Source organism: Corylus avellana, chromosome 7, assembly GCF_965113065.1.
Source record: "Corylus avellana chromosome 7, dhCorAvel1.hap1.2, whole genome shotgun sequence".
NCBI classification, from domain to species: Eukaryota; Viridiplantae; Streptophyta; class Magnoliopsida; order Fagales; family Betulaceae; genus Corylus; species Corylus avellana.
In genome coordinates, this window is record NC_142496.1 from 1467478 (window position 1) to 1724084 (window position 256607).

Sequence of the window (256607 nt, forward strand, 5' to 3'; positions counted from 1 at the left end):
AAAACCCATTTTACCAATGAAAAAGCCGCAGTATATATATGGTGAAAATTCTTTATTGCATATTTATATATAATTTCACCTAACTCATCAATTTAATTACTCATACAATGCAATAAAATAAGAAATATATAATAAACACATGCTTTAATTAGGATTTGACATAATAAGCATAGACGGTGTAGAAGGTCTGCAACAACGTAAGCAGCAAGAGCACAATGGCGGCCAACACGGATATGAACGACCACGGCGAGTCAAAATACCTGGCCTTGAATCTCGCCCACAGCACTTTCCAGTCAGTCCCGTAACAGGCGTTGACATCTTTGAACAACTGGGACAGGTAAAACTGATCCTCATCAAACGCCAGATCCTTTCCCATCTTGTTGATGAAGAGTACGATGTCGCCGTCTTTCCCGAAGTAGTTGTCGAAGATATCGTTGTGGCATAGGTGGTCGACGTCTTTGGCGGTGTTGACGAGGCAGTCCAATAATCTAGCGTAAACCGTGAACTGCTTGGAGGGAGTGTTGTGCAACTGCTCGAATGCCACACAGTTGACCAAGAATGACTTCATGTGGTAGTCCATGGTTATATTCGGCATCTCGATTACTCCGTTGCAGAATATCCCCTTCCCCTTCCTGAATTTCACGTCCAAGAAGCTGTCAGCGTCTCTTCCTCGGAGCTTAATCCCCGCTCGGCGGAGCTTTGAGATGCAGTAAATAAGATCATTTCTCTTGTTTGATGGCTCTGAATTGGAAATGGCAATACGGGTCTCTTCTTGATCGGGCTGGAGCAGCAAACTTGACCGAACCAAGTCCAGCAAGTGCAATGGTTTTGGATAATTATTGCGTGTTGCCCTCTTGAGGAACTTGTCTATGACTCCGTCGGGCCTTTGCATTACTTTGTTTAAGAATTTCAAAGCCAGCAAGGACAAGGAAGCATTGGAGTCCCCAGGCATTTTGAAAGTTTGAAATAATTCTTCCAGAACAAAAAAGGGGATCTGATTCCCAACCAGAAGAAGGTCCCCGTATATATATGGTACTGCCCAAGCCATGGTGGCCAGAGGGTCGTCGCGTTCGAACACTTTCTCTACTTTGTCAGCCTTTTTAAACAACTCTATCAAGAAGCAACCATCAAGCACCATCAACTTCAGGAACCGACATTCCATCTCGTCGTTCTCGAGGTAATTGATATCTTTGGAATAATACTTGCTCGCTTTCTTTGCAAGTCGGCTTATGCTTTTGCTTTTCAATAAGTCATTTAAACTTATTTGTTTCCTATGGAGTAAATGGCTGAGGAACTGCCGCTTGTGCTTCTTCATCGCCTGGACTTGTTCCTCGCCGCCGTGGTAGGGCCCGATGGAGACGACACGGGGCTCGTACGCCTTCTTCGTGTTGATATCTGCCAGCGTCTTGGGTACAGTGTAGATGCAGCAATTCTTGGACATCTCACCTTCCACTTCCAACTCATCTTCCGAGTCCGTGGATTCTTCTGGATGAGTTTTTGTCAGATCACCTTCCAACTCTTCTAGCGACTCCATGGAATATTCTTTTTTCTTCCCAGCTCTCTTGGGGTCGTTCTTGGAGATCTCCGACTTCTTAGGAGGCATTTTGGTATGCAAGGGTGTGAAGTGTGAAAATGGAGGTGTGAAGATGAAGCTTTTATCGGGGGAGTTGAGGGGAACACATCATGTTAGCAACAAAGAGTTAGGGTCAATAAAACTTAAAAAATATCCATAGGTAAAAAAAAAAAAATTTGGAGGGCCGGGTGTCCCTGCCCGCTGCCCTTTGTATTCACCGCCGGTAAGAAATCTCAAAAAGCATTAATACATAAAATTGTAAGGTACCTTAGTCCGCCTAGGGCTTGTTTTTTGAGGGGTTAAAAAGTATGTTTAACACTTAAAAAATTTGTTTGAAGACCGTTTGGTAAAAAATGAGTATGATAAATGATTGTAAAAAATATTAAAGTGTTGATTAAATAATTAAATTTATATCTTTCTATCCGTTTAAACTTTTAGGGTTTCACTTATTTGAAGAAAATCTAATTCTACACAAGATTTAAGCTTTTGAAATAAGTAATAAGTTTTTTATTTTTTATTTTTTTAAATAACATTATTTTGTATTAGTTTAGGCAATTTTTTTTTTTTTTTTTTTGAAAATATTAGTTTAGGCATTTGCTGGGGGCGGTATTGTTGTTACTCTTGTGAGAGTCTAACATACATGTGATCAATAAGGCTTAAATAAATTGGATACGAGACAAAGGCGCAGGTATGAGAGGGAACCTACCCACGTTGTCATCAGTTAGGTGTGTATACAATTACAAACATAATATTGGTACGTAATTAAGACACTAACAAGGGACAAAAGCAAATATGAACATAATTTTTGTTTGTGTAAAATAATTTTATTTAAGGCGCCTTCAGTAAGTAAATAAACCTCGTTTTATTGTCGAAATGTTTTATATTTGTCAATCCCATTCACTTTGTCAGCTGTCTCTTTTGTTGTCTTGCATGTGGATCATTATAGGATGGTAGATTCGATTCTCACCTTACATGCATCTAAGTCTATTAATTTACTTAAAAAAAAAAAGGGGGGGGGGAGGGGGGGGGGGGCGGGGGGGGGGGGGTGGGGGGGGGGGGGGGTCTCTCTGGATAATACGCAAGCAATGCTTTCGTGGGAACTTGACGTCACTTAATTATGAATTATGATCAAGTACGTACATACATGTTGCATTGACATATATGTTTGTTTTCCTGAATTTTATAATGTATATATGAACGCCTGTGACTGTGATGCACTAATGTTTTAAGATTAATTTAACCATAATACCTAAATAATATCTGAAAGCCAGTTGTAAGCATTTCAAGTTGCAACTCGAATCATCTTGGTGAGTTCGAAGTCGATCAGTATTGAGGACTTTTCTCACGACTTAGGTGACAATTGCTGTCACTAAAAATCAAAGTAATATAGTTACTATGACTTGGTCTCGTGGGTTGAGACATTTGTACAAGACTTAGGTGTGGCTTATTGATCACAACAATAGTTATTCAACTACAACAAAATACGTACAGACAAGTTTCAATAATTATTCTGAAATGAAGGCTTTAGACCATTTTTAAGAGGATGAACGCAGGCCACCCCACTCCACTTAGGGGTGGCTCGGACAAGTCACCCCTTACCCACCATACATAGGAGTTGGAGGTAGCTACCTACAGCTGGCCACCCCTTCAATTTATTATTATTTTTTTTAAGATTTAATTTTTAAATTAAATTAATAAAAAATTATTATGCTGACGTGACAAAACGGTGCATTTTGATTGGGACTAACGGACGTTAAAAAAATTTAACGGTGGAGATTTATTTGGCATTTCGATTAACCCAGGAAGTAAAAAGCCTAAAAAAAAATTTAGAGATTTTTTAGTTTTGGCGGGTTGGCATTTCGATTATTGGGGTGTTTCAAAAATTGAGTGCTTTTTCATTTTTTGTTTTGTTTTGTACTTCCTTACCTTTCATTGGTTATTAATATTTTCTACTCTCTTGGCATGGAGTTTCAAATAATTTGTGCCGAGAAATCTGCACATTAATGGACTATTTCTGGTGCAACTTCTCTCACTCTTTCACATTTCTGGTTTTTTTTTTTTTTTTTTTTTTGGGAAAAGATAACATGGAGGACAAATGTGCAATCAAGAGAAATGTTACTGAAGTATTGCTTCATCTTGGAACTAATTTTTTTTCATGTTTCTTTCTCTCAAATTCAATCTTGCTTATGGTAATTACTTGGCTTGTGCAGTTGATAGGCACTACACCAATGGTATATCTCAACAATATTGTAGATGGTTGTGTAGCCTGTACTGTTGCCAAGCTCGAGATGATGGCCGGGACCTTGTTCTAGTGTTAATTAAAGATAGGCATATAACTTGTCATAAATTAATTGTATTTTGCTCAATATTAGATTTCTCTGAGAATCTCTAGTTTAGACTATATATATAAACTTTTGGATTTAAATTTTAATATATATAATTTTTTTTAAAAAAATTATCTTAGACCATTAGCAGTGGCTTATGGAGTTGCCGCTAATGCTATGTAATAGCGGTGACATCTAGGGTCGCCCCTAATGTTATGCATTTGCAGAGACATGAAGGGTCGCCGCTAATAGTGAACAATAGCGACAACATATGATCTGATTTTATCCCTTTAGCATCGACCCACTCAAGTTGCCACTATATATTGATCATGAGCGTGAACCAATAGCGGCGACAAAGTGCTCATTAACAGCGACATTAATAAGCCAGATGATTATAGTGGATGATGCATAAGGCCTCCTTTCATAAAAATCAAAAACCCATTTTACCAATAAAAAAGTTAGGGGTGTCAATACGGTTACGGTTAGCGGTTATTGGCAAAAACCGCTTATCATAACCGCCTTAGTGGTTATTAGATTTCACTAATCGCAACCGCTAACTGCCTTGTGATTAGTGAAATAACCCCAAAATAAAAACGAAAAAGTATACCTCAACTAAATTTGTGCCCGATGAGCACTAAAGCATCAGGAAATTCAACAAATTTCCCTGCATTTTTTTTTTTCTCAGGAACCAAATAGAACCCATCAAGTGGTTAAAAGAAAAGCACAATTGCGGAAAGCAAAGCAATTGTCAAGTATCAAACCGAATAGAACCCATCAAGTATCAAACCAGACAGAACCCATCAAGTGGTAATGCCTAAAAGCTTTTCATTTGGTACAAAACTAAGAAAGTAAAACACAAAACTTAGACTAATGTGAGATGGTGGAGATTACCAATGGGTTTACCGCCGAGATCCACCAAATCAATGAGACTGGGTGAGAGGCGTGAGCGTGAGCTTGAGAGTAGTTGAGACGGTGAGAGAGGTTGCTGAGTGATTTTCGTTGAGGTTTAGGGTTAGGAAGAAGAGATGAATATATAGAAGTGCAAAAAGACGTAGTGTTGCCTTCAATTAATTTTTTTTTTCTTAAAAAAAAAGGTTTAAGGGTAAAACTATCAGTGATGCAGTTTTAAAAAAATTGTTACAAATGGTTCAAAAAATTCAAAATTGTTCAAAGAATGGTTAATTTTTTATTTTTTTTCTTTCAAAAAATGGTTAAATTTCTTTTTCCAAAAAATGGTGAAAACATTGTTCAAAAATACATTAATACTTTAATTGTGGTTATAAGTAACACAATGTTGAATCTAATGTCAATTACTTAATTTGATATTATATAATCATATGATCTCATTAAATTATATCATATGATTAATGATTTAAATTATTATCATATTTAAATCATATGATCTCATTAAATTAAATCATATGATTAATAATTAGGACACCACTTCTAGCCCAAAAAGCCTAAGCTAATGGACTTGAGTTTACGTAGGTATATTAACTAGCCCCCACATACAAGAGTGTTACGACTGGATTCAAAACAAGATATTCATATCAGTAGCCACAAAAGTTGTTGGGGAGAGAAACACCAAGAAGAGTCAAATAAGAGTAAATTTTTTTTCTTTTTAATTATTATTATTATTATTATTATTTACATGTCCATACAAGAGGGGGGGAGGGGAGATTCGAACTAGTGACCTCCGCTTCATAATGTGTGGTCCCCAGCCGATTGAGCTACCTCTTGGAGAAGCCGATTGAACTACTTCTTGGGGACCAAATAAGAGTAAATTAATATATATATTAAGACACTACTTCTAGCCCAAAAGCCTAAGCTAATGAGCTTGGGTTCACTTATGTATATTAACCACTCTTATTCTTTATATTTTTTTCAATGTGGGATACAAACTTCATAAGTACATATACAACATGATAATTTTCTATACAAGCTAAATATTGAAAAATATTCTTTAAACTATTTTCAGGGTTGCAAACAAACAGCGACAATAGCCACTTTTTTTTTTCAAAAATATTTTTAACTATAAATTAGATAAGAATTTAGTCATTTCATGGAAAACAACAATAGATGTATCCTTTGAGAGAGCAAAGGCAATTTGAAGACAGCCGTACACGCGTCTTGAAGTGCTTTTCATAATTCATATAGTTCTCCATGCATGCATGCTCTCTTTGGTTTAATTAGGGTTATATAATAGTAATAGCGAGGATAAATTAAGTCCCTTTCACGTATTATGTTAACCTAATTAACTATCTTGAGACTATTCTTACTTTTATATATATATATATATATACCAAAGAGCTGTCTCCTTCTAACTTTTGCGACTGGTTAACAAATTAACTACTAATCTTCTTCCCAATCACACGGTTTTGTGGACTGTTAGCTAAGGTTGCTTCATACAAAATTTCCATGCCAATTCTCCTCCAACAATTTCTTACTTTTTTTATTTTTTTATTTTATTTTTTTATTTTTAATATAATAGTGTTGAAGATCTATTGTATAGAACAAAGTTTCTTTTAAATTGTTTTTATGGAAATTCTTTCAATCCAGTGTATTAAACTGACATATATATCATTAGAACTGGTAATTATGACTGGTAGCTCAATTAAGACCTTTTTTTGCCCATTTTTATAATATGTACATTATATTGAAGATCATTTTGTATATATCAAACAAATTTTTCTTATAAATTGGGTTATAGGAGGAAATTCTTTCGACTCAATCTATTAAATTGACATGTATTCTTAGAACATGTGATTTTTACGTTCATTTTTAATAAACATATGAGAATTACATACTATAAAGACACATATTAATTTAATAGACTAGATTAAACGAATTTCCTCTGACCCTATTAGAAGGAAATTAAACTTTGTCCATATGTATCATTTGGATACATGATGGGTATTTTAGCCATTGACTTTACATCAATTTTGGTTCTCAATTGATCAGGGTGGAGAGCCCACCTACTTGAGAGTTGAGACAATCTAGCTTGGTGCAGTTTAATTTCTAGATTTTATGGGCTCAAACCCATCTGTCGTGGGCCTGTGGCCCATATATTTGCCATGTACATGAAGTTCCCCCGGGCCCACACAAAAGACCCGCTTCTTCTGTCACCACCATATAAACTATTTTATAATATCAAACTTAATTAATATCTTTTTCTCCTGCTTTTAATACCTAATAATGATTCCTAAAGCATATTGTGCCCCGTAAATAAATTAAAAGGGACCAAGAATCCATCCCAAATCAAATGCCTCTGGTATTTTATAATTGTATATGGTCGATGCATAAACATTTTTTTTTTGGGTCCGTTTTATAGCAAATTAATTGATGGTCCAGATTCATCTCCAATATATTTAGTGATAAATAGAGAGAGAAAACAAAAAAAATAAGGTGGTGACCAACCATTGTGAAGTTTATGGAGGTTTATGCCTTGACATGGCTTGCATGATAGGGTCGATCCAATAAGTTCTACATGCCAACGGTTACAGAGGTTGGGCGTGAAAGATTAGATAAGAGGTGCCTTGAGGCGGAGGGAAATGCTATACTTTCCATTCTTTTTTTTTTTTTGTTTTTTTTGTTTAAGGTACATAAAAAGAAAGCAATAATAAAGAAATAAAGTCAATCTGCCAAGAAAAGGGAAGGGGTCCTTCCCACTGTTGATAGAAATAGAGCAAGTGGGAAAGGAGTAGTGAGAAAGAGTGGGATCTATTGCGACCCAATGTGCCGCATAGTAAGCACAGAAGTTTACAATTTTATTGATTTTTTTTCCCTATTTGTAAACCAAGTCAAAGCAACATAAGGATATGGTTCTTGAGTGTAATCTACTACTAACGATTCTTGAGTGTTAGCCGAATTAAGTTGTTGTTTTTAGTATCAAATATCTTTTGCATAGAACAAAGTTTTCTTTTAAATTGTGTTGGAGAATTTTTTTTTTAATTCAATTTGTTAAATTGACATGTATCTTTAAAACTGACAATTATGACTGATAGATCAATTAAGGTTTTTATTTTTTTAATTTTTTTTTAATATACATAATATTGAAGATTATTTTTTATCAACTTACAAACTGAGCTATTAGAGGTTCATATTTAATAAACATATAAGAAGTACATACTCTAAAAACACATATTAATTTAATAAATTGGATTAAGCTTGTATCATAAGGATGATGGGTCATTCATTGCCTATGGCCCATGATATAAATTAGTATAGTCATCTAAAGCCCAACATTTTATAAAAGTATTCAACATTTTGAATGGATTTTTTTTTTTTTTTTTTTTTGAAACTGATAAATCTTCATTTCATCTCAATAAAAACAAGAGCCATAAAGACTCTATACATCCAGAGCTACCTGCTCTAAAATAATAGTATCAACATTTTGAATGGATTTAAAGGCTTGTTGCAATCAATTGTTCAATCTTTTGGATAGTTGTAGTTGTATACATTAACTAGGTCGACGTGGTCCACAAATCCCGTATGACCCCTCACGAGCACACCCAAGCGGGCCGCGCCCATAAGTCCAGAAACCTTGTGGGTTATGTACGGTCAAAATTTTAATTTTGATGAGCTTAAACCCATATGTAGTGGGCATGTGGCCCTTAAAAAAAAAAAAAAAAAAAAAAAAGGGTCCAAAAGCATATATTGTGTAGCGATTCTTTTCAATAATTCCCTGTAAATAAATTAAAACGGACCAAGGATCCATCCCAATTCAAATGCCTCTGGTATTTAGTAGATTTTTTTAGAATAATAATAATAACTCAATTGATCAATAATGGATTGTCATTGCTACATTAAAAAAAAAATGGGATAAAAATATAATTTTTAGTATTATTACACGAGAATGAATTTAAACTTGAACGAAAGATAGGGCTTTGTTTACAACAATTTCAAATTTAAACATCCTTAGCAACAAAGGCCAATTACGTACGTAACTTACACAATGCAATATATAATAAACACATGGCTTAAATGTCAAAAAAAAAGAAAAAGAAAAAGCAAGTATATGAAAACTCAGCCAAAAAATAAAAAATAACAAGAACAATATAATATTCAACCAACAAAGCTAGAGTGGGACTCCCATGTTATTGGAACAGTCTAGTAGACTTTTGTTCACATGACATATAGCTTCGTAATCGTCTTAAAACCTTTACTTGACAGTGTTTAGGGTTTAGATTTGACATAATAAGCATAGATGGTGTAGAAGGTCTGCAACAACGTAAGCGCTAAGAGCACCAAGGCAGCCAATGCAGATACGAATGACCAGGGCGAGTTAAAATACCTATTCTTGAAGCTCGCCCACTGCACTTTGCAGGGATTCTGATAACGATCGTTCACATCTTTGAACAAGTCGGACATGTAAAACTGATTGTCATCAAACACCAGGTCCTTGCCCATCTTGTTGATGAATTTCGCGACGTCGTCGTAATTCCCAAAGTAACTGTCAAGGATGTTGCTTTCGCAGAGGTGCCAAACGTCCAAGGTGGTGTCTACGAGGCAGTCCAAGAAACTAGCGTAAACTGTGAAGCGCTTGGAGAGGCTATTGGTCAACAGCTCGAATGCCACATAGTTCAACAAAAACGTTTTCATGGTATGGTCCAAGATTATATTCGGCATCTGCATCACACCGTTACTGAATTTCATGTCCAAGAAGCTGTCCGCCTGTTTGATCAGTTTGAGCTTAATCCCCGCACGGTGGAGCTTTGAGATGCTGTGAATAAGACGGCAAGCCTCAATATAATTCTTTGGTGTATTGTGCATGGGAATAAAAGTTGAGCGAACCAAGTCCAGCAAATGCAATGGGTTTCGATCTTTGGATGTTGCCCTCTGGCTCTGGCCCCTCTCCCTCTTGCGGAACTTCTCTATGACTCCGTCGGGAATTTGTATTACTTTGTTAAAGAATCGCAAAGCAAGAAAGGACAAGGAAGCATTGGACTCCCCAGGCAATTTGGAAGTTTTAGAAGCATCAGGTTTATTGATGATAGTTGTAAATAACTGTTCCAGAACAAAAAAGGGGATCTGATTCCCAACAAGAAGAAGGTCCTCGTAGACATATGGAACTGCCTGCGGTATGAGGGCCAGAGGGTCCTTGCTTTTTTTGTTAGCTGCCTTTAGAAACAATTCTGTTGAAGCACAGTTTTCTGGATGATGACGTGGCACGCCTGCCGAGCTTCGAATTGACCAACACACGGATGTTTACTGTACAGCAAAGAAGAAAGAAGGATCGAAGAGACCGGGGTGAGCCGGCGGGGAAACTCCGATGCCTAAGTCAGAATGGGAAAGAAAAAATATTAACCACAAAGCTTAGATAACAAGAATTGCGATGACCTTTGCTTTGATAACATGACTTGTATTTATAGGCGAGGAGAGAGTTTGATTTCCCGCACATTCAGGGATCTTATCCCTTGATATTAGCTGTGCAAACATTTAAATGAGAGATCATGTTTGTTAGCTGTTCCGAGATCTTAGTGATCTAAGATCAGGGGATAAACATTATAGTTTTTGGGCCATGCTAAGTTATAGCGTCCGAGTAGGACTTGATCGCCTTCATGATCTTAGATGTTACTGGTGTATCTTGATTGATATATAGATAGTTTGGATTGTAAATAGACGTGGTAGCCTTTGAATAGATAAGATCACTTATCTATTAACAACTGTATCTCCTGGGAGATCTGAGTTATTCCCTTTGCCGAGACCTATGTCCTGAGTTAGTCTTGGACTTACTGGTCTCGGCTAAGAGGGTCTCGGATTCTCACGGTCTCGGATATGTAGGTCTTGAACTTTGGAGTCTCGGATATGTAGGTCTCGGACTTTGGAGTCTCGGGCCTTGGGGACTGTGAAATAATTAATGGGCTGATCCATAACCCAACAAATTCTATTAAGAAACAACCATCGAGAACCATCATCTTCAGGAACCGATCATCATCATTAAAGGACTCGAGGTTGATCTCTTTGGAATAACACTCTCAGGCTTCATCTACAAGTGGGCGTATGCTTTCCATTAACTCATTGAAACCCAAGTTCTTCCTCTTGAGTATATCGGTGAGGATCTCCACCTTGTGCTTCTCCATCCCTTTAACTCCAAAACGGGTGATGTGCCTGGGTCCGATGGAGACGACGTGAGGATTGTACGCCTTGAAGCCGTTGGTCGCGAGCAAAGTACTGGGGACATTGTAGATGCAACAAGTACTTTTAGCTGATTCGCTTTGCTTCTGTTGGGTGGTTTTGATCTGAGATTCCAAGTCATCTAGCAACTCCATGCTTGCCAATGAGGGAGAAAGATACTAACCTCAATTGTATTTTCCTTAATTTGAGAATAATCTCTAGGGGTGATAGTGAGATTTATAAGGAAAAGAATCGGAAACTGTGTGCTGTGCTCTTATAATAATAGTAGGGGTGTCAATGCGGGCGGTTTCTAACCGCCCGTTAACCGCTTAACCTCTTAACCGTATTAACTGCTAACCGTCTAGCGGTTATAATGGTTAGAGGTTATTAAGTTTACTAACCGTAACCGTTAACCGCCTTTTTATATAATATATTTTTATAATTATAATTATAATAATATTTATATATATAACATAATCACTTAATCATTAAATCACAATTTTTTTTTTTAAGATAATTAAATCACAATTTGAGTATTAATATATTATCACTATAATTTATATGATTATATCACATGATCAATTGATCATTAAATCATTTGATTATATAATAACAAATTATACATATATAATATGACATAAGTCATAAGTATACAAATTCATACTAATACAACAATTCTATACCTAGAGACTTAGTTCCAATGTATGTTATAAACTTATAAGTCTATATATGTTATAAATTATAATTATGCATATATGCATATGAATAATATAAATGCATAAGATCAATACTTAATCATATGATTTAATGATAATTCAAATACTTTATTTAAGCTAATCATATTATTAATGTACAATGATAATGTGATTCGTATAATATCAAATTAAGTAATTGGCATTAGATTCAATAATGTGTTACTTATAACCACAATTGAAGTATTAATGTATTATCATTCTAATTTATATGATTATATAATAACAAATTATACATATATAATATGACATAAGTCATAAGTATACCAATTCATACTAATACAACAATTAAGTACCTAGAGACTTAGTTCTAATGTATGTTATAAACTTATAAATCTATATATGTTATAAATTATAATTATACATATATGCATATGAATAATATAAATGTATAATATTGATACTTAATCATAGTGATCTTTGAAGAGCTATTTTGCATAAAAATTTGGCTCCTCCATTATGAATACCTTTAACCATTAATTCTCGTCCAAATGGAATAGAATCTCTCTATTTTCATACAACGTTAATTAAATCCTAACAATAAAATGAAAACTTAATTAACTTCTAACAATAAAATTAAAATGATAGCCTCTGAGAAAAGTCGAAAGCCTTCATTTCAGAATAATTATTGAATCTCGTCTGTATATTGTTGTGGTACTTTCTTTCATAAAGATCTGCTTTATGAAAATGCACTAGGCTTTTTTTTTAATTTTTTGAATCAATAATAACTCATCTTATTCTCAATAGTGGAAAAACAAGAGCTGCGAAGCTCTATACAAATAGAGCAGATTGCTCTAGTGTAACAACATCCAAAATGGAGTTGGGTATATCTTCTAGCCAAATTCTCTCTCCTACATCCTGGATAGCGGCCTTAGCTAACCTATGAGCAGCCTCATTCGCTACTCTTTTGACATGTCGAACTTCCCACGTTCTGAAGGTCTTCCTTACTTCCTGAATATCACCCACAATATGACCGTATTTGCTCCATGAAGGGCCCATGTTGGTGATGGCATCAACCACTTACTTGGAATCCCCTTCTAATATGATGTCAAAGAAGCCACTGTCCCTACTAAACTCCACTGCTGCCAAAGCCCCCATTGCTTCACCCACTACAGGTTTCGGAAGAGAGTATAGCGTTTTGCTTAAAGCTGCTAAGACCCGTCCTCTATCATCTCTAATAATTACTCCAAGACCCAGCCTGTTCTGTTTTGAATCTAATGCAATGTCTCAATTGGTCTTGACTTTACCCATCGACGGGGCCTTCCATTTCTCCTCTTCCATTTGATTCCCGTCAGTAGCCTTCATTCGTCTAGCCTCCTGAACCGATTGGAAGAGCTTTAGATTTTCCATCGCCTTGCTAACAACATTGTTTGGGTGGGTAAATTCCTCCCCATGTACCATGGCATTCCGCCTAGTCCAGATGCCCCTAGCGATCACTGCACATAACTCGGCATCCTCCTTGCTGCAACGTTCCAGAATCATTTCAACAATTTCTTCAAAGTCTCTATCCATTGATAGCTTTTTTGGATTCGGACAGTGCAGCATCCCCACACATCCTGCGCTGCAGGGCATGACCATAACGCATGGGTCGTGGACTCTGGTTCTCGTTTACATATAGCACATAAGTCATTATCCAGCACCCTTCTCCTGACTAGGTTAACTTTGGTTGGGAGGATGTTATTGCATGCTCTCCATAGAAAGGATTTCGTGGGGTTTGAGATCCTCATATGCCAGATCGAATTCCATAGAGTGCTACCTCGGTTGCTGTTGGATCCTTCACCGTTGTTTCTTTTTTTCCTGTCCATCTCAAGATAATAGGCACTCCGGACCGAAAACTCCCCCGTGCTAGTTACCCGCCAATAGAGTTTATCACATTGATTGTAGCGGCTAATTGGCAATGAACAAATGATGTCTGCTTCGGCTTCACAAAATAACTGCCTTATAACCACCTGTCCCCCAAAATGTTCACAGAATTACCATCCCCGATTCTCCACATCAGCCCTTCTTCGAGCAGATCCATTGATGCCATAATACTTCTCCATGCCAACGAGGATCTATTTCCCACTTTCGCCTTCAACAAATGGTCATTTGGAAAATATTTCGCCTTTAGGATTGTAGCAACCAAGCTATCCGGATTTTGGAGGATACGCCACCCTTGCTTAGCGAGGAGTGCCTTGTTGAAACATACAAGGTCCATCCTCCTTGTGATTTTGGCCGCCCCAATATCTCCTAACTCATCCAGTGAATTTTCTTCTTATTTTCCTTGTGACCCCACCAAAATTTTTGCATAATGGAATTGATCTCCTTACATAAAGATTTCGGTAGCAAAAAAATGCTCATATTGTACGTGGGGATAGCTTGTACGACCGCTTTCAAGAGAATTTCTTTTCCTGCTTAGGATAAAAACTTGGTCTTCCAATCATTAACTCTTCTACTTACACGATCTTTAATTGACTGGAATTCCCTAATTCTGGATTTTCCAACCAACGCAGGGAGACCCAGGTATTTGTTATACCTTTGGGTGGCCGGGACTCCCGCTAATCGAGTAATCACTTCTTTGACCTCATTGTTAGTGTTCCGGCTGAAAAAAATTGAAGTTTTATCCCGATTCAGCATTTGTCCTGATGCCCTCTCATACACCTCCAATATCTCTGATAATCGCTGCCATTCCGCTGGGGTAGCCCTGCAAAAAAGTAGGCTGTCATCCGCAAAAAATAAATGATTAATGCGCAGACCTTTGGGCGATGTGGATACCCCTTTTAGCTTTCCCAAATTTTTCGCCTGTAAGAGTTGTGAACTTCAGGCCTCAGCGCATAAGAGGAATAAGTAAGGGGAAAGGGGATCCCCTTGCCTAATCCCTCTTGTGGGACAGATATTTCCTGTAGGCACTCCATTAATAATAATTGAATACCTCATCGTTGATATACATTTTAGAATGAGGTTCACCCATCTGTCTGCAAAGCCCAGGCGACGCATGACTGCTTCCAGAAAAATCCATTCCACCCTGTCGTAGGCTTTGCTCATGTCTAATTTGAGCGCCATAAAACCCGTTTTACCCCACATTCGTGTGTGCATGGAGTGTAAGGTCTCGTAGGCCACCAAAATATTATCAGAAATTAAGCGCCCCGGAACAAAGGCATTTTTGATTTGCAGCAATGATATCAGGCAATAAAATCTTAAGCCTATTTGCCAGAGTTCTAGAAATAATTTTGTAGAAGACATTACAAAGAGAAATCGGCCTAAAATCCGACACTTTCTTTGCATTGGCAATTTTAGGAATTAAAGCAATATGAGTGAAATTTATGTCTTCTGCAAAAATTCTTGACAACATAAAATTTGATACAGAAGCCCATACCTCCTTCCCAACCTCACTCCAATGTTCATGGAAAAATCCAGCTGTAAGGCCATCTGGTTCTGGAGCTTTTAAATCTGCCATCTGTGATACCGCCAAGCTCACTTCCTCCATGGTGCATGGCCGCAACAGTTGTTCGTTCATTGCCAATGAGACTTTCGGTGTTAGTCCTTCCAGACATCTATTGATACAAATTGGAGAGGAAGTGGAAAATATGTTCTAGAAATATTTATGAAAAGCCTCTTCTATCTCCTCTGTCTTGGAACAAAGACCACCATCTTCATCAATTATCTTCTCAATCTGGTTGGACCTTCTCCTTTGATTCACACAAGCATGAAAAAACTTGGTGTTTTTGTCTCCATTTTTCAACCAATGCTCCTTGGCCAATTGCTTCCATTTCAAGTCCTCTTTCTCAAGAATAAAGTTGATCTCTGATTGGAGTTCAAAGATCTTTCCCAAGTTTTCGGCTCCCTCCTTTTCTTGGACTTTCTGCAACTGTATCAGCTTCTCCTTGAGGCCATGGTCCCCTACGTTGCCATTCCTCCTCTTCCACTGCACAATTGCCTTCTTGCTATTATTCAATTTATTCAGCACACGGTCCTACACATTTGTTTTGACACTTTTTGCTCTCCATATTCTCTTAATCACTTTCTTATTCTCAGTGCAGTTTCCCCATCCAGCTTCATAACGGAAGAAACGCTGCCCTATGGACTTACCCGTGTGATTCTCGTCAAGTGACAGCAATATGGGCAGATGGTCCGAATTGCATGCAGCTAGTACCTCCAGCCGGTTTGCAGGGAAGTGATCTAACCATTCCGAGTTTACCATAGCCCGGTCCAGCTGCTCCTGGGTAAAACTCCGACCCCCCCTCTTGTTGCTCCAAGTAAATTTAGGACCCGTAAAACGAAGATTATAGAGGTGGCAAGCCTCTAGTGTAGATTGAAACTCCTACATTTGTTTTTGAGGAGTTTTAATGGTCCCAAATTTTTCTGAATCCGCTGTAATTTCGTTAAGATCTCCTACGCAAACCCAAGCCTTCGGTTGAAAAGAGCTTAGGAGTTCAAGCAAGCTCCATGCCTCCTTCCGTCTCGCTACTTCCGGATGCCTATAGAAGCCTGTGAATTTCTAGGCATTAGGATTATCCAAAGAACCCACAATCGCGTTGATATGTCTGCGACTATAATTTTGAATGTTAATCCCAACCTCATTCTTCCACAATAGTGCCAGCCCTCCGCTTCGCCCCACACTAACTACCGTAAAAACGCAGTCAAACCCCAATTTTATTCTGATAACCTCCATCCGTGGGGCTCGTAGCTTGGTCTCAATTAAGAAGACCATTTTGGGTCTCTTCTCCTTTACCAACCGGCAAAGGTCCCGCCCAAGCCCTCGGCAGTTCCAACTTAATATGGTCATTTCTTTTGGCGGTGCTGCTCAGCAGCCACCGCCTTAGTTGACTCACCTGTGAGCTTCCCCTTATTACCCTCCTTCTCTTTTTTTCTTTGCACTGGTGCTTCTGTCCCCATATCCTCCTTGTCATCTGCACTTTGTTTGCTAGACAAAATTAAATTCTGTTGGCCCGAAGCCCATTCTTTGTCCCCTCTTCTAGCTTGTTTTTTCCATTTACGTAGAGAGCCTCCCAGTGTCGACACATTAGGCCCAGTATAATCAAACTGGCCCAAAGGGCCTCCTGATTCCTTCCTTTGCACTTTGGAGGCTTGTTTTACTCCTACATTCCACGTGGTGGCATCCCCTCCTTCCCCATCTTTTGAATTCTTGGAGCAATTAGCGCTACTCTTGTCCAAACGTGCTGAACGTATCGCCTTCATGCATGCCTCCACACTTTCCTTATTAGGACACATTGATTGCATGGGAATATTACATCCGTTACCGGGCGGACTATGCGAATGGGCTGTGATTTGCTCATCAATGCTCTGATTCCCTTCAACCGCTGCTCCCTTCTTTCCTTGTTCCTCATTGCTGCGATTTTCTCCATTAAATGCTCCTTTATTCTTTTCCATAATTCCTTTGCTAACCGTTTCTTCCTCCATAGGAAAATAATTTGCTCTTGCCTTATTCTGCATTGAAACGGACGTTGAGTCCCCTGATTTGTCGCAGCTTGTCTCCCCATTACCCGGCCACTCATAATTGTTAGGATCAACTTCCGGTGACCAGAATCTGGCCGGACTGGACCATCCCCAGTCCTCATGCAGATTGTGAGCCCCTCCCCATGATCCTCTTCGTCTGTCTGCTCCCCGGGTTTGATAAGACATACTTAGCCACGGACCATATTCCATGGCCGCTCCCTTGGTGCATCCCATACTGCTTTTCTAACAACCCGCAGGCCCATGCCAGATGATCCCACAGTCAAAGCAGAATTTTGGAATTTTCTCGTACTGAAAAGGTATCCAAAATGATCGATTTTTCAGATTTAACATACGTCCCTGTGCAAGCGGTTTCATAATGTTAATTCTGATTCGAACTCATAGATACTTTCCCCATCCAATGCCATCTTCATTCGTATCTACCTCCTCGACTTGTCCCACTGTGGATCCTAACTTGAATCCCATTTCTCTGCCCATGCACGCCAAAGGCATGTTTAGCATTCGAATCCAAAAAGTCTCAGAATCAAACACCATTTGGTGAGGAGGGGATAGTCCATCAAAATCTGTTACCGAGAATAAATTCCCTTCAAATATCCACGGCCTTCCTTCAAGAATCCTGATTTTATCCCATTCATGCTCAAACTCAATGAGGAATAGATTATCCCCCAAGACTTTGAAAGATAACGAACCTGTCGGTCTCCATCCCTTGATAAGCCTTGCTCGAACCAATTCTTTCCCCACAATCCTTTCGATTAGTAATTTCCCCACTAAACAATGGGATCGTCCTTTGTTAGCTATCTCCTCCAGACATTCTTCTTCCGCATCCGGCCCAATGCTTTCCTCTTCCATCAGTGACAGCTTCCCCCACATATGCGTTAAATCTTCCTCCATACCTTCTTCGATCAGTAGAAACCCCAATGAATACCCGAAAGACAGATGATTCTTCTCACAGTCTTGGAGAGACGTGAAAAAATGCCTTCTACTTTAGTTTGTGGCGACACACTCTAGAGAGAAAAAAAATTACAGCAAATCCATGTTGTACGTATTGGCAAAGTATTCCCATGTTTAACTTTCCAAAATATTCCCATTCCCTAAGTATTATAACTCCTATGTACAAAATCAAGCACGTACATACTCCCCAAGGGAGAATGCATTTTTACTATGATTTCAACATTCACCGTAGGCCGCATAATTCATAAACTAGAAAATCACAACAAATTAAATATTCCATGGGTGTGATACCAAAAAGTTAAAAGATGAATTGTCCATGTTAGGTTTGTAGATTATAAATGTGTTTATTGGTATTAAATCTCACTTGGGTTCTTTACTATATGTAATATTAGATTTTATAGAAGCTTTAATTACAATTTGATCGTCTTCAAGGGGTAGTTCAGTCGTATGGGGATTATGCCGTATAAATCAAAGGTTACTAGTTCGAATCTCTCTCTCCTTTTTGTGTAGACATGTAAAAAAAAAAAAAATTACAATTTGACCCTTTTTTTTTTTTAAAGTGATATTATTAACACTTTTTCTAAATTTTTACAAATAATATAGGACGAATCTATAAACATCATGATCATGATGTACTTGAAACAGCACATGTACCAGTACATCATCTCATTTAAATGCACTAAAAAAATATAGTAATCTGATGGCCCTACATTTTAAATCAACAAAAAATGACTATAGCTTCTACCAACAAACAGAAATTTAATTGCAATCCGTTGATAAAATTGCACGAGCGAGGACCACCTGCCTCGACAATCGTCTCCTCATGCCTAAATGACTTAAATCCTAAAATAAAACACAGATGAGTTCCAGTGGGGAGCTGGGAATTAATTTTAGTAGGGGCGATATTTAAATAATAATTTTTATTATTATTATTATTTTATATATTATATAAAAATATGATGAATACAATTTAAAATGTTTAGTAAACTATTTTGCTACACAATATGTCTGTACAATATAAAATATTTATCATTTATGAAGCCTATATGTCCTATCATTTATTTGATGTTTATCCTTTAAATCTTGTTTTTTTTTTTTTTATCCATTCAAATTGATTACTCTCCAAAAACCCAACCACACCCGATAAATGGTAGGAAATAGCACTCGGAAGCAGCTGACTGATATGTTATTAAAAAACAATGAAAAGTCTTGGAACTTGTTAAACTTTGAGCCTGTTTGAGATTGTATTATAAAATAGAAATTTTTTTAGGTAAAATTTTATTAAAAAGTTATACCACTGAAAAACTGTTTTAAGTATATTTAAGTGTTTAAGTTTTTATTTTATTTATTTATTTATTTTTTAATTACTATTACTAATGTTTGGTAACAAAGCAAAAAAAAATACATGTAATATTTTTTATTTTATTTATAGCAACCTAAATGGCTAATGTATTTTTTTTTTTTTTAAAAAAAAAAAAATTAATGGGAGTGAGAAATTTTGGCAATTTTTAGGCTACATGGAGACACTTTTTGCAAATTTACTACAATAGTGGCATTTTCCCCACATGTAAGCATTAGATCTTATCCAAATCAAGTTGTCAATGTTATTACTAAAATAATAATGTTTCTTTACCTTTTACTTTGTATAATTGACAAAACCTCCCAACAAAAGAATAACTAGAAACAAAAAAAAAAAAAGTAATTAAAGCCTGCTGCCTATGCTACAAACCGTACTCCTTTCTCCAAATGAACGTCTCTTAGAGCATTCTCAATGGAGGAGCCATATTTTTATGTAAAATAGCTTCTTAAAACTCACTTTTATCTAGTTTAGTTAAGCCATTTTTAAATGTCTCTACATCCGATTAGCTATATTTCTATATATTCTATTAAAATATTATTAAAAGTAAAAAAAGTTTTGAGAAAAAGAGAATATGTGAGGAAAAATGGGAAAATATTTTGGAAAAAGAGAACATGCAAAGAAAAAGTAGGAAAATATTTAGGAAAAAGAGAAAACAGGTGAGAGAAATAATGAAAAATAAAATAGTTCTCTTGAAAAGTGCGGCTACATTTAGCTTTTTTTTTTAGCTCTTCCAATCAAATATCTATTTTACATTTTTTTTTTTGCTAATCAAATGTAGGGGTTTTTTTAAACATTTGAAGAGTTATTTTAGATAAAAGTAACATTTAGCTCTTCCATTGGGAATGCTCTTATCGATATAACTCCTCATCATGTAATTAATGTTTCCCTGACTTTATGGACCATGCTTAACCATTATAGCTAAACTTTGGTAATTTTTAGTTTTAGTTTTTTTTTGACATGTCCACACAAGGGAAGGGGAAGAGAGAATTCGAACTAGTGACCTCCGCTTCATTAGGCGTGGTCCACAGCTGATTGAGCTACCCCTTAAAGACTTGATAATTTTTAGTTAACCATTATATTAGCTAACCATTATAGCTATAATGGTTCTTCAAAAATTCAACTCTATGGACCATGTAATTAATTCAACTCAATGTTATTACTAAAACAATAATGTTTCTCTACGTTTTACTTGTATAATTGACAAAATCCCTAAACAAAAGAATAATTAGAAAAAAGCAAAAGAAAAAAAAGTAATTAAAGCCTGCTGCCTATGCTACAAACCGTACTCCTTTCTCCAAATGAACCCACCCGCACTTACCGCCCATCTCTTCTCAATCTAACACCTCACCATGTAATTAATGTTTCCACCAACTTTATGGATCATGTTGAACCATTATAGCTAAACTTTAGTAATTTTTTGAATGGTTCTTCAAAAATTCAACTCCATGGACCATGTAATTAATCTAACACCTTCATATCCATGCCGAACAATCTCTAAAATCTCACAAACCAGCAACACTTTAAAAACTGCAAAAAGAGGCGAGGAAAGACTGGAAGGCAGGGGCAAGCCAAGAAGAGAAAAAAGATAGGAAGAATAAAATGGGTTTGGCCCTTGGAGGTGGACGATCCGCCCCCAATGGAGCCACCCCCACGGGCCAAGGGCCAACTAAATTTTAAATTTTTTTTATAGTTTTTTATCAATTTTATTTTGGTTTTTTTTTTTTTTTTTTTTTTTTTTTTTGTAGTAATAGTTTATTATTATTATTATTATTTTTTTTTTTTTGTGGAATAATTTGAGCCCCTTAGGAATTTGAGGGGATTCCGGTCCTAAAAAATGTCTTAGTTATTCTCTCCTCTCATGAAATTCATAAAGAAGGGAATAACCCCTCACTCGGAGTTTATAGGACTCTCACTTATGGATTGAGATCCCTTCATATTTTTTAAAATATGAGATTCTCATACTCTAAAATTAGAGTCATCAATTTAATCTAACGGCCTAAACAAATTCAAGAGTTTGTGTGTTACAGAGGTAATTAATTTTAGTTTTCAAAATGTCAAATCTACTTGTTTCGATAACACAAATTCTTGCATTTATTTAAACCATTAGATAAAATAGAGGACTCAAATTTTAAAATTTGAGAATCTCATATTTTAAAAAATATGAAAATTTTATATTTTAAAGAAATATGAGAGAATCCCGTGAGGAGGGGAGCAGAAAAGAAAATTATGGTCTCAAACTCTAAATGCCTATGATTGTTTCTTTTGGGGAATGAGCCCCATTCTTGCTTTCCCACTATGTACATGGTATAACTAAATTTAACTGAAAGTAATTTAGAACGTGAATTTAATGGACAGTTTATAGACCTTGATTAATTATCGACCATGATTAATTTATTGTAACAGAAAAGGCAACAAATTCTGCAATTATTTTTTTTTTTTTTTATGAATTAGATTTCATATACCACTAAATCAAATACACCAAAACCAGCAAACAAGCAACCAACTGAACGCCCAAAAAAAAAAAAAAAAAAAAAAAAAAAAAAAAAGAATTAGAAAAAAACTGAAGGCAAAACAACATCAATAACCTAATAAAAGGCATCCTTTAGAGTCCCTCCTAGTTTTCTCTCGCGAGACGACTAGCGGCTAGGGTTTTACCTCCTACTGAGCACAGTTGAGGAGGGTGCGGCAGGTCCGGTGGTGTTCGGGAGGGTCGAGAACGGCATATTGGGGGTGTGAAGAAAGGAAGAGGATGACTGATAGTATTGAAAACCTGTGCGGGAAACTTTCGTTACTGGAGGAAGAAAAGACTGGAATCACCATAACAGAGGGAGAAATAGAGGAAGCAAGAGTTCAAGGAGGAAGATGTTTGATAGGAAGAATATGGTCGGGGAAGACGGTTAATAAGGAGGCTTTCAAGACAGTGTTATCTCGAGTATGGAGAACAATCCGAGGAGTGATATTCAAGGAACTAGATGATAATGTGTGGCTCTTCGAGTTCGAAGATGAGTCAGACATGAAAAGGGTCCTGGATGGAAGGCCGTGGTCATTCGATCGCCAGAGTCTGGTGCTTAATGAATTTGATGGAAGCACCCCTCCCTCACAATTGCAGTTCACACACTCCCCTTTTTGGGTGCAGGTGCATGACATGCCACTTTTGTTCATGACAAAGGGGATTGGAGAGAAAATTGGGAAGTCATTGGGGCAGTTAGTGGAGGTAGATGTTGCAGGAGATGGCGTGGGCTGGGGAAGGTGTATGCAGCTACGAGTGGTCCTCGACTTAACCAAACCTCTCAACAGAGGAAGGGCTCTCATATTGGCAGGAAAATCCCATTGGGTCACTTTCAAGTATGAAAAACTACCATCGATGTGCTTTGATTGTGGCAGAGTAATTCATGGAGAAAAAGGATGTCCAATTCCAAGAAATAACAGATGGAGTTCGAAAGGAGAGAAAAAACCATGGGGAGTTTGGCTACGGGTGGATGACAGACGACGGAAATTTGACGGAGGCCATACTACTCCCACAGGCGATGAAGGGTGGCGGCACAGCCAGGATGGGGAGAGAGGTGAAGGCGACGGCTACCAACGAGCACACACGACAAATATGGGAACTGACGGAACCCAAGGTAACCCTAGACCAACGACCAATAATCTTCAACGGGCAGGTCTGGAAGATTCAAATTCTTACCATATTGGAGGCCAGGAGGAGCAGGAGGGAAAGGAAAAGGAGGTTGAGGGGGATCTTGTCGAACAAAATTTGGAAGCAGAAGAGGCGGATATATATGGAAAGAAGAGAGGAGACGCTAAAAAGGGTAATAAACCTACTAGAGCTGACCCACTAGAAAGTGACGTGTCAAATGAAGGGGGTCTCAAATATGGTGAAGCTCCAAGATTTAATGAAGGGACCAATGAGGAAATGGGGGCCCAAAGTATCCCAATGGATGTCATTAATAGCCAATCCCAGGTTGCGCCCCAGGATTGCATGGTGAGCCAAGTGGGAAAGAGCCTCAGGGTCAAGAAAAGAAGGGCCCATGTGGGAATTACTGATGCTATTACTTTGGGCGAAGGCAGCGGGGCCACAGTGAGCAGGAAACGGAAGAGTGTTAAAGGAGAAACAAGGGTCAGTGCAGGGCAGGAAGGAAAGCGAAGCAGACGGGATGCAGAGATGGAAATTCAAGTGGAGACTGAATTGGCGGCGGCTGAGAACCAGCCCCGCCAGTACCAATGAGTCTACTAAGTTGGAACTGCCGGGGGCTTGGGCACCCTCGGGCAGTTCGAGACCTTTGTCTTTTGACAAGGGAAAAGAAGCCCAACATTTTGTTTCTAATAGAAACAAAATACAGGAAACATAAAATGGAGATAATAAGGGTGAAGTTAGGCTTTGAAGGGATGTTTGTTGTGGAACCTATAGGAAGGAGTGGAGGGCTGGGGCTTTTTTGGAGGGAGAAGGACATGTTGGAGATTCAAAACTTTTCAAGAATGCATATTAATGCAGTGGTCAAAAATGGCGAGGGTGGCAGCGAATGGAAGTTGACTGGTTTCTATGGGCAGCCGATATGGACTAAACGGCATGAATCGTGGACATTACTGAGGCACCTCAAGCAATTTTCCCCACTGCCATGGCTCTGCATCGGTGACTACAATGAGATTCTGAACCAAAGTGAGAAGGTAGGAGCCACACTTCGGAAGGAAGCTCAGATGGGCCAGTTTCGGGAGGCACTAGATGATTGTAATCTCAGTGATCTAGGCTATACTGGGTCTAAGTACACGTGGAACAATGGTAGAGAAGATGAGGGCTTCATCAAAGAAAGGTTGGACAGGGCCACTGCTAATTCGGGATGGTGCGATCTTTTCAAAAAGTTTGAACTCCGGGTGTTAGCAGCACGCACATCAGATCACAAGCCTCTGTTGCTCTCTTATACAGACAAAGAAGAAGGACACACTCCTACTACTCGGGGTACAAAATTTGAAGCAAAATGGCTCCATGATGATGAAGCAAACGAGATCATTAAAAGGGTATGGGAGTCTAATTTGCTGGGGGGGCCGAGTATTCAAAATCTGCAGCAAAAACTAGTCTCATGCAAAACTGAGTTACGTAAGTGGAGTTGGCTGAAGTATGGAAATGTTGAAAAGAATATTAAGGAAAAATCGAAGCAACTGGAAGCAATGCAGCTACAGGAGGACAGGGAAAACATGAGGAATATAAAATTACTTCAGGGTGAAATTGAAGTTTTGTTGGAGCAAGATGATACGCGGTGGAAGCAACGGGCAAAACAGAATTGGTATCAAAATGGTGACCGCAATACCCCATTTTTCCATGCGTGGGCGAGCCATCGGCGGAAAGTTAACCATATTGGTAAAATCGTAGATGAAGAGGGGAATGAGTGGAATAAGATAGAAGACATTAGCAGGGCCTTCATTGAGTTTTATCAACATTTATTCTCAACTGGGGCAGTCCAGGGTGTACAAGAATGCTTGGCAGGGATGGAGAGAAGAGTTACAGAGGAGATGAATCATAATCTCCTCAGGCCTTTTACTAGTAGCGAAGTGGAAGGAGCCCTCAATCAGATGCACCCCCTAAAGTCCCCCGGTCCCGATGGCATGTCGGCAGTGTTTTATCAACATTCCTGGGCTATGATTAATAATGAGGTATGTCTCGTCGTACTTGATTTTTTGAATAATGGAAATTTTGATCCATCTATCAACGAGACTTTTATTACTCTAATTCCAAAGGTTAAAGCTCCCACACGGCTCACTGAGTATAGGCCAATCAGTTTATGCAATGTCATTTATAAATTGATTGCGAAAGTCTTAGCTAACAGGATGAAAAAGGTTTTGCCCCACATTATTTCTCCCAATCAAAGCGCCTTTATTCCAGGCCGTTTGATAACGGACAATATCTTGGTAGCTTTTGAAGCTCTCCACACGATGGATGCTAGGATGACGGGACGGCAAGGATATATGGCTCTAAAGTTAGACATGAGCAAGGCCTATGATCGGGTCGAGTGGACGTTTTTGGAGTCTATCATGGTTGGACTGGGGTTCGCAGTCAGATGGGTGGAGAAAGTGATGATCTGTGTTCGTACAGTCACCTATTCTATTCTCATTAATGGCCAACCATATGGGAAAATTGTGCCTACACGAGGGATACGACAAGGGGACCCAATATCTCCTTATCTCTTTATTTTAGTGGCGGAGGGACTTAGCACTTTATTGAATAAGGCGGAAAGGGAGGGAAGGATCACAGGGGTCCCAATTACCAGAGGAGGCACGAAGCTAAATCATCTGCTTTTTGCGGATGATAGTTTGCTTTTTTGCAGGGCTAGCATTCTGGAGTGGAATCGCATTCAAGAAGTTTTGGAGGTGTACGAGAAAGCATCGGGCCAGCAACTAAACCGAAATAAGACTTCCATTTTCTTTAGCAAAAATACCAAGACGGAAGCCAAAACGATCATCCTTAATGCAGCTGGGATAGCCTCTACGGCCAGGTATGAGAGATACTTGGGCTTACCGGCAATAATTGGTAAATCCAAGGTGAGTGCCTTTACAAATATCACAGGAAAAATTTGGGAACGTATCAATGGGTGGAAGGAGAAATTCCTATCACAAGCGGGGAAGGAAGTGTTATTGAAGGCGGTGGTGCAGGCAATCCCAACCTATACAATGAGTGTTTTTCTTTTGCCAAAAACGTTGTGTAATGATATTAACACTATGATGGCAAAATTTTGGTGGGGGCATAAGGAGAATGACTCGCGGGTTGCATGGATGAGCTGGCCCAAAATGGGATTGGCAAAGGAGAGTGGAGGGTTGGGATTCCGTGACCTTGAAATGTTCAACCTTGCTCTCCTAGCCAAACAAGGGTGGAGATTGTTGATGAACCTGGACACTCTAGCCGCCACCATTTTCCGAGAAAAATATTATCCCCAAGGGACGTTTTTGGAAGCAAAGCTGGGGAGAAAACCCTCTTATGCGTGGAGGAGCATATGGAAAGCCAAAGATTTACTCAAGGAAGGATTGATATGGCGAGTTGGTAATGGAGAATCTATCCGGATTTGGGAAGACCGATGGCTTCATACTAGAGGGGCCCGTCCTGCCCAGTTTCCGTTCCAAGGGTTACATAGAGATGCTAAGGTGAGTGCACTCCTAAATCCTGACACTAATTGGTGGAATATAGGTTTGGTACACCAGCTTTTCAATGAAGAGGAGGCTAGGGAGATTTGTGGCATGGCGGTATGCCCTTTAAATAGCAGGGATCATTTGGCGTGGATAGGAGGGAAAAATGGGGTATTCACAGTGAGAAGTGCTTACCATCTAGCCAAAGAAATTGGGCAAAGGGAAGAAGGGTGCTGCTCAAACGGTAATATACTCAAGGGTCTGTGGAAAGGGCTATGGAAGATAAAGGGAGCAAGTGTGGTTAAGACCTTTCTGTGGCAAGCATGCAACAACATTCTGCCTACAAAGGAGAGATTGTGTAAGCGCAAAATAATCCAAGACCCGATGTGTCCGATTTGTGGGTTGAAAACTGAAACGGTTGGCCATATTCTTTGGAGTTGTCCATCGGCAAATGATGTGTGGACTGAATGTTCCCCCAAAATCAGTAAGTGTGCTAGCAATGAAGATGAGTTCATAGAGATTATGGCACACCTGATGGAGAGGTTGGATGAGGAGCAATTGCAACTTGTGGCAGTGATCGCACGACAAATCTGGCTGAGGAGAAATGCTGTTGTGTTTGGGGGGGTAATGACGGACCCGAGCACTCTCATTCGATGGGCCAAGGACCAACTGGACAACTGGTGTAAGTTCCATACGCGACAACCAAGGAGAGCGGCAGTTTTGGGTCAAACCTCCTCTGCCACATGGACCAAACCACCCTGGGGTTTTATGAAACTCAATTGGGATGCATCGGTTGATAAACGAAGAAATAGGATGGGGGTTGGTGTATTGGTTCGTGATCATGAAGGCCAAACTATAGCTATGTATTGCACTAGTAAGCCTTATGTGCAGGACCCAACCATGGCCGAAGCTGTTGCAGCTTGGGAAGCAGTATTGCTGGCACAAAGATTGGAACTACGAAATATCATCCTTGAAGGGAACTCCCTGGAAATTGTCCAAATGCTGCAGAAGGAAGGAGGTTGTTGGGCTAATTACGGACAGATGGTGAATGATGCAAAGGAGAGACTACGTTGCTGGCCGGGATGGGGAGTACAACATGTTAGCAGATCGGCTAATGGTGCTGCTCACCAACTCGCCAAGTTAGCTCTCGGGCATGATGCGGCTCAAGAATGGAGGGAGTCGTTCCCTCAGTTCGTACAAGATTTTGTAATTCATGAATGCTGATTTTGTTTGCGTTATTAATGAATCCCATTTCAAAAAAAAAAAAAAAAAAAAAAAACCTAATAAAAGGCGCTATTTGTTATTTTTTTTTAGTCTTTCGTCTTCGTTGTTACTTTTAAGCGTCTCAGAAGTTGACAGACAGTGGAAACTTTGATGCTAAGGTGGTGAAAGAGATTGGGTCCATTGGGAGGTATATATAAGGACCTCATCTTTTGCCTGAAACTTACAAGTGAGCTTTGTATGAGTATGGGTGCGTGCAGGCGCAGAGGTGAAATGTTTGGATTCGAGCAGCTTATTTTAACTGAATGGTAATTAGTAATGTTGCTCTTTCAGCACTAGTGGTAGGTGGCTCGACGCAAATCTTTGAGCTTTGGGGTGTAGAGAAGCTTCGGTGCCTGATAATACATAGTGTGGTCAGAACGGGCAAGGGTAGGGCAACCCCTCACTTATACTCTATTACACTCTGTTTATGGGAACTAAAACAGAGGAAGTCGCCAACTGGTTTGGACGTGCAACGACGTGGCCTATTGCAATTGTTGATGATGCAAACTATCAAGGAAAGGGAACGGGTCCTTCTCACTATTGATAGAAACAGAGCAAGTGGGAGTGGAGTAGTGAGAATGCGGCTAGAGTGGGATCTGATTGCCACCCATTGTGCCGCATAATGAGCACATAAGTTTATAATTTTATTGATTTTTTTTTTTTTGGTAAACCAAGTCAAAGCAACAAAAGGGTATGGTTCTTGAGTGTAATCTACTACTAACAATTCTTGAGTGTTAGCTGAATTAAGGTTTTTTATTTTTATTTTTTTAGTATCAAAGATCTTTTGCATAGAACAGAGTTTTCTTTTAAATTGTGTTGGAGAAATTTTTTTTAATTCAATTTGTTAAATTGGCATGTATTCTTAAAATTGACAATTATGACTAATAGTTCAATTAATTAATTTTTTTTTTAATATACATAATATTGAAGATTATTTTATATCAACTTACAAACTAAGCTATTAGAGGTTCATATTTAATAAACATATAAGAAGTACATACTCTAAAAACACACATATTAATTTAATAAATTGGACGAATTTGCTTGTATAATAAGGATGATGGGTCATTCATTGCCCATGGCCCATGCTATAAATTAGTCTAGTCATCTAAAACCCAACATTTTATAATCGTATTCAACATTTTAAATGGATTTAAAGGCTTGTCGCAATCAGTTGTTCAATCTTTAGGGTAGTTATAGTTGTATACATTAACAAGGTCGGTGTGGTCCACAAATCCCGTATGACCCCTCACTAGCATGCCCATAAGTCCAGAAACCTTGTGGGTTGTGTACGGTGAAAATTTAAATTTTGATGAGTATAAACCCATCTGTAGTGGGCCTGTGGCCCTTATATTTTCCAGGCCCCCACAATTAATATCCAACTTCCAGAATTAATATCTTTTACTCCTACTTTTGAGACTTCAACAATGTCAAAAAAATAAATAAATAAAAAATAAATAACAACAACAATATAATATTCAACCAACAAAGCTAGAGTAGGACTCCCATGTTATTGGAACAGTGTAGTAGACTTTTGTTCACGTGACATATAGCTTCGTAATCGTCTTAAAACCTTTACCTGACAGTGTTTAGGGTTTAGATTTGACATAATAAGAGCATTCCCAGCAGCTACCCAATTATATTCCCTAAATTTAAGGATCCAAACTACTTTTTGCTTCCCTATATCAATTTACTCCCCAATAGCTTCCCTAAATACTTCCCTATATCATTAAAATATTATATTTTTATTTTACTTTTTTTTTTTATATTTTATTCATTTAATTTATACTTTCTCTCTCCTTCATATTTTCTTCTTCTTTCTTTCCGATGCAGCGCAGCACAGCAGCAACCCACCCATTTCTTCTTCCTGTGATTTCTTCCTTTTCTTCTCCTCCCAACAAGGAAGCTAATGTCCTCACTCCTGTCCCTGTGATCCTCTTGCACCCAACCACCTCAAATTTCTTCAATTTCCAACACCCACTCGCGATCGCTATCAACCCCATGTCGTCCAAGTCCGCCGAGTTCTTTATCGACAGCGACTCCAGCCCCTCGCACAACGTGACTCCATCCAACTGCGACCCAATCGGCGCTCACATGCCTTGACGCCTTGTGTCTTTGATTTGATTTCTGGGTTTCTTTGGTTTGATTTGATTTATGAGTCTGAAATCTCTGGTTTGAAATCTCTGGTCTGAAATCCCTGAAATCTCTGATTCGGTCTGAAATATCTCGTTTGATCAATCTGGGTTTCTGGTTTGATCGTTTGGTGGTGCGAGAGAGAGAAAGAGAGGTGAGAGAGAGACGTCTGGTTTGATTCTGGTTTGGTGGTGCGAGAGAGAGAAAGAGAGGTGAGAGAGACGTGAGAAGGGAGGAGAGAGGAGAGAGAATATTTTTTTTCTAATTTAATAAGCATGTGGATCGCTACAGTTGAACCCAAAACATGGGGTTCAACTGTAGCAGCTGATGGTTTAAGGAACCATATAGGGAATCTGCTGTGGGACGTTTTTTGCAATTTTTTAGACATATTCCCTAAATTTAGGGAACAGACTCCCTTATAGGGAGTCTGCTGGGAATGCTCATGGTGTAGAAGGTCTGCAACCACGTAAGCACTAAGAGCACCAAGGCAGCCAATGTGGATATGAGTGACCAGGGCGAGTTAAAATACCTGTTCTTGAAGCTCGCCCACTGCACTTTGCAGGGACTCTGATAACGATCGTTCACATCTTTGAACAAGTCGGACAGGTAAAACTGATCATCATCAAACACCAGGTCCTTGCCCATCTTGTTGATGAATTTCGCGACGTCGTCATAATTCCCAAAGTAATTGTCAAGGATGTTGCTTTCGCAGAGGTGCCAGACGTCCAAGGTGGTGTCTACGAGGCAGTCCAAGAAACTAGCGTAAACTGTTAAGTGCTTGGAGAGGCTATTGGTCAACAGCTTGAATGCCACACAGTTCAACAAAAAAGTTTTCATGGTGTGGTCCAAGATTATATTCGGCATCTGGATCACACCGTTATTGAATTTCACGTCCAATTAAGAAGCTGTCTGCCTGTTTGATCAGTTTGAGCTTAATCCCCGCACGGTGGAGCTTTGAGATGCTGTGAATAAGACGGCAAGCCTCATTATAATTAATATAAAATAATAATTTTGTCACTCCATCTAAAAGAACCGGTTCTTCTCCAGTTTATTTGAACGGAAAATGATTTGATTCCAGTAGAAAAGAAATAGAAAAAGAGAAGGATAAAAATGTTATTTAAGGTGGACCTTAATTAAGCAAACCTCAGTCATTTATGAACAAAATGTGCGTAACAAAAATATGGGAGTAAGTAAATGAACCTCGTTTTATTGTCGAAACAATATTTTATATTCATCAATTAATATATCCCATTCACTTTGTCAGCTGTAATTCTCTTTTGCTGTTACATTTAAGTCTATTAATTTAACCCAAACAAAAAGAAAAAGAAGAAGAAGGTTTAATTAATTTGCTGGATAATGCGCAAGCAATGCTTTCTTTGGAACTTGACGTCACTTAATTATGAATTATGATCAAGTACGTGCATGTTGCATTGACATTTTTGTTTTCCAGAATTTTATAATGTATATATGAACGAATGTGATGCACTAATGTTTTATGATTAATTTAACCATAAAACCTAAATAATGTCTGAAAGCCAGTTGTAACCATTTCAAGTTGCTAGCCTAGAATCCATTTCAAAATAATAATAATAATAATAATAATAATAATTTTTTTTTATACAATCACAGGTCAATAAAAAAAAAAAAATGCGGATGGAGGCAATTTTTCATCAGAAAAGAAAAAATTTTGCTTTGAAAAAAGAGTGATGTTTATCAAAGTTGATATGTTTTTTTAAAGGGAATAACGTGTAAATTTTTATGAAAGGCAAAAGATAAAAGACTAGCATTGATGACTTGTTAGCCTTTCATTGATGAACCATTTGTTATTCTCTATGTTTTAACCACTAATAGTGACCAGTGGCGAAGCCACATCACTCTTTGAGGGTGCGCCCAAAGATTTTTTTTTTTAAATTTTTTTTCTCACCCAAAAAAAAAAAAAAAAAAAAAAAAAATTCTTTTTTACTTACCCATTACCCAATCCTCGGCACCCCCAATATTTCTAATACCGCCATTACTTCTCAACACAGTTTCTACCTTATTATCTTCAATAAGGTTGTCAAGCAAAGTAGGGTTGAGGATTTTTTGTCCCATATCATGTCTAAACGCCGCCATCATCATTACCAAGTAAAGTAATTCCTCTATGAATCTCAGTTGCTTTTGTGTTAGATTTTTGTTGTAATTTCTTTCTTTTACTTAGTTTTAATTTTGAATTTTTCGATTTATTTTATCAGTTTCTTGAGGTTGTATGGTGCATTGGGCGTGGGGTGGGAACGATTGAACTCGATAATGCAGCTGCCAAATTAGGTCTTGATCTGACCTCTTTGATTATTAATTATCACATATTTATATTTTCTATTTGTATTTTTTTTGTTGTTTTCATTTAATTATCTTATGTTTGGTTGCTAAGAAAATTGAATAAAAGTTAGTAAACCTATATGTATGTATCTATGGAGTCTGGTTATCCAGAAATGGAAAAACCCAGAGGCATCTAAATCGAAATGAATTTTTTTATTTAGATTCGATACTCGATGATTTTGTACTTCTAAGAGATCATAAAGTGAATTTCTAGACTTTTTTTTTTTTTTTTTTTGTATTTCTGTCTTTTTGATATAGTGCCGACATGTAACATTTCTAATATATCAATTTGAGCACATATTTATGAACTTTTATAGATTTTTTTTGTGATGCATATATTGTGTGAATTACTAAATTTTTAGGGTGGAGAAAATTTTAGAACCCCAAAAAAATTTTAGCGACACCCCCAATATGAAATGTCTGGCTCCGCCACTGATAGTGACCAATAGCGGTGACATGTGATCTGATTTGATTCCTTTACGTCGACAAAATATATCATTAGCAGCAACAAAATTGAGTGTAATTATTAGAGGTGACCCACACAAGTCACCGCTATTGATCATTAGCGTCGGACCAATAGTGTGAACCATCGTAGCGGGGATAAAATATTGCCGCTAATGAGCCAGATGCTTATATATATATATATTAAAAACCCATTTCACCAATGAAAAAGCTGCAGTATATATATGGTGAAAATTCTTTATTGCATATTTATATATAATTTCACCAAAATCATCAATTTAATTACTTGCACAATGCAATAAAATAAGAAATATATAATAAACACATGCTTTAATTAGGATTTGACATAATAAGCATAGACGGTGTAGAAGGTTTGCAACAACGTAAGCAGCAAGAGCACAATCGCAGCCAACACGGATATGAACGACCACGGCGAGTCAAAATACCTGGCCTTGAATCTCGCCCACAGCACTTTCCAGCAATTCCCGTAACAGGCGTTGACATCTTTGAACAACTGGGACAGGTAAAACTGATCGTCATCAAACGACAGGTCCTTCCCCATCTTGTTGATGAATTGCACGATGTCGCCGTCTTTCCCAAAGTAGTTGTCGAAGATTTCGTTGTCGCAAAGGTAGTCGACGTCTTTGGCTGTGTTGACGAGGCAGTCCAATAATCTAGCGTAAACCGTGAACTGCTTGGAGGGAGTGTTGTGCAACTGCTCGAATGCCACACAGTTGACCAAGAAAGACTTCAGGTGGTAGTGCATGGTTATATTCGGCATCTTGATTACTCCGTTGCCGAATATCCCCTTCCCCTTCTTGAATTTCACGTCCAAGAAGCTGTCAGCTTCTTCGTTCGGTTTGAGCTTAATCCCGGCTCGGCGGAGCTTTGAGATGCAGTAAATAAGATCATTTCTCTTGTTTGATGACTCTGAATTGGAAATGGCAATACGGGTCTCTTCTTGATCGGGCTGGTCCGGGAGCAGCCAACTTGAGCGAACCAAGTCCAGCAAATGCAATGGTTTTTGAATATCATTGCGTGTTACCCACTTGAGGAACTTGTATATGACTCCGTCGGGCCTTTGCATTACTTTGTTAAAGAATTTCAAAGCCAGCAAGGACAAGGAAGCATCGGAGTCCCCAGGCATTTTGAAAGTTTGAAATAATTTTTCCATAACAAAAAATGGAATCTGATTCCCAACCAGAAGAAGGTCGCCGTACATATATGGTACGGCCCAAGCCATGGTGGCCAGAGGGTCGCCGCGTTCGAGCACTTTCTCTACTTTGTCAGCCTTTTTAAACAACTCTATTAAGAAGCAACCATCAAGCACCATCAGCTTCAGGAACCGATCCCTCTTGAGGTTGATATCTTTGGAATAATACTTGCTCGCTTTCTTTGCAAGTGGGCGTATGCTTTCCATTAAGTCATCTAAACTTATTTGTTTCCTATGGAGTAAGAAGCGGAGGAACTGCCGCTTGTGCTTCTTCATCGCCTGGACTTGTTCCTCGCCGCCGTAGTAGGGCCCGATGGAGACGACCCGGGGCACGTACGCCTTGTTGGTGTTGTTATCGGCGAGCGTCTTGGGTACAGTGTAGATGCAGCAATTCTTGGACATCTCACCTTCCACTTCCAACTCATCTTCCGAGTCCGTGGATTCTTTTGGATGAGTTTTTTTTGTCAGATCACCTTCCAACTCATCTAGCGACTCCATGGAATATTCTTTTTTCTTCCCAGATCTCTTGGGCTTCTTGGAGATCTCAGCTTCCACTTCCAACTCATCTTCCGACTCCGTGGATTCTTTTCGATGACTTTTTGTCTCACCTTCCAACTCATCTAGCGACTCCATGGAATCTTCTTTTTTCTCCCCAGATCTCTTGCGGTTATTCGGAGGCTTTTCTTTCTTCGTAGCCTTTTCTTTCCTCGGAGGCATTTTGTTGTGGGTGTGAACTGTGAAGATGGCCGGAGGTGTGAAAATGAAGGAGGGGGGGGAGGGGGAAGGGAGTTGAATTCAACAATTCAATTGGAGAGAGCTGGTCTGTTGGGAGATAAAGCGTCTTACATTAATATATATATAGTTGAACATAACTCTAGCTCAAAAGCCTAAGTTAATGGGCTAAGGTCCACTTAGGTATATTAAGCACTCTTTTATTTTATATTTTCTCAATGTGGGGACACAACACTCACAAGTATACTTACAGCATAATCACTTCTTTTAAAGGGGCAAAATTGTCATATTCCATATATTTTTTTTCTTACAATTCTGCTCTTCATTTAGAAAGTACATGCTCATTTCCAGTTGAATTCTAGAGAGGATCCTTCTCCGTAGGGGGTGGGGAACACATCATATTAGCATATATTAAATCCTGGGTCCCACGATTTTTTTTTTTGTTTTTGTTTTTCTTAATAATCAAACAAAGGAAACGGGGAAGGGGTGGGTCCCACAAATTTATTAGGGAGAAAAAGTTACTTTAAATATTGAGAAGGAATCTCGAATCTAACTTACCTCTACTAGGGGTGCAAATGCGAGCGAATAATAACTACCCGCATTTGCTATTCGCAATTCGCTATCCGCTATATTCATACGTGGATAGCAAAAACTACTATCTACAAATACGGATAATATCCGCATCTGCATATCTTTATATATATATATATAATATATATTATATATAATATTTTTTAATTTATGTTTCTTATATTGGCTAGATTTGTAATATTGTTGGATTTTAATTTTAAGACTCTTTTGATTTGTTCTGATTGAATTACCTTATATGTTCTTCCTTTATTATTATTATTTTTCTAAATCTTTTTCAAGTATAAATAATGTCTTCTTTTTGAATTTACTAGAAACAATAATTAGTGAATAATAACTTCAAGGTCTAAAACGCTTATTGCCTCAAATGAGGATGACAGATAATATCTGCATTAACTGCTCAAATGCGGATAGTAATTGCATAATGTGGATGCAGGTATCAAACACCATTATCCGCGTCTGCATTTTTACCCCTTTGCTAAGCTATTTGAATTTAGAGATTAAGCTTTATAAGTGATTTTATAGGGCTCTAATTATAATTTGACTCTTTTTTTGGAGTAAAAATGATGATATAATTGGCGTTTTTCCAGTGTCATCATTTTAAAGTATTAGTGCATATATAACAATGAGAATATCTTCAATACAATCATGGCATAAATGCCCACTTTTCTGCTCACCAATCAATGTATCACACATCAACATAAAACATGATAAGAAAAAAAAAAAAAAAAAAAAACCAAAACACCTTATTATATACCAATAATACCAAATATTAGAAAAAAACACTTTAAAAACTAATTAGTTTTTTTGTTTTTTTTTTTAAAAAAAAAAAATTGAAGGGGTGGCTCGCTGGCCACCCCCTCCCCCCTAGGGGTGGCCGGCAACGGCCACCCCAGATGGCTTGGGGTAGCCGGCGCGGCCACCGGCCCAAACTCCTCCTCACTATAGCTTTTTAATTTGGGTTTTTTTTTTTAAAAAAAATAATAATAATAATTCATTTTTTAACTTAAATTTGGTATAATCAGGTGTGGTTGTATTTTTTTCATAAGTGTAAGCTTGGGATGATAGGCTTACATGACAACTTCTGATTGTGGCAGAACCACACTTTTCTGCTACAACCGCATTGGATAAAAGTAAAAAATGGTGATCATGTCTAAATGACTTAAATACTACAATAAAATACAGATGAGTTGCAATAATTATTCTGAAATGAAGCTTTGGACTTTTCTCAGAGGATCCTTTTCATTTTATTGTTAGAATTTAATGTTGTATGAAAATGAAGATATTCTTTTGCATTAGGAAAGTGACTGAACTTAGCAAGGGCCAATAATAGCAATGAGACATTTCTTTCTTATTAAAAGAAAAAATTGACGCGACAAAAAGGAATTAATGAATTGCATATGCACTTTGTACTGGTTTGATTATCTCTCCATTTCCATGAAACGTTAAATCCTAACAATAAAATGAAAAGGATCGTCGGAGAAAAGTCGAAAGCCTTCATTAATTCAAAATAATTATTGAAACTCGTCTGTTTGTTGTAGTATTCAAGTCATTATGTGAGTCATTAATTAGACGTGATGAGACGATTGTTCAGGCATGCAGGTGGTCCTCTCTCCTGCTAGGAACATGATTTTTTCCGGTCTATAATGTAATGGAGAATATTCAGTTCATGATTAAGATTTCATCTCAGAAATTCTATGACTACAAATGAGACACATATTCCACTAATAAAAATAATAATAAAATATTATTTTAAATTAAAAAAAAAAAAAAAAAAAGAAGGGGTGGCCGGCCACCCTCATTTTGGGTAATTGAGCCACCCCCAATGACCGGTCTGGGGTGGCCGAAGCCACCCCTTGCCCTAAAGGGGGTGGCCGAGCCACCCCCAAGGCTCAGCCATCCCCTATGGGGCAAGGGGTGGCTTCGGCCACCCCAGACTGTGGGTTCGGCCATTCCCAAAGGCCAAGTTAAAAAAAAAAAAAAAAAAAGGGTTGGCTCTTGGGGGTGGCCGAACCACCCCCAAGGGCCATGGGGTGGCTTCGACCATCCCAGATCGGCCGGTCTGGGTTGGCCGAAGCCACCCCTTGCCCCAAAGGGGGTGGCTCCCAAGGCTCTTGGGGGTGGTTTGGCCACCCCCTTTTTGCAAGATGGGGGTGGCCGAACCACCCCCATGGCCTATGAGGGTGGTTCGGCCACTCTAGCCGGGCCACCCCCTACCCAAAATGGGGGTGGTTTTTTTTTTTTTTTTTTTTCTTAAATTTTTATTAATTTTTTTTTATTTAAAATAATATTTTATTATTATATTTATTAGTGGGATATGTGTCCAATTTGTGGCCATAGGATTTCATCTATGAAATCCTAGCAATGAACTGAATATTCTCTCGTCCATAATGGATTGGAGAGGATCCTCTTCTCTTGTGCTAAAACAACAAAATACAGACGTGTTTCAATAATTATTCTGAATTAATGAAGGCTTTAGACTTTTCTCAGAGGATCCTTTTCATTTTATTGTTAGGATTTAACGTCGTATGGAAATCGAGAGATTCCATTCCATCTGGATAGTGACTATCTACATTTTATTGAATACTATCCTTTTCATTTCATAAATATCGATGGAGACAACCCGGGGAACGTATATATGAGTCCTTGTCGTTGATCTTGGTGAGCGTCTCGGGGACGGCGGAGATGCAAGTTCTGCCTTCGCTTTGCATCTATGCGGTGGTCTTGGAGACCTGAGGACTTTCCAAGTCCACGCTCGCCGTCGATTCTATTTTCTTCGGAGGCATTTTGGTTTTAGATTATGGATTGGCATGGGTGTGAAGATGGAGGTCCGTAATGAAGCTCGATCTTCTTCATAGGGAGTTGAGGGGAACATCATACATATTGTTTGTTGGCATATATTCAAATATTTCAAGGTCCCACGAATTTATTACGGATAAAAGGAGGCAAAAATGTAGGAATAATTGGTTTCAATTTTAAGAAAATTGGTTATATTTCAACAAATATATAATGATTGGTACGTATGGATAAAATTGGGGCAAAATCTTATCTCAAAACTTGTCTTCCTTCCGGTCTATTAATTTATAGAGGACTGCGCGCTGTACGAAAATGCACTACTTTTAGTGTATAGCATGTTTAATTAACTTTCCAAAATATTCCCATTCCCTAAGTATTATAACTTCTATGTACAAAATCAAGCACATAAATACTCCGTAAGAGAGAATGCATTTTTAATATAATTTCAACATTCACCGTAGGCCGCATAATTCATAAACTAGAAAATCACAACAAATTAAATATTCCATGGATGTGATACCAAAAGGTTAAAAGATGAATTGTCCATGTTAGGTTTGTAGATTATAAATGTGTTTATTGGTATTAAATCTCACATGGGTTCTTTACTATATGTAATATTAGATTTTATAGAAGCTTCAATTAGGGGTGTCAATAAACTGCTCGCTAACCGTTAACCGTTATAACCGCTAACCGTTAACCGTATTAACCGCTAACCGCCTAACCGCTATAACCTCCTAGCGGTTAGTGGTTATTAGGTTTACTAACCGTAACCGCTAACTGCTAACCGTCTTTTTATATAATATATTTTTATAATTATAATTATAAAAATATTTATACATATAACATAATCACTTGATCATTAAATCACAATTTTTTTAAAAATAATTAAATCACAATTTGAGTATTAATATATTATCACTATAATTTATATGATTACATCATATAATCACTTGATCATTAAATCACAATTTTTTTAAAAAATAATTAAATTACAATTTGAGTATTAATATATTATCACTATAATTTATATGATTATATCACATGATCAATTGATCATTAAATCATTTGATTATATAATAACAAATTATACATATATAATATGACATAACTCATAAGTATACCAATTCATACTAATACAACAATTAAATATCTAGAGACTTATTTCCAATGTATGTTATAAACTTATAAGTCTATATAAGTCTACATATGCATATGAATAATATAAATATATAATATCAATACTTAATCATATGATTAAATGACAATTCAAATACTTTATTGATCAAGACTTCAAGTGAATCATATTATTAATGTGCAATGATGATATGATTCATATAATATCAAATTAAGTAATTAACAATGGATTAAACAATGACCAATGTGTTACTTATAAACACAATTTAAGTATTAATGTATTATCATTATAATTTTAGTAATTTATATATTATCACTATAATTGATATGATTATATCACATGATAAATTGATCATTAAATCATATGATTATATAATAATAAATAATACATATATAATATGACATAACTCATAAGTCATAAGTCTACAAGTTAATCATATGATTCATGTACAATGATAATCACAATTGATTCAATTGAATTAAACAATATATTACTTATAACTACAATTTAATTAAAGCATTATTACACTAAAAGTACAACAAAAAAAAAAAAAAAGAGAGAGTAAAAAAAAAAGCCAAAAAAGACCAAAAAGCAAAAAAAAAAAAAAAAAAGGCCCCAAAAGGCCTAAAAAGCTTTAAAGAAAGCTCAAAAAGGCCCAAAAAGCTAAAAAAAAAAGCCAAATTTTAAAAAAGTGATTAGCATGCGGTTATCTATTTCACTAACCGCTAACCGCGGTTAGCGGTTGCGGTTAGTGAAATCTATTAACCGCCTTGACACCCCTAGCTTTAATTACAATTTGATTGTCTTTAAAGGGTAGCTCAATCGGTTGGAGACTATGCCTTACGAACCAGAGGTCACTAGTTTGAATCTTTCTTCCCTTCTTGTGTGGACATGTAAAAAAAAAAAAAAAAAAATTAGAACTTTTTTTAAAGTGATACTCTTAACAATTTTTCTAAATTTTGACAAATAATGTAAGAAAGAATCTATTAATTAACATCATGATGTAACGATGAGGCACTGCATGAGGTATGCCCTGACGTCTCACATTGAGTACTAGAAATAGCACATGTACATCATCTCATTTAAATGCACTAAAAAAATATAATAATCTGATGGTCCTACATTTTAAATCAATAAAAAATGACTATAGCTTCTACCAACAAACGGAAATTTAATTGCAATCCGTTGATAAAATTGCATGAGAGAGGACCACCTGCCTTGACAATCGTCTCCTCATGTCTAAATGACTTGAATACTACAATAAAATACAGATGAGTTCCAATAATTATTCTGAAATGAAGGCTTTAGACTTTTCTCAGAGGATCCTTTTCATTTTATTGTTAGAATTTAATGTTGTATGAAAATGAAGATATTCTTTTGCATTAGGAAAGTGACTGAACTTAGCAAGGGCCAATAATAGCAGTGAGACATTTCTTTCTTATTAAAAGAAAAAATTGACGCGACAAAAAGGAATTAATGAATTGCATATGCACTTTGTACTGGTTTGATTGAATGAATGATCTCAAGACATGATATATATATATATATAGCTCTAAAAAGAAATATACATATTATTTTGGGATAATTACATTTTCTTTCATCAACTATAACGCATTGTCATTTTGCCTTGTGAACTGACAATCCTACTGCCCGACCTTATTAAACTATTATTTTGTGCCCAAAATCCCCATTCCGTCAGTCAACAACGTTAAATTGGACGGAATATTCTCTTTTAGATGTTAAATCTTTTTAAAAGACAAAAATACCCCCCAAATAAAAAATTAAAACAAAAGATATAAATATATAATTTTTTTTTTTTTTAAAATAGGGGGATTAGCCAACGAGCCACCCCCAAAGGTGGCCGGGGGTCGCGTCCAGCCAACCCCGGCCATCCTAGGGTGGCTCGCGTGCCACCCCTGGGCCATGGGGGTGGCCCATGGCCTATATGTATTACATCATCACTAATAGAATGATGATATATTAATGTTATTCTTAATTTAAATAGAAAAAATAACTTTTATATTTTTAATTAATTAATTTATTTTTAATTAAGAATAATATATATCATCATTTTATTAGTAATGACGTGATACACTATTGGAATCCATCAAGTATTTTGACAGAATTTGATTACAGAGATTAAATTGTTATTTTTTGACATATTCCCGATAATCTCTAAATTATTATTAGTATTATTTTTTATATCACACATATGGTTTTTAATTTAGGACAACCACATGGACTATTTTTCATTTATATATTCACTTTTTTTTTTTTTTTTTTTGTAAATTAAATTATTAGTTTTTAATTTTAATATATTTATATTTTTTGAAACTAGTACTAATACATTATATATATATATATCATGTCTTGAGATCATTCATTCAATAATCAAACCAGTACAAAGTGCATTGGCAATTCAAGTGTACGTGCACACAAGAGAAAAAAGAGAGCTTGTACCTCATTGATTCTAGCTCAGAGAAAAGATCATTGCCTCATTAATTCCTTTTTGTCGCGTCAATTTTTTCTTTTAATAAGAAAGAAATGTCTCATTGCCAGTATTGGCCCTTGCTAAGTTCAGTCACTTTCCTAATGCAATAGAATCTCTTCATTTTCATACAACATTAAATTCTAACAAGAAAATGAAAAAGGATCCTCTGAAAAAAGTCTAAAGCCTTCATTTCAGAATAATTATTGGAACTCATCTATATATATATATATATATATATGTGTGTGTTAAGCTTTTGCTTGAGTGACAAATATAGATGGAGATGACCCGGGGCACGTACGTTGGTATGTGTCGTTGCCGTTGATCTTGGTGAGCGTCTAGGGGATGAGCGAAAATTGCTGCGTAAGAAAAATTCCCAGCCATGAAGACAATTGGGTTAATTGGTCAAATTCAATTTTTTTTTTTTTTTTTTTTTTTTTTAAAAAAAACAAGTTAAAACATATTCTTTTTTTACTTAGAACAAATAAAGATTTACTTATAAGTAACTTTCTCATAGTATGATCCTTCTACTTCTACACCATTACGTCCTGTGAACTGGGATTGTGCAGTCCTTAATTTGTTATTTATTTTTTAAATATTTTCTTCATTTTTTTTTTATAACTTTTAATATATGCACATCTATATAAAATCACGTGTCATATAACATAATCTTGAATTTAAAGTGCGTGTGTAATCTATTCTATAACAAAAGTGTCATTTAATCATATTAACGTGCGTATGAAAATAAATACTAAAAGAACATAAAGAAGTACGTAAGAAATAACTTTTACCAAAAGAAAACTTCGAGACAAGGAAGAACGAAGTGCTTCCTATGTATTTTTACAATCTCTTGGTGTTGGTGATGGCAAGGGTGATAGGTGGCCTAAATTGTTGAGAAAATAGAGAGATGATGATTTCGTGGAGTGAAACTCTAAAAAGTTAGTTTCACATTGAGTGGGTGGATTATAAAAGTGTTCCTGAGTGCTAGGTTTTACATTAAATTTTTACTATGTGAGATTGAGCTTATAAACAATTTTTTAAAGCTTTAATTGCAATTTGACTAGATTTTTTTAGAGTGATAATGTAAATGTAGCTGACATTTTTCTTGGCTTGTTACAAATGGTATCATAACAACCCTGTAACACATTGTGACGATGAGTCATTGCATAACATGGGCCTGACGTTTCACATTATTCATTTTAAAATAATAACGCATATATAACTAGTGCTTTCATCATTTCAATGTGTGTGATGGGATGAACACATCATGGGTGTTGAGTAGAAATAGCACATGTCCATCTCATTTAATAAATGTACAACAAAATATAATAATTTGATGGTTCTACATTTTTTTTCTAAAAAAAGTAAAAAATGCCTTCGTTATTCCCTCCTCCCAAGAAATTCATAAAGAATGGAACGACCTCTCGCTTGGAGTTTATAGGACTCTCACCTAGGCCTGGGTATCGGTCAAAACGGTTCGGTTTTTGCTCTTATTGGTTATTAACAGATAATTTTCGGTTAAACGGTTTATTAACCGATACCGAACCAATAAGAATTTTAACCAAAATTATCGGTTATAACGGTACACGGTTAAACGGTTCGGTTAAATTGGTTAACCGATTTAACCGTGAGCTTTATATTGATTTACTTTGTTGTGCCAAAAATGAGTTTTTTTTAACTTTCGAGAGCCCAAATACTTTTTGATGGGACCCAAATATTTGTTTTTAGGGCCAAAAATTGAAGTGTTTTTTATATTGATCCATCACAACTTTTTTTTATATTATAAAATACATTTTTCCAAAGCAAATAGACTAATTAACATAATGAATGTTGTCCACAAGAGGTAGCTCAATCGGCTGGGACCACACTTAATGAAGTGGAGGTCACTAGTTTGAATCCCCCTCCCCTACTTGTGCGGACATTTCAAAAAAAAAAAAAACATAATGAATGCTAATTAGACTAACAAAACTAGTTAATGAAAAATGCTTTCACCAAAGGTAAAGAAATCACATCCAATGCCATCACGTAAAAAAAAAATCAAACCTACCAAAACCCAAATTAAGATAAGGTTACATAGGTATAAATATAATCCAAAAACTACGTCGTTTTGGCATCCCTACTTAACGGTTTATATCGATTAAACGGTTAACCGATATGAAATTTCTAACCGAACCGAACCGAACCGATAAGCATACCGGTATAAAAAATTTAACCGATAAAGATATCGATATATCGGTTACGGTTAATATCGGTTCGGTCGAAATCAGTACACGGCCGGTAATCGGTAACCGGTTAATCTACCCACCCCTACTCTCACCTATGGATTGAGATCCCCTCATAGTTTTTAAAATATGAGATTCTCATATTTTAAAATTAGAGCCATCAATTTCATTTAACGGTCTAAACAAATGCAGAAGTTTATGTGTTACCGAGGTAATTAATTTTAGTTTTCAATATGTCAAATCTATTTGCATCAATAACACAAATTTTTGCATTTATTTAAACCGTTACATGAAATGAATGGCTCGAATTTTAAAATATGAGAATCTCATATTCTAGAAAATATGAGAGGATCCCGTGAGAAGGGGAGCTTGTCTCTCTAAAAGTTCTAGAGAGAAGAAAAATATGGTCTCAAACTCTAAATGCCTGTGATTGATGCTTTTGGGGGCAATGAGCCCCATTCTTGCTTTCCCACTATGTACATGGTATAACTAAATTTAACTTAAAGTAATTTTTTTTTTTAGCAAAATAGTAGGCCGAGAAGACTAATTATAACTATCCTATCCGCTTGGAGCCGCATAGGAAGAGCTTGGACGGTGCCGCTTGGAGCCGCACAGGAAGAGCTTAGACGGTAGGAACCACATGCACTCTCTCAAGTTTGATTGAGCTATAGCCTAACACAGCCCCATCAGGACATCAATAAGAACCAAGGTGGAACTGAAAGTAATTTAGATATAACTATTTTGTTGCTTTTATAGTTTTTGGTTTCATCATTAAATTGTTGTTTTATATCACTGCTTCACTTTTAGTCTTTACGCATATATGCATAAGTAACATTAGTGAGTTAAAAAAGAAATAGAACATAAATTCAATCGCATTTCTTGTGGTTATATTAGAATATATTCATCGCAACTTATCTATTCAGACTTCAAGGACACTATAAGATATAATATAAATTACTCTAATTGGGTTTATGTAAATTCAAAGTATTTCACCCAAATCACCCCACAAGTGAAACAAAACTTTCATTTTTTTTTTCCAGCACAAAAATTACTTTATTCTAGTATATAAAGAAATTATGATATTAGTTTTTGGCTGGCTTAAATTTTCATGTCATATTTTATGCTTCTATCGAAATTGAGAGAATTTGAAATGGAGATGATCCTTTTCCCTTTAGTAGAGAGTTTCTATTCAATATTACTGAAACTCATTAATTAAGGAGCATTTAATATCCAATTGAAGTGAAAAGTATTCTTTTCAATTTTGTATTTGATTTTATGTTAGGCAATTTGGTTCTAATAGATATCTAGACATCCAATTGGGACAATCGAACGATTGGACAACATGAAAAGGTATAGATTATTGGATTCATGTCTGAAATTCCTCGTTCAATTTTTTTGGTCCAATGTTATAGGGAGTTTTTGCGGCAAAAACAAACCAGTTTTATGATTCCTTACTCAACAAGGAATTAAAATTGAAGATCTAATGGATATGGGAACTCTTTAACTAGCGTAAGTATATTGGTCCAACATTTTTTATTCTTGGGTGGTTGCACAAAAACTTATGGTGATAGTTTCAGAGTTTTATTAGATATACAACAACTTTGTGGGTGTACTGCTATCCAATTTATTTATTTATTAATTTTTTTAAATGGGAATCTCTCCTTTGAATTCTTTTTGTTGTTTGGAAGTCTTGTATTAAACCACGATTTATAGCATTTAAACATCAATTTTCGTGGCCAATAGAAAATGTTGACTTGTAATTTTTATTTTTTGTTTTGGTCTTTTGGTTTTGATCAAAGGCATGCAATTTATATTTCTACTAGTTCATTGAAAGGTAACGTTACGACCAATGAGCGTGAAATTTTAATTTTTTATTTGTTTTTAAATTTTCAAGAAAGGATATAGGAAATGCAAACGTTATCTCTTCAATAAGAGTGTTGTGAGCACACTTGTGAGTATTGAGTCTCACATCGAGAAAAATAATAGTTAATATATTTAAGTTAGATCCATTGGCTTAAGGTTTTGGGGTAAAGTGGTATTTATCTCCCCAACAAACCAAGACACTCATATTAATTAGCAGCAACATAAGCTAATTGTTTGTGAGAGAGACACCAAGGGAGTCAAACAGAGTAAACTAATATATATACTATCACACCACTTATAACCCAAAAGCCTAAGCTAATGGGCTTCTATCCACTTATATATATTAACTACATTTTTTCTTTATACTTTTTCAATGTGGGACACAAACATCACAAGTGTATATACAACAAATTTCCCTATCACTTATGAGTCTCTTTCACATTCACCCAACTCCTCATTGCACAAAAGTGTTATGCTTACTCAAAGAGAAACAATGCTTTTTACCTGAGTCAAACCAAACGTGTCAAACTAAAACATTCGTATAAGCAACCATGAAAGCTAATCGTGGGCTTTAATACCAATTATTAGCGAGATAAACAGTTTGTGAGTTTTTACTAAACGTATATTAATATATATATTTGAACACCACTCTAGTTCAAAAGCCTAAGAAAGAGATTAAGTCAGACTTTTGATGTCTTCCTTTAATATTCACGTTGAGTTAGTATTAGAGCCTGTTTGGAATTGCGTTTGAGAAATGGAGCTTTTAAACCAAAAAGAGCTTTTGAACAAAAACTTCATTTTTAAGCTTTTGCCAAAAGTACTTTTTGGGTCATTTTAGAAAAGGAAACGAGGGAGGGAGGCGTGATGGAGGAGGGAAAATAAGGACAGAAATTTCTTTCAAATCGGTTCGGAGAAAATATCTTTCAATTCTTATAAAATGGTGCCAAGTGTCTAAACATTTAAGGCTGCATTTTTTTCTCATGCTGTTTAAGAGCATATGTGTTGTTAATGCAGTGGAGTAAATGTTCAACTGCATATAGCTAGGCTTGCCAATTAAGTAAAGAGTATTTCACCTACCTACCTACTATATATTTGGATTCATTCAATAAAAATCTCTAACAACCAAACGCTTGGACGGACATATACGAGCTCATAGCTATCATGCAATTGATCGATCAAGGGAGGAAGAAATTTCAATATGTTCATTAATGAAGCATTGCAAATGTTATATATGGACTTTTGTTGTAATATTGTCGATATCATTAATTAACCCCTTGAAAGAATACAGATCGAAGTGATATAATTTTTAAATTGAATTACAAGAATTGAAGGATATTTTCAATTAATTATATTAAAAATATATAATTGAATATATATTAAAAATATATTTTTAATATAATAAATTGAATATTAGTTGATCTTGTTGGATTAGGAAAGTGACTGAACTTAGCAAGGGCCAATAATAGCAGTGAGACATTTCTTTCTTATTAAAAGAAAAAATTGACGCGACAAAAAGGAATTAATGAATTGCATATGCACTTTTTACTGGTTTGATTGAATGAATGATCTCAAGACATGATATATATATATATATATATATATATATATATATAGTTCTAAAAAGAAATATACATATTATTTTGGGATAATTACATTTTCTCCCATCAACTACAATTCATTGCTATTTTGCCCCATGAACTGACAACCTTACTGCTCGACCCGATCAAACTACAATTTTGTGCCCAAAACCCCTTTGACGGATATATAGTTCTAAAAAGAAATATACATATTATTTTGGGATAATTACATTTTCTTCCATCAACTTCAATGCATTGTCATTTTGCCCCATGAACTAACAACTTTATTGCTCGACCCTATCAAACTACCATTTTGTGCCAAAAACCCCAATTCCGTCAAATATACATATTATTTTGGGATAATTACCTTTTTCTCAATCAACTTTAACACATTGTCATTTTGCTCTATGAACTGACAATTTTACTGCCCAACCCTATCAAACTACCATTTTGTGCTCAAAATTCCCCTTCCGTCAGTCAACCACGTTAAATTGGACGGAATATATATTCTCTTTTAGATGTTAAATCTTCTTAAAAGACATAAATACCCCCCAAATAAAAAATTAAAACAAAAGATATAAATATATAATTTTTTTTTTTTTTTAAAAAGGGGGATTGGCCTACGAGCAACCCCCAGAGGTGGCCGGGGTGGTGTGCGGCAACCCCCGGCCACCCTAGGGTGGCTTGCGTGCCACCCCTAGGCCATGGGGGTGGCCCATAGCCTATATGTATCACGCCATCACTAATAGAATGATGATATATGTTATTCTTAATTTTTTTTTAAAAAATAATAACTTTTATATTTTTATTTATTTATTTATTTTTAATTAAGAATAACATATATCATCATTCTATTAGTGATGACGTGATACACTATTAAAATCCGTCAAGTATTTTGACAGAATTTGATTACAGAGACTAAATTATTATTTTGGCATATTCTTTGCTAACTTGAGTCACTTTCCTAATCCAATAGAATCTCTTCATTTTCATACAACATTAAATTCTAACAATAAAATGAAAAGGATCCTCTGAGAAAAGTCTAAATCCTTCATTTCAAAATAATTATTGGAACTCACCTATATATATATATATATAGATGGAGATGACCCGGGGCACGTACGTTGGTATGTGTCGTTGCCGTTGATCTTGGTGAGCGTCTCGGGGATGAGCGAAAATTGCTGCATAAGAAAAATTCTCAACCATGAAGACAATTGGGTTAAATTCATTTTTTTTTAAAAAAAAAAAAATTTAATCAAAAACAAGTTAAAACATATTCGTTTTTTACATAGAACAAATAAAGATTTACTTATAAGTAACTTTCCAATAGTATGATCCTTCTACTTCTACACCATTACGCCCCGTGAACTGGGATTGTGCAGTCCTTAATTTGTTATTTTTTTTTTAATATTTTCTTCATTTTTTTTAACTTTTAATATATGCACATCTATATAAAATCACGTGTCATATAACATAATCTTGAATTTAGAGTGCGTGTGTACTCTATTCTATAACAAAAGTGTCATTTAATCATATTAGCGTGTGTATGAAAATAAATACTAAAAGAACATAAAGAAGTACGTAAGAAATAACTTTTACCAAAAGAAAACTTCGAGACAAGGAAGAACGAAGTGCGCGCTAGCTTCCTTTGTATTGGTGTTGGTTTGACAAGGGTGATAGGTCGCCTAAATTGTTGAGAAAATAGAGAGATGATGATTTCGTGGAGTGAAACTCTAAAAAGTTAGTTTCACATTAAGTGGGTGGATTATAAAAGTGTTCATGAGTGCTAGGTTTTACATTAATTTTTTAATAGGTGAGATTGAGCTTATAAACAATTTTTTAAAGCTCTAATTGCAATTTGACTAATTTCTTTTAGAGTGATAATGTAAATGTAACTGACATTTTTCTTAGCTCGTTACAAATGATATCATAACAATCCAGTAACACATTGTGACGATAAGTCATTGCATAGCATGAGCCCTGACTTTTCACATTATTCATTTTAAAATAATAACTTATATACAACTAGCGCTTTTCATCATTTCAATGCGTGTGATGGGATGAACACATCATGGGTGTTCAGTAGAAATAGCACATTTCGTCATTTCATTTCCATCTCATTTAATAAATGCACAACAAAATATAATAATTTGATGGTTCTACATTTTAAATCAATAAAAAATGTCTTTACTTGTTCCCTCCTCCCAAGAAATTCATAAAGAATGGAATGACCTCTTGCTCTGAGTTGATAGGACTCTCACTTATAGATTGAGATTCTCTCGTACTTTTTAAAATATGAGATTCTCATATTTTAAAATTAGAACCATGAATTTCATTTAACGGTCTAAACAAATGCATAAGTTTGTGTGTTATTAATATAATTAATTTTAGTTTTCAATATGTCAAATTTACTTGCCTTAGTAACATAACTTTTTACATTTATTTAAACCGTTAGATGAAGATGGCTCAAATTTTAAAATATGAGAGGTTCCCATGAGAAAGGAGAGCTTGTCTCTCTAAAAGTTATAGAGAGAAAAGAAAAATATGGTCTCAAACTCTAAATGCCTTTGATTGTTGCTTTTGGGGCAATGAGCCCCATTCTTGCTTTCCCACTATGTCCATGGTATAACTAAATTTAACTGGAAGTAATTTTTTTTTTTAAGCAAAATAGTAGGCCGGAGAGACTAATTATGACTATTTTATTTGGGCGTAATCATAATAGCACTTATTTGTTGGGAGCCGTACATGAGGAGTTTAGACGGTGAGAACCGCAGGCACTTCCTCAAATTCACTGAACCATAACCTGACCGAACCCCATCAAGACATCAATAAGAATCAAGGTGAAATTGAAAGTAATTTAGATATAACTATTTTGTTGCTTTTATAGTTTTTGGTTTCATCATTAAATTGTTGTTTTATATCACTGCTTCACTTTTAGTCTTTACTCATATATGCATAAGTAACATTAATGAGTTAAAAAAGAAATAGAACACAAATTCAATCGCATTGCTTGTGGTTATTTTAGAATATATTCATCTCAACTTATCTATTCAGACTTCAAGGACACTATAAAATATAACATAAATTACTCTAATTGGGTTTATGTAAATTCAAAGTATTTCACCCAAATCACCCCACAAGTGAAACAAAACTTTCATTGTTCTTTTCTTTTCTTTTTTCCAGCGCAAAAATTACTTTATTCTAGTAATTATGATATTAGTTTTGGATGGCTTAAATTTTCACGTCATATTTTAAGCTTCTATCGAAATGGAGGGAATTTGAAATTGATCGAGAGGATCCTTTTCCCTTTGATAGAGAGTTTCTATTCAATATTACCGAAACTCATTAATTAAGGAGCATTTAATATCCAATGGAAGTGAAAACTATTCTTTTAAATTTTGTATTTTATTTTATGTTAGGCAATTTGGTTCTAATTGATATCTAGACATCCAATTGGGACAATCGAACATTTTAAATTGAAGATCTAATGGATCTGGGAACTCTTTAATTAGCGTAAGTATATTGGTCCAACATTTTTTATTCTTGGGTGGTTGCACAAAACCTTATGGTGATAGTTTCAGAGTTTTATTAGATATACAACAACTTTGTGGGTGTACTGCTATCCAATTTATTTTTTTATTTTTTTAAATGTGAATCTTTCAGAATTCATTGTTAAAAGATCATGAGCATAACAATTATTACATCACAGAGCTTTATAAAACATAGTCAAATGCTATGAAATTACAAAGTCATATATACAATTAGAAAATTCTTCCAATCAAATTCTATCTATGACATCAATTTTTGCTAACCAATGTACAATTTCAGTTATGAAACAGATCTGCTCCGAACAGACTAGATCTAAGACATGCATGGGTAGCCCAAATTCCCAAAACTTATTTTCTGGCCATGAGAAATAATCCCATACCGATCTAATCATCTTCGGTCCAAAGGTCAGGAATCAACTCACATCCTTGACCCAAAAGAGAGGACAAAAAGAACAAAAAATAAATCAAAGCAAAAAACTAAAAACAACAAAAACTCACCAGAAACAACAGTGGAGGAGCACGACATCGTAGACATTTCCAGGTAGACATGACTTGGCTCGTGAGATCCACGCGTCGGCGCGTGAGAAACGCGCTCCGGCACGCAAGACTCCATTGGTTGATCAACACAGAAGAAATAGAAAACGGAGAAGCCAACCGGGACAAGTAGATCTGAGTATGAAGAACTAGATTTAGATTTTAAAAAAACCACCAAAACGGAGACCATAATAGACTATAGAGAAGATGCTGAATAGGCGAGTACTACTATCAGGGGGAGGAAGAGGGAGAGGGAAAGCTAGGAAGGAAGCGGGGGTGGTTTTTCTCTTCTCACAATGAAAGAAAGCAAAGAAACTTGCTTTTGGCAGAATTAAGTCTCAGTTTCGTTCTCATTGTATATATATAGGCAAAGAGTTACAATTGTAATCAAGTTTGACAAACCCAAACTTGATACAAACTAGGAGAACTAATACAATACAAAGAAGTAGAACAAATACAACTAGAACACTAAAAGGGAAGAGACCATAAGGATAATGTTAGAGAGTGGTCTTTGAATTCAAAACCGACTCTATTGGTTTCTTAACAAACAACACATGCATGCAATAAAGTGGATTTTGAAGTAATGTGATGAATGGAGATAAATAATTGATCTTGTGACCACTCTATAATTTATAAGCAAATTAAAATAAAATTACGAAGTAATTAAATTAAAACTAAAAAAGAGAGAGAGAGAAAGAGATGGGTTAGGAATTTTTACGGAATTCAAAATCTTAGGGCTCTTGCATTTTTCTCTTCATGCAATCATTGAAACATTTTGAATATTCCGACTTAACATTACTACTATTTTTTCTCAACCTTCTGCTCACTTTCGCACACTCTCTGGCACATGCTATTCTTGCTTCGTATAATTTCAAATTAGAGCTTTCTTTTTCCGTAGTAGTATTTTTTGAACCAGGATTTTGTCTTTCCTTGGGAGTATCTTTTCTCTTTGGACGATTTTCTTGATTTTTAGTATCATTATGTGGTGAGTGTTAGGAAATTAATCCTATTTCCCAAGACCTGTGAGATGCGAAAAATAAGAAGAATGCGGAATAACAAAGATAAACAATCACACACGACACAAAGATTTAAGTGGTTCGGCTTAACAAGCCTACATTCACTGGCGGAGACGACCTAGAGAAAATTCACTATCAAAAGATGGAGTACAAAAATAGTAAAGAGAAAATCACTCAGATCCCAAAGCCCCAATACACCCAAATCTCACTATCACACAAGAAAGATTATTCCCAAAATAGAATACAAAAGACAGATGTACAAACTTTTCTTTTGCTGGAACGGATGGCAGCTGATCTCTATTTTCTTCTCTCACTCTGCAGCACCCTTTTTCTTCTAATCACTTGTTTTTGGCTCCTCCAAAAACTACCAAGAAGAAAACACCCTAGCTGCCCATGTACCTCCTCTCAAATTCTCTATTTTTTCTCCTCCCTTTGGTGCTTCACGTTTTTGGCACACTTATAAAGCTATTTGGCTTGGCACACTTCACAAGGACGTTGCAAGTCCTTTTATAGTGTCATAAGTCGGTTGTGCAAGACACCAATACAACTAGGAGAAGGAATTCAATTTTGGCAAAGAGAAACAACTCCAAGTCCGTGCAAAGCAAGGAGTCAAAGTTGACCCAAAAAAGGAAAACCAATTTCAAGGCTTTGTAGGACAATAAACCGATTGGGTCCCACAAGCACATGCTTGATGGCTTTAAGTCACATGCCTTAACAATATCCACCTTGACTTAAAACCCATTAAGTCTAACAAAACGTGTCTCCTCCGGATGTCTCCGCCTCAGCCCCCAAGGGCAATTACACTCTATAAGTGTCCCTCAAGTCCAAGCGCATTTTGAACTTGAGCATAGGACTTGTTTAGACATAACACCATGCCTCCCTATCAACCCCGTCGAATATACAGCTTTATCCGATGACTCTTTCTTCCTGTAGACCCATCTGCACCCTTTAGCCTTCTTTCCCTTAGGTAATTCTGTCGATTCCCAAGCTTTACCACTCCGTAGTGACTCCACCTTTTTCAGCGTACCATCCTGAACAGACGATGAATCTCCACTACTAGCTGTCAAAGCAAAAGAAACCATATCTTCAAAGCCATACCTCGTTCTTGCTTTTCGATCACGTTTCTCTTTGCCTCTTGCTAAAGAATAAGACTCTTCCCAGTGCTGTAAGTCTCTTGAAGATTCTCTGTCATCACATTCATCCGTGAGTGAACACTGTTCATCAAGCTCTACCTCCACGAATTGTTTCTCTTTCTGCACTGTACTTTCAGAAAGATCATCTAAGTTAACAAACTCAAACTTTTTCGGTTCCTGCACTGTAACTTCAGGTTCTGCACTTGACTCATCCTTGTACATAGCACATTCATTAAAAGTCACATTCCGACTTCTAAAGATCTTCCGATTTTGATCATCCCAAAATCGATAACCGAAGGCCTCATCTCCATATCCAATGAAGAAACACTTACTAGATTTACCATCTAGTTTACTTGTAGCAACCCAGATTTTTAAAGTCTTATTTTAGAGATATTAAATTGATGCTATGATTATATTAATATTCATATTAGGTAATGGCATTTACTTTGAGGTTGAGATATTTATTGATGATATTAGGTAATAATATTTATTCTTGAGGAACTTATTAGATCTTATGAATATTATTGGAATGAATATTGATTTGAGGTTATTATATCATGATGATGATTTTATATTGATTATTTTATTGGGAGATTTAAGAGATATGATAATTGATGATTGATTGGTATAATTTGGAGTATGATTGTAATAATTGGTGAAATAATAGGATAGTAAATGGAAGGTAGAAATAGTATAGGGTTGGTGGAATAGTATAGGGTTGGTGAAATAGTGTAGGGTTGGTGGAATAGTGTAGGGTTGGTGGAATAGTATAGGGTTGGTGAAATAGTAAAGGGTTGGTGGAATAGTGTAGGGTTGGTGGAATAGTATAGGGTTGGTGAAATAGTATTTGATTTTCTCCTATAAATAGAGCTCTTCTCCTTCACAATTTTCACCACTCATCTCCTCTCCCATCTCTTGCATATATTCTTCCTTCTTCCGCTTTTTACTCGGTCTTTCTTCTTTCTAAGAGTGTTTACTCAGAACAGAGAGAGAAAGGGCGAGACCAAGCGCTACAAGAAAGAAAGAACACAAGAGAAACCGAGAGTGAGATGGGAAATTTAAGACAGAGAGCTGAAGAGGAAGAAAGAAAGTTTAGGCGAGAGAGAGAGATTGAGAAAGTCAGTGAAGGGATTGTTATGGGTATGGACCAACTGCAGCAGAACGGGTTTCAAGTAATTACCTTTGATGATCCATTCATGTAATCCACTGTAAGTATTCTTACTTACTGAGTATGATATTGATATCCAATAATACGGATTTTTGTGGTTTTATAACTTGTCTAGCATTTTGATATATATGATTCAACAATGATTTATATTGTCGGAAATCAATTGACTCACTACTTCACAGTTTTTTTGTAGTGCTTGCAGGAATGGAAAATCAAGGTAATTATGCAGTTGTGATTAGAGATTCATATTGAGATGTACAGAAATTCCAAGTTGGTTAAGTTTTGTCTAGAGTTTAGACTGTCGGATAGATTTGTATAAATGCCTTGTACGACATAGCTTTGGGTATTTTTGTATAAAGAAAAGTATTTTAAGAGTATTTTTTTTGTATTGATAATTACAGTTTTTCCGCTATATGAGATCGGGTCGTTACATTACTCATAGCATCAGACTCAACATTGACATACGAAGCACAACCAAAAACTTTCAGATGTGAAAGATTTACCTCTAATCCACTCCAGACTTCTTCTGGTAGTCTATGGTTCAGGGGAATGGAAGGCCCCCTATTTATCAGGTATGCAGCAGTGCTTATTGCATCAGCCCAGAAAGTCTTTGGTAACCCAGCATGCAATCTCATACTCATAGCACGCTCATTGAGGGTCATGTTCATTCGCTCAGCCACGCCATTCTGCTGTGGTGTTCCCGGAATAGTTTTCTCCATTCTAATCCCATTCACTGCACAAAATTGTTTAAACCTCCTGTCTTCGTATTCTCCTCCATTGTCTGATCTCAAACGCTTGAGCTTCAAGCCCGTTTCAGTCTCAACCATGGCCTTCCATTTCTTAAAAGTCTCAAATACATCAGATGTACTTTTCAAGAAATAAACCCATACCTTCTTGCTTGAGTCATCAATAAATGTGATGTAATATCGCGAGCCTCCAAGAGATGCCACTGGTGCGGGACCCCACAAATTCGTGTGTACCAGCTCTAGCTTTCCAAGCTTAGGTGCTTTGCCAACTTCCGTGAAACTCACATTCTTCTGCTTCCCTCGGATGCAGCCTTCACACGAATTAGACTCAACTGGCTTCAACTTCGGTAGTTTCCCCTTTGACATAAGTGCCTTCATCTCTTTCTCGCTCATGTGCCCAAGCCTTAGGTGCCATAGTTTTGAGTCAGCAGTCGTATCTACAACAGCATCTGTATCCTTGCTGTTCGTTGTCATATAGAGAGTACCCGTCTTATGACCACGAGCCAAAATCCTAACTTCCTTGCTGACCTTCCACTTTCCTCCGTGGAAATGAATTGAATGCCCTTCCTCATCAAGCTGTCCCACTAAAATCAGATTCTTCTTCAGCTCTGGAACATGCCTGACCTTTTGTAGCTTCCATACTGAGTCGCTGTGAACTCTAATGCGAACATCGCCTAGGCCCCACAACATCCAACGTCGTTCCATTAGCCAAATACATCTTCCCGAAATCTCCACCAACATAGTTCTCGAGAATTTCACGAATCGCTGTCGTATGAAAAGATACTCCTGAATCTAAGACCCAAGAATCAAGGGGACTGTCAACAGAAAGAAGTAGGGCATCATATACTTCTTCTGTCACTACGTTTGCATAATCGTTCTCAGTCTCCTTCCACAGTTCCCTGCAATTCTTCTTGTAGTGGCCAATCTTGCCACAGTTCCAACACTCAGGTTGTTGTCTGAATCTAGATTTGTTTCTCCCTTTTCTGGAATTTGATCGGCCTTGACCAGAGTTTCTGTCTTGTCTTCTGCCCTGAGTCTCGAGGTTTAAAGCAGCACCAGAACAAGAGGCTTCGCCTGCATCTCTTCTGCGAACCTCTTCACTGAGAATCAAATTCCTGACGTCTTCATAGCTCAGTTTACTCTTTCCTACAGAGTTACTCACACCCATCTTCACTGCTTCCCAGCTATTTGGCAAAGATGCCAAGATGATCAACGCGCGAACCTCATCATCAAAATTAATTTCCACCGAGGACAATTGATTTGTGATGGTGTTGAACTCATTGAGATGATGTGCCACCGAAGCTCCTTCCGCCATCTTTAGGTTGAACAATTTCTTCATCAAATGCACCTTGTTGTTAGCCGACGGCTTCTCATACATGCTTGACAAAGCCGCCATTAGACCTACTGTGGTCTTCTCCTTTACAAAGTTGTGTGCAACTGATTTTGACAGTGATAACCTGATAACTGCTAGGGCTTTACGATCAAGCAGAGCCCACTCGCTATCTTCCATGTCGTCGGGTTGTTCTTCCAAAAGAGGTTGATGAAAATCCTTCCCATAAAGAATATCTTCAATCTGTACCTTCCAATACCCAAAATCTTTGCCATCGTATTTCTCGATTCCCATCTTTCCTTCTTCACCTGCCATCGCTCCCACTCGAACCAACAGCTTTGATACCAGTTGTTAGGAAATTAATCATATTTCCCAAGACCCGTGAGATGCGAAAAATAAGAAGAATGCGGAATAACAAAGATAAGCAATCACACACGACACAAATATTTAAGTGGTTCGGCTTAACAAGCCTACATTCATTGGCGGAGACGACCCGGAGAAAATTCACTATCAAAAGATGGAATACAAAAATAGTAAAGAGAAAATCACTGATATCCCAAAGCCCCAATACACCCAAATCTCACTATCACACAAGAAAGATTATTCCCAAAATAGAATACAAAAGACAGATGTACAAACTCTTTTTTTGCTGGAACGGATGGCGGCTGATCTCTATTTTCTTCTCTCACTCTGCAGTATCCTTTTTCTTCTAATCACTTGTTTTTGGCTCCTCCAAAAACTACCAAGAAGAAAACACCCTTGCTGCCCTTGTACCTCATTCTCTCAAATTCTCTCTTTTTTCTCCTCCCTTTGGTGCTTCACGTTTTTGGCACACTTATAAAGCTATTTGGCTTGGCACACTTCACAAGGACGTTGCAAGTCCTTTTATAGTGTCATAAGTCGGTTGTGCAAGACACCAATACAACTAGGAGAAGGAATTCAATTTTGGCAAAGAGAAACAATTCCAAGTCCGTGCAAGGCAAGGAGTCAAAGTTGACCCAAAAAAGGAAAACCAATTCTAAGGCTTTGTAGGACAATAAACCGATTGGGTCCCACAAGCACATGCTTGATGGCTTTAAGTCACATGCCTTAACAGTGAGATGGAGATAATTGGAGGGGAATGCAGAAAAGGAGTGAGAGATGGGAGATGATTGAGAGAGAGGAAAGAAAATGAAGGGTTATTTGCTTGCACCACAGTTTGAACAAAGATGGCCAACACCACCATAATCATCAAAAGAAGTCTTTTCATTAACTTTTTAGCCATGGCACCCATCTCTCCTTTGAATTCTTTTTGTTGTTTGGAAGTCTTGTATTAAACCACGATTTATAGCATTTAAACTACAATTTTCGTGGCCAATAGAAATTAATGTTGACTAGTAATTTTTTTTGTGTTTTTTTTTTGGTCTTTTGATCTTGATTAAAGGCATGCAATTTATTTTTCTAGTAGCTCATTGAAAGGTAACATTACGATCAATGAGCGTGAAAGATAAATTTTAGGGAAAATTACAGTTTACCCTCCTAAAGTTGACAGCGTTTTTCAATTCGAACACCAAAGTTTCAATTTTTGCAATCCACCCCCCCAAAGTTTCAAATTTTTGCAAGTTGACCAATTGTATCCAAAACTTCCCATATTGCCCCTTATTTTTATTTTCTATTTTTTTTATAAAAAAAAAAAAAAAAAAAAAAAAGGGGTGGCCTTTGGCCATCTGGCCATTTTTGCACCCCCTAAATTTGTTTTTTTTTTTTCATTAAAAAAAAAAAATCAGGGGCAATATGGGAATTTTGAGATAATATTGGTCGAATTGAAAAAAATTGAAACTTTGTGGGGGTGGATTGCAAAAATTGAAACTTTGATGTTCAAATTGAAAAACGCTGTCAACTTTAAGGGGGTAAACTGTAGTTTTCCCTAAATTTTAATTTTCTATTTTCTTTTTAATTTTTCAAGAAAGGATATTGGAAATACAAACGTTCTCTCTTCAAGAATGTTGTGAGTGTCGAGTCTCACATTGAGAAAAATATAAAGAAAAAGAGTAGTTGATATATTTAAGTTACATCCATTAATAGCTTGAAAAATGATCATCTCCATTTCAAATTAATTCCCCCATTTCCTCCCTTCAAAATGCACTAAATGGAAGAAATGGAGGAGATGAATATATAGGCTTTTGGGACACACATCACTAGTGGCATTTAAATATTATATTAATGTTCGTGAGAGACACCAAGGGAGTCACACAGAGTAAACTAATATATCTACTAAGACACCACTTATAGCCCAAAAGCCTAAGCTAATGGGCTTTGGTCTACTTGTGTATATTAACTACTCTTTGTCTTTATACTTTCTCAATGTGGGACACACATCACAAGTGTATACACAACAAATCTCTCAATCACTTATAAGTCTCTTTCACATTCACCCAACTCCTCATTGCACAAAAGTGTTATGCTTATTCCAAGAGAAACAACGCTTTTTACCGGAGTCAAACCAAACGTATCAAACTAAGACATTCGTATAAGCAACCATGGAAGCTAATCGTGGGCTTTAATACCAATTGTTAGGGAGATAAACAGTTGGTGAGTTTTTACTAAGCGTATATTAATATATATATTTGAACATCATTCTAGTTCAAAAGCCTAAGATAATGGGTTTGAGTCTACTTAAATATATTAACTACTATTTTTCTCAATGTAAGACTCAACACTCATAAGTGCACTTACAACAAAGAGTAATATAAAAAAACACATCCAGCAACATAAGTCACAACCATACTTTGAAAACATTAAAGGACACGAAAGAATAGTCAAAGTTAAATATGAAATATATATTTAAGAATTTGGAATCAATACCAAATATTTTTATTGGTCACGCCATAACAATAAGCCATTCTTCTGACATAAATATTAAAAAACAAGTTTTGACCCCAAACAACACCTAGAGGTGGGTGAATATGTATTATGTAGTACCAATTAAAAATTGGTTATTGCTATTGGTCATGCCATAACAAGAAGCCATTCTTTTGGCATAAATATTGAAAAACAAGTTTTGACCCCAAACAACACCCACATGCAGGTGGGTGAATAGGTATTATGCAGTAACAACAATAAACAAGTTTTAGGGACTTTCATGTTAGTGAGTGCTAACAGAAGAGTTATAATTTTGTTTATAAATGAAAAACGCTATGCCGACTCCAAAAACTTGTTTATCACAATTTATGCGGAATTAATATTATGAAGCAATAAACAATTCAATCACCCAAAATATATAAAGCAATAAAGAGGCAGACACAAAGATTTTGGTGACGAAGAGGAAACCTTTTAGAGACCGATCTAAAAGTAAAACCTCTCCGGGGCAGCCAAACCTAGGAAATCACTATCAAAAGATTATCTAGAGATTACAGACACTAGGAACACTTACAACCCTTTGCAAGACCTTGGCTCTGTAAGATCGACAAGCCTACAACTCGTCTCCTTGCTCACAATCTTCTTCAACGTGATTCTCCTTTACCGGACCTTTCCGATAGACTTCTCAACCGTAGATTTATCAAAGGAATAACTAAAACTCTAAGAGATTTAATTTAACGCTCACCACATATGATCTCTCTTAGCACAGCCTCCGACGAACTCTCTGGGGGTGAAAATTCGTGCTTCTCTCTTCTATAATGATGTATATATACCCCCGACAAAACCCTAGACCTAACCCACTTAAAATCATGTTTTTGGGCCTAAAACTTACGGGGTGTCCGGACATGTTAATGGGTGGTCCGGACACGGCTTCGCGGAGCAAGATTTTAGTTTCTGGAAATGAGGTTCGGACCCGGGGAATTGCGGTCCGGACCCGGCCTGTCCAGTCTTGATCAACAGCTCCGATCGATGGGCGTTTGTGGTCCGATTGAGCTGAAATTTTGCAGGGACGTTCATAACACATGAATATACATTATGAACGGTGGAGATTGGATTCTGAGCATTCTATATCAGTGTTTGAGCCGTGAACAGTAGCATCTGCATTTTGGAACTGAATTAAGCCAACACAAGAACTAACAAACTCCCCCTTTGGCAAGTCAGTGACAAAACCAAAATGTCGAGCCAATCCCATCATCTCCCCATATTTACTCCCCCTTTTTGTCACAGAATGACAAAAGATCTTCATGTTTCCTGAAACACTTCACAAAATACATCAAGACATATGTGGAACAAGAAAACATAAATAAAACTCATGATAAAAAAATGACGTAGAATGCGTGATCATAAAGAAACATCAGCAAAACTCTCCCTCAGTGTATGACTCAATTAACCACAGGAAACTGGAAATGCAAAGCATGTTTCTCCCCCTTAAAAGTTAAATGAACACACATGATAACACATCAATGACTCATGTATTGCACAATGAATATCCAAACATGCTCCAAATATGCAAAATATACATGAGACTAGAAATGGCTAGAAACTCATATTGCTTAACCCAAGCCAAGAAAATGTTCCATTCAACCTATGCTTGTGTGGTGTGTGGGTAAGCCATCCAAAGAGAAAAATTTTCAATTTACAAAATGAGGAAAAAGTTTCACCACCATGAGGTTTTGGCAAGTATATCAAATCAAAAGTCAAACCTTATCATACTAGGGCCTAGCCACTCTCATCCTATATATTTCTCTTTGTAAAATATTTTGCACAAGTTTGACACAGTGAAATAAATTCCTTTTGGAATATGATCTTTTGATTTTATTTGTTTCACTATTTTGTTTGTTTTTCTCTTTGAGAAAGTGTCCTTAAACTTTTGGTGCTTATCACAAAAGAGAAAGCAGGAATTTTTAAGTCCTAGGTTCAACTAGCATATGGTCAATTTGAAACATATGACTAGTCAAAAACCTCATATGGTTACCTAACAGACCTCACAAATAAAGTGAAACAAAACCTCAATTTAAGCTTAAATGTGCACAAAAGATAAAGCATAGGCAAAATGTACCACATAAGTTCAGGCTTTAGGTAACCACAAAAACAAGTCCATTGACACAAATTTTCATCTCATGCATATTAAGAACATTCCAAGACGTAAGGAATTAAATCCATAAAAAGCAACATGAGAAATTAATGGACTATCTAGGTGCATAAGACAAAAGAAAGAAAAGGAAACAATCAAAGTAACATATTTTTGTCTTTTTGAAATTTTTCACAAAAGAAATGCACACAAAAAAAACAAATGCAAAACAAAGAAAAATGCAATGCAAAACAAAACAACATGCTTGAATTGAGATTACAACAGGCAAGACATGAATGTCCTTTAGCATTAAACTTTTATCACATCTTATAGGTCCCACTACAAAATAATGATTTGGTTTAATAACTACTTCTAGGTCTTCACAAGACATTACACATTCCTGAACATTTGATTAGCAAGTAGACAAAAATCTTGGTGGTCCACACACAACATCTCATCTATAAGCTTTTCAAAGATCATGATATATGAATTTCTTGAAAAATCTTTTATGAATATGCCTCAAAACATGAATCTCAAAACAATCATGTATATACTTTTCATACAGAAAGTGTAACAACAAAAACAATTGCAATGCATAAACTAGAAAAAAAAAAATGCAAAGCAAAGAAAAATAACACGCTCTAGGATATTCAAAAATAAACAAAACAATCAATCCTAGGCATATTATTGACTCACCTAACTTTAGGTGAGATCACTACCACTCCCCCTCAATGGGTGAATGGTATAATCCTTCCTAACCCAAACCTTCTTTAATGAAGGTGTAGAGACGTGAACATTTTCAAACTTGTCTACTCTAGACACACCTCCCATCATCATTACCAAACCCTCATAATCTTTCCTAGAAACAGAATTTTTATTTTTATGCACATGAGGTTTCAATTTAAAACAGTTGAGTCGAATGTGACCAACTTTTCCACAATGATGACAAGTAGGGATAAACCTTTTAGGAGGTAGATTCCTAGGATGATGGACGACTCTATATATGGGGTAAGATACACAAGGTTCAATATGAATTTTCTTAACTTTCTTACCTTGTGATGTCGAGGTAGCTGCTGTTTTTCTTTTAACCAACGAGTCTTCTACTTTTTCTGATTTAACAAATATTATCTCGGAAGTAGAATCATTGTTAGAAGACAAAGCAACATGACAATCAAAACTTAACTCAGATTTATCACAATCAGAATTCTGAGTATGTAACATATTCTCAAGGGAATTTCTAGATAATTTTTCCAATTGAGTTTTTGACTCTTTTAATTTATTCTCTAACAAATCAACTTTAGAACCTAAAACATAATTTTCAGATTTTAAAGAATCAATTAAAGCATGTGATTCAGACAATTTAGTAACAATAGATTCATTCACATGTTTAAGATCTTGAAACTCCCCAAAACAATTTGTGTATTGATGTCTCAAAAAAGTGAATTTTTCCAACAAATTGTTGAAGGAGTTTATAAGATCATATTCCCCTTGAGAAGTATTCATAGCAAACAGGAGTCAACAGATCTCACTCAAGAATTTAATCCAAACAGAGTGAACCCGCTCTGATACCAATTGAAAAACGCTATGCCGACTCCAAAAACTTGTTTATCACAATTTATGCGTAATTAATATTATGAAGCAATAAACAATTCAATCACCCAAAATATATAAAGCAATAAAGAGGCAGACACAAAGATGTTGGTGACGAAGAGGAAACCTTTTAGAAACCGATCTAAAAGTAAAACCTCTCCGGGGCAGCCAAACCCAGGAAATCACTATCAAAAGATTATCTAGAGATTACAGACACTAGGAACACTTACAACCCTTTGCAAGACCTTGGCTCTGTAAGATCGACAAGCCTACAACTCGTCTCCTTGCTCACAATCTTCTTCAACGTGATTCTCCTTTACCGGACCCTTCCGATAGACTTCTCAACCGTAGATTTATCAAAGGAATAACTAAAACTCTAAGAGATTTAATTTAACGCTCACCACATATGATCTCTCTTAGCACAGCCTCCGACGAACTCTCTGGGGGTGAAAATTCGTGCTTCTCTCTTCTATAATGATGTATATATACTCCCGACAAAACCCTAGACCTAACCCACTTAAAATCATGTTTTTGGGCCTAAAACTTACGGGGTGTCCGGACATGTTAATGGGCGGTCCAGACACGGCTTCGCGGAGCAAGATTTTAGTTTCTGGAAATGAGGTCCGGACCCGGGGAATTGCGGTCCGGACCCAGCTTGTCCAGTCTTGATCAACAGCTCCGATCGATGGGCGTTTGTGGTCTGATTGAGCTGAAATTTTGCAGGGACGTTCATAACACATGAATATACATTATGAACGGTGGAGATTGGATTCTGAGCATTCTATATCAGTGTTTGAGCTGTGAACAGTAGCATCTGCATTTTGGAACTGAATTAAGCCAACACAAGAACTAACAATAAATTTATCAATTTCAGTGGCATGCATTGATTATCAACTTCACTATATATAGTTTGGATGCTTCTTTATGTTAATGATGTGAGATTCCTTGTTGCCATGTTACTAGCTAGAGAAAATTACTTGCTGCAAATTCTGGTGTGTTTAGACTGTTGGATTAATTAGTGGATCATGAATTGTCAGTTTTATGCTTGTTCTATTAAAACATAGTAATACGTTTTATTTATTAAAAGGTTAAAAAAAAAATGGTTATACTAGAATTCCAGCATAACCAATTTATTTATTTATTTTATTAAAACCATTTCCAATGTATTTTGAAAAACACCGAAGAATTTAAACCTTTCTACACTTACATGTGCGGGAAAAAAGGCGGCGTACATTATTATTATTAATTTATTATTATTATGAAAAAAATTCGTACCATTATCAACATTAATTTCAAGCCTGTAAATTTGCCGTCATTTTGTACACCGGCATATATAAACAAATACTGATGGAATATAAAGTAATGGTGTATACCTATACGTCGAAAACTTTACCGGCGTCTGACTATATATACACTTTTTTCACATTTCTCCTGCCAGTGGCGGAGATAGAAAATCTTGAATTTTTTTCTTTTTTAGAAGTATACCCACCATAGAGTAAATACAAACGAAAAATAACTAATAACTCTTCTCTCATTTCTTTTGCAACTTGCCATAGGTTCTTCCTCGATCTGTCTTCATTTGCCACATGATGAAAAAAAAAAAACAAACCTTATTATTCCTGTTTCTTTTGTCAACATAATCTGCATCTCCCACACTAACAAATGTCAACTTAGACATGGTCATATTGCATAAGTAACATGACGTAACGGAAGACTAAGGTAATTAATTAAATAGCAACGTTTTTAATTCTACAAAGAGAAGTGTCTTCGTCTTCTACCCCAGGAGATAGAACAAGCTTGCAGGCTAAAAGAAAGAGAAAACTCTGCAGAGTATTTAAGAAAAAATTCTTTGATTTGATAATAATTCAATTGATTTTACATAATAAGCTATAACCTATTTATCGAAGAGAAATACTTGTAGAGAAAATAAACATAATTCTAGTAGTAATAGTAAACATAATCCTAATAATAAAAGGAAAATAATTAAAGTAAATCTAACCCTATTAAGGAAAAGAAATAAAGTCCTAATAAAATAAAAATAAAATCCTAATATAAAATTGACAATCAGTGGGAATCGTGACAATCTTTTCTTTTGCATTCCATTGTCTGAGAACAGATAAAATTCTGATCAAACGGCGTTGCTCCAATATTATTTTTGATATTTTGTAACTTTTTCGTTTTTATAAAAAATATAGGTAAATATCGTCCTACATCATAACATTAGTGAGTTAAAAAGAAATAGAACACAAATTCAATTGCATTACTTGTGGTTATAGGTAGTTCAATCGGCTAGGACCACGCCTAGTGAAGCGGAGGTCACTAGTTCGAATCCCTCTTCCCCCCTCTTATGCGGACATATCAAAAAAAAAAAACAAAAAAGAATATATTGATCTCCGTATTTATTCAGAGTTCAAGGACACCGTAAAATATAACATAAATTACTCTAATTGGGTTTATGTAAATTAAGTATTTCACCCAAATCACCTCATAAGTGAATCAAAAAACTTTCATTGTTCTATTAGAGGATAAACTTCTTTTCTTTTCTTTTCTTTTTTCATTTTTTTTCCAGTACAAAAATTGCTTTATTCTAGTATAGAAAGAAATTATGATAGGACATCACTGCAAATTAAGGAGTTTCTGTTCAATATTACTGAAACTCATTAATTGAGGAGCATTTAATACCCAATTGAAGTGAAAAATGTTCTTTTCAATTTTGTATTTGATTTTATGTACGTTAGAACTACTAACATAAAAAAAATAAAACATTTATTTTTTTAATTCCAATACGAGATGGATCGATTTAGAGAAGTAGCTGGCAAATTTGGTTCTAATAGATATCTAGACATCGAATTGGAACAATATATCAGAAATTTTTACCGAATCAAAATCTTAGGGCTCGTGCATTTTTCTCTTCATGCAGTCTTGGAAACATTCTGTATATTCCGACTTAATTAACCGAGGGGAAATTACGGTTATTTTTTCTCGTCCTTCTCCTTGCGGTCTTTTTCGTGCACTCTTTCCTACATGCCGCTTTTGCTGCTTCTAATTTTAAATTAGTGCTTTCTTTTTCCGAACCAGAAGTTTGTTCTTCCTTGGGAGTACTTATTGAATGAGGATCTTCTTTTTCCTTGGGGATATTTTTTTTCTCTTTGAACGATTGTGTTGATGTTTAGCATCATTATGTGGATAGAGGGAGATAACTGGAGAGGAATCCGGAAAAGGAGTAAGAGAGGAGGGATGATTGAGAGATAGATGGGAAAATGACCGGTTTTCTGCTTGCACCGTAGCTTGAACAACGATGGCCAACACCACCACCATCATCATCGGAAGTCTTTTCATAGAAAACTAGCTAGGAGCATCACAAAACCACAGCCCACTACATAGTTAAAAAGAAAAACTAAAAATTAATTAAAGAAAACGAAGATAAATAAAAGAGCATCCAATTCCAAACAAGAAAATAACAATTTAAGGCCTGTGTGTGTTACTTCAAATCTCTCTAAAAAGGCATCTAGAAAATTTATATACAAAAAAAATAGATCAGGATCCAACAGAGTGTCCAAACAATTAGTCCACTGATTAGTTTTTTTCAACCTATTAGGTGATTGAAAATCATCCAACCCCAATCCACCTTTTCTATGAAACATAATTAACCATTCAAAGGTCTAAAAGAAAATGGTAGGTTTAGATCCTCTTTGGTCTACACTGCTGGAGAGCATCACCACCAAGAGTTAGCATTGACATACAAAGGTGTTAGTTATTGGCTCTTTGTTTGGTTGACAGGAAAGTTCTCTTCAGGTTGCTTTTGCCACAGATAATTTGCAGCTTCTAGCCACCCTGTATGGACCAAAAACTTGTTCTGTTTCACTGCCCAACGAGATTTCTCTGTTGCACCATCTGTAGAGACCACATGCGTCACGGATGAATCGAGCTCCGTTGCACAAGTAGCTCCCAAATTCTCTGCCATCCTCCAGAGATGGTGATTATCTGCCGGGAATTTTGTGGGAAACACACGGCTAAAGACGATTTTACACCCCTTCAGGATTTCTTTCCTAATTGTTTTCAGAACCTGCAGAAAATGACATACAGGAAAGTTTACCAGGATGAATTAATGGGAAGGCATTCAACAATTTATTACTGAAGTTAACATGCAGCAGTTAAAAATTGATTCATGGTTACAAAAAGGAACTATGGTGTCCATTCAATACTTAGAACCCTGACCAGGCCACCTTATTTAATGTTTTCTGATAATGGATCTTCACTACCAATCTGACACAAAAGCAGGATGTGTAACTTTCAGACTAGTAGTATTCAGTAGGCCAGACCCCATGCCAGATTAGGCGGAACCCAACCAGAAGCAGAAAGGGAGAGATGGTAGTGGTGATTAAGAATTTTACAAAGATGCAAGACACTAAATAAGCCAGGTTTAATATATTAACAAAAAAAAAAAAAAAAATCATTTATTGCACAGTTTTTTCAACCCATAATATTGGAAACAATTGACATCATCCTTGTCACAGGACTGTTAAGACTCTACAAATATGTATAGGCGCTTGCCACTGGGGACCAGGTCTGGACAACAAACGTAGAACACTTGGAACAAAGCTTAGAATAAATATTTTAGTCATGTTTCAGTTGTCAAGAAGAGCATTACCTCCCTAACATCTCTGTCAACAAGATTATCCTCAAGTACCTGCAAGAAGGTTCCCCTACATTAGAATTTTTCACACAACAAACTATATTAACTATTATCAATTGAGCGGAACGAAGAGGGACATACATCAAAAAACATATTGTGGATTTGCTTAAGAACTTTAAGAATAGTAGCAAGTGCTCCGTCAGTGTCACTCTCATCACTCTTCAACTCAGAAAGAGATTTACAACTGAAGCCAAATTGGTGGCAACTTGAAGCAAAGAAGTGATATCTTTCCATCAATATCAAATTGTCCTTGTGCTTCGTCCATGCCTACAATAATGCATTAAACATTTATATCTAGATTATGGTAGAAGGATGATTGTAGCAAACAAAAACCTATAAAGATAAATTGGTGGTTCAAGGCAACAGAAATGATACCCAGTGAATCAAAGCAAACACTGGGTATCATTTCCTATTCAGCCTATCTTTTAAGCAAGAAAGAGTGCAGATATAAAAGAATGAAGCACAGACAAGCTGGTAGTAGGAAATACTTCATTAAATTTCCCTTTTAGCTCCATTTGTGGCAATAATTTCTTTACAGAGAGGGCCATACTTTAACAGCCTCAGACAGATTCTAAGGGTATACAAAGTGCTTCTATATACACCAGGAGAAACTGCACATTCTGCATACCCTTTCAATCCTGACTACTAAATCTTTCTGGTTTGATTTCAGTAGCTCCTAGTGTAAAACAAAGTTGGCATATTGAGGTTGATTTTCTGAACTCCAGGACACTGTCAAGGCATTTTACTGCAGACCACTTAAACTAAAATCATACTACCTCATCAAGGTAGAAATACCACTGTTCGGTTCCCTAATTTCTATAATCTGAATTAGGCCCAATAAAAAGGAAAAGACTACTCCCCATCCTCAAGAAGAAAAGACAATTTGTTCCATTTTGGAAAAATATATATGAAAAGATAGGTTTATTTGTACCTACCCAACAATAATTTATTAATTTCCTGTTGCCCATCATAAGGATTTTTTTTTTTTTTTTTTTAAAAAAAAAAAAATTACTTCAGGTCTGGTTAGCACATGTAACAAGTATTATCAGATTAACATTAAAGTACACTGGTTAAGCAAATATAAAGGTTAGCTGAATGCAAATGTACCTACATTTTCTGTATCATCAAGAATCAGAACTGCACTTTCTTGCCCCAGCACGACATCAAGACCCTTTTGATGTCTATGGGTGCCATCATCTCGTGAAATCACTCTATCACTGAAGTACTCTCTTTGAGGATCCAGTAGCTTAGCCATTTCCAACGCATATGCCCGATCACCCATTGTATAAATATACATCTCAAACATCTCACTTGCTTCTTTTAAAAATGTGCGAACAAAGGGCCTTAACTTGGTCATCATATGCATAAAATCCAGCATGAAGAGGCTGCCTTTTGAGACATCTATCCATTTCATAATTTTTCAACACAATAAGGCAACAAGTACATATAGTCACTAAAGTGTGAAGAATGTCAAAGAAAACTAACTGGTGCAACAAAATCAAAAGTATTAGATGATAATTTACAAAAATTATCACTCATCTTCTGTGCCAGCAGCAGATTGGGATAGAGCAAAAGCCAACTCATAACCAATCGAAATTAATAAGGGACTCTATTTAGTTTGCAAGGTCCAATGGGGACAGGGATGCAAACAGTAATATTGGCATTATTCTTAAATAATTTCCTTTAAAATGATAGGTTCTGAATATTCCACATTACTACCATGTAACCCATGCAAAATAAATCCCATGATACAAATTTTGCCTGACAACTACCAAACCATCATATCTGCAGTTTACGAAAAAAATATTTCATTGTGAAATTACATTAAAAGGCTGTATTAAAACTCGCCATAAGCACATCATATAAATTCTGCCAGTCTTCTTGTAGAGAGAGAGAGAGAGAGAGAAAGCCAAACCCCAGCCACACAAAGCCTAGCTTTAATTAGAAGCCACAACATTTTGCTGGCAAATCAAAAACTTCCCTCAGCACATTCCACAAAACTTCCAGGTTATGGTGATAAAACAACATAAGACTGCATAAGCTTGTCTCAAGCACAAGAAGCTAATTACATCCTTTCAATTTCTTTCAACAATTTTACCTTTCTATTGAAATCAGAATATCCCATTGACAAATTGAAAGCACTCAAAATATAGCACAAAAATTTCCATCAACAGACCCAGAACAATTCACAATCATTCATGTCAACTTCTAAAAGTTTTGGTTGCTTTAAACATGATGATGTTACAATAGCATTAGCCTAACTAAATAGTGTTAATCAGACAAAAAAGAAAAGAAGCAATCTCACCAAGACATCAGAAACCAATAATATCTGCAATGCTAATTACACTACCAAATCATAATAACATAAAACAGAACTACCTTGCAGAGAATCTGTTTGGGCCTTTAAATATTCCTCTTCGGACGTCATATGCATAAGTTGAGTAGAATTTAGCAGCGTATGATCTAGATCAAGAACCAAGCAAAGCTTCTTATGGCGTAACAAATTCTTCATGTCTGTGTTTCTCAATCTGGTGATTTCATCATTCTGAAGCCTTAGTCCCTGCAAATACAGATGTTACAGAGGCTTAAACCAAATTGCATTTGAGACCAATAAGCATCAGTATACTTAACTAGGCACTCTTACTCTTGTATGTTTGGAAATGGACTTGATAAGTTCTAAGTTGGTCTAAATCTCTCCGGTTCTAATTACAATATTGCTTCATATAAGGGGATGGGTAATTTGTGAAATGAAACGTCACAGCTGATGCCTCAATATATGAAGTTTCAAAAGTATTACAAATATTCTCTTTCAATATCCAGCAAAGCTAACCGAAAACTCGAAATTCAGCCAATTAGTCATCTTGAAGAAGTTTACCTTGTGAATATACCCAAATGTAACACCAGATTCCTCAGCCAACCTTTGCCCACAAAGTATACACATGTCTCCAAAAGAACCAGGATGCGTACATAGATCCTTCTCTACGGATGCTTCTGCAAAAGATAACACATTACATATAATTCAATGAGTCAAAATAGCATAAATCTAAATGAAACTAAAACTCAGCAATGCTCATCCAGTTTTCTCATTCTCTCAGAAAGTGTTTCAAATAATATAGAGAGAGAGAAAGAGAGATAGAGCTAGATGAATATGGGAGAGTAACTGCTATGCAGGTTTGCATCTGGAACCTTTTCTTCCTCCAATTTTATATACAAAAGTACGGTCCATCTTTGTTTCGATGTAACCAAGGGTATGAACTTCTAGCTAGAAATCACGACCACGTAAAGACTTCTTATATCTTAACAGTGTGTATAGACATACAGTCACACAAATGAATGGCCACAGTGGAGACACTTGGGGGCACTCCTTACAAAACTTTTAACAATACTGCAGTCCATGCAATAAACTTGTGAACATTTTAAACCCCCTCCCCCTTTCCCAACCAAATTTTCCTAAACCTAGAAAATGGATCAATTTGACACTTTGCAGAATATTGTGGTTTTCCTATCAAATAAAAAACAGAAACAACTTATCTCCTCAAAAGAAATCTAATTTCTTTCCTCCAGAAGAGGAGGGGATGATATTCTCACTCTCTCTCACACACCAATTTGGGGCAATTGCCCCTATTGTCAGGCTTCATAAAATATTTCAGGCACTGCACCTGCAAACGCACTCTCTCTCTCTCTCTCTCTCACACACACACACACACACAATCTATATAGATTGATAGATAGATAGATAGATCAATATATATGTAAATTTACTTGTAAGAAAATGTGCACATGTATATGTAACAGTGTGTGTGTACACATACACTGATATATACATGTGACAGCTTTATATAAGTAAATTTAAAAGGAAGGGGACATCAATCAAGTACACACGTAGTATATGCATACAATACATGTGTGTGAGTACATATGAATGTATGTATGTATAGTATGTAAATACATCCATATGCATGTCTATATGTATGATAATGTTTTCTTTTTACGAGAATATTTGAATATTGAAAAGAAAATCTCCAAGCATTAGAGAATTTGTAGTGAGTTGAATGGCCTCAAACCACTTTTCTAGAAGTAAAGCTCATTAGTAATAGCAGTTCTATTCAGGCTTTAAAAATATGTCAATCAAACAGATTTGCTTAAGATTTATCTGTATGTGCTCCAGCAAAGGAGTGCCTTCAAAAATAAAATTGTTACTTTGGTCTAACAAAAGTTACCAAATGAGCAGTTGATAAGTTGGTCTTGTGCTGTGTATCCCAAGATTTGCCTAGGTGGGTGTTCACAAAATTTGTTAGCCACTGAACCATCCAACTAAATCAGAAGAATTTACCTACGGTTTGTTTTAGGGATGATGTTTGTGAAGTTGACCCCTGAACTTCCTCTACGTTTTCCGACTTCTCCACCTTGCATCTCTTTATCCTGCAAGTTAATGCATAGGGTTTCAGTTCAAAAATGAACTGTAGCTGACCAGTGAGAATCACAAAATACAAAATCAGAGAATCCGAAAAATGGGTCTCTACTAAAACAAAGGGTCTGTTTGGAAGTGTGGTTTCAATATGTGCGACTTTAAAAATTGCGTTTTTGAAATCGCTACTTTTTAAAATCGTAAAGGAGTTTGGTAAAACATGTTAAAAAATACTTTTTTTTATCAAATATTTGATATGCGAAATCGTGAATCGCTTTTTCAAATAAGCACCCCCTAACCACCTTACGTTTTGTGATATCTTTTAAAAATCGCAATTCCAAACGCACCTTAAGTCTCTCATCCAAAAAATTTCAGAAGGTCAGCTAAAACGGGTTCTCATACAAAAACTATGTGTAAAACAATGCAAGATATCAAACAAATATTACAATTTTTATCTAAATAACCATACAAAACTAAGAAAACTAAAATTTATACAACTAGTTATTTCAAAATACAATTTCGCATCAATAATCTAAGATAAGTTCCCAACAGACCCACAATAGCTTAACGCATAGTTAGAGAACTCATAAGGAGAAAAAGCCCAAAAGTGTTGAAAAAAAAAAAAAAAAAAAAAACCGCACCTTTGGGTTTCGAGGTCGTCATTGGCATCTTCAGCTTCTTCGGAGGAACCGGAATCCAGTGACGCATCGAGATACGCTGCAAAGTCGTCACTGCTCGATGAGTGAACTGGCGATTCGGTCACGAGGCTCATCTCTGCATATATTAACGCAATTGAAGTCGAGCTCTGAAATTGAAAATTAAATTTCAATTCCAACGAAAATAGATTACCTTGTTCACTGGAAATTGTTGCAGCAGCTGCCACTTTCAGTTTCCTTTGTCCCCCCCTCTCTCTCTCTCTCTCTCCCTCTCTCGGGGTTTTCAAGTTGAAATTTTTGAGATGTAATAGTGGGATTTGGGAGGCCCAATTAAACTTGTTTTTTCTTATAATTTAGGTTAAAATTCTTTTTAGTAATACCATGCATAATCATTTTATCTCGCTTTTATTCTGCTTAGTACTAATTCTTTGATTTTTTTTTATTTTTTTATTTTCCAGAATAATAATGATTGATTAGCCGTGATAGGTCAACAAAGTTGAATAAAAATATAATTTTTAACATTTTCTTAACTCATTATATTTTTATTTTTAGCCGACAAGTTGTGCATCATTGTTACATGAAATTGGAATCAAAGTTGAGGGTATTACAATTTTTATCACAATCTCAAACTAGAATTATTATTAGTTGAATGAAGAATTAAGATCTCATACAATTGAAGTAGGTAATTAAGGCACTCTAGAGGGGGCTTATTTGGGCCAGATGAGCCTCACAGTCGCAATCCCTTCTCTATGGGTTACCTGAATTGTGGCGCAAGATTTTTATCTCAAAGGCAAATGGAATTGAATTCATGAGCTTTTTTGGGCGGTTAAATCCGTTGACCCTCTCGTGGTTTAACAACTTTATTTTTTTCACCCAAATTTTAATTTGTATCATAGATAATATCTTGCTTATGGTTAAAAATGGAAATAGTACCTTAGCCCAACTTCCGTCCATAAATTGACAAAAATTCACGTTAGTATCCTTAAAAAACCGACACAGGTCCTTATACCTCATTAAAAATTAAAAATTTAAAACTAAAATTAAAAACATTAAAAAAAAAAATTGATAAGAGAAAAAAGGTGGCTCGAGCCACCCTTGCCCTGTTTGGGGTGGCCAAACCACCCCTAGGGGCCCTTTCAACCCCGAAGGTAATCCTCAATTTTTTTGTTTTATCTTTTAGGGGTAGTCAAACCACCCCCATGGCCATTGAGGGTTACCCCACCTCCAATGGCCACAAGGGTGGTTCGGCTACCCCCAAATCACCTAGTATGGGGTGGCCAAAACCACCCCAAGCCAAACGGGGAGTGGCTTGAGCCACCTCCAAGGTTGTTGGGGGTGGTTTTAGCCACTCTCAGTTTGCAAATTGGTGGTGACCGAACCACCTCCAAGGGTCATTGGGGGTGGTTCAAGATGTGGCTCCAACCACATCTTCTTTCTTCTCAATATATATATATATATATATATATATATATATATTGAGAAAGATAGTGCGTTAAACTTTTAAGTTCCAAAAAAAATTGTTCAAATTAGAAAGATTCAAATATATTTGGGTTGAATTTTGTATTCAAAATTTAAAATTTGAAATTGGTGTCGGTTGAACAGTAAACCGACACAATTATTAGTGTCGATTTTTGCTCAACCGACACTAAATTAAAAATGGTATCGGTTGAACAGTGAACCGACACCTTTATTAGTGTCGGTTTACTATTCAACATGCGCTATTTTTAATTTATTGTCGGTTGAACAATAAACCGACACTATTATTAGTGTCAGTTGCTGTTCAACTGACACAATTTTTAATTTGATGTCAGTTTAACAGAAACCGACACCTTGTAGTGTCGACACTATCCAAACTGTTTTTTTTTTTTTTTTTTTTTTTTTTTTTTTTTTTTTTTTTTTAGGTAGTGTGGGCTTAGACCAAGTTCGGCCCAAAGATCTAACAAAATCAACTGGTCGGTGAAAGGGACATGACATTTAAGTATATAACGATTTTCTAGCCATTTTTACAAAGTGACCTACTTGGTAATTATTCAAACATTCAAAGAAAATATCTATTACAAAAGCCACATCAAGAAATTATTAAAAGTCCTTAAATGCAAATTTAGTCCCTATGATTGGCCTAAATTACAAATCGGTACTATAGTATCAGCGTTAACTAAAAGGTCCTCGAAGTAGGTTAAAATAACAATTTAGTCCATGCAGTTAAATGCTATTAACACACTTGACTGATTCTGTTAGTGTACCATGTTAACACCAATAATATGATGACACGTGACATTCTTAATAAAAAAAATATAATTATATAAAACTAAAAAAATAAAAAATAAAAATATAAAAATTAATTATGGCGGGAGGCCACCCCTGGCTACTTCTGCCACCATTATATGATTTCGCTGCCGATCAATCTCATGCGACACTACCAAATCTATAGGAGATAAATTATGGGGTTTGCCTACATACACTCTCTCGCCTTCTAGCTCCAACACTTCACTTGAAACTGAATCTTAATTTGTAAGAGCAGAGAACATTCAACAATGCTGTTTTCTCCTCCCATCCCTTGCTTTCAGTAGAAGACAAGGCTGGACTGGAGAGGTCGACAATAAATTGTTTATCTTCTTCAGCATATTGATTTTCAACCTCAATGACCACTTGCTGACCCAGATAAAAAGTTTCAGAAACATAACTCCCCGATTGAATTAATCCAATTCGCAAACCAGAGGTGGCGGGGGGTGGCACCACCCCATGGCCACCTCCAAGGGTGGCCAGCACCACCCCTCCTCAAAGAGGTGTGGCTACAGGCTACCCCCTCTATTTATTTTAATTAATTTTTTAGTTTTTTATTTTTTTAGTTTAATATATATATATATATATATATATATATATTTTATTAAGAGTCCCACGTGTAATCATATTATTTGTGCTAATATGGTACACTAACGGAATCCGTCAAGTCTATTGACGGAATTTAATTGCAATGATTTTAGCTTACTTCGAGAACTTTTTAGTTCACGTTAAAACCAAATAGAATGATTTGAAATTTAGGTGAACCATAAGGTTTGATTTTGGATTTATCCTTAAGAATAATTAGATTAGCATTCTCCAAATCTCCCTGTAACAGTTGAATAACATTAACAACTACAAAAAATTTCAATCTCGTGCCCATTATGCCCAAAGAAAACAACCATAATCCAAACATTATATTTTTATATTAAATAAAGGTATCTCTACATCTACACATTGTTAAGTGTAAAAACAGTTGTTATCTGCACCATGTCCAAGATATTGCGAACTAACCTAATATTCTGCGAACTAACCTAGGATGTCAACTTTTTGACCCTGACATCATAAACACAAATCAAAAGAGTTAGGAAACAGTTAGGGTATGTTTGGAATTGTGTTTGAGAAATAGAGTTTTAAGTAAAAGCTTTATTTTTAAGCTTTTAGCAAAAGTGCGTTTTGGACTTTTTTGAGTTTTTTAAACCCTTAAAAGCATTTTTAATTTTTTTTTACTAAATGAGTACTTTTTTCTTCAAACGAATTTTTTGAATGTTAAACGCATTTTTAGACCCCTTAAATACTCACCCAAACATGCCTTTAGCCTATGATTTGGTAATGAGGAACGTTGGAACAAGTCCTAATGTTGGGGAGAATACAAATAATAATTGACAATGAACCTTTTATTTCTATCGCGAAAAATACATAAATGTGAGCAAAGTATATGCGATAAAAATTGATAGCTCATACATATAAACGATGTCGTAATTATGCTTAATTTACTCTTTTTGCTTCTGAATTGTCTTTTCAATGCACTGCAATACACAAGTTGCAACAAGGAAATAAGGAACTTTGCAGCTTGGGTGGCAATCCTTTAAGCACTTTTCAGAAAGTTGATAAATTTCGGAATCAATTTCTTTATGGTAAAAATGCAAGCACCCAATGATACTATATGTAATACACCCGTCTTCTTCATGTGCATGTGTTGCGGCTTTGCAACGTTCAACTCCGATTTCGAGGCAATCATACAATGACTAATTCACAATGATCAATAAAAGGTTGAGTGGAATGAAGAAGACGGACAAGACGTGAAGGAGGACGCAGAGAGGAATGGTTAAGCTCATTCGCTTGCACCGCAAGTACCGTGATCAATATTTGTACTCTTTTCTAACATGTGGATTAATTGATGGCTCCTTGTGACATGTTAATGGTTGGCACCTGAGTACTAAACATTACATAATGTTTCAATTCAAGGGGTCAAATTTCTCCGAATAAATTTTATTCAAATGAAGAGTTATTGAAGAATATAAAATTTTGGCAAAACTTAATGACTTTTAACTTGAGAGATTTTTGGTTGAAGAACGTATCTTGGCTCAGATTAGAAGCTTTCCTAAGAGTTATATATAATTTAAAGTAATATTTGGTGATAAATTCGTGTACTCTCATAAGATTTGAATAGGCATTTGCGAAAATAAGAGAAAACGTGTAACAACTCAAAAAAAAAAAAAGATTGTTAGCCACATATATACTATCACTCTAAAAGGATTAGTCAATTTAAAGGTTCTTATAATCACTTACAATGTGAAGTGTAACTTAGTAAGTAATCAATGTTTGACTTAGTATCCATAAGTGCCTTTATAATCTACTCTCTCTAAGTAAGTTATTAGTTATTGGGGAAAGTCCATATATCCACCTCAAACTATCACACAATTGCCGATATTCCCCTTAAATTTTCAAATTAAGTACTCTCTCCGCTACTGCCTCAAGGAAATTATAAAATGCGTATTTATTATGGGGCGTTACAAAACATCATTTGCTATCCGTACTTTCTTTGGAATATCAAAATCCAAAGAAACTAATTGATTGGTTGGTTAGGTAGCGCGCAATACAATTAGATGGATGACATAGAAGCCTTGTTATATATGTAATTATAACTTGTTAGGTTTTGCACTTGATTTTGATATGTCAGTAAGATATATATCACATGAAGTAAATAGTTATAAATTGATATATTGATGTTCGAGTAATGTTATACATCACCCCTATTATTCTCTCAAAACTTTCGTGGTATAGTCCTTCTGCCTAAAATCCAATTTTCATGCACCAAACGCTAAGGGAATGACGTTGCATAAGCTTTGGGGGAATGTACAATCCTTATTCCTTATCAATTAAACTATGTCAATGTCCTTAAGGGGTAGCTTAATTGGCTAGGGACCACGCCTCACGAACCGGAGTTCACTAGTTTGAATCTCTCATCCCTCTCTTGTGTGAATATGTTAAAAAAATAAAATAAAAAATAAACAATGTCAATAATGTAATGAAGGGAAAAACTATCATTTCAAAGTGCCCAACAAAATACTATATTGAAAGGACAAAAACACACTATAAAATCTTTTATTCCATCGAAAATACTCCAGTAAATAATCAAGGCTAAACCCAATATTTTACCCTCAAACAAAAATCACTGTATTTCAATTGAGTCAGTAAATAATCAAGGATAAAACCGGCATTTTACCGTCAAACAAAAATTCTTGTATTTCAACAAAACCCACTATTGAAGGGATTAGAAGCAGTGAAAAAAAAAAAAAAAAAACCGTCCCTTACATTTCAGATAAGTTAAAATGGTCATTTTGCAATCAAACAAAAAATATAGTTTTCAGATGCAGCGACTTTTTTTTTTTTTTTTTACATATAGAAGATATAGGACCATCACTCCAAAAAATAATAATAATAATAATAATAATAATAATAATAATAATTTAAGTTTGATAGTGTTATATTAACCACTTACACTTATAATATCTTTTTAACGTGAATTTGGCCTCTTGTTTATATTGAAAGGGTGGGCCTAGTTATTAAAAATATTGGAAAAACTTCACTTACCCTTTGATATTTATATATTTTTGTAATTATACTCTCAAAGTTTTAGAAGTTGCAATGTGGAATTGATTTAGGTTACGTTTGGTACGCAGAATGATTGTTTCATTAGGAAAATTAATAGCTCTTTTTGAAAATAGAAGAATGTGGAATGAAATAGATATTCCAAGTATTTGATCATATTATGATATCCTCTAACATCAACGCTATTCTATTTCACAAATTTTTTTTTTTCTCATTTCATAACAAAAGCTATTTATTTTTTTCTAATGGATAAGCCATTTCACCTACCAAAAACTTTATTGGAGATGCTCTAAGTATTTCATTTGTAACGCCCTCAGCCCATGAAAGCTAGGTTTGCTAATTTATTGGCTCAGAGGTGCGAAGAATTACAAGATCTCTTGAACACTTCTAAATATTCATAAACACTTTTATTAGAAACCTCATAAGTGTAAAGTTTTTCATAACTTTCAAAATAAACTTAATAAACATTTGTAATCCCAACAAAAACATAATAATTCAAAATATTACAGTACTGAAAATGTACTTATTAAATATAAAAAGATCTTCAACAACCCATCGTCGTTGCTCTTATTATTCTGGTCTCATAGCAAGCTCTCGACAACATCTGTGGGGAGGAAAAACAAAGCGAGGTTAGTAAAAACACTAAGTAAGGAATATATATATATATATTTCAAACGATTGAATTAAAAAACATAAAGAACTCTTGGTAATAAAATTTTTTTGCTGTAAATAATTTTCTAAAAGTTATAAAGTAATTCTAAGTTTTTTATATGCTTAAGCAATTTTCTTTCACTTGTTACTTTGTTCGCTCACATACTCTTATGCCTTATATGTCGAGATTGTGAATGACTCTGAAGGGTCCGTGGCTACGAGTTGAGTCAATGGTGCCACATGATTAATGTTAAGATGAACTCAGTGTGCCAAGTCTGATGATAAACCACACGTAGTGGTGGCACCTCATTCTTGAGCTCTGGTACTATGTTATCTCTTATCTCTATACTACCATGTGTAAAATTATTTAATTTGTAAACATTTAAGTTGACATATCTTAACTCTAATTAAGCCTAGGGTTTGGCCCTACAATTCCTATATATGGTCTTCTCTAACTATCCTTTTTTTCTTTTTCTTTTTTTCTTAAAGGTCCAATCTGAGCCACTTACATGGGCCAACTTGGGCCCTTTCATGGGCCTAGTCTGTCCCCTTTGGGTCCAATGAGGCTTGGGCCCTACAAGTGGAAGCCCAACAAACCTTTGACCCAAATTCTAATTAAGTCCCTTCATCATTCTAGATGGGCTTAGGCTCGAACATGGGGAATTAGTTGAGATTGGCGCACTTGGGCTATCCTTCTCTCCTTACTCTATGGGCTTAGACAAAGTTAGGCCCAAAGATCTAACCAATTCACACTAGTCGATGAAAGGGACATGACATATAGGGTCTGTTTTGGTGTGCGTTTGAAGGGCCTAAAAGTGCGTTTAACATTCAAAAAGTCCGTTTGAAGAAAAAAGTACTAGTTTAGTAAAAAAAAATTAAAAGCATTTTTAATGGTTAAAAAATAGCCAAAACGCACTTTGGCAAAAGCTTAAAAATGAAGTTTTTGCCAAAAAAAATACTTTTGAACTTAAAAGCTTTATTTCTCAAACACAATACCAAACTTACTCATAGTGATTTTCTAGCCATTTTTATAGAAATGGCCTACATGGTGTAATTATTGAACCACTCAAAGAAAATATCTAATACAAAAGCCAGATCAAGGAATTATTAAGAGTCTTAATGCATATAAAAGTAACTAGATTAGCATACTCCAAAACTCACAAAAACAAAAAAATAAAAAAACAAAACAAAACAAAACAAAACTAGAAAATAATCCAATCTTATGCCCGTCATGCCCAAAAACAAAACTATAATCCAAACATTATATTAAATAATGGTATATCTACATCTATATGTTCTTATAACTCAAAGGAGACCTAAATATGTAAAAAGATCAATAAAACTATTAGTTGATAATGTGATTAGCCTATGATTTGATAATGAGGAGTGTTGGAACAAGTCTTAATGATGGGGAGAATAAAAATAATAAAGGATAATGAAACTTTTATTGTTATTGTGAAGAATACATAAATGTGAGAAAAGTCTTCTTTTAGTATATCTAATAAAAAATGATATGCTTAAGTTAACGTTACATAAAGATTCTTGTTTATATGTGTGCACATTTATGTCGAAATATTAGAAAAAAAAAAAAAAAAGTTAGAATTTTTTACCACACCTTTGAGCTCAGATGATGTCTCAGTTCTTTTTAATTTACTCTTTTGGCTTCTTGATTGTCATTTCAAAGCATTCCACTAAACATTTTTCAACATGGAAAAAAGGAAGTTTCATGCTTGGGAGGCAATCCTTTGTGCACTTTTCAGCAAGAAGATAAACTTCTGAATCTTTTTTGTGATGATGCAAGCACTCATAGAAATGAAAAGCCATACACTCCGTGAAGATTAGGCCTTCATGTGAATGTGTTGCTTTGCAATCATCGATTCCGATTTCGAGGCAATCATACAATGACTCTATACCATGACCAATAAAAGGCTGAGAGGAATGAAGGCGGATGGGACGTGAAGAGGTACATAAGGAAGGATGATTAAGGTCGTTCGCTTGCACCGAAAGTACCATGCGGATAATCAATACCATATGCATCATAAGCTTTTTCAAACATTTCCTAGCCATGGATTGTCTCCCACTCGAGAAGCTTTCTTATTTTCAAAGTTAAGAACACAAACAATTTATTGGGATTAAATCTCTGGTCATCATTGCTATTTATAGGGAATAAACCTCTAGTCATCATCGCTACTAAATAACATGAATCCACGAAATAAAAATATTTTTAGCTTGTTTATTGGTTTATTCATAAAAATAAATAAATAAATAAAGCTTCTTGTTTAAGAATTGTGGCTTGGAAATATGATAATATTCTAATTAACTAACCTTTTGGTTCAAGTTATGTCTTTTGACCTAAGGCCTAAGGTTTTACAAAGTTACACAACTAATATGTGATTCTTGACAAGTGAAGTAAACTCATACAAGTGAAAATCTAAAAGAGCATATTGAGTATACACGTGTGGGCACCAAAAGTTTAATCTCACACTTGAAATGTATCACAAGAATGAGTGGTTAATATAATATAGTTAGCATAGACCCATAAGCCTTTTGGTTGAGTGGTGTCCCATTATATACTTTGGTCTCACTAGAAAACCCCCTAAGGTATCAATCTTTTTAACAAATGATATCTGAGCCAATAGTGATGTGTGATACGGTGAATGATATTTGCTCTTTTCACGATTGGAGCGTGCAAGCATTGATAATGGGTACCCTTCCTAGTTGAAGCAAGGACAAAGGTGCACAATGTAGCCCTTAGGGAGTAATATTTGCAATGAAAATAATAATAATTATGGAAAAAATACATTTTACCCCCTAAAGTATCCACGCATTTGCGTTTTGACGCCAAATGTTTAAAAAGTGACAAAAGACCCCCACAATTTCAGACATTAAAAAAAAAAAATCCATCCGTTTATTTTGACAGTCACTTTGGACGGAAATCAAGTCACATGCGTGGCACGTGACACTTTTCAATCAAAAAATTCGAAAATGCCCTTAGGGGTAAATTGTAAAAATAAATTACTTCAGAGGGATAAAGTGTAAACATAAATTACTTCGTGGGTAAAGTGTAAACATAAATAAATAAATAAATAATTTTTTTTTTTTAAAAAAAAATACTTATTTAAAAAATAAGAAAAAAAAAAAAAACTAAACTAAAAAAAAAAAAACTCGGGTTAATTACCTTTTTAGTACCAAGGTTCTCACTTCTTTTTTTTTTTCACCTAGATTACAAATCGTATAACAGATGGTACATGACTTACAGGAAAAGACCAACTTAGTACTTCCGTCACATTCTGTTAGCCCAAACTAACGGACTATCACGTGTCAACCCAAAAAATGCCACATGTCCTTAAAAAAATAAAAATAATTTAAAAAAACAATTAAAAAAAGATAAACCCTAAAAACAAAATTGAAAAAATTATGAGGTGGCCACATTTTGGCCTTTGGGGGTGGTTTCGGCCACCCCCAGACTGTCCCTAGGGATGGCTCAGCCACCCCTAATAGCCAAAATGAGGTGGCCCGACCACCCCATAATTTATTTTCAGTTTTTTTAAGGACATGTTGCATTTTAAAATATATATATATATATATATATATATATATATATATATATATATATATATATATATTTGTAATTATTTGTAATTATTATTTTATTTTTGTTAAGTACCTGTGGCATTTTCTTTGAGTGACACATTGCAGTCCGTTAGTTTGGGCTAACAGAATGTGACAGAGGTACCAAGTTGGTCTTTTCCCATAACTCAGGTGCCATCTGTGATATGATTTTAACCTAAGTGAGAAAAAATAAAAAAAAGTGAGAACCTTGGTACTAAAAAGGTAATTAACTCGAGTTTTTGTTTTAGTTTAGTTTAGTTTAGTTTTATATATTTTTTCTTAGATAAGTTTTTTTAATTTTTTTCATGTTTACACTTTACCCCCCTCCCCCCGAAGTAACTTATGTTTACACTTTATCTCTAAGGGCATTTTCAAACTTTTTGGTTGAAAAATGTTACATGCCACACACGTGACTTGGTTTCCATCCAAAGTAACGGTCAAAATAAACGAATGGGCTTTTTTGTTAAAGTCTGAAACTTTGGGGAAGGAGGGGGGGGGGGGGGGGGGGGGGGGGGGGTCTTATGTCACTTTTTAAACGTTGGGCACCAAAATGAAAATGCGTGAATACTTCAGGGGAGTAAAGTGTATTTTCCACAATAATTATTCAAAATAGTTGTAACAATACAATAATTATAAAAGCCACCATCATGTTGCTTCATATTGGCCTATAATATTTGTACTCTTTCTAACATGTGGATGGTTGGCTCCTTGTGACATGCTAATGGTTGGCACCTGCGAACTAAGCATTACATAATGCTTCAATTCAATGGATCAAGTTTTTTCAAATAAATTTTATTTAAATGAAGAGTTATTAAAGAATATAAAATTTTGGCAAAAGTTAATGACTTTTAACTTGAGAGATTTTTGGTTGAATAATGTATCTTGGCTCAAGTTGTAAGCTTCCCCAAGAGTTATATATAATTTAAAAGTAATATTTGATGATAAATTTTTGTACTCATAAGATTTGAATAGGCATTTACTAAAGCAAGTGAAAATGTGTAACAACTCAGGAAAAACATTAATCACATATACGCTATCACTCCAAAAGAAATATTCAATTTGAAGCTTCCTATAATCACTTATAAAGTGAAGTCTAACCTAATAAGTAACCAATTTGACTTAACACCTATAAGTGCTTTTATACTCGACTTTCTATAAGTTATTTATCTTACCAATGTGAAATTGGCGCATTACTGTAGCACCCCCATAATTGATCAATTGATATAACTAATTCGGAGTGTTACTCGTAGCATTCTCCACACTAATTAACTGGTAATTAGCTGGAAACATTATAACACACCAATAAATTAGAGTAAAATAATGTGGAAAGCATAAATGAAATGATCTGAAGCATATCTAAATATCATTAAGATTGACTATTATTATATCAATTCCAACACACAGCTTCCAAGGATAATTCCTTTCACTACGTACTCTAAGCAAACCTGTCCACCCGAGCTATTCACTTAGCATCTTTCCTAGCGAAATGTTCTCTCCCAAAGGGCCAAAAGTACATCAAACCTGTAAAACTGCAAAACACCGAAGTGTTTTACAATGGAAAGTGAAGTAACTACATAAGTCCACGATTTAGTAAGTAAGGTACTCCAGAATGTATACTATGCAATGAGCCTTAAGTGAAAGGGAATGTATCTTGCAATCTTCAAAAAAATAGCAGGAAATGACATGAGTTTAATTGAAAATAAATCGGTATTGTGTCTACTACTAAGCTGATATAAAATGGTTTAGATGTTAAAAAGTAAGCTAAATATCAGTGACAATTCACATTTTAATGCATAAAACAGGTTAATTACATAATAATATATTGTTTAGTTATAACTTTCTTCACATGGTCTATCTGGGACTTTAACCCCTTCTCAGCAGGGTTGATACTGTCCCGAAAGACCTATAGTACAACACTAGTGCCCCAATGTTGCCGCATATTGTCCATCAAAAGCGACCCGATTGGTTCTGGCCCCGAGTGATCCACACCACTTATTATGTCATCTTCAAAATTATTATTTAGTGTATCAATATTTCAATTTTTCTCAATTCGACCAATTCGTTAGAATTTTCTGTTAAATTTTGCCAAAATTCTCAAAATACCGATTTTAAAAAAATAAAAAAAATAATTTTTTTTTCAAAGATTCAGGTGTGGGTATTTTTGAAAATTCTGTTAAATCCTGACTAATGCCCAAATCCTTGCAAATTTTTTTTATTTTTTTTTCCCCTAAAAAGGAGGGGTATTTTGGGAGTTTTGACACCCCGTCGTTTGGATTTAATAGAAAATCTAAGAGATAGTTGAAATTGAAAAAAATTGAAATATGAATACACTAAATTGATACTTTTTAAAGTTTAAGTGTATGATTACAAAAGTGATGAAAGATCAAGAGTGGTAAGAAAAATTTTCCTCATTTTTCATTTATTTCGTTAGTTATATTATTTAATATTTTTAATTAATTTTTGCTTGACTCTATCTTTTAGTTTTGCCCCCTATGAATTAAAATTCTCGCTCCACTATTGCCTCAAGGTAATTAGTGCGTATTTATTATGGGGTGTTACAAAACATCCTTTCCTACCTATTCTTTCTTTGGAATATCAAAATCCAAAGAAACTAATGGACTGATTGGTTGGGTAGCACCCAATACAATTAGTTAGATGATGTAGATGCCTTGTTATGTAATTATAACTTATTAAGTTTTTTTGTAACATGTTCGAGTAATGTTATATATCACCCTATTATTTTTCTCCAAAGCTTATGAGGTCTAGTCCTTTAGCCTCCAATCCCATTTTCATGCACGGTACGCACCAAATGCTATGGGAACAGCGTTGCATAAACTTTGGAGGAATGACGGAATATAATGGGGTGATATATAATACCATTTTCATTGAAGTTCATGATTTATAGCTATAATACAATATGTGGCCTGTGGGGTCTCAGGAACTATCTTCTTATTATGTCTTGCTCTAAATAGTAACCTTCAAATTTATTTGATTTGTACTCTCACCTCTGTAGTCAGTATGGAGACACTTTAATCTTCAATTTTTTCATCTATAACCAAATAAAACCAGCTCATTTCCCTTTTTTCTTGAATAAAACAATACATAACTTTTATATACAAATTTTACAAATAGTCACAATCAAACCCAAAAAATAGCACTCAAAAAAATTGTCACATAGCCTTAATAATAATAAAAAAAACAACTTATGGGCAACAAAATGTCAGTATTTTTGTGGAAAAATAAAAATAAAAATTCTGAGGTCATGGAAATGTGGATTCTCGCATTTCTATAAGGGAATCCACATTCCCTTAGGTATCTGGATTCCGTCCACTTAAGTGCAATCAAACAAAAATCTCAAAAGATTACGCGATCCAAACACTCCATAAGTATTTATCTCCCAACAACTTGCAAAATATGCCTTTAAAAGCCACTTCATGCATGCATCAACTACTTTTTACATAGTGAATTGGATGAAATTTCTTCAGCACTAAATCATGTGTATAGCAACAAAGATTTTTTTTTTTTTTTTTTTTTTTTTTTGTGTTACAGCAACAATATGTTTTGCTTTTTATCCTTTTCTTTTTCTTGTGAAACAGTCAATTATTTGCCCATGAATGTGACTCTCTCATGTATGTACTTCTCTATCCAAATTGATGCTGGTCCTTGTCATGATGTTTCTTGATCACCTCCTGCTTCATCTTCCACCCACTCATCTCTCATGGAAGACTGCTGATAGCATCGGAAAGCCACATACAGCATGAACACTGCAAAACAGTTTTCACTAGAATCTAGTAACACAAAGCCAAAACTTTGCTAATAGCTATGAAAATCCTGGATTGCTTAATGTTATATATAAACAGAGACGGAACCAGGAGACCCTAGGGCCATGGCCCCGGTTTTAAAATTTTCCCGTTTTCAGTCCTTAAAATTAAGCTTAACCTCTATCAAAATTAGGTTTAGCCCTCTTTCATGCTTTGACCCCTTAAAGAATCATGGTTCTATTAAAGATGTTCTCACCTTCCCAAATGCGTGCGACCGTTGAGGATAGGTTCAAAATGAGAAAAACAGTGGATGCAGCCACGGCTTTCTTGTGAGAGCACGAGTCCCATATGTCGTGGAAGCGTCGAAGCCAAAATTTAGCTGCAATTGAAAACTAGCACATGTTAAATTCTCTATCTTTTTTCAAACTATTCCTTAATAAGCGACGCCCAACACAGAACATTTAATTGAAATGGAAAGTAATGACGGATACAATGCTTGAATTCAAGACTATTGTCAAACTATCTCTTGGAATTTCACGTCCGAATTTCAAATTTGGGCGCGAGAAGGATGCAGGCCGGGGTGTCCTGAGCAAGTAGACCCCGCATTTCAGTCCGCCCAGAGCACCTAGGCGTACACCCTTCCTTCTCTTATTTCTTGCTCGAATTCTAGAAAATCCTAGCTTTAGAAGAGGTAATTATAGCTTGGTGTACACAAAAAGCATAGTCATCCAACTTTTGGGAGCTATATTAAATTGAGAAACTTACCTATTGCAGTTAACTGTGCAGAGTACAAGGAACAGATTTTTGGTAAAGTGAAAACTCCCACAAAACCTGAGCCAGTGAGCACAAAAACGAGTCAGTAAAAACTATAGAGTGAAAGACAATAACACCGACACTGGAATTTCAGCATAATCTCTCAATAAATAAATAAAAACTCTCCCCAATTAAACCTAGACAGAATCCACCTACTCAAATGAGAACTTATTTACCCAAGCAGGAGTTTATCTACCCGAATGTGTTCGGGCAACCGCCGAACACATATTCGGGCAGATGAACTTTAAGTACAATAAATTTTTCTTTCTTTTTTACTTTTAAACCTAAGCACGCCTTCAAAATCAGTTAAAAGAACAGGAAAAAAAAAAAAAAGGCGGGGGCGGAGGGGGGGATAAAAACAGAGGAAAAAGAAACCCAAGTGAAGCTTACCTAATTTAACAACGGTCCAAATGGTTATGCAGCTGCCACATCTAGCCAAAACAAAGAGAAGTACTGCCAGCTGCCATTGTCATAAATTTCACTATTTGTCATCTTTTTATATTCACAAAAAAAGGCTCTTTTAGCTTCATTAATGTCCACAGAAAGAGTGAAAAAAAATAAATTAAAAAAAAATTACCTTCATTGTGGTAGAAGGATCTCCAGAAAAAAGGGCTCTGAGTTTTAGCAGCAACTCATTAACGTAAGGAAGAAACAATCTCAGTAACCAAATAGCTTCTTGTTCCCCTAGCACATAGCTTGAATCATCTATAATTACAACTCCCCTAATTCAATCATTCAGAAAAGGAAGAAGAATCAGAAAGAGACCAAATTGGTAATATCTTTCTCTGTTAATTAAGAAGTGTTTGAGTAATTACCTGCAAATGAGGGTCCTATAGATGAAAATGGCAGCAAGATAAACAAGACCCAGGTAGGAAATCACAGAAACAAAGCTGCATATACAATAATTAAAAAGATTTGAGTTCTGGGCTCTGTTCTAAACCAGAGGAATTGCAAATCAAAAAGGCTACTTAAAATTTTCTTGACTGTGGATTTTCTAACCTCAAATTTATATCCTTTGTATAGGAAGAAGAGAGTATTACAAATGATCCAATTAGCAAGACAAGTGCAGATCTTGGGACTTCTTTCCACATCACTAAGTCCACTGCAAAATCAAACATAGAGAGAGAGAGAGAGAGAAAATGAATCATAAAATTGCAAGAACTTTCCTGAAGAATTTGCAATTGTACTGTATTTCTAAAATCAGACTTACCAAAACTTTGCAATTTGCTGTGGGTTTCTGGAAAAGTTTGGAACTCATAAGAACCTACAGAATAAAATCTTCAAACTCAAACCAAATTCAATAGATTCACAAAGTGAATTGAAAATGCAGATAAATTAAAGACACTAACTTGAAGTGGATTTTGAGAGATTCTGGTGTCTTGGAGTAGGTTTTGATAAATTCTGGTACACAGTACGGCGTTTTTCAATTGGAGGGGGCTGTTTCACAGTGGCCATTGGTTTCCTATGAACTTGATGATGATGAAGCTTTTTCTCTTCATTGACAATCTTCTTCTCATCATTGACAATCTTCTTCTCATCACTGACAATCTTCTTCTCTTCACTGACAATTTTCTTCTCTTCATTGACAATTTTCTTCTCTTCATTGACAATTTTCTTGGGCTCTGGGACATTGATTTTCTTAACATCAATCTCAATCTCAGTCTCCTCATCATCCACCTCCTCTTCATCTCCTTCATCCTCACCATCAACAACATCAAGACCATCATCCTCCTCGCCATTGTTCACATCCACTTTTGGAGCACAATTCACCACAATACTCCGATCTGTTATGACCTTATCTTGACAAACACCAAACTCCTTGCAAGTTTCATCAGATCCATCAACTGGGATTTTCTCACTTCCTCCAACAGACCCTTCACCAATTTCCTCCACTGATTCATCCACAGTTAGACTCAAATCCGACTTGGCCTTCCTCAGCTGAACTGAACTCGTCTGATTAGCTCCATTGCCGCTTCCTTCAACACCCTTGACCGAGTCCGATTTAACCTTCCTCAGCTGCACAGAATTCTTCTCAATTCCCGGTGCAGATCTTGGCTTCCTCGTCTGAATTGGGCTCCGCTCGAATTTCTCATCAGATCTCAACTTCCTGGACTGAACTGGGCTCTTCTTGATTCCGTCAGCAGAAACACTCAGCTCCTTCAACTGTTCCTCAGAATTCTTCTGCGGCTCAGGTTTCCGTTTGGATATCTGAAATGGGCTCTGGTCAAAACCCTCAAAGCTCTCGGATTTCCATGTCTTCCTCTTCCCACTGGCCGCCACAGCACCAGTTTGGCCTCTCTTCACCTTTGCAGCAGCACTCCCACCACCACCGCTACCGCCACCGCCATTTGCAGAAGCCCCTCCACTCTGTTGAGAGCTTTCTTCTTCTCCTTCTTCTCCGTTGAAGACCTTAATCCCACCTTTCACTTCATCAATCTTCATCCTGCTCTCCCACACTGACCCTGCCACCACTCCACTTCTCCTTCTACCCTCATCCATTATCTCTTTAACTCGCTTAAATTATACTTCCACTCTGTTTCTCTCTCTCTCTCTCTCTCCCTCTAGCGTAATGATTACTACAGTGGTGGGGCGGAGCTGCTGTGGAAATCTAACTCGTATATCGAATTATGCATTACAATACCACTTCTTCTAAGATGGAAGCCATATACGCGGTAATTGCGGTAACCTCAATTTCAGTGAAGGTACATCTTTGAGACAGAGTAGCACTTCACTGAGGATGATTGCGTCATGAGGTTCCACAGCCAATTTTTTTTTTTTCAATTCATATTGTGAATATAATAATTGTCGTATGATTATTTACTTGTGATTTATCGCCTCCCTTTGGCATTGACCTAAAACTGTTTAATAGCATGAAACTATAGTAAAAATTAATTAATGTGAAAAAAAATTTGTTTTGTGGTGTTTTTTATTTAAATAATAATAAAAAATAATTGATATGATGTAAAAAGTAGAATGTGAAAGTTGATTTTTTTTGATAAACAGTATATGACTCTTGCCAAATGGAGCCCTCGCGTTTTCTTACAACGTCATAGTAGTTTATGAGATACTTATCATGTGAATTATTAAATAAATAAATTTATCTGTCAAATTCAACATTAAAATATTGCAACATGAACTTGTAAAAATTTTCTAGTAAAAATTATAATACTCTCTGCGTTTTTCATATCTAGTACTAATCAAATTTCAAGTCGTATTAAATTTATAAATTAAAATTTTTTAATTACGATTTAAGTGGTTTTATTATCCCTTATTGAATGGTTGTTTTCACACTATCTTTGTCAATAAGATAGATTTTTGTGTGAAAATGATGATATAAGAAATGGTTTAAAAGTTATCAATCACACTTCTCTTGTTATTCTTGTACTATATATATTTATTAGTAATGAACACCAAATCATTAATAATATTATGAAGCTTATGTTTTTCCTCTATAAAAAAAAAGGGTGTTCATTACTCATGGTTTTTTTTTTTTTTTTTGGCTGAAAAAAGAAAATGGTTATTCATGGGTACAACGAAATAGTATAAAGAAGGAAAGGACAAATCTGATGAAGACAGGAAGGGGTATTTTTTTTTTTTTTTTTAATAAATATAATTTTTTTTTTTTAACATGTCCACACAAGAGGGAGAGAGAAATTCAAACTAATGACCTCCACTTCATAAGACGTGATCCGCAGCTGATTAAGCTACTCCTTGGGGACTAATAAATACATTTTTAACCTCACATAGAAGGAAGGGGCAATAATAAGGGTTTGAAGGATTTCTCTAAAAATAATAAGAAAATTGAAGTATAAATTGAAAAAGCTTTCCAAAAAGCCATGTGCTTACAACTTAGGTTCTACTTAGGTTGTATTTAGAGACGAAAGAGAGGGGTGAACATTTATGCCCAACGTTTCTTTTACATCGTCCAATTAATTCCAACGGTTAGCTCCACTTATGAAAGGGGGACCCGATCCATATGCCCACAATATAGAATTTTCTTTATTCGATTTGACACATTGGATAAGGAAATTGAGGGTAACCGTTAGACTTATGGGCCTATTAACTAATGTAACCACATACCAACTTATTGACCCGAGCTCACCAAATCATCCGCGCACAAGATTCTTTCCCACACCACTTTCATGCTATTTGGACAATTTTCATTACCGTCTCTTGAGCCCCGAATTTCAAGTATAGGACACAATAGAGGGTAGAAAAACGTAGGGTAAGCCACTCCAATACCATCATCGTGGAATAACCAATGGTAGGCAATTGAGTACAAGTCATTATAAAAGGCAACTTTAAAACCAGGTAGAACAGAGTTTTCGGTTTCAAGTACCCAAAACTGTCACGTTTCTATTTCGAGTCATTTTATTATACATGTTGACTTCAGTATCGAAGTTATCATTTGCCAGGCCACACCACCAAAATTCGTTGTATATTTTTTTCTCCTCTTTTACTTTTGTCAGGTCACATCTGCTAATATGTCATATTTTAAGTAATTTTTTATATCAGTTGCTTAAAAAAACCGGAAGTATTAGAGCAGTAACATTTAACTTCAACATACATTTAGCAAATCCACACTTTTTTTTTTTTTTTTTTACCTACTTTTCTAAAAGACTTAGATACGGCTTAGCATTTTTGCTACCTAATGTTTTTTTACAAGATCGTGGTAGCTACCTTTTTACTCTTGTATTATTTGGGGCATAGTGAAAGTAGTAGGCACGTCACTCTTGGCGGTGGAAGAGTGGGCATCCCAAACACAGTAGTATATGTCGTAAATCTCACGTGCCTTCAACGGTACAAAACGTTGGTCCCATAGAAATTGCTTTTATGACTCTGTTCCCTTGCAATCCCAATAGAGTTTCCAAATTCCAATATGCTTTTCTGTCCATTAATTTCTTAGTCATCAAAGTCCACCATAAATGCCTAACTAATTCCACCTAAAATAAATATATAAAGCAAAGATTAATTAATATTGTTAATAAGAAACTTGTAATAAAGTTATAATAATATTGTTAATAATACTATAAAAATTAGGATTTTAAAAATGGTTGAGTTGAGGAAATATAGACTGTATTTGTTAGTGGGTCACATTTGTATGTATTGCAATTGTACAAATCAAAAAGCCATCCATATATGGACATAGTATTGATTGATATGGTATCCTTGTGTGCCCTATGTGAAATCCTACTTAACATATAATAAACAGTAAAAACATGTAAAAGTCAAATCACATAGATTATGCTTTCATATTCTTTTGATGATGTTTTTAAGAGGTAGTTCAATCGGCTGGAACTACGCCTGATGAAGTGAAGATTATTAGTTCGAATCTCTCTCCATCTCTTATGCAAACATGTCAAAAAAAATAAAAAAAAAAATCTTTTGAGGATGGTGTTAAATAATTCTTTTTTAGTTATCTTCTCCTTCCACATGGGTTCATCATTTCCAAGACAAAACTTAAACGTGCCATGTACATCTACATTGAAGCATCACAAATATAACCATTTCAATGACAAGTGATATGAAAAAGATAAAAAAGAAAATTGGAAAACACTCTTATTTTACAATCTTTTTTATGGGTGGTTGAACATTCCCTTTAAAGTGACCATATTAACTAAACTCTTCAAATGATGCAACCACCTTTGATGCTATTAAGAGTAGTCGCAACCACCTCGACAAGCACAAGATTTCCGCGTAATAGTTGAAAATGATGTCTACCAAAGAGTGAAATAAAAGTAACATAAGTTGATTAGTGATGTTATTCAATTTGTATTAGAAACACATATTCTTTATATATATATATATAATAGGCAAATACAGAAGGAAATTGTACGTTTTGCTTATCAAAGGAAAGTGAATCTAATAGTGTGACAATAAAGGGAAGGACATGTGTGTCGGTGGCCTGGAACTTTAGTTTTGTCGCGATATATGTACGTGCAGGCTCCTCCATATAATTTGGCCACATGCTGAGACAACAAAGCGGTGGGGCTGGTCGTTTGTCCTGTGGATTCCATCAGTCAGTCACACGCCAAACATTCCCGTACCTCTTTTCACAAAGTGAAAAAGTTGAGCCTTCAGGCTTTCTACTTTCTGCCTTACCAAACACACCCCCAAGAAAAAAAAAAAAGTACATTACTAGGATTTTAGTAAATATGAAGTCATTGAGATGGATGAAGCCCTTCATACAAAATATGGATTACAATCAATTTTTGATTTGGGTCCGTATTAATTGAAGTTAAACCTATTGAAATTAAAACATGTATCACTTATATGAATTGACTCGAGGTGTGGTTGGTTGACCTGTAGTTGATAATTGAATTTGGTATCAGAATCAAAGAGTCATGAGATTCAACCTTGACTCTATCAAATTACCTCAATTTAATTAAATATTCCATGTGTTAGGTATCATCTATTAAAAAGGAGTTTGAACTCATGCGTGAGAAAAAATGTTTAAGTAATAATTAAATGATTAAATTTATCTCTTCTTTTCAGCATCATACAATTCCGTCAAGCTTCTATGGGCCTTGGTAGAGTTATATTCAGTGAGGAGTTATATCATTTCATTGAAAACGATGTATCAATCTCAATGAAATGAATTCTAACAGAAAATGAGTACATCAGGAATTAATGGATTGCCTACCAACCTCAAACTACTCTATGAGGCAGGTTTAAGAACACCCTTTTGTTGGTTGAAAATGACAAATTGTTTTTCCTAATGGCTTGATCTTCTAGGCAGCCCAAATCATCAATTAAACAGCTTGCTACCTATCTTTGGACTTATTTGCTACAAATGTCAAATCAACTACCTTATTACCTAATGCTCCATATAAATGTCTTGAGGTCATTTTTTCTTCAAGTCTTTTTAACGGCATTAAACTTTAAAGGAGAGCTTGAGGAGTGCTTCGGATCACCATGCTTGTGGAAGCTACCACTCTGGAGATCTGAATCCTAGGGAATACGAGAGAGTTCTTATAAAATTTATTTATCTATACAAAGAGTAGATTGTTTGAAATTTATTTAGACAAATAAATTTTTATATCATGAAAATTTCAGAAAACTCTCATGAATTTTCACACGTTTTGAAAGTATCCTTATAAGTTTAAAAACTCTCAAATAAGGGTATCGAACTTTTAATTTCTTTCAATTACCTCATTCCGTTAAGATTTTTGTAAAATCTTGTCAACATTTTCAAAATACCTATTTTTATTATAAAAATAAAATAAAAATTGTAAAGACTCGGACGTGATATTATTTTTATAAAAAAAAAAATTTGTTATATTTTTGCGACATCTTTACAATATATATTTTTATTTTCTTTATTAAAAAATGGGAATTTTTAAATTTTTGACAAAATTTAAGAAAAAATCATAATGGAAGAAGATAATTGAAAGAAATTAAAAATTTAATACCCTTAATTAAAATTTTTAAAATTTTGACAAAATTTAAGAAAAAATCATAATGAAATAAAATAATTGAAACAAATTAAAAATTTGACTCTTAATTAAAATTTTTTAAAATTTAAAAATAGGGTCAATGAAAATTAAAAAAAAAAAAAAATTGTGAAGCTTCCTCCTTTATGCCTATTGTGGGGGCTTTGTCATTATTTTTCCTATCTCTCAAACGTCAAATCTTCTCTATTCATCTCACAATATAGGTAGTGTCTTCATTTGCATGTGAGGTTGAGAACTTTTGGGTGCCTCGGTTATAGTGCTTTGAAAGATTCTTCAACACAAAAGTAAAGGGAATAAGTACCCACAAAAGGGCAAAAAAGATCATCAATCATCATCCCTAACGTTCTATTCTAATCATTCTACCCCACCAAAGTCTACCTTTACTTTTTCGTAAAATCAGAACCCAAAGGTAGAAGAAGCCCAAGAAAAAAAAAAAAAAAAAAAAACTAAACGGAGATAACATTAAAAAATAGAAAAAAAAAAAAGAAAAAAAAAAAGACCCACATTATCCCTTCAAGCACAATCTTATCTCTTAAACACAAAGGAATCCCAATGTTCCACCCCCACCGACTGCGATTTCTTGTACTTAAAAGCCTTTAAATACTGTTTAGATTTGATTTTGTTGTATTTAATGGTGTATATAATTTGATGTTTTATTTAAAATTTTTAAATGACGTGAGTCATGTTTGCCTTTTGCCGACAAAGTGTGAGCTAACAGATTCTTTGAGACTGTTGATGAATTTGTTTTTCGCAAGGGTCTACCAAGCTTCTTATCTGTTCTTTATTCTTCTGTTACGCTGATTAAATTGGCGTATTCTTCTTCGTCTAGAGTAAGCGAAGAAATAAAACTTTGGCAGTAATTTAGCAAACCTAAGTGTTCTATGTCATCTGCTAACAACTCCAATTCATATGATAAATCAATATTTTTTTTTCTTCTTGTTTTCTCAAAATATTTTTCTGCTTGTTCGACTTGCTCTAGACTCCGAGAAAAATCAATTGAAACTTCATTAACAAATAGCCTTTTAATATAGACCATAAAATAAAACCGTGTAGAATAATAGACCTTAATAACAATTTATGATGACGTGGGAAGAATCTAAAGAGGACTACTTTAGTTCATAGGGCTTCGTATAAGTTGATGAGAAGGCCAATTAAAAAAATTAAAGTGATTTGTCCCATTATGAGTTTTAATTAATGATAAATTAAAATATGTTTAGTGTTTGCTTGCAGTAATGACTAAAATATGAGAAGATGAGGCCAAAGCAAATGGTCATTCAACTAACAAATACTTGTTTTATTTTGGTAGATGAAGATTGGTGATTCGGTGACCAGAACTTGTCCCTTTTGATTTCTTTATTCATATTTGTCAATTTATTATGTTAAATTGGTGATTTAACAGATTCCGGAGATATAAAACGTGGCCACGTTAAAAGATGGAACTCTGATATTATGTTGAAGTTTGTGAAGAAATTTAAAATATGAGAATAATAACAAAAGTAAGAGAGAGAAAAGAGAAATAAAAAATTATTGGTGATTCGGTGTTAGATATCTACGTCCACCATTTTGAATAGTCCTTAGAGACATTGTGCTCACATCAGCTTGATTGTTTATAATATATATGTCCTATATATTAGAAAATATAAAGAAATAATATAAATTCAGAATATATTTAAATAGGAAGAAATAGAACTTTTGGATTGTTTATTTTTGAGGGAAATCTCCTCATACTCCTTAGGTCTAGGCTTGAATTCTTAGTTTTAATAACTAAAACTTGTGATAAATAGGTCATTTTGTCATTTTTTTATTTTTATTTTTTTTATAAGCATGTGTGACATGATGATATCATTTTTGGATAATGTTAGACATCCTAAGGTATTCTTCCCAAAATGCTTCTCAAAATGCTTCCCAAATGATGTGGCAAACATTTTTTTCCTTAAAAAATTCGCATTCTCTTTCCTTTGTCTCTCACTCCTTCCCAAAATAATGCTTTCCACATCATTTGGAAAGGATTTTGGGACACCTAGCAGCCCTCATCATTTTTTGATACACGTGGTACACTTTCATTAGGTTTACGCGGAGAAAATAGCATAATGGTACTTCTATTGGCCAAAACTTAGATTTCTAATTGTCAAAATTAGACACTCAATTTCTTATTTATCGCAAGGCTAAAACTAAAACTCGAAGCAATTTTCGTTATTCATATACTGACACATGTCAACAAGTTGTAAAACAATTATAAATCTAACATTTTCCATAACTAAATAGCCAAATCAGAAAAATAAAGGAAAAGGAAACATGGTAAATTTAAGAAAGTAACATAAGGAAAGGAAAATAGTTCTCAAGATTTGCTAATTGGATCCTTTTTTTCACCTATTCTCCATCGTTCATCCATTCGGTTACTTTTACCCATCGCAAATAAATTATTATCTATTAATCATGCATCACTTTTCTAAAAGAGAAACAAAAGGACACAGTTTGCTTCTCTCTCTCTCTCTATCAAGAAAACAGAGAAAAAACAAACAAATCAGGACAAAAGTGATTGAAAATATTGCAACGTTGCCTGTCCCCCAGTCCTGATGAGTGATGTCGTGGCCTGTTTTCTGTCATTGTAAAGAATATTGCATTTAGTTTCCTTTTTTGTCAAACATAATTAGATGGAGGAATGATGGAATTGTTAGAGTATATTTGAATGACCCTAAATTTAGGAATTTGATGAAGATTGATGAAGATTAAATTAGCCTAACTTTAAGAATTTGATTATGATTTGATCAGCATAAATTAGAAGATTTGATTAAGATTTCATTTATGTGTAAGCTCTATAAATAGAGCATTTTGTATTGTAAACAAATTATTCAATAAAAGCATAATGTAGCCCTTTAGACTTTATCTGTGGATATAAGTCATAAACCGAACCACATAAAATCCTTTGTGTCTATTTATTTTATTTTCGCAATTTATTTCTATTTCTTTATTAATTTCTTCATGAATACCACAGCTTTTACTAAAATCACATACAAACTCGGATATCGTAACTTTTACTATAGTCACATACACTCACGTACCACGTTAACTGCCATGTCCATATGTAAATATGGTAAGTGTAATGTAGACTATTATGCAGTAGTCCGCATTTTAGTAGTTGATGTGACGTGAACTACTACGTAAACAGTAAAAGTTATAGTATATCTCTCCGCTCTCTATTACATGTAATACTAGAAGTGTGGAAGAAGGAACATGAATACATGATGGTGCAGAAACAAGCTAGTGGGTGTGCCACAAACGATAGATGCAAGACAATGTCAATCAAAGCACCCAAGGCTGGCCAACAAATGCCTTCAAATAGATTATTGAAGCCTGGATTCATTTTCCACACCCTTAAACAACAGGGGAAGATACATTTGCCGGACTCGACACAATGAAGCTATATGTACATCAAAATAATAGAGGTAAAACATACAAAAGAATATTCAAATCAATGAACTAGCTAGGTATGGAAATCTAAATAGAGTTGTAAGAACAACATTTGAAGGGAGAAAAACTTTTCCCTGTCCCTAAAGCAATTGACTTACAACGACCACGAATTCTTTGAGTAAATAGATACAGGTTGCACAGTGAAGAACAGAATCATGCAAACTCCACCATCTCTGACCCTATAAGAGTAGTATAATCATATTTATAGATGCTTGTAATTGTATAGAACAGAAAAAGAATCATTAACAATATTCAAACAGATGAGGGAGAGGTTACCTCTAAGTGAACAAATTCAACCTTGCAATCAGCAGCATATTGTGTCATCCTTAGACCCTATGCCACACATTCAGATTCAATCTACCAGCCAATTTACATGCTTCTCCTGACGCCTTGAACTATTTTTTGCCCAAATTAAAATCTCATGTTGAATGTTCTTGCCAAACTGGAGCATCTATTGATTCCACGAGAGAAAGGATTATTTCATTTCCACACTTATCATTTAACATTGCCACTGTGTATCGGAGAGCGTAAAATCTGTTTGGACTCCTTATGTGCGGTGTCCTTCTGTAACTTTTCACTTTCAACTGCTTTCTTCATTTCAAGCTCAAGCTGCCTGCAGTTCTCTTCATGGGATTTGTTGAACATTCTCATAAAGTTGAGCAGAGTTGAAATAACTGCAGATGTGATTCAGAAGAGCAATAAGGTAGTGGAAATTACAGTGAAAATACCTGGGTATGTACTGCCCTCAAATTAGACTTTATTGACTATACATATAGATAGAGCAGATGATCAACTTTAAGATTAGCAAACTAAAAACCCTAAACCCCTTTTTTTAGATAGCTTTCACAAACAGATGAACAGCCAACACATGGGTCTTTAGTGGTCCAAAAGCTTATATCAGGGTCACTATAGCAACAATGTGTAGATTTAGATTGGGGAAACACCTTGATATATTATCATAGAGGAATTGATTAGTAAAGGCATCACACACAGCTTCCAATCTGACGACAGACTTAGAAATAGACAGATAACGAACGAACCGAGATTTCATTAAATTTAACTATTAAGTAGATCTCCAAAAACTTAGGAACTGCAAATTATTAAAACAGCTAAGAGATTTCAAAACCAAAAGATCAAACGTAGTACAGAATTTGAGCTTCATACTTCTGGTGACTGGTGGACCATCAGTTAATACAACATTAAATCAGAAAAGTTATAGGAACCAAAATTCTGAATATATACCAATACCATATATGAAAAAACAGATATATCAAAAACCAAAGTTTCCCTTTAACCTTATGGCAATCAAAATGTCAATTCCATTACTCACTGATCACCAGTTACAATACCTTGTTCAAAGGGGCAACGAGCGGGATCTTCTCCCAAATAAAGGATCAATGCATCCACATTTCTACCCTGTAAAATGTCCCAGATGATAAATTATTGTTTTTTACCATTATAAAAGCTTAAACGCTCAACTAATCTTCAAAGCAAGACATACCACGCCAGAATACAATGAAGCCAAAGACCTCACTTCGGCTTCAGAATAAAGAAGGAACTCCTTTGAAGTCTGAAAGAGATAAAAGAATACCATAGATTAAAGCCTAAACAACAGAAGAGGAGACATAAATCCCATGAAAACAAATTAGAACAAAGATCCAAGAAGCCTGATGAATGAAAGATAAAAGCATGACCCTGGGCTCCTTTAGATATAACTATATAAGCATCATAATTATCGTTTAAATGGTACTATCCAAACTGAAGGATGTGGTAGTGTCTTTTCATCATGTTGAATCAGATCTTTGACCATCTTTGACCATCTTATTTGAAAACCAATTAGTGTCCAGTAAGGGAAGCCAAAACTTTTTGTGGCATTTGAAATCGCATCCCATAAAACATGTTCTAAGAGCCGTCCACGTGAGCAAAGCGGCATTGTTGCACCTCAACATATCATTTAAATATTGTAATAGCAATATCCACACAAAAGATAGAGCAATTCATATAATCTCACAGTAGCTCAATGAAATAGAAGCTTCACTATCATCCAAACTCAACTATTTGGTTCACCTTTGTCTTATGAATAAGATACTCTTATAAATTTGTTAGACATTGATTAATGAGAATTTGAGTGTAAGGTTTACTGATCACGTAGCTGCCTAGGATATTCCTGTCCTCTTCTTCTTCTGCTCTCAATTTATCTGCAATTTGCCCTCTGCTTTGCTTTTTTAAAACAGCATCTCGACATCAAACTGCCACAAAAGACCCTAGAATCCAAAGTTCAACATCTTAACTCAAAGGCTATCAATCTCTAAGCACCCTTATACTGATCAGTACACATCCCACCACATGCTATCCCTAGGTAATCATCTCTTTGGAAGCAACTGAGCGAAGATGTTGAGATGAATTAACAGAATTAATGAGTAGCCATACAGAAAAGAAAAAATGAAAATCAACAGAAATAATTCTGGAAAATTTGAAGATAGCACTAGCACCAATGAAGGACAGTACAGAACCACTTTTTGCCCTTTCTAAATTGCAATATGAATGGGTTATCATTCACAATAGACACCAGAGAGACTGCACCAATAAGAGTGTCACGATTCAGGCAATGCAAAAAGCAGAATTCATTGTTGCAAGGGAAAACATGATTGCTTAGAAGTTGATGGCCTTAGAGCATTCCCAATGGAAGAGCCAAATATTACTTTTGTCTAAAATAGCTCTTCAAATGTTTAAAAAACCCCCTACATTGGATTAGCCAAAAGAAAATGTAAAATAGATATTTGATTGGAGGAGCTAAAAAAAAAACCTAAATGTAGCGGCACTTTTCAAGGGAGCTATTTTATTTTTCATTGTTTCTCTCACCTATTTTCTCTTTTTCTCAAATCTTTTCCTACTTTTTCTCTACATGTTCTCTTTTTCCCAAAACTTTTCTCATTTTTTCTCACATGTTCTTTTTTTCCCAAAACTTTTATTACTTTTAATAATATTTTAATAGAATAGATAAAAATATAGCTAATCGGATGTAGAGACATTTAAAAATGGCTTAGCTAAACTAGATAAAAGTGAGTTTTGAGAAGCCATTTTCCATAAAAATATGGCTCCTCCATTGGGAATGCTCTTACATAGGGAAAATGGCCAAATAGTATTCAAGTTGCCGACCTTTATTTGCCTAGTGCCTTGCTTTACTGAGTTGAATCTCTTGGCAAAATCCTTTTGAGCCATATATAATTCTAAAGAGTGGACTAGGTGAACATATGATCCGAACAAGATATAAACTTGAATACGTCATCCAATAACAATAAAATGCAAATTAGAAAAGAAAACGTGCAGATATGGATAGATCTTGTCTATGGTGACCAAAAAAAAAAACGCTTATATACCTTACGGAATTTTTCTGATACAGGACCATCATTTTCAGAGGTGGATAGTTCCTGTATAACTTGCTCCAATCCTTTGCTTATGGCCTGCATTTCCTCTGCCAAAAATTTCAATTGTATCTGGATAGGAATCACAAATTTCAGTCAAGAAGTGCCACTCTACAAAGTTCCTTAAATGATTCTCACCAAAAACAAATAAGAATACCTTTGATGCAGGCTCCAAGCTGGCAAGGTCGTTGGAAAAATCTAAAACTTCTGGAAGTTTATCAGCAAGCACCTACAGCTTATCAAGCAAACTCAAACTTAATCACTTACTATGCAGGTAAACTTATCCACTGGCAAGTACTAGAAAAGCTAATCAATATATTGCCCAAAACATACTATACCATAATTGATGAACATAATGGACTTCTATACCAAAACCACATATTAAGGCACACGCTTTAGTTTTAGTGATAACAAGGCATGCTTCTTTTTCAAAATGGTATGTGGTAAGTTACACACATCCGATGGGACTAGAACCCACGACCTCACCCTCTACCTCGCTATAAAGGGAGGAAGTATCATTCGAGCTAAAGCTCATTGGTCAAGGTATGCTTCTTATATGCAGATGTGTAAAAACCATCAAAGAATCAAATCTTGAGACGTCATTAGCATAATGAATGACCCATCCTGTTACAATTAAAAGATTTTCAAACACCTACATGATGCATCCAACAAATTAACGTTTAGGAAGAAAAATTAGAAGAAGTATATATAGCAACGGCCTTTGTAATATATGTTAAACCCCTCCCCCCACCTTTCTCTCTTTTTTTGAGGGGATGAGGAGAGCAACCTTTTTTCAACGGGCCAAATTCTTAATAGACCCCAACTGTAAGGTCAGAATTGAGATTGTGAGGGACCCCCGATGGACCCCCTTACCCCCTGGGCACCTTCAAAATCTGTCCATGACTATTTAGTCAGCACCAGAATTTCTAAAAGTTGTGTTTTCCAGTTAATTTGTTACAAAGAAATGGCAGAAAATCACATTTGAGTCTTCTTCTAGCTCTAACAACAATATTCTTGAACTTGATCTCATTAAGATACCCTTTTAAGGACTTCAAAACACAGTCACATACATAGAACAGAAGGTTTAGCGAGTAAAACTGAAAAATTCAGACTGAATTGATTGCATATTTTGTCCATAAGTGCCAAGGGCAAAAGACAAGCCAAGAGGCTCAGTCCTGAGATACAGAAAACCAAGGTACTGCACAATTACCTACAAACCACAAGTTATATTCCAAGCCTAAGGTTAATTAAATTCTATTCCTTTTACTTAGAAATCAAAATTCTGCATTGAAAAAAGCTCCTGAAATTCTTCAGGCACCATTTGTAAAATGTTGGAGATAGATATGGATAACAAACAATACATCCTATAATCCTAAGATCCACTATGAATTTAATATAAAATGCATGTCCTCCATCGTTTCATGAGCACAACTGCACAAGAAAGTGTAAAAAAGAAATTGATGCATAAAATGAACCGAGAGGCGATTTGCACATATGTTTCTAGCACAAACGTGCAATGAAATCCGTAAGTAATATATTTGAGTTATGAAAAGTTCCACTTACACTTGATAAGCATACCATATGTTCCAAAAGAATTTTAAAACCAATGTGGAGAGTCAAGCTATAACAGGAACCCCCCAAAAATATGAACCAACTTATACCTTACAAAGATAATGCATGAGGGTCATCTTGTTGCTCCTTCCCCGTGTCTCAGTAAGTTTAAGAAGGCTATCCAACCTAAATCCAATAGCAGAACCTAGAAAAAAAAAAAACCCGTGGAAGTCAGTTAGAAGAGAGAAAATATAAGGAGTATCAATGAACAGGATACCGTATACTGCACATATAATATGTAAGATCCCGCAGCATGAGTGAAAATGGAACAATGACAAACATATATAAAAACATGTGGCAGGAATCAGGATGTGAACTAAGTAATAATACAGACCAAGGAGGTGATGCTAGTAGTTTTATGAATTTGAGTATCAAATGTAGGCTAACTTGATGTTCAAAGGCAGCATCTCAACTCTCAAGTGATCTTAGATTTAGAGGTCAGCTTCCAGCCACAGCCTAGGTCAAATAGGGTATAGGTATACACATACGCTTTTGTATCTCTTTAGGACATTATTAAAATCATATACATCTGATAAATCAGAACTCATAGTTAGATTCATTTTCTGCATACTTCTTTACATAGATCCACTAAAGAAGATTGCCTGAGTGATCAATTTTCATGTTAACCATACTCGACAGAATAGTTAGATTCCTTCTTCCCATACTTCAAGAGGCACTTTTCAAAGTTTCAGAATGCAGATTACATGTTAAACCGTCAAAAGAGTTGGGATCTATAAATTTCTGTTTGTATATTTGTCCTGTATTTGTCCCAAGATTTGCTGGAAAATTTTGTCAAAATCCAACTTTAAGATATTAATAGGATTCCACATGCTCCAATTCTTTAGCAATTTACGTTCTTCATATCCCCTTTGAAAAGATTACACGTCCCAGTCTACCAGATAATTAACATGAGTTGTTTTCCAAGCCAGTTAGTAAACATCTGTTCACATTCTCCGGTACTCAATTTAACAGATAGGTGAACATATATCTTATGTATGGTCTAACTGAGTACTTTCTCAGCATTCGTTCTAGCCTCCTATTAGACTCCAATTTTTCTTCATTTACAATCCATTTCCGAAATTGGTAACAGTAACTCAACCATTTTCCATATATCAGTAATGGCTATCAAAACTTAGGCACCCCATGACCAACTTCTTGTATTGAGGATTTTCTTCTGTCATACTAAACTATCTAAATTATCCAATATACAGATGCTAGATAACAGTGATAACAGGGTAGTTTGCTTCTAACCCTCGTATATTTAATAAACACAGTGCCCCAGCCAAGATGCCAGACCAATTAAATATCCACTTACCCCTAGCAGTTCCCTGGTTCAAAGCATTTCCTAACGAGAGAATTGTCTGCATAATTCTCTTCAGTTTGACCGAATTCCTGATCTGATGAGTACATCATGAATAAGACAAGGAGAAGTCAATATTCTTAGAAATATCAGAACCACTTCCAAAAAGAAATATGAGGATATGATAAAATAACTTGCCTCTTCTGTGGCGGAGTTCACAACATTTAGGCTCTTTCTAAGGTCAGAAACCTAGATAGAATCATACATGGGCCATATTAGTACATGTAAATCACAGGACTTTCAGTGAGCAGGAAGATCCTGAGTTCATTCTTACCTGGGAATGGAACTGTATCTTGAATGAAAAAACTCTGAGCTTAGATTCTGCACGTGGTACTTGCATTAACTCTAAGAAGAACTGTCATGAACATTTAAAAGCATATTAATCCAAAAACGACACCTCAAAATGTTTGAAGATAAATTAAATAATTAAATTCATCCATTTCTATCGGCCTACACTTTTGGAACATTTGGTGATTTAACTCGGTATCAAAACAAAGGTCCTAAGTTTGAACTTTGTCTCCACAAAAACCTTCAATTTCAATTAAATATTTCACGTATTGGGCCTCACTTATTAAGGGAAAGTTTGAGCCCACATGTGAAGGGAAGTGTGAAAATATGAATTAAACGATTAAATCATTCATTCCTATTAACTTAAGCTTTTATGATAAGTAGTAATTTAATACAAAATAGTTCGGGGAGATTACATTTCCAAAGGTATTATAGCAGCTTAATTAAAAGCTAGAATCAAGGGGCCAATATATCTAAACATCAGAGAACAAAAGCTTGAATTTACTGAAAATGCAGACACCTATGTTGACATTGATCTACCAACCATTTCTCAAATTTTCTTATGCTAAAAGGACGAAGGTCCCCCTCCCCTTGGGAAAAGAAAATTACTTATAAAAAAAAAAAGGACAAAGGTTTTACTAGCAAGTAATTTTATATTAAATCTAACCAAAGCAATGAGTAACAATGCTAGTTGAGCAGATGAAAATAGTTTCAAATGAAAACCATCTGACCACCAATATTTTAGAACTCTTTCTAGCACAAACTCTGGTCCTGAAAGATGTTACAAAAAAAAAGAGAAGCATTTTAAGCTTCTGGACACACACACACACTCTCGCACTTTGAAACTTATGCGCACACACTTTCACTTTGAAACTTCTTGTGATAGGTAAGCACATACAGCACACATTTGCATTTTGAAGACAAATACCTTCTTGATAAAAGTATAGCCACCCACACATGCACAGACACAAATGCAGACTTGCTATTTAAACTTCTCAAGACAATGATACACACGAACACACATGCATACAAGCACCCTGCACGCATGCATACACACGAACACACATGCATACAAGCACCCTGCACGCATGCATACACACACATACACTCAGAGAGAGACCAAAAAGATAAATGGAGCTTAGCTATGTTTTTCTTCCTTCATCTCACAATTCTACCTTTTTCCATTTTGTGTTAGTTAAAACCCTCCACCCAACAATGCCCAATCCAACAAAATGAAGTCTTTGAAATGATAATCAACAACAATGCATTCAGTTCATAAGTGGAATTAGTATTACTGTAGGGTTACAGCTATATTTTTACTATATTTTCATATCAAGCAGTACGCTTAACAATTCAATTGTTACATAAGTACGGGCAGCAATTAAACTAATCATAACATACCAGAAGTTAGTAATTATAGGTACAAAGGACAAAAGTTAAAATAAAAACAACAAATGATTCGCTTGTACAATAATGACAGAATTTGCAAGTAATTATGTGCTAAAGTTATATAAGAGAACTACTAGATTAATCATTTTAGAGGACCTTTCATTGTTACCTGTGTTTGGAACTCTAACTACCCAATGTAGAAAAACTTCCTTCTAATTAAAAGCAGACATAAAAATAAAAGTCACAAAAAGTAACCATATGCATGTCATCAAGTATGAGTTGTCAAGACACGAAGTAGAACTTTAGAATATGAACAGCACGAAGGAAATCCTACACACACCTGTTCACACTTCCCTAACTTTTCCTTTTCTCCAGTGTAGCCCTGAACACAAAAAGATAAATGCAATTATAATTGAAAAGAACCAGTGCAAGTATCATCTTGAGGGACCTGACTCCTTCAATGGCTATCAAATATTTGCAGAAAGATATGAAATGATAAAAAATGATTCCAATTTCAACATAATAGTTTTCCCAAACCTTAAGTAGTTCCATCTCCTCTTTTGTTGGACAGAACTTTATAAGATTCTCGACCTGATCCACATCTAAAGCTGAATCTTCCAGGGCAAGCACTGAACTCTGTCAATGTTCCACATGAAGCCATAATCGATAAGGACAACTCTTCAGAAAATAATCCCCAATTCTATAATGGGACTAAGACCGCATATCTTGCAAAAAATGAATAAGAGCGTTGCATAGATGGAGAATATGTATTCCAAGGAGAAACCCGGAGGAAAATGATAACTTCTAGCAAGAGATAGAGCCTATGAAAAAGAATGAGAACATTGCCTAAACAAGAGAGAGAGAGAGAGAGAGAGAGAGAGAGAACATTGCGTTTCCTTTTCGTTTGGAGGTAGAAAATGGAGTGGAGGCAGAAAATCAAATTATAAGCACCAAAATATAATAACATGACCTGCTTAAGGCAGGTTAAAGACATGAACTACACTCCTTATTCCTTAATTGATAAGTTGTCATAAGAAAACCATAAGAATGTAATTAAATTTGTCTTGTAACAATGTAATTAAATTTAACTTCTAAGAAAAGAAAGAACTTTTGTACCGATAATTTGATATACATATGAGGAAGCTGTAATTCAAACCATATGTAGGCTTACATCAGGGGTAATCATTTTGCACACACCATTATGCATGCAGTATAAACTGACAGTATGACAGAATAACAGGTTTCAGAATTTATGCCACTTCATTTCATAAATTCTTTCTTTTTTTAGGTTAAAACAATGCATGCATTCACATGGGGTTGAACCTATGACCTCACCCTCCACCCTTTAATTATGAGGGAAGGAGGTGTCATTTTGTCAAGAGACCATTGACATCAGTTTCTTTGCTTAAACTACAGATTCTTTTGAATAAAGGAGTTTGAGGCCAATTGGATTCAAACCAAAGATTTCAGATGTGATCATAACAATAATAAGAGTACAAATGGTGTTACTGACAGTGATGGTAATAGAATACCTAAGAGAGACCATTTTGATTACCTTGTGTCAAACATTATCAAGAAAGGATTGAAGAGAATGATTCTAATAGGACTACAGTAAACGGATGCAGTTGAGAGGTACTTCTGGAGTAATAAATACTTGCTTCTTCTTCTGTTAATTCATAAATGATACAGATGTATGGATGGAAAACGCATAAATGATGTGACAAAAATAAACTCATACGGAGTGTTGGAAGGATTGCCATTTGGGAAGCAATAGCATCGGCAATATAGTCAATGAACATAAGACCAAAAACAACACCAGTAAGGATTAAAATTGGAGGAGTTGCAAGGAAAAGGTCAAAGACAAGAAAGATGTGAGGCTAGGGCAAGACAACATAGGACTAAAACGAACATTACACTAGATATAGTGGAATGACAGAATAGAGTTTGCATAGCTGAGCACCCACAGTTTGGATAACGATTTGTGCAGTTGAACTCTGGACTACTTGAAGTTTAAGCTGAATTAAACCTTTATTTCAACAACCCAGAGAAGCACGTGCTTGAAGTACCATCAAGCTTACCATTAAGTCATGCAATGACACTTTCACCTTTGAAAGCATGATTTCACAGTTGTACGCCCGCCTGTGATCAATCTGCAAAACGTGATAATATCACATAAACACTAGATATTGATCTGATATTTATGAGAACTGTAACTTGGCCAAACTAGATAAATGTGATAAGAAAGTGATACATATAACATCAATTCAGATGCTAGACTTGATTGACTGAAGTGTTCTACAATTCCATAATGCAAAAGGAAAAGAAGAAAAAGAAAAAAAGTACAAGTGTCACATGGTTCCTTCCTATCGTATTCTTCGGATGATGATGCAGCCAGGTAAAAAATGGTTTAGCTGAAGTTTCCTCATAACTTCCAAAATCAGTGTATTTTTAAGTTTTATTGTATGGGGTCCACATGATACATCTAATGGAAACAAAATCCCTAAGGCTATATCAGTTTGCAACTTTAGTTATTTGTTTCAGTAAAAATGCCAGTTGAAGAATCATACTGTTCTGCTTAACCTATGGAATAGACTTTTAAGGGGCACTCTAGGGTTTTTTTTTTGATAGTCCCTAAGAATCATTTGTATTCTTGAGTTTTAAAAGCAAGTCTATTGGTGTTTTAAAGGCATGTTATAAAATAGTCTTTAGGACTCCTAATCCTATAAGAATTTTATTTTCAAAATAATAACTTTGAGTATTGATAAAATTTGAGTTTTTTGTTTAATTGAAGGCATGAACATGTGGCAGTCTCCTCTTTAGTATGTTACGCAATCACAACCCTGCTCTCGTTGTGTTTTCCATCACATAACCCTAATTTGGACATCTTTATCCTTTTTTCCTTTATGCCATCATCTTAACAACCTAATGTCCTAAAGCTAGTCACTGCCACAAAATTTCCGCAACATATATCTCAAAATCTTGCAAGCTTTTGCTCATCCAACCTTTGCTTAATTTAGTGTCCAACCAATCCATGAAGTTCTCTCACCTATTAGAATCCTAAAAATTTCCTCAAACCTTAGACCTTTAGAAATGCAGCTCGTTACAAGTTAGTATGTCCTATGCCAGATGGAGTATACAAGATGAAGAATCTGATAATTTTTTTCACTGTAAACTTCAACCACAAAAATGGGATGGTTGCTTGTTTCTCAAAATGGACACATGATTGCTGATGACCCATCTTTTACAAAATATTCCAGGACTTAAATCTCAAGATGAAATATAGGTAATTTCAAGTAATAAAAATGAACGAAAAACAATTATGTTCTATACAACTTAAGAACCAAAAACTTGATTACCAGTTGCACTTTATCTGATTTAGGTCCAACTGAGCCACGCATAGACTTCCTGCCATGATCTGAACTTGGAAGTGCTGCTGAGAAAAGATTCTCAAGCTCTGACATGTCAATCTCTGGAGCCCTACATTGAGAGATAACAAACAAAATAGAGTACGAGATTTGTAGGAAATTCAAAGCATGATTCATAGATTGGCATAACATCACTCTTAGCCAAAAAGCACATACTTGGCAGCTTCACCATATTTTTGTGCCTCAGCCCATAGACTTCCACTCACTGCTCTTGTTAATTTCAACCAATGTAATGGCTTCAGTTTTTTGTTATGATGATTCTTTGAAGTAATAGTACGTGACAGAATTCGCCCCTTTCCACTACCAGGAGAACTAAATGGTGATCCAGACAAACTATTTCCACTACTACCTGGAGGTGGTGGTGGCACTGAAGATGGAACTCTAGGGCCTGCAACCTGCCCAGAATGAGGAGGGGGTGGGGGTGGAGGCTGTCTAGCTCTAATAGGTAGATTCTCATTCAAAGGAGGGATTGGAGGAGGAGGCGGTGTTGAAGGTGGTGGAGTCGTCGGAGGAGGCGTTGTTGAAGGTGGTGGAGGAGTTGGAGGAGGCCTAGTTGATGAAGTAACTACAGGAGCCGAAGGAGAATTAAGTGATGAATTAGTGGAAGAGATTATATGACCTGCAATGTGCCCAGAATGAGGAGGGGGCGGAGGTGGAGGGGCCCCAGCTCTAACAGCTAGATTCTCCTTCAAAGGAGGTCCTGGAGGAGGAGGTCGTGTTGGAGGTGGAGGAGGAGTTGGAGGAGGAGGATTAGCTAACAAACTATTGGAATTGGTACTTGAGAATGGTGTCCCAGGTGCAGCCAGGGGGCTAACCATTGATGACTGATCTCTGTAATAGATCTCATTGGTAAGTGAAGAATGTGTAGGTTCTGATAGATGATGAGGTGGCAGCGGTGGAGGTGGGGGAGGAGAAGGAAGAGTTTTTGTAGAACAATCAGTTGAGGGAGGTCGTGGTGGAGGAGGGCGAGGAGGTGTTGCAGGTGAAATTGAAATACTCTTGGTATCTGGAGATTCAGGTACCCATACAACTGCCAAGGCTGGATCTGGAATGGCTGGAGATGCAACCACTGGATGAGTGACTTCTATACTTTCAGATAAGGCATGGTCATGCAACTGACATTCTATGCCAGGAGTTTGGACAACAGGTGCATCTTTAACAGATTTACTGGAGATTGTCATTGACTCAGACGATTGAGGCATCCCTTGGCACATGATGTCCGATTGACTGGGTAGTTGAAACTCAATCTGAGTTTCATGGGGCTCAGCCACCTTTCTACTCGGATAAGTACCTGGAGATCGCTTAGGTGAGGGAATGGACTGAACCTCCAGGGACGAAGATAAGGAGCTCTTAGCCTTGTTTTCCAAAACTGCAGGCTTCTTTTTCTGCCGAAGCTTGCCAGAGCTTGTTTTTTGCAATAAAGTTTCCACTCTCTCATTAGAACTATTGTCCAACATTTCATGGATGATATTTGACGCACTCATCTGTTGGAGCACATTTAGGGCTGCATCGGTCTTGGGATCTAACCAGTCCACACAACTGAAGAACTCTTGAACTTTTGCAAATGCTTCCACTGGAAGGCCCTCCTCCTCGAAGCATGAGATATCACCCGCAACTACAGAAGCAGCTGCATCCATCTCTGAGAAAAGAATCTTCATCCAAATGACAAGCAAAGAATAAATTCCCTGTTAAGAAAAACCACCAACAAACAGCTATCCCTAAACAAATCTGGCAATTGATATACCTCGGCACTGAAGTCCTTTGGAAATTGATCCTTAGCATTCCACATCATGTCAATTTCATCCCGGTTTAGGATCAATATGTTAGACCTAATAAAAGCTGTGTTAAACATTACTCGGAACATCATCTCTTCACGTTCCATGTCATCATTCAAGCTAACACACTCAACCACAACATCACCTTGAATATGGCAGTTGATGTCTATTTTAGCTAGTTCACTTTCTTCCTGAAACACAGCAATAAAGGGTTCCAAAGAGTCATATAATGCAAAAATTAGACCGAACTGTAGTTTTCACTTTACATGAAATAATAAAGTTTGCTAACCAAGAAAAAAGTGAGCTTTCCCAGCAGATTGAAACATAGAACGAAAGGTCTCAACCAAGCTTCCCAAGATCCAGGTAATCGTTGGAAAACTCGACTCACAAACAAATGAAGCCCCCAAAACAATTACACTTTGATCTTGGATTTTGAGTCAAGACCAGAAAGCCACATTAAACTTTGACCAGGCCCTACTAATTGCTAAAGTCCCAAATTAAACAGGTCCCCAAGCCAAGATTGACTAGTTCAATACTTCTTAATGATTTCTACAATTCTATGTATAATAGTTTTGTTGGGGGAAGGGGGGGGGGGGGGAGAGATGAACTTCTACTTTTTGAGAAATTCACTTATACGCAAAGGATGTTTCTAACCAGTTTTTAGGCTATTATGATTCTGACTTTGGATCTATATTAAACCTCAAATCTATTATTCAGGAAGTGAGGTAGCAAAATTATAAGATATGAAAAAGAAAAGGCATAACATCACCTGCTTGTAAGCCCGGACAGTCTTGCTTCTTTTTGGAGTGGAATACAATACTTTGGGGTTTTTATTAGCAACAAGAAAAGGGTCCTGTCCATATACCCGAAATATTGGACGGCAACCCCCCTGTCCATCAAAATTAGGAATGAATCTGAGGATGACGCAGTCCAAGGTGAGCGCTCTATCCAATGGTGGCCATTCTGAGGCAAGATTCCTCCTCGCGACATACTGTAGATACCTCAGTTGAGAAGGCATTGGATTCAGTGGTGACAGCAAATGGAAAAGTTCATGGGGAGCCTGTCTGTAAACCATGTCTAATGTCTTCTGCTCCCCACTGTACTGCTTCCTGTAGATCAATAATGCAGCCAACATGAAAGCCAAAACTGGCCAGCCACCACGTTCACAGTGCATCAACAGCGCAGTATGCTGCCCAAGCGAGAGCCAACTTTCACTTGATTTTAGAAAATGGTGGATCACCTCTACTGTTAAGACAGGGCAACTCTCAAATTGCCGAGGGTAGTCCATTATGGTCATATCATACTCAGCCAAAATGTTGGCAATCTCACTTTGTGTTTCTCCCTCACGAAAATTGAATACCAACAATAAAGGATCAGACAAATGATGCCGAAGTTGGTCGACTATCCCACCTATATATTCCTTATAGTTCTCTTTGTGCCATCCCTCGGTAGTGAAGCAGCTGTCAAACACTACATATGTAGATAGAGTGTTAAACCATCAACCACTGAATTTGAAACTTTCTTCCAAAACTTAAATTTCCAATATATATATATATATAGTTTCTGAATACTATTCGATTTGGGACTTAACCACTAACACTCACATGTGTACACTCCAATCAATTGATGGCCATGTTTTATAAGCAATGGACAAAATCACAATTACAAAAAGGAATTGTATTCTCCAGAACCTTCACTCTATTCATTGCACTTGAAAAAAGACTGGGTTTCCTTTTCTCTGCCACAATAATGCAATGAGACACCGACATAACATAATCCTCTAAACCCAAAATCTAGCTGCCATTTGATACTTCTAGCAAGTAATTTCAAACACCCACTAAAAAGTACTGCCTCAACTTAGATTTCTGTAGCATTCCACTCTGCTTTGTTGCTCAGACTCTAAAGAGAAGAAGGCAACAATATTTGAGCTTTTCTTTTACCACCGCCCCGCAAATCATAAGCACTAAAAAAGTAGGAAAAATTCAATAATCCTATTCTTTCAATTCCAACATTTTCTCAGCAACCATACAGAGCCTTAAGCTCAGAAAATCCAAATTCAAAAACCAAACACACACACACGCGCACACAAAATATGAATCTTCTACGCTTTGCCCATTAACAATTCTCCACTCTCCCATCATTTTCATCATTTCCACAAACAAAAAACAAAAAAGGAAAGAAAAAAAAAAAAAAAAAACAACCCAGAAACATAAAAGAACGCACCGTAAACTCGGTCACAGATTTCAAGGAGCCCGTCCGGCGGCTTCCGGAAGAAGAATTTGCGTAGCAACGCCATCTCTCAGTCGTCCAATCACTCCTCCAATTTAATACACATACATATATACATATATATGTATTTACGTACGTTTGTGAGTTGTGATTGTTGTCAGGTGGTGGCCGGAGGATTGTTGTTGTGGGTGTCGTGTTGTTGACGATAAGCGATGGACGGTGTTGGTGTTTTTCGACGATTTCACTGTTTGGGTTGTGTTGGTTGTTACTTGTTAGTTCTGCAAGCAGAGATTATTGCCCACCAAATCGCGGGGGAGTGGCCACGTCGGATGACTTGGACAGCACTACCCCATCGACGTGTATACTAAGTTATCCACACTAGGGGTAATATTGGAGTTCCTTGTCATCAAATGATCAAATTCTATCTCAAGTAACAAAGACACTTTGTCCCAATGAGTAGTTCAATTGGCAGTAGGCCACATTTCATAAAGTTGAGGTTATTAGGTCGAACTCTCCTATTCTCCTTCCCTTATGTGGATATCTCAAAAAAAAAAAAAAAAATTACACTTTGACTAGCATTTGGTCTAGTATTTAGGTGATGTAAGATAGATTTAAGAGCGGTGTGACCACCCAAGCCACTTCCGAGGTATGGCTAACTAGGGGCAAAATCACGTTGGGCCTTGGAGGAACCTGGACTCCAAAGTCCTAAGGTGGTTCCCCCACCCCCCCCCCCCCCCCAAAAAAAAAAAAAATTCAATTATAAAAAATTCCTATAAAATTTAATTTTGGACCCCCAAATTATATTTTTTAGAATTTTGCCTCCCAAACACAAATATGGGGCTAACAACCACCTCTTAAGATAAGAGGGGTGATCAAGCTACCCCTTAAGGTAGTAATTGTCTTCAAAATGAATTATAATCGTTTCCTTAATAAGTTACCTATTCATTCCTTAATATGCTAACAAGAAACGAGGGATAAAAGACGGCTACTTTACAGTTTAGAAGTTGATAAACTAAAGGATGCAAACATGCATCTAAGGTAGTGGTTTCTGCCTCAACATCATTACTTGGTTTTCCTTCTAAGCATGTCCCAGTTTACTAGAGACTGTACACTTTTTACCCATCAATATGAATTACAGCATGGATCAGCTCACAGAACTTTATGCCAAGGAGATTGTATGACTACATAGAGTTCCTATGTCCATTGTATCATATCGGGATCCAAGATTTACCTCAATATTTTGGCGGAGTTTATAGGAAGCAATGAGCACAAAGTTAACTTTCACATTTCATCCTCAAACCAACGGGAAGACTGAATGGACAATGTTATGGTCAATTCCCCATCTAACTTTAATGTTAAGACAACATCCTCCTATCCTTATTAAATAAGCCTCATTTAATCCATCAAAACTCACAATTATATGCATCATTTTTTCTTCTTCAAAGAATAATGACAACCACCACTTTTGACCTTTGAGCCAATAATAACCGGTCAGAGTTCATCTAATGTGCAAAGCTAAATTTAGGAAGACTAAATGTTGACATTTGTTAGATGGGGAATTGACCCTAATATTCTGGTGTAGTTTGATTTGTTTGTATGTAAAGTTTCTTTGAGTTCAGATTTTGAAGCTTGTTTCAAAATCTGGTTTCTGCTTGTTTAATGCAGAAGTGTAAAGAGGTACAGTAGTGATTGATTTATAAAATTTGATCTAATTCATAAAATAAAAAAAATAAAAAAAATAAAAAAACTCAGTAAAAATTACTATAAATTTGGAGGATCATGACCATCATACCAAGAGTTCCCTCTCAAATGAAGCCTGATTTATCAAAAGAATTGGTAGCTCTAGCCATTTCATCTTGTGAGAATATAAAGAGATAAGTGGAGTTGAAGGGATTGCTGGCTTCATCCTCTAATGCTTTTTTAAGGCCTATGACTGCAGTGGATACCCTTTTACACATTAATTAGCCTTAGAAAATTACACTTTACCTTCAAAGTTCAGAGCGATTTTTAATTCGACTTCCAATGTTTTAAGTTTTGCAATGCACCTCCTCAAACTTTCAAATTTTTGCAATTCAACCATTCTGTCAGCCAAAGCCATTTTAAATGATGGAACAATGATCACATGACTCACACGTGATTACTGTTGGCTTTTTTTTTTCTTTTTCTTTTTTTTTTTTTTTTTTTTTTTTCCCAAAATGCTCCCATCCCAAGTTACACGCACACACGCCTTTACCCTCACTTCGGCAGCCTCTTCTCTACTTTCGCTAGCGTTGACCACAGAACAGCCCAGACCAGCCCAAAACGTCCAAAAAGAAATGATAGAGAGCACATACTCGAATGCGTGATAACACCAGCTCATAAATTTTCTTCACCGTGTTTTCCTACAAAACACTCATAAATCCGCATGTTAATTTCGGCTTTTCATTTTTTTTTTTTAATTTTAATTTTTTTTATGTCGAAAAACCTCTTCAAGGCAGAGTCCTTCGAACCTACCCTTGTAGAGTAAACCACAGTCCCGTGCACTGCATCCTCGAAAGTTTTTTTACACAGAACTCGCTAAATCGCTAGTTTTTGATTAGGGAGTGTGGCTCCAAAAAATTGTTTGCACCCATGAGATGTTGAACCTTAGACATTAAAATGATGATATCTCAAGATCAAAGTTTCCACCACTTAGGCCAACCCTTGGGGTTGGTTATCAGAATTGGCGGTCACATAGAGAAGGTGAATGGGAAAGAAGTGAGTTACAGAGAATTTGTGCAGAAATATATGGAAAAGAACCAGCCTGTCGTGTTGACGGATCTCATGGATGATTGGAAGGCTTGTAAGGATTGGGTCTTGGATAATGGAAAGCCCAAACTCCAATTCTTCTCTACCCATTTTGGGAAATCCAGAGTTTTTGGGAAATCCAGAGTTCAGGTACTGTTTATCGTTCAATATTTGATCACAAGTGCAAGTTTCGTCAGATTGAAAAACTCTCCACACGCGTCGGTCATCGCCTTCATCAGGCTCTCCGGCACACCGTGATTTATCACCTAATCGAGGGGGCATTTTGGAGAAAAAAAAAAAAAAACCCAACTATTCCGCCAGTCAAAAAGGCTTTAACTACGGAATGACTGAATAAAAATTTGGAAGTTTGAAGATTATATTGCAAAAATTGAAATATTAGAGGTTGTATTGAAAATCGACCCAACGAAGAGTGCATTGCAAAAATTAAAACATTAGAGGTCGTATTGAAAATCGCCCAAAACTTTGGGAGTAAAGTATAATTTTCCATAAGGCTAAAATGCATGCATAAGGAGAAATAGAAAAAGTGATTAAAGGTTTAGTAGTTTTTTTATTCACCTTTTTTATGATTTTGTGTAGGCCATGAAGCTCTGAAACACAAAACCACCGCTCTAGATGGACGCTTGAACTCTACTAAAACACAATCAATTTTTTGTGTAGCTTGATGGGACCGAGTCAATCTCTGAAACACAGTTAATTTTTATACCAAAAAAGAAAAGAACAAAAGGAACAGTAAAAAAGGGGCTGAGTTTGATGACTACGAGTGCATAATTCACAAGTTGAAATGAAAATTTCACACTAACGAGCTCCAATTAGGGTTGGAAGACATCAAAGTACAAAATAGTTTATTTTTCTAATCTTCCCCCCTTTTTAAAGGAAACAAAAATGCAAAATCATTGTATTGTTATGAATGCATTTATGCATTTGATGGATGACCATTTAGTTCCATATCTTGAAATTCTACACATTCATATCATCTTTTAGAATTCTTATAACATCCATGTAATACATTGATGTACTCTCTTGTTTCATATTTCCCCTTTCATATTCCTTAAACTCCCATTATGATTTAATGTCTATAAAAGAGAGCATTGAGTTGTATGTAAATCACACAATAATAGAGAAGAATTATACATAGTTCTTGAAGAACTAGTTTCACATATTACAATCTCTTTATCTTGTCTTGTTATTTTCTTTAATTTTACAACATGTATGTTAATTTAATTTGCAATAAAAGCTCTCTATAATTTAAAAATTAGCTTAAAACTCGATGTAATAAATATGGGCAGAACTGAAATATTTAGTTTAGGGGGGCAAAAACTAATTTTAAAGGTATTTAAAAAAATAAATTTCCTCCAAAAGTGGCCAGTCTCATAATTGTGCTCGAGGACAAAAGAAAAAGTCAAAAAGAGACAACTTTAACAAATAAAGTTTGAAATCCAGTACTGGTAGCGGTGATGTCTCCTCCTGCTTTTCTAAATGGCTATATAACTAAAATGTTGAATTGAACAAAAATTGATTAAAAATTATAAATAAGGAAATAAATAAAGAGTTGAAAATAAAAAATAATCCCTCAGATCTATTAGCAAAAAAAAAAATAAAAAGTTAGAAAATAAAAAACGGGCTGTGTCATATAAAACAGAAAGTATTTTTCAAAGCAGGAACCATGAAGTTAATTAATGTCTAACATAGAAAAGATAATCCTTTATTTAGCACCGAAAAAAAAAAAACACACTCCAAGCTGGTCAAAGTCATATTTTTTAACGCGGCATCCCCTTTCCAAGAAGTTGCCAACAAGTTTCTCATTTTTTGTATTCTTTTCATTATGATGCAACGCGGTTACGCGGCATCCCCTTTCCTATATATTTATTTAATTAATGAAGGAGGTACAGCTAGGCTTCTGCAATTCTCTCTCAATTTTTTTTTTTTTTTTTTTTTTTTCTGGTAAGCTTTAGTCTTGCATGGAGGATTCTTCTTCCATGGCGGCCTTCCACGGAGCCTCTTTCTCTTCCTCTTCTTCTTTTACCCACGATGTATTCTTGAGTTTTAGAGGCGAAGATACTCGCAATGGATTTACTGCCCATCTTTACAACGCTTTGTGCCGAAATGGAATAAATACCTTCATGGACAACAGCCTTAGAGGCGGAGAAGAAATTTCTCCGGTACTCCTCAAAGCCATTGAAGACTCAAAGATTTCAATCATTGTACTTTCTAAAAACTATGCATCATCCCGATGGTGCTTGGATGAGCTAATGAAGATCCTTGACTGTAGAAAAACAAGGGAACATCGGGTTCTACCATTGTTTTACGATGTAACTCCTTCAGAAGTGCGACATCAAACCAATACGGTTGGAGAAGCATTCGCTGAACTTGAAAAATGGTACAAGGATGATGAAAATAAGGTGAAGGCGTGGAAGACGGCCCTAACAGAACTGGCTGATTTGTCTGGGAGGCCTTTGGAGAATAGGTATTTCTAATCACTCTTGCAACTTAATTTCCTTTTAGACTATTTTCTCTTCTAATTAAGATCATTAGCAATAGTTTCCCTAAATCTCATTTTCTTCCTTAAATGTAGGAAAAACTTCTAAAAAAACCCAGTACTTGAAACAAACTCTTTTGGTGTTCTTTATAGAACCTGAAAAATAAAACCAGACTCCAATAACACCTAGAAGGGGGCCTGAATAGCTTCTTTACTATAACTCTGATTGCTTCAATGGTTGAAAGTATGATGAAGGTTGTGGTTTGACAGAACAACTCCAAGAAAGATACAATGGAAACTCAATATCAAAGCTCTCTTGGCTCATAACAAAGATTAAGTATAAGCTTAGTGATTTGAGAGGCTAACCATAATCAAGGAGACGGTTTGGGATGTTTAGGCTCAACAATCATACGAAACCTCTCTAGAAACACTTAAGAACACTACAAAAAATCCCCTACTTTGTGACGTGTCAAAAGTGAGTCCCCAAAAAAAAAAAAAAAAAAAAAATAGTGACATTTTACTGTTCAAACGACATTATTTCGAATACTATTTTGAATAGTATCGTTTGAGCAGTGAAACGTCACTAATTAGTTATGTGTGAACAGTAAAACTTCACACATCACTAAGAAAGGAAAATTAGGATTTTCTAGGTCAAAGTCAGCTAAAATAAATTTGCTAGCAGTGGATCTCGGACGACCGAGCTCCTCTAGTTTTTGTATGGAAATTTGATGCAGCACCTTGGTTGACCAAGCTTTTCCTCAGTTTCTTCCAAGCTCCTTTATTCAGATTTTTAAGCTTCCCTTGTGAGGCCATTTTGACCCGATAAACATCAAAATTGGAAACTCATCGTGAAATAAAAAAATTGTAGCATTTTTAGGCAACTTTCCAATGCCACCAAGTGTGACTTCATATGATGTCGGATTCAAAAGATATAACCTTTTACTCAGACTGTTTCTTTCTTACGCAGCATACACACAAATTAATTTTCCATGTCTTTAGCCACAATTTGATCCCGAGTTAACCCTAAACCTTATAATTACACAAATTTTTTCACTGAATTAATCAATACTAAAAACCTAACATAACCAAAAATGCTACCCTAAATTTAGTATAATATTTTTGCTTCCCTAAACATTATTTTAATATAAAAAAGGTTTCTCTATCCATCTCTCTTTCATCTAGCATTTATTTGAAATAATATTTAAATGGATACTTCATGGGGCAATATTTAAATGGTATGAGTAAATGATAAGAGAAGTTACTATGTAATTTATTTGAATAGAAAAGTAAAAAAAGTAGTTTGGTTCCCTAATTATTATTATTATTATTATTTTTTTTTAAAAAAAAAAAATCTAAGAAAAGATGTTACCAATGATATAAAGGAGGACTTGTTTAGTAGGAGGATTGAGCTTTGGGAATGTATCCATTACATATATCATAATTCATAACCTACCATTGTCATTTGCTTAGGGAGAAAAAAAAAAAAAAAAAAATCATTGTAAATAGATCATATTCCAATTATTTCTATTGTGAAAGTAATCTATTAGATGTTTTGTTATCTTCTTATATTCGTAGGAATGAACCTGAATTTATTCACGAAATCATTGAATGGGTGGATTCGATATTAGTAAAGAAGACATACTTTCAAGTTGCCCATTATCCAATTGATATAGAGTCTCGTGTACAAGATGTGAAGTCTCTTTTAGATATAGAGAAGAAGGACAGTACACACATGCTAGGGATCTTCGGAATTGGTGGAATTGGTAAGACAACTCTCACCAAAGCTATCTACAACTCGATTGCTTCTCAGTTTGAAGCTAATTGTTTTCTTGGAGACATCAAAGAAACTTCCGAACAAAATGGTGGTCTGGTCCGTTTGCAAAATGAACTTCTTCTTAAGATCCTAGGAAGTTCAAGTATAATGGTTGACAATGTTGATCAAGGAATTAATTTGATAGAGAAAAGGCTTCGCCTAATAAGGGTTCTTTTAGTTCTTGATGATGTGGATCAGTCAGTTCAATTGGAAAAGTTAGCTGGAAAAACTGATTGGTTTGGTATAGGAAGTAGAATCATCATAACAACAAGAGATAAAGATTTACTAAGTAAGTATCATGCTTTAACCTACGAGGTGAAGGAATTGGATCACTACAAAGCTCTTCAGCTCTTTAGTTGGCATGCTTTCAATAGAAACAGACCTGATGATGATTATGTGGAAATTTCTAAAGATGCAGTACGTTATAGTGGAGGATTGCCACTAGCTTTAACGGTGATAGGCTCAACTCTAAAAGGTAGAGATATACTTTTTTGGAAAAGTAAATTGGATGAGTACAAAATAATTCCTCACGGTGATATTCAAAAAAAACTTAGAATAAGTTTTGATGGATTGGATGAAAATGCGAAGAATATTTTCCTTGACATTGCGTGTTTCTTCAAAGGAGAGAATGTAGAAGATGTCACAAAAGTGTTAGATAATATCCGTGGTTTTCACTCATATAGTGCCATTGAAGAGCTAAGGGATAAGTGCCTCATAACTCAATATTACGGATCATTGCGGATGCATGACTTGGTGCAAGAAATGGGTAGGGAAATTGTTCGACAAGAATCACCCAATGAACCTGGCAAGCGCAGTAGATTGTGGTTTCATGAAGATGTTCGTGATGTCCTAGAAGGAAATACGGTAAAAATTATGTTAAAAATCCCTTTTAATTTTACATTTGCTTATTTTTCGTGATTGAACTTTTTTTTTTTTTACATATAAAAAATGCTAAAATGTTGCATGTGGATGCATATATATGTTACAGAAAATAATTAAATAAGTAGAATGAATTTAATTTCGTATAATTGGCTGTGTTTTTGTAAAACCATTTGTAAAATTGTTTTCAAATAACCGGATAATTAATTTATGATGACATCTCTTAAGATTTTACAAAATAAAAATTTGTTTGATATTTTACAAAATAACAATATTGCTTCAAGTTATTACTTGGTTATGGGACTTTAAGGGTTGAATATTCACATAAAAATGGTGACGCCCATAATAGAAGGAGAACATGTGAGGTTAATCCCACCTTGAGAAAAATAAATTCCCAATTAGAAATTTTAAAGATTATAATGAACTTTTTTCAAATTTTAAATATAATTGCCGCAAGACGCAATTGGTAGCCCCGTGGTGGTAGCAGATGCTTTTGGCGGCTAGGCGATGGCCGCCAAGCTGCCAAATAAACACCACGGAGGTTACTTCTGCCAGCATAGGGCAGCCCCTTTTTTCTGGGTTTTTTTTTTTTTTTTTTTTTTTGTAATGTATTTTTCAATTTTTTGTTTCTAAAAAATGCTTCTCAAAATTTTACCAAAACATTTTTCATTTGCACACCCCACATGTAACACTTTGTTTTTTTATTTTTGTTTTTTGTTTTTGTTTTTTTTTTTGTTTTAAAAAACAAAAAGCAATATACAATGACAAACAATATAAGCTTGTTTCTTTTTACAAAGTAATATATATATATATATATATATATATATATATATATATATATATATATCAAGACAAGAATTATAGGTCTAGGAAGTGTTAAAATATGAACTTGATGTAGGATTTTCCTGATTGACTTGACTATACATTGTCTTGTTAGGGAACAAACACAGTTGAGGGCATGTTGATATGTTTGCCTAAACCAGACTTGATACACTTGACTCCTAAAGCCTTCAAGACGATGAAGAGGCTCAAAATGTTTATAAACAACAATGCATACTTTTCTGAAGAGCCTAGTTTTCTCTCTAATGAATTAAGATTGTTTGATTGGCCTAATTATCCTGGAGAATCGTTGCCACCCAATTTTTGTGGAAAGAACCTTGTCGTTTTAACAATGCCTCGAAGTCACCTCAAGGAATTGGAGGGAGTCCAGGTAGAATTATTGTTTTTAATATTTCTTCGTTTAGGTTATGTTGTAAACTTCTTTCAAACTAATTTATTTCCTCTTTTTCTTGACAGAATTTTCAAAACATGAAAATTATGAATTTCTCTTATTGTCAATTCCTAAGAAAAATTCCTGATGTTTCAAGGATTCCAAATTTAGAGGAATTGGCTCTTAATTCTTGCAAAAATTTAGTTGATGTTCATCCTTCAGTTGGATTCCTTGATAAACTCGTTAGTTTGAGACTTGAAGAATGCTCTAACCTTATGAGTTTTCCTAGACGGCTCAAGATGAGATCTCTCAAACTTCTTTCGCTTTTGGGTTGCTCACGGCTTAAGAACTTCCCTGAAATTGAGTGTCAAATGGAATGTTTAGAGAATATCAACTTTGGAGAAACTGGCATAGAGGAACTGCCTTCATCTATTGGATACCTCGCTGGGGTTAAAACCTTAAATCTAAGCGGTTGCACAAACCTTATGGATCTTCCATATAGCATTCTTAAGTTGCAACATTTGGAAAGACTATTCATTGGGAACATTGATAGGATTGTACTACCATGTCTAGGCCTTCCATATAGCCATTATCAATTGCGTCATTTAGAGCATCTTAATCTCTCTGGTTGTTCAAAAGTTATTGAGTTTCTAAAAGTGGTGGAGAAAACGGGACAATCCATGCCCATTGTTGTATCCATAGAGGAATATGAAATTTCACCAGTGGCAGAATTACGACAATTGTCGCCTCCGACAAATACAAGTGATTCTAATTATGGTTGTTTCTCGATAGTATTTCCGAAACTTCGAACGTTGGATCTTAAAAATTGTGACCTCTCAGAATCAAATTTCTTTAGGACCTTTGATTGTTGCTCCACATTGGAGGAATTAGATCTATCAAGGAGTGATATTGTTACGCTTCCTCCATGCATCGGTAAATTTGTTAGATTGAAGACCCTCTATTTGATCGGATGCAAGGCACTTAAAGAAATTCTAGGACTTCCACCTAATGTAAAACGAGTGGAAGCTAGTGGGTGCGTATCATTAGCAATATTTTTAGAAGAAGACAAAAGATCTCAATTGTTTAATACACCAGAAGCCTTATTCCAGGTTGGAACGGTATTTCCAGCGTTGATTCTTGGAAACCATGTTCTAGCAGAATCAGATTTCTTGATTCAACGTGATTACCTTTCTAGTTTGGAACATCTAGATCTATCAAGTAGCGCTATTGTTAGCCTTCCTGCGTGGTTCAATAAATTTGTTGGATTGGAGATACTTTGCTTGAACGGCTGCAACAAACTTGGAGAAATTCCAGAACTTCCACCAAATATAAAAAGGTTATATGCGGAGGGATGCACGTCATTGGAAAGATTTCAATTTAATAATGTAAAGGATTTACCAATGCTTGAATGGATTGACTTCTCCAATTGCCATGGACTGCGTGAAAATATGGGGGATGATCTGGAAATTTGTTTAATGAGCGTGGTATGTACCTCTCTTTAACATATATACTTGTTAGTATGTGCCTTCATTTGTAGGTCTTTTCACTGAAAATTTGTCATATCTGTGTAACAGGGACATTCTAACAACTATGAATTTGGTTGTTTATTTCCGGGAAATAAGATTCCTGATTACTTTAGCTATCATAAAGAAGTTTCATATGCTAATTCGTGTGAAATAGATATCAAAGAGCCTGTACATTTGGATTCGGAGAATACAAGATTTTCTTTCTCTGCGGTTATTGGAACAGAGGATATACAATATGCGTTTCCTTTTAAAATTCTCGTTGAAGTCATCAATGATATTGGTCAAAAAATCTATTCTCAGAAGTCTCGTGTTATGTTTGCTCCAGTCGGCTCAGATGTTGTATGGTTGCATTTCTATGTTTCACACCACTCTCAGCTAAAGACGAATAACCTTCAAGTGAAATTTACAATAAATGATGCGCGTCCATCAATGTATTTTAAGAGTTGCGGATTCCAAATAGTTGCAGGGCAATAAACTATTTGGGACAGAGTCCCTAGCTTGGGTTATGATAATGTAAGTGCTTCACTTATTTCGTCTCCTTTTTTGTAATTACGGTGTACGGGGATTTCTTTTTCTTTTTTTCAAAGCCGATTTTGTTACCCCTTTAAATTAAGGGTTTTGTTCGTGCTTTTATATATAGTTTTCTGGTTTATGATTTTCGTGGCATAAATTCATCAGCAATGAAAACTAATTAATTGTTGACCTGCTAGGCGTATTGAAGGATTTCCTTTTGATTTGGCTTTGTGTGTTTTGCAAGTTACATGCTGCAACTTCTACGTCAGATGCCATGTAAGTGATTTACTCTCCATAGCCTTTTGTTTAAGGTTAAATTATCCCAGAGATTATAATTGAATTCTTTGTTAATTATTTACCAATTCTACATCATATAAGCATAGTCTCTATCTGTCATGTAGTAAGCAGCCTTAATGAGACTCAAATTACAATTGTTAATGGGTGCATCTCTGTTTTTTTTTTTGTTTAAGTGCTTTGTTAAGGCACTTCTTAAAGACTGTTTTTCCAATTCCTTAATTGAGACATGTTTATGCACCCACTAACAATTGTTTGGACATGTTTGGTTAATTGGCCAAACACGCACCCATGAATTAACCCAAGAAATTATTTGTCATAAATATTTGACATGCACCCATTAAAAAAATTTAGCACAACTAGGAAAGCACAAATATTTAGCCAAGAAAGACTCTGTTTTTCCATTCCTTCTTCTTTGGTTAATTGTTGGTTTTCTATCATCTTCTCAAATGAGCATTTATACTCTGAAATTTATTTTTTTTCTGCTTTCAGACATGGGTAAGAAATGGTGTCTTCAACTTTTGATCACTAGCTTGCTAAGATTCCGACCGAACCTTACCAATAGTCCATGTTCCATTGTAGGAGTTCCAGCATGGACCCAACAATTTCAATTTCAAGAGATTGAGCAATATGTGAAGAGTAAATAGAAAGTAATCGTCTTTCAATTTCTAAATGTGTAAGTAAACCTTGGTTTTTAAGTTCTTTCATTCATCCCCTTATGTTTTTTCTTAATTTTAAGTTGAACCCATTGCCATGGAAAAGCTCAACCAACTATCTTATGTGAATGGTCATTTTTACTCGGTTTAGGACCACTACAAAAGGACCCCAATTCAAGGGAAGAATTTGATTTCAAGCAGCTTGTGGAGGCATTATCATCTAAATGCTCCATTGAAGAATTTGAGCTATTGTGAGAAAAATTTGGTTTTGTTAGAGCAACATGCTCTTATTTTTTTATACAAATAAAGGTGATGGAATTTTTTTCAAAAAAAGAATTCAATAAATTACATGGTATCGGTGCACGACACACTTATATACACCAAATATACATTAAAGAGAAACAAGAATAAAGGAATATTTCTTTTGTTTGCATTGAGTGTGAACTTTCCTTTAACAGCATTGAATACCACATTACTAGCTTTCCTTTTGTCTTCCACATACTTTGAACTTAGACATGATTTGCTCATACAATGTGCTTATGGAAATATAATACAATTTTTTTTTTTTTTTTTTATAAAAATAAATCTCTAAAAACAATTTAAACACCAACACCAAACACAAAGTTATTCCCCCTAAACTTCACGCCACAAAAGAAAAAAAACACACACACACACAAAACTCATGACTTTTAGTTCCTCAACAAAAGATTTTCCTCTGCTTTCTCAACAACCAAACAGAAAAAATAACAGTTCTACGACTTCTTTCGGTGGGCCCTAGTCGCTAAACCCACCGCTGCATCCATCTCCACTTCCTCTCGAAGGTCGCATTGTTCACCGATTGAACTGAGTTTTGAAGAAAGCATTAAAAGCCCTCCCCACATAGTATTACAGTTATGGCGGGAGAAGAAGCGTGTTGTCCAGGACGGAAAGAAAGCAAGCGGGTTGATGACGTGTTTTCGTACCAGCTGTTAATTTAAATGGACGGCTTGCTTTAACAAAATTAAAGAAATTGATATAAATCTTAGGGTTAAATACTCCAAAACCCCCTGTGGTTTCACAACTTTATTTTTTCCTCCCTGGGGTTTCACTTTTATCACAGGAGGTCCCTGTGGTTTTGATAAGTGACCAAATTAGTCCATCCGTTAGTTGACCGTTAGTTGACCGTTAAACTGACATGTGGACCAATCAGACGTCGACACGTGGCACATATATTAATTTTTTAAAAATTTTTTTTTTTAATTAAAAAAAATGTTTTTTTTTTTAAATTAAAAAAAAAAAAAAAAAAAATGAAAATTCTGAAGAAACTGGGGGTGGCCGAGCCACCCCCTTGGCAATTCGAGCCACCCCCTTTGGCCATGGGGGTGGCCAGGCCACCCCCATCTGGCCGGATGGGGGTGGCCGAACCACCCCCTGGGCACCAGGGGGTGGCTCGGCCGCCCAAGGGGGTGGGCGAAACCACCCCCGGTACCCACTGGGGGTGGCTCGGCCACCCCCATGGAGCCTTGGGGGTGGCCGAAACCACCCCCAATGGTGGTTGGGGGTGGTTTCGGCCACCCCCAAGGCTCCATGGGGGTGGTCGAGCCACCCCCAGTGGGTACCGGGGGTGGTTTCGCCCACCCCCTTGGGGCCCAAGGGGGTGGCCGAGCCACCCCCTGGTGCCCAGGGGGTGGCTCGGCCACCCCCATCCGGCCAGATGGGGGTGGCCTGGCCACCCCCATGGCCAAAGGGGGTGGCCGAGCCACCCCCAAATTGCCAAGGGGGTGGCTCGGCCACCCCCAGTTTCTTCAGAATTTTTTTTTTTTTTTTTTTTTTTAATATATTTTTTTTAATTTTAAAAAAAAAATTAATATATGTGCCACGTGTCGACGTCTGATTGGTCCACGTGTCAGTTTAACGATCAACTAACGGATGGACTAATTTGGTCACTTATCAAAACCACAGGGACCTCCTGTGATAAAAGTGAAACCCCAGGGAGGAAAAAATAAAGTTGTGAAACCCCATGGACTAATTTAGTATTTAACCCTAAATCTTAATCCCATCAACCATCCGGAATTTGTGGGAAAATTCTTGGTTGTCCCACAAAAATGAAACATGGGTATACAAAGTCATAGTTGTCCCATGAAAATGAAACATGGTATAATGAATAAAATAACAACATTTCATCAAACAGGATGTTGGGTACACTGAATACAGTACCTCAAAAGTCGGACAGCTAATTTGCATGATAAAATATACAAAAAGTTGAGCAGTCCTTAATAAATCAGGATGAAATTGTAAAATGCTGAAAATATTCTCGTCAATTCATTTTTTTTTTTTTTTTTTTTTTTTAACATATAAGATTGCAAGTTTTCATTTTGTTTGTCACGTACGTCGAAGACCGAAGAGTCGACAAATTATAAAATTTTATTAACGTCTCCTCAAATTCAATTTTACGTATTACAATATATATTATAAATTTTAAAATTATAAGAATTTGCGTATCATGAGGGTTATGGGCTATTATACATTAAAGAAAAAAAAACACAAAAAAAAAAGGAATTAACCGACTTTGACTACATTGAATATCATATTACTTGCTTTCATTTTTTGTCTTCCACATTCTTTGAACCTAAACATGATTTGGTCATACGCGGAAAGCTTATGATATGGCGAGTCATATATATATATATATATATATATATAAAAGTCGAATCACTCTTAGAAATGTCTTAATATTGCGACATGAGGCATGAACCCTTTTTATTTTAATGTTAAACCAGTTTTTTAAGACATAATTTGTGAACCGAGTTTTTAAGAGTGAACCAGTTCTTACTTAAAAAACCCGTCATTAAATTAGCGTAATTAATGACATTTAATTATATTTTAAGAGTTTTCAACATATAAATTATTTAATAAATTAAGTATTATCAATGTCCAAATCAAATAAGGAAACAAATAATGAGAAATAGTCTAAGCCTTCTTTTGAAGTGCCTTCAAATCGCGACATGGGGCGTGAACAAATTTTTTTCAAGACAACTAGTTTTTTAACTCATTATTTTAAAAAGTGAACAGTTAAAAATTGAATGGTTCATATTTTTGTTTTCTCTCTATCTCTCTTTTTTTCCTTTCTCTCAACGTCTCTCTCTCTCTCTCTCTCTCTTTTATCCAAGTCATTCACTCTCATTCCACATCTTTCTCTCTCTTGAACCGGTTCATATCTCTGTCTCTCTCCTTTTTTTCCTGTCTCTCCACGTCTCTCTCTCTTTTTTCTCTCCAAGTCTTTCACTTTCACTCAACATCTCTCTCTCTCTCTCTTAATTTCCAAAAAAAAAAAAAACATCTCTCTCCCTCCACTCTCTAACATTAATATCTCTCTTCTTTTTTCTCTCAATCTCCATCTTTATCTTTCTTCACTCTCCAACATTAACAAAAACATAATCTATTGGCCTAAAAATTCAACTTGGAGGTAATTATTCTTCTTAACCCTTTTTTTTTTTTCCAAACCAACAGTGTTTTAACATATTCTAATGTTTTAATTTTTTTTTTTTTTGTGTGTGTGTGTGTGTAATTTACTCGGATTTTCCAACATAATATGTTATCAATAATATGCTTATTGTTTATCATCAATAGAATGATGATACATGTCATTCTTATTTAAAAGTAAATAAATGTATCAAATATATAAATTATTTTTAATATTAAAAAAAAATGAGGGCGGGGGAGGAGGTGGCCAACGAGCCACTCCCAGAAATGGTCGGGGATGACGTGCGGCCACCCCTAGCCACCATGGGGTGGCCCGCATGCCACCCCTTAGGTGGGGGTGGCCTTCGGGCCATCATTGATTTGGTTGGGGGTGGCCGCGCCGCCACCCTAGAGGTGGCTGGGGGTGGTGCACGGCTACCCCCAGCCAAATTTGGGAGTGGCACGATAGCCACCCCACCTGCGGGGTGGCACGCAATGCACCCCAGGGTTGGCGGCGAGCCACCGGGTGGCCAAGGGGCCACCTCCTCCCCCAAAGGGGGTGGCTACCAAACCGGCAACCAACCCATAATTTTTTTTTTTTTTTTTTTGAAAAAAAAAAAAAGGTTAATTTGTAAATTTTAGGGATAATTATCATTTCCCCCCGATGAACTATGACCACTCGATTACCATATACCCCCATCAACTACAAACTTTACATTACGACCCCATCAAATTAAACTACCATTTCGTTATCAAAACCCACATTTCGTCAGTCAAGGTTGTTTAGTCGGACAGGATCAACCGGCCATCACGTACGTGCGACTAATTCATAGGGATTCGGTGGTGAGTGGGTGGGTGTTGCGTTAGAATTAATGAAAAATTTCATAAGATTTATTTGAATTAAAGATATTGTATGGGGAGAGGGAAAACATTGAGGGGGAAAGTACTAGGCGAGAGTTGAGGAATCATAGGCGAGAAATTATGCTCGAGCACTAACAAAAATAATTTCGGTGCGCCTAGCTGGCAGGCGCCCCTAATTAAGGGCACTTGCCATCCAGGCGCCCCTTAATTCGGGACGCCTGCTATCCAGGAGCCCTTAATTAGGGGCGCTTGCCAGCCAGACGCACTTAATTAAGGGCACCTAGCTGGCAAGCACCACTAATTAAGAGCAGGCGCCCCTAACTAAGGGTGCCTGGATAGCAGGCGTCTCGAATTAAGGGTGCTTGCCAACTAGGCGCACTTAATTAACTAAATTGGGGCATGCCCTATTGGAATGTCTCGAATTAAGAGGACGTTTTTCTATGCAGGCGTTGCTAATTTTATTTTGTGTCGTTTACACAATAAAACGTCCCTATAAGGGGATGTTCTATTAAAGCGCCTCTATTCCAAGCGTTAGTAAACCTTGTTTTTTTTTGTAGTGAACACTAAACGTTAAATCCTAACAATAAAATGAAAAGGATATCCTCTGATGAGAAAAGTCTAAGACTTTAATTTGTTTAGCAAAGCATTTTCCTTAGATACCGTAGTTGATGTAGATTAATGTGAAAAAAATAAATAAATAAATAAATAAAAGGTAAAGAATTTTCGGTATGGAAAAGTGAAAACGTTTTGTTTTGTATTGATTTTTTTATTTAAATAGTAATAAAAAGTGAAAAAAAAAAAAAAAAAAAATTAGAATGTTTTTATATTAATTTTTTTACGAAATTGTGATGAACAATAACAAAGGAAAAACAAAGTCTTTGTCAAACAAAACCTGAATTGAAGCCTTCATTTCAGAATAATTATTGAAACTCGTCTGTATTTTGTTGTAGTATTCAAGTCATTCATGTCGGTCATTAATTAGACATGATGAGACGATGGTAGAGGGGACAAAATAATAATAATAATAAAAATTTGAAAAGGCAAAATTAATTTTTAAAGGTATTTGTTAAAAAAATAAAATAAAATAAAATAATGTGAGTACCACCTTATGGCTTGGGGGAAGCCCCCAACAGATTTCAATCAATTTTTATTGACCACCTACATTTTTTATTGGTATTTTTTTTTATTGAAATTGTGTCGATGGAGACGACCTGGGGAATGTATATATGTGTCCTTGCCATTGATCTTGGTGAGCGTCTCGGGGACGGCGGAGATGCAAGTTCTGCCTTCGCTTTGCATCTGTGCGGTGGTCTTGGAGACCTGAGGACTTTCCAAGTCCACGCTCGCCGTCGATCGATTCTATTTTCTTCGGAGGCATTTTGGTTTTAGATTATGGATTGGCATGGGTGTGAAGATGGAGGTCTGTAATGAAGCTTGATTTCTTAATTGGGAGTTGAGGGGAACATCATACATGTTTGTTGGCATATATTCAAACATTTCAAGGTCCCACGAATTTATTACGGATAAAAGGAGGCAAAAATTTAGGAATAATTGGTTTCAATTTTAAGAAAATTGGTTATATTTCAACAAATATATAATGGTTGGTACGTATGGATAAAATCTTATCTCAAAACTTGTCTTCCTTCCGGTCTATTAATTTATAGAGGACTGCTGTATGAAAATGCACTAGACTTTTAGTGTATAGCATGTTAACTTTCCAAAATATTCCCATTCCCTAAGTATTATAACTCCTATGTACAAAATCAAGCACATAAATACTCCCTAAGAGAGAATGCATTTTTAATATAATTTCAACATTCACCGTAGGCCGCATAATTCATAAACTAGAAAATCACAACAAATTAAATATTCCATGGGTGCGATGCCAAAAAGTTAAAAGATGAATTGTCCATGTTAGGTTTGTAGATTATAAATGTGTTTATTGGTATTAAATCTCACATGGGTTCTTTACTATATGTAATATTAGATTTTATACAAGCTTTAATTACAATTTGACTATCTTTAAGGGGTAACTCAATCGGTTGGAGACTATGCCTTATGAATCTAAGGTCACTAGTTCGAATCTCTCTTCCCTTATTGTGTGAATATGTAAAAAATAATAATAATAATAAAATACAATTTAATCAATTTTTTATTTTTTATTGTTTAAATGATACTCTTAATGATGTAACAATGAGGTATGCCCTGACGTCTCACATTGAGTACTAGAAACGGCACATGTGCATCATCTCATTTAAATGCACTAAAAAAATATAATAATCTGATGGTATGACTAGCTTCTACCAACAAACGGAAATTTGATTGCAATCCGTTGATAAAATTGCACGAGAGAGGAGCACGTACCTGCCTTGACAATGATTGTCCCCTCATGTCTAAATGACTTGAATACTACAATAAAATACAGATGAGTTCCAATAATTATTCTGAAATTAAGGCTTTAGACTTTTTTCATTGTCAATAATAATAAAAATTTATTATTTGAGTTAATTAACAATGATTGTCTTCTTTTTATGATGCAACGTGGCATGTGATCATTGTCTATATATCTTCCACCGAAGGAGTTGATCAGGTAGTTCTGCAATTCTGTCTCTCTATTTTTTGGAGTGATTAAGCACTAGTTCTTCCATGGCCTTCCATGGAGCCTCTTCCTCTTCCTCTTCCTCCTCCTCCTCTTCTTCTTCCTCTTTCATCTTTCGGTGGACTTACGACGTATTCTTGAGTTTTAGAGGTGAAGATACTCGCAAAACTTTTACTGCCCATCTATATGCAGCTTTGCGTCGAAATGGAATCAACGCCTTCACGGACGACAAGCTTAGAAGCGGAGAGGAAATTTCACCGGCACTCGTCAAAGCTATTGAAGAGTCTGAGATTTCAATCATTGTACTATCTAAAAACTATGCATCATCCCGATGGTGTTTGGATGAGCTAATGAAAATTCTCGAGTGTAGAAAAACAAGGGGGCAACATGTTTTACCATTGTTTTACGACGTAGATCCCTCCGATATACGACATCAAATCAATAGTGTTGGAAAAGCATTGACTGAACTTGAAAAAAGGTTCAAGGAGGATGAAACGAAGGTGAAGGAGTGGAAGACTGCCCTAAAAGAAGTGGCCAATTTGTCCGGCATTCAATTGGCGGGGAACATGTATTTCTAGCCACTCTTGCATTTTCCATCTATATTGTTCCTTTTTTCTTTTATTTTTTCTTTTCTTCTAATTATAGTACATCGGTATACAAGTGCTTTCATATGCATGTGACCTATTTTACATTTAAAAATGCTTACATGCAATTAATCTTTTTTATAAGTTTTGTTCAAGAATTCATTAAACTCAACCAATCCTTTTCTTTTAGGCGCGTGGTATAAATAATTTGCTTCAATAAATTATTCATGACCTAAAATCAATTGAAAACGAACTTTAATTATTTTGTTGTGGCATGTATAGTTTTGTAGCTCTAACTTTTCTTTCTAGTCCTACTTTTTTGATCAATTTTTTTTTTATATGCAGGTAACTCATTAGATGTTTTTTATTTTATTTTATTTTATTTTTTTTATTCTTGTATTGGTAGGGATGAACCTGAATTTATTCACGACATCATTGGAATGGTGAATTCAAAATTAGTAAACAAGACATACTTCCAAGTTGCCCAATATCCAGTTGGAATAAAGTCTTGTGTACAAGATGTGAAGTCGCTTTTACATTTAGGGAGAAACGACAATACATACATGATAGGGATTTTTGGAACTGGTGGAATTGGTAAGACATCTATCGCCAAAGCTATCTACAACTCGATTGCTTTTGATTTTGAAAGTAGTTGTTTTCTTGAAGACATCAGAGAAACTTCCAGCCAAACGGGCGGTCTGATCCGTTTGCAAAAGGAACTTCTTTCTAAGATCCTAGGAGGTTCAAGTCTAACGGTTGACAATGTTGATCAAGGAATTAATTTGATAAAGAAGCGGTTTCGCCTAATAAGGGTACTTTTAGTTCTTGATGATGTGGATCAGTCAATCCAAATAGAAAAGTTAGCTAAAAAAATTGATTGGTTTGGCGTAGGAAGTAGAATCCTCATAACAACAAGAAATAAAGGTTTACTAATTAAGCATCAAGTTTTAACCTACGAGGTGAAGGAATTGGATCACTACAAAGCTCTTCGGCTCTTTAGTTGGCATGCCTTCAATAGAGACATGCCTAATGATGATTATGTGAAAATCACCGAAGATGTAGTACATTATGCTGGGGGATTGCCACTAGCTTTATCAGTGCTAGGCTCAGCTCTAAAAGGTAGAGATATACTTTATTGGAAAAATAAATTGGATGTGTACAAAATAATTCCTCACAATGATATTCAAAAAAAACTTAGAATAAGTTTTGATGGATTGGATGAAAATGCGAAGAATATTTTTCTTGACATCGCATGCTTCTTTAAAGGAGAGAATGTAGAATATGTGACAAAAATACTAGATAGATGTGGTTTTCACTCATATAGTGGCATCGAAGAACTAAAAGATAAGTGTCTCATAACTGAGTCTTGGGACGGATCATTGGTGATGCATGACTTGCTACAAGAAATGGGTAGAGAAATTGTTCGACAAGAATCACCCAAAGAACCTGGTAACCGCAGTAGATTGTGGTTTCATGAAGATGTTCGTCATGTTCTAGAAGAAAATACGGTAAGAATTATGTTAAAATTCCTTTCAATTTTACATTTGTTTCTTTTCAAGAGTTAATTAAGCTACTAGAAAAAATTTGAAACTTGTTTTTTTTTTTTTTTTTTTTTGCATAAAAAAAAAGTTTGAAAAGTTACATGCAAATATATGCATGTGGATACATATATGTTACAAAAGAGAATTGAATAAGTAGAATTAATTTTATTTCAAAACCAAATTAAAATTATACCATAATTGCAATATATAGATCAGTATACTGTTTAATTGGATGTGTTTTTGTAAAACCATTTGTAAAATTGTTTTCAAATAACAGGATAGTTAAATTATCATGACCTTTCTTGAGATTTTGCAAAATAAAAATTTTGTTTGAAACTTACAAAATAACAATCTGGCTTCAAATTATGGGACTTCAAGGTTATAATGATTATAATGAACTTTTTTAAAAGTTTAAAGCATAATTTTTGGAAAGTAAATTTTTTTAATAAGACAATATTTTTTCAAAACAAACTACAAAATATTTAACAAAAAAAAAAAGAAAAAGAAAAAGAAAAAAGAAATACAAACTCTTTAATATTCACCCCCTTTCGCAAAGGGGAGAGAGGGGAGACCCACCTTTACCCTTCGGTAGAGGATGGGGGCTGCTTGTGGAGGCCAACATCCAACATATATTTTTTTAGTTCTTAGTTTTTTATTTTAATTCTTTCTTGTTTTGAAAACTCTTTTCATTTTTTGTTTTTATAATATTTTTCATTATTAACGAACGAATTTCTATATGTGGATACATAAAACATTTCTCCATTTTTACTTTGTTAAAAACTCTTTTAAAAAATCTCAAATAAAAAAACTACGTTCGAAAAATTTACCACACATGCCCGTTACTGTTTGTTTGGTAAAATTTTTAATATTTAATTTTTAATTTTTATCAAGACAAGAATAATAGTTCTAGATGTGTTAAAACATGGAGAACTCTATGTTTGGATTTCACTAATACACTTAACTTTACATTGTCTTGTCAGGGAACAAACAAAGTTGATGGCATATTGATAGATTTGCCTAAACCGGACTTGATACACTTGAGTCCCAAAGCCTTCAAGAAGATGAAAATGCTCAAAATATTTATAAACCGTAATGCACACTTTTTTGAAGAACCTAGTTTTCTCTCTAATGAGTTAAGATTGCTTGATTGGCGCAAATATCCTGGAAAATCTTTGCCATCTAATTTTTGTGGAAAGAACCTTGTTGTTTTAAGAATGCAGGATAGTCACCCCAAGGAATTTGAGGGAGTCCAGGTAGAATTATTGTTTTTAATATTTCTTCCTTTAGCTTCTGTTGTAAACTTCTTTCAAACTAATTTGTTTCCGCTTTTTATTGACAGAATTTCCAAAACATGACAACTATGAATTTCTCTTTTTGTGAATTCCTAAGAAAATTCCCTGATGTTTCAAGGATCCCAAATTTAGAGAAATTGGATCTTGATTATTGCAAAAATTTAGTTGAGGTTCATCCTTCTGTTGGATTCCTTGATAAACTCGTTAGTTTGAGACTTGAAGGATGCTCTAATCTTAAGAGTTTTCCGAGAAGCCTCAAGATGAGATCTCTCAAAATTCTTTGGCTTCGAGGTTGCTCAAGGCTTAAGAACTTCCCTAAAATTGAGTGTCCAATGGAATGTTTAGAAGAAATCAACTTTAGTGAAACTGGTATAGAGGAATTGCCTTCATCTATTGGGTACCTCGTTGGGGTTGAAACCTTATATCTAAGTGGTTGCACAAACCTTATGAATCTTCCGGATAGCATTCTTAAGTTACAACATTTTGAAAGACTATACATTGGGAAGCTGGATGGGATTATAAATCTTCTAGATAGCAAATATCTCAGCCTCTCCGGTTGTTCAAAAGTTGATGAGTTGTTAAAAACAGTGGAGGATACAAGACAATCCATGCCAACCGTTGTATCCATAGAGGAATCTACAACTTCATCAATGGCAGAACTACTCCAATTGTCACCTCCGACGAATACAAGCGGTTCTAATGATGGTAGTTCTTCCATAGTATTTCCAAAACTTCGAAAGTTGGATCTTCATAATTGTGTCCTCTCAAAATCAAATTCCTTTAAGAACTTTGATTGGTTCTCTGAATTGACGCTTTTAGATCTATCAATGAGTGATATTGTTACCCTTCCTCCATGCATCAGAAGATTTGTTAGATTGATGTTCCTTTATTTGAGGGGATGCAAGCAACTTCGAGAAATTTTAGGGCTTCCACCAAATGTAATTTTTATGACCGTTGAGGGGTGTGTGTCATTGACAATGTTTCTAGAAGAAGGTAGAAGATATCAATTGTTTAAAGCACCAGAGGCCCTATTCCAAGTCGGAACGGTATTTCCAGCATTGATTCTTGGAAACCATATTCTAACAGAATCAGATTTCTTGATTCAACCTGATTGCCCTTCTAGTTTAGAATATCTACATCTATCAGGTAGCGCTATTGTTATCCTTCCTGTGTGGCTCAACAAATTTGTTGGATTGAAGAGACTTTATTTGGCCGGCTGCAAGCAACTTGGAGAAATTCCAAAACTTCCAACAACGCTCAATTGGATTGACCTCTCCAATTGCCATAGATTGCATGAAAATATGGGGGATGATCTGGAAATTCGTTTAATGAGTGAGGTACCTCTCTTTTACATACATACTTGTTGGTGTGCGTCTGGATTTGTAGGGCTTATCTGTTAGAAAAATAAGAAAAACAGAAAATCAAAATTGCTTCTAAGGTATGTGTTAGTCATAAACGGCTAATTTAACAGAAACTTAATTATGACCGTTAGATTAAACAATTATCAATGATTATTTAATAATAATCTTTAGATCTCAATTATTTAATCTCAATCATTAGATCAAAGTTGATTTGGGTCTTATGAATGCTAGTTACACTTTTTTTTTTTCTTTTTTTTTTTTTTTAACAGGGAACTCTCATCAATGTTCTTTAAAATCTTTAATTTTAAAATATTCTGAAAACACATAATAATATCTATATATATTAGTTTTGAAAATCTTTCTACATTACCACTGAAAATCTGTCTTACACAGGGACTTCGTATGAAAAGTGAATTCAGCTGTATATTTCCTGGAAATAAGATTCCAGATTGCTTCAGCCATCGTAAAGAGGTTTTCAATGCTACTTCGTGTGAAATAGATATCAATGAGCCTGTACATTCGAATTCAAAGAATAAAATATTTGTTTTCTCTGCTGTTATTGGAACAGAGGAATCACAAGATATGGACTGTTTTCAAATTCTGGTTGAAGTCATCAATGGTATTGGTCAACACATGTATTCTCATAGGTCTGATTTGATATGTAATTCAACCGGCTCAGATCGTGTATGGTTGAATTTCCATGGTTCATGCCACTCACAACTAAAGACGGATAATTTTCGAGTTAAATGGGGATTCGATTATTCAAGATATAATCCTTCAAAGCCAGTGTTCTTTAAGAGTTGCGGATTCCATGTAGAACATAAATATGAAGAGAAAACGATAGATTTAATTGATGATATTCAACTTTCTGAAACGCTGTGATTGTGATGATTCCCAAGAGGATCTCTTTGCCAGTCCCTATTGGCCCCCTGCACCAATGAGTTGAGGTTGGTAGCCTCTGCCTCTGTATTATGTTCATTCTTCTTCTTTGCTTGCTGCTTGTTTACTAGTTAGTGAAATCTCCAACTTCATCAATGCTAGCTAGAATTACTCCAATTATTGTTGCTTCCAATGAATACAAGCGATTCTAAAGATGATTGTACCTCAATAGTATTTCCGAAATCTCAAATGTTGGGTCTTCAAAATTGTACCCTCTCACAACCAAATTTCTTTAGGACCTCTGATTGGTTCTCCACAATGACAGAATTAAAGTAGCGATATTGTTACCATTCCTCCATGCATCAGAAGATTTGTTAGATTGAATTACCTTTGTTTGAGGGAATGCAAGCAACTTCGAGAAATTCTAGCACTTCCACCAAATGTAATACGAGTGAAAGCTAGCAAATGCATGTCATTGGCAATATTTTTAGAAGACTCTCAATTGTTTAATACGTGCTACCCACCAGAGGCCCTATTCCAAGATGGAACGGTATTTCCAGCGTTGAATCTTGGAAACGATGCCATAACAGAATCTAATTTCTTGATTCAACGTGATTGCCCTTCAAGTTTGAAACTTATAAATCTATCAAGTAGCGCTATTGTTAGCCTTCCTGTGTGGCTCAACAAATTTGCTGGATTGAAGAGACTTTATTTGGCTGGTTGCAAGAAACTTGGAGAAATTCCAGAACTTCCGCCAACGCTTGAATGGATTGACCTCTCCAATTGCCATAGACTGCGTGAAAATATGGGGGATGATCTTGAAATTCGTTTAATGAGTAAGGTACCTCTCTTTCACACACACACACACACACATATATATATGTACTTGTTAGTATGTGCCTTTTATTTGTAGGTCTTATTACTAAAAATTTGTCATATCCCTGTAACAGGGACGTCATCTTAAGGACCATAAATTTGGTTGTATATTTGTGGGAAATAAGATTCCAGATTGGTTCAGCCATTGTAAAGAGGTTTCAAATGTTAATTCATGTGAAATAGATATCAATGAGCCTCTACATTTGGATTTAAAGAATACAAGATTTGCTTTCTCTGCTGTTGTTGGAGCAGAGGATGTACAAGATAAGGTTTACTTTCGAATTCAAGTTGAAGTCACCAATGATACTGGTGAACGTGTGTATTCTCATAAGTCTCATTTAATCATGAATTCAACCAGCTCAGATCGTGTATGGTTGCATTTCCAAGGTTCACACCATTCTCAGCAGACTCAGCTAAAGACGGATAATTTTCGAGTTAAATTTACATTCAACGGTCCATTACGTCGATGTTCAAAGAGAATGCTGTTTAAAAGTGTTGGATTCCATCTAGAACATAAATTAATTGATGATATTCAACTTTCTGAGACACCGTGATAGTGATGATGATGATGATGAGTTCAAGTTGGTACTCCTTTAAAGCTTAAGCTTCTCATAGAGTATTTATTTGTTGAAATTTTGCATCAATCAAATACACGTCTTTATTGAAGTTATGAGTTGAGTTTCGTTGTGTTTGTTTAATGCAGGCTACATCGAGAAGCTTTTCGTTCTGTGAGGTTAAAGAGCTCCAGACTTGTTTCTTGTTAATTTTAAGTTGAATAATTTGTTTATGTAATCTTTCTCTCTTTTTCAGTGCTTCTTTTATTGCATCCAATTGATTCATCAAATTCACAGCACTTGCTAGTTTCTTCTTAGACATCAATGGGAAGCAAGTCCACGTATCCAAGTCAGGTATATATGGCATCCAAAATAAACGATTGTTAAGAAATTCTGTTTCTACTATTTCAGGGTTTTGGCTCTTGCTGATAAACATGAACATCGGTTAAACCTCAATATTTTCCTCTTTTTCTTGCAGGGTTGGCCTAAAAGCTTTGGGTTTGCAATTTACCAAATGGACATCTTTGCTGGGTATTGCAAGTTCTCTTTGAGGCCACAATACATACATGAGCTCACAATAATATATGCTTATTGGGTCGCTAGCACCCGTTCTAATGACAACTTTCCCTCATATGTGTTTCTCCTATTGGATCTTCTTCTTTTGGGTGTAGTTTTTTGTTGGCCTATTTATTTAAAGGCCTGGGTTTCTTTTTTGTGCTGCATTTGCTTTGGTTTCTGTTAGTTCTTAAGGTTGGCTAATTAATTTGGTGTTCAAAAAGGCAATTCAATGTGTCGGTTGCAAGCTCGTTCATTGGTGGATCGAATGGCACTCCTCAACGATAAGAAGCCTATTGAAGGTTTCAGTAAAGAAAAATCACTTCAAGAAGATTGTCGAGCTAAGAGACATGCGGAAAGTTTGTTGATCTTACAGAGTCTAGGTTTTGCAAAGGGTTGTAAGTTTTTTAAGTTTCTTTGTGTTTGTAATCTAGATTTTTTTATAGTGATTTCCTAAGTTTGGGTTTGGATTTTATATATAGTTTTCTGCTTTATGATTTTGGTGGCATAAATTCATCAGCAATGAAAACTAATAAATTCTTGACCTGCTTGGCATATTGAAGGAGTTCATTTTGCTTTGGCTTTTGTGTGTTTTGCGGGACTTGGACAATCTGGCAGGCAATTTAGTTTCAGCAATGGCACTTATACTTCCTCCTCTCATTATTGCATCCCTTTCCTGTATCAATGGCAAGAGGCACACGACATATTAACCTAACTTGTCATTTCTGGATACACAGTCAAGAAAACAGAAAGAAAAAAATAATAAAAATAAAAATAAAAAACCCTACTTCCTAAGGGTAAAGGGTTTGTCTCGGGTTTGAATCACGGAAGAAATTGGATTAAAATGTTTTGTATATATATATATATATAAACATAGTGCATGTTAGGGCTTTGAATATTGATAGGGGAGTGGAGCTGAAATGACAAAAATCGGGTCAGTGCTGATAGAGTAAGTCGCTGCGAACATTGAATTCAAAAGTATGGTTAAATGTTACGGATGCTAAGTATTAAGGGTTGAACCAAATCGGTATCCAACAGTTCTAATAATTTGAGATGAATGATTAGGTCATAGCTAGGGTAGTGAAATGTTACAGATTCTAAGGATTAATGGTTTAGCCAAATCAGTATCCAACAATTCTAAAAATTTTAGATCAATGATTAGGCTTTACAATAACAAGTTTATCATAAAAGTCAATATGAGAGATAATACCTCCTCAAGTACTAGAGAGTTTGACTTTCTTCCCATCAAAAGTTGAAGCAGACTCTTTTAACTTGCAATTTGATAAGATGGGGTTGCAAATCTTAGGCTCTAATTTCTCATTAAGTAATTTGTTTTATAACTTGGCCAATATTGCAAATCTTAGGCTCTATCACCTTAAGCTTTTAAGATAATTGGCGATTTAACAAAAGGAAAAAACTGAAATTTTTCTTGTCAATGAACTTGGAAGTGTCACTGAAGATTGTTTCTGGGGGAGAGTGTTTTATGCATTTCCTTGTCTCAACAAGTTGTTCATGAAAAGACAGTAGTGCATTGTTTCTAATCTTTCTGTGGATTACCATATATAGTTTGAACTCCAATAAAATAAAGAGAGAAGCTTACCAAGAAGCCAGCTTCCAAGATCACCATTAACACATTCTTCCAACATTTGTTTTCCCTAAACAAATTCTGTAAAAATTAGTTCAGCTTGAACTCAGGAAAATTCACTATAAATTAGGAGGATCATGACCATCATACCAAGAGTTCCCTCTCCAATCAAGCATGATTTATCAAAAGAATTGGTGGCTCTGGCCATTTTCATCTTGGGAGAATATAAAGAGATCAGTGCAGTTGAACTGGAAGGGCTATGACTGCAGTGAATTGACAAATCTGCACGAAATCATTAACCGTCACAAAAGAATGCAGGAAGATCACCCACATATCATGTTTCTCACCTGATAGATTTTCCATGTCCTCTTCACTTTCATATTGTAGCTCTTGGAATCATGTAGGATGCCCTTTTACACATTAATCAGCTAATTAAGGCTAAAATGCATGCCTAAGGATAAACAGAAAAAGAGATTAAAGTTTTAATAGTTCTTTTGATTCACCCTTTTTTATGATTTTGTGTAGGTTATGGAAGCTCTGAAACACAAGAATGAAAATATTCAACCCTTAGTTTCACCCAACTGGAGGAATATGGAGCCACACTGTTTAGTTTTTATAGCATGGATGCATTTCTAGAGACGATGCAGAGCCTGCAGCAGACGACAATACCCATTACCCACTAGGCCAGCCTATGTAGCTATTGCAGGCCCAGAAGCCCACAATTGGGGCTGAATGGATTGGGCCTAAGCCAAGGGCCCCGGTTAAGAAATTCACGTACGAATTTATACTCCAATCATTTGATGTGAAAAATTCAGCCGCACAATATAAGACTAACTTATGAGATGTCACAAGAATAATAGTAAGACAATCATACTAAGTTTCTCATTGACCAATTAACCAAGTGGGTTCGATCACTATCCAACCATAAGAGAAATTTCTCACGCAATTCATGCTATGAATATTTTACATGCATCCCCCAAGTATGAAATGAAATTGGTTTGTTTGACTTAGCATTGGAGCAAAACCAGCCAACACAATCAACAAGCTCCTTTATCTAATCTTCTTTGCTTTGTAGCGATTGAAGAAAGCATAGAAGGACAGCGCTTTCCTTCAATAAAATTTTCATATCTCACAATAAAATTTTCATATCAAGTTGGTGTAAATCACTACGGGTTCCAAGAAATTTAAAGAAAAAGTAATCATCTATTTAGCAAAAAAAAATTAGAAAAAGCTGGTCAAAGACCCTAATAGCTAAAATTCCACATCAATAAAGACAACTTTAAAAAAATAAAAAATTAATTGATGGGGCCAATTTTATTGAAAGACACTAATTCCACAGCAATAAAGAAAACTTAAAAAAAGAAAAGAAAAGAGTATTTAGAATAAAAAAAATAAAAAGTTTGGAATCCACTATTACTAGTGGCGATGCTCCTGCTTTTCTTTTTCGACTCTTTCTTCTTCTTTTTTTTTCTTTTTTTTTTTTTTTTTTTTTGATTTGGTTATTTTAAGGATATGCCCGTTGTGGCTTTATCAACTATAATGGAAAAAAGATTGCAATATCTATCTCAATTAATCAAGCTAATCTCATCATCATAAACAGTAGCGATGCCAACATTTTAGTTTACAGGGATAAGAAAAAAGATTGAACTCAACAAAAATTGATTAAAAATTATAACTAACGAAATAAATAACCAATTGAACAAAATTTATTTGTCGTTCAAAACATATAGATACAATTTGAAATCTACTTTTTCTCGTTTACTGTTAAATTATTTAGCTGTTTTCGATGAGAATTTATATTTTTAAAATCACTACTTAATATTTTTTTTATTGCTGATGATCTTTAAAATAAAAATAATTAATAATATCGGGTTGTATTAAGGCATAAATATAAAACTAAGGAGGTCAAACCACCTAACACAACCAATTTAATTAAATTGGTCAAATCTGTCAACCCTAGTCATCTAATTTTGTATTGAATTTGTCTCAGGTTCGAGTTCGGCTCGGCTTGATTACAGTCCTACTTGCCTCCAATTCGTTGTACTTTTTCTCTTTGTCCACATTCAAGAAGATGAAGAGGGAAGAGGCTGCCTTCAATATCAAATAAATGTTATTTATTATCTAAACAAAAACAAATATGTAATGCGCATTAAGTTCTCTTAAGATGATGATTTTTATCGAACAAATAATATTAAATTCATTGAAGAAAGGTGGTATTTTGATTCAATTATAACAATGGTATACCCGATACCCACTTGACCAACCAGGTTACTATTGCAAGCTCAGGAGCCCACTTTATAACAAATTAACAATATGGTCCGCCAAGAAGTTTCTCATTTTTCTTTTGATGAATCACTTTATATATATATATATATATATATATATATATATATATATATATATATATATATATATATATATATATATATAATTTTTTTGCTTTTGAAGTGTCACTCGTGTGAGTCGTGTGACCAACTCGTATTCTTGATCATTATGATGCAACGCGGCATCCACTTTTGTATATAATTAATTAAGGAAAGCCTTTTCATTATACCTACCTGTTCTGCAATTCTTACTCAATTTTCTTGGCCATGGCTTTCCACAGAGAACTTTCCTCTTCCTCTTCCTCTAGCAAGTAGTAGAAGGAAGTTGCCAACAAGTTTCTTGACCTTTCTTTTTATGATCGGATTGTCTATTTAAGTTAAGGAGCTCTACTACGGTTGTTCTTCAACTCTCTCTCAACTTTTTCTACTAAGCACTAGTCTTGCAGACATTGATAGCTAGAGGATAAAGTCTTCTTCCATGGCCTTTCATGGAGCCTCTTCCTCTTCCTCTTACTCTTTCTCTTCCATCTCTCAGTGGGCTTACGACGTATTTTTGAGTTTTAGAGGTGAAGATACTCGTAAAACTTTTACTGCCCATCTATACGCAGCTTTGCGTCGAAATGGAATCAACACCTTCATGGATGACAAGCTTAGATGCGCAGAGGAAATTTCACCTTCACTTCTCGAAGCCATTCAAGAGTCAGAGATTTCAATCATTATAATATCTAAAAACTATGCATCATCCCGATGGTGCTTGGATGAGCTATTGAAGATCCTTGAGTGTAGAAAAACAAGGGGACAACAGGTTCTACCGTTGTTCTACGATGTAGATCCGTCGGAAGTACGGAATCAAACCAATAGTATTGGAAAAGCATTCACTCAACTTGAAAAAAGGTTCAAAGATGATGAAATGAAAGTAAAAGGGTGGAAGACAGCCCTAACCGAAGTGGCTAATTTGTCCGGAATGCATTTGGGGAACAGGTATTTCTAACCACTCTTGTTGCCTTCCTTCTATATTGTTCTTTTTTTGTTTCTTGTAATTATAGTACATCGTTATACATCTGTTTTCATGCATGTGAACTATTTTACATTTAAAAATGTCTACTTGTTACTAACATTAAAACTAATTTTTTTTTCTTACAAAAAAATAATAATAATAATTTTTTTAAAAGAATTAATCAAGCTCAACCGATTCTTTTCCTTTAGATGGAATAATCTACTTGGAAAAATGAACTTTCCATTTGTTGTGGTATATATAGTTTTCTATACTGACTTTTCTAAATAGTCCTAATTTCTTAATACATAATTTCTATGCTTTTTATATGAAGGTAACTCAATAGAATGTTTTGTTATCTTTTTGTATTCGTAGGAATGAACTTGAATTTATTCACGAAATCATTGAATGGGTGGATTCAATATTAGTAAAGAAGACATACTTTCAAGTTGCCCATTATCCAATTGAAATAGAGTCTCGTTTACAAGATGTGAAGTCACTTTTAGATATAGAGAAGAAGGACAGTACACACATGCTAGGGATCTTCGGAACTGGTGGAATTGGTAAGACAACTCTCGCCAAAGCTATCTACAACTCAATTGCTTCTCAATTTGAAGGTAATTGTTTTCTTGGAGACATTAGAGAAACTTCCGAACAAACGGGTGGTCTGGTCCGTTTGCAAAATGAACTTCTTTTTAAGATCCTAGAAAGTTCAAGTATAATGGTTGACAATGTTGATCAAGGAATTAATTTGATAAAGAAGAGGTTTCGCCTAATAAGGGTTCTTTTAGTTCTTGATGATGTGGATCAGTCAGTCCAATTAGAAAAGTTAGCTGGAAAAACTGATTGGTTTGGCATAGGAAGTAGAATCATCATAACAACAAGAGATAAAGATTTACTAACTAAGTATCATGCTTTAACCTACGAGGTGAAGGAATTGGGTCACTACAATGCTCTTCAGCTCTTTAGTTGGCATGCTTTTAATAGAGACAGACCTGATGATGATTATGTGGAAATTACTAAAGATGCAATACGTTATAGTGGAGGATTGCCACTAGCTTTAACGGTGATAGGCTCAACTCTAAAAGGAAGAGATATACTTTATTGGAAAAGTAAATTGGATGAGTACAAAATAATTCCTCACGATGATATTCAAAAAAAACTAAGAATAAGTTTTGATGGCTTGGATGAAAATGCGAAGAATATTTTCCTTGACATTGCGTGTTTCTTCAAAGGAGAGAATGTAGAAGATGTCATAAAAATGTTAGATAATATTCGTGGTTTTCACTCATATAGTGCCATTGAAGAGCTAAAGGATAAGTGTCTCGTAACTCAATATTACGGATCATTGCAGATGCATGACTTGCTGCAAGAAATGGGTAGGGAAATTGTTCGACAAGAATCACCTAATGAACCTGGCAAGCGCAGTAGATTGTGGTTTCATGAAGATGTTCGTGATGTCCTAGAAGGAAATACGGTAAAAATTTGTGTTAAGAATCCCTTTTAATTTTACATTTGCTTATCTTTGGTGAGTTAGGCTACTAGAAAATATTGAACTTTTTTTTTCACATATAAAAAAGTGCTAAAATGTTGCATGTGGATGCATATATATGTCACAGAAAATAATTAAATAAGTAGAATGAATTTAATTTCGTATAATTGGCTCTGTTTTTGTAAAACCATTTGTAAAATTGTTTTCAAATAACCGGATAATTAATTTATGATGACATCTCTAAAGATTTTACAAAATAAAAATTTGTTTGATATTTTACAAAATAACAATATTGCTTCAAGTTACTTGTTTATGGGGCTTTAAGGGTTGAATATTCACATAAAAATGGTGATGCTCATAATAGAAGGAGAGCATGTGAGGTTAATCCCACCTTGAGAAAAATAAATTCCCAATTAGAAATTCTAAAGATTATAATGAACTTTTTTTCAAATTTTAAATATAATTTTTGGATTTTTTTTAATATAAACACATTTTTCAAAATAAACTGCAAAATATTTTTCTAAAAATAAAATGCAAATCTCTTTTTAGAAAACGTCCTACGACTTTGTAATAGAATGTTTTGAAAAGACATGCATGCCCACTTTTTTAAGTGTGAAGGTTGGTCTTATTATTTATGAAAAACTAAAAAAAATGTGAAACTAAAAATAAAAATAAAAAAGGTGAATACTAGCCTCAGAGGCCGCCCCGTCATTGGAGGCGGACAGAACCCAACCCTTGCGTGCCTTTCATGGAGGGGGAGAGGTGGGAGACCCACCTTCAACCTTCATGAAGGGATGGGGGCCACTTGTAGAGGGCAACGTCCAACATATATATATATATATATATATATATATATATATATATTATCTTTTTACTGTTTTGTTTTAATTTTTTCTTGTTTTGAAAACTCTTTTGGGTTTTGGTTTTTAATAATATTTTTCATTATTAACAAACAAATTTTGTCTCTAAGAGGTAACTCAATCGGTTTGAGACCACGCCTCATAAAGCGGAGGTCACTAGTTCGAATCTCCTCTCCCCCTCTTATGTAGACATGTCAAAAAAAAATAATAAAAAAAACAAACAAATATTAAAATTAAAACTACACAGTAAAATTTGAAAAAAAAAAAAAAAATCCTTTTTATAAGAAAAAAATTAAAAATTTCTAATTTTTTTTATAAAAACTGAAAATTTTTGTTTTTATTTTTATTTTATAAATTCTTTTTTTTTTGTTTTGTTTTTATTTGTTTAAATAAATTATTTTTTTAGTTAAAATTTTCGATTTAAAAAAAAAATTAATTTTTTTTAAAATTTTTTTGATTTTACAAGGGTATTTTTGTCTTATTTAAAAATATATAAGGGCATTTTTATCTTTTTGTTAGCCTTAGGGGGACATTGACAATGTTTTGGTAGTTTTGGGTGGGAGAGTAACTTCTATAAGGAGGTGGTGTAAACCCATCCTTTTGTGCCTACCACTCATCAAGTAACACTTCAGCATTTTAGAATAAACTTAAATTTAAAGAAAAAAATACTATCACACCAGATTATTCCACATAAACCCTAAAAAATTAATTTTTTTTTTTTTAAAAAAAAAAAAACAAAACAAAAATTGATGGAGTGGCTGGGTGGCCACCCTGGCCACATCTAGCCCATCTGGGGTGGCTCCCCGGCCAACCCAGATGGGTTGGTGTTGGCGGCCGCAAATATTCTTAAAAAAAAAAAAAAAAAAAAAAAATATTGAATAAACCTAAATAATCTGGTGCTTTTGTTTTTATTTAGGTTTGTGCAATAATCCTAGGTGACAGCTTCTTATTGGTGGGCACAAAGAAGGTAGTTTACATTATCTCCTTATAGAAGTTATACTCTTTGGGGGGACATTGTCACGATTGAAAGTTTGGAAGGACATTGTCAATTAGATGATAGTTTGAGGAGGTATGTGGACTTTATCCAAAAATATAAAATCAAAAACTACTTGCAAAATCTTTACCAAACATGCCCATTACTGCCTATTTGGTAAAATTTTCAAAAACTCTTTTTTATTGGTAAACACTAAAAACTCTTTCCAAATACTAGTTAACCAAACAAATTTTCAAATATGATCTCTACCTAACACCATTTTGAAAATAAACTACAAAACCTTTTTAAATAACTACAAAGCACTTATCAAAAAATAAAACACAAAAGCATTTCTCAATTTTCAGGAAAAAGATTTTTTTTCAAGTCAAAGATTGTTTATGTACAATATATTTTTTTTAAAATTTTTTTTTTTTCAAGTGTAGGGTGTTGATTACAAATCGGGATCCCCAGTAATAGCTAGGGAATTGCCCATCAGTTTTTTTTTTTTTTTTTGAAATCTTGGCCATTGAATCTCATCCAAGGGTCTACAAGCTGCCACGTGTCTCACTAATTAAAAAATTATATTTTATTATTTAAATTTTAAAAAGAAAATATAAAACAAAATAATAATAATAATAATAATAATAATAATGAAATGGGGTGGCCGGCCACCCCATTTTTGCTATAGGGGGTGGCCGGCCACCCCATATTTTTTTATTATTTTGTTTTATATTTTATTTTTAAAATTTAAAAAATAAAATATTATTTTTTTAATTAGTGGGACACGTGGCGACTTGTAGACCCTTGGATGAGATTCAATGGCAAGGATTTACAAAAAATTGATGGGCAATTCTCCGGCTCTTGCTGGAGATCCCGAGCCGTTGATTACGTGCATAACAAATAAGAAGAGTACAAGTCTTTACAAATAAAAAGTTGGGGTGGTGCTACTGCCGCCTAATGGAGACCCGAAGCACGCTGCCATACAGATTTGGCAATCGCGCAGAGGTATCTAAACAAATCTAGTGGTTGTGCAGAGGCTGCTAGATGCATCTTCTAGCCCCATGGTTGCCGCAAGATGCAACTGGCAGCCCCGTGGTGGTAGCAGATGCTTTTGGCAGCGAGGCGATGGCCGCCAAGCTGCCAAATAAACACCACCACGGAGGTCACTTCTGCCAGCATGGGGCAACACCTTTTTTTTGTTTTTATTTTATTTTATTTTTTTAATTTTGTAAAATATTTTTCAATTTTTTGTTTCTAAAAAATGCTTCTCAAAATTTTACCAAAACAATTTTCATTTGCAGACCCCACATGTAACACTTTGTTTTTTTGTTTTTGCTTTTGTTTTTTTTTTAAAAAAAAAAACAAAAAAAAAAAAAGCAATATACAATGACAAACAATATAAGCTTGTTTCTTTTTACAAAGTAATATATATATATAAGTTTTATCAAGACAAGAATTATCACTACAAAAAACCAATTTTTTTCTGACATCAGTTTTCTAATGTGTCAGATGGTCTGACACGTTAGAAAATCCTCTTGATGGGGTAGTTTTGACGTGTTTCAGTCATTACATTTATAGGTCTAGGAAGTGTTAAAATATGAACTTTATGTAGGATTTTGCTGATAGACTTAACTATACATTGTCTTATTAGGGAACAAACACAGTTGAGGGCATGTTGATACGTTTGCCTAAACCAGGCTGGATACACTTGACTCCTAAAGCCTTCAAGAAGATGAAAAGGCTCAAAATGTTTATAAACAACAATGCATGTTTTTCTGGAGAGCCTAGTTTTCTCTCTAATGAGTTAAGATTGCTTAATTGGCCTAATTATCCTGGAGAATCGTTGCCACCCAATTTTTGTGGAAAGAACCTTGTCGTTTTAACAATGCCTCAAAGTCCCCTCAAGGAATTGGAGGGAGTCCAGGTAGAATTATTGTTTTTAATATTTTTTTCATTTAGGTTCTATTGTAAACTTCTTTCAAACTAATTTATTTCCACTTTTTCTTGACAGAATTTTCAAAACATGACAACTATGAATTTCTCTTTTTGTGAATTCCTAAGAAAATTTCCTGATGTTTCAAGGATCCCAAATTTAGAGAAATTGGACCTTGATTATTGTGAAAATTTAGTTGAGGTTCATCATTCTGTTGGATTCCTTGATAAGCTCGTTAGTTTGAGACTTGGAGGATGCCCTAATCTTAGGATTTTTCCAAGAAGCCTTAAAATGAGATCTCTGAAACTTCTTTGGCTTCAAGGTTGCTCAAGGCTTAAGAACTTTCCTGAAATTGAGTGTCAAATGGAATGTTTAGAGAATATAAACTTTCGAGAAACTGGTATAGAGGAACTGCCTTCTTCCATTGGATACCTCGCTGGGGTTAAAACCTTAAATCTAAGCGGTTGCACAAACCTTATGGATCTTCCATATAGCATTCATAAGTTGCAACATTTGGAAAGACTATCCATTGGGAACATGGATAGGATTGTACTACCGTTTCTAAGCCTTCCATATCGCAATTATCAATTGTGTCATTTGGAGCATCTTAATCTCTCTGGTTGTTCAAAAGTTATTGAGTTTCTAAATGTGGTGGAGAATACGAGACAATCCGTTCCCGTTGTTGTATCCATAGAGGAATATGAAATTTCACCAGTGGCAGAATTACTCCAATTGTCGCCTTCGACAAATAGAAACGATTCTAATGATGGTTGTTTCTCGATATTATTTCCAAAACTTCGAATGTTGGATCTTAAAAATTGTGACCTCTCAAAATCAAATTTCTTTAGGACCTTTGATTGTTGCTCCACGTTGACGGAATTAGAGCTATCAATGAGTGATATTGTTACCCTTCCTCCATGCATCAGCAGATTTGTTAGATTGAAGAACCTTTATTTGATCGGATGCAAGGCACTTAAAGAAATTCTAGGACTTCCACCCAATGTAAAACAAGTGGTAGCTAGCGGGTGCGTATCATTAGCAATATTTTTAGAAGAAGACAGAAGATCTCAATTGTTTAATACACCAGAGGCCTTATGCCAGGTTGGAACGGTATTTCCAACGTTGATTCTTGGAAACCATGTTCTAGCAGAATCGGATTTCTTGATTCAACGTGATTGCCTTTCTAGTTTGAAACATCTAGATCTATCAAGTAGCGCTACTGTTAGCCTTCCTGCGTGGCTCAATAAATTTGTTGGATTGGAGAAGCTTAACTTGAACGGTTGCAACAAACTTGGAGAAATTCCAGAACTTCCACCAAATATAAAATATGTTTACTTGAACGGTTGCAACAAACTTAGAGAAATTCCAGAACTTCCACCAAAAATAAAAAAGGTATATGCGGAGGGATGCACGTCATTGGAAAGATTTCAATTTAGTAATGTAAAGGATTTACCAATGCTTAAATGGATTGAATTCTCCAATTGCCATGGACTGCGTGAAAATATGGGGGATGATCTGGAAATTTGTTTAATGAGCGTGGTATGTACCTCTCTTTAACCTATATACTTGTTAGTATGTGCCTTCATTTGTAGGTCTTTTCACTGAAAATTTGTCATATCTGTGTAACAGGGACATTCTAACAACCATAAATTTGGTTGTATATTTCCGGGAAATAAGATTCCTGATTACTTTAGCTATCATAAAGAAGTTTCAAATGCTAATTCGTGTGAAATAGATATCAAAGAGCCTGTACATTTGGATCAGAATACAAGATTTTCTTTCTCTGCTGTTATTGGAACAGATGATATACAAGATGCAGTTACTTTTGGAATTTTCGTTGAAGTCATCAATGATATTGGTCAAAAAATCTATTCTCATACGTCTCATTATATGGGTAATCCAGTCGGCTCACATGTCGTATGGATGAATTTCCATGGTTCACACCACTGGAAGCTAAAGACGAATAACCTTCAAGTGAAATTTACAATAATGGATGTGCATGCGTCAAGGTATTTTAAGAGTTGCGGATTCCAAATAGTTGCAGGGCAATAAACTATTTGGGACAGAGTCCCTAGCTTGGGTTATGATAATGTAAGTGCGGCACTTATTTAGTCTCTTATTTTGTAATTAAGGTATACGGGGATTTCTTTTTCTTTTTCTTTTTCTTTTTTTCAAAGCCGATTTTGTTACCCCTTTAAATTAAGGGTTTTGTTCGTGCTTTTATAGTTTTCTGGTTTTTCATAAATTCATCAGCAATGAAAACTAATTGATTGTTGACCTGCTAGGCGTATTGAAGGATTTCCTTTTGCTTTGGCTTTCTGTGTTTTGCAAGTTACATGCTGCAACTTCTACTTCAGATGCCATGTACGTGATTTACTCTCCATAGCCTTTTGTTTAAGGTTAAATTATCCAAGAGATTATAATTGATTTCTTTGTTAAATATTTACCAATTCTACATCCTATAAGCATAGTCTCTATCTGTCATGTAGTAAGCTGCCTAAATGAGACTCGAATTACAATTGTTAATGGGTGCATCTCTGTTTTTTTTGTTTAAGTACTTTGTTAAGGCACTTCTTAAAGATTGCTTTTCCAATTCCTTAATTGAGACATGTTTATGCACCCACTAACAATTGTTTGGACATGTTTGGTTAATTGGCCAAACATGCACCCATGAATTAACCCAAGAAATTGTTTGTCATAAATATTTGACATGCACCCATTAAAAAAATTTAGCACAAATAGGAAAGCACAAATATTGAGCCAAGAAAAACTCTGTTTTACCAAATGTAATACGAGTGAAAGCTAGCAAATGCATGTCATTGGCAATATTTTTAGAAGACTCTCAATTGTTTAATACGTGCTACCCACCAGAGGCCCTATTCCAAGATGGAACGGTATTTCCAGCGTTGAATCTTGGAAACGATGCCATGACAGAATCTGATTTCTTGATTCAACGTGATTGCCCTTCTAGTTTGAAACTTATAAATCCATCAAGTAGCGCTATTGTTAGCCTTCCTGTGTGGCTCAACAAATTTGCTGGATTGAAGAGACTTTATTTGGCTGGTTGCAAGAAACTTGGAGAAATTCCAGAACTTCCACCAACGCTTGAATGGATGGACCTCTCCAATTGCCATAGACTGCGTGCAAATATGGGGATGATCTTGAAATTTGTTTAATGAGTAAGGTACCTCTCTTTCACACACACACACACACACACACACATATATGTATATATACTTGTTAGTATATGCCTTTTATTTGTAGGTCTTATTACTAAAAATTTGTCATATCCCTGTAACAGGGACGTCATCTTAAGGACCATAAATTTGGTTGTATATTTGTGGGAAACAAGATTCCAGATTGGTTCAGCCATTGTAAAGAGGTTTCAAATGTTAATCCATGTGAAATAGATATCAATGAGCCTCTACATTTGGATTTAAAGAATACAAGATTTGCTTTCTCTGCTGTTGTTGGAGCAGAGGATGTACAAGATAAGGTTTACTTTCGAATTCAAGTTGTAGTCACCAATGATATTGGTGAACGTGTGTATTCTCATAAGTCTGATTTAATCATGAATTCAACCAGCTCAGATCGTGTATGTCTGCATTTCCAAGGTTCACACCATTCTCAGCAGACTCAGCTAAAGACGGATAATTTTCGAGTTAAATTTACATTCAACGGTCCATTACGTCAATGTTCAAAGAGAATGCTCTTTAAAAGTGTCGGATTCCATCTAGAACATAAATTAATTGATGATATTCAACTCTCTGAGACACCGTGACGGTGATGGTGATGATGATGAGTTCAGGTTGGTACTCCTTTAAAGCTTAAGCTTCTCATAGAGTATTTATTTGTTGAAATTTGCATCAGAGCAAATACACGTCTTTATTGAAGTTGTGAGTTGAGTTTAGTTGTGTTTGTTTAATGCAGGCTACATCGAGAAGCTTTTATGTGAGGTTAAAGAGCTCCAGACTTGTTTCTTCTTAATTTTAAGTTGAATAATTTGTTTATGTAATCTTTCTCTCTTTTTCAGTGCTTCTTTTATTGCATCCAATTGATTCATCCCATTCACAGCACTTGCTAGATTCTTCTTAGACATCAATGGGAAGCAAGTCCACGTATCCAAGTCAGGTATATATGGCATCCAAAATAAACGATTGTTAAGAAATTCTGTTTCTACTATTCCAGGGTTTTGGCTCTTGCTGATAAACATGAACATCGGTTAAACCTCAATATTTTCCTCTTTTTCTTGCAGGGTGGCCTAAAAGCTTTGGGTTTGCAATTTACCAAATGGACATCTTTGCTGGGTATTGCAAGTTCTCTTTGAGGCCACAATACATACATGAGCTCACAATAATATATGCTTATTGGGTCGCTACCACCCGTTCTAATGACAACTTTCCCTCATTTGTGTTTCTCCTATTGGATCTTCTTCTTTTGGGTGTAGTTTTTTGTTGGCCTATTTGTTTATAGGCCTGGGTTTCTTTTTTGTGCTGCATTTGCTTTGGTTTCTGTTAGTTCTTAAGGTTGGCTAATTAATTTGGTGTTCAAAAAGGCAATTCAATGTTTCGGTTGCAAGCTCGTTCATTGGTGGATCGAACGGCACTCCTCAACGATAAGAAGCCTATTGAAGGTTTCGGTAAAGAAAAATCACTTCAAGAGGATTGTAGAGCTAAGAGACACGCATAAAGTTTGTTGATCTTACAGAGTCTAAAATTTGCTAAGCGTTGTAAGTTTTTTGAGTTTCTTTGTGTTTGTAATCTGAATTTTTTTATAGTGATTTCCTGAGTTTGAGTTTGGCTTTTATATATAGTTTTCTGCTTTATGATTTTGGTGGCATAAATTCATCGGCAATGAAAACTAACAAATTCTTGACCTGCTTGGCATATTGAAGGAGTTCATTTTGCTTTGGCTTTTGTGTGTTTTGCGGGACTTAGACAATCTGGCAGGCAATTCAGTTTCAGCAATAGCACTTATACTTCCTCTTCTCATTATTGCATCCCTTTCCTGTATCAATGACAAGAGGCACACGACATATTAACCTAACTCGTCATTTCTGGATACACAGTCGAAACAAAAAAAAAAAAAAAAAAAAAACCTTCTTCCTAAGGGTAGAGGGTTTGTCTCGGGTTTGAATCATGGAAGAAATTGGATTAAAATGTTTTGTATATATATATATATATATATATATAAACATAGTGCATGTTAGGGCTTTGAATATTGATAGGTGAGTGGATCTGCTAAAAACGAAATGTCAAAAATCGGGTCAGTGCTGATAGAGTAAGTCGCTGCGAACGTTGAATTCAAAAGTGTGGTTGAATGTTACGGATGCTAAGTATTAAGGGTTTAACCAAATCGGTATCCAACAGTTCTAATAATTTGAGATGAATGATTAGGTCATAGGTTAGTGAAATGTTACAGATTCAAAGGATTAATGGTTTAACCAAATCAGTATCCAACAATTCTAAAAATTTTAGATCAATGATTAGGCTTTAACAATAACAAGTTTACCATAAAACTCAAATGAGAGATAATACCTCCTCAAGTACTAGAGAGTTTGACTTTCTTCCCATCAAAAGTTGAAGCAGACTCTTTCAACTTGCAATTTGATAAGATGGGGTTGCAAATCTTAGGCTCTAATTTCTCATTATTAAGTAATATGTTTTATAACTTGGCCAATATTGCAAATCTTAGGCTCTATTACTTTAAGTTTTTAAGATAATTGGCGATTTAACAAAAGGAAAAAACTGAAATTTTTCTTGTCAATGAACATGGAAGTGTCACTGAAGATTGTTTCTGGGGAAGAGTGTTTTATGCATTTCCTTGTCTCAACAAGTTGTTCATGAAAAGACAGTAGTGCTGCTATTGCATTGAACTCCCATAAAATAAAAAGAGAAGCTTACCAAGAAGCCAGCTTCCAAGATCACCATTAACACATTCTTCCAACATTTGTTTTCCCTAAACAAATTCTGTAAAAATTAGTTCAGCTTGAACTCAGGAAAATTCACTATAAATTAGGAGGATCATGACCATCATACCAAGAGTTCCCTCTCCAATCAAGCATGATTTATCAAAAGAATTGGTGGCTCTGGCCCATTTTCATCTTGGGAGAATATAAAGAGATCAGTGCAGTTGAACTTGAAGGGCTGTGACTGCAGTGAATTGACAAATCTGCACGAAATCATTAACAGTCACAAAAGAATGCAGGAAGATCACCCACATATCATGTTTCTCACCTGATAGATTTTCCATGTCCTGTTCACTTTCATATTGTAGCTTCTTCCATGTTAGTATTGGAGTATCTTGGAATCATGTAGGATGCCCTTTTACACATTAATCAGCTAATTAAGGCTAAAATGCATGCCTAAGGATAAACAGAAAAAGAGATTAAAGTTTTAATAGTTTTTGATTCACCCTTTTTTATGATTTTGTGTAGGTTATCGAAGCTCTGAAACACAAGAATGAAAACATTCAACCCTTAGCTTCAACCAACTGGAGGAATATGGAGCCAGACTGTATAGTTTTTATAGGATGCATTGCTAGAGATGATGCAGAGCCTGCAGCAGACGACAATACCCATTACCCACTAGGCTAGCCTATGTAGCTATTGCAGGCCCAGAAGCCCACAATTGGGGCTGAATGGATTGGGCCTAAGCCAAGGGCCCCAGTTAAGAAATTCACTTGATGAGACTAACTTGATGAGAAAAATTCAGCCACACAATATAAGACTAACTTGATGAGATGTCACAAGAATAATAGTAAGACAATCATACTAAGTCTCTCATTGACAAATTAACCAAGTGGGTTCGATCACTATCCACCCGTAAGAGAAATTTCTCACGCAATCCATGCTATGAATATTTTACACGCAATCCCTCAAGGTGATTAGTTCTAAACTTCTTGTTACCGATCAAGTTTAGCCACTTTTCATAAGTGTTAGAATAAGATCATTCCACATTTATTTACTTTGACAATTGTGTTCAAGCAGAGTTCAGCCATCCACTTATGGTGATGATATATTGGTTTCAAGAAATTTTTTAAAGCTGTTAAGAACACAAGGACATGGTGTCGAATCTCACAATAAAATTTTCATATCTAGTTGGTGTAAATCACTACGGGTTCCAAGAAGTTTAAAGAAAAAATAATCAACTATTTAGCAAAAAAAAATTAGAAAAAGCTGGTCAGAGTCCATATTTTTTAATCTCATTATCCCATTCACTGGAATGATCCGTAAAAGGAATTGCCGAGAAGTTTCTCATTTTTTATTTTTTATTTTCTTGTATTCTTTTGATGATGATTATGATGCAACGCGGCATCGGATTGTCTATTTAACTTAAGGAGCTGTGGTGCGTTTGTTCTGCAACTCACTCTCTCAACTTTTTCTATTAAGCACTTGTCTTGCATACATTGAGATATAGAGGATAACTTCTTCCATGGCCTTCCACGGATCCTCTTCCTCTTCTGTTTCTCGGTTGGCTTACGAAGTATTCTTAAGTTTTAGAGGGGAAGATACTCGCAAATCTTTTACCACCCATTTATATGCAGCTTTGTGTCGGAATGGAATTTACACCTTCATGGACGATAAGCTTAGAAGCGGAGAGGAAATTTCACCAGCACTTGTCAAAGCCATTGAAGACTCACAAATTTCAATCATTGTACTCTCTAAAAACTATGCATCATCCCGATGGTGCTTGGACGAGCTAACGAAAATTCTCGATTGTAGAAAAACAAAGGGGCAACAGGTTTTACCAGTGTTCTACGACATAGATCCATCGGAAGTACGAAATCAAACCAATAGTGTTTGAGAAGCGTTGGCTAAACTTGAAAAAAGGTTTAATGATGATAAAATGAATGTGGAGAGGTGGAAGACATCCCTAACAGAAGCTGCCAATTTGTCTGGGATGCATTTGGGGAACAGGTATTTTTAACCACTCTTGTTGCCTTCCTTTTAGATTGTTCTCTTTTCTTTTTGGAGAAACTTCACATACCTCCCTTGAACTTACTCACATTCTGCAAACACTCCCGATTTTCAAAATTTCTCACTCTGGTGTATCGAACTTTCGTTTCGTTCCAAATACCCCCTATCGTTAGATATTGGAATTAAATAAAATGGTAGAATGAGTAAAAGACTTTTATACCCCTAAAATTTTTAAAAATTTCAAATTTACCCTTATTTATAAATAAAAAGTTATTATTATAATTATTATATTTTAAAAAAAATGAATCATCTTGGGTTACTTTGTGACCTACGGCGGGTCACAAGTTGTGACCCACCGTCACTTTTTTTTAAAAAATAATAAGAATGAGAATAATATGATCCGAGGGTCACAACACGAGTGGGTTAGATCCACTGGTAAACTCACGGGCCAAGAGTTTCTTTAAAAAGAATTAGTTTTTTAATAAAAAATAAGAGCATTTTAGGAATTTCACACACCTCCGTTAGTATTTACCCGAAAATCCTAACGGAATGAGTAACTGAAACGAAAGTTTAATATACAAAAGTGAGAGATTTTGAAAATTGAGGAGTGTTTGCAAAAGGTACGTAAGTTCAGGGGAGAAGTGAAGTTCCCATTGTTTTTTCTTTCTTGTAATGATAGTACATAGTTATACACCTGTTTTCATGCATGTGAACTATTTTACATTTAAAATGTCTGCTTGTAATTAACATTTAAACTAATTTTTGTTCAAGAATTAATTAAACTCAGCCGATTCTTTTGCTTTGGATGGTATAATTTACTTAAATAACTTATTCATGACCTAAAAAAATTTGAAAACTGAGCTTTCCATTTGTTGTGGCAAATACAGTTTTGTAGACTGACTTTTCTTTCTAGTCCTAATTTCTTAATATATAATTTATTTATTTTTTTTATATAAAGGTAACTCATTTGAAAATGAATAGAAATGATGTACTAAAAATTATATTTGCCCTAACAAATGGAAAGTTCATTTTCAATTTTTTTTGTAGGTCATGAACAAATTAGGAGAAACTTCACTTAACCCTTCTAAACTTTCATCATTTTTGCAATTACCTATCAAAGTTTCAAAAACTTTCAATTTAGTGTATTGAACTTCTAATTTTTTATAATGTCACACATCCATTAGGTTCTTCCGTTAAATTCTATTGGAGGGGTGTTAAAATTATCAAAATACCCCCTTTTAAAAAAAAAATTACGAAAATTCAAGCATTGGCCAAGATTTAATGGAAATTACAAAAATACTCACACTTGAATCTTTGCAAAAAAAAAAAAAAAATTGTTATTTTGAAAATTTTGACATGATTTAACAAAAAAAAACATAATGAAATGAGTGACATTGCAAAAAATTAAGAGTTTTTGAACTTTAGGGGGGTAATTGCAAAAATGATGGAAGTTCAAATGAAGTTTCTCCTAATTTAGTCATGACCTAAAAAAAAATTGAAAATGAACTTTCCATTTGTAACTAACGCCCCCAAAATTGGCCTTGACTATTTTTGTAGGGTTACTGGCAATCTGTTCAATTCAGTTAACTTGTACCTGTCTAAAGGTATTGTAAATATATATAGTAACATAACACAAGCTTAGTCATAGTACTGTAAAACTTGCAAAAGGATGGAATTCTGCTAATAACACAAAAATCATCTTAATAAGAAAGGCTTACCTCAAGAAGGGCAAGGCAAAGCTAAAGACAAGGCTCGAATCTTCTCTTTTCTTTTTTATGATACTTCTTTCAAGGTTTAGCGGAAAATATGGAAGTGAGGAAAATGGAGCAGAAGGGTAGGACATTTATAGGGGGGGGGGGGGGTGCAAGACAATTTGAAGAATTAATTAAAATTACTTTTCAAACTATGCTCGAACGTTCAGTGTATTATTACATAGTAGTTCTAGTGTTTCAGATCGAACATTGGTCAATACCCAATAGTTTTTGATTCGGTTGTCGAATGTTCAGTGGTCCCTTACTGAATGTTCGTTGTATTTACAAAAATATATGTTTTTCCTAGTGGCCGAGATTGAGTTTTAAAGTTTTGGAGCATCACACCATTTGATGCAACACACATAATTTTTTAATACATAATATCTATTTATTTTATATGAAGATAGTTACCCATTAGATGTTTTGTTATCTTTTTGTATTGGTAGGAATGAACCCGAATTTATTCACGAAATCATTGAAATGGTGAATTCTATATTAATCAAAAAGACATACTTCCAAGTTTCTCAATATCCAATTGGAATAGAGTCTCGTGTACAAGATGTGAAGTCGCTTTTAGATATAGAGAAGAATGAGAGTACATGGATGGTAGGGATTTTTGGAATTGGTGGAATTGGGAAGACAACTCTCGCCAAAGCGATCTACAACTCGATTGCTTCTCAGTTTGAAAGTAGTTGTTTTCTGGAGAATATTAGAGAAACTTCCAACCAAAAGGGTCTAATCCATTTGCAAAATAAACTTCTTTCTATCATCCTAGGAGATTCAAGTCTAATTGTTGACAATGTTGATCAAGGAATTACTTTGATAAAGCAGAGACTTCACCTAATAAGGATACTTCTCGTTCTTGATGATGTGGATCATTCGGACCAATTGGAAAAGATAGTTGAAAAAGGTGATTGGTTTGGTTTAGGAAGTAGAATCATCATAACAACGAGAAATAAATATTTACTAACTAAGCATCAAGTTTGCACCTACGAGATGAAGAAATTGGGTCTCGACAAAGCTCTCAAACTCTTTAGTTGGCATGCCTTCAATACACAGAAACCTGATAATGATTATGGGGAAGTCACAAAAGCTGTGGTGCATTATGCTGGAGGATTGCCACTAGCTTTAACGAAGTTAGGCTCAGCTCTAAAAGGTAGAGATAAACTTTATTGGAAAAATAAAGTGGACGAGTACAAAATAATTCCTCACGATGATATTCAAAAAACCCTTAGAATAAGTTTTGATGGATTGGATGAAAATGCAAAGAATATTTTCCTTGACATCGCATGTTTCTTCGAAGGAAAGAATGTAGAATATGTCACAAAAATACTCGATAGTACTCATGGTTTTTACTCATATAGTGGCATTGAAGAGCTAAAGGATAGGTGTCTCGTAACTCAGTCTAACAACAAATCATTGAAGATGCATAATTTGATTCAAGAAATGGGTAGAGAAATTGTTCGACAAGAATCACTGAATGAGCCTGGCAACCGTAGTAGATTGTGGTTTCATGAAGATGTTCGTGATGTCCTAGAAAGAGATACGGTAAAACTCCCTTTTAATTCTTTTTTTTTTTCCTGAGTTAAGCTACAAGAAAAATATTGAACTTTTTTTTGCATAAAAAGGCTAAAAGGTTGCATGCAAATATATGCATGTGGATACATATATGTAGCAGAAAAGAATCAAATAAGTAGAATGAATATAATTTCAAAACCAAATTAAAATTACACCATAATTACAATAATATCTAGTTTAATTGGCTGAGTTTTTCTAAAACCATTTGTAAATTTGTTTTCATATAACATGATAGTTAATACAAGCCTCCATAAATAAGTTGCCCCTTCATCGGAGGAAGATAGAGACTCACCCCTTGTGTACATACCTCTCGCGGAAGGAGAGAGGGAAGAGATCCACATGTACCCTTCAGTGAAGGAATGGGGGCTTCTCATGGAGTCCAACATCCAACATATTTTTTCTTTTCTTTTTTCTTTTTCTATTTTGTTTTAATGATTTCTTGTTTTGAAAACTCTTTTCAATTTTTGTTTTTATAATATTTTTCATTTTTAACAAACGAATTTCTATCATTGGATAATACATAGAGTCTTTCCCAATTTTTACTGTGTTAAAAACTCTTTCAAAAAATGTAAAATAAAAAATTACTTTCAAAACTTTACCAAACATACCCAATTACTGTTTGTTTGATTAAATTTTCAAAAACTCTTTTCTATAGCCAAACAATTTTTAAATATGATCTTTTACTACCTATGCCCTTTTCAAAATAAACTACAAAACACTTATCAAAAAAAAAAAAAAAACACAAAAATACTTCTCAATTTCTTTCAAGAAAAAGAATTTTTTTTTTTTTTTTCAGGTGTAAGTGTGTTGAATTACATGTATAACCAAATAAAAAAAAGAAAAGAAAGTCTTTAAAAATAAAAATTTGGAGCGGTGCTGTCGTTGCCTGATGGCAACCCAGAGTCCCAGACGCATCTTGCGGTCCCATGGTTGCCGCCAGTCACATTTGGCAGCCCCGTGGTGGCTGTAAATGCATCTGCCAACTAGGTGGTGGCTGCCGGGCTGTCAAATGAACACAACAAATGAGGCCTAGCGGTGGTTGCTGCCACCGTGGAGGAACACTCTTTTTTATTTTATTTTGTAAAAACATTTTTCAATTTTTGGTTTCTCAAAATGCTTCTCAAAATTTTAACAAACCAATTTTCATTTGCTAACCCCACATGCAACACTTGTTTAAAATGTGGCCAGAACAAATTAAATTTTTATCTTTGTCAAAACCTAAGACACTTTGCAAAACTTTACCAAATAGTATCTCAATATTTTATTATTCATTTCTCAAAAAAAAAAAATGTAAAAGAAATTTGACGAATAATATTACAAAATAGCTGAATAAATGGAATGATTTTAACTAAGAAAAATAAATAAAAGCATCATTGGTAACTGCTTCTATTATTTCAAAGATATGCACCATTTTTAAGAGTATATTGCCTTTCCTTTTATGAAAAAGTTGGGTAATATATATAATGATCAATCACTTTAGGTCATTCCAATAACATTTAAAATAAATAAATAAATAAACTACTCATTTTGAAAATCTTACAAGCTTATACACTTAATTATACATTGTCTTGTTAGGGAACAAACAAAGTTGAAGGCATTTTGATACATTTGCCTAAACCAGGCTTGATACACTTAAGTCCCAACACCTTCAAGAAGATGAAAAAGCTTCGAATGTTTGAAAACCGCAATGCATGCTTTTCTGAAGAGCCGAATTTTCTCTCTAATGAGTTAAGATTGCTTGATTGGTATAAATATCCTGGAGAATCTTTGCCATCCAATTTTTGTGGAAAGAATCTTGTTGTTTTAAGAATGCGTCATAGCCAACTCAAGGATTTGGAGGGAGTCCAGGTAAAAGTACTGTTTATAATATATCATCCTTTAGGTTATGTTGTAAACTTTTTTCAAACTAATTTGTTTCCTCTTTTTCTTGACAGAATTTTCAAAACACGATAATTATGAATTTCTCTCATTGTAAATTCCTACGAAAAATTCCTGATGTTTCAAGGATCCCAAATTTACAGAAGTTGATTCTTACAGGTTGCACAAATTTAGTTGAGGTTCATCATTCTGTTGGATCCCAGGATAAGCTCGTTAGTTTGAGACTTAAAGGATGCTCTAATCTTATGAGTTTTCTGAGAAGCCTCAAGATGAGATCTCTCAAATTTCTTTCGCTTCAGGGTTGCTTAAAGCTTAAGAATTTTCCTGAAATCCAGTGTCAAATGGAATGTTTAAAGAAAATTGACTTTAGAAAAACTGGTATAAAGGAACTGCCTTCATCCATTGGGTACCTCGTTGGGATTAAAACCTTAAATCTAAGCACTAGCACAAAGCTTACGGATCTTCCGGATAGCATTCATAAGTTGCAACATTTAGAAATACTAAACATTGGCGGGGGCTTGACTAGGACTATAGGATCTAGAAACTTTCCAGATGCATATCATCTTGTTCTCCTACGTTGTTCGAAAGTTGCTGAGTTTTTTAAAGTAGAGGAGGATACGAGGCATTCCATGCCCACGGTTGTATCCATGGAGGAATCTGCCACTTCATCAACACCAGAATTACTCCAATTGTCGCCTCTGACGGATACAAGCGATTCTAATGATGGTTGTTCCTCCATACTATTTCCGAAACTTCAAATGTTGGCTTTTATAAATTGTGACCTCTCAGAATCAAATATCTTTAGGACCTTTTATTGGTTCTCCACATTGACGATTTTAGTAATAGCATACAGTGATATTGTTACCCTTCCTCCGTGCATCAGAAGATTTGTTAGATTGAAGCACCTATATTTGATAAAATGCAAACAACTTCGAGAGATTCTTGGACTTCCACCAAATGTAGAATTTGTGGCAGCTTACAAGTGTGTGTCACTGGCAATATTTTTAGAAGAAGGTAGAATATCTCAATTGTTTAATGCACCAGATGCCTTGTTCCAGGTTGGAACGATATTTCCAGCATTGATTCTTGGAAACAATGTCCTACCAGAATCAGATTTCTTAATTCAACGTGATTGCCCTTCTAGTTTAAAAGTTCTAAAACTACTTGGTAGTGCTATTGTTAGCCTTCCTGTATGGCTCAATAGATTTGCTGGATTGGAGCAACTTTACTTGGGCGGTTGCAAGCAACTAAGAGAAATTCCAGAACTTCCACCAACTCTTCAACTGATTGACTTGTTCGGTTGCCATGGATTGCATGAAAATATAGGGGTCGATATGCAAATTCGTTTAATGAGTGAGGTGTGTACCTCTCTTTCACACACACACACAGATAGATATATATATATATATATATATATATATATATATATATATATATATATATAATTTTTAGTTAGTGCCTTCATTTGTAGGTCTTATCACTGAAAGTTTGTCATATCCCCGTAACAGGGACAACTTAAGGACCATGAATTTGGCTGTATATTTGTTGGAAACAAGATTCCAGATTGGTTCAACCACTGTAAAGAGGTTTCAAATGCTAATTCGTGTGAAATTGATATCGATGAGCCTGTACATTTGGATTTAGAGAATACAAGATTTTCTTTCTCTGCAGTCATTGGAACAAATGATGTACAAGTTGAAGTACTTGTTTTGCAAATTTGTGTTGAAGTCATCAACAATGGCCAACGAATCATTTATCGTACGTTTACTTTCATCAATAATTCAACCCGCTCAGATAATGTATGGTTACAATTCCATGTTTCACACCGATATCAGCTAAAGATGGATAATCTTCGAGTTAAATTTACATGCAAGGATCAACAGTTCAAGTCTACATGCAAGTATAACAATTTCAAGCCTTCAAAGTCAATGTTCTTTAAGAGTTGTGGATTCCACTTGGAACATATATATGAAGAGAAAGCGATAGATATAATTGATGATATTCAACTCTCAAAGACGCTGTGATGATGATCGATGGCAACTTGGAATTCAATTGATACCCACAAAAAAGAGGCGTTCTTCTTCCTTTCAAGCTATATATACCATGTTTGTGGAAGATGTGCAAGGTTGGTCTCACCAGATCTCTTCGCTAGTCCCCATTAACCTCATGAGCCTATCATGATCGTTCAGGTTGGTAGTCTATGCCCTTGTATTATGTTTATTCTGTTAAATTACCACTTGTCCCAAAATAAACTTAAGTTGATAAGAAGAGATAAATTCAATTACTTAATTAATATTTTAACCCTAACATGTAGGCTCAAACTCCCTTTTTAATAGGTGATGCACAACAAGTAAAATATTTGCTAGGTATTGCAAGTTTTCTTTGAGACCACAATTCATACATGTGCTCACAATAATATATGCTTATTGGGTCGCTACCACCCGTTCTAATTACAACTTTCCCTTGTATGTGTTTCTCCTTCTTTTGAATGTAGTTTTTTGTTGGCCTATTTTTTTTAAAGGCCTTGGTCTCTTTTTTTGTGCTGCATTTGATTTGGTTTCTGTTAATTCTTAAGGTCGGCTAATTTGGTGTTCAAAAAGGCAATTCAATGTTTCAATTGCAAGCTTGTTCATTGGTGGATTAAACGGCACTCTTCAACAATAAGAAGCATATTGAAGGTTCCAGTAAAGAAGAATCACTTCAAAGAGATTGTCGAGGTAAGAGACACTCTTGGCTTCTTTTTTGTGCTGCATTTGCTTTGGTTTCTATTAATTCTTAAGGTTGGCTAACTTGGTGTTCAAAAAGGCAATTCAATGTTTCGGTTGCAAGCTTGTTCATTGGTGGATCGAACTTCACTCTTCAACGATAAGAAGCCTATTGAAGGGTCCAGTAAAGAAGAATCATTTCAAAAAGATTGTCGAGGTAAGAGACACTCAGAAAGTTTGTTGACCTTACCGAGTCTAGGATTTGCAAAGGGTTATAAGTTTCTTAAGTTTCTTTGTGTTTATAATATATATGAATTTTTTTATAGGAATTTTCTGGATTTGGCTTCCCCAAATAAATTTTACTTTTAGAGAATTCTTTAAAGGATTTCCTCTTCGTCACTAAAATATCTGTATCAATTGATTTATTGGTTTACTTATTTTTTGTGATTGATTGATGTTTACTTCATATTGTTAATCCCACATTATTTGGTAAACCCCATTATAGGTGGGTTCGGAGTCTTTTTTATATTTTTTTCAGTTTCCTTCTGTTTTGGTCCAAAAGTGTTAGACACCCAACTTAGTGCTCCATACATAAAAGTGGTTGGATTGTTTGACTAATGTTATTTTTTTTTTTTTTTTTTCTTGAGCTACAATGCTCACCACCAATTTTTGAGGTAAAGTGCTAGTATTATGCAGCTATACTTTTACTAAAATTTGCATCCCACTAATCAAAATAACCTTAGGCTTATTAGGTGTGAATGTGCTCTAAACTTCAATTTCATTTAATAAGAAATTAATGTATGAGTTTATACTTATAATAACATTTATAATCCATTCAGTCAATGTGAATAATTTAGCCACACAATATAAGACTAACTTTATGAGATGATACAACAATAATGGTAAGACAATGATACTTACGTTTCTCATTGACAAATTAACCAAGTGGGCTCACCGTCCACCCATAAGGGAAATTTCTCACGCAATTCATGCTATGCATATTTTACATGAATCCCTCAAGTATGAAATGAAATTGGTTTGTGTGAAATGTGATACACGCACCATTAATCTTATGGTCAAATTCTACTCTTAGCTCCTACTTAAAGATATTTTGTATTAAAAAAAATTTCGCGATGTTCTTTTAATACATAATTGAGATATTATGTTGGAGCATTCCTAGCAACCTTACTAAAATAATTTTTTTGATTATTTTAGTAAGACAGTTTAACAAAAGTGGCACTTCACTTTCCAAACTCACTATTTTAACCAAAATAAAACTGTAAGTAAACAGAACTCACTATCTTTAGTGAGTACGGTTGACTGACCTATTGATTAAATAAATAATTTATCTCTATGCCTTGTTGTTTTTCGTTTCTTCTTCTTCTTTTTTGTCTTTTTTTTTTCTTTATAAAAAAATTGAATACTTTTCAGAACCATTGTAAAAAAATTCTTAATTTTAATAAATGTATTTATTTATTTTTATTATTCTCCTAAGGTTGAAAATTGACATACAGGTGTGGTGTGGACATCGAAAATCTATCCAAACCTGGAGGCTGAGAGGAGAGGCAAAGAAATAGTTGGCAGTGTCATATAAAGGCAGAGGTGCGAGGGTGTTTCAGCCTTTCAGGACCCTACACCTCTTTCACGTTCACTCATTCTCACAAAGACACTCACAGTTTCAAAGGGGAGTGGGGGCCTTTGGAAATTGGAATTTCTGCAGCTCTGCTCGGAATGGCTTGCAGACTTGCAGACTCTGTGTTCCATTTCATGGTACCCCCTTCTTTTTTTTTTTTTTGCTTCTTTTTCTGCTTCTTGTTTGCCTTTTTTTATTTCTCATTTTGTTTTTTGGATTGAATTTAAGGGCCCCCATCCAAAGCCAAGTGGGAGTCGAAGAATTTTAGCCCATTGTTCTCCAGGTATGTTACTCTTTCTCTCTCTATGTAGGATAGATTTTTTCTCATAGCTTCTTCGAATTTTTGTGTGATATTTGATTGTTTATTCTGGCCAAGATTTGAATTCTATTAGCTTTTTCATGTCGTTTGGTCCAAATGCGATATGGGTTCTGCTTAATTGATGCATCTTGCGGTTCTTAGAAAAAAGCCAGTAGCATTGTGAGTTTAGCAACTTTAGCGTAGCAAAGTGGGCTTTAGAATTGGCAAAAACTGGAACTTGCTGGATAGAATGCGTCAAAGTTTTTAGATTTTAGAATCCTGTGTGGAAAACTGGAGGATTTTGTGTAAGACTAAGCAAGGAATTAAGGAGAAACTGACAAAAGAAACGACTAAGGTGGATGAAAAACACTTTGCTGGAGTCCTCCGTTTCACTTCCTTATTATCGTGTAAGTAGAAGGCATTTCACATGCAATTTGCTATCTGTTTTAGAATATTCCATTTAGGCCAAGGAAATCTATATGGATCCATTGGGTTGGTTATTCTGGTTGTGATGGCAGCCACCAATATCTAAATTTGTACCAACATAATCAACAAACGCCAACTTTACCTTAATCTTAAACAGGAATGCAGTATCCATACTGGTGTGCGTATTCTAATAGTATTAAACAGCTTATACTTCTGATTTTTTTTGCGGGAAAGTATTGTAGATTGTTGCTAGATATGCACTTAAAGTAGTCACTTTCTCTACTATAGTGCCACCCAATGGAATTCACCAGCTCCCAACTTGAACTCCAGGCAGTGACTGCTGCACATCTTGATATTATTGTAATATTTGCTTTATCCAGTGCACTCTATTGAGCCACTCAAATTTAATTGAAAATTGTAATCAAATGTTTATCCTAACTTGGAACATACTTTAATGTTCTTATCACTTTATTATTTGGGACACTACATCGACTGTATTACAGGTTGACTGGCACCCATTACACATCCAAAAACCTTTTAAGACATTAGGAAAAAAAAAAAAAAAAAAAAAAACTCAAGTTGTGTGCGCACACTTGATGATTACATCATTCTCAGTATTGAACTTTATTAAGGGTTCAGGATTCTCCTCCTGTTGTGAAGTTGATTTTGCTCGAATAAAATACTGTCAGCCAAGAGAATGTGAAAACTACTGATGCTACATAAGAGTTTAGGCAAAGTTCCATCCATGTTGAGAAAAGTAAGCCTAGAGGATTTGTTAATAGTGAAAATACATACCATTGTTTAATTTCCCTGGCTGACATGATTAAAGATGCATTGCATGAGCTTGACATAACAAAGCTCTTCTTTTTTTTTCCCTGCACGCACCTTGCAGATGAGGTTCTATTCAACATAGCTATAGTGAACAAGGAATCACTGCCTGAATTCTGAAGTTTCTTCCTTAGAAAGCATTTGAGTGCATATCTAGTAACGACTTACATCCTAGGCGTGTCCAAATTTGCTTCTTTGATCACTGTGAAACCTCCTCGACAATGGAAAATTATAACGTTAGGCAACAGACTAAACAATGGTAGTGTTTTGGTTATCACCAAACCTGTAGCCTTACTTTTCTCGACATTTATGGGTATGAGGACCAGCCGTTTCTCACAGCCATTAGAATATTGGATGGTGCTTTCAATGTTATCTCCAGTTATTGTCATATGCGAGTAACATAAGGGGGAAAAACTAAATTTTAAGTACTGTCTGACTAGCACTATCCCCCAATCTCTTTATCCTTTTAATTGGTCTTCTTCTGTGAATAAAATTGTTATGCATTGTAAAACTATGCAAGATTCATATTTGTTTGAACTATCATTGCCTGTCATCTTATAACTTACCATTATAGGCACCTTACATTGCTTATTCTGATAGACAGGCAGATATTATCTGAAGGGGGAAAGACTTCTCCAGAAGGGAAGCAGAAATCCGCAGTTTTTATTTTCAAAGAGGAATAACGTTCTGCAAGCTGTTGCAGTTCCAATTGTACCAACTTCAGCAGATAGTGCTGAGTATAGGAATCAATTAGCTGAAAGATATGGTTTTAAGCAAATTGGAGAACCACTTCCTGAAAATATTAAATTAAAAGATATCATTGATACCCTTCCAAAAAAGGTAATGCTTCCATAAGATGCACATTGCATCCAAATTCTTTTATATTGTTTGCGAAGAAAATGGATTTTGTGAATAAGATTTTGGACACAATACCTAGGAGATATCTGAGCCAACCATTGTTCTGTTGTAATGAGTAAGACTATTTATCAGGTTAACTTTCCTCCTTGTGCAATTGCTCTTAGTTTTATGATTGGAGATGCAGAGTCCTTTACCTTAGTATCAAAACAATAGTATTTATTTGTATCCAGTGAGAAGAGGGGCATTGAATAATGATTCGCTCTCTCTCTCTCTCTCTCCCTCCTTTTAAGGCTGACTTTATATCCTAACTGAAATTGATGATATTTCCATTTCAACTTTTCATTTCCAAACTTTTAAAGGTGTTTGAGATTGATGACATGAAAGCATGGAGATCGGTTTTAATATCCGTCACTTCCTATGCCTTGGGGCTCTTTATGATTTCAAAAGTCCCATGGTATCTACTTCCTCTGGCTTGGGCATGGACAGGGACTGCAGTAACAGGGGTTAGTTCTGCATACATCTTTACTATGTGGTTTGTGAATTTTATAATGTGTCATTCCCTCCTCTCCCCCCCGCGCCCCCTTCTCATCCTAGATAACTCATTTATTTTTTTGCTTGTTTCTGTAAAGTTCTTTGTAATAGGCCATGATTGTGCTCACAAATCATTTTCAAGGAACAAACTAGTGGAAGATATTGTTGGAACCTTGGCCTTTTTGCCTCTAATTTACCCATATGAGCCGTGGAGATTTAAGCACGATCAGCATCATGCAAAAACAAACATGTATGTAACTTTTCCTATTGAATTATCTCAGGCAATACGTAAGAAGAAATATGGCTTGCTTAGTATCAAATGTGTATAGCCCAGTCTTTTTTTGGATTGTAGTGGAAATTGTCTCATCCCAATGTATGGTATGTACCTAGAGACACACACACCCATATACGCATTATGTTTCATGTGATATATGATACATCTAATAAAGGTTTTATATCTCCCTTTAGCCAAATATCTTATTATATAAAATAATTATATCGATGAAAAGCACATAAATGTACGGTATATGTAATGGTAGATACATGTTAGAAAGACAGTTGTATCCTCTCTTTTTTTTCTGATAAATGTATATAATTGTATGTTTGTATGTATGAATCTATATTTTTGTGTGTTGGTTTGTCTAGTTTACTACTTCCATGAAGTTGCAGGTCTTTTTCCATCTTCTAAAATTTTAACTGTATTCCCGTCTGTCTTATGTCTATAGGTTGTGTGAAGATACAGCTTGGCACCCTGTTTGGAAAGAGGAGTTTGATACGTCTCCTGTTTTGCGCAAGGCAATTATATATGGATATGGCCCATTTAGGACGTGGATGTCTATAGGTCACTGGTGTGTATGAAATACAAGGAATCATATGGAGCAATTATTTCTGTTTCAAATTTTTCTTGGTCCTTACTCCTTACTATTAACAGTTACCAGTATTGGCTTGATTAATCTTAAATTTCATATGTTTTTATTTCATACTTATTTGTCTCAACATTAATAAGCATCCTAATAGGTTGATATGGCACTTCAATTTGAACAAGTTCAGACCAAGTGAAGCGAAAAGGGTGAAGATAAGTTTGGCTTGTGTGTTTGCATTTATGGCAATTGGATGGCCATTGATTATCTTCAAGACGGGAATTGTGGGATGGATCAAATTCTGGTTGATGCCGTGGTTGGGCTATCACTTTTGGGTAACGCTGCTTCCTGTTCTCTTGCAGTAATATTTGGACACAGTAACCACACTAAACTGATAAAATCATTCAGTAACTTTCTCATATCCAGGAAATACGTGATATTTGTCAGATGGTCCATCAATTTTGCATTTTATATATATATATATAGTGGATAGTAATACACAGCGGAAGGGGAACTCCTTTGCTACTGTACCACACACATTGCAACAAATTTAATAGCACCAAAACTATGCAAATAATATATTGTATGCAACTTACCAAGAAGAATATTGTATATGGTTTATTTCTTATTATTTTAATTCTTTGCAACCCAAATCAAATAAGCCTAAAACCACCTGGATCAAGAATTTATTATTTCTTTCCAACTAGATTTATAGTTCATTCACCCTCCTGGGAGGTCCTCATGTTGTACGACTTCTATCAAAAACATTAATAAATATTCATGAATATTATGATAGTATGATGCAAGACTTCACTGCCAATAACATGATTTTATGCATGCATTGCTTTTGTCTGCTCAAATGCATTGCTTTACCACCAAGCTAACGGCGGTAATTGGTAACAAATTTTTAGCAAGATCCATTCAAGGGTAAGGTGTTACTCTTGAATGGATCTTGCTTAAAATTTGTTACTAACTGCCACCGTTAGCTTGGTGGCCTATCTATGATAGTTTTAAAGTACGTGTACATTTAATTTTTTTCTGGTCCTAAATAATTCTAGAACTCCAAATTTTCATAGTTTACGCAATGCCTCAAGGTCATTCAATTGTGAATCTGATGATTTGACCATTCAGATTATATATCTTATTTTTGTCTCAGTGTTTTTCCTTTTTTGTTGTATTTGTAGATGAGTACTTTCACCATGGTCCATCATTCGGCTCCTCACATACCATTCAAATCTTCAAATGAGTGGCATGCCGCTCAGGCCCAGCTTAATGGAACAGTTCATTGTGATTACCCTCGATGGTAATATCTTCATTGTTCTTTTCAAAAATGTTTTCCCATGAAAATTACTTCATCCATACCATGATTCCCTAATTAAAGGGATAGTGATATGAATGCTAGCATGAAGGAACTAATAAGTGACTGAAGATATTATTTTTCTGATCTTTGGTTGGCAGTGATCAAGTTCTAGGGCCACTTTTATTAATTTCTGGTGAAACAAATGTGAAAATTGAAAAACATGTTTGATTTGCTATTGAGAATCTGCCCAAAAGAAATATAGAGCTTTAATACCAATAAATTTGTTCGAGTGGTTGAATAACAAAAAGTAATTATTTACTATCTATGTGAATAAGTAGACTGCTAACTGTTGGATCCTTTTTTCATGGACAGGATTGAGATACTATGTCATGATATTAGTGTCCATGTCCCCCACCATATTTCTTCAAGGATACCAAGCTATAATTTGCGGGCAGCCCATAAGTCTCTTCAAGAAAATTGGGGAAAGGTAGGATTGATAAGTCCTCGACACACTCACACACACATATTGTGTCCATAATCTCCTGACTGATGCCAAAATAGTTGCTCTTTTAATTCATTTTCTCTCCCATGTCTTCAACAGTATATGAACGAGGCTTCGTGGAATTGGCGTTTGATGAAGACAATAATGACCATATGTCATGTTTATGATAAGGAGCAAAATTACATTTCCTTTGAGCAACTTGCCCCTAAAGAATCTCAGCCAATTACATTTCTCAGGAAAGTGATGCCTGATTATGCTTGATTTATCATTTTGCCCTATGTGGTCGGTCCATGGCTTTTTGGTTCCTTCTTATATGTTATCTTTTAGTTTTGGGGGTCAAATTAGGTGTGCTATTTCATTTATCTTATCTCTTCTTGCTTACATTGTACAATATTGGAACTTTCTGATTGATAGAGAAAACCAATTGAAGGAAGGTTCCTAGAAGTTCACATATCAGTTTTGATTACTGTATTTCCTTATATGCAAAAGTGATGAATTTATTGTCATTCGATTCTCCAAGAAAACCCCCTCCTTTTTAAGGTGAAAGATTGTGGTTCATTAGATAAAAGTGATCCTGAACAGCAACATTATCCTTGGATGACTGGGTACATCAGATCTTACTTTGCTAGTGAATTTAAATACGTAAGGGTCAGGCTAATATTGGTTGGACCACTGGAGCCTCTCATTTTTTATTGATGCCTGATACTTATCTCTCTACACAGAGTATCTTCTCATAAAATTATCTATGTTTTTGCTAGTTTACAGATTTCTAAGCTCTTTTATTTATTATTTTCTGCCGGTTTACTGATACTTGAGTTCATTTGATTTGCTAGTGGCTGACATCTAAGCTCCTTGTTATGGCCAATTTATAAACCTAGACTAGACTGCTACATAACACTTTTCTAAGTTATTTTTCTATTAATTGATAGGACTTTTGGGTCAAACTGACTGAGTATATTAATTTCTTAAGGGCTCCAATTAAATTGGGGTTTGTTCTACATAACAGTTTAAAATTAATCTTTGGAGCTTTTCTGGAAGCCAACCAGCGAAAGTTTGTCTTTGAGTGAAAGTGAGATATAATAAAATAATAGTGGAGGAAGGGAAGGAAATATAAACGGAGGGTGGCAGGTCTAAGTAGGGATGTTTGTACGAGTATAAAATTATACAGGTCAATTATAATTCGTTAACTTCGCATTGAGTTCGTGTTAGATTTGCGAGTCGTGTTAAAAATTATTAGTCCAAAATCTCACGTGTCAAGTTCAAGTCGCATTGAGACATATGTATAAGACTATATAAGTCAATTTTAACCCGACCCATTTAATTAAACGGGTCCTAATATTTAACCGCTAATTTCGTATTAAGTTCGTAACGAGTTTGCAGTTTGCATCAAATATTGTTGGCTCTATTCATAGGTGTCAAAGAAAGCCACAGGACTGCATTTGGTATAGTGGGTATCAGCATTAGCAGATTTGGTACACCGGATAAAGCTCTCATGATATTCAAAGAACATATGTTATGTATTACAAATTCAGAAGTTTAGCTCCTGAAACTAAAGCTACACCTAACAATGCAGCAGGGTGACCAAATTTCATAAACCTGTCAACCAATTTGGCAGTTACAACTGCTCACATGCAAAAAGCATCTGTCTGTGTGTGTTTGTGCGCAAGTAAATCTGGAATCTGTACGAGACCATTATCAAAACAACACGGAAGGGAATTTACTTTGTGAAAGCAAGAGGTCAAAAGAGGAAAAGAGAGAGGGTGGTCTGTCAAAAAGAGAAAGAGGAAAGCGGCATTTCGGGCCACTTCGAAAATGAAATGTTGTACAAGTAGACCCATAATTGACAAAAAAATACATGCATCTCTGCAGAAAAACAAAAATTCCTCTGCAATATCTGTTAAGCAATCAATTTCATTTCTTTTTGTGACAATGGGAAGCTACCATTCACACTCATAAATTTAGATATTCCTCTTGGTTATATGAGGGTATACTTGGTTAAGTAATCACTCTTATCTCTCTTTAACATAAAGCCTATACAAGCCTAGAAAATCTAAGTTCCCTAACCTATAGTCTTTAGCTGCAACTCCATCTTCTGTAGTCTAGAAAACAAGAGGAAAGCTATGAATATCAAAAAGGGAGAAACACTACCACGGAAACAAGCAAACCATAGCTGAATCATATAATCGGTGGAGGTGGAGTCTCCCATATATCGAACACATTTTCTTCACTATGCAGCGCAAAAAGCCGATCGCCCCCGATCGAAAAATCGCATATCGAACCTCCATAGCTGCGCCGTAGCCTAGATGTTAAAACCCAATCAGAACCACAAAACACCGATATGCAATCGTTCATCGACGAGAAGAGTTGACCCTCATGCAATGCCAATTTAGGGTAACACGGCTCATCCGGCATCTTCCCTTTCATCAACCGACTTCTCGAGCTCCACCTGATGCTCCCGGCACTGCTTCTCAAGTCCATGAAACCCAAATCCTCATACTCATTCACCACACAGATGGAGCTATTCTCCTCCATTGCTATTGCATCTCTAACCCGCTTCTCATCCCCTGTTATAGGAGCTCCAACATCAGACCAAGACCAAACCATCTTCTTGTCCCTAAAATCCAACAGACTAATGTAACAGTTGTCCTTCCTAGGAAACAATGTCGCAACCAATAAACAGTTGCTCCCATGTAACCATTGAAGTTTGTCGGCTTCACCAAGAGACCAGCCAAGAGGCTCATAGAAAAAATCAATCTGTTTTCCTGTTACTTGGTCCCAAACACCAATTCCATACTCATTGCTCCTGCCTTTACAGCTAGAAAATATCTTATAATCCGAGCTGAAACTCAAAGATCCTGCAGTAAAGCTCTTGACTTGATTCTCATGATTGACTTGAAACTTGTATCTCAGCTCCCCTGTGGATGAACTAAACAGACCCATCCCACCATCTCCGCGGCCTAATCGCTCACACACGCTGATCACAATGTTCTGCGAGTCAATCCACCCAACATCATTGACTCTTTGGTAATCAAGAGTGATTGGCGCGTGCTCATCCAGCATCCAATCATAGACGTGAACCATGCTACCATGAGCAACGCAGCAACCGCCGTCTGGGCCGGCCCGAATCGCCGTTCCGTCGCCAGGTGCTTGACTGGTTATCGACCGCGAAAGCCGCAATCTGTTGCCGTCGAATTGACCCCATTTGGCGGCCCGGACGTGGTCGAGAAGGCCGTAGAAAAGGGCCTCCCTGTAGAGGAGCTTTTCTGGGATATTGGCAGGAACATAGAGCTCGCCGGTTCGGAGGAGATCGAGGAGGATAGCAAAGCAATCCGGGTTCCGATCAATGAAGTGTTCTTCATCGGAAATATCTGTTTGTAGAGCCCAATTCTCGTCGAACATTGCTCCGAATATCGAGTTTCGGCCGGCGTTGGCGAGCGTTGTTGCGGTTGTTTCGAAGATTCTGCCTCCAACATTGAATCTCACCCTGTCTTTCTGAATTCCCATGATTGGATTAGCTCAAAATTTGAGAACCCCAGATGGAATTTTTGAAGTGGGCGAGGCCAGGACAACAGGTAGGACTAGGATTGGATAAGACTGGTTTGTGTCAGAGGGCCAGAAATTGTGAAGCAAAAGCAGAGGATTCTGAGGGAAAGAAATGAGATATTTCCTAGAGCGTGGGAGAGAATTATGGGATTGTTTGACCTTTCGGATTTGAAAAGAGCCAAAATTTGGAAAAAGGCTAATCTTCAAGGATCAAAATCAGATGAACATGGAGCAAATCATCGTATTTTTTAGCAGAGAAGTTATACGTTGGATTGAGTTTCCCGGCGGAAAACAGAGCAAAACACCAGATAGAAACAGGGTGAAGAATTTGATCAAATTCTGAGAAAAGAAGATCTGGGTATTGAGGAGAGGTGGTTTTCAGAGATGGGTTTTTAAATGCGTGGGATTTGGTGAGAACGAATCGAAGAATTGGAGCGGTTGGATTTCAAAAAATTGACTCATTCTCTCTCTCACTCTTTGCTTTCTCCATGTTATTGTCGCTCTTTTTCCACGTTTGTCCTCTGGCCTTCCTCTGGCCCGGACATAGTTGAACTTTTCCCACATTAAAGTACTTTGTGATGGGGTCCCACTACACTATTACCTCCTCCTTATATCTACACCGTTGGATAATGCCCTATTTCTCATCAGAATGATTAAGGCAGATCATCAGTGGTGGGGCATTAGGGTTGAGGAACAACGTAGGGGAACACAATCATATATCCTATTATTAATTCTTTGCTGAATGGTTAAGACTTGAGGAGTTTCCCATGAAGTCAGCTCTCCTACATTAAAGAGAAACCGTGTCTTTTGGGTTGTTTTAATGTTTTTTTCTTTTTCAAGTTCATGCAATTTGAAAATTTTATTATAAAAGGGAAAACGGTATCACTAATTAGGGTTCACGTCTGTCCCCATCTTTTTAATGAAATTAATAATTTACAAGGGTATGAGATTCAAACTAATGACATCCGTTTTATAAAGCGTGGTCCTTAACCGATTGAGTTACCACGTAAGAACAACTGACATGTGTTCTTAAACATACTCTTTCTGTCAAAAGTTATGTTCTCTGTCTTTGATTTTCTCTTCTCAAAACAAATATATTAACAAATAACTTAAACACAGAAACAGTTTTCATATTTATGTCACATCAAAATACTTTTTAAAAAATAAAAAAAAAATAAAAACCAAAAATACCTCCAAAACAAATTAATAATCAAAACTTATTGCATGTATCTATATAATAAAAATAAAAATAAAAACATGTGAATCACATGCTTTATGAAACGTGGTCCTTAGCCGATTGAGTTACCACGTGAGAACAACTGACATGTGTTCTTAAACATACTCTTTCTGTCAAAAGTTATGTTCTCTGTTTTTTATTTTCTCTTCTCAAAACAAATAGATTAACAAACTACTTAAACACAGAAACAGTTTTTACATTTATGTCACATCAAAATGCTTTTAAAAAAAAGAAAAAAAACCAAAAATACCTCCAAAACAAATTAATAATCAAAACTTATTGCATGTATCTATATAAAAATAAAAATAAAAATAAAAACATGTGAATCACATGCTTTAAAAAGATAAAAATCAGTTTAATAGACTAAATTGAAAAAATTTCATTTCAATCTAATTAAAAAAAAAAAGTTTAATTAATAATTTTTGGTACATCAAATCTAGGACACTATATTATTAATTTGTGTTGCTTTGTTTAACTTGGTCCACGGCCACCACCGCAATTCGCGAGTCCGGGCTATAAACGGCACAATATAACATTTCTTGACTTTAAGCTTTAAAGTCCTAAATTTAGATAGGCAATATAAAATTTTATATATATATATATATTCAACATCCTGCGTTAAGGATAAACATTCAATGGTGGAGCAGGCAATGATTAATAAATAGTTTTTTTTTTAATTTTTTAATTTTTTTTTTAATGTTTGTAGGGACGGTGCATCTTTTATTACAAAAATCTTTTCAAATTCAAGAGGCAAAATGTTAGACACTTATCACGCTAATTATTAAAATTGAGATAGTAGTTCACGTTGTACTTATAATACTCGTCGGTAAAATAGGAACTGTCACATGATAGTTCACGCAACAGTCATTTTCATAAAATATTGACTGTCATGTGAATTTGTGCGAAATTGTAGTAAAATCTGTAGTACTCAAAACATTTTCTTATCTTTAAACTATGAGTGACAATTCGTGTTCGCGTGTTGGGTTCGAGTTGTGTTAAGGCATGACTATAAGATTATATAGGTCAACCGTCAACACTATCCTAGCCTATTTAATTAAGGACATAAATTTCCTCCAAATTGGTTTGGAGGAAATATCCTTCAACTCATATAAAATATCGTCAAGTGTCTATAAACATTTAAAGGCACATTAAATTTAGTCTAAATTAATAAACTGTTATTAATGAGGTTAAGAAATTAATGTGCATTTTAAATGTTTATAAACACTTGACACTATTTTACATGGGTTGAAGGGTATTTCTTCCAGATCGGTTTAGAGGAAATTTATGTCTTTTAATTAAACGAGTCAAACCCTTCAACCTTAACCCTCTAATTTTGTATTGGATTCATGCCGGGTTTACGGGTCATGTAAAAAATTGTTAGCCATTATGTCGCATGTCGGGTTTGGGTTGCTTCAAAGCATTTGTATAAAACTATAAGAAGTCAACTCTAACCCAACTCATTTAATTAAACAAGTCAAACTCTTTAACACTAAACCTTAATTTTGTGTCGAGTTCACGGGTCGTATCAAAAGTTGTCTGCCCTACTTAAAACCTACCTTAATAATGTAGTTTAACATAGAACTTACCCTAATCTTTAACTCATACATCAAATGCAAAAAATAGAAAGTAACTAAAGAGAAGAAGAAAAAGAAGATTCTTCATCTTTAACTAAAAGAGAAGGGCATCATCAATTCATGTCAATGGATTATGATTGGCAATTACTTAAGCAATCTTCCAAACCTTTTGTCAAAAATTAGCCAATTTTTTTCTTAAGCTTCATGATGACATTATTAGAAGCTTACTTAGACTCTAAGAGACAACATATTACATCATTATTTTACTTTTGTCTTGTTCTTTCTTTTAGTTATTTGGTCGTTGTCTAGTATAGGTACACACATCATTGTTTCCCACTGCTTCCTATCCATTACGCAAGTACCAAGCAAAGCAGCTTCAGCCAGTTTGATTCACAAGTAATTCTTTTTCCTCCAATGGGGCCTCCTCCTCTTGATTGGTAAACATTGAATTGAACTTAATTTATCTTAATTTTAATCTGGTCTTTCATTATATTGCTAGTTAGCCTGTTCATATAAATGAACGATATCTATTGAGTAAAGTGAAAGCCTTCTCATTTCGTGTCTTTCTTCTGTTATTATGGATTCGATTAGTAATATCAACCCTTAGCTTGTTCTCGTAACATTTGCTCAAAAAATGAAAAGTATTTTATTTAAAGAAAGATGGACTTTGCAAGCATATGGAATAATTATTGAGTTTGGAATCTTCTATTGTTTTTGAATTTCTGGATATAGACTCCAAGTTGCTATTAATCCAGTTTACCAAACACAGTAATGATTAACAAAGGTATCAATTTTAAAGTAAAACATCACAGATATCATATACCAAAATTAAAGCAAGCATAAAACAAATCAATACAAAGATTAGAGAATTATCAAGTTGAGGATATAGGGTTGTTTAGGCTCGGAAACACTAAAGAACCTCTCCAAAACAATTTAGAAATTGCCTCTCTAACATCATGGAAGCTGTGGGTTATGAAACTTATATAAAAAATTGAGGTTTTTAGGCTAAGTCGACTAGGTTAAAACAGTTTTCTTGCTAGCAAGGTTATGACCCGACCCAACCTCTGTCTAACCAAACTATTATGGAAAGCTGGAATCTTTCTATCGTTCGGATGCCTTGCAACCAAGCTTGCAATCAAGTCATTATGTCCAAAAATTTTAGATTGACAACTCGTTTTGACCTAGTAAACATTATAATTGAAAAATATTTGTTAAATACAAAGTTGTAACCCTTTGAATTAGCTTTTCAAAACCATTAAATTTGTTTTTGTGTAATGTCAAAATTAAAAGAGGTTAGAATATATTATTTCAACAAAAGATATGGTCATTTTACTCTAACTAGGTCTATAATATACAATATACACAAACTTAAATTTTTAAGTCCTATCTCAACTTTTACATCGCTAGCCTTAAAACTTATAACCAAACATATTTTGACATTAAATTTTCCGACACTAAAAAACAAACAATATTGTCTTTGGCTTTAAACTAACTGAATAGACAAAAGAAAAGCATAGCCGCAGCTTCTCAAGGTTTGGTTGGGTGGTCAAGCTTTGAAGAAGTCATGGGCACACCCTTTGACTTGTATTAAAGTTTGTGTTTGGTTGGCCGGTTTTTTAAGCAATTAGTACATGGACTGACCTTGCGTCAAACAACTAGGAATTGAGAAATGCCTTTTTTAAAAAAAAAAATTTTGGCTCAATTTTTTTTTTTTCCTCTCTCTCTCTCTCTCTCTATATTCGCGAGGGTTTTATAGATTCAATAATAATTTTTTTTAAAAAAAAAAAAAAAGATGAAAAAAGATATGTAAGAGAATGATACTAAACAAATTTCGAGTTGAAATAAAATATAAATTACTGAGACAATATTCAAATTTCGGACTTTTATTATGATATCAGGCTTAATTGACCCTCACCAAAGTTGGGTCTTCAAAATTACTTTGGGTGAAAGTTTGGTCTCCAATTGAGGACAAAAAATCTACCATTCATGTTATGGTTTATGAAGTATACTTATTCTGTTATGTGTTTTCTATGAACTTCTCACTATATATGAAAATTATGTAATTGGAATGACAAATTGTCTACCACCTCAAAAAAAGGGGATATCATAAACCAATTTTTGGCTAGGTTTCAATTGACTTCAAAGTTCAAAGTATAGGTTGAAGAGCAATCTTACTAGGATTACAACGTGGTTGTCGTTGTCGCTGTCGTTTTCTATTTTTCCTTAATGTTAGGAGTTTGACATATTGATGACTCTTTTAAGGATATTAGTCAACACGAAAGCCTAAGTCTATATGTTTTGGCCGAATTATACTATATTAACCACTCAAATGTATGACATCTTTCTAATGTGTAACTCAATATTTTTTATATATTCAAGACTTAAAAATCTTGACTGTAGAATTGATTCTCTAAATGTTGTAGCAAGATGTTATATTCTACCTCTTAGTAGAAATTTTTTAACTAGAATTAAGTGCAATTAACTATCTGTATTGCAGCTAATGTGAGAGGGCATGTGGGTTCTACACCTGCCTGCTTCCTCTCTTCATTGAAATCCATTTCTTCCCCACACAGCCTAATTTCCAAGTGGCTTGTCAGGAGGATCCTCAATCTCACTGTTCCAGTTGATGGGCTCAATCAGACACTATGGCCTTATGGACCCGGCATGGCTCAGGAGAGCTCTCATAGTCACATGCTCTAGTCAGTGACCCATTTATTGTGGGGGTACATCTCATGATTGGGTCAATGACCCATTGTTTTTGTATGAACAGTTTTTGGTAGAGATTTTCAACAATTTTTGTTGTTAGCGAGTTTTTATAAAATCTATCCGTTTGAATAAGTTTTGAATAAGCCACTTCTTGCTTAGATAGATAGATTTTATAAAAACTCTATTACATTTACTACTCGAATGGTTAGTAATCCCGATAGCAAATTGGAATGGTGAATATTGGGATCCATTTACGGCATCAGTAGCCAGTAGGAGCAGTGTAAAAGTTATCAAAAGGTGTATTTTGGTATATCGTCTTCAAAAGCCTTGAATCCACTGATTTGCTCAATAACTTGCTAGAAATCTTAGGAACCATACGGCCTTCAAGAGGGAATAATGTCAAAATGATTATTATATTTAGTATCTATTTGGTATAGTGGTTTGATGGAACCCTTCCCTGCCCAGACCAGCCCGTGAGAGAGAGAGAGGAGAGAGGACCAGAGCTAGAGAGAGAGGAAGAGAGGGGCGTTTTCGGCAACGGCGATGGGTAGCAGTAGCGTTTCCGGCGAACCCGCAACTCAAACTCCATTAACTTCCATGCCTAGAGCCGTATTTGCTAGTTAATCTCCTGCTTCCTCTGCTTGATTGTGATTTTGGGCATTTTTATAGTTTTAGAATATGCTTAGTTGTGACTTTTAATCACTTGTTTAAGATAGTTGTCTATTAGCATTTGGGTTATTGAAGATAGGCATTTCATTGGATGATTTTTAGTTATGGCTTTTAATCCCTTATTTAAGATTAACATTTAGGTTGTTGATTACTTTGAAGCTTTGTGATCATTGGAGGATTAATTATGGTGGCTAGAAATTAAGGGTTTAATTTGGAGTTATATTGTTCTTGGCTTATTATTGGCTTATTATTTTATGACACTTGGGTTGTTAGCAAATAGAGTTTTGATGCTTGATTTAGAGGTAGCCGGTTGCGTATTAATTTTAGAGTATCGATTATGGTTATGACCACAAGTGTGGAGAGATATTATGTAGTTGGCCGATTATAGGGATTTATTCGATGGAGTGTTTTTAGCCTTGGTTGGGGATTAATGTCGTTAGTTCATTTGTGTTGATTTAACTTAGGTTCTTGATTGGATTAGTTGGGTTCCATTATGGTCTTATAAGAGGGTCACGATAGCAAATGATAATGCAGTTTTGGGGTTTAGACTCAAAGGATGACTTATAGTTAGAATTATTCTAACTAGGTTATTATGTGACACTAATGTAGGGTTTTTATGTGAAGACTCTAAGAGGGTTTCAAGGGATCAACCACAATTATAGAAAGACACACATCGGTGTGTGTCGAAGAAGAATTTGAGGAAGGTAAGTGGGCTATCTTGTGTTAGTATTTTCATGAATAATGACCCGGTGCATTTTATACATAATGCTTTCAAAGACAAATCCGGGTTATCTCTTGAACTAAATAAAATACCATTTTATGTATGAAAAGTGTGACATGAGCTATTTTCATAAATGTTGTCTCGAAAACATACATGAACTATTTATTGGGCTACTTGATAATATTGTATGTGATGTGATGCTATTTATGATGTGATGACACCGGTACCGTGTGTATGTGTGTTATGTGTATATGATCAGAGGCAGTGCAACACACCATTTGTTGGGTGTGGCCTCATAAGCCGTTAACCCTAAGTAAAGGGGGTTAGGCTAATAGGATTCCGTAGAAAGGGGATGAGCTGACCTGTCCTTGCCGAAAGGTGATGTGCAGGACAATCACAATCTTACACTGGGGGGTTAATCAGAGCGAGCTATGTTATGGAAATCTGGTCTTGCTTTGTAGATAGTACAAGTAGTTTTAAGCAAAGTAAGAGCTTGGTTATTATTATTTAAAGCTATAATGTTGTGAAGGCATCCTGATGAATATTTTGATAATAATGATATACATGCTTAACCTTTTTATCCGGACATAAACTATTCACTCCCACACACTAGCACAAGATTACTTGCTTACTAAGTCGTCAGACTTATCCCTTACTTTTTCATAACAGGGGAGTATGATGGCGTTTTATAGAGGGGCTAGCTAGGTTTGAGTAGACTGCACCTGGAGGTAGATGCAACCATTCGATGTAAAGATATTGATCGGCTTATGACTTGAAGACCTACTGTAGAACTATGAAGGTTATTTGTGGTATTTTACATTTTGAGATGTATTTGTATATTTTAGGACGGTGCAACTATTCTTTGTCGTATCATGTTTAATTGATTACTCAATTTATACTAAGGTTTTAGTATTGCTCTGATTGTAATGATAAATGCTTACAGATCAAAATAAATTCATGGACTTCCCCTGCTAATTACTCCGATTGAGGAAAAAAATAGATCCTTGTGGACTTACTAGTTTTGTGGTTAAGTCTTGGAGGCACTTGATAATTTTTTTTTTTTTTTTTCTTTTTAGAGTAATGATATAAGGAAAACTAGAGTCCTCCTAGAGTCATCCCATATGTGATGTAGCATTTAAAATCACCAACAGATCAAAATTCAATAATGATCATCTCAAATTCAACAGTGATTTTAAATGTCACATCATATTTGGGATGACTCTAGGAGAACTATAGTCCTCCTTATATCATTACTCTTTTCTTTTGGGAGATTTGGAGTATGCTAATCTAGTTACTTTTATATGCATTAAAGACTTTTAATAATTTCTTGATCTAGCTTTTGTATTAGATACTTTCTTTGAGTGGTTCAATAATTAAACCATGTATGCCATTTGATAAAAATGGCTAGAAAATCACTATGAGCATGTTTGGAATTGTGTTTGAAAAATAAATTTTTTAATTCAAAAAGCCTTTTTTGGCAAAAGCTTCATTTTTAAACTTTTGTCAAATGTGCGTTTTGGCCATTTTTTGGACCCTTAAAAACACTTTCAATTTTTTTTTTTACCAAACAAGTAATTTTTTCTTCAAACGGACTTTTTTAGTGTTAAACACACTTTTAGACCCTTTAAAAGCACATCCAGGCCCTATATGTCATGTCACTTTCACCGACTAGTGTGAATTGGTTAGATCTTTGGGCCCAACTTGGTCTATGCCCATAGAGGGCTTTTAGTAAGGAGAGAAGGATAGCCCAAGTGTGCCAATCTCAACCAATTCCCCATGTTCGAGCCTAAGCCCATCTAGAATGATGAAGGGACTCAATTAGAGTTTAGGTCAAAGATTTGTTGGGCTTCCACTTGTAGGGCCCAAGCCTCACTGGACCCTAAGGGGACATAGTAGGCCCATGAAAGGGAGTTGGCCCATGTAAGTGGCTCAGGTTGGACCTTCAAGCAAAAGCAAAAGCAAAAGAAAAAAAAAAGAAAAAAAAAAAAGGGATAGTTAGAAAAGGCCATATATAAGAATTGTAGGGCCAAACCCTAGGCTAAATTAGAGTTAAGATATGTCAACTTAAATGTTTACAAATTAAATAATTTTACACATGCTAATATAGAGTTATGAGAAAGCATGGAACTTCTTAATGAAAGATTTTATCACGTGCCAAAGAAAATGAACATTCTAAGACAATTCGGCTTAAAAGATAAGAGATAACATAGTACCAGGCTCAAGAATGAGGTGCAACCACTACGTGTGGTCTATCATTAGACTTGCCACGCTGAGTGCACCTTAAAGTTAATCAGGTGGCACCAATGACTCAACTCGTGGCCACAAACCCTTCAGAGTCATTCACAATCTCGACATATAGGACATAAGAGTATGCGAGACAACAAAGTAACAAGTGGAAGATAATTGCTTAAGCATATAAAAAACTTAGAATTACTTTAAAACTTTTAGAAAATTATTTACTGCAAAAAATTTTATTACCAAAATTCTTTTCTTTTTTTTTTTCTTTTTTTTTTTAATTCAATTGTTTGAAAACTGTTAGATATATTCCTTACTTAGTTTTTTACTCATCTTGTTTTGTTTTTCCTCCCCACAGATGTTGTCGAGAACTTGCTATGAGACGAGAATAATAAGAGCAACGACGATGGGTTGTTGAAGATCGTTTTATGTTTAATTACATTTTCAATACCATAATATTTTGAGTTATTATGTTTTTGTTGGGATTACAAATGTTTATTAAGTTTACTTTGAAAGTTATGAAAAACTTTACACTTATGAGGTTTCTAACAAAAGTCTTTATGAATATTTAGTAGTGTTCAAGATTTCTTGTAATTATTTGGGCCTCTGAGTCCAGTAAATTAGCAAACCTGCTCTCACGAGCTGAGGGCATTACAAATGAACTACTTAAAACATTTCCACCGGGAGTAGCCAAAATAGCTACTGAAAAAATACAAATTTTTACTTTAGCTACTCATTTTTCTATATACACTCCAAAAGATTCTCTTTTCTACTATATTTTCTTTAAATATTCTTTTGTATGTAAGAGAGTGTGAAAGGAATGGGGGGAGAGAGAGATTGAAAGAAAGAAATGGAGAAAGAGAAAATAATTAAAAAAATAATAATAATAAAATAAAATAAAAATAAATAAAAACTTTGGGGAAACTTCACTGAAAATTGTATATCGACTCCAAATACGTGTTTATCACAGAATATGCGAAATTAATAGATATTTATCAATAAGCAAACAATCACGAAAATAAGTAAAATCAAACATAAGGATTTTGGTGATAAAGAGGAAACCTTTTAAAAAATGTTCTAAAAGTAAAACATTTCCAGGGCAGCCAAACCCAGAAAATCACTATCAAACAAATGTTCAGAGATTACAGATACTAGGAATACTTACAACTCTATGCAAGATCTTGACTCTGTAAAATCGACAAGCCTCCAATCGTAACCTTCCTCACAATCTTCTTCAACATGATTCTCCTCTATCGGACTCTTCCGATAGACTTCTCAATGAAGCACACAATGAAACTAACAAATAATCCTCTAAGAGGAACGATAGGCTCACAACAGATGTTCTCTCTAACCACGTCCTCTCACGACTTCTATCATGGAAATTCGTACATCTCTCTCTCTACAAATATTTATTTATAACATTTATAAAACCTTAGACCTGGGCCCACATAAAAATACGTTTTGGGCATAAAACCTAAGGGGCATCCGTCCGGACGGCAACTGTCGAAAACACTTTCGGCGACTTTCTAGAAAGCCCATTTGGACCGCCTAGCCCCCTGTCTGTAAGGCCATTGCATTTGGGATGAAAATTGAGCTCTCGGGCTTCCACGTTCGGACGAGCTATCTTCCCATCCAGACGGCTTGCCTTGTGGATGGATCTTGGTGAATTGGATCATCGGTTTTGATCACCGAATTAGCCAACACAAGAACTTACAAACTCTTCCTTTGACAATTCAGTGACAAAACCAATAAGCCGAGACATCTCATCATCTCTCCATATTTACTCCTCATTTTTGTCACAAAATGACAAAAATGTCTCTATATTTCCTGAAATACTCACAAAATATATCAAGGCATATATAGAACATGAATACATAAATAAAACTCATGATCACAGATAAAAGAAAATGCATGAAGTATAATGCAAAATCATGAAGAAGCAACAAGGGAAAAAAAATTTAAAAAACAGGAGTATTCATAAGAAGAGTATATCCAATAAATGATCAAAAATTGCAAATTAGGATAACATCTTGTTAAATGTGCCAAAAATATCCAAAGCACGCAAGAGTATCAAAAGATGAATAAACAAAATCATTATTGCAACTCAAGTCATGCCATTATGTACCATCATTATTCATGCTATATGTGTTGTCTATGATAAGCCACAATCAAGAGCCAAGCAATGGACAAAAACATATTGGCAAAGAAGGCACATTAAAACTTCCAAACCATATGAAAGAAATTCATAGCTTATTAGGTTAGAAATCAAACCTTACTAGGGACTAGTCACACTCATCCAATACTCTCCCCTTAGTCTTATCACAAGGCTCAAAACTACATCCGGAATTTTAATTTTGGACAAGCCAAGCACAAAAATTAACACAGTGAAAATTTCATTTTTGGAATATTTTGGCATTTTGCACATTTCACTTTAGATTTTCTCTTTGAGAACGTGTCTTTCATAATATTGAAGTACAAGACATAAGGGTTTGGGCTAGAATTTATAGGTTCTAGGTTCAACCAGCATTTGGTTAATTTTAACCCACAAAGAAAAATCCATCCTATGCATATGGTTTGTCCAACATAACAAATTTTTTATGGATCAACATTCATTCTTAAGGCTTAAGTGCATAGAGATAGCATAAATAAGATGTACCACAATAACACATACTTGAATGGATCAATGAAAGTTCATTATAAAGATAATCAACTCAAGCATGATAAGTGTATTCAATAAGTACATAAGTTAAGAGGATTTTCAAATAAGCAATTAAAGGGCATTTAATGCATATATTCATCTTTAACTTTTCAAACATCTTTGCAATAACAATTCACTTCTTAAGATTTAATTAACACAAAGAAGGGCAGCAAAGAAAAACAACATTTTCAAAAAAAAAAAAAAAAAAAAAAAGAGAAGGAGCCAGCCATGCGTGGAAGCAAGAGGACATAAAAGAAATAAACAAAAAGGGTGTAATTTGCCCCCAAAGCAATGTGAGCCTCACGTGACAAGTCAACAAAAGTCCAAAGAGAAAGGAGAGAAATTAGGAGAAGAAGAAAGACGGTGAGGGCTGTGCGTAGAAAAATAATTTTTTCCCCCTTTAGGAACGAAACCAAAGGGAAATAAAAATAAATTTGTCTTGACCCTTTATAAATAAAATATTAAGCACACGCGCGTGAAAGGGAGGAGGCGGCTGGGCTGAGAGAATTATACACAGCCGCAGAAAAGAATCAGGGGGGGGGGGGGGGGGGGGGGAAGAAGAGGAGTTTTCTTTTCTCTCTTTCATCTATTGTTTTATGAAAACTAGCTTAGAGCCCGCGCTATGTACGGGGCTGTTCACTTATCTCAAAAGTTTAAACCGATAGGAAACTTTGTTGATTCATATAGTGCTGAGAAAACTTAAGAACAATTACAGTAATATTAATATTAAGAACAATTACATCAACTTGTACCAAAATTCCATCTCTTGAACCTTAAAAAAATAAATTGACAGCAGTCTGAATTCTAATTAAAGCAAAAAAGAAAAAGAATGCATTAAAAAAATCCTTGAACTATTTCTCAATCAATGTTTTGAAACTTTTTGTTGATCAAACTCTTGTGTTGAGTATGTTGCTTTCTTTTGCAAAGCAATTTGATCGGAATGTTGTCGTCATCATCATCATCGACTGTTTCTATATCTTCAATAGGTAAGGAAAAAGACATGGAAGAACTTTGAGTGAAGATTTGTTCATCTTCGTTTTCAGAGCTGGACCCCTCAAGTGTTGTAATTAGAGGCATGTGTTGATTTAATGGAGTTTCCTGTAATCATTAAATTTCATTAGAAGATGCATAACTTATGTAGGAAAATAATGTGTAGATAAAAATAAATAAATAAATAGAATGAAATGTTACCTTTTGGATATTTGAAACATGTGATTCAAAGATTCTTGAAACAATATAATTTTCCGATCCTCTTATCAAATTATAATCATTAAGCCGCAATTGAAATATATGCTCTTGGGAAACAATTTTTTCAATTTCTCTTGGTAACATATTGTCATTCAAATCCTATATAAATATAAAAGAGCATAATGTTATAACAGGTTAGAGTATGTTGTATTGTTTTTTGTTTATGCAATGGTAATGTGAATTTTTTAGATTTTTGTTACCTCATCTTGCATGTTTGCAAGTTCGTTTGCTGTCTTGCCTATAAGTTTTTCAGCCTCTTTGTCAAACACAACAAATGTTGCTGAATCAGTTGTATTGGATACTTCTAATTGTATCTTATACCTGCTTCATTTCCAAATTGATTAGTAGTAGGAACTATATATTTATATACATACATATTAAATAGTAATTATTTATTTATTTTTTATTTTTACCTTGGTACAGAATGTTTAGGTTTCACTTTACAACGTTCACACCAAAAAGATCCTCCTATAATCTTAACCTTCGCCTTGCATGTAAGACACCCAACATAGTACCATCCAAACTTGGTGTCTATTCTATTGACTTTGCATAAACATGTAATTAATACTTCCTGCAATATTAAGTTTTGTAAAAAGTAAAATAAATGATAAAGTATTAGTGATATTATAGGTTAAGATTTAGATCTTAGAATTACACTTGATCAAGGGCTCACACCTTTGTCTCTGATTTCGAACCCATTTGTTTTATTTCAGCAACGGTCTTTCTATTATGCAAGGCTAGTTCTTTGTCTGGTATCATTGGTGGTCGTTCTTTCTTCAATTCTTTAACTTCCGTTACCGTGACATTATTCAACCTATTCATTATAAAACATATATATGGGTTTAGTTTCCATTTTCTTTGTTTAAAAAAATATATATATTTGCGAATATTTGTACTTATCAAGAACTCTGGAAACTTAAGGTATTTTAAGGTTGATGTACACCCTTGTTGCGCTTGTTGATGATAAATTGTATTCGTCTACAAAATTTTCAAAGAGAAATCCATTAACATATACAAAATGAAATACACATTATATGATTTTAAATATAGTGAGTAAAATAATTACCTCTGAAAATTTTCACAGTAGTTGAAGTTACTATTACAATGAAGGGACTTGTATAATTATTATAGAAATCCTCATCTATTTGCAGTGCTGTAGATCCCCACAAAGTTGTTTGCAAACATATGTTTCTGAGGCGTGCTTCACTGTTGAAGCACGCCGGGCGTGCTCTATATCTTTACCCTATGATTTTTAGGGTTCAATAGCTCATCGTATTTGACATGAAAATAAAAATTATGTCTTATTCTTCTAGTAACAACTTAATTTTTCGAATTTTTGTTGGACGACCTTTCGAATTAATCTCCTCAATAACTCCAATTGATTCTAACCTGCCAATTACATCTGCAAATCAAAGAAATTGATTCAAATAAAGTTATATTGAATTTTGATTTTGTATCATTTTGAATAATTTGTAAATATATTTTCAAATATATGAAAATAAATGATTGATATACCAGTCAAATAAGTAACGTCATTGCAACGACTTATTATGGTTTCATAATCAGCCAACTCATATCCATGTTCAGGTATGGAATGATCTACTCCATGGATCTTAGAGATTGATGTTGTCGACATAAAATTTATTTTGACATGGTTTTGCACTGGACGGTATTTTGCTCTATATTCCTCGACAATAAAATTTTTGACCGCATAAATACATCCTTCATTAAATTGCGTTTTTAAAAATTACATTTTTTAAATCGCTACTTTTTAAAATCACACAGGCGTTTGGTAAAACATACTAAAAAGTACTTTTTTTATCAATTGAGTGTTTGGATAACATTAGCATATAATTGCGGTTTCATGACCAAATTACCAATAAGGATAAACAAGACAAAGAGGATGAAGAAAAAAAGAAAAGAGAAAATAAGGGTTTTAATATATTTTAGGTGGGTATTCTTGGTATTTTTTTCCATTCCCGTTCTAAAAAAGGTAACTATTGCGTCAAATATCTTTTTAATAGAAATCGTAATTTTGTTTTAAATTCGCACTTTTTCAAATAAGCACCCTCTAATCAGCTTATGGAAATCGCAGATTTTTTTGCCATTTTAAAATTTGCGTTTTTAAAATCGCAATCCCAAACACCCTAAAGTTGCGATTTGGTTTAAAATCGCAGATTATTTTTTTGAAAACGCACTCCTAAACGCACCCTAAGTCTATGGAACCAGGCTCTTGATGCCTGTTTTAAGCCATACAAGGCTTTGTGAAGCTTACAAACTGAATTAGGATATTGAGGATCAACAAATCCTCTTGGTTGTTTCATAAAAACTTCTTCATCAAGTTGTCCATGGAGAAAAGCATTTGATATATCAATTTGTTTCAACGACCAATTATAATGAACAGCTAATGCTAGAATCAATCTCGCAGTTGCAGGTTTTATCACAGGACTAAATGTTTCTATGTAATCTATACCATCTCTTTGTTCAAACCCTTTGGCCACTAGCCATGCTTTATACCTCTCAATGGTTCCATCTGGTTTTTGTTTGAGTTTATACACTCATTTGTTTCTAATGACATTTCTGCTGTGTGGTCTTGGACAAAGAGACCAAGTGTGATTTTCCTGCAAAGCTTGGAACTCACTTTCCATGGCAGCCAGCCAATGGGGATTTGAGACTGCTTGAGTAAAGGTGCTCGGCTCACTAAAGGTAGAGATAGACGTATGCATGGCTTTTAGGGGATGTTTGGTAGAATAGTATAGCTTGAAATCAGTAAATGTTTTAGGTTTTAGGCTGCCTGTTTGGGATCTAGTAACAATATGAGGTGAGCTTGGTGGATTAATCAAGGTAGGTAGTGAAGAGATGGAAGGAATATGATCTTCTAAGATTGGAAGAGATATGTCACAGGTAGGTGTTGATTCTGCAGGAGAATCAATGGTTGTAGGTGAAGTTGGTGTGGTTGTAGGTAAAATAGGTGGAGAAAGTGTAACAGAATCTGTTATCACAATTGGATTGGATTCTGTAGGTAAAGAGCTTGAAGTTAGTATTATTGCAATGGGAACAATTGGAGGGGATAATGGTTCAACAGAAATTGGTTCATTTGTGATCAAATCAGGTGAAATATTATTAACTTCAATGAACTGAGAGAGTAAGGGAACAATATCTTGATTCAAAGAAGAGTCACTTGCTGAAGCCATGTGGGAGGCAGTACCTGTGCCGGAAACAACTTCTCATCAAAAATCACATGCCTTGAGTTAAAGACTCGTTTGGTGGAGGTATCTAGGCACCTATATCCCTTTTGATTTAAACAATATCCCAGAAAGATGCATTGTCTACTTCTGAATTCAAGTTTGTGTCTATTATAAGGACGAAGAAGAGGATAACAAGCACAACCAAATACCTTTAAATTACTATAATCTGGTTCCTTATTGTGAAGTTTAAAATAAGGAGTAGACCATTTTATAATTTGAATAGGCAATCGGTTAATCAAATAGACAGCAGAATGGCAAGCCTCAATCCAGAATTTAGAAGATAAATGAGATTGAGCAAGAAGTGTAAGGCCAGTTTCTATGATATGTCTATGTTTTCTTTATGCTATCCCATTTTGTTGGGAAGTGTGAGGACATGTTATTCTATGAAAAATACCATGAGAAGAAAGAAAGTTTTGAATTGATGAGATGTATATTCACCCCCACCATCAGTTTGGAGCTGCTTGATCTTTGTTGAGAGAAGATTTTCAAGTAAACTCTTAAATTTGACAAAACAATCAAATACTTCAGACTTTAACCTGGCTCTGATACCATGTTAGAAATGGGTCTTGGACCTAACTCAACCCAAAAGCTAGCTCAAGAGTTGAGGTTTCTCCTCACCTTATAAATGGCTCATCTCCTTAATACCCAAGCAATATGGGACTTCCAACACGCCCCCTCACGTGTGGTGGGAGGACATCCAAGCTAATACGTGAGACAATGGGTGACGGTAGGCCACAGCCAATTAGGTTAGGCTCTGATACCATGTAAAATATTATCAAGAGAGAAGATGTTTGGCCAAGATGCATTCTGCACCTTTATCATTGAACTTAAATAGAAAATAGTTACACTTGTATTTGATCACATCAAGCTAACAAGTTAAGCTTTGATGTGATAAGAAGATTTAAACAAAGAATAAAAGATAAAGAGATAATATAAAAGATTACAAACAATCAAAAGAGAAATGATACAAATAAATAACTCTTACAAGAGATAAATAAGAGTCCTAGTGCACTTCTCCTTAGTAGCAGCAGACTCCTTAACAATTACATCTAATTATATCAATTATTTTCCGGCGATCGGAGGAGCGCACACCGGCGGGACAAGGGCACAGAATGGAGGAAGATAAGTCGTGCGAAAATCACGGGAATTCAATGCGGGCATACGATGGAGGATTTTCTGGCGTAAATGAGGAACCGTTACAGCAGGGGAATGGACCTGCCGGGGAGGCCAGTCGCAGTAACATTCAAGGCGAAACAGAAGGAAATCCCAACAGTTACGCTTCCAATCGTTATGGAAATAATTCAGGGGAATGGGTTCCTCCAACGGCAGTAAATGAGACCTGGAAAGGAAAATCTGTAACGGAAGGAAAGGGAGCAGTTTCGGGGATTGCATCTACTAAGGAGGCAGCTCCATTGCGGGAGGACCACGTAACTCAGGCATGGAAAGTCAGGGGTCGAAGTCATGAAGGCAGAACCGGAATCTCCGCTGAGAATTTTAATGTGGAAACGTTAAATTTCCTTATCAAGGAAATGAGCGCCTCTCCAGTCAATGCCACGAGCAAGGATCCTCCTAGCTTTAATGGGAGGGAGCAAGAAAGGAAAATAGAAGATGGAGAGAATGAAGGAGCTGCGGATGGCTTTAAAGAGCCAGATTTAATGAAAGTGGGATCTGATGAGCTTTTAAGAAAGGTTTCATATAGAGAAGGGGATAATTATAAGGCTCCAGCTAGAAGAGTGGTGCTAGAGAAGGAAAATGGAATAAATGTTTTCAATGCAGGAAAAGTGGACCAGCTAGGTGATTCTCAATCGACTAAAGTCTCTAGCAACGTTGACGTGTCATGCGTGGAAGTTAATGGGGCTGGTGTACGTGTCACGGCAGTAGCAAAAAATCTGCATGGGGAGGGTGACGGGGAAATTAAAGGAAAAAGAACCTGGAAAAAGCGTGCACGTGGTGGACAAAAATTGACCCAGACGCAAGAGTGTGGGAGTCTCTATGGCACTCGCACAGCGGATGAGGTGGGTTTTTCAGCACTTAACCTGCAGAAGAAGGGGAGATGAACCGGGAGTGGAATTAATGAGGAAACGGCAGCGGCTGAATCTCAGCCCCGCCGGGAGCCATGATCATATTAAGTTGGAACTGCCGGGGGCTTGGGAACCCCCGGACAGTTCGAGACCTTTGCCGGTTGGTGAAGGAAAAGAAACCCCACTTGGTTTTCCTTATGGAAACCAAGCTTCAAGCGCATCGAATTGAAAAAATAAGAATCCGTTCTGGTTTTGGAAGTGTCTTTGTCGTAGATAGTGTTGGAAAAAGCGGAGGTTTGGCTCTTTTTTGGAGCCCGGAAGTTGTAGTTGATATACAAAATTATAGTCGTCGCCACATCAATGCTGTGGTGACGGGAGAAGGATCAGGCCAACAGTGGAAATTTACGGGCTTTTACGGACACCCGGAAGTGGCAAAGAGAAAGGAATCATGGGCTCTCCTACGTCACCTACGTACGTTTCAGCCACAAGCATGGATGACCATGGGGGATTTTAATGAAATAACTAATGATGGGGAAAAATGTGGTTCCCGCAGAAAACCAAGGTGGCAAATGGAGGAGTTCCGTGAAGCTATCAATGGAAGTCGACTGTACGATCTGGGTTTTGTGGGGCCAAAATTTACTTGGAGTAATGGCAAAGTAGATGACCAATTCACGATGGAGCGTCTTGATCGGGCCATGGCAAATGAGGAATGGAGGGATTTATTTCCCATTCACCGAGTGGAGATCTTAGCTCAGTGTGCATCTGATCATGCCCCTGTGCTGGCAATATTTCATAAAAATAGGCCGCAGAAGAGGTGTGGACGGGGGAGTGTTTTCAGGTATGAAAGAGCTTGGCACAAACTTAAGGATCATAAAGAAGTCATAAGGAAGGTCTGGAGGGTTAAGCAAAATAATAGGGGGGGATGGAAGTCAGTTCTGGAAAAACTGGAGGGGAGTAGAAACTCCCTTTTTAAATGGCAGAAAGAGAATAAAAATCCCTCAGAAGAACTTCTAAAGGTGACGACTTCAAAAATCCTTGAACTTCAAGAAGAAGAGATACCATGGGACATTGATGAGATCCGGGCTCTTCAATCTAAGGCAAATGACGTTATGGAAGAAGAAGAGACGAAATGGCAACAAAGAGCAAAAGTAAACTGGCTGAAGCATGGGGACAAGAATTCTAAGTTTTTTCATGCATGTGCCACTGAGAGGAGAAGAGCCAATACTATAACTAGTATTGTCGATCTGGAGGGAAAAATCTGTGATACACCCGCAACCATTGAAGCTGCGTTTATTTCCTATTTCAGGGGAATCCTCACCACGTCGAACCCGACAGGGATAGATGAAGCTCTGGATTTATTATCAACAAGAATAACAGCTGAAATGAATGCAGACCTGGAGAAAGCCGTCTCCAGGGAAGAAGTCAGCTTGGCCCTAAGCCAAATGGCGCCTCTAAAATCACCGGGTCCAGACGGATTTCCAGCAGGTTTCTTCCAAGATAATTTTGCTGTTGTGGGAGAGGAGGTATTTGAAGCTATACAGAATTTTTTTTCCTCAAGTGTTATTACCCCTGCTGTAAACTCTACGTACATTGCTCTTGTTCCAAAAAAATCAAACTCTGTTGTGGTTTCCGATTATAGGCCTATCTCATTGTGTAATGTCCTGTATAAAATTCTTTCTAAGATTTTGGCGAACAAGTTGAAATTACTGCTCCCTCATATTATTTCGAGTAATCAGTCCGCCTTTATTCCAGGCAGGCTGATCTCGGATAATATTTTAGTTGCCTATGAAACACTACACACTATGCATTCTAGGATGTATGGTCGTGTGGGATACATGGCGCTAAAATTGGATATGAGCAAAGCGTACAACAGGGTGGAATAGATTTTTTTGGAGAAGGTAATGAGAAAGATGGGTTTCTCTGGAAAATGGATCCAGATGGTGATGCAATGTGTTACGACCGTATCTTACTCCATCTTGCTTAACGGAGTACCAGTGGGCAAGTTCTCACCATCCAGAGGAATTCGCCAGGGTGACCCACTCTCTCCTTACCTGTTCATCCTTTGTGCGGAGGTCCTAAGCACACATTTCCAGCATGCCGAGAGCACTGGTTTATTGGGGGGGGTCCCAACATCTCCACGAGGTATGAAGATAAATCATTTATTTTTTGCTGACGATAGTCTCCTTTTTTGTAAGGCTACAACGCAGGACTGGAGACAGTTAGCAAATTTATTGGATATCTATGAGAGAGCCTCGGGGCAACGTCTGAACAAGGACAAAACGGCAGTGTTTTTCAGCAGAAATACGGCCCAGGATGTACGAGAAAGTATCCTGTCTCTGATAAATATTCCAGCATCACAACGCTATGACTCTTATTTGGGACTACCCGCTCTCGTGGGGAAATCTTGAACAAGGGAGTTTTTGTTTTTGAAGGATAAGGTGAAAAGAAAATTATCAGACTGGAAAGTCAATTTCCTTTCACAAGCTGGGAGGGAGGTTTTACTTAAAGCAGTGGTGCAGGCAATACCTACGTACAGCATGAGCATATTTTTGCTCCCCAAAGAGCTTTGCAAGGATTTAAATAGGCTCATGCAACAATTCTGGTGGGGACACACTGAGAAAGAAAAGAAAATTCATTGGCTAAGCTGGGAAAAAATGAGCCTTGCTAAAGAACAAGGAGGGACGGGATTCAGAGATATTGTTTGTTTTAATAAAGCAATGTTAGCAAAACAAAGCTGGAGACTAATGCAGAACCTGCAGAGTTTGGCGGGGAAGATTATCTCTGCTAAGTACTTTTATCGGGGTACTTTTATGTCGGCAAAGGTGGGGAATAAGCCTTCCTACGCTTGGCGTAGTATATTAGCAGGCAGGGACTTATTCAAAGAAGGGTGTTTTTGGAGGATTGGCGACGGGCGATCAGTTTCAATCTGGGGAGACAGATGGCTCCCAAAACCATCCACTTTCTCCATTCAATCCCATTGCACGCTGTTGTCAAAGGAAGCAAAGGTGGTGGAACTCATTGAAGAGAATCCGGTTAGATGGAATGATACTTTGGTGAGGACAATTTTCGTTCCTGAGGAGGCAGATTTAATTTGCAATATTCCACTTAGCAAATACCATCAGCCGGACAAAATGATATGGCATCCAACAAAATCGGGAGAGTTTTCTGTCAAAAGTGCTTACCACCTAGAGAAGGAACGTCAAGAGAGGGGGAAAGGGGAGAGTTCAAGTCAAGGCAGAAGTGTAGCAATATGGAAAACCATCTGGGGATTAAATGTACCAAACTCTTCCAAAGTATTTTTATGGAGGGCCTGTAAAAACATTCTCCCTACGAAGGAAAATCTCAGAAAAAGAGGGATTATTGATGAGGATTGCTGTATCTTCTGCTGCAGTGAAAAAGAAACGGTTCATCATATACTTTGGGCATGTCCTTCCGCCCAAGATGTGTGGGGAACCAGTAGCCGTAAGCTACAAAAATGTACCAGGAGCGTTAGTGATTTCAAGGATTTTTTTGAGGAGATGATGATGCAGTTGTCGGGGGAAGATCTAAATCTATTGGCCCAAACTCTTCGGGGAATTTGGAGGAGACGGAACATAGTTGTGCATGGGGGTGATTTTATTCACCCAAGTGTTATAGCTACTACAGCTAGGGAAGGCCTCTTACAATTCACACAAGCAAACGAAAAGGAGCTGAACCAGGTCGAGGTAGGGAGAGGAGATACGGGCATGAAATGGCAGGCTCCTCCGTTTGGGCTCTACAAAGTCAATTGGGACATTGCAATCTCATCTGAAAGGAAATGTATGGGAATCGGCGTGATTATTCGAGATGCAGCGGGTCGAGTTCTAGCGGCTCAAAGTAAATCCTTCATGGCTATCTATGATCCGGCTACGGGAGAAGCTTTGGCCGCTTTGCATGCAGTCGATCTATGCAGGGACCTTGGTTTCTATGATGTCATTCTTGAAGGGGATTCACTATCTGTGGTGAAGGCAATCGGAGAGAGAGATCCAAATTGGCTAAGGTATGGGCATATCGTGGAGGACATAAAGACAGTGCTAAGAACCCTTCGACAATGGAAGATCCGCCCTGTCAAGCGCGAAGAAAATAAAGCAGCACATGGACTGGCGAAGGAGGCGTCCAAGATTATTATGGATAGTATTTGGATTGAGGAGATCCCGATTTGTATCTTAAATATTGTTCAGTTAGAGGGTAATGACCTCTCTTTATAGAGCCAAGGCTCTCTGTATTTCTTCCTCTTTTTGAATGAAGAGTACCTATTATTTCTCAAAAAAAAAACCATACGCTAATCTTTTATGTCAAGGTATTTCAACACTATTAATTCAATATCTGCCATAACTCCTGCATCAATAATCCTTTGTAGTAAAGTCTTGAATGATTGAACAAAGTTAGTGGAGAAAAAATGGTCTTAAAATAACACACACATGAGCAAATAAGAAGATAAGATGATGTGACAAACTTGAACACTCAGAATTATTCATCCCGGAAGTATTGGAAATCCATACATTTTTGCACACGAAATGTCCCAAAGATACTTTTATACATGTGGGTAGGACCCAATATAGAGGCCATCCACAGTTTCATGACAAGGAAGCTGTGTGAAACACGTGTCAATGTTGTCAAGTGGATTGGAAGAAACAAATGGCAACTTGACCTAACAAAGACGAAAGATGTTTCTGACTTGGCACTTGGCGGTGATATGATTTGAGATCCGATAAGGCTCGGACCAAATTCCTGTGGTGGTAGTAGGACCCATAGATTGAAAACCTGTAAAAAATCTAAAATTCACAAGGTTAAATCCCATTAATCATTTAATTATTGTTAAATATGAATTAAATTATTAAATTAATTTTTTTTTTTTATCGGTTTGAATTTTTAACATAAATTATGGTTTAACATGACGCATCTTAAGATGTTAAGAATCAAAAAATATTTATTTGCATTATGGCATCCAATTTTGGGTACATCTCTATTGATTTGGCATGGTCCATTTACCATTGATTTTTTTTTCTTTTTTCTTTTTTCTTTTTAAATTAATAGTGGATGGTGAAAGAAACTAAGAATGCGGAAATAATAAGACAATGACACAGAGATTTACGTGGCTCGGTTTATGATCTACTTCTACAACATAAAGCCCTAAGAGGTTGCACTAAGCTCTTATTTGTTTGAGTAATGTTTACAATATAACATACTCCTATTTATAAGATAATCATGTTGGATACAAATAGATTTCTTCTCTAACTATGTTTGCTAGACTTCAATTGTAACTTAGTGATAGTTTTCAAATGTGACTGACTCGGTGATATTCTTCAACTGTGATTATTATTCTTGAACTTCATGCCAACTTAACCGAGATATATGTGAGATGAACCTAGAATGCAAAAAAAGCATTTATCTTTAGTGATATTCATTTTCATAAAATGATGGACCGTCATGATGTAACAAAACATTTATTTAATACCACATAACCCCCTCAAACTACCACTCAATTGACAATGTCCCTCCCAAACTTTCAATTGTAACAATGTCCCCTCCAAACTACCAAAACATTGTCAATGTCCCCCCAAGACTAACAATAAGATAAAAATGCCCCTATAAATTTCTCAATAAGACAAAAATACCCCTATAAATTCAAAAAAAAAAGGATTTTTTTAAAAAACGAAAAATTTTAATTTAAAGATAATATTTATAAAAAAAAATTTTAAACAAAATTTTTTTAATTTTTTTAAAAACGGAAAATTTTATTTTATTTTTATAAAAGAAACTATATTTTTTATTTAGTTTTAAAAAACAAAAAAATTCATTTTATTAAACGAAAATTTTATTTTTTTAAACATAAATTTTATTTAAATAAAATTATAAAACAAAAATAAAAATTTTTTTAAAAAAAAAAACGAAAATTTTGAATTTTTTATAAAAAAAAAAAATCGAATTTTTTTTAATTTTTTCTTATAAAATTGATTTAAAAAATAAAAAATAAAAATTAGCCATCGTTTGGATTTTTTTTTTTTTTTTGTTAGTTTTTTTTTTTTAAGGGTAATTTCGTCATTGGGGGAACATTGACAATTTTTGGTAGTTTTTTTTGGGGGGGGGGGGGGGGGACATTGTTACAATTGAAAGTTTGGGGGGATATTGTCAATTGAGTGAAAGTTTGAGGGGGTTATGTGGATTTTCCCCTTTTATCATCTTAAAATTAATGTAGTTTTTTTTTAAAAAAAAAACATATTATACTTATTCATTGATAAAAGTTGCAAGCCTAAAACTCTTACAAACAGAGCAAAAAGCTCTGAAATAAATCATAGCCGAAGCTAAAGATACAATCATCAACAACAGACCAAATCAACCAAAACACAGCATCCGCTAACCTATGACTAAATATCAGGTTGAAAACTCAAATCTGCATCAAACAGATACCATCTAATGCATAGGTAGCGCTTATTCCTCGGCCTTGAGAGCAAAACCCCCAAGCCGATACCTATTCCTCGGTTTTGAGAGCAAAACCCCCAAGCCGATACTTATTCCTCGGTCTTGAGAGCAAAACCCAGAAGCTGATACTCATCTTTCTCGACTCGAAAGCCATGATAAATTTCACATCCACAACCCAAAGGTTTGGACCAGTAATATCAGGCAACAACCGGGCGCAACAAAGCAGGAGGAGAAAGCTTTATTACAAGCATAAATAAAATCATACAGGGAAATAAAGGGAACAATAAAACTAATGCAGGAAAAGAAATTACAGCAAATAAAACCAAATACATGGGAACTCAAAGGAAATACAAAACAGAAAAACAATAAAAACAGGAAAATAAATGCGAAAAACACTCAAAGCGGGTCACGGCAGCCGGAGGAGGCCGATCGCGAGCTGGCCGGAAACCGCCGCGGAAAGTGGCACAAAAAGCTTGGCGCGGGAGGGGCACGTGAAAAGACCCAACGGCGAGCGGTGAGCAGCAAAGCGAGCGCGGAGGAGATCGACGGCACACACAAACAAACAGAGAAGGGGAGAGTTTGAGTGAAAACCCTCAAAAGCAGTACCCACCGAGAGATAACATAAGCACAACAGAACATAAAACACCAAAGACAGAAACAAACCTAAAACAAAAATTGGGAAGCAAGGAAGGGAGGAGGGATGCAGGCAACGGGCATCCCTCCTCTCCTGAGGCGATGGCGCTCTGGAGGGGGGCTTAAGGTTTAAAAAAAATGCAATAATTATAAAATTAATGTAGTTTTTAAAATTACAATTGAATCAAAATTTAATACTGATGAATCTTTAAATTTAATAGTAGTTTTAAAAGCCATAATAAAAAAAAATGATATGTAACATTACTCAATACCAATATAATACGGGATCAGAATCTACAACAATTAACTTTCCAAATTATTAATAATTTAAGGAGTATATATATATATATATATATATATATATATGAGAAAATCTACATAAAATTCATCTGTCTAAGTGACTAGACAAAATACAACTCAACATTTATTTCAACAAATGAAGTTCATATAGATTCTCCCATGTAGTGCCAAATTTAAGCATCTAATTGGTGGATTCCAATCCAGTGGCCCGATAAGGTTAAGCAATGAGCATCGTCCTCTTCATTTCCTGGCCGTCCAATATCATACTGGGTCCCACTTTCTGGCGCATCTCCCCGTACACTTCACCACATCAAATCGCCCCACTTGTCACCGCCGCTAATAAATGGCTCAGACAACTTTGACTCCTCTGCACAACACAAAGGGCAAAAATCATCCTCGTACGCATGTTGTTATCCACTAATCCACACAGCCTTTCAATATTTCTAATTTCTCTTCTCTTCTCGATAAGGAAATTGTCAATTTTTCCTCATAAAGTAAGTGTTTATATACTAATTACTATAATCAAATTGGACATAACAAAGAATATATATATATATATATATATATATATAATGAAATTTTTTTTTTGTAATTGTACCCACAATTAACAACAAGATTATACTATATCCGCCGTCTAAGCACTAAATAAATAAAAAACAATGTTAAAAACATAATCATTTGCTAGTTGAGAATATCTTACATGTTAAAGTAATAATTGTGATTAAATTTACATATTCTTATCAGCTTAAGTTTTTTTGGATAATCGGTGACTTAAAACTACAAAGACTCAATTGAGAGAAATTAAGATCATATTAACAAGTTTTCTTACCAGCCTTTAAATTAAAATCCTAAATGTCTTCTTATGTTCCCTCAAAATTGATGCGATTTTTAAAATTATTAATTGAATCAAAATTCAATATTGATCTATCACAAATTAAATAGTGATTTTAAAGCTATATTAGTTTTGGATGAATACAAAAAGGATAGGAAAATGACGTCTAGTATTACTCTGTTTGATAATGATTTTGTTTTGAATAAGTGTTATGATATGATATAAATGTGATTTTTTTTTTTTTTTGGGGTGGTAAGGTTCACATTTGAAAAGTATTTTTTATTTTAAATTATTTATTATGGTTGTGAAAAAAAAAAAATAGTAACTAGGCCATTTAATTCTATACCTAACACAAGACATAATCTTATCTAATGAGAGGCTGCGAGTCTTTATAATCTTAAAAATTATTTTACATAAAATATTCAGATTTATGTTATTTTATTATTTATTACCACCAAATATTTTATTTTTATTTTATTATATGTCCCTAATTGTACATTAGAATGATAATATCTTAAATATTTAACTAAAAAATAATAATAATATTTTTATACATTCAATAAGTTAGTTGTAAAATCCAAAAAATCATAATCATAAGCGTAATCCAAACGCGGCAAGTCGGCAAATAAACAACTAATCCCCTGCGACGCGGTCCACCGTAGTCTTTCGTGCACCAAAAATCCTCGACCACCTTAGGGTTTAATGCCTCTCATTCTCTCTTCCTCTTCCTCTTTCGCAGAAGCCGAAAAGCCTCTGCTTCTCAAACCCCCAAACCCCAAACCCCTGAACGTCACCGTTTCAGTGGTGACAAACGATAAAACCATAAAGAAATCCTACAAAGTTCAACCGCTCTTTGAAACACCAATTTTGAGCTTCTAATGACTGGGAGCTTAGTCGCTAGCTTGGGATCCGACACCCAACCAGGCGGGCACTCGGATCGTTTGGATCCTCTATCTAATGGTTTTTCCTCCATTGCTTCGCAAAGAAGAATCGAGTTCCACCCGGCGAGGAAGGCCTTCAAGGGCTTCAGCAATGGCGGCGGCGATTTCCGGCTCGAGACTCTGAATCCCGGCAGCGGTTCGGAGCAGCGGCGATCCGGGTCGAGCCCAGGTTTGACTGGGAAGAAAGGGGATGGGTCAGAATTCTTGGAAAACGGGTTGGATCCTGAGCTCAGCTTCGGGATTACCGTGCGCAGAATTGTGAGTGGTTTAGTGGGTTTTCATTGATTTTGTGTCTGTTTCAGCTGGTTTCGAGATTTGGTCGAGTTAAATTTTGATTCTTTGTTAAGTGTGTGTAGCTCAATTTGATTTTTTTTTTCCCCTTCTGATTTGGTGTTTAATTTGGTTTTGGTTCATTATTTATGATGTTTGGTTTTGATAATTTCAGATTTTGATGGGTGTTTTTGTTTTTGTTAATGCAACAATTCCTGTTGTTTATTTGGCATCATTCAGAAGTTACTCAGATGTTATTATTTGTTTGCCATTTGTTAACGTAATATATTAATTTATGTTTCTGAATTTATTCCTTCGATAAGTTTGGTTCAGCTTCAAATTTTCATTTTTTTTTTCTTTCTTTCTAATTTGGGCTTAAAAGTTATTCAAGTAGCTCAACACTGATTTGAATGATTTCAGGGTGCTGGTCTGCAAAATCTCGGAAATACTTGCTTTCTCAATTCAGTGTTGCAGTGCCTAACATACACAGAGCCTTTAGCAGCATACCTGCAAAGTAGCAAGCACCAAAATTCTTGTGAGTGATCCCCACCACCCACCACCACACACACACACACACCTTTCTTTGCAGGGCACGTGGCTCAAAGTAAAAGTATATTTCCTTGCGTGTGTACTGTTGTATATACATTTAAATGCGTATATTTATGTGGGCTAACACTTGGTTCCTTTGTCCGCCCTGCCTAAGGATGTTTCCTTCCATTTTAAAAGTACTTTTATGTATAAATCCCCAGTAATTTCAATTGTTAAAGATTGGTATGTCTGTTTGATAAGATCTAATAAATTATTTTTTTGCCATAATGTGTGAGATTATGTTAAATTGGATGGTGAAGAAATTTCAGATGAAGGGTTAATAGGGTAACCTCTTTTTACATTTATTAGAAATAAGTTCAATCCATTTGGAGTATATTACTAACAAATGCTATGATTGGACGGATCGATTTGGAGGGGAAGAAGAGGAAAAAAAAAGGGGAGAGGATTAAAGGCCTTGATTGGGAGTTTACAAGGGGGAGCTTTGGAGGGACAAAAAAGGAAAAAAAAAATTATAGCTATTTTTCTGCCCCAAAGTAGGCAAAGTTGGGCGGAAATATTTTTTTTATAAGTAATGTTATATATATTAAAAAGTGCAGAGGGGTGGAATCCTTGTACGCATAAAGTATACAAGAGAACGCCAAGTAGAAGAGGAAAATAGAACTAGAAAGTTAGAAAAGCTAATCACTGTGGAAGCTAAACAAGCAACTGTCAAATTAAATAGAGTAAAAAAGAAAGAGAAAAAAAATAGGACTTAAACTCCTCCAAGGTCCTCTCTGTCTTCAAAATTTCTCTCATTTCTTTCCTTCCACAAGCTCCACATAAGGCAAAGGGGAACCATTTTCCACACAATAACGTTCTGAGAATGACCACCAACAGGCAAACAAATCCGCCACATGATTAGGCATAACCTAGGACAACCCAAAGCGACTGAAAATGGCATTGCATAAAGCATTGGTGACCTCACAATGGAGGAGATGATCGACGAACTTCCCGTTCAGCTTGCACACAGCATCTGTTAACCACGATAAGATGTCTCTTTCGAAGGTTGTTCATGGTAAGAATATTCCCTAGAACCACCGACCAAGCGAAAAATACCACTTTCGAGGGAGCTTTGGTCCGACAAACACTTTTCCAAGGGAAAGGAAAAGCCCCTTTACAAGCAAGGATCTTTAGATCTAACATCAAACTTCCCTCTGCACAACGGAGTCCACCAAAGCTTGTACTCCCCTTTCCTTCTCACTTTGTAGGAGTACAACAAGGTATAGTAGGAAGCCAAAAACGTTCACTTCCAAATCATGAGCCAAATGGATAAAGCTAACATTCCATTGAAGGGAACTACTCGACAAGTCCATGTTAACAACAACAGGTGCATCCTTCACACTATCCATGTTATATAAACCTGGGAAAGCTTCCTTAAGACTCAAGTCTCCATACCACATATCATCCTAGAATGTAATTTTGGACCCATCTCCCATATCAAATCTAGTATGGCTAGAGAATAGCCTCCAGCCCCTTCTAATATACTTCCAAAGCCCCACCCCATGCGACCTTGATAAGCTTTTAATAAATTTTACTGTGTTGCCACAAATGCGTTTGTCAAGAAAATAAAGAAAAAAGTATAAAAAAGGGTGTATTGTGCTTTTGCTCATTTGGACTGGAAAGAGTTAGCTGCATATTAGGATTTGAACACTTCTATCAGCTGCTTTATTATGTAAAATTAATTTAATGATATTTTCATTTTGTGTGTCAACAATTCCTCTGTGAAGAAGGGTTTGAAGCTCTGTTTTATAATCATTTTTCTTCTCTAAAATTTCTACTCTTTTGATTCTTTATAAGGGTCCATTTTATACATTCTTACCTACAAGATATATTTTTCTTTCTTCTAAATTTTTAAACGAAAACGCAACGGGGTTTTGTCCATAAACTAGGGTTCGCGGTGGTGGAGGAATTGGATCGGAAAAAAGAGGGATTCTAGTATATCAAATCCATTGTCTCCATTATGCGCATGGTCCAATATGGTAAAATATTGGGACTTCTTGTCATATTCCACCCAAGGTGGTCACTTTCCAGTTCGTGCAGCAAACACTTCCTTGCTTCCACCTTAGGTTGTTTGTATTAATGTATGCTCAGATTCCCTTTTATTGTTCTGTTTTCAGAATGCATCAAATTAGTTGTAGAGGGCATTGAATTTTCACCATTGCAATACAAAGAAATAAAATATTTGTTCTTACCTAGCCATGTTTAGTTATCCAATTACCATTTAAAGGACAATGATGTATTGCTTTTTGGAGGGGTGTTATCTTCTTTCATGTTCTTGTGATATTTTATTGTTATTTTGGATCAAACATCTTGTTCAAGTGTGTGTGTTAGAGTGAAGAAAGAGAGAGATGCAATTACATGTGATTTCTAATTTCATTTTTTTATTGTTGAAGGCCATATTGCTGGATTTTGTGTTTTATGCGCCATCCAGAAACATGTTAGCTGTGCTCTACAATCAACTGGGAGAATATTAGCACCTAACGATTTTGTCAGGAACTTACAGTGTATCCTTTTGTTTTTCTCAGTGACTCTCTTTCTGTATATTTGAATGGATTCATTCAGTGATTTATCCTGATGACTTTGGTGAAACTTTTGAATTCTTTTTTAACCAACAAAAAAAACATGTTGGCCAAAGGGGAGGAGGTTTATGAATTATCAAAAAAAAAAAGGAGGTTTGTGAAAAAGGAAAAAAAAAAAAAAACTTATTTTTGTTTCTGGTATTTCATACCTAAATTTGTGCAATTGCAACAGTTTCTTTAAACTTTCTTGGAAATCCTCCTTTTTTTCCTCTCTCTGTCACTCTTTAACTAATTATTAATGCTTTACTATTCCTTGAGGAACATAATGAGTTTTCCAAAAACCTAAAATAAATAAAAAAAATGAAGCAGAAAAAAACTCAAAACATTCTATGGTGGCCAGCCACCCTAAATGAACACTGGGGTGGTCGCACCACCCTCGGACCCTGGTGTTCTGCAAGGGGTGGCCGGACACCCAAGAATGATTTGTAGGTTTTTATTTTTATTATGTTTTTTTATAAATCTTGGGTATTTTAGGAATTTTGATTCAATTCTATCGAGAGAATCATGTGTTGGTACCAAACTAAATAATAGGAATGGTCATTCTATTTTAATTCCTTGTATTCCCAACCATTCCTATTCCTAAAGGAATGGCCATTCCTTTTACCAAACATGCCCTAAGGGTTGGTTCTTGATTTTGTTTAGATATTGCTTTTTCTTCCATTTGAACCATCTTTGAATTTGTAATTCTTGACCACACAATTAGGCATATCTCGGAATTTTAGAAAAGCTAGACAGGAGGATGCACATGAGTACATGGTAAACTTGCTGGAATCAATGCATAAATGCTGCTTGCCTTCTGGAGTGCCTACCGAATCTCCTGGTGCGTATGAGAAAAGTTTGGTACACAAGATTTTTGGAGGTCGCCTCAGGAGCCAGGTAACTTATTCTTACTACCTGGTAGAATGGATTGACATATCTGTAATGAGTGACTATGTACCTTTGGAACTGGTTTTAGAGGTTTGTGAAAATTATATTTGTTGACAATGTCTTCTTGTTACTTTTCCAGGTTAAATGCTTGCAATGTTCTTATTGCTCCAATACTTTCGATCCATTCTTAGATTTAAGCCTTGAAATAGTCAAGGCAGATTCCTTGCATAAAGCACTTGCGAACTTCACTGCTGCAGAGCAGTTAGATGGAGGAGAAAGGCAATACCAGTGCCAACAATGCAAGCAGAAAGTTAGGGCTCTTAAACAGCTCACCGTTCACAAGGCACCATATGTCCTAGCTGTCCATTTGAAGCGGTTTCATTCTCATGATCCTGGGCAAAAGATTAAGAAGAAAATTCACTTTGGTACTACACTAGATTTGAAACCCTTTGTCAGTGGTTCCTATGTAAGTGAACTTTTTTCAATTATAAGTTTCTTTTTCCCTAGATCTTGCCAGAGTTAGAATATTAATTATCAAAAAATAAAAATACAATGTCCGGTTTTTTAATCTATTTTATGATTTTTGAAAAAAATGTGATGGAACAACTTCTATTTTGCTTCGGACCGAGGATGGAACAGAAATTGAAATAATTGGTGCTATAGAGTGAAACTCGAGTTGCCTTAAAACAAAATATTAATAGTTGGCACCAAACATGTTTATTGTGAAAGGAGGCAGCGATTATATTGTGGGTGGATGCCTGACCATTGGCATTCTTGACTATCTGCTTCTTATGGTACTGAATATGGTTCCAACTTCAATATGCAATTCATGATGGCATAAATGGAAAAGTGTTCCTGTTGGAAACTATATTGTTGACCAGATTGTTATGATTCCATTCGGAACAGAATTTTGAAATAGTTGGTGCTAGAATGTGAAACTTGCGTTACATGCCTAAAAAAAATTATTAATAATTGGCACCCATTATGTTGATTGTGAAAGGAGGCAGCAGTTACATTGTGGGCGAATGCCTGACAATTGGCATTCTGGATATCTGCTACTTGTGGTGCTGAATATGGTTCTAACTTAAATATGCAATTCATGATGGGATAAATGAAAAAGTGTTACTTTTCGAAAAAATTTTGTTGACCAGATTCCACTTGGATCATTACCCACGCAGTGCACAATTGTTGTTTTGCTTGTGTAGTACATTTTTAATGTTGCTTTATGTTCCAATAACTTTACTGTCATTGTTATGTTATATTTTCTGTTAACATTTAAATTCTTATGAGCAGGAGGGAGATCTGAAATATACCCTTTATGGGGTTTTGGTTCACGATGGTTGGAACACCCATTATGGCCATTATACTTGCTTTGTTCGCACTTCAAATGGATTTTGGTACTATCTCAATGACAATCAGGTATGGGAAATAACTTCCTATCTCCTAGTTCCAATTTGTGATTTTGGTTAAAGCACACTTTGGTGGAAAGGACCCCCGCCCCTCTTCCTCAACACCAAGTAAAAAAAATAAAAGAACCCCAAGGGGTTGGCTCGGTAGTTGGACAGCATGGGACTTTGAGTTTGCTCTTTAAGGTCTTAGGTTCGAAACCCACTGAGTGCAAACTGCTTCTTGGGGCCATCGGATTGGTGGTTCGCCCCTTGAATTAACCGAGGTGAACTTGCGGGAAACTCCTTGTCGAGGGTCTGTGCACCACCCCCCCCCCCCCCCGCGGGACTAGTCGGAGCGAAGCTCTAGATACCCGATGCCAAATCAAAAAAAACAAAAATAAAAGCAAGATGTTGATTTAATCTATGTTCTTATTGTGGATGAACTGACAAAGTATATCCTACAATCTTTCATACTTCGCACTCAAATTTCTAATTGAATTTAGAAAGCCCTAGGTTTTGCAGAACAAGTGTATTTTCCTGAACATTTGTAGAAACCACTACGCTCCCTATAGTTTGTAGTCTTATTACAATTTACTTCACCACTGCTTCTCGGTGCCAGATCAGGGTGTGGTGTAAAACTTTAAGGGGTGTAAATTTGCTGTGTTCTATCAGAAGTGAGAATTACCCTTACGAATTTTTGCTTGCTGAATGGGTTGTTTACTTCAGGAACTTGAGGGTTGCACCAAGTATTTATGTATGTCTGTAGGAAGTTTTTAATAGTTAAAGAGACCTATTTATATATATATATATATTCTGCAGTAAAAACTTCCTATATAAACGTGATGGTTTACATCTTGAATGGGTATACTTGCTTCTTCAGAGCTATATTAAACCTCATACTCTGCACCGCTATTATCATCTGTGAAATAATTTTCTTATGAGTTTACCCAATTTTGCTGTAATAGGTTTCCCCAGCCAATGAGAAGAGAGTTTTAGAACAGCAAGCTTACATGTTGTTTTATGTTCGTGATAGAAGAAATATTGTTCCAAGGAAAATGCCCACTGATGTTGCTCAGAAAGAGAACTTTAAAGCTACCGCTAATGGAAACAGAACATCTTCCACTTTCAACCAAGGTTTAAAGGAGACGGGTAAAAATGGTCCTGTAGAGAATCGGTTAAGTGGTGCAACCTCTGCTACTGATGTTACTCGAAAAGATGCATCAAATGTTGGTCCATCAATGGCACCCCTTATGAAGGAAGCACCGGTTAAGAAAAATAACGGCCTGATAATGACAGAATGTTTGGTGGCAAAAAAGGATTCTGTATCAGAACCTTTCTCAAAGGTGCCATTATCAAACAACCCGCATGAAGGGCTTCCTGTTACTAATACAAAATCCAGAGAAGGCATGTCACCATCAGCTCCATCTGGTAATGGTGATGCTCCCAATCTTGAAAATACACCTGAAGGCAAAATTAGTGACAACAATGAAAACAGAAGTTCAAAGAATGACTTGAGAGTCTCAGTTGCAACATCACCTAACTTCAATGACCCCCAAAGCTCTTCTGCTTCTAAACTTGCGACAGATGAGACCTCTCAGAAGGTAAGCAATGTTTCTTTGGACATGCTCTGTAGTTCCTTTTTCCCCCTACTTGGATCGGATTCTCACTTCGTTTCATGCTACTTTGTAAATACTTTCATTTGCCAGATTAATCTTGTTTCACATGTAGCTCCATCAGACAGTCTGAATGATAAAACATTAAATGAAATCAAACCAGTAAGTTTACCAAAACAACCAAGATTTGAAAACAGTCAGCAATTCATTAGTATTCCTGATGCCCCAAGTGTCACGTCTAATTTTGTGGATTTTTTTTCCAGGTTGGACATACACCCAAGGAAATTGCTGTTGGTAATTCACTGGTTGTGGATGCTGGTGGTAGGGTTCAAAAAATTGCTCTTGATGAGTCGGTAAAATTATCTAGCTCATCAATTATGCCAAATGGATTACAGACAGAAGCTCATGCTTGCAAGCGCCACAAAAAACTGAAAAAGAGGGCTCTGAAGTGTCAGGTGGCAAGCATGCCAAAATACAAATGGCTCCTTTTACAGGCATCCTCATTGCAGAAGAAGAAGAAACACAAAAGAAACAGAAGGCACATTTTGGACGTAAAGAATCTTAGCAGAGAACACTTGTTGGATGGTGACTGCATCTCAGCAGATATGGGGCCATCTACATCTGAGAGTATCCGGACAATGCCCTTAGATTCAACTCCACCTCTGAGAAAAGGAACTAAATCTGGTTCAAAAAAGAGAGCTAAAAATGCTGCTGCAAAGGATTTAGTAAACTCTAATGGTGATTGCTTGATGGATAATATGATAGATGGTGAATTTAGACACAGAATTGATCAGAATGGAACTGTGCTTGCAAGTGATAAGCCATTGGAAAAGAGCTCCGACTCTATCTCTAGCTCTAGCTTGTTAGCAGACCAGTTGGTAGCAGGACGACCCAATGGTCCAAAAGATAGCAAAAGAGAAGTAGTCCAGAATGGTTTGATGAGTATGCTTACCCGGGGTCTGGAGGAGACACAGGGTAAGTGATTTTCCTATATTTATCTTTCCAGCTCTCATCCAGCAATATATATTATGTTTGATTTTGGATGTTACTTTACTTTGCATGTGCATCATTGGTTATTATTCATTTTTGAAATAATCCTTTATTGTGGTTTCCAAAATTGGCTTATCTAGCCTGGTTTTGTCCCATTTGATGTCCAAAATGAGAATTTGATAGATGATGGATCTAGAACCATTTTACATTGTTTCTGGATAAATATGTATTAGGCCATAATAAGTGGCAATACATGCTTCTAGGTTTGCAAGAGTTGCTCTGAATTTGTTCTTCTTTGTTTAGAAACTCGGATATTGTGTTCAACTGAGGTCCATTCACCCACGTAGGATCTCCACCGTGGACATATTTTCCTAGTCCATCCCGGTTTCACCATCTGTGTCTCCCTATGAATTTTAAATATTTGCAAATCAGTCAAATAAATTTCCATATCAGTTGGAACGTGGTCACTGCTGCACTAATATGAGGCAAGGTCATTCGTACTGTTTGTTAATGTGTTATGGGGGGTGTTTTTGGTTTTTGATTTGAAAGTGTTCTAATGTGACATAAAGGTGAAAACATTTTTGAGCGTCTTGTGTTTTAGGTTGGTTGTTAATGTTTTTGTTTGAAAACAGAAAACTAAAGAGACGAAAATATTACCAAACAGAGCAAGCCAATATTATTTTCTTTATTCTAAAAGTTCCAGTTATCTATTAGAAATTTGAGATTACTTTCTGCCAAATACAATCAAGTTTGTGAATTCTGGGGAACCTCCTCTTTAGTAATTTTCTAGTTCTTGGTGATATGGATTGCTGATTGATGTTCGTTGGTCTTAATTTGTTGATTGCGCAGTTGCTCGTTGGGATGGGATAGACTTGCCTTCATCTCAGATTGCAGCATCAAATGATGCGGAGCGTAGCAGCATCGGTTACATACCAGATGAATGGTGAGTTGGAAATGTAACACATCTTGTTTCTTTTTTTTCTACGATTAGGCTTTTTTAAAACCTGAAGGACAATGAAATCACTGATCATGGGTCACAGTAAAGCTGTGTATTGATGACCTTGATCGCTTGAGGACCTGCTGGAGCTAAGCATAGAAAAGCTTTAGTGGTGATGCCTTGATGAACATATAGAGTTATGAAGACTTTACCTGATGTAAATCCAGCATCCGGTCCTTTTTTTAGGCTTTGATTAAAGCCTTGAAACAAAATTTAGGTGCTTGATGTAGCCAAAACTGGGCCTGTATATATAGCCTTGACTGCTTGGTGGATGTAAACTATGAATTTGTGTTGACATGGGTGGAAGGAGATGTCATGCAGAATGTGTTTGTGAGCTCAGTGGCAATGGAGGCGTGCTTTGATGCTCGAGGTTGATGTGGTTTTAGCTGAGAATTGGTAGTGAGTTTGGATGGCATCATGTGGATGTTTACACCATTGAACCCAACCTGACTCGTTGCTATTCAAACTGAGACACATCATTTACGATTTTTAACTGGTTATTTGAATTCTACAGGGATGAAGAATATGACAGAGGAAAGAGGAAGAAGGTGAGGCTCCCTAAGGAAAGTTTTGGTGGACCAAATCCTTTCCAAGAAATTGCAATGAAGAAAACTCAATTTAAGAAGCCTAAGGTGGACCGAGCTAGCTCTGGAAATCAACCATTCAGGATATGAAGAAACTAGGCTCACATCAATGGAGTGTATGCTTGACTTATTGTTATATTGTTCAGCTGAAATTTTGAGGGGGAGAGTGCTAGACTGATCTTATGTTTTTTGGATTTTTTGCTCTGGAGGGAGAGTTGGGGGTTTCTGTATTTGATTTGTTCCTGTTGGAACTAATGTTAGAAAACTGTATTAGCTGAACAAGTAATCTTATGTTTGAGCGACGATTAAGCTCTTTTCCTAATACAATAGATGAATAATTTAACATTACTAATTAACCCCAACACCCTCCCCCCCCCCTCCCCCCCCCCCCCCCCCCCCCCCCAACACACACACACACACCCAATAAAAAACGAATTGCATATAATAATCATATGCTCAATCAAGAAAATGCATGTAAATAACTTGCATTTTAAATACATATTAATTTAATGGACTGAATTGAATAAAATTCTTCCTACCCATTTTTTTTTTTTAAAAAAAAAGTGCCCAGATCATTATGACATTGTAATATACAAGTTCAAGCCGTTGGATTTTGTGCTCCTTGAATATATAGAAACAAAATCATCAATGGCAATCCTAGAAAACAAACAAAAAAATACCAAGGGCAAAGATCAATAAATAAAAGAATGCATTACATAACTTCCAAAGCTTGCATTAATGCATTACATAAAGTCCAAGGCTTGCATTAAATTGCCTCGAGGCCCTACAAAGCGTCCAACCAATCCCTTAATGCTGTAGCCTATGTCTTCAACAAAATTGCCTCACATGTGACTTGCTGTCCCCAAGAGTTGTTGTGCATCCCACATGTTTTAACTTAATTTGTTTGTACAAAGAGCATGTTGGTTTGGTTTAAGATGGAACAATAATGGTTTGGTTTCCACCCATGTCAGTTGGCTGCCTATTGAACTAACATCTCTCTTCAAAGTTGCTAGTCTCACATACATTTTTAATAAGGTTAACATAAGTGTTTTTAAAAATGCATATGAGAATCACGTGCTTTAAGGATATATGTGAATCAGTATGATCATGTTCCCTCTGACAGAAGAAATGTCTCATTTTGTCACAGGCGGTGGAAAACTTTCTCCAATCTCTCTTTTTGAGTTATATATCTAAAATTATTTCTTTCATTTTATGTACAAGGAGCACTCATATCTCATGTTGAGATTGAGTTTTCAAAACATGATTTTCATTTTGCAGTTGCTTTTAAAGTCTCTCATTATATTTTATTTTTGGTACTCTCCTGTAAAAATACTTTTCAAATTTTGTTGATTAATATGGCTAGGTGTATGGCGTCATAACGAATTCGGCTTGTATCCAATTTTAGTTAGAATCGAATCCGTCAAAATTGAAAAAAATAAATAAAATAATTAATTAATTAATTAATTATCAAACACATGTCTCAATTCTAACAAATGCAATATCAATTGAGACTGAGTCAAGCCAAACCTCTTGGTCAAAAGAGGATAGCATTTCTAATTACTCGTAAAGAAATCTTTGTTTAATAACAATTTTTTCTTTTCCTCCTTTTTTATTTTCAAAACAAAAACATTAACAAATAACTCAAAACACAAAATACTCAAAACTACTTTCACCTTTATGTCACATTAGAACACTTTTTTCAAACCAAAAAAACCCTATAAAAGCATTAACAAACAGAGCCAATACTTTTGATTGGTAAAAGTCTTCTTCCATTAATTTGGATGTTAAAAAAAAGGGGGGTCAAAACCGTGTTATAGGAACCATTTCCTTCGGGCTAGGTTTGAACATGGAATCTAACCTTATTCATACATCTTTATAATTTCAAAATAATGTTGATTTTAGCAGCCTATAATTTCAAAATAATGTTGATTTTAGCAGCCTTTTTAAAAGTTATCTGTCCTTTATTAAATACACCAAGCATTGCCTAGAGTGTGTAGAGGTATCTAACAAGAGTCTTTTGAGCCATTTTCTGGAAGACAAATTTAAGATGGTTCATTGACGATTGTCTGGTCTTAGTACTAGTAATTTAAGAGCATAGTTGTATTTTTCTAAAATGTTTGATAGAGGGTAAAAAAAAAAAAAAAAAAAAAAAAAAAAAAAAAAAAAGAAAAAAGGGGAGGGGGTATAATAAATAATTTGGAATGACTAGATTATTGTAAGGCTTAATAGACTCAGCCCAAGGATCCATAAGCCCGAGTTGGCTCACGCCTTACCAAGGACCCAAACTCACCTTAAAGGTTCGTTTGGTAGACGATTTCATTTCAATTTTAGTTCGATATTGTAGCAAAAATTGATTAATGTGAAAAAAAGTTAGAATGTTTGGTGTAGAAAAATGAAAAAAAAAAAAAAAAAAAAATTATTTTTAGTGATTTTTTTTATTTGAGTAGTAATAAAAAATGATTGATATGATGTAAAAACTAAAATGTAAGAGAATGTTGAAAAAATGAAAAAGTGGAATGAATTGTATTGTGCCGAAATCATGTCAAAACCGTTTATCAAACGGACCCTTACACGTCATCCCCCGCCGGGGCCCCAAACAGAAACAAATTTAATAAGGAATCAGGATATGACCTATTAATAACTCGCCAACAAGAAATCATGAGAAAGAGAAAAACAATTAAACAAACAAATCAAGTGATCGCTAAAAAGGAAAGTAATCGTTGGTCATCCTCACCCCAAGGAAAGCCAGCTACATGCCTAAAGAATTTACCTCTTAAGAACATGCCCACTAAATAAATAACAGGTGTGCCACTCTGAGTTTTGATTCTCTTGCAAGATTTCAGCATCGGAAACTCGACATGTGTGATCAGTGATCACTGTGTCAACATAATTTATGTCACGTGTAGCTCAAGTGATGCTTTTTTGTCCAAACACACAAAAAATGCTAACAGAAGAAGCAAACCGAAAATGCTGAATAAGAAGGGATTAATGAAGTTTACTCAGATTTAAGATGGTTCATTAAGTATTGTGTGGTCCTAGTCCTAATAATGATAGAAGGCTACAAGCACTCTTTGAAGAAGACTGATTGTTTTTTTTTGCCAAATGCCAACCCACTTCAAATGCACATAGATTAAACATCCACACCTTATTGCAACCATCCTTGTTCAAGATCAAATTTCTCAAAAATTTTATGAACTTTCCATCATTTTAACATCATGTTGAGTTATAGATTTAGAAGCAATTCATCAATTACTTTGAGATTGCATTAATAAAAACGGAACGCAATACAAAAGGAGGGGATGTGACACCCTAACATAGGCCTTAGTACAAGATAAAACCTAACAACATCTGGGAATGATCCAAATAAATAGTTCGACCCAATAATTTTTTGATAAATAATTTAAGAAATGGGCCGTTGAAAATAGTTCAAACGATACATCATTGATAATGACTAAACATAGCCATCGTAAAAATCTTTGAAGGCATTAGGAAATGTATGGGCACACCTTAGAATAATTGGTTAGAAGATTAGCTTGAGCTCCAATTAATTATTTTAAGAATTGGGAGACAAAATTTAGTTTGTTTGAAGATGAAGTTTGGGAGGCATAGATGATGATTAAGACCCAAAGGGAATATTATAAATATTTTAAGGGGATGTCCAATTATGAATATTAAGTATGTCGGTAGATTACTTGTTACTCCTTACTCCACAACCCTCAATCAATGCAAATCATGAGACTCAGAATGCTTCTTCCTCCCCCACTTCCTCTGTTGTCAGCTCATGTCATGGCGTGCTTAACTCTCTCTCTCTCTCAAAGTCTTTTTCTTTTTTTTTGTAGTTCTTTTATTGATTGTAACTTTATATATATTAAATGTCATTGTTTAATGCAGGCACCATATATTAATTTGATGTGGGGGGGGGGGGGGGGGGGGGGGGAGACGACGACTCCATCCCATGTGCAAAGGACCACAATAATCATTTCAAGAGGATTCAAATGTTGTTTTGGCTAGTTGAAATGTTTAAGAAAGCCCTTACTATCAGGTCTATCTTGATAATATTTCTTTTGTAGCTTCTAATTACTATGTGATACATCAACTTAAGAAAAATGCAAAAATAAAAGTGAGAACAATCACACCAAATCAAAAAAAAAAAAAAAAAAAAAACCATAGCATGCAAGACCTAGGCCAGACCCACGGGTTTGGCAGATGGTGAACGCTTCAAACCCCGCCGGCTATGACCCGCCTCAAAACATGTTTCTAATGCCTCAATACCCATTTCTAATTCCCCGAACCCATTTTTAATGCCTAAAACCCCGTTTCTAATGCCTCAAAACTTATTTTTGGATTTAAAACTAAAACTTAAAGGTAGAAGGTTAACCCCTTAGAGATTTTATCACCCTACAATCTAATGTATTTTAGTCCAACTTATTTTTGTCCACTTTTTATGTTTCTGCTTATGTGTCGACTATTGATTGGAGGCTGTAAAAAGGGTGTTATCATGATGGTATTAATAAAAGGTTTTCTCAATGTTAAAATGAAAGTAAAAGAAGTTGCATATGACTCAATAACTTGAACGAACAAAAAAAAAAAATCTTTTTAATCTCTAACATTTTTCGCTCTAAAGAAATTAAAAAAAAAAAAAAGTAGAAAAAATATTTAAATGAAATAATGCAAATAAATAGCTAAAATTAATAATAATAATAATAATAACAATAAATAAATAAATAAATTTTAAAAAATAAAATAAAAAGTGAGATATAGGTGGGTGCTTTAGCTTTTTTTTTAAAAAAAAAAATTTAAATATGACTTTTTACCTGAAATGGAGAGAAAACTTGTCTACTAAGAAGGGGTCATTCTCAACTTTTCAAAGACTTCATGTGTATAATTTGTGTTTATCAAATAAAACACAACTTTCTTTGTTAATGCTTTTTTTTTTTTTTTTTCTTTTTCAAAATAAAAATATCAATATATAACTCAAAATATAAAACACTTGTTAAACAATCAAAACAACTTTCACTTTTTTGTCATAGTAAAACACTTTTTCAAAAAACAAAAAAAATATCCTCAAATAAACATTAAATAAAAACAAAAAACCCTCTAACAAGCATAGACAAACGGACCCAAAGTGCCTTCAAAATCAATCTTTCATCTAGCAATCCATTATTATGTATCCACAAACTCTCGAAGAAAAGTACGGGAAGGAGAGAGAGAGAGAAAGGGTAGTGGGGCTAACTCAATGATCCAGGCCATAGACTATAGAGTATACCCAACTTCACATCATGATCTTTCTTTAATCTGTATACAATATGGATTTTTGAGATATGGTTTACATGAAAAGACTAACACGACACTCATAGATTTTTTACTTTTTCTTTCTTTTTCATTTGAATCTGAGATGCCCCACCCATGTTAATGGTGCATATGGTTGATTCTAGCTAGCGATAGTCGGTCAGAAAATTTTTGTCTAATTCAGTCTATTAAATTGACATCTGTCTTTAAAACATAACACACAGATAGATATCTGTTTGATATACTGAATTGAAAGAATTTTCTCTTACCGACTTGGAAAGAAAACTTAGTCCACAAGCATGGACCTTCCAATCTTATTACACTCAGGCTGGCCTCATCATATACTTGCTAAAAAGCATATTTGTTTAGGGTGGGAAAATAAAAACAATAATTTCCCATGAGAAAATGGAGTGGGAGAAACTTTTTCCAAGGGTTAAAGTCAACAAAAATACGATATGATTTCCACCAATACTCGTATCTAATCTATTGAAATGCCCACCATAATATAATTCAACCAATCAACATTACACGGCGTCAACGAGTCGATGCTGTGAAAAAGACATACATTTTAAAATGTTCTAGGATTGAATTTTTATTACGAAAACAAAAATATAAATAAAAATTGAATTTTGATGCCTAACGAAAACATATTTAACGATTTTGAAAAGTAGTTAATGAATTTTTTTATATTTTCAAACCATCAAAATTTTTTTTTTTTCTTCAAACAGACTCTAAAACATAATATTTTTTTGTTATTTTGTTTACAATTTATACGCTTAGCATGTGAAATCGAGGGCCAAACATACTCGTTACGAGAGAAATATTTGTTTTTTTTTTTCATATTTTATCCATTTTTATCTCTCTATACAAGAGATTGACAAATATACCGTGAGACTCACATGTAGATTCTACAGATTCAATGATAAATATGCAAGAAAAATGGACAAAAAATGAGCAAGAGATGAATGTGTAACAACCTTCTCTCCTCGTAGTGAAGTCCAAATAATAGTTTGCTTTTATAATTTTTATTGGGATGTGATAGATTTTAAGCACACAAGTCTTCTTATAGGGGAAGACAATGCAAGATACTTCTTGCATATTACATGCTATGGTCAATGGATTCAATGCAACTTAAATGTGAAATTAGAGGATATGAAATCTTTTAACTATCTAACATTTTAAACTAAACATCTTGTGCAAGACCTTTCCTGATATTTTGGCCACTTTTTTGACATACATATTGGACTCTAGAAAGACAAAACAATACATTAAAAAATGAAACTATTTTTAGAAAATCCTCTTAGGAATAAAAGAAAAAGTCTTTGAAACATGCTAAACCGAGTTTGCGATCTAAAAATAAAGGTTTTAACACGTGCAATTTGAAAACGTATTTTTTAGTTACAAGATGAAGCAAACGTGCACCCCTTGCCTAGTTAATTTTTTTTATTTTACGTTTCCAAATCAATTTTTTTTTTTAAAAAAAAAAAAAACTCTCAAGCGGTAAATTTTATATAATTGGATTTAAAATTACCCTTTTAATCTACAAAATGCACTAAGATTCATTGGAAGGAATATTTGCTAAATAGAAGTATACTATTCCTTGGCTATGTTAATGCTCAAAAAAAAAAAAAAAATGTTGATAAGAAAGAAATTACTGCTATGTTTATTAATACATTTTGGAGTGTATTTTTTATTATTTATTTAAAATAATTTTTTAATAGGATGTAAAATTAAAAATAATATTTTGTATTTTGAGTTATTTTCGATTTTTTTTTTTTTTTTTGTTTTAAAAACACATGGCGAAAGAGAAAAACAAACACAGCCCTCCTGTCACTCTTTCTGCTAAAAGTCCATTGCATTTTAGATGGAGAGAGAAGAAGACAGAAAACTTTTTTCACTGGAAGAAAAAGCTGATCAACAACACTCAATGAAGAATCATTGAATTCCCACCAAGAGGCTCTGAATAAATACACCAACTCTGGACAGATATTTGTATTCAATATATGTCATTTATGGACTCCAACCTCTGACCGCCCCATGCTGATTGGTTTCTTTCCTTCCCGCTATACCCTTCTGTACAACTCTCTCTCTCTCCCCCTCTCAGAAAAGACCTTCCTTTTTTACACCTTTCTAAAAAAAAGAAATGGACTTTATTAAATAATTATGCAGCAAAACTAGAGCTTGCCCCATGTTCTGCACAGAGACAAAAAGTGCTTCTTTCACTTGCGTTTGCTTGTTTTTGTTGGCTTTCAAAGACCTCCAAAGCCAGACAAGGTAAGACTCACATTCTCTCTTGAAAACCCCAGCAAACTCCATTGTTATCTGAATACATTTGTTTCTTTTGGGCATTATAAATCTGGAGGGAAAGTTTTTGTTTAGGAGAGTTTGAACCCAAGAATCAAATTTTCTTGAAAAACCCAAAAACACTGTAGTCTGGTTGGTTTTGGTGTTGGACTTTGTGGAGTTGTAGAAACCAGTTAAGTAGTTTCTGAGATGGACCCAGAACCATTCATGATTGAGTGGTGGTGGTGGTTTCCAAGCATTTGAGAAAGCTTGAACTGGTTGGAGGGTTTGGGTTCAATTTCCTTTTCTATATTGTTTTTTCTCAGTCTGAGACATCATTCCCAAATGGGTTTTTGTTTCTTTGGCTCTATTTTGGCTCTCACACTGTTCTTCAAGCTTTTGGCTTCTCAACAACCCAACACGGATGGTTTCTTTGTCTCTGAGTTCTTTCAGAAGATGGGTTTAGCCTCTTCTCAAGTCAACTTGTCTGCTCCCGTTTGCTCATGGGAAGGGGTTTTCTGTGATAAAGATAATGAACATGTTGTTCAGTTGGTAGCTTCTGGTTTAGGCCTAACTGGTTCTATTCCTGACACCACCATTGGCAAGCTCTCCAAGCTTCATTCTTTGGATCTTAGCAACAACAAAATCACTGGCTTGCCTTCAGATTTGTGGAGTTTAGGCTTACTCAAGACCCTTAATCTCTCCTCCAACTTGATTTCTGGGCCCCTACCTAGCAACATTGGCAATTTTGGTTTCCTTGAAATCCTTGACATTTCAAGCAACAATTTTTCTTGGGAAATTCCAGCAGCCATGAGCTCCCTAGTCAGCCTGCAAGTCCTTAAACTCAATGGCAATGGGTTCGAGCAGAGCATCCCATCAGGAATTCTGAATTGCCGTTCTCTGGTTACCATTGATCTTTCGTCGAATCGGCTAAGTGGGTCTCTTCCAGATGGTTTTGGCGCTGCATTTCTGAAGCTCAAGACCTTGAACCTTGCAGGAAATCATATTTTCGGCCGAGATTCGGATTTCTCGGGAATGAAATCAATCACTAGCCTTAACATATCTGGGAATTTGTTCGAGGGTTCTATAATGGGTGTGTTTCAGGAGCAGCTGAAGATTATAGACCTGAGCAGAAACCAATTTCAAGGTCACATTTCCCAGGTACAATTCAACTCAAGTTACAATTGGTCTCATTTGGTTTATCTAGACTTGTCTGAGAATCAGCTCAGTGGAGAGATTTTCCATAATTTGAGTCAAGCCCAGAATCTCAAACACATTAATCTTGCCTGTAATAGATTTAGCAGACAAGACTTCCCCAGAATTGAAATGCTATTGAATTTAGAGTATCTCAATTTGTCTAAAACTAGTCTCACTGGTCACATTCCTGATGAAATCCTGCAATTAGTTAGTTTGAATACTCTTGATCTTTCCGGCAACCATCTTACCGGAAAAATTCCAGTACTAGGTATCAAAAACCTCCAACTTCTGGATGTTTCACTCAACAACTTGACTGGAGAAGTTCCTTTCTCCCTCTTAGAGAAACTCCGATGGATGGAGAGGTTCAACTTCTCCTACAATAACCTTACATTCTGTGATTCAAAGTTATCCAATGAGACCCTCCAAACAGCCTTCTTTGGTTCATCTAGCAGCTGTCCAATTGCTGCTAACCCTATCTTCTTCCAAAAAGGACGATCCAGTCATAAGGGAATGAAGCTTGCTCTGGCTTTAACCCTCTCAATGATCTGCTTGCTCAGTGGGGTATTGCTATTTCTAGCATGCGGTTGCAGAAGGAAAGCTAGAATGTGGGCTGTGAAGCAGACCTCATACAGAGAACAAACTATTTCAGGCCCCTTCTCATTCCAAACTGATTCGACGACATGGGTGGCTGATGTTAAGCAAGCAAATTCAGTGCCTGTAGTGATATTTGAGAAACCATTGTTGAATATCACATTTGCAGACCTCTTATCTGCAACTTCAAATTTTGACCGTGGTACCCTTTTGGCTGAAGGCAAATTTGGGCCTGTTTATAGAGGATTTCTACCTGGTGGAATTCATGTAGCAGTGAAAGTTTTGGTCCATGGATCTACATTAACAGACCAAGAAGCTGCAAGAGAGCTCGAGTGTCTTGGTCGAATCAAGCACCCCAATCTTGTTCCATTGACTGGATATTGCTTAGCTGGGGATCAAAGAATTGCTATCTATGACTACATGGAGAATGGTAACTTGCAGAATTTACTGCATGACTTGCCACTAGGGATTCAGATTACGGAGGACTGGAGCACGGATACATGGGAACAAAATGATATTAATGGAATTCAAAATGTTGGGTCTGAAGGGTTGTTAACAACTTGGAGATTTCGTCACAAAATTGCGCTAAGCACAGCCCGTGCGCTGGCATTTCTCCACCATGGCTGCTCACCTCCAATTATTCATAGGGATGTCAAAGCTAGCAGTGTTTATCTGGATTATGACTTGGAGCCAAGACTATCTGATTTTGGTCTGGCTAAAATTTTTGGCAATGGTTTAGATGAGGAGATAGCTCGTGGGTCACCCGGGTATGTGCCACCAGAATTTTCTCATCCAGAATACGACCCCCCAACACCAAAATCCGATGTATATTGCTTTGGGGTTGTTCTGTTAGAGCTAATTACTGGGAAAAAGCCAATTGGAGATGATTATCCTGAGGAGAAAGAAGCAAATTTGGTGAGTTGGGTTAGAGGGTTAGTAAGGAAGAACCAAGGGTTGAGAGCTATTGATCCAAAAATACTTGATACAGGACCAGATGACCAGATGGTGGAGGCCCTCAAGATTGGATATCTGTGCACGGCTGACCTTCCCACAAAGCGACCAACCATGCAGCAAATAGTTGGACTTCTTAAAGATATTGAGCCAACATCTCATTAGTGAAGAACAAACGTGAAAAAAATGAGACAATATGGAAGTTTCTTTGCTTTGCTTTTCTCCTCCTTTGTTCTTTTTCTCTGTTATGAGTTCTTTCTATGCTGCCATGGAGGGTAGTGTACAGTTGCCCTGAAATTCTGTTTTGGTTTTGATGTCTTTCTATTTAACTTCCCTTTTTGGGTGGCGTAAAAGCTTAATTTATATACAAAAAGAGTTTGATCCTTCATTCCTTTCACCATGGTATCTCCATGTGTTTCTACTTCTAGTATTAGAAAAGACTCTGAAACAAATTTAGCTGAAACTTAACATTTGCTTTTGATTCTTTTTGGTTTTAATGCCTTGGAATGAGAATTCAAAGCTCACATTGGTGTTAATGGGTTAGCTAGGGATCCTTCTTGGAGAGAAAAGCTTCTGGTTGCTCCATGACATATCCAAATGCGTATGCTAGTTTATGTATTCTTCTAGAGTGCCATTTCAAAGTAGAATATATTGCAGTCGTGGTGTTGGTATAAAGCCATGGACCACCTTTAGACTATATATTGAACAATTACCTCTGTTGGTGGCTATACATGTGAAAGAAAAAGTAGCAGCACTTGTCAAGGAATTTGGTTGTACATGGTTGAAATTTGGGACTCATATTTAGTAAAAATGTACAAATTCAAGCCTGTGCATGTGTGAAATGAATTGCCAACAGGAGAGACAGAGATGGTTCTACATGAGATAATACTAAGGGAGTGTTTGGCTTCGCAATATTGCAGCCAAAATGCCCGTTTTTGAACAAAATCGCGAAAAGTGTTCTGTTTGAGAGTGTTAAAAAACATAATGCCGTAGACATTGTGATATATTTTTAAGGATGCACAATTTTAAAGACTAAATTACGTTTTTAACAAGTTGTGTTTTAAAATCACTATTTTTTTAAAACCATGTGCTTTGAAACTGTTAAATTAAAAGGAAATGTAAATTATGTAATGGTCTGGAACATCACTATCGTTAGTTATAGTTTTTCAAAAGTGGGGTTTGAATTGGTTAGGTTGTTCACATGTCATTGTTTTTTTACTTAAATTTGGACAAAAAGCAGAACAAGTTGAACTAAAGAACAAAGGCAAAGAAATTGGCCGCGTTGTAGTTATTCTAGCCAAGTGTGACGTGTCAGTTAATGTGGTCACCAAAATTATTCATGCCCTTACCCTGTCTCATGGTGGAATTTTTCCCTATTCTGCACTACTACAAATAAATAAATAAATAAGTAAATGCATCTTTCTTTGACTTAATGGATGGCTTAGAATACTTGTCCCTTGTTTTTCGTACAAAAATTCCCAAACCCACTATGAATTCCAGCATCATAAAACAATTATGTGTGAGAGATTAGATGTGTTGATTTGGGGTTATGCTCCAACTGGTGGGGGGTAATAATTGTCAAGCACAATCATCATGTGCTACTGCTCAAGTCATGCTTTAAAAGGTTTATGCCGATTGCCAGGTTAATTACTCATAATTTCATATAGTACTTAATTAACTTTAGAGAGACTTTCATTTTTGTCATTTGGGTTACGCTTCTCGATGATGCGAAGCAGTTAATCGCATGACCAAGTTTAAATCATGAATGCATGTACAACCGGTGGATCTCGTTCAAAGGCTAATTGGGATTTGCTGGCGGAAAGATTTTCTAATGCTTAAGTTAGCAAGAAAAAAAATGGAGTGTCGCTCTTAGAAAGAAAACTAAGATATTTTTAGAAGATTATGTGATTGTACCTACAATGATCGTATATCTTCTTCTTATGTGGGGTGTCCACTTATAAAGGGGTGTCATTATTAGAAACATAGCTAAGATATTTTTGGAAGATTGTGTATGAGATGGATTGTGTGATTGTACATGAAATAATTGTACATCCTCTCCTTATATGGGGCGCCCACTAATGGGGTATGACATTAACCAAGTGTTGTGCTGAATTTTTCACTTACTAGTAGGTTATGATTGTAGCTAGATTCTATGTTGAATTCTACGCTCGCTAACAAGTCATGGTCTTAGCCAAATCCTTAGCCTGATATCGTAGAATGATTATTCTTCGTGTCACAATTTTGACATTCTTTACACAATCACTATACTGACACGCCTAATTGAGCTATCTGAGCTCCTCCCCTAATTAGGTCTTATTATCTATGTTTTTTCACAGTTTGAACTTTTATCATTCTGACCAAAAACCATTGGCGCCTAAGTCTGTATTCTCAATTTGGGTTGGCCAAGAGAATATTTGGTCCATCACTTATGATGGGTGATTCATGTAAGATCATCTTCTTTAGTGTTTGATTGAGTTTAGATTTATGCATACCCCAAAAAACCCAATTGAGTACTGAAATTTTTGTAGTCTTAACTCTGGATATATAGCCGGTGAAACACACCCATGACCTGTTTTTCAATATCCATTTCAATACTTATCATCATGGTAATAGACATCAAAATTATTCATTCCCATTGTGCACAGCATGACAAACCCTCTTTTTTTCTTTTTTTTTTATTCAGCATGACAAACCCATTGAAGGTGGATAAAGAATGCCCAAGCTAATGAGGGTTTTGGGCTTTGGTTTCATGGGCCACTCTTCAGGGGTTCTATTAGAGTCTTCTCTTCAAATCCCTCTCACCCACCACCATGATAATTACATCCTCTGTACAGTAAATTGAAAGAAGCACCAGTGTTTTTTTATTTTTATTATTGTTATTTTTTTTTTAAAGTAAGAACCACTGTTTATAGTCAACTTGAAAAGCAATCCTATCAGATAAAAGAGCCCTTTTGGTAAGTACAGAGGGATCTTTTTTAACCCCCAACTCCCCTTTTGTCTCCCCTCTGTTGCATAGCATGACTGCAGTGTATTTTCATATGGCAGAGAGGCTTTTTATATAAAAAAAATAATAATATATAATAATAAATACTCACCAAATATTTAAAATTATTTTTATTTTTATATCACATCAAAATATATTTTTTTAAAAAAAATACGCTTTGAAAAGAATTACTAAACGGAATCAAAATACCTTCAACTTGCATTTGTCAAGACAATAGTTTAAGGGCAAAGTTTCCTTTTTAGTTGAGTTAAAAGGAAATTCTTTTATTTCAATATATTTAATTGAGGTTTATTTTTAAAATATATAATTCTTACATGCATTTTGTGTTATAAAATTAACATATGTCAGTTTAAATTCTTCTAATTCAATTTTCAATAAAAACTAATTTGTGATCAAATATCCTTACACAAAAGCATGCAATTTATTAAAATGATAGCCATTATTATGACATGCCAATTTTGCGATGTGCTTCTAAGAGTTGAATAAAGTTGCAATTTCAAAGTGAAAATGCATTCTTTAGTAGTCAAAATCTTGGCCCACCCTTTAATCCTTTTAACAGCAATATTCTCATATTCCTAGATAAGCAAATGAGTGGTCCAAAAAGATGAATAGGAGAAGGGTTGAACAAGTTGCCCCATATCCTTTAAAAATTACATCTATTAGGTGTAGTTTCTCAATTATTGTGCTAGTTTTTTACATTTATTATTAATTATAACTTATTATAGTCACTAGATAACTCATTAAACAAAAATTGTATATCTTCCAAATAATGTGTTGCCACCGGTGACACAATAAACGGTCACTCTTTTACAATTCGTGTGTTTTATTAATCATGTATGTATAAATTTGTGGGCACCCTCTTCTTACAAGCCAATTTTTAATAGTGAATTTTGCTCAAAATTTGTATTATTTGGTATTAGAGCTGACTACCAAGTCAAATATGGGATCGAATTAGTTGCCACTTTGTGGTCGAGTCATAGTGAGGGCAACTTAAAGGTCATATTAAAATGTAATGGTACTATGTATGAGCATAGTATTAAGTTATTGAATATTGATAAATGAGTAAAACTGTCAAAAGAGAAATGACCATCATCAGATCCATATAGATAGAGTGAGTTGTCGTGGATGTCAACTACGAAGCGTGGTAGTATGTTACAATCCTTGTATTCTACATGAGTTAAATTTAATCTTAACCACGTGTATATAAATTATTTGACATCCTCTCTTTCAAATAAGTTTACAATTGTGAGTTTTACTCAAAATTTATATACATTCTACTCTCTAGTCTCTAGGTCCATTCAAGTAGCTTTCACATGAAAAATAATCAGAAAGCTATATGCACTTAATGTAGCAAGTATCTAAAGGAACACCTCTACATAGCCTCCCATAAAAAAATGGACACACATTTCAAGGTAGGTGACGTGAGAATCATATGTTTTTAAGAACATATATCAATTTAATAAACTAAGTTTTTTTTTTTTAAAAAAAAAAACTTTAAATTTACTTTTTAGAAAAACATTGTCACAAACAAAACAAAACATTCTTGTACTTTTTTGTGAAAGTACAAAACTTTACACATTCTTCCGCTAAGTGATGTGGAGACTAGAAAATTTTCATTGCTTTTAATTACAAGGGGTGGAAATATAGAATAGATTCCCATGGACCCAAATGGCTTTGCATTGGGGCATCACATGCTTATTCCCAAACCATCTTTAGAGAAGACATGGTGCATGAGAGCCGTTCAAGGTTGGCTGTGGGCATTCAAAGATGGCTATTTTTGGCACAAATCCAAGGATTACACGTTTTGGAAAAAGAAGAAAATAAATAAATAAATCAGAGAGATAGGGCAGTAAAAGATAATTTAAAAAATTAAAAAACATTCAAGTAAGACAACAAAGATGTTAAACAATAAGATTTTAATATATATTCAATTAACGTTCATGTGGTCCTAAGGGGTGACCCGATCGGCTGTGAACCACGCCTCATGAAACAGAGGTCACTAGTTCAAATCTCTCTTTTCCCTTCTCTTGTATGGACATGTCCAAAAAAATAAAAATAAAAAATTAACGTTCATGTGTGTTTATAAGGATAACATCAAAGTTTTGAGAAATTCTTTCAAATTTAATATATTAAATTGACATTTGTTTTTAAGTAATTCTCATCTACATTAATAATTTATATGAGAATTACATGTTCAGTTAATATTATAAAATATATGAATGAGAATTATATGCTCTAAAAATATATTTCTATTTAAAAAACTGAATTGAGTTGAGGTAGTAGTTCTTATCAACCTTTATTTATTTTTTTATTTTTAAAGCTTAAAAGCTAAATCATAATTTTTGTTATGATAACAAAATAACAAAAAACCCATTAATGTTGCGAAATTTACATCATTACCTACGTGTTGAGATTGAGATTACGTGGCAGAATTTAGACCTTTGATATATAATTAGTTGACACAGATTTGGGCTATAGCCTATAGCAGTAACACCTAAAAGGCATTGTAGCCGATAACGATCTCCACCAACTTTACATACATGCAAATAGCACACGAGAGGATATGATTGCCAAACTCCAACCCAATGATCCAACGGCCAAGATCTGATCCTACGTTAACCAGGGTTAAGAATGTGGACCTCAGACTCTATAAAGAATAGGCCACCTCGTAAAGTCGTCCTCTTCATAGTCAGAAAGAACAAAGCGGAGAGACAGAGAGAGTGAGAGAAACAGAAAGAAAGCTTGGAAAAATGTCGGACGAGGAGCACCACTTCGAGTCCAAGGCCGACGCAGGAGCGTCAAAGACCTACCCTCAACAAGCTGGTGCCATTCGCAAGAGTGGCTACATCGTCATCAAGAACAGGCCTTGCAAGGTTCAGCCTTTCTCTCTGTTTTTCCTTTATCTTATTCTTTTTTGGTCTACTATTGAAAATTCTTATCTGGGCTTGTGTTATTTTACTAGATCTTTGACGGTTTAGTTTTAGTTTGATGATCATTGGTGCTTTATCAATTGTTGGGTTTTTTTCTTTTAGGTTTTTCTTTCTGGGGAGAATTTGTGTGCAAGTTTTGGGTGGAGATTTGTTGTTTCTTTAGTAGAAAGTTCATATAATTTTTGATTAGTTGATTAAAGTTGTGATTTTCGGTTTAATTGAAGTTGTTATCAAATATCATGTGGGCTTGCTCTCAAAAACTTGTTTTTTCTTTTTACTTTGTTGGGACTTTGTGTATAAAAATTTGGTAACTTAAAAGCATATTTCAGTAGGTTTGCATGTGGTTGTGTGTATCTCTTGTTGGTTATTTTTGAAGCTTAATGGCGATGCCTAACTCTGCTACATGTCAAAAAAAACAGAAACTGTTTTGATGAATGCATGTCAAAAAACTGGTAATTGTGAATAACATGTTGAAGGTGTGAGGTTTGCATGTGTGACGGCTCGAGTCCCTTTTGAGGGTATAGAATTTGGAATTACATCACCATTTATGATCATCTGGGGCTATTCTTTCTTTCAAATAATTATCAGAAAGTGTTTTATGGGTTAATATATCATGTTAAAAATCTAGGTGGTAATAATAAGCTTAAGCTTGTTGATAACTTTAATGTCGTGCTTTGCCTTGTTGCATTTAAGCATCCAATTGCTCTCACTTGAGAAAAAGCCTATGAATGAAACTGACAATACTAATACTATTACTTATGAGAGATGCAGGTACAGTTGTAGGCTGTAGCTCATTACTCATTTTTGTTGTTCGCCTTGCCCTTCATGTTTAATGTTAAACCTTTTATCTATGTGTACTTTAAAAAAAGCTTTGGTATGGTGGTGTTATCTCTTAAGCAATCAAATTTTTATCTTTTCAATTCATGAACTGTTTGTTTGGGTGGGGGTTTTTGAAACCAGGTTGTAGAAGTTTCCACTTCCAAAACTGGCAAGCATGGACATGCAAAGTGCCACTTCGTGGCAATTGACATATTTAATGGGAAGAAGCTCGAAGATATTGTTCCTTCATCCCACAACTGTGATGTAAACCTCTAATTTTGTTTCACTGTGTGGGTGTTCTTTCGTGCTAGAGCACATTTTGTTATTGGTCCTTTTCATTCATTATTTCTTTTTACAGGTTCCTCATGTTAATCGTACTGACTATCAGCTCATTGATATCTCCGAAGATGGTTTTGTAAGTTTTCTTCATTAATTATTACCGATTTTTGGTTGCAAGGAATGAGTTATGTGATGATTAACAAACAATCAATTGATAATACTGATGATAGAGGGAATTCATTGTGTGTCAACAGGACTTTGTGCCTTCTTTTAATTCTTCCATCCGAACTTTTGGTTTGGGTGATAAAAATTATTTGCTCGGTTTCAGCTTGCCTACTATTCCAAATTTAAGGAAAGTTATATACATGAGTAATGCAATACTACCTGGATACAAGAATGTTTCTGCCAGCTTTACTAGAAATCTACTTTCAGTGAATTAGATAGAACACTATTTACAGTCATGATTCTAATGCAAATTGAACAATGCTTCATTTCCAAAGGGAACTCTAAAAAAGAAACGATTAGTTTGGTGGTCTGATTAGTGGATCCTAATCAGATTCATAATGCCCTTGCTGACTGTAGTTTGTGATTTTAACCAAAATAAGTTTGGTGGTCTTGTAGGTGAGTCTTCTAACTGATAATGGAAACACAAAGGATGATCTGAGGCTTCCCACCGATGACAATCTGCTCACTCAGGTATCTAAATTGAGAAGTTTTCCATTAACCTTGCCCATTTGCTTATACATCAAAATCTTGGGAGTCCATAAATTCACTCTATCGTTTACATATTCTCTATATTCTTTTGTCTGTATAGACTAAAATTCTTGTATTTACTTTCCTGTGTATAGATTAAAGATGGGTTTGGCGAAGGAAAGGACCTTGTGGTGACAGTCATGTCTGCAATGGGGGAGGAGCAGATCTGTGCCCTTAAGGACATTGGCCCCAAAAACTAAATATGATGCTGTAGCAGTAGCTATAGCTGATTGCAAATGAAACTTTTTGTTTTTAGATCTAACAACGATCTTATCTACTGTTTGTGAAATAAGTTTTAATAAGATGATATTTAGCATTTAGTTGTGTGCTTTAAAGTCTTATCAGGCTTGTGATTGGGGAAAAAATAGAAAGGAGGGTGGGGCTGTTGATCCCTTCATGAAGGGAGCATAAGTTTACAACAGGATGGAAATTATATGAATGTGTATCTATTGCACCGTACTCCTGATTCTTTTCTAAGCTTTTGTCAATTTTGGGGCTCGAAATGCATGGTTTTGTTTAGCTCCACTTATCCTGGCTCCCAACTTTAGCCAGCAGATTTGACCAATTCTTTTTTCATAGCCAGAGTTCTGCTATTTAGCTGAAAAAAGGAAAAAAGCCAGGTATTTTCACACATGGGGAATTCCAGTGACTCTCATGATTGAGATTGGCCTCCAATAAAATCATTTCACACATATAAAGACCTTGGGGGGCTCACACTCCATGGGCATGTCAGTCATAATGTGGTGTAAACTGTTGGTTCTTGACTAACTGTCGCTAGCCAAGATTCCTCTTCATCTAGTTTGTCTTTCATGGATTAATTCTAGGGATTCCCTAATGGGGTGTTTGGACGGGTAATCTTTTAGGATTTTTGGGAATTTCAAATGATACCTCTTGGATTGGCCTCAAGTGGAGTGAATAGAGATATCAAGGGAATGTGGCTTGGCTTACTTTTCTTTTAGAGGGGTGAGAATATACATTCCCTTGCCATGGAAATATTTAATGTTTTTTTAAAAGACAATAATGCCCACCACATAGGTTTTTTAATTACAAGGTGTTAAAAACCAATTAGGATCCTTTCGGGTTTAAATGAACTGGAGAATATTCAGTTAGTTATATTAGAGAGATATTGTCTCCAAGAGATTGTTCAATCAACTGGAAATCATGCCTTATGAAGCGGAAGTCGCTAGTTTAAATTTTCTTTCTCCCTCTTCTTGTGAGAACATGTCAAAAGAATATATATATATATATATATATATATATATATATATATTAGAGAGATATTTTTGTTATTTTAAAAAGTGAAAAGACACAAATACCTCTCACATATAACTATCTAACTGAATATTATCCAATTTAAATTAACTAGAAAAGACCCCGTTCCGTTAAAAACCTACAAACACCCTCTTTAATTTTCATTTAAATTATTTAAAATAGAGATATTATTGTGGAGTAGCTTATTTGTACATCTACAGTCAAACGCGTGTAACGCCAAAGCTCATATTTTTCTCTCTTTCTCTCAAGGGCAAAGGGATATCTTTCACTATATTTTGTTTTGAGGCATGCTTGATGTAGTTTTCTCAAGATTTCCAGGACTCTAGAGGGTCTGTTGAATTTATGGGATTATATTCTTGTATATTTTTATTATTATTGTTATTGTTTTAATTAATTCATATTTTATCCAAAAAGACTTAAAAGAAAAATATATGTATGGGGTGTTTCTTTTTATTTGTAGTAAAACATGCAAATTATGTAGTTTTTATAGAATACTTAGGAATAGACCAAACATGTGAATTTCATTCTTAGGAATCCTATCAGATTTCTAGTAATTCCAAAACGCGGGATAAGTTACATCATTGGGAATTCAGATTCCCAAGCATCATATTTCTAAGAATGTAGATACCCAAAAAAATTGTAGATTTCGCAAACCAAACGCCACGTAAAAGTATTGATTCAAGGGAGTTATCTTTTTTACCTGATAAGTTCCTTTAAGCCAATTGGAAATGGTTACAAAGGATTGATAATTCTTGTTTATTACACGAAACTGACAATTTCTGGATTTGTGTTTATGTTGGATTAGCCATAGAATCCATGCTAGTATTCTACAAATAGACATCCTTTCGAAAATTCAATTTGGTAATCTGTATAATTAAAAGTGATGAAAGATGATTAAATTTTGAAAGGAGGAACAAGATTCAACACCAGTGCCTCATTAAGCCAAGAATAATTCATGCGGTGAAAATTACAATGATCACATTGATGTTAATCTCTGTCTTTTTGTTTTTTGGTTTATACACTAGTATAGTAATATATGAAGCTTGATTAGGATTATTATTCTTGATATAGGCGGCTTGCAAAATTATGAAAACTTCTTAGCCTATAATGTTAAGACAATAACAGTTGTATCTAGAACTTGCTCTTAAGCTTAGGGATCAAATCCTCTCATTTTCGAGTAAAATGGAGAAGAATTATTTCATGGTCTTGTTGCATGTAACAATATACATGACCCTGGTTAGTGCTAAATGACGTGACAATATATACAACTTTAGATCTGTAAAATCACTTACAATGGGGAGGATTTTATTCCCGAACTTAGTGGGCTAGTCAACATTATTAAACCCCTCTTTGAGAGAATTTATAATGGTCCTGATTAGTGCTATATGTGGGAAGCCTCTGAGAATTCTCCAGGCTCTATTACACACTAATGGACTAGACACTAATCAATATCAGCTTAAATTTTCTTTTATTTGTTTCCTAGTAATAAAAATCCCCATGCCTTGCCCCTGTTTGCCCCTCTTTAGAGCTGGTTTTATTTTGTATCAAAGACTTGAAGCTAGGATCTTCCTGCAAGGGAGGACTTTGTAATCAGATATGTTGGAGTCATGTAGATATGAAGCAAATTAGGAACTACAAACTTATAATCAGCCCAGGGTCGGGATGCAGCCACTCAGACAAAGTTTTCATTCAAACTAAATTGGAAGAAATTTTTCTAACTTGGTCTATTAAACTTGACATCTATCATTTAAACATGCAATTCTCAAGTTTCTCGACATCATTCACTCCGATACAAACTTGCTTTCTCATATACAGTTGAAGCCAATGGCATTCTTGTAAGACAGCCATGATCACATGAAATTGTTGTAATTATAAGATTCTGCAGAAAACTAATTATATTACAGAAGTAGTGGTACATTTCTAAGAGTCAATCACCAATACAGTCTAACAATATCATACTAAATTAACCACAATGTTTATTCAACCAAGAAGAAAATGAATTCACCGGAAACTTAAGTCTTATGAGGAATCTTTACCAAAGGACGTGCTGCCATATATATATGAGCCAAATCCCCAAAAGGTAATCACCAGAGAGAGAATTTTGAAGCCGCTCATGGGGTCATGTAACAATATAACAGCTGCAATGCTTGTGATGGGTACCCTGATTGCATTGAGCACACCAGCAAGCACAGTGGATGACAAGAAAAGCACAGCAGTAGCTCCCAGTACCCCCAGCTGAAAAGTGATCGCACCCCAGATGAGAACAAGGAGATAAGAAGTTGTGCCGCCCTCGAAACTTTTAGCCTCGGATTTCATCCCTTGAAAATCTTTACTCACAACAACCCCAATTGTGGTAAATATGAAGGCAAACAGAGAAACCATGAGTTGTTGCTCCAACACAACATGGAAGGACCTTCTACCCAACAACTTCACAAAAACTAGCTCTGAAAGAGCAAAAATGAGCCCATGGAGAGCAGATCCCAAAATATCCCAGATAAAGCCAATGATGTATTGGCTATTAGTGATATCTCCATATGTATCTGAATCTGAATCCAAAGCAATGATGGTCATCGCGGCAGTAATGATGACAATGGCATTTATCATCGAGGCATTCAGTTTGTTCTTCACAAGAAGATACCCAAATAGTGCAGAAAACACAAGGGATGATGATGCCAGAAGAGCAGCAGTAGAAGCTGGCAGGTAAGCATATGCATATGCATACATGAGATTGTCAGCAGCACTTAAGAAACCCAGCACAATGTAGGAAAGAGTGAGTTTTAAGTTCAGAGGACTAGGAAAGGTTTTACAAAAGAAGTATGTAGGAAATAAGATCAAAGCAGTTAGAGGCCACCCTGCAACTGCCACCCATGAAATGATCCACTTGCTCGTGCCACCATTCGAATAATAGAGACGAGAAAGAAGGCTAGAAGCAGGGAAGGCCACAAGCATTGCTGCACAACTCAGAAATAGAAGAACCCAATGTGAGATTGGCTTCTTTTTGTATGCTTCCCAAGCCATGGTCATAAAGGTGGATATCTTGCTCCGTAATGAAACAGAAGGCTCTCGTGATGCCTCCTCCATCCTCTCACCTGATAATGAAACACAACAAATTCAAGCTGACACATCTTTGTTGTTCTTGAACCTTTTTTTTTTTCCCTTGTCAAAAAGAAAAATGAAAAAATTGAACAGACAATTGATAATTCCAAGCTTTTCCACTAACTAAACAGGATTATCACTACCAGAATGTTTAACTGATAATCTTGCAAAAATAAATTAGATTGGGCACATCCCACAAAGCAAGAGAAGTATAGGCACAATTTTCTTTATCCCTTCTCTGACTCAAACTAAAAATCAGGACAAGATTCCTTCTGCAAATCTCTGGTTTTGCATGCTCCATTAAAACACTTGATGAGCAAAGTAACAAACTGGGTAGCAAAGTTAGGGAAGATCACCATCTGCCAATATTATTCCGGACAAGGAGAGTTTCAATGTCCTTACTGCAGAACTAGATCTTTTTGGACAGAAATTTGCTACAAACTGTTTTATAGCTAATTCATACAAATTCATCTAATAAAGTGACATGTGTCCCATAACTATTAAAAAAAATATATGAGAAGGGTTTGTATGAATTAGCTACAAACCAGTTTGTAGAGAATTTCTATCCGGCGAATATAACCAGAATTCATCTCAAATTAACATACCTTAGCAAATTGTCCACAAATATCCCATTAAGAAACTCCCAAATATCCTGAAGTTTGCTAGAATTACTACAAATTCACTTTGGATCTCTCTGAGGGAAGCTTTCAAACTTTTATCAGAAAAAATGCACTTCCCAGGTTCTAAAGAAATTGTTCTTCACAAACTCTTATTAGGAGCAAACAACACAGAACACAAATAGTTTTTGTTCTTACTTTCTGCACAAAGGGGAGCAATCCAAGTACACGGGAAAGTATACAATAGAACCCTAAACCCATAGAGAAAGAAGAACATAAATCTAAAAAACTCAGAGAAACATGCGAAATATCCCATGCCACTCTCCACGTAAACATAGTATGTAGCACCACCTTCTTCAAATCGAGCAAAATCCATTAATTTCAATACCGCAGATGCATAAACACAGACCAGAACCGACAAAACTATACTCTTTTGTTTGGTTGCTGAGAAAACCATGGAAAAGAAAAAGGAAATGCAAAATTCAACAAAATTGTCTTATTATGATAATTTTAGCGGAGCTTCTGTTTTCTCAAACCCCACATACTGATAAGTGATAACTAAACATGCAAAAATTTATCTTTAATTCCTTTCCTGCATTTTCCCAGCAAAGAAACAGAATCCCAGAATTCCTTTAAACTGAACACTCATAACCCAGCTGTAATTCACTAAACAAACAATAAAACTAACCAAAATCATTAACTACCCTGAACCCAGAAATGAAAAAGCATAACCAAATACAGAGTAAAATTATTGTAACAAATATTCATAGTCATAGGGAAAACAGTTACCAACGTTAATGTCGGAATACGTTACCTGGTTCCAGCAGAGGTTGCATAAGACTAACCACTACGAAAAGAGAGAGATTTTAGTCTGAACACTTGAGTCTGTCTTGACTCCCTGTTGTACTCAGACATTCAAATCATTTTTTTATTAAATAAATATTCTTTTCTACTTTTTAATACTAAAATTTGTTTTTATTTTATTTTATTTTTTGTGGATGGTTTTTGTTCGTGGTTGAGACGGCTTAAAATATTTGGGAGATGCGTGGCGACAAGCATTGTCATGGAAGTATATAACTATTTATTGTCCTTTATCTAAGTAACAATTAATAAATTAATTAAAGATAATAAACAGCAAGAAATTCATCATCCATTGGAACTGGTTGTTAATATATTTTGAGTGTATTTTTTGTTTTAGAAAAAGTGTTTTGATGTTATAAATCCATTTTTTGTTGAAAAAGTATTTAGCAAACTTGTTTCGAAAACAGTTTATGAAAATAGAAAACATAGCTAATTTCATTTTTGGATAACTAATCTAAAAACGATTTCCACTTAAGGAGAAAATCAATATTTGTTTAGCGTATTTACATAATTATCGCTTTCAAATGTATTCATGTTATACCATCAAGGGTGGTGGTATGGCTCAAGAAAATTTTCAAGTGGTCACGACATATACTGAAGCGTGTATTCGAATTTCTGTTGACATATGCCTTATTCGTATTAGCCGCCTTAAATTTTCATTGATGCTCTAGTAGGGCTTAGTTAGGTTATGGGTCGGTCGGACTTGAAAGAATATTTGCGGTTCCCATCGTCTAAGTTTCTCCTGTGCGGCTTCCAGCGAATAGGTGCTACTATAGTCACGTCCAAGTATGATAGCAACAATTGATCTTCTCATCCTACCCTTTTTAATTAAAAAAATAAAATAAAATTGTATTCATGCCATAATCTATCCCCTCAAACAAAGAACTCTTTTTCACTCCTGCAACTTGTTTGTCAACATATGTTTTGAGTCTGTGAGTGAACAATGCTAGCAAATGGGTAGGTAAGGCTTGCTATTTTACCTAAAAAAGGTAGGTAATGGGTGTATCCAATGCATTGAGCCCACTCAAATGTAATCCTACTATAAAAAAGGAAAAAGTTCTTTTTATTTGTTTTTGTTTGTTTTGTCTAATGACTTCGCTAGGCTACATAAGAAGGAAAATGGTATAGAGATATCCGACAAAGTTTTCCTTCAAATTAAATTGAAAAAAAAAAGAAAGAAAGAAGAAATTCAACTTAATATGTTAAATTGATAGATGTTTTTAAAGTATGTGATTGGTATTTGCATATTTAAAAATACACGCGAGAATCAAATGTTATAAATTTATTATGTTTGGATGATGAAGAAATTTATTCCAACTCAATTTGAAGAAAAATTTTATCTTAAATAACATTTTTAAGATAGTAAATACTACTAGAGTGTTGTTAGACGTACTATAGTTTTTACTATAAGCTAGTTTTCTTACAAACTGATGTGACAACCCATAGTCTATAAAATGATTAAGAGTATGGTTGACAAGTTAGTTACTAACTAATTAAGTGGACAAATCAAATTATTTTCTTAATCATTTAATTGATTATAAACTATCACGCTAGTATGTAACAAACTTATTAAAATTACTGTAAAAATTATAATACGTTATATATATATATATATATATATATATACAACTATCTTTAGCTTAGGAAAAAAAAAAAAAAATCCACTATCATCAAAGATCAAGGGTGCATATGTTTGAGATTCTCACCTACTAACCTGGGAATGCTACTTGTCGTTTACTCACTGAGTGGACAATCAGCTCACCAACATCCAACCAGATCTAGGTTTTGATGGTGCCACCATTGTCCATTTCCACTCATGATTTTCCAAAGGTATTATGACTCCTTCCCTGAAGTTGGTTGGCATGCAAAAATGTTGTCCTTGTTGCAATTTATTTATTTCAAAACAGGCTTCCATGATTGTAATAATCAAGAAGATGGAATCATAAATATTGTAGGCCGTAACTTAACTCTAATTTGAACCGTTCATTCAAAATAAAAAGTTCAAATTCTACCAAGTTATACAAGTTTAAATCTAAAAAAAAAATTTCTTTCTTTTTCGTAGCCACATTGTCATTATCGTCTCTCGCCCCACGAGCATTATAGATGGTCGGGATAACTGAATCATTCTTATGTCCCTAAATTAGTCAAAAGGGTGGACTACCCTTGATAATGGCAGTGAGAGGTAGTAGTAACAGTAGTGTATTAATTTTAAAAAATACAGAATGATGTGGCATAATATGAGCCGTTGATTTAATATTTACAATGTGTGCAGTATCTTGATATTGCACGAGATGTCAATCCACTTTTTCTTGCTATTTTATTGATTCAGTATTTAATTGTTATGTTACAAAGCATGTGATCTATCGTGGGTTATGTCTACTATATTCTCATTTTTTAAAGACAATAATATAGTATAATATATGATCAGAGTTTCAGACGTAGCTGCATGAAACTTTTATTGAAGAGCAGCACGATGTATACATGTATAGACGCCGCGTACGCATAATTATAAGGATGAGTCATATATGTATATATATATTGATTAAATATTTTATTAGTACTTACGATTTACTGCTAAACAAAGTATCGGATATAATATCTGTGGAGATCTAATGGAATGGGCCTTGCGAATTCACTTAATTCATGTCGTTACTTAAGAAAATGGCGGACTACTGGAATGGACTATCCAAGCCTAATATTAAGCCCAAATCCTCCAATGAAAAGATAAGGCCTAAGCCCAAAAGCCCGCAACACGAAGAGCTACTAACGTACATGAATTCCAACCTAACACCATGAAAGCATGCACTCACTCAACACATAAAAATACATGTAATCCACCATCTAATGAATAAAGAGTCCCAACTCGATTCTCCAACTCAACAAACTCGATCCCACCAAGCAAATTCCATCGAATGAGATACGGTTAGTGGTCATGTAGCCGTTCAAAAGACAGTTACAAAAAAGATCAACATCAAAATAGATGCAATATTATGGGAAAGTCAAATAAGAGTTCCTCTGCGACTCACATATCTAGCTACGTAGCATTAAGCGGATGTGGAATGATTGCCACACCCTCCACTTTGCGGCCTTTTATAATTGATTTCTCTTTCATCTTAGCAAGGCTTTGGATCCGGATTGCTGCAGGAGTGACAACTGTCTCAACATCTAATCAACACAGTTGGTCTTTTTGTCTATGTTTTGTCTAATAATTTAACATCATGTCACGTCAAGTCTTATCATAATCTGACAATTGTCTCATACGACACATCATACATCTTATTCAACATAATTTAATCTGCATCATTGACACATCAGTGCCACGTGTCGGTCACCCAAATAAAAAATTAACTCTATATCGATTTACCTTTTTTTTTAATGGATGTAATGATAGAGGATTTAAGTTGAACACATGGAGCATGTCAAACATTGCGTATAAGAAACTAAAGGCAATACTAGATACAATCATATGCCTTACTGCGATTGTAGGTATCCTAAAGGCATGTGTTTTCACGTATGGGAAAAAGTGTAAGCATGATTTCTGCGATGCAATGATAGAAGATTTAAGTTGAACACATGAAGCATGTCAAACATTGCGTATATGAAACTAAAGGCAATACTAGATGCAATCATATGCCTTACTGCGATTGTAGGTATCCTAAAGGCATGTGTTTTCACGTATGGGAAAAAGTGTAAGCATGATTTCTAATCTCCTCTTGGCCCAAATTTCCTAATAAGTTAATGACAAAGGCTTATCAAGAAAAATGCTAGAAACTACATTTTTATTATATAATATTTACGTGATAGTTCTAACTAACCATTCGATCAGTCTTTGTTGATCAGTTTTAATGTTGGTTGGAATTGTCACATTAATATTGTGAGATAAAAATGTATTTTTTAACTTTATTCTTTAATTAGTTAATGATTGATTTGTCAACCATATAATCTTAACTATTTCACATATTATGGACTTCATATCATATTGTAAATGATTTTATAGTGAAAGTTGTAGTACGTCAATCAATTTTTTTTTTTTTTTTTTTAATTTATAAAATTCCTCTAATTTGGCACATTAGTTTAAGCTTAGCGTGACTGAAAATATATATAATTTGACACAATATTGTAGGATTTTCGGTGTAAAATATACTCTAAATCATAAAATGGATAAAATTATGATTAAAAAAAAAGAAAAGAAAAAGAACACACTTATGTAGATCCCATAGATTTGTTAGGGCATCAAATGCAAGGGAATTTTTATAAGATTCACATACCAGGATAAATAAACAAGCTATCTGAAAAAGATTCACATACTGCAATGATGTGCTCATAGGATAAGCTTTGGTCGCTCTTCTCTTTTCTCGATTGGCAATCTCTGCAGGTGCTAGGCATTTTCTGCTCGAAGGGGATGCCCTTTTGGTGATTCTTGCCTTAAATCATCCCCCTCTTTTTTCGTTTTGGCAATTTTCTTTTTTTGTTTCAGACATTAGATTAGATATCTCTTCCTTTCAAAGTTGGCATGCTTCAAAAGTTTCTAAATGTGTCAATTTCTATGCACACACTTTAGCAAAATAGGCCACTACTCACCTTGCGTTTGCTAGCATTCCTACAGGATCTCTTATTCTCTTTTTCATCACGATCAAGAATAAAAAAAATCTTTCCATGTTACCCTTTCCCTATTCTATTAAAAAAATATATAATTTTTTTTTTTTTAAAAAAAAAGGCTATCTGAAATATGTTTAAACAAGTAAATTTTATAGGAACTCTATTATATTTATTAGCTCAAATTGTTAGCAATTCCGACAATGGTCCTTGCTCATGTGACAAAAAGATCTCAAATTCTTCGAATTTAAAATTGAGCACCAAATTCCTAAGAATAAATGTTGGCCCCAAAGTGTGCCACTTTTTGTGCATGTATCACTCACTATCCCACCACTTTCACTGTGCCCGAGTCAAACACCCAGTACCGTGATGCCACATACGCCGTCAAAGAATCCGTCAAGTCAGTACAACCAACGGTGATCCCCTCTCCTGATGTAACGGAGAAATCAACGGCGGCCGTTAAACCACCTGAGTCAATTCCAGTCAAAGACACATATACCCCCACAGTCTCTTCGCTTTAAAGCATTAAATTAAATTAATTAATTAATAAAAAAATAAAACCCCCTCAGTCTCTCTCAGTCTCTCTCTCTAATCTTTGCCGGTACACAGAATCCGAGACACGATTCGGGATTTCGGGCATAGTTTCGGGTTCGGTTTCGGACAGTATAAATAAAGCGCACGAACTGTGCGGAACTTTACTCTCTGTCTCTCGGTGTGGGAGAATCGGACATGGGTGATGACGAGAGCTTCGAAGCTCTCCGAGTAGAGAATCCGAAGCCACCGGAAGAAGAAGAAGAAGAGGAGGAAGACGAAGAAGAAGAAGAGCTCGAAGAATCGGAGGATGGTGAAGAAGAGGAAGAAGACGAAGCGCGAGTCGGTGGCTTGCAAGTCGGCGAGTTTCGAGGTTCGGGACCGTTGAAAACCCTAGCGGTGCCTTCTTCGCGTCAGTTGTCAGAGAACGGTCAGTGTGCGGGTAGGTTTTAACGTTTTTGTTGTTGAAGATTTTTTTTTTATTTGGAAAAGAATTTGTTTGTTTTGGTAGAATTGTGATGAAGGTGATGAATTTTGCGGTTGATCTGACAGGCTTGCAGGGAAATTCTACTTCGAAGTCGGTTGGCGGAGCTGAATTGAAGGTTAGAATTTGGAGTGCTCATTTCTGGTTTTGTTTTGATGCATTTGGTTTCTGCGCAGTAAGTGTTTTATTTTTCATAGTTTTGCTGGCTATCTGTGTTTTACGATCTTTTAGCATTTGTGAACTCTTTATGTGCGTTTGTGTGATATTTGCTTAGATATTTATTTAATTGGGAAACTTCGTTTGAGCATGTGAAAAATTCAGTGCATTTTTGTGTGCCAGTGTGCTGAAGGAAATGGTCTTTGGTGTTCTTACAGTGTTTCCTTTTCATTGTTTAAAATTTAGGGTCCTGAAAGTGGTTATGACTACGAATTTAGGTGTAAATCCGTATGTTATTGTTGGGAAATATTATGGTAGTGGAAAAATTGTAGCTTACAAAAGAATTTAATTGGAGAAGTAGATGATCATAATCAACAAGGTTCTAGTTACCCGATGATTACCAAGCTTGGAAATTAGTCAAGAGCAAGGAAGGATCTCATTTTTGCTAAAGGTTGATTTTGTTCCCCCCCCCCCTCCATTTGTTGCTCGATGTGAATGGGTCTTTTTTGACACCAAACCTCATAAGATTAGACCATTGTGTCTTCCTCCATAAGGAAATACTCCTAAGTACAAATGACTTATTTAGTAGACTGCTATACGATTGGGATGACATGACAATGAAAATCAGTCCATGATTTTTCTTGTTACAAGCCTTTGTTGATCTAAATGCTGATTTTTACTGTCATATTATCTTAGTTGTATGACAGTTGTATAACAATTTACTAATTAGCATTGCTCATTAAAAAAATTGCTATGATCATTCCTTGCTAGATGAATGCTTGGTTTTGTGTCAGAGTAAGAGAGTATGCCAATGGTGGTTATTGGAAGCAATTGATACAAAGGCTAATTTTTATTGTCATATTATCTTAGTTGTATGACAATCAAGGAATGGCAGTTATTGGAAGCAGTTGAGACAAAGTCTACTAACAAGCCTTGGTTGATCCAAATGCTGATTTTTATTGTCATATTATCTTAGTTGTATGACTGTCGTATAATAGTCTACTAATTAGCATTGCCCATTAAAAAAACTGCTATGATCATTCCTTGCTAGATGAATGCTTGGTTTTGTGTCAGAGTAAGAGAGTATGCCAATGGTGGTTATTGGAAGCAGTTGAGACAGAATTTTAGTGAAGAAAAGAATGAAGTTGCTGTATTTAGATATGGAAAGCTCTTGCCCTTTGTAAACAGGTTGGACCGAGTCTAATGGACCAAAACCAACAGCCCAAAAGCCACGTCTGAATAGTAATGGTAATCAATGGCCAGTTAAGCTAAGCCCAATAACAGCTGGAGAAGAAAGAAGATAAAAAACCAAATGGAAAAAGGAAGAAAAATAAATGGGCTCAAGTAAAAGGAAGCCCAGTTCACGCCCATGGATTAGACAAGACAAGGTGGGGTGGACCATGCATGTATGATATTAGTTAGGCTCAACCTCCATAATGGGCCCCTGTAATACCAAAGGAAGCCCAAGAAAACTTATAGGCTCAGGAAGAAACTCATTCCTAATTAATGAGACTCAAGAAAAATGCAAGGAGCACAAAGTGTTTGGAACATATTAATGCAAAAACATTAATTACATGGTCTTTTGGTTATTTTCATTCCTAATAAATGGGTCTAGTGAAGTTATTCATTTTTTTATTGGATTTGTGTGTATAGCTAGGGTAGATTGAGCCTCACCCGAAAGATGTAGGCTATCTTGTAGGATGTATGGACTTGGTTTGTTTCTCTGGGTTTCTCCTAAAAAGTGAATATATTGAGCCCACACTCAAAAAGTGACATATTTTATTTGAAAAATATACTCACAATGAGTTGGAATCAAGGCTACAAATGGCACAATGTCATTATGGTTGACTGGTGTTGTATATGTGAGAGGAGTGGGGAGTTTGTGGATCATCTTCTACTTCATTGTGAGATTTTAAGTGCCTTGTTGAGTGTTATTTTTAGTCATGTTGGGATAGCTTGGGTTTTGCCTAGAAAAGTAGTAGACCTTTTTGCTTGTTGGAGAGGGTTGGGAGGTAGTTCTTAGAGTGCAATTATATGGAAGATAATTTCGTCCTGCCTTTTGTAGTGTCTTTGGAGGGAAAGAAATAATAGAAGTTTGGAAAACCATCCTCTCTCAGTGGTAGAACTAAAGACTTTCTTTTTCAAAACACTTTACAATTGGACAACTGTTTTAGATTTTAATTTGCTTAGTTTTCATTACCTTCTTGACCTGTTTTCAGTTTCTAGCTATGTGTATCTCTTGTATACTTTTTGTATATTTGGGTTGCGCCTTTTGCGCTTCTCAATAATATTTTAATTATTTACCAAAAAAAAAAAAGAAGAAGAAAAAAAGAAATGGCATGTTGACGTCCAAAAAAAGGTTGGAATCTCGAGTTAAAAATGACAGCCAGAAATCCTCCCCCCCCACAAAAAAAGAAAAAGAAAAAGGTGACCAAGGATGAGACTTGGGGTAGTCATATCTGAGGCAGAGTATCATTACACTCCTTCAATAGCTCCTCTCTTCCAACTTTGGGCAGGAATTAGTGTGATCCGGCAAAGATATGCTATCTCATGTAACTTTTAGGAGCGCAACTGAAATGGCTCAAAGATAGGCCCCTATGGAACACAAATGATTTCCTAATATTGGAGGCCAGTAAGTGGAGGGACATCAGTGTGGATAGTTATGTGCAGAGAAACTTGTTTTACATTGACAAAAAAATTTGAACATAAAATAATTGCGCAAATGATAAGTTGAAGTACAAAATTTTGTAATGGATATCTCAATATTTATTATTTTATTAGGCAATGGTATTATCTAAGAATCAAGGGAACACTTTAGGATTTTATTTCCCTATATAAAATGGAGATCTCATATAGAAAAGGAAAGAGACTATATGAATGTATTCTTCAAACAATTCAGGCTGTCTTGGGTTATGTCTAGACAAGTAGTTAATTTCTTAGCTTGTTGGTGAATAGCCAGCAGCAGCCGAATTGCCGTTCTTTCGAAGATGATGTCTTTGGCTGGAAATGAATGATAGGTGTTTTGAGGACTGCGAGAGGTCTTTGGAGGAGTTGAAATCACTTTGTATCTTTGGACAGCTACTTATGTTTCTCCTTTAGTGATTAGTTTTCGTGATTTCCTTATTCTTTTGGCCCTTATTGCCTAATTGGTTTCTTTTGTATACTTCCTATGTACATGCAGGTGCCTTACGCTCTTAATGATATCTTGATTATTTATCAAAAAATAAATAAATAAATGATCTCCTATAGAAAAGAGAAGCAATAGAAGCCAATTGTAAAAGTTAGTATTCCAGATTGAGATAGCCCAGTAGAGACATCCTTGTTGGCCACATCCATTTATGGTCTTAAGATCCTATGACAAATCCACCAAAGATGATAAAAAGGGAAGCCTTTTCTATTTAGATGTAGTGCAAATACCATGACCTGGAAGATTAATTATCCACCCAACTAATCACAATGAAATGATTGTTGCTCACCACAATTTGTTTCATGTGAATCCCTTTATATGCCCTATGGCTTTGCAGAAGATCCATAAATATCATTCTGATATAACATCCTAAATCTCATGTAAAAAGCGGGTATGACATAATGTGAAATGGAACAGCCCCAATTCACATTTGTCATAAAATTCCAAGAAAGGAATTACTGAAGTTCAACTTAAAGATATCTGTTAATATTTTGGGTCCTCATATGACGTATCAAAGGATTATGTAGGAATTGGGAGACCTTATCATCCTTTCTCTTGCAATTATTATATAGGCATATTGCCTTGGAGTTAATGATTTATGGAGGTCCACAAGTAGGCAAGATATCTAGATTTTTCTAAGACGTAATTGCATGAGCCAAATAAACCTTTGGTAATTCACTCTTGCCATAAGTAAAACTATTTATGAAAACATGCCAAAGGAATTGTAAGAATAGAATCATGTGTCAAATGTACATATTAGAAATGTAAGGCCATAATCTGTTGTAGGGTGCTGCCAAAAAACATGACAGTCTAGAAACTGAAGTCATGATTATACTAGGACTCCCACTTACCCAACAAAAAGAAAGAAAGAAAGAAAGAAAGATTATACGAGGACTCCCATTCCCTTAAATTCTCTGCTATTTTTCTTGCTCCAAAATGCACCATATCAAGCATAGAGGGCTTTGCCTTACTTTTCCATCCCTACCACATGATTGCTTTATGGCAGATCTTGGTATAGCCCAAGTGATGTGGTACAAAGATTATATAGGTGATGATAACTCTCTAGCCATTGAGCAATGTGAAACAAGTGATTCAACGTTATCTCTGTCTTCCTTCTGGATTTTTTTCGTTTTTGGAAGGGGAGGGGGTTAAGATTGGAACCTAAGACTTGTGCAGTTGTGCTGATCACAACCCACCACTTTACTGACTGATCGAAGGCTTAGGGGATGGTTTTTGCACTTTTTCTACCAACTAGCAATGAATAGATGCCTCCTATTCGTGTTCTTGACTGTTAGAAGATAACTTAACTAATTATTTAGAATTCGTGTTTTCATGGTTTGTATTGTGTTTTTGAATGTCGTGTACAATCTATTACAAACTTAAAAGCCATATGTACTCCAAAACAGAAATATTATATCCCAGTCAAGTTTCTTAAAAGGCAGAGGCCAAAACTTGCATCTTCTTGTAAAATTGGTATTAGTTGTGCCTTGTACAGTTTTGTGGTGAGATTCTTATGATATATGTGGTTGGCACATGCCTCCTACTTATGTTGACTGTGGCTTATGTTATTCGAACCATCAATTTTTTGGCATGAGCTCCACATGGTAACCATCAAGTGTCTCTTATACTTATGCTGATCTAGATGCATCTTGTATAAGATCATGTAAATGGTATACGTTTCTTATTATATTTTCTTTGCTGACATTTCTCAGGATCAAGGTGGGGAGTCCCAACATGAAGTTTTGGCAAGTGTGAAAACCCAGCCTGGTGATGCTCAGACAAAGAATCAGTTTCAGTTGTCTGTATGTCCAACTTTATCTGAACTATCACCCACTTCTGTTACACAATCAATTTCGTCTCTTCCAAGCCCAACTCTACCAGAACAAAGACTTTCACAAGTGAAGAGCAACAATGAATGCATCCCAAAAATGGACCAACAAAATTCTTCTGACCTTAAACCTATATCTGCTGGTCCTGTTGTGAAAACACCATCTTCTGATGGTTACAACTGGCGGAAATATGGTCAGAAGCAAGTGAAGAGTCCTAAAGGTTCTCGAAGTTATTATAAGTGCACTTTTTCTGAATGCTGCGCAAAGAAAATTGAATGCTCTGATCACTCAGGTCATGTAATAGAGATTGTTTATAAAAGCCAACATAGCCATGATCCACCTCGGAAGTTTAATTGCACAAAGGAAAATAAGCTTGCATCATCCCCTAAGCCTGTTTTAGGGAATGGTGTCACAGAACATCGCATCCAGAGGATTAATGAATCGGAGCCACCCACAGCTTCAAAAGAAACTATAAAAGAAACACCCCCCATTGCTGAAAGAAAACGACTGAACTCAAGCGAGAATTGTGAAATTAAGGTCAAGGAGGAGCATGCCAATGAACCAGAACCCAAAAAAAGGCAAGTTTTGCATGGGTTTGGTTTCTTCAGATTTTGTTTCGTATATGATACTAGCTTTTGTATTTTTGTGGAAAGGATTGATAATGACTGGTTTTAATGTTCTTTCCTCTTTGATAATCAGAGTGAAGAAAAGCAGCTTGGCACATACAAGTGCTCTAATAAAACCTGGCAAGAAACCTAAATTTGTTGTGCATGCAGCAGGAGATGTGGGAATCTCAGGTGATGGATACAGATGGCGCAAGTATGGACAGAAAATGGTGAAGGGAAATCCTCACCCCAGGTGCATGCCTAATTCATTTTTTAACAATTGTGTGTGCACCTGATACTGATATCTGTTAATGTTATACTGCTGCAATCAGTGTGCTTAGGTCATTCATAGTGTGACTATAAATTGCAGCAGTTTACACATTTGGGATAACTTAGATGATTTTCATACCCTTTGTCTTCAGCAGAAATTGCACAAATGAAATAAGGCCTCATATAGATCTCCAAAACTACAAGAGAAAGGAAGGAAGATGTTTCCATTGCTTTATGAATGGCTTTTTCTTTAACAAATTTAACCATTTTCCAACTCTTCCACGGTCACTTCACAAGATCCAAATGTTCAGGATTTCAATGTCCTAGAATTTTTCTGATGGATTTCAAATTCCAATCATAATGAAGCTCATGATATAAAAGAACTGTTACGTGCCTATGTGGTAAATTGATGGAGTTTCTACTAGTGAACTCACCCTTCATTATTTAGGAGGAGATACGATATGATCCAAGATAGATTAACTAGGATGTGACTGGAATTGCTAAAATGGAAGGGATTGTGTTGTGTTTTCAGCCTTATGTTGGGAGTGTGGTTTGTCATAGATCCATAGCATCAAATATTCATTCATTTTACTCTTTTATCTGACCTCAAGTTATATATATTAGCAGTAAGCACAGTTGTCTATATTTATCATGATGATTTTCAATCTGAATATCCTAAGGATAACACTTTGGAAATCATTCTATGCAAGTGCCATTGTACTACTAAGAAAATTTGGCAAGTTGCTACAGATGACTGTCCTGCAATTTGCTCCAGAAACCCTCATCAGGTTCAAGTACTTTGTTTTATGTCATTCCCAACTAAGTTAAATGTTCTTTGGAAAATATGGTGTGGATTTGTCATGGGGCAGTTTTTTTTTTTTTTTCTCATGTATTGAGATGTGCTGCCTGTTGGTGGATGATGCAATCCACAACTGCAAAAGGACTGGTGGAACTGTTTTGGAAGACGCAGGAAATAGAAGAAGTAGATGGGTATTGAAAACAAATCTCAAGAATGCATATATTTAATCAGCAAAAGATGCTTTACATTAGCGCTAGACCTGAGTCTTATGGCACTACATTCTTAGGAAACAACTTACATTGTAAATTCTTCCTAGCTCCAAGAGCATGCCATCAACAGAAAGACTTTTTTGACTAACATAAATTCAGCACAAACTACAAAATGAAAGGCTTAGTAGCAGAACTGGCCCAAAACGAGACTAAATAATAACCTTCTTAGAACTTTCACAAATACTATAAACAGCCTTCTTAAATGTGAAATTGAAGCCATAACTAGTTGGCTGTATCAGTGGATTTTCTCAGTATTCTAGTTGCTGGAGTCATTAAAGTGAGGAAGCAGCCAATGCACTGTTCCTATTCTTCACCTTAGTTGATTCCTTCCAATTTAAATTAGTCTGTTTGCTTTCTCTTCCTTTTATTGTAATTAATTGCTTGAATAAATTTTCAGAAACTATTATAGATGCACTTCTGCTGGATGTCCTGTCCGGAAGCACATTGAGACAGCTGTTGATAATGCGAATGCCGTGATTATAACATATAAGGGAGTACATGACCATGACATGCCTGTACCGAAGAAGCGGCATGGCCCACCAAGTGCTCCTCTTGTAGCTGCTGCTGCTCCTGCATCCATGAACGTTGTGCAATTTAAGAAAACCGACTCACTGCAGAACCAAGTGTCTTCGACCCAGTGGTCGGTGGACACGGAAGGAGAATTGACTGGAGAGGCCATGGAACTTGGAGGTGAGAAAGCAATGGAATCAGCTCGCACTCTTCTGAGCATTGGATTTGAAATCAAACCTTGCTGAGAGGCCCAAGGGAATGAAAGACGATTCATCGGCTTCTCTTTTAGAAGATCATGCTGCTGTATCTATATGAATTATTGAATTGGCAGGTTTGATTTTTCTTTTTGTTTCCTTATTCTAGTTTGTTTCTCTTCTCTTCTTTTCTTTTCTTATCTCTCTCTCTCTCTCTCTCTCCCCCCACGACAAAAAAAAAAAAAGAGGAACTTTTGCTTTAGTCTTTCAGTGAACAGTTGTGTATATTGGTATTGTACTCTCATGTTTGGAACAGAGTTAATAGTAGTTTAACGATATAAAATTGGCCCTTTTTCTGAAAAGATTTTTTAGGTCGAGATTGGTTCGTTGGCGTCTCTTTTAACATCTCCAACTCAGTCGAAATAGATCCAAAAAAGAGAGTACTGCAGCTACTCCAAGTTGGTAGTCAAGTCTGTAAAAGAGTACCCAGAACCCCCAATCTGAGCATTTTAAAATTATAATGGCGATCCATGATACTAGTTGCAATTTGGTAATTGGGATGTAGTCTTATTGGGTGGACTTCAGCTTATTTAGTTGGATAGGGGATAGCTTTGAGGCTACTTTCAGGTGATGGTTGTGCCGGTTACAATAGCTGTGTCGTCATTAGAGACAAAATTGGAGCAGGTTCTGGAAACTAAAACCGCATAGTTAGCTGACAAGAGCTAATAATATATGGAAGCATCTTCCGCCCATTGCGAATGATTTGATTGTAGGGGGCCAAAAGTTGGAAGCATCTCATGTTGGATTGATTGGCCTGCCGAAGCTGTTACTGGTTTTGATGCTATAATTGGTTGATGGCATTGAGCTCATTTCAACTTTTATTGGTAAATGCTTTTCAAGGGTATTTGTTGGGTTTCTTCTTCATTTCCTACTGTCTGGTTGGGATCTCTTTAATCCTAGGCCAATTGTCTGTCAAGAAGCTGTTTTGTTGTTTAGATTATCATTTGTAGATAGATGGGTGTGAGAGCACATTGGACAAGAAATAAAAATAATTTCTTGGAATTGGAATTACGAGCTAATAGGTTTGATCCAGTTCTGGGTTGAACTTGGAGCTTATGAGGAGGCTAAGTAGCTCTTAATTTTTTGGGAAAATTGAATTATTGCAATCAATCTTCTAAAGTTTAAAAATTATCAATTTAGTGTATTCAACTTTAAAAAAAGTTTCCATTGTCACCTATTTTATTAGGACTTTCTGTTCAATCCTAATATAGGCCTTGGAAATTCTAACCCATAATTTTTGAGAAAAAAATTATTTAATTAAGATAACTTTTGAAAGGTTATTCAACCCCATTTGCTATATGATTTAACTCTAAACCCTAATAGAATGGGTGACATTGAAATTTTTTAAAAGTTTGATATACTAAATTGATAATTTTTTAACTTTAGAGAATAATTGTAAAAGTGACGAAAATTTTTTAAAATCACTTCTATAACTTGTGGGGTTGGCTATGGAGGTGATTCGGCCATTCAAAATTGAGAGGAATAGCTATTTCTTAATTTTAGGAGTAGTCATTTTCTTATGGGCTATGAGAATGGCTATTCTAAAGTTATTTTATTCCACATTTTTAAAATTTTAATAAAAAGTGTTCATTTTTCTTATATAATAGTCATTTCGCGTATTAAACATAACCTTAGTCTATCATCTTTAGAACCTATCAAAATAAACTTGCCTCTTTTTTTTATTTTTCACCGTTACACACGCCATAGGGTAACATCATACGGTCAACCATGTCGTCACACGCAGCTACAAACACAATACAAATAGGATCCATGAACACTCAATTCTTGTCTGATAATTTTTCTTCATTGTTTTTTTGTACTTGATCTCTTCAATCTCTATTTCTTTACAATTTTATTATCTACTTTTGCCTTGACCTTCTAAACTTTAGTTTCAACCATTGTTTCACATGGTGCATCTTCTGCATTCTATTAGCCTTACCACCCTTTTTTTTTTGCTCACACGTGGCAGCATCTATTAGCCCAAAAAACCACAAGCCCGATTAATCTGCAAAACCCAAAACACATACAAAATAAAGGATTATGGCAGAATTTGAGAAAAAAATTACCCATATGAGTACTGCTACCTTTTTGTCTTTTCTTTTCTATTATTTTCTTTCTCATACTTTATTTAACTGAACACTATATCATATTAATACCTAACAAATCTTTATTTTTGGAAAATTTTCATTTATGTCAATTTTTCACTCGGTGAACAATTGACATAGAGTCCACCTCCCAACAAAACCTTTTTTCTTTTGTTCTTTTTTTCTCTCTAACAACAAAAATTTCAAAACTCAAAATAATATTGAAAAACATAAATATGTGAACATTATATGGAGTTATGGAGCTCATGACCCTTGAAGTTCAAAATATCCACCACAAATTTGTGAGCTCTGCAGCTCACAAATTTACTACCTAAATTTGTTTCACTTTAAGTGATTTTAAAATAGACTAGTCGCTTGCAAAAACAAAGTGTTTGTACTGCAGATGTTGCCTCGCTCTTCTTGGAACTTGTGGTTGCATCAAGGATCATGATGGATCCATCTTCCGAACGGTGGTTCTCCTTCAATCTTTGAAACCCTAAGTTATAAAAGTTGTCGTGTCTTTGTACGTTTGAAGGAGATAAAGACAATGTTTTTGTCTTTTAAAAAGATGAGCTACACTTACAAAAATAGTTGTTTTATTCAGATAAGAAACTCACACACCGAGGTATTGTAGAATGTTTACGTTGTTAAAAGTCTAACATTTAATCCAAAAAGACCGAAAAAGTTAACGTATGAGCTAACTTGCCACAATTTAGTAGTATATGAGTCAAATATCACTTTTTAAACTTCGGAGGCTAAGACGCAAAAGTGGTCATACTTTCATTGCGTAGCCCCGCCAGAGGAGGGTAAAGTATATTTTCTCCTATTTTTCCAATAGTTTTGTGACACATATATACATTGCACAATCAGCCTCATCATGTCAAACACATACCACGATGAATCGTGTCATTAAAAAGGATAAATCATACCCCATCAACAAATCACTAAATCTTGTGTAAAAAACAAAAAAGAAACAAAAACAAAAAGTTAGAGGAAGTGGCTGCATGGCCACTCCATTTGTTGTTGGAGGGAGAGCTCACACGAACCCCATCCACTGTGAGAAATGTATCACACAGTCACCCTTCCATTATAGACATAGCCTCCCATAGTAGATGGGTTGACAGAGTGGCCAGCCCCTGCCACAAGACATGGGGATGGTCACACCACCACCCGCTCTCACAAAAGATGAGAATGGTTGTAGCCACCCGCCTCTCACAATAAAGGGTTGGTCGTGCGACCACTCCTCTCACCTCTCATAATAGATGGGAGTGGCCACATCCACTTTGCTCCTCCTATAAGAGAAAGGCAATTGTGCGGCTACCTTTCCCATCGCCACAGCCGCTAAAGAGGTCCTACCCCGCATTGTGCGGCTAACTATAAGAGATTTAGTGATTTGATGATGAAATCTTTTCAGTAACATGTCATTAACATAGCGATTCACTGTGGTGAAGCTGATTGTACAGTGTACACAAATCACAAAACTATTGGATATGATGTAACATTTCGTCAAAAAAAGTTACCAAAAGTAGAATAAAATGAGTGATTTGACAACAGATTAATCCTTAAAGATCCATTTGATCAGTTTTGAACCCAGGAAATGATTTGATAAAAGATCAAATCCCAAGAAATTATACAGTATTTTTCCAACCTTGGTCTAAGAGAGAGAGATAATGGTGGCATGTCATGGGTAAGTTCGAAGGTGCAAATTGTATCCGTGCTCTTAATTTAGGAAGCAGAGTTAAAAAGGTCATCTAAATATACACCACACCAACTAAGAAGATAGGGCGACTGTCGCACTTAAATATGGAAAAACAACTAAGACAG

At 35.4% G+C, this 256607-nt stretch overlaps 16 protein-coding genes and 4 pseudogenes across 20 annotated transcripts; 11 read left to right on the forward strand and 9 right to left on the reverse strand.

The window, feature by feature from the left end:
* Positions 1-148: 148 nt before the first annotated feature.
* LOC132185553 (UPF0481 protein At3g47200-like) lies at positions 149-1603 on the reverse strand. The gene has a single exon (XM_088518133.1). It carries the CDS (start codon positions 1601-1603, stop codon positions 149-151), a length of 1455 nt encoding a protein of 484 aa, XP_088374259.1.
* A 7469-nt stretch (positions 1604-9072) lies between these two features.
* Positions 9073-11168, reverse strand: LOC132185561 (UPF0481 protein At3g47200-like; annotated as a pseudogene).
* A 21906-nt stretch (positions 11169-33074) lies between these two features.
* On the reverse strand, positions 33075-34883 carry LOC148584318 (UPF0481 protein At3g47200-like). Its single transcript, XM_088518613.1, has one exon. The coding sequence runs from the start codon at positions 34781-34783 to the stop codon at positions 33188-33190; it is 1596 nt and encodes a 531-aa protein (XP_088374739.1). The 5' UTR covers positions 34784-34883; the 3' UTR covers positions 33075-33187.
* A 32099-nt stretch (positions 34884-66982) lies between these two features.
* CPL4 (C-terminal domain phosphatase-like 4) lies at positions 66983-73569 on the reverse strand. Of its 3 annotated transcripts, XM_059599536.2 has the most exons (9): positions 73455-73569; positions 73247-73379; positions 72531-72619; positions 71073-71188; positions 70577-70757; positions 69309-69598; positions 68279-68464; positions 68153-68191; positions 66983-67567 (listed from the first exon to the last, which is right to left on the reverse strand). In XM_059599536.2, the coding sequence occupies exons 2-9, from the start codon at positions 73375-73377 to the stop codon at positions 67256-67258; spliced, it is 1344 nt and encodes a 447-aa protein (XP_059455519.2). In that variant the 5' UTR covers positions 73378-73379; positions 73455-73569; the 3' UTR covers positions 66983-67255. The 3 variants fall into 3 exon arrangements, with proteins under 3 accessions (XP_059455519.2, XP_059455520.2, XP_059455521.2); XM_059599537.2 differs by lacking the exon at positions 73455-73569 and having other exon boundaries at positions 72535-72619; positions 73247-73336; XM_059599538.2 differs by lacking the exon at positions 73455-73569 and having other exon boundaries at positions 72535-72657; positions 73247-73335.
* Positions 73570-86576: 13007 nt separating this feature from the next.
* LOC132185913 (Reticulon family protein) lies at positions 86577-90744 on the reverse strand. The gene is made up of 9 exons (XM_059599726.2): positions 89343-90744; positions 89204-89257; positions 88993-89095; positions 88809-88883; positions 88571-88715; positions 88384-88453; positions 87946-88011; positions 87437-87559; positions 86577-87183 (listed from the first exon to the last, which is right to left on the reverse strand). The coding sequence occupies exons 1-9, from the start codon at positions 90490-90492 to the stop codon at positions 87086-87088; spliced, it is 1884 nt and encodes a 627-aa protein (XP_059455709.2). The 5' UTR covers positions 90493-90744; the 3' UTR covers positions 86577-87085.
* Positions 90745-98750: 8006 nt separating this feature from the next.
* On the reverse strand, positions 98751-114672 carry LOC132184013 (actin binding protein). Its single transcript, XM_059597492.2, has 18 exons — positions 114415-114672; positions 112961-113661; positions 112161-112382; positions 110573-112068; positions 110348-110468; positions 109070-109141; positions 107529-107627; positions 107332-107373; positions 105589-105669; positions 105453-105503; positions 105270-105351; positions 104005-104099; positions 102501-102572; positions 102299-102415; positions 100420-100488; positions 100268-100334; positions 99195-99592; positions 98751-99097 (listed from the first exon to the last, which is right to left on the reverse strand). The coding sequence occupies exons 1-17, from the start codon at positions 114485-114487 to the stop codon at positions 99414-99416; spliced, it is 3639 nt and encodes a 1212-aa protein (XP_059453475.2). The 5' UTR covers positions 114488-114672; the 3' UTR covers positions 98751-99097; positions 99195-99413.
* Positions 114673-119183: 4511 nt separating this feature from the next.
* LOC148584319 (disease resistance protein RPV1 pseudogene) lies at positions 119184-119681 on the forward strand (annotated as a pseudogene).
* Positions 119682-121329: 1648 nt separating this feature from the next.
* Positions 121330-125901, forward strand: LOC132185551 (disease resistance protein Roq1). Its single transcript, XM_088518066.1, has 6 exons — positions 121330-122360; positions 123313-123585; positions 123672-124362; positions 124426-125069; positions 125160-125624; positions 125822-125901. The coding sequence occupies exons 1-5, from the start codon at positions 121416-121418 to the stop codon at positions 125583-125585; spliced, it is 2979 nt and encodes a 992-aa protein (XP_088374192.1). The 5' UTR covers positions 121330-121415; the 3' UTR covers positions 125586-125624; positions 125822-125901.
* Positions 125902-133522: 7621 nt separating this feature from the next.
* On the forward strand, positions 133523-141505 carry LOC132185550 (TMV resistance protein N-like). Its single transcript, XM_088518135.1, has 11 exons — positions 133523-134043; positions 134466-135567; positions 136581-136853; positions 136940-137594; positions 137670-138229; positions 138647-139131; positions 139469-139973; positions 140083-140589; positions 140712-140741; positions 140819-140916; positions 141041-141505. The coding sequence occupies exons 1-8, from the start codon at positions 133523-133525 to the stop codon at positions 140560-140562; spliced, it is 4581 nt and encodes a 1526-aa protein (XP_088374261.1). The 3' UTR covers positions 140563-140589; positions 140712-140741; positions 140819-140916; positions 141041-141505.
* Positions 141506-145504: 3999 nt separating this feature from the next.
* Positions 145505-153330, forward strand: LOC148584320 (TMV resistance protein N-like). The gene is made up of 7 exons (XM_088518092.1): positions 145505-146007; positions 146396-147497; positions 150997-151269; positions 151357-151799; positions 151884-152607; positions 152671-152817; positions 152908-153330. Exons 1-7 carry the CDS (start codon positions 145505-145507, stop codon positions 153328-153330), a joined length of 3615 nt encoding a protein of 1204 aa, XP_088374218.1.
* Positions 153331-154079: 749 nt separating this feature from the next.
* On the forward strand, positions 154080-157873 carry LOC148584321 (uncharacterized; annotated as a pseudogene).
* Positions 157874-158708: 835 nt separating this feature from the next.
* LOC132185548 (TMV resistance protein N-like) lies at positions 158709-166427 on the forward strand (annotated as a pseudogene).
* Positions 166428-168651: 2224 nt separating this feature from the next.
* On the forward strand, positions 168652-174850 carry FAD6 (fatty acid desaturase 6). The gene is made up of 10 exons (XM_059597066.2): positions 168652-168878; positions 168970-169024; positions 170898-171133; positions 171511-171654; positions 171781-171932; positions 172408-172530; positions 172700-172877; positions 173727-173845; positions 174215-174329; positions 174444-174850. Exons 1-10 carry the CDS (start codon positions 168840-168842, stop codon positions 174603-174605), a joined length of 1323 nt encoding a protein of 440 aa, XP_059453049.2. The 5' UTR covers positions 168652-168839; the 3' UTR covers positions 174606-174850.
* Positions 174851-176204: 1354 nt separating this feature from the next.
* LOC132183688 (BTB/POZ domain-containing protein At2g24240) lies at positions 176205-178480 on the reverse strand. The gene has a single exon (XM_059597065.2). It carries the CDS (start codon positions 177846-177848, stop codon positions 176520-176522), a length of 1329 nt encoding a protein of 442 aa, XP_059453048.2. The 5' UTR covers positions 177849-178480; the 3' UTR covers positions 176205-176519.
* Positions 178481-190585: 12105 nt separating this feature from the next.
* Positions 190586-191797, reverse strand: LOC132169397 (replication protein A 70 kDa DNA-binding subunit D-like). Its single transcript, XM_059580433.2, has 5 exons — positions 191651-191797; positions 191389-191546; positions 191176-191296; positions 190919-191074; positions 190586-190825 (listed from the first exon to the last, which is right to left on the reverse strand). Exons 1-5 carry the CDS (start codon positions 191795-191797, stop codon positions 190586-190588), a joined length of 822 nt encoding a protein of 273 aa, XP_059436416.2.
* A 13374-nt stretch (positions 191798-205171) lies between these two features.
* On the forward strand, positions 205172-215615 carry UBP23 (ubiquitin-specific protease 23). 2 transcript variants are annotated; one of them, XM_059597007.2, is made up of 11 exons: positions 205172-205649; positions 206082-206196; positions 208643-208753; positions 209532-209704; positions 209835-210161; positions 210989-211114; positions 212049-212684; positions 212790-212858; positions 212960-213671; positions 214536-214629; positions 215198-215615. In XM_059597007.2, exons 1-11 carry the CDS (start codon positions 205329-205331, stop codon positions 215355-215357), a joined length of 2844 nt encoding a protein of 947 aa, XP_059452990.2. In that variant the 5' UTR covers positions 205172-205328; the 3' UTR covers positions 215358-215615. The 2 variants fall into 2 exon arrangements, with proteins under 2 accessions (XP_059452990.2, XP_059452991.2); XM_059597008.2 differs by lacking the exon at positions 212790-212858.
* A 6955-nt stretch (positions 215616-222570) lies between these two features.
* Positions 222571-226333, forward strand: LOC132185049 (Leucine-rich repeat protein kinase family protein). The gene has a single exon (XM_059598867.2). The coding sequence runs from the start codon at positions 223185-223187 to the stop codon at positions 225741-225743; it is 2559 nt and encodes an 852-aa protein (XP_059454850.1). The 5' UTR covers positions 222571-223184; the 3' UTR covers positions 225744-226333.
* A 4928-nt stretch (positions 226334-231261) lies between these two features.
* LOC132185619 (eukaryotic translation initiation factor 5A-2) lies at positions 231262-233683 on the forward strand. The gene is given in 6 exon segments (XM_059599378.2): positions 231262-231455; positions 232473-232595; positions 232690-232746; positions 233232-233306; positions 233459-233552; positions 233555-233683. Coding segments are annotated over 6 exon segments (495 nt in total). The 5' UTR covers positions 231262-231332; the 3' UTR covers positions 233578-233683.
* A 2690-nt stretch (positions 233684-236373) lies between these two features.
* On the reverse strand, positions 236374-239210 carry PUP5 (purine permease 5). The gene is made up of 2 exons (XM_059597762.2): positions 239163-239210; positions 236374-237724 (listed from the first exon to the last, which is right to left on the reverse strand). The coding sequence occupies exons 1-2, from the start codon at positions 239182-239184 to the stop codon at positions 236655-236657; spliced, it is 1092 nt and encodes a 363-aa protein (XP_059453745.2). The 5' UTR covers positions 239185-239210; the 3' UTR covers positions 236374-236654.
* Positions 239211-244373: 5163 nt separating this feature from the next.
* On the forward strand, positions 244374-252862 carry WRKY32 (WRKY DNA-binding protein 32). Of its 2 annotated transcripts, none has more exons than XM_059597144.2 (5): positions 244374-244778; positions 244889-244938; positions 249876-250570; positions 250692-250850; positions 252333-252862. In XM_059597144.2, the coding sequence occupies exons 1-5, from the start codon at positions 244535-244537 to the stop codon at positions 252688-252690; spliced, it is 1506 nt and encodes a 501-aa protein (XP_059453127.2). In that variant the 5' UTR covers positions 244374-244534; the 3' UTR covers positions 252691-252862. The 2 variants fall into 2 exon arrangements, with proteins under 2 accessions (XP_059453127.2, XP_059453128.2); XM_059597145.2 differs by having other exon boundaries at positions 244374-244766.
* The last annotated feature ends 3745 nt before the right edge of the window (positions 252863-256607 follow it).

Coding starts and splice junctions, on each gene's coding strand:
- LOC132185553 (XM_088518133.1), bottom strand. CDS start 1,603: ATGCCTCCTAAGAAGTCGGAGATCTCCAAGAACGACCCCAAGAGAGCT.
- LOC148584318 (XM_088518613.1), bottom strand. CDS start 34,783: ATGCCTCCGAGGAAAGAAAAGGCTACGAAGAAAGAAAAGCCTCCGAAT.
- CPL4 (XM_059599536.2), bottom strand. CDS start 73,377: ATGAGCCTCGTGACCGAATCGCCAGTTCACTCATCGAGCAGTGACGAC. Junction 71,189..72,530: donor ATCCCTAAAACAAACCGTAG/GTAAATTCTTCT, acceptor TATCTTTTGCAG/AAGCATCCGTAGAGAAGGAT. Junction 69,599..70,576: donor CCAAACAGATTCTCTGCAAG/GTAGTTCTGTTT, acceptor TGAAATGGATAG/ATGTCTCAAAAGGCAGCCTC.
- LOC132185913 (XM_059599726.2), bottom strand. CDS start 90,492: ATGGATGAGGGTAGAAGGAGAAGTGGAGTGGTGGCAGGGTCAGTGTGG. Junction 88,454..88,570: donor ATCCTTCTACCACAATGAAG/GTAATTTTTTTT, acceptor TGACAATGGCAG/CTGGCAGTACTTCTCTTTGT. Junction 87,560..87,945: donor TGCACAGTTAACTGCAATAG/GTAAGTTTCTCA, acceptor TTTCAATTGCAG/CTAAATTTTGGCTTCGACGC.
- LOC132184013 (XM_059597492.2), bottom strand. CDS start 114,487: ATGGCGTTGCTACGCAAATTCTTCTTCCGGAAGCCGCCGGACGGGCTC. Junction 113,662..114,414: donor AATCTGTGACCGAGTTTACG/GTGCGTTCTTTT, acceptor CTACATATGTAG/TGTTTGACAGCTGCTTCACT. Junction 100,489..102,298: donor TATCAGAAAAATTCCGTAAG/GTATATAAGCGT, acceptor TATCTCTTTCAG/ACTTCAAAGGAGTTCCTTCT.
- LOC132185551 (XM_088518066.1), top strand. CDS start 121,416: ATGCTAGGGATCTTCGGAATTGGTGGAATTGGTAAGACAACTCTCACC. Junction 123,586..123,671: donor AGGAATTGGAGGGAGTCCAG/GTAGAATTATTG, acceptor TTTTCTTGACAG/AATTTTCAAAACATGAAAAT. Junction 124,363..124,425: donor TACAAGTGATTCTAATTATG/GTTGTTTCTCGA, acceptor GTGACCTCTCAG/AATCAAATTTCTTTAGGACC.
- LOC132185550 (XM_088518135.1), top strand. CDS start 133,523: ATGGCCTTCCATGGAGCCTCTTCCTCTTCCTCTTCCTCCTCCTCCTCT. Junction 134,044..134,465: donor ATTCAATTGGCGGGGAACAT/GTATTTCTAGCC, acceptor TTGTATTGGTAG/GGATGAACCTGAATTTATTC. Junction 137,595..137,669: donor GAATACAAGCGGTTCTAATG/ATGGTAGTTCTT, acceptor CAAAATCAAATT/CCTTTAAGAACTTTGATTGG.
- LOC148584320 (XM_088518092.1), top strand. CDS start 145,505: ATGGCCTTTCATGGAGCCTCTTCCTCTTCCTCTTACTCTTTCTCTTCC. Junction 146,008..146,395: donor GGAATGCATTTGGGGAACAG/GTATTTCTAACC, acceptor TTGTATTCGTAG/GAATGAACTTGAATTTATTC. Junction 151,270..151,356: donor AGGAATTGGAGGGAGTCCAG/GTAGAATTATTG, acceptor TTTTCTTGACAG/AATTTTCAAAACATGACAAC.
- FAD6 (XM_059597066.2), top strand. CDS start 168,840: ATGGCTTGCAGACTTGCAGACTCTGTGTTCCATTTCATG. Junction 171,134..171,510: donor TTGATACCCTTCCAAAAAAG/GTAATGCTTCCA, acceptor AAACTTTTAAAG/GTGTTTGAGATTGATGACAT. Junction 174,330..174,443: donor TTCAAGAAAATTGGGGAAAG/GTAGGATTGATA, acceptor TGTCTTCAACAG/TATATGAACGAGGCTTCGTG.
- LOC132183688 (XM_059597065.2), bottom strand. CDS start 177,848: ATGGGAATTCAGAAAGACAGGGTGAGATTCAATGTTGGAGGCAGAATC.
- LOC132169397 (XM_059580433.2), bottom strand. CDS start 191,797: ATGAATAGGTTGAATAATGTCACGGTAACGGAAGTTAAAGAATTGAAG. Junction 191,297..191,388: donor CCTAAACATTCTGTACCAAG/GTAAAAATAAAA, acceptor GAAATGAAGCAG/GTATAAGATACAATTAGAAG. Junction 190,826..190,918: donor ATGTTTCAAATATCCAAAAG/GTAACATTTCAT, acceptor TAATGATTACAG/GAAACTCCATTAAATCAACA.
- UBP23 (XM_059597007.2), top strand. CDS start 205,329: ATGACTGGGAGCTTAGTCGCTAGCTTGGGATCCGACACCCAACCAGGC. Junction 209,705..209,834: donor GAGGTCGCCTCAGGAGCCAG/GTAACTTATTCT, acceptor TTACTTTTCCAG/GTTAAATGCTTGCAATGTTC. Junction 211,115..212,048: donor ACTATCTCAATGACAATCAG/GTATGGGAAATA, acceptor TTGCTGTAATAG/GTTTCCCCAGCCAATGAGAA.
- LOC132185049 (XM_059598867.2), top strand. CDS start 223,185: ATGGGTTTTTGTTTCTTTGGCTCTATTTTGGCTCTCACACTGTTCTTC.
- PUP5 (XM_059597762.2), bottom strand. CDS start 239,184: ATGCAACCTCTGCTGGAACCAG. Junction 237,725..239,162: donor GCAACCTCTGCTGGAACCAG/GTAACGTATTCC, acceptor TTTCATTATCAG/GTGAGAGGATGGAGGAGGCA.
- WRKY32 (XM_059597144.2), top strand. CDS start 244,535: ATGGGTGATGACGAGAGCTTCGAAGCTCTCCGAGTAGAGAATCCGAAG. Junction 244,779..244,888: donor AGAGAACGGTCAGTGTGCGG/GTAGGTTTTAAC, acceptor TTGATCTGACAG/GCTTGCAGGGAAATTCTACT. Junction 250,851..252,332: donor AAGGGAAATCCTCACCCCAG/GTGCATGCCTAA, acceptor ATAAATTTTCAG/AAACTATTATAGATGCACTT.